The sequence below is a fragment of the Odocoileus virginianus genome, chromosome 15 (genome assembly GCF_023699985.2).
Source record: "Odocoileus virginianus isolate 20LAN1187 ecotype Illinois chromosome 15, Ovbor_1.2, whole genome shotgun sequence".
In the NCBI taxonomy this organism is placed as follows: Eukaryota; Metazoa; Chordata; class Mammalia; order Artiodactyla; family Cervidae; genus Odocoileus; species Odocoileus virginianus.
In genome coordinates, this window is record NC_069688.1 from 5,329,524 (window position 1) to 5,617,881 (window position 288,358).

The 288,358-nt window shown below is 47.5% G+C and overlaps 1 protein-coding gene and 3 long non-coding RNA genes across 6 annotated transcripts in view; all 4 read left to right on the plus strand.

Moving 5' to 3' along the window:
* LOC110136970 (uncharacterized) overlaps positions 1 to 4,690 on the plus strand; it is an 8,038-nt gene extending 3,348 nt beyond the window's left edge. Inside the window, exon 2 of the long non-coding RNA XR_011491389.1 lies at positions 1 to 4,690. This exon is cut by the window's left edge and continues 2,291 nt beyond it. This is a non-coding gene — a long non-coding RNA (uncharacterized lncRNA).
* A 54,925-nt stretch (positions 4,691 to 59,615) lies between these two features.
* LOC139038433 (uncharacterized) lies at positions 59,616 to 61,729 on the plus strand. Its single transcript, XR_011491391.1, has 3 exons — positions 59,616 to 59,697; positions 60,435 to 60,636; positions 61,250 to 61,729. It is a non-coding gene; the product is annotated as an uncharacterized lncRNA (long non-coding RNA).
* Positions 61,730 to 63,837: 2,108 nt separating this feature from the next.
* On the plus strand, positions 63,838 to 209,849 carry ZFAT (zinc finger and AT-hook domain containing). Of its 3 annotated transcripts, none has more exons than XM_020893094.2 (16): positions 63,838 to 65,021; positions 82,319 to 82,495; positions 102,433 to 102,669; positions 117,005 to 117,193; positions 119,080 to 119,230; positions 124,103 to 125,553; positions 126,367 to 126,599; positions 136,549 to 136,636; positions 137,548 to 137,697; positions 139,487 to 139,660; positions 151,598 to 151,686; positions 168,713 to 168,851; positions 178,483 to 178,601; positions 185,228 to 185,354; positions 188,143 to 188,273; positions 207,199 to 209,849. In XM_020893094.2, exons 1-16 carry the CDS (start codon positions 64,847 to 64,849, stop codon positions 207,436 to 207,438), a joined length of 3,870 nt encoding a protein of 1,289 aa, XP_020748753.2. In that variant the 5' UTR covers positions 63,838 to 64,846; the 3' UTR covers positions 207,439 to 209,849. The 3 variants fall into 3 exon arrangements, with proteins under 3 accessions (XP_020748753.2, XP_070333063.1, XP_070333062.1); XM_070476961.1 differs by lacking the exon at positions 63,838 to 65,021 and adding an exon at positions 81,045 to 81,495; XM_070476962.1 differs by lacking the exon at positions 102,433 to 102,669.
* On the plus strand, positions 190,190 to 192,683 carry LOC139038432 (uncharacterized). Its single transcript, XR_011491390.1, has 2 exons — positions 190,190 to 192,263; positions 192,358 to 192,683. It is a non-coding gene; the product is annotated as an uncharacterized lncRNA (long non-coding RNA).
* Positions 209,850 to 288,358: the final 78,509 nt, after the last annotated feature.

Sequence of the window (288,358 nt, forward strand, 5' to 3'; positions counted from 1 at the left end):
TATTTCAAGTAAAGGTATGACTTTGAATGAGAAACAGGGTTTGGGAAATAGGTACTGGGAAAATCCTGCATTCTGAGATAACTTTCTAAATATGTGGTCATTCTGTATTATTTAGACTAAACGTGAAGAGTGTATAAAAATATTCTCTTCGCAGTCACATACCACTGCCCTTCTTTTTCTTACACTCTGCAGTATTAATAATGGTGATCCTTCCAAGCTCTTGTGTTTTTACACACAGATATGTTGGTGGTATATGTGGGATTTATTATACCATGAAATCATACCATATCTTGTACTTTTTTCCATGGTTTGGAAAACTTTCCATATCTGTGTCTCACGTATTTTTTTTTTAGTTCCATATATAAATATACTAGATTCCCTATTGGTGGATGTAAAGGTTGCTCCAGTGTTTCACTGTTGTTGTAGGCTGTCCTGCAAAATATAGAGTATTTTGATGCATTTTTTTTGTGATTATTTCTGCAAGACCATTTTGTAAAGGTATAATTGCTGTGTCAAGGAACACATCTATTTGAAATACTTACGGGCACTGCAGAGTTATTCTCCCAGGAGTCTGTGCCAGGTTACCCTTTGGCTGGCAGTATAGGAGAGTGCCTGTTCCCTCACAGGCCTGCCCGCAGGGCATTACCGTTCACTTTTTGCTGATCTGATGGCTGCAAAAAAGTATCTCTCTATTTTCATTCCCTTGTCTTAAGAGCAAAGTTAATATCTTTCACATTTCTGTTGGTTTTCTTTCTTTCATTTTTATTTGTTTGATTGTTCATCCCCTTAGCCCATATTTCTTTTGATTTGTTAATTTGTTCTCATTGTTTTCTAGGAATGCTATATATTTTGGATTGGGTTACTATATGTGTTGCAAGTACTTCCTCCTAATCTGTCATGTGTTTTTTAAAACTTTGTTTTAAACCATTATGTAATCTTTGGTAACTTCTGGGTTTTGTTGTCTTAGGAAGGCCCGTTCTACCCTCAGTATTATAAATGCATTATGCTGAATACATTATCCTTTAATCTTTTGAAACTGTATTTCATCAAAGCTAAGAAATAGTCATTGATTACATGACCCAGTATTTTATATGTTGAGATAGAGAGAACCAAATCTTGAGGAATGCACAGAGTATTTTGTAATCATTTCAAATTTTATTTATAGTTACGTAAAGATTTCTTCTAAGACATTTATTCTGATCAGTTTTGTTTAAACTCTTATAAAAAGGAACGTCTGTTCTGTCAGTTCTTTATCTTTGCATCAGCAATCCTCAGACCTCGGGTGTTCCCCTCAATATGTCCCTCATTTTAATACAGCTTTCATTATTACTGTCTGAGTATTCATCAGACAGTAATAATGTATATGGAACACCTTTTATGATACAAGTACTTTATTAGATACTTTCATAATGTTCTCATCTAACCCTTGCAGCAGCCCTTTAAGATAAGTGTTATTAGTGTACTTTACAGTTGAGGAAACTGGGACTCAGAAAAGTTAAGTTGCTTATAATCACAAACAGTTAAAGTGGTGAAGATTCCTGAGCTCAGAGCAAGCACCCTGGGTACCGTACGTAAGTGGTTCAGAGGTGAGGCTGTGGGTCTGAGCTGTTTGTAGAGATTGGAAAACTAAGTACATGGGAGATTGACCCTCAGGTATACAGTCAGCCTAGAATGGAGCACGTAAAGTGTGTGATTAAGTGTATGATTCTAATTTTCATACCTTTCGGAACCAGTGCCTCCAGATAAAGTTTCACTTTTGCCCTTCTCTTATTAATAAGCTTGCTGATACTCTGGCTCTTGTCAGTTTTTTTATTGTTATAGTTCTCAAATCAATAGGATTTATAACTGGATCTTCCCTTTAATGTGGGAAGTAAATGCAGTGGTACCAGAAATGTTGCATAACCACTCTCTCTCCATCTGTATGTTAAACCTAAACCAGAACAGGAGGTGAGAACTGCACACTGGCATGAGCAAAGTCATTGCATTTGAATCACAGTCAGTCTCAATAGTCATCCTCCTTGAACCTTTAAAGTATATTTTTAAAACTGCATACATAATAAGAATGACAGAGTTTTATTATGACCCTAAGGAAGTTATTTAAGCTTTTTATTTCCACACAAGCATTTAAAGTTTTCGTTTCAAACTGAACAAACAGAATGAACAGTCCGTACTGTTTGCTTGTGTATAAAAACTGATTGAACAGATCGCAGGCATCTCGGACAGGGCAGGTAGAAGAGTCCCGGGGCTCACGTTAGGAACACTAACTCAAGTGCCTAGAAAACCTGCTGTTGCCATGCCATACAGGGATTTGTAGCTATAAGGGCTGGAGGCAGAGCTCTGGGTAGACAGAGTGCAAGTCTCTTCTCAAGTTTTGTGGCTATCTGGGATTGTAATCCAGATAGTCTTGTAATTATTCCTGTGTGTAACAGGTTGAGTGTGTGAGCAGCAGTGTTCATAAAAGTTGGCAAACCTGTTTAGCTTGTTTCTTAACTTTACAGATCATTGCTTATGAAACACTGGTATTTACAGTAAATATCTTCTTTTAGATGTAGGCCAGCCTCATCCAACCGTGTGTCCTTCAACAGCTTCGCCCTTCGGTAAGTTGGCACGTGGTTTGAGGTGGCCTTTGGTGATGGAGTGTCTAAAGGGAAGGAGCTAAAGGGAAAGGCAGGAAGAAAGTAACATTTCCAGGAAAACGTGATCATACCGTGGGACGAGCCCCTGAGAGGATAAAGGATTATCTCTGTCTGTGTTATGTGACCTTTGGCTAATTCCTGCAGCATCCTGACTTCATAGCCTTTTGTGTAAATGAGAACATTTGGATGTATACACCCCTTTATCCCTCTGACTCCATCCAGTGATCTGTTTTACTGTGCATTCGTGTATGTCAGTAGCTCACAGTGTTAATATTTAGCAGACTGAATCCTAGATTAAACCACCTGAATTCATCTGTAAAACAAGGTTACCTGTCTCCAAAATTGTAGCAATAATTTAATTAGATAATCCAGATAGTCCCTTAACACAGTATCTGGCCCATACTAAGCCCTCAGGAAATAACTTGCTCTTCAAAACTCTGTTCAAATGTCTCAATATTACCTGAATCTTGGACGTCCCAGGTAAAAGGGAGGGAGAGTTCTTCTCATTGTGCCATGAATATGTCTTCTGTTGTCTTCTCGTTTAGCACCATGTTATGGGTGCTAGCAGTGCTATTTAGCACTGGTACTAAAATTATCACCAGTTTATCTACATGTGTAGTGCTCCACTTAGATTATGAGCTCCTTGAGGACAGAAACAAGCTTATTTGTCTTCATAAATTCAGTGTCTGGCATGATAAATTTTGTTGGAGGAAGAAAAGTTTATTCCTGTTTTTAAATAAGGTCCCCTCCTCTCTCAGAAGAAGATAATGTTGGAGCAAAGGTGTCCAGTAGAAATATTCTCAAAAATCCTGGGCATGGGGCCTTCTCTGGCGGTCCAAGGGTTAAGACTCCATGCTTCCAGTGCAGGGGGCTTGGGTTCGATCCCTGCTCAGGGAATTAAGAGTTCCCGTGCCATGACTAAAGTTCTCACATGCTGCTGCTAAGACCCAGCACAGCAAAATTAAAAAAAAAAAAAAAATGTTGGGCGTATTCTCCCAACACCTTTCTTTCTTTCTTTCTTTTTTTAAGTTATTTAATTGCCACTGTACTCCCAAGAATTCAATCATTTTTTTACTTTGCTTCTTCACAGTGTTTTCCTTATTTAAAAAACTAAAGTAAGAGAATGACTGCCTGATGGAGAATAAAGACATCACAATGGCAGCACAAAAGAGTTGCTCCTGGAATCAAGGCCCTGGGTTCACGGTACTACTTTCTCGCCATATGACGGTGATCGAATTATCGTATCTGTCTGACTCTACAAAGTGGGCATGCTTCCTGGGACTTGTAACGGTAGAAATACAGACTCCAGGCTGTGAAGGGCTGGTGGTGCTCTGGTCTCGAAAGCCTTCTCTAAGTTCTTATAACTTAGGAGGAGGTGATATTCATGTAGTGCCAGCACTGGACCTGCTTGCTAGAACACAGTTACTTCCTGAGTGGAGTTAGTTCAACTCATACCATACCCTTGAAATTTGGGGGCGGGGGGGAGCCTATTTATTTTACCGAATACACAATTTTTTATTGTTAAAGGTATTCAAATTAATTGCACCCTCGGTTCCATGTTGAAAAACAGAACTAAGATGTAAGTGGTGACCAAGTGATTATACTTCCATCGTGCCAGTGTTGTAGGGAAGAATGAACAGCAAAGGCATACCTCAGAATTAAGTTGTACGATTAAAGGTTAATATTTTCTCAACACAAACATATGGGTCTCTGCTTCATCCTGTAACTCTTACAGTTAAGTTTGGTAACTTGAGACACACACAAAGCGTTAAAGCCAACTAGGTCTTCATTGATTGCATGTTCCTTAGAAAAGATGGCAGTGTAGGGAAAGTTATTCTTAGTACTATTGGTACAAATAAAACTATTAGATGCCTTTCAGCATAGTGCATATGGTATCTGAACCTTTGTCACCTATGAAATTTTCGTCCAAGTCCCTTCCCAGTTGCTGTCGTTTTAAAGGAACCCCTCAAAATCCCCCACTGGTAAGTTCTCCGTTCCCTGTTTTACTGGTTTTGAACCTCATACCGTTTTACTAAATAAACATTTTCTCCCAACTCTTCAGTTTTTGTTTTCTTCATTTGTTCTGCTTTTCAAAGTGCATCAGTGAGTGAGTGAATTGTACTGCAGTGTAATAGAAAACTGCCTAACTCTGGCTTAAGATGCTGGTTTACGGTTCTACCCTCTTACGTAGTTTGTTTCCAGGAATCTCCATGGAAGGGCCGACTGAACTAAGATAACCATCCCATAACTCCAAACTCAGATGTCAAATAAAACATAACCTGTACGCAGCCAACAGCAAAAGGAAGGAAAGGAAGTCCCAGCTGCCGGAAGTGAGAGAGCAGAGCAGCACAGGGAGGAACCGGAAGAGACACTGGCCTTCGGGGTCGTCGTCTTGGCTGAGAGCCTCGCCCTTGAACTGTGGGACTTTTACAGCGAGACAGAGCCTGACAGTTCCGGGGAGGGGCCCGAGCCCCCCGCTGGCGCTGCAGCCTCGGGGAGCGGGGTGCAGAGCTCCGCACAGCGGCCTCTGAACCTGAGACAGGGTGGGGGGAAAGGAATGGTCCCGTGAGAAGAGCTAAAGCTCAGCTCAGGAATTACTGTGAGCGCCTCCTTAATGTGTGGGTGCAGTGGGGTGCTGGTGGCCAAGCACCGAAGAAAACAAATGTCTGCCCCCTTGGGGGCCGCTCTTCCTATGCCACTGGAAAGAAATTTACTGTTGTACGGATCAGACACACTTGATAGTCTTTGAAATGGCAGGAATAAGATAGAGTAAGTGTAAAAGAGATGGGGAAAAATTATTCACACAAGGAAGATCCAGTGCACATATGTATTTTAGGGGTTTTAAGCAGGAAAAAATTAAAAAATGGGTGTGGCAGTTGTGAACAGCCCTGAACTTGTGTATTCATGTACCACCCTTGGTAGATAATAGCACCCACTGAAAGCCCACTCACTCCCCACACACACCCTCTCCTGCCCTCCCATCAGCCCCTAACAGCCAGGTCATAAGGAAGACAGTTTCTTAGCAATTTATGTCACCAATACAGCTTAATTAAAACAGTTCTTACTGCCTCTTCTGCAGGCTTAAGGAAGTTGTTCTCTGCCTTTAAGATGCCCTAACTACTGCCTTGCCTAAAAATCCTCTTCAAGAAGCAGAATTCTGTTACCCTTAACAAAACGTTGTTCATGGCTGGACAGAGGACCTTCCAGGGGCCTGTATTATGACATCTTCCCAAAGGGTGAGGGTTCAGACTAAGCTGGATTCTTTGGCCTGTTCTTGCAGGGTGGATGTGCAACTCCACTCTTGGCCAATCCATGTAATCTTGGAAACCTTTAACCATCAGAGACCAATTTTTTAAGTTCCTCACTTTAGTTAACAGGCCGCTGATTTCACCAATTAAAACTTCTGACATTTAGTATATAAATTAACAAAGCATTATATGTTGGTCAGGAGAAACTCAACAGCACTTAGGAAAGTTTCTTAAAGATTTGACGGGCCACGTAACGTGGGGAAAAGCTTGAAGCTAACCAAATCCCGTGGACAAAGAAGGCTGGCAGGCTGCCGTCCATGGGGCCACAAGAGTTGGACACAACTTGTAGACTAAAAACAGTGGTGACAGTTTATACTGGCAAATTTTGAATTGAAAAATCAAGTTGATATCATAAAAAGATATGAATAAGGATATAGTTAAGGTTGTTATACAGATAAGGGCTTCCCTGGTGGCTCAGCTGTTGGAGAATTTGCCTGCAAAGTAGGAGACGCGGGAGATGCGGGTTCGGTCCCTGGGTTGGGAAGACCTGGAGGTGGGCATGGCAGCCCACTCCAGTGTTCTTGCCTGCAGAACCCCTGCTGAGTAGCTTGGTGTGCTGCAGCCTGTAGTCAGAGTCAGACGCGGCTACAGTGACTGAGCGCACGCGCACAGTTAAGGTGTTTGGTTCTTTTCTTTTCATGACAAAGCTATTGTGAATCTGCAGGTAAATTTGAAGTTTTAGATATTTTTTAAAATGTGGATCGTTGTATGTAAAATAACACTGAATCTGTTTTTTAAAATCTCCCAAGTAATCCACCAGATCTGGATGGCTTATGATATGGTCTGTCAAACATTCAAGAAACAGTCTTTATAAATACTGTAGTAGAAGATTTTTTTAAAAGGAGAGGGAAACTCAACTGTGACTCTGAAGTTAAATGGGATATGTGAAGGGAAAATAATATAGTCCAGTCTCTCATGAACATGGTTAAACTAATATAAATTGTAGAATTTCACTTTCACCAGTTACAATACACTCATTGTGGCAAAGTAAAATTGATGGCCAAAATGGAAGAATGATATACACTGGAGAAATCTTTCCATGTAACATGCCACATTTATAAAGAGAAATATTATCTCAATGAATGCAAGAGGAAACAAAATGCACCACTCATTTTAAAAATCAACAAAATGAGGGACTTCCCTGGCATTCCCATGGCTAAATGCTTCCACTGCAGGGAGCACACGTTGGATCCTTGACTGGGAAACTAAGATCCCAAATGCCATTTGATGTGACCAAAAAATAGGGGGAAAGATCAGCCAGACAAAACATTCTCTTGATGGATTATGAATACACAGAAGCTTCCTTAGTATGGTTTTGATATGGGCTTCCCTCATGGCCCCAGCTGGTAAAGAATCCGCTGGCAATTTGGGAGACCTGGGTTCGATCTCTGAGTTGGGAAGATCCCCTGGAGAAGGGAAAGGTTACCCACTCCAGTATTCTGGCCTGGAGAATTCCATGGACTGTATAGTGTATGGGGTGATGAAGAGTTGGACACAGCTGAGCAACTTTCCCTTCACTTCCTTAACATGGTAAATGGTAACTGGCTCAGTGGGCAATCTGCCTGCGATGCATGAGATGAAGGAGACAAGGGTTCAGTCCCTGGGTCAGGAAAATCCGCTGGAGAGGGAAATGGCAACCCATTCCAAGTACAGTCCATAGAGTCGCAAAGAGTTGGATACAAGTTAGTTAATATACACACACACATGAAAAAACAAAGAAAACATGGTTTGGGACTTCCTTGGTGGTCCAGTGGTAAAGACTGCGGCACTACCAAAGCAGGGGCCTGGGTCCGATCCCTGATCGGGGAACTTGATCCCATGTGCCACAATAACATGATGAGTTGATGGTGTAACTAGTAACTAGATACCTCAGCAGTAGGACAGAGATGACTATTGTGCATCTTGTTCCACATTGCGCTGAGAGCCTGGCCAGCACAGTAAGATTAGAAGAAGAAATAGATATAAGGATTGTAAAGTAAGAAACAATTATTAATGAGCAATATAATTGTTTATTTGAAAGTCCTAGGGAAATTGCAAAGTACTGTAACTAATACGAAAGTTGAGGGTTTGGGGCTAGAATATGCAATATACAAGAAACAGTAGTGCTCTATTTAAAAGTAATATTTAAAAGTTTCATTCACAATAAAAACTATAAGACACCTAATAAAACACCTAGTAAAAAATGTGCAAGAATTATATAAAAGCAGAACCAAAATAAATGAAGCAATATTCCATGTTTCAGGATGGGAAAAGCTAACATATTAAAGTGTCAGTTCGTGCCAAAGTCATCTTGAAATTCACTGAAGTTCCAAACAAATTCTCAACAAAATTTTTCATGGACTACAATAAACCTACCTAACTTAATATGGAAAGACAGAGAGCCAAGACAGTTTTTTTAAGAGAATCATAAGAGGGGAGGGGCACCTATATCTTAGGCAAGACAACAGGACTTAAAAAGTTATGGTGATTAAACAGCCCTAGTGGTGCAAGTTTGGGATGTATAGATCTATTGTATAGAATAAAGGTCCAGATATATGAGAACTTGCTATGACAGAAAGTGGGGAAGTAAAGTTCTTTTGGCTTTATTTGCTGGGTCTTCCCTACTGCACACGAGCTTTCTCTAGTTCCTCTGAGTGGGGGCTACTTTCTAATTAAGGGGAGTAGGCTCACTGCAGTGGCTTCTCTTGTCACAGAGCACTACGCATGCAGACTCACTAGTTTTAAAGAAGTTTTTGATAAATGGCATTAGGACAATTGCATGTCCATGTGGGAAAAAATTATGTACTTTTTCACATCACACCATATACAAAAAAATTTGGTAGATTGAGGACATTTTAAAAATATTTCGGAAAGACAGAGAAGGACATAGAAATATATCATGACCTAGTGCAAAGAAGTAGTTGAATATGACACAAAGCGATCCATAAAAAGAAAAATGCATCTGTTTGTATTAAACTTAGAAACTTGGATAGTGCAAAAGACACTAAATATGAAAAGGCAACCCACAAACTTGCAGTGAACTTGCAATGTATCTACCAGTAACTGACAAAGGAAGTGTCCAGATTATAGAAAGGATGAATTAAGGGGAAAAAAATAATACATGAAAGACCCAAAAGGTCAGTTAACACAAAAATTTTAGGTCTCTAAGTGTAAGACCAGAAACTATAAAACTCTTAGAGGAAAACATAGGTAGAACACTCGATGACATAAAGCAAGATCCTTTATGACCCATCTCCTAGAGTAATGGAAATAAAAGTAAACAAGTGGGACCTAATTAAACATAAAAGCTTCTGCACAGCAAAGGAAACTATAAACAAGGTGAAACAACCCTCAGAATGGGAAAAAATATTAGCAAATGAAACAAGTGACAAAGGATTAATTTCCAAAATATACAAACAGCTCATACATCTCAATACCAGAAAAACAAACAACCCAATCAGAAAGTGGGGGAAAGACCTAAACAGACATTTCTCCAAAGAAGACATACAGATGGCTAACAAGCACATGAAAAGATGCTCAACATCGCTCATTATTAGAGAAATGAAAATCAAAACTACAATGAGGTATCACCACAAACTGGTCAGAATGACCATCATCAAAAAATCTACAAACAGTAAATGCTGGAGAGGGTGTGGAGAAGAGAGAACCCTCTTGCACTGTTGGTGGGAATGTAAATTGGTACTGCCACTTGGTACAGCCACCATCCATGGAAGAGATTCCTTTAAAAACTAAGGAGAAAAAGAAAAATAAGCAAAAAAACCAACTAGCGATAAAACCACCATATGACCCAGCAATCCCACATGAGTTCAATCCCCCAGTTGGGGAACTAAGATTCCACCTGCTTTGGGAAGACAGCCCTCACGTTGCACCTATGCAAACAAATAATTTTTAAAAAGAAAATAGATGTAATAAAATAACAAAATAGTTTATACACACACATAAAAACACAGCAGAGCAACTTGTTGCTTATGATAAATACATAGACTCAAATTTAATACCTCTTTGAGACCTTTGCATTAATCTCTTACTATCTAACAGATTTTATATTTAGTTCACTAATTGTAAAATCGCTTTCCTTATAAAGAGAGGCTGAGATTTTATAGTCCTATGTATAAATACATAATTTTAAAATCCTAGTGATTAGTGTTATAGATTGATTTCTAAAGAGAGTCACATATTTCTAACTTCATATTTTTATTTCTGGAAGAAGTTACTTATGTCATTGTTCTCACAATATATTGTGTGCTTATTTGGGCTTCCCTGGTGGCTCAGATGGTAACGAATCACCTACCAATGCAGGAGACCCAGGTTGGTTTGATCCCTGGGTGGGCAAAATCCCCTGGAGAAGGGAATGGCTACCCACTCCAGTATTCTTGCCTGGAGAATCCCATGGACAGGAGCCTGGCAGGCTACAGTCCATGAGATCGCAAAGAGTAGGACACGACTGAGCGACTAACACTTTCCCTTTTTTTTTTTTTTTCATTCTTTAAGACATCTGCAGGGACGTTTCTTACAGCAATGTTTGAAATAACAGGGGCAAAAATAGGTGACTTATATGCTAGCACTAGAACCTCCAGTCAAATCCAGGCTGTAGCCCTAATCTAAGAATGGTTTTACAGGTGTGCAGTGGAGGACTTAGTGAGTCTGACTTACTCAATCCTGCACATTCCGAAGGCAAGTCCACCCCTTGGCCGGCCTCCCTGGGAGATAACCTTTAAGCTCTTGAAATAACCCACCTTCCCTGAGTGCCTGTGTCTACCTGTGGCCTGAATCACATCAGATAGTTTATCCTAATAGTGGTTTCTGGCAGGCGGAGCCTTGTGAACCACAGGATCAGTTTGATCTCCGGAGGATTTAGGAACTTCGTGACTTAAGGTCAGCCATGTGGGCGCTCCATGCCTGTGAGAACTGAACCTCGATGACAGCCCTGGACATGAAGTCTTAGGCAGGCTTCCAGTTGACCAGTCTGTATGTGTGCCCTTTTACGTCACTTTGGGGAGAATTAAACGCTGTCCATGCAACTTTAGAGAGGACACCTGGAAGCTTGTACCTGGTTTTCTGAGCTCTCCCTTATGTGCCTTTTACATTCACTGATTTTAAACTGTCTTTTTGCTATAGATCGTAACAGTCAACCACTTTTCTGAGTTTTATCACCTAGAGGGTGATCTTGGGGACCCTGACACAACATATATTTAAAGAAAAAAATATTTTTTTTAAGAACACACAGTAGAAACCATACATGTCCTGTGAAGCTTAAAATATTTTCTGTCTGGCCCTATACAGAAAACTTTTGCCAACTCATGCAGAAATGTAGCAAATAAATAACCTATGTTATTTTCATACATTGAAATCAGATCAGTTAAAAGGGATGAATAGAGATATAAATAAAGCTCCAACTGTTTTAAGTGAAAAAAGTAACAGAAGAATAAAACAGTATGATACTATTGGTGTAACTTAAGCTATGAAGACTTCCTTATAGCTCAGATGGTAAAGAATCTGCCTGCAATGCAGGAGACCTGGGTTCCATCCCTGCGTCAGGAAGATCCCCTGGAGAAGGAAATGGCAACTAACACACACACATCAGTAAATGTACAGCTTGTTGTTTAATTGCTAAGCCATGTCCCACTCTTGCGACTCCACAGACTGTAGCCCATCAAGCTCCTCTGTTCATGGGGATTCTCCAGGCAAGAATATTGGAGTGGGTTGCCATTTCCTCCTCCAGGGCATCTTCCCAACCCAGGGATGAAACCCATGTCACCTGCATTGGCAAGCGGATTCTTTACTACTGAGCCACCTGGGAAGCCCAAATGTGCAGGTAAAACCTAAAGGATTACCTAAAAGATTAAGGAGGATATCTCAAACTTAAGGATTGTGGGGAGCTCTGGGGAACAAATGGAATAGAAGATAAGATCCATTTGTCAGATTTTCATTCTTAAAAGGAGAGATTCGGGGGAAAAAAAAAAAAAAAGGAAAGATTCGGAGTGGTGGGGGTGTGGGGGAATGGGTGTCTCCCATCCAAGTGCTCATCAGACCCAACCCTGTTTAGCTTCCGAGATCAGGTAGGATCAGGCGCATTCATGGTGGCATGGTATAGACTAGGACTGAGTCTTGTAAAACAAATGAAAAGGTTTTACTTTATTGATACTTTATATATATATATATATATATATATATATATATATATAATCTTATTTCACCAAATCTGCTTATCTTGGAATTTTAGAATGGTTATGCTAAAGACTTCAGCTGCTTCAAATTCCTCAAGTCCTCAGTTAAGAAATAGGCCTTGTTAGGTGAATTGCCCAGGGTCATGCTGAATTCTTGTTTAACCGGCCCTCTGTGGGGAGTATGGTCTTGCTGGTAGGGTCAGTTATTTTGAACTGTGGAAACTTGAAAACTGATTCTCATAAAGATATGAGGGCTGTGGTATACATTCCAGAGACATACCAAGTTCTCTTTCAATTTTGTCAACGTATAAATTAAAGAACATTGAGAGATTAGGTGAGTAAGGGGAGAGAGGAGCATACATTCTGAGGATTCATAAAATCAGCTCTTTTACAAACAGTAAGCCATGTCCTTCTCAAGGGTTAATTTCCTTTACGCTGGGAGCAGGATTCTAAACCCATTTAGGTTTACAATTGAAGCAATGTACATAATTTGTGTTTTCTTTAAAAAAAATTTTTGTTCTTTGAAGCAGTTATAGAGATCATGCCAAGTTTATTGTCTGCTGATACCTAGATGATTTTAAAGGTATTAAAAGTTAAATACTAGTAGGATCTTAAGTACTCATCAAACAAGCAAATGGTTTTTAAAATGCTTTGTAAACTAAATTAGGGTGAAGTGGTACTAATGTGAATCATACTGAATTCAGACTTCTAGTGTATAAAATTTAATGATACCTTCCCTACCAACATTCAGGGAGTTACTGGGAGAATCAAATGAGATAATAAACATTTAAAAAGAAAAAAAAGAAGAAATATTTTATAAATGTTAAAATGCTATGTAAATGAGTCCTAAAAAGTACTACCATCATTACTGTGATGACACTCATGAGGGCTAATTTTAATTGTGAAGGGAAAAGAAAGAAAAACATGCTTTCTTGGTTCCTGAGACCAGAGGTGAGCTGTCAGCTCTGAATAAGGAAAAGTAATGAACACTCACTTCGCTTTTCCTTTGTCATCCACACGAGGTTACATGAGAGATGAAAGAGTACAACACAGCTCATGCCATTTTCTCAACATTTACTGAGCACCTACTGCATGTAAGGTGTGGGGGTCAGAGAGCTGAGAACTTAATGTGTTAATTGTCCTCATATTTGCCTAACGAGGTGTTCTCCTTGTTTTTCACATGGAAACTGAAGCCCAGGGAAGCGAAGTAACAAAATTGGATGGATCCAGAGCTAGCTTTCAAACCCGTTGTTTCTGGCTTCAAAACACATGCTTCCAAAAATCACCCACAATACAAGAAAGCTAGGATCCAAATGTTAAGCAGTCTGGTGAAGGGAAGCAACAATAGAGGAGGTAAGAGAAAGAAGACACTGGTGTCGGGGGCAGGGGAGCAGTCCAGGGAGGCTTCTGGAACCAGGCAGGACTTTTAGGAGGCCCTGGAGGATAGCTGGAATTAAGAAGATGAAGGATGAACGTTATCAGCAAGGGAAGGTGGTAACTGTAGTTACCAGTTACCAGGTTCCCTACCAGGTGGAGCCCAGCATTGTGGGTCTTGGGGATGAGAACACACACTAGGTGTGCTGCCTCTGTGGTCAGCTGGTCCCAGGACAAGAAATGGGCATAGGTAGATGGGGAAGTTACTGAGGAAGCAGGAAGTGAAGATGGGAGATCCTTCTCATTTGCCTAAGGTCAGGAGAGAGCCTGCACTCTAACACTCATCATTTGGTCAACATACCACATCAGAGCACCATGGGAATGGCAACCAACTTGTGTGTTTGCTTTTGTCATTTTTTTCCCCTTCCAGTTTTATTGAGATACAATTGACATTTGTTGCTGTTCAGTCCCCAAGTTGAGTCCAGTTCTTACGACCCCATGGACTGTAGTCCACCAGGCTCCTCCGTTTGTGGGATTTCCAGGCAAGAATACTGGAATGGGTTGCCATTTCCTTCTCCAGGGGATCTTCCCAACCCAGGGACCAACCTGTGACTCTTGCGCCCCCTGCACGGCAGGCGGATTCTTTACTACTGAGCCACCAGGGAAGCCCAATGTACAGCATAGTGACTAACATATACTGTGAAATGACAACCACAATCAGTTTGTTTAATATCTGTCATATCATATAGATGCAATAAATATTTTTCCTTGTGATCAGAACTTTTAGGATCTATGGTTTTCAGTTCAGTTCAGTTTAGTCGCTCAGTCTTAGCAACTTTCAAATATACCATACAGCAGTGTTAGCTATAGTCTGCATGCTGCACATTATGTCCTCAGTGTTTGTTCACCTTATAACAAGAAGCTTGTACCTTCTGAAAAATCCTTTATGAAGTAGCTGTTGATGTAAGGTGGAGAGGGGTTGGGGTTTTGAAACACGGAGGTAGAATTCAGTAGACCTGGGTGCAGGGTAGAATTCTGTAAACCTCTTCCCTTAACACAATGCACTGTATATGCACTTAAGCATTTTTATTTTTTAATTTTATTTTTAGTTTTGGCTGTGCTGAGTTTTTGTTGTTGCTCTCGAGCTTTCTCTGGTTGCAGCAAGTGGGAGCTACTCTTTGTTGGGGTGCACAGGCCTCTCACTGCAGTGGCTTCTCGTTGCAGAGCATGGACTCTAAGCATACAGACTTCATTAGCTGCAACACACAGGCTGAGCAGATGTGGCACTCAGGCTCTAGAACACGGGCTTAATATTTGTGGCACACAGGCTTATTTCCCCTGCAGCACATGGGACTCCCTGGACCAGGGATTGAACCCGTGTCCTCTGATTCTTAACCACCGGACCACCAGCAAAGTCCAATTAAATTGTATTGCATTCTTAAATTGCATGAGTGTACTGAACCTCAGTTATATCTGTCTTACCTTTTGGGTTATGGGTATAAAATAACCAATGTGAGAATACTTTGAAAAATGTAAAGACTGATGTAGATGATGAGTTTTATGTTTCAGCAGCAGCAACATCATTCCTACTGTAAAGCTGAAATAAAGTTGAAAATAGGGAGTTTATCATAACATGTACTCTTATATGGTTTTACAGGCTTCCCCACCCCCCGCCAAAATGTATAATACTTGTAAAAATAGGTATCTGTATATTTCTCATTTCTTTCAGCAATGGTTTTTAAAGAGAACTAAATCATGTTCTGGTAGCCCAACTTTCCAAATAAGAGTGGTACTCTGAGCCAAGGGAAACCTCATTCTGGACATTAGTCACTGTGAGTGTTGTAACTGCTCAATTTTCATGTTTTTCATAAGACTAATGAAAGTACAGATGGTAAATTCCCCTGTGCTGTGCATTCTCTGCTGGTTACTGGAGTCAGGAGGGCACGAGAGCTAACAAACAGGTGGATTCCTGCACCTACCTTGTATCCTGCATGGCGCCTACCTGTCCAGCAGTGCTTTGTAACATTTTAACTCATATTCTATCAGCCAGTTTTCTTTGCGTGTCTGATTTATTGTTGTTGTTGTTTGCTTTTTCCACCAGCCAGTTTTGTCAGACTTCAGTTCTTGTAGTGTGTATTGTTAAAACAGCCCATGGGTTTTTCCTGATCTAAACTTCTGTTGAGACCCACTCCTCCTGTTGAGAATCACTGTCCTGTGGAAGACGAGGCAGAAAGGAGACAGTCTTCATCACTCAGCCTCTGGACACTGGAGGACAAGGGTCGTGCCCCTCGATTTAGCACAAGATGCTTTGTTGTCTAGGCCAGTGGTTTTCAAACATTTCTTGTAAGGGAACATATCCTTTAAAAAAGAAATCTTGTAACATTGAAACATACACATCACCATATGTAAAACAGATAGCCACTGGGGATTTGCTGTATGCACTTGGAGGTCAAACCCTGTGCCCCGTCTCAGCCTAGAGGGGTGGGATGGTGAGGGAGGTGGGAGGGAGGTTCAAGAGGAAGGGGACATAAAGTGTACCTGTGGCTGATTCATGTTGATGTGTGGCAGAAACCAACACAATATTATAAAGCAATTATCCTCCAATTAAAAGCAAACAGACAAACAAAAAAAGGAAACTTTCAGGGACTTCCCTGGTGGTCTAGTGGTTACGTTTCCACACTCCCACTGCCCCTGGCGCAGGTTCCATCCTTGGTCAGGGAGTTAAGATCCTGCATGCCACCTGGCCAAAAAATAAATGAAATAGACATCTTTCATCAAAGCCCAACATAAGTCACACACCTGTGAGCCCAATTGCTAGGCTGCTCCCCGAATCTAATCCCTGGAAGCATGGGAGGAGCCTGACTTGACTGCCGCTAACACAAGGCTGCCTTCCTTACCCTCCTCGTCTTTGGCCACTGGCCTCAATGAACTCTCCAGTCGAGCCATTCCTACCTAACCTTGTCTGCCTCTGCAGAGAGTCCTTCTGTTTTGCAGTTTTAAGGGCAGAAACACATTGCTATTTGATATTCTGCTTCCTGCGTTAGGCATGTGGTTGGTAAAGTGATGAATAATGTCTACTTGATGGATGGATGGGTGGATGGACAGGAAGATGGACAGATAAAAGAAGGACTTTACCAACAGACCAGGTGAATGAAGTGTCCCAATACCTTGAACCCAGCAGGGGAGCAGAAGGAACAAAGAAAGAAGAGAATTCTCTCCAGAGGGCCGGCTGCCTTGGAATTTGCCTGTAGGTCAGGAGTGGACCTGACACCACTTCCCAGAATCTAGTCATCACTGGGGTGGCCCTGGGGAACAGTCCAGCGTGAGTCATATGCCCTCTCTCCCATATCTGGTGCCGTGTATTTATAGCTAATGCTGGTGGTTTGTCACTTGTTAAACAGCGCAAGAAAAATGGTTGCATGAAGGCCAAGCAAAAGACTAATGGAAATGGTTTTAATAATTAATTTTTAAAAGGCTTACGAATGACAATTCAGCTGGGAGGCTATCAAAACATTTAAGCTGAAATTTCAGCTGAAGGATGCTGCTCTTTGGATTGTTCTTCTAGGGTTAAATGGGGGTAATTTGAAGCTGGCAGAAAGAAGGCCAGTGACACATCATTTTGCTTGCCTTTTTAATTTTTTTTGGTCTTAAACAACAAACCATATCCTTGAAAGGAAGAATGTTTTATATTCGAGTGCTCAAGGATGAAGAGAGACTGAAACAAACTGGAAGCTGTGTTCAAAACAGTTTTCAAATTACTCAGATAATATTTAAGTTTCACTGTCCTCTTAGCCTAATTGGCACATTACTTTCCCTAGCTGATTATCACAGAGCAAAAAGTCCTGGAGAGATTTTCTCCTTAAGTTTTCCCTTTCCATATGGAATTCCATCAATGAACCCTCGATAAAAGATTAACAAAATTAAATTCATAAATGCAGCAATTCCCTTCTTGGAAGGAAAGAATGGAACTTGCATTTATTGAGCATCTACAATATCCAAAATACTCAACTTTTTTGTGAGGTATCTCAGGAAATCTTCACTATTACCCCAAAAAGGAGTGCAGCTTAGGAAGTTTTCTCTGTCTGTGCCTGTGGCGCAGATAGAGCTGATCAGGCCGGAGCATGCACGCTAAGTCACTCAGTCGTGTCTGATTCTTTGTGACCCCAAGGACTATAGCCCCTCAGGCTCTTCTGTCCATGGGATTCTCCAGGCCAGAATCCTGGAATGGGTTGCCATGCCCTCCTCCAGGGTATCTTCCCGACCCAGGGATGGAACCCAAGTCTCTTGTGTCTCCTGCACTGGCAGACAGAATCTTTACCACTGCACCGCCTGGTAAGCCTATTACAGGGAGCAAAAGTGCCCGAAACCGTTAATTTCCTTTCTCTACCTCTTCTTCTTCTTTTTTTTTTTTTTATTTATTTTTATTTGTTGGAGGCTAATTACTTTACAACATTGCAGTGGTTTTTGTCATACACTGAAATGAATTACCCATGGATTTACATGTATTCCCCATCCCGGTCCCCCCTCCCACCTCCCTCTCCACCCCATCCCTCTGGGTCTTCCCAGTGCACCAGGCCTGAGCACTTGTCTCATGCATCCAACCTGGGCTGGTGATCTGTTTCACCCTAGATATACATGTTTCGATGCTGTTCTCTTGAAACATCCCACCCTCGCCTTCTCCCACAGAGTCCACAAGTCTGTTCTATACATCTGAGTCTCTTTTTTCTTTTTTTGCATATAAGGTTATCGTTACCATCTTTCTAGATTCCATATATGTGTGTTAGTATACTGTAATGGTCTTTATCTTTCTGGCTTACTTCGCTCTGTATAATGGGTTCCAGTTTCACCCATCTCATTAGAACTGATTCAAATGAATTCTTTTTGATGGCTGAGTAATATTCCATGGTGTATATGTACCACAGCTTCCTCATCCATTCGTCTGCTGATGGGCATCTAGGTTGCTTCCATGACCTGGCTATCATAAACAGTGCTGCGATGAACACTGGGGTGCACGTGTCTCTTTCGGATCTGGTTTCCTCAGTGTGTATGCCTAGAAGTGGGATTGCTGGGTCATATGGCAGATCTATTTCCAGCTTTTTAAGGAATCTCCACACTGTTTTCCATAGTGGCTGTACTAATTTGCATTCCCACCAACAGTGTAAGAGGGTTCCCTTTTCTCCACACCCTCTCCAGCATTTATTGCTTGTAGACTTTTGGATAGCAGCCATCCTGACTGGTGTATAATGGTACCTCATTATGGTTTTGATTTGCATTTCTCTGATAATGAGTGATGTTGAGCATCTTTTCATGTGTTTTTTTGCCATCCGTATGTCTTCCTTGGAGAAATGTCTGTTTAGTTCTTTGGCCCATTTTTTGATTGGGTCATTTATTTTTCTGGAGTTGAGCTGGAGGAGTTGCTTGTATATTTTTGAGATTAATCCTTTGTCTGTTGCTTCATTTGCTATTATTTTCTCCCAATCTGAGGGCTGTCTTTTCACCTTACTTATAGTATCCTTTGTTGTGCAAAAGCTTTTAAGTTTCATTAGGTCCCATTTGTTTATTTTTGCTTTTGTTTCTAAAATTCTGGGGTGTGGGTCATAGAGGATCCTGCTGTGATTTATGTCAGAGAGTGTTTTGCCTATGTTCTCCTCTAGGAGTTTTATAGTTTCTGGTCTTACATTTAGATCTTTAATCCATTTTGAGTTTATTTTTGTGTATGGTGTTAGAAAGTGTTCTAGTTTCATTCTTTTACAGGTGGTTGACCAGTTTTCCCAGCACCACTTGTTAAAGAGGTTGTCTTTTTTCCATTGTATATCCTTGCCTCCTTTGTCGAAGATAAGGTGACCATAGGTTCGTGGATTTGTCTCTGGGCTTTCTATTCTGTTCCATTGATCTATATTTCTGTCTTTGTGCCAGTACCATACTGTCTTGATGACTGTGGCTTTGTAGTATAGTCCGAAGTCAGGCAGGTTGATTCCTCCAGTTCCATTCTTCTTTCTCAAGGTTACTTTGGCTATTCGAGGTTTTTTGTATTTCCATACAAACTGTGAAATTATTTGTTCTAGTTCTGTGAAAAATACCGTTGGTAGTTTGATAGGGATTGCATTGAATCTATAGATTGCTTTGGGTAGAATAGCCATTTTGACAATATTGATTCTTCCAATCCATGAACACGGTATATTTCTACATCTGTTTGTGTCCTCTTTGATTTCTTTCATCAGTGTTTTATAGTTTTCTATGTATAGGTCTTTTGTTTCTTTAGGTAGATATACTCCTAAGTATTTTATTCTTTTTGTTGCAATGGTGAATGGTATCGATTCCTTAATTTCTCTTTCTGTTTTCTCATTGTTAGTGTATAGGAATGCAAGAGATTTCTGTGTGTTAATTTTATATCCTGCAACTTTACTGTATTCATTGATTAGCTCTAGTAATTTTCTGGGGGAGTCTTTAGGGTTTTCTATGTAGAGGATCATGTCATCTGCAAACAGCGAGAGTTTCACTTCTTCTTTTCCTATCTGGATTCCTTTTACTTCTTCTTCTGCCCTGATTGCTGTGGCCAGCACTTCCAAAACTATGTTGAATAGTAGTGGTGAGAGTGGGCACCCTTGTCTTGTTCCTGATTTCAGGGGAAATGCTTTCAATTTTTCACCATTGAGGGTGATGCTTGCTGTGGGTTTGTCGTATATAGCTTTTATTATGTTGAGGTATGTTCCTTCTATTCCTGCTTTCTGGAGAGTTTTAATCATAAATGGATGTTGAATTTTGTCAAAGGCTTTCTCTGCATCTATTGAGATAATCATATGGTTTTTATCTTTCAATTTGTTAATGTGGTGTATTATATTGATTGATTTGCAGATATTAAAGAATCCTTGCATTCCTGGGATAAAGCCCACTTGGTCATGGTGTATGATTTTTTTAATATGTTGTTGGATTCTGTTTGCTAGAATTTTGTTAAGGATTTTTGCATCTATGTTCATCTCTCTACCTCTTCTTTCCTTCCTTTGGAGATGAGCAAATCTGCATCCCTGGTACGCCTCCCCCCCCCCCACCACCACCCCCACCACTAATCTATTCAGTGTCTAGATTGATGTTATAAAAAGCTGATAATTTACATTTGAATGGTATTCCAGGAATTTACAAAGAATCTGCAACATCTCATTTCATCCTCATTGTGCAAGAGAGAAAATTAAATTCCAAATAAATTTGTGACTTTCCCAAAGTCACATAGCTAATTAATAGCAGAAGATTTTAACTCAATCCAGAATTCCTGATGCCAGATACTCTTTCCACCACCTCCTTCAATGAGAACGTGTGTGAGTTTTTTCTAAGGATGAGAAAGATTTCACTCTCCAGGGCTCCACTTGTTTCTTCTCTTATCTTAAGAAAAACTTATCTTTCTAAGACATGAAATGTATTAGCCGCATAACAAACCTCACTGACAAACTGCTCCATATCCTGCTGTCATTATCTGGATGTGCAGACACTAACTCTCTGTCAAAAAATGTCAAAACATTCCGCAAATGGGCGTAGCAAAGAACATGCAAATGGTTAAACCATCATTATTTATTCCAAATGATATGAAGGCGGGCCTTGGCAGGGAAGGCTCAGATTAGAATTCCGCCCACTGAAAGAAAGTCCAGCCCACAACTCTGCCTGTGACTTCTTACGTAACTGCTATAAAATCCCCCAGCTAAACAAGCCCAGAAGATGTCAGAATAAAAGGGGGACGGTACTGGTTGTATGGTCTCACCTTCACATTTTACTTTAAAGATTTCTTTCTTTTTTTTTTTTTTTGCTGTGGACGTTTTTAAGGTCTTTATTGAAGTTGTTACAATATTGCTTCTGTTTTTATTTTTTGTCCTGGAGGCATCTGGGAGGCATGTGGGATCTTCCTGCCCTGGCCAGGGATCAAACTCAACCCTCAAGTCTTAACCAGTAGACCACTAGAGAAGTCCCTTCATATCTGACTTTAAGAAAACGAGGAGGAGGGATGGCCTTGAGCTGATTTACCCACAGTGAACAGGTAAAATGACAGGATGGGAAGAACCCTATATTTGGACCCAGGAGCTGGAATTAGAGCAGTCTGCTTCTTAATACCTCACTTTCGATGTCTATAAAATGAGTATTATAAAGCCACACAATGCTGTTGAGCTTCTGAAGTCAGATGATATGTGGATAGAGGAATTTGTGTTTATACATGAAAAGACTTAGGGGTAACAATTTGAAAAAATAGCTGGTAACAGCATGTATATAAATAATATCAGGAAGGTATGATTTTGACCTATCCATAGCAAAGAAGGGAGACACAGTTAATAAAGCCTAGGGGTGCTTTAGGGGTTGCCATTTTTATTGGAAAATATTTGTTAGTTGTTTGGAATATCGGACTTTGAAGTAAACACGAGAAAATATTTGTTAACCATAATGCTTTATTCACATCACAGCTTTTCCAATTTTATTATGATGATAAAGAAGGCAAAATGAGGTGAATCGCAAATCTCCCTTTCACTTCTCTTTGTTATTCTCAACATTGAAGACGAATGTTTTGATGTGTTACTAGAATAGAGAAAAACAGTTCTTTATCCTGTCAAAGAGCTTTAACCATCATGGGCTTTGGGAGGAAGTAAAGATAACAGGGGGATTTTCTTCTGGTAATAGAATATTCAATAATTTATACCAGTCCTCCCACAGAAGACAACCAAAAAGCCTGGACCAAATAATCTTTTAAGTCAAAGAACTACTATAGTGAAGAACTGCCAGCAGCATCCACAGTCAATTTTTTTGGTTTGTTTTTTTGGCCACGCCTTGCTGCATGGCCTGCATGATCTTAGGGAACCTGTGTCCCTTGCAGTGCAAGCACAGTGTCCTAAACTCTAGACTGCCCGGGAACTCCCCACCAACATTTCTGTCTCAAGAGAATTTGCCAAACTAGGGAGGAAGCTGAGAGTCACAGCTGCACATTCCTGGCATTTGGGCTACAGGAACAAAGTCAATGGTTAGGACTTACCTAAAATCATCATTTGGGTCTGGAACCAGAGCAAACCAGAACTAAGCCAGTCATCAATCTATGTAACCAGGCTTCCTGTCACATGGGTCACTGAGAACATAGAAAACCTTGAAATCTGTAAGTGCTCCCCCTGACCATGTGCCTACGAAAAGCAAACAAAAATCCTCTTATGCTTCAAATTATTTCTATAAATAAATTTTCAATTACAATACACTGCATACAGTCAGAAACACAAAACAAGCCCACAGAGGCTTCAAATATTAGTATCCCCAAACACGAAAAATACAAGTGAGCTATGCTCAAAGTAGAATGCTGGAATTCACTGGAGGGATTTAGCCCCAATGAGACAGCAGAAGACACAGTTAAAGAGAGCTCATGAGTGAGAAGATAGATTAGAAAGAATCTACAGGATGAAGACTGGAGAGACATACAGCTGGGAGCGGGAAATAAACAGGAGAGAGTAAGTGTCGTGAGGAATACAGTGAGAAGACCTACCACCTGTTTACTTGGAGTCCCAGCAGGACAGGAGAGAATAGGGAGGAGTCAGTCTTGTGTGGGATGATACCTGAGAATTTTCCAGAAACAGAGAAAAGCATTAGTCCACAGATTCAACAGACCATACAAATGTCAAGCAAGATAAAGACATGGAAATCCACAATGTAATGAAACTGTAGAAAGCTAAAGACAATGAGAAAAATCTTAAGGGCAAGCTAAACAAGTGGGGGAGGACACTTACCTTTTAAAAAGTGAGAATTAAACTTCTCAGCAGCAAAAGGAGACGCCGAAGACAGGGAAGAAATGTGCTCAAGGAAGCTCAGAGTCGGAGTTCTCTGCACTACAGCGCTTGGGCTTTCACTGCCAGGGCTCAGGTTCTGTCCCTGGTCGGGGGACTAAGACCCTGAATGCTGTGCAGTGTAGCCAAATAAATAAAGACATTTTCAGACGATAAAATCATACTTTATCACCAATAAGCCTGCACAAAGGAGATTCTAATGGTAATCCTCGAGCTGATCCAAGTTCAGTGAGGCAGGAATGGTTAGAGAGTAAAGAAAGTGATAAATGTGTAGTTAAAAATATTTAGAGAGGACTAAAATACACTCTAACACTAGCATACAGATCATGAAGCAGGTGAATGCAGTTCAGGTGCACTAAAGTGCTCACGTTGCCTGAGAAGAGAGTAAAGGTATCAGTTCACATCAGACTCTGGTAAGTCAACAATGGACGTTTTGCTTTTGTTGTTTAGTTACTAAGTCTTATCCAACTCGTTTTGACCCCATGGACTGTAGCCCTCCAGGCTCCTTTGTCCATGGGATTGTCTAGGCAAGAATACTGGAATGGTTTGCTGCTTCCTTCTCCAGGGGATCTTCCCAACCCAGGGATCAAACCCATGTCTGACTTGGCAGGCAGATTCTTTACCACCGAGCCACCAGGGAAGCCCATATTTTGCTTTGTGAGACCACTAAAAGAATGAAAATGTGTTACTTTCACTAACAGTGAATCCAAAATAGAATGACTGAAAAAGACAAACATCTTGAGGGTGGTGGGACAGAGGCATGATAGACAGGAAACTCAGTAAGAGTGGGTTTAAATCTAAATTTGTCATTAAGATTAAAAGTAAATGGAGTAAATGTTCCAATTAAAATACAAGATTTGTGAAACTAAAAAGTCCAACTGCACACTATTACAAGAGACACATGTACGACATATGAATACTACTAGATTGAAATAATGGAATTAAGTTACATCATGGTAGCTATTATTACATAAAATAAAATTTAAGGCAAAAAGCATCACTTAGAAGTTTATATGGTAAAAATTCAAATCACCAGCAAAATACACTAATTCTAGCTTCTATTTAATATGATTTCAAAACACATGAAGCAAAAATCAATACATCTACAAGGAGAAATATATAAATCCACAATCATCATGAGAGATTTTAACACAGTAAGATCGCAGGGGGCAACCTTACCTGCTAGGAGATGAGAAACGGTAGAAAAATATTCAAGTCACCCTCAATTGGCTGATTCTACATGAATCCTCAGTCCTCAGAAAAAGCTCCAATTCCTCTCGGCAGTAATCAACTCAATAAAGCACCCTTTGAATAGGATTATCCTCTTTGTTTTATCCTCCCCAGATCCCATTCTTTTTCCTTGAAATCATATTCCAAAATAAACTCTTGACTGCAAGTACTTTTCTCAAGCTTGTTTCTTTGGGAACCCAGGTTAAAATACTTGGTACCACAAGCAGCTCCACAAACAGACATTCCAGGTGGATTCTAGACTTGAACCAATTGGACGGTGATAAGGATCCCATCTTTATTGATAAGTGGGGTGATCTTAACCCCTGGTATGCAGCAATATCACAGTCACTGAGATTTTCACCAGCAGTGAATTGGAATCATGAAGATGGAAGATTAAGCATCTTTTATGAGTCAAAACACATTAAAAATAAATGTATGGTCAGTGTTCGTGACCAGGAATGTAGAACTGGCTGACTTTGGTTGCTGGTCTTTAGAAGTCTTGTAAAAGGAAAGGATTGGTTAGCCAACTATCAACCTCAAGGAATGCTGTGAAACTGGGAATGCTCCTCCGGCAGCTCAGAGATGGTCCCCTTCCTGCCCACAGCCACAGGAAGATGGCTGAAATTCAGTCCCAGGGTTTAATTGTGAGCACAATACAGCTACCACAGAGAACAAACACAGCCTTAACAATCTCTAGTGTCAGTGTCAGGACCCAGATAAGCAAACGGTAGACCTTCAGACCTGCCATGGGGGTATTTGAATGGACAAACCTGAGCACCTTTAACCCCAGAAGCAGTGCCCTCCTTCTTCATAGAGGACGGTGGTCTTTCCTGCCTGCAGACACCACCAAAGGCAGGAGCCACATGAGATGGTGTTTGTCCTTAGCTCTGCTTCTGTCTCCCTTTTTTCCTTCAGATTAGCAGAATCAGGTCACAGCCCAAGAAAGGCGATCCAACTCCTTCTCTAGGAAGAAATACTGTGTAGACCCAAAGAACTGCAAGGTTTGGTTAATATACACTCATGTGAACTGGGAGACCTCATGAATCGAGAAACTTCATGTTGGCATTGGTCTTAATGAAATGCTGATAAATAGGACCTCTTTATATTTCAGTTTCTTCATCTGTCACATCTGATTAATAGTGCCTGTCCAACCTACTTTATATGATTATTACAGTAAATGAAGATATTCATATCTGTAGTGAACTCTGCCAGGCACTGTATTAGGCACATTGCATACATTATTTCATTAGGATATAATTGGGTAAGTGTAAAAACTTTTGGGGCTTCTCAAGTGGTGTTCGTGGTAAAGAACCCACCTGCCAATGTAGGAGACGTAAGAGACATGAGTTCGATCTCTGGGTTGGGAAGATCCTTTGGAGGAAGGCACAGCAACCCACTCTAGTATTCGTGACTGGAGAATGCCATGGACAGAGGAGCCTGGTGGGCAATAGTCCATAGGGTCACAAAGAGTCAGATACAACTTAAGTGACTTGGCACTCATGCAGAACACTTTAAATTCATAATCTTGTTTAGAAAACTTTTAAAGTTTTATTTTAATAGCATGCCCTAGGAGAAACTCAATTCTAAGATTCATGAAACCTGAATGGGTAAAAAATGGGTAAAAAAAAAAGGAAAGAAGAAGAAAAGGAAGCTGATATTTCAAAATTACAAATATATTAGAACATGGCTTTGGTAAGTTATTTTGTTTGGGGGAAGTTGGACCACTCAGAGTCTTTTTTTTTTCCCTAACTTTTTGGCCATCCCCCAAAGCATATGGGATCCTAGTGCCCAAAAGACCAGGGATCAAACCCATGCCCCTGCATTAGAAACATGGAGTCTTACAACTGGACCTCCAGAGAAGTCCCCCAGAAGTCTTTTGAAGATGGCTCTATTCATTGATCTTGGGAAAAGCAGGGTGGGAACAGTTTTAATGCAGAAGCTCTGGATAAGCAGTTCAGTGTCCAGTGGAGCAATGAAAATTCCTGTGTGATACTTAGTGGTATCTGGGTAAAGGCATGGCCTCCAAAACCAAATTGCCTGCATTTGAAACCCTGCTCTTGTGCTTAACCCACTGGGGAATGTATTTTAGTTCTTTCATCTGCAAAATGGTAGTATCTGTTCCATAAGATTGTTAGGATTAAATGGCTTAACGAGATGAATGGTGGCCGTACTACAGGAGAACTGGAAAGCCTGCTTGCTTTGATGGAATTATGTATGTAGCACACAGTATCTAGAATAGAGGAGATGCTTAAGATAAGGTACATATAAACTGGATAAATGAAATGCCCAGACATCATGGCGGGAGGTGTAGTACATGAAACATGATGGGTTGTGAGTTGAAAATGGTTAAGGTTTAGCAGTAGGTACATGGGGATTTGTTAATACTGTCTTCTGTACCTTGGCATACCTTCAAAATTTTTCTTTATGAAAAATGCATTAAAAAAATAGCCTATTGTTTTGTTTTCTGTCATTGTTGTATTTAACCATTTACTGGTCTGGGAGGTTGAGAACTCCCAGATGTAATGGTAAAAAATGTAATGTGATGTAATGGTAAAAAAAAAAAAAGTACTGTTCAACTCATATTCACATTTTAGAGAACATGTGATGGTTAAAAATGTTGAGCTGAGTCATGTTAGAAATACTTTGCTCGACTTTCTGTTCTCAAGTTGTGGCTGAGTGCTCGCTCCCCTCAAAGTGCTTTCTTTCCCTTTTCTTGGGCCTGGAGCACCCAGAGTCTCCCGGACACCCCGGTATGTCATGTATCCAATGGAATGGAGGCAGAAAGGGTGTGTGCGCTTCTCCGTACAGCCTGAGCACGGACACGCCTGCAACTCTTCTCCAAACACGCAAACAAGGCAACACTCTCAGGAACATCAGAACAGCATGTGGAGACACCTACGTCTCTGAGTGACCTCACAGAGCAGTTACTCTGCTAACTGATTGGCCAGACTGTTACTGGAGAGAGAAGTAGATTTCTATTTTTTTGAAGCTACTGGATCTTTGTTATAACAACCTAGCCCTCTCTCTAACTAATACTTGAGATAAGAGTTTGAGGCTCAGGTATTAATAGCAGGGATTTCTTCCTGCTGAGGATCACAGAAAGGAAGCCGCAGAGTGAGAACTTGAACAACGCTCTCCTGAGACTCTCTGCACTGTCCGCCTTCCCTCACTTAGTTGATGAACGCGCAGTGTAAGCCCTGCAGGACTGACCTCACTCGAGCGGAATGTGTCTGCACTTGTTTCTTCGGCGCAGAGCCCAGTTACCATTCCTTTGGCCACGGAGACCCAGTACTATCTTGAGGTTCAGTTTAGACTATAAAATTAGTAATTCTAGGGTCTGAATGTTTGTGCTCTCCTCCCCAAAATTTTATGTTGAAATCCTAACTGCCAAGGTGATGATAACTGGAAGTGGGGCCTTGGAGAGGTGATTAGGATGTGAGAGCAGAGCCCTCACAAATGGGAATGATGCCCTTACAAAAGGGGCCAGGTGGTCAAGTGGTTAAGACTCCACGTTTCTGATACGGGTGGCATGGGTTCAATCCCCGGTCAAGGAAGTAAGCAAGCAAGCTGCACAGTGCAGCCAAAAAATTAAAAAATAAACAGGAAACATAAATGCACTGCTGGTGGTAAGGTAAGAATTGTTAAGTTTAAATGATGTAATTCACTTCTAATTTTTATCAAATATACAAGGTCTGAGACAGACCTGGATCTGAATCTAGTTTCTCCTACTCAAAAGTTGTGTGGCTGAGGGCAAGTTTCACAATCTGCCCGAGCCTCATTTTCCTCGTTTGGAAAGGAGAGATAACTCCTCAGTCTCCAGTGAACTGGTGAATGGCTAACAACTGGTTCTCGGGGCAGAAAACAAAAAAATCCTGAGTTTAACGTTTGCTAATTTTCATGGTGTAATTATTCCCGCGATGGCCTATTTCAAGCTGCCGGTGTGATGGCCCTGAACACAGAGGGGACTAGATGGCCTGTGGAGTAGAATATTACACAGTATTCCCACCACACGGTAGGTGTCGTCACCTCTAGGGCCTGGATGATGAGCAGGTCTCTCCCTGGTATCTGGCGCAGGATGTATGGCTGGCCTGTGACCCAGCATTCTGGCAGGTTCTCCAGAAGGGCCATCGCGGCTTACCCGCCCTCCCCCCGGGAGCCCAAGGGCTTCCAAGTCCCCCTCACAAGGTACATCAGTGTGAGATGAGGAACACCACACAGCAATCAGAACATCTGTCCTGGCACATGGACCCGTTGCAGAAGCAGAGTGCTTAGAGATAAACGGTAAAACAGGAGATCCGTAAAACTGTACTATTTATTTGAAAGTGAAAGTGTTTATAGCTCAGTCGTGTCCAACTCTGCAACCCCATGGACTGTAGCCCGCCAGGCTCCTCTGTCCCTGGGACTCTCCGGGCAAGAGGACTGGAGCGGGTTCCTCCTCCAGGGATCTCCCCGACCCCGGGAATGAGCTCTCTTCTCCTGCACTGCATGCAGATTCTTTACCATCTGAGCCACCAAGGAAGCCCAGTGCCTACAAAACAACAGACTTTTGAGAACATACAAATAAAGTGCATATAAGGGACTCCGCTGGTGGTTAGTGGCTAAGATTCCATGCTCCCAATGCAGGGGGGCTCTGGTTCAATCCCTGATCAGGGAGCTAGATCCTGTATGCTGCAGCTAAGATCTAGCACAGTCAAATAAACACATTTTTTTTTTTTTTTAGGGCATTATGTGGGATCACATGTCTACAGGTGTCTGGCATGGTACTTGCCACTTCATCTCTTCCCTCACCCTGGTCATAGAGAAAGCCATGCTGACTTTATGAGCCAGGTTCTAGGCTGTAGTCTTCTTGCCTTTAATGAGCTGTGCAAAGCTGCGCCTTTAAATGATTCTTTGCCAGAAAAATACATGGATCCTGTGTTTACTACATTTCCACAGTTCAGCAATATTTTCTTTTAAAAAAAATATTTGTTTGGCTGCGAGGGGTCTTAGTTGTGGCTCCCAGGATCTTTGATCTTTGTTGTGGCATGTGGGATCTAGTTCCGTGACCAGGGGTCTAACGGAGCCCGAGCTTGCTGCATCGATAGCCTGGAATCTTAGCCACTGCACCACCAGGGAAGCCCCAGCAATATTTTCAGTGGTAGGAACGACACACAGCAGTTGTCAAAGCATAACAGTATCACAGCCCGTTTGTCTGTCTGTGGCCAGTTTTCATTGTAACCGCTACTGAGCCACAAGCAATTTTAACCCTGGCTTATGTATATCACCCCACTTAACCTTCCCAGGAAAGATTTGAAGCTTAGAGAAGACACATGTCTTGCGCAAGAGGAGAGAACTAGCAAGAGCAAGGGCCACAGCCGCCTGGCAAACCCAGGAGTGACTGGGTCCCCTGCCAGGCAGAGCAAGAGAGGCCCAGGTGGACTTTGGAGGTGAGGGTGGGATCACTAACTGCATACCCACATTCGAATACTCTCCCCTGCATTCTCTGTTCCAAGGCCGGAAGCAAAGATGGTAACAATGATTAACTTGTAAGTGTGAATTATTTGATATTTAAATAAAGATAAATCTGGTAAAGACCTTGGAGATTAAAAACAAAACAACAAAAGTCTTGCCTTTAGAATAACAGGGTTTAGAAAATTCAGCTTTTCTAATTTGCCCAAGATCACACAAAACTGTGCATAGAGCCAGGATAGGAAGCCTGATTTCCTAACTCTTAGACTGGGTGTGGTTTGACAGAATCAGATAGACGGGAACTCCAGGAAATCTGCTGGATGATTGATTAGCTAGCTATAAAGTGCAGACAAGCTGCTGGACATTTCCAAGGTGCTGTTCCCTCCATCATAAAAGGGGCAGTACCTCATACACGCACATGATTCATACGGCTGTTGAAAGATCATTCATCCATCTTTGTATTCCTTCCACAAGAGGCACCTTCTTTGTGCCAGGCACAAAGGTGCACCTGTGAGTTTATCAAAACTCCTGAATCTGTGGAGCTTACATCCTAGTAAATGTATATTTGAGTAGCTAAATAAATAGATATATCAATCAATGAGCACCGTAAAAAAAAAAAAGTTCTAAGAGCAAAGAGAATGGTGGAGAAGGTTAAAGAGGTCAAATATAAGATATGAGCAGAGAACTGTGTGAAATGAAGGAGCAAGCCATTCCAGTGTCTGGAGGAAGAACGTTCTAAGGACAGAGATCAGCAAGAAAAAGCTCCAAGACAGCAATAAACTTGGCTTGTTCCCAGCCTCCCGTGCAACCAAGGGTGACCTTGTAACCCGATCCTGACCAATGAGACCTGAAAACACATTCACTGAAGGGTGCCTGGAGTGAAGCTGACTCCAGATTAAATAAGGGCTCTCTTTCCACTCCATCTCTTTCATCTTCCTATCTTGAACATGGTTATGTGAGGACTCAACAGCCAGAGCTGTGAAAAGCCATCTTGCAAACATGAGGCAGCAAGCAGCTTCTCTACTCTCCACTGAACAGAACCAAAAATTGGCTCCAGGAGCCTGAGGTGCTCAGAGCTCACTCCTAAACCAAGGACAGAGGGCAAGTAACTTCCCCAACATCATACAACTAGTATGATGTAGAGCAGGGACTTGAATCCAGGTTATTTTATTCCCAATTGGCTGCTTTTATTTTTTCCACTGCCTCCTTTTCCTTATCTACAGCCTTCCTCTCAGCTCTCCACTCTTCCTACACACTTGCTAGGCAGTCATATCCAGGACCATGCTGTCAACCATCTCTTCCAGGAGGGAATTAAAAATCTACATTGTTAGTCCCAGGCTCTCCAATAAAAAGCCAGTCCCTCATCCACAGATTTCTGCTGGATGGTACCACGGATGATCCTGTCTTACTCCCCCAGCTCACCACATTTCCTCCTCCAGCTCCCTCCAACTACGTGTCCTTCCCCTGATGCAGTTCATTTTAGGTCCTAACAGCTCAGTCTTCCCAGTCACCACATGGATGTAGAGACAGAACATGGGTTTTGAAATCAGACAGACTTGGGCTGGAATTGACCAGCATTCGGCTGCAGAATCCTTGGGAGGGCTGGAGACATAGCTCTGGCTTGAGCTTCCAGGAGCAATAACCAAAGTCACAACATTGCTGACCTGTCCTGCCCAGGGGGCTGCCGGCTCCAGAGCCCACCCCCCGTGCCAGTTTCCTGGTGAAGGGGGACCCAGCACAACCAGGAAGCAGCCATGGCAGCTCCAGCCCCACAACCTGTCCACTGAAAGTCACTCCGAACAGCAGGGGCCCTTCCCTTCTCTCATCCTGAGCCCGTCTTCTCTTTCCATCAGATCAGTGGGGCTCTGCAATAGCCGTTAATGCCACTCTTTCTAGCTCCCATTTTCCTCACGCCTCTCTAGTGCCAGGAATATTACACCAGGAGGCTGTCCTCCGTCGCTGGTACCCCATCCCAGTTCACGGCCAGTGGCAGTTTTGCCAGCTTCTCCCTTCCTCCTTTCCTTACGCACGTGTCTCCTGAAAACTCTTTCTGACTTTCAGCACTTAACTCCCCATCTCCGAGTCTGTCTGCCAGGGTATCAGTCTAAGGCAGTTGGTACTAGAAGTGGCCCTGGGAAGTCAACTCTGAAATGGATTTTAATTACTCAGCCATAGAAGAGAATGAAATAATGCCATTTCCAGCAACAGAGGTGGACATAGGGATGATCATACTAAGTGAAGTGAGTCAGAGAAAGACAAATATCATATCCTGCCAGTGCAGGAGACTCAGGAGATGATGGTTCAATCCCTGAGTCAGGAAGATCCCCTGGAGGAGAAAATGGCAACCTACTCGTCTTCTTGCTGGAAAGTCCCATGGAAAGAGAAGTCTGGCAGGCTACAGTCCATGGAGTCAGGAAGAGTTGAACACGATTGAGTGAATGAGCACGCACATATGTAAAGTAGATAAACAAGGACCTATTGCATAGCCCAGGACACTGTTTTCAATATCTTGTAGTAAACTATAATGGAAAAGAATCTGAAAAAATATGTACATAACTGAATCACTTGGCTGTACAACAGAAACTAACACGACATTGTAAATCAACTTACTTCATTAAAAATGGAATGGGGTTTTAGACACAGACCACTCACTGGCCAGCTGGCACTGAAGACCCTTCCCCAGTGGTCGGGGGAGGCTGACAGCCCTGGGCATATGGCAGTGGGGTCATGGTTTGAGGGAACCCATGACTGAGACATTGCTAGGAAGTGAAGCTTCCAGGGTTTGAAACTTGGTCCCTGTGACTCTGAAGTGAAGTGAAGTGAAAGTCGCTCAGTCGTGTCCGACTCTTTGTGACCCCATAGACTATACAGTCCATGGAATTCTCCAGGCCAGAATACTGGAGTGGGTAGCCGTTCCCTTCTCCAGGGGATCTTCCCAACCCAGGGATCGAACCCAAGTCTCCCGCATTGCAGGTGGATTTCTGTGACTCTGAAGGCTGCTTCTATTTCAGTGCCATATACCAACTGTGTGACCTCGGCTTAATCACCTAACACCTTTCCTGGCTCAGAAATTCTACAACTCTACTTTTGTTATTGTTGCTTAGTCGTTAAGTCATGTCTCTTTGCGACCCCATGGACTGTAGCCTCCCAGGCTCCTCTGTCCGTGGGATTCTCCAGGCAAGAATATGCTATTTCCTTCTCCAGGGGATCTTCTCAACCCAGGGATCAAACCTGCGTCTCATATCTCTTGCATCGCCAGGCAGGTTCTTTACCACTAGCACCACCTGGAAAGCCCATGACTGTATCATTGAATCTATTTTTCCATGATCCCAGTCATTCAGGAGATAAAATCTGAACTGACTTTTGCCTGTCTCTCTCTCTCTCATTTCTCACACTCCTCAACTTTCCATTTCTCTCACTTTCACCCAAACAAAATATAGATAGATTTTTATGTGCAGAATACCTTATTTTGCCTCTTTTTTTCCTGCACCATGCGACATGTGAGATCTTAGTTCCCCATCAGAGATGGAACCTGTGCCCACTGCAGTGGGAGCACAGTCTTAACCACTGGGCTGCCAGATGGTATCCTTATAAGGAGAGAAAGAAGAACTCTCCCCGCTGTCCCTGCATCATGTGAGGACACAGGAGGGACATGGCCACGAGTAGAAGACAGAGGGGACTCTTGGAGTCAGACATGTCTTCCTCTTGGTCCAGAGAAGACTGCACAGGTGTTCACTTTACAACGATTTATTCAACTCTATATGGACATTTATGCTTTGTCTACACAATATGCTTTAAACTTTAAACTGCTTTTTTTAAAAACTATCCCCCAAACCCCAGATATTTCTAAGATGAAATGAAATATGGTATTATAGTAAAATGGACAAACTTAACTAACCCAAACACACTAGGTACATTCCTTATCAGAAATAAACTTTGACCATTGTTTTCCAACTTTCATTAATTCTGGACTTCATCAAGGTGGTAGCCCAAGTGGCTTTCAACCAGCATCAGAGACCAGGGATGCTTCAGACTAATTTATGTCTCCTTTGGTCTACTCAGAACTTAATACAGTGATGATGCCTTCATTATGATTAAAAAAAATAATAATTAGAAACACAAAATTCAAGGTCCCCAGAAAGAGTCAGGAAAAGATTAAACTTGAAATAAGAAGAAATACAAGTGGCCTAGATTCATTCCATCCCTGCCAACTGGAGGCTGTGAATTACCTGTTTCATTCTTCACAGTTACAAGTTCCATAAATTTATTTCAAAAGCATGGTGTGTGTGTGTATATATATATATATATATATAAAGCATACATATACATAAAAGCATGATATATTTAGCTGTCTTTTGGAGGTATGTGAGTTATAAATAATAGCACTCAGAAAACTTATAAAGACTTTGTCAATTTGGTATTTTGGAGAGAAGTGTTGAATTTTTTAGAAAATCTATTAGGAAAAAATATTCATATACACTGATCATTTAAACAAATGAAGTTTCAGAAAATATGCAATTTCAGAAAATATGCTTAAACAAGTTTCCAATCAGTCTAATGATGTTTAGAAAAGTGAAGAAGGTATACTCCAGGACCAGATTATAATAGCATCGATTTCCCAAAAGCAGTGGGCTATGAATGTTAACAAATGGGTTGTGATCATTAGTAATGATTAAGAATCAGCACAGTTTTTCTAGGGACAGTTTTTCTCATTAATTTTATTTCACTTTTAAGAGAGTTACTAGGTTCATGGGTAAAGAGCATGTCACTGACATACCTCATCTCAATGTTCACAAGGCATTGGTGATGGTTCAGTGAAGAAGTTAAAGTTTTTTTAAAGCTGTCGGGTTAATAAAATTGTCATGCCAACCTCTAAGAATTCAGTTCTTCAACCTGTCCCTTATACAACTCGATTAACATCTGGCTTGAGAGGAAGAAAATGTACTTATCAACTGTACAGGTGACCCAAAACTGGACGAAGGCTTTATACCTTGCATTGCAGACTCACATGGAGAAGAGTTTAAACATGTTTCAAAAGAGGATTGAAACTACTGAAAAACAGTAGAAAAAGTTCAGCCACACAAGGTCAGGATTGAGATGATCTGACCTGACGTAGTGTAGTTGGGAAAGACCCAAGGTTTTAGCCAAGTGTAGTCTACATTTAGAGGAGGGCATGGCCTCAGATTGGGAGAAAATAATAGCAAATGAAGCAACAGACAAAGGATTAATCTCAAAAATATACAAGCAACTCCTCCAGCTCAACTCCAGAAAAATAAATGACCCAATCAAAAAATGGGCCAAAGAACTAAACAGACATTTCTCTAAGGAAGACATACAGATGGCTAAAAAACACATGAAAAGATGCTCTACATCACTCATTATCAGAGAAATGCAAATCAAAACCACAATGAGGTACCATTATACGCCAGTCAGTATGGCTGCTATCCAAAAGTCCACAAGCAATAAATGCTGGAGAGGGTGTGGAGAAAAGGGAACCCTCTTACACTGTTGGTGGGAATGCAAATTAGCACAGCCACTATGGAAAACAGTGTGGAGATTTCTTAAAAAGCTGGAAATAGAACTGCCATATGACCCAGCAATCCCACTTCTGGGCATACACACCGAGGAAACCAGATCTGAAAGAGACACGTGCACCCCAATGTTCATCGCAGCACTGTTTATAATAGCCAGGACATGGAAGCAACCTAGATACCCATCCGCAGACGAATGGATGAGGAAGCTGTGGTACATATACACCATGGAATATTACTCAGCCATTAAAAAGAATTCATTTGAATCAGTTCTAATGAGATGGATGAAACTGGAGCCCATTGTACAGAGCGAAGTAAGCCAGAAAGATAAAGACCATTACAGTATACTAACACATATATATGGAATTCAATAACCCTATATGCAAAACAGAAAAAGAGACTCAGATGTATAGAACAGACTTGTGGACTCTGGGAGAAGGCGAGGGTGGGATGTTTCAAGAGAACAGCATCGAAACATGTATATTATCAAGGGTGTAACAGATCACCAGCCCAGGTGGGGTGCATGAGACAAGTGCTCGGGCCTGGTGCACTGGGAAGACCCAGAGGGATTGGGTGGAGAGGGAGGTGGGAGGGGGGACCGGGATGGGGAATGTAAATCCATGGCTAATTCATTTCAATGTATGACAAAAACCACTGGGATAATGTAAAGTAATTAGCCTCCAACTAATAAAAATAAATGGAAAAAAAAAGAATAGAGGAGGGCACGGCAACCCGTTCCAGAATTCTTGCCTGGAAAATCCCCATGGATCGAGGAGCCTGGCAGGTTGCAGTCCATGGGGTCACAAAGAGTTGGACACGACTGAGCGACCAAGCGTAGCACAGTACTTTATACATTTGAGCCACCGATGTGATGAGGCCACTTGAAAAGCTAATATGATTTTAGGATGTATTGGGTTGGCTGAAAAGTTCATACGGGTTTTTCCATATGATGTTATCGAAAAACCCAAATGAACATTTTGGCCAGCCCAATATTAATACAAGCATAGTGTCCACATCAAAGTGGGTGATGATCTCACAGTGTTCTAGACTCACTAGATGGAGCAGAAAGGCTCTTTGATTTGGAGTATCTCATTTTGAGAGGGAAATGATGAACCAAGCAGTTGGCCAGAGGACAGGTGGGGTTAGGGATATTATGGAAATCAAGCCACGTGAGAAGACCTGGGGAGATTTCATCTTAGAGGGAAGATGGAAGCAGTGACCGGGTGAGAAAGAGAGACAACGCCTCACAAATGGTAACCAGCAAGGGCCTTGGAGCCAGACAGACCTGCTATCAGTCATATCTTTCTATGCTTAATAGCTCTGCAACTTTGCGCAAGTTACTTAACCTCTCTGAGCTTTGGTTTCCTTATTTATAAAATGGGAAAAATAATGGAAATATAACCATCTCACAGAGCTTTTTTGACAATTAAATAAAACAATACTCCTATTGATAACCCTTGAGGAATTGCCTTCCATGGAATCTTAGATCTCAAACCTGCAAGACAGAAAAATTTTTATCCCCTGACAAAATCTCCTTTGCCTAGAAAACACGTTTGCCTATGATGAATTTTTCTACAAAAATTGGGCGTACATGGCACACTCATTATCCACATTAGGCAAAAGAAAGTTGTGATTTCAAGTTATCATCAGCCCCCATTTTTGCCATTTCTGTCACGGAGACAGTAGTAAGGTTCACAGCCGTCTTTCACACTTATCTCAACACTCTCCCTGCTGGAATATTCATTCAGCTGTAGACCCGGGGCAGAATCTTTCTGCACCCATCTTCATAGCCAGGCAAGCTTGGCAGGCTGCGCCACCCCCTGCAGCAGAGTACACGGGCAATGCACGTGACGGCTTGGCACGGCATGGCATGAGGAATTCAAACAGGGAGATGTGCTGGCAGAATTTCAAGGTGGTGCTAGACTCTTGACCCCTGGTGTATATTCTTGCACAGTCCACTTCCCTGGAGTATGGGGTGGACCATGACTATGATGGATTTCATTCTGGTAGTTGGGTACAATGAGGAAGAAGTTTTGTAGATACAGTGAGGGTCCCAAATTAGTTGACTTTGAGTTACTCCAAAGGATGTTTATCCTGAATGAGTCTGACCACATCAGGTGAACACTTTAAAGACACCTGGGTCTTTAATAAAGAAGAGATTTAAAGCACTAAAGATTCTCCTGCTGGCTTCAAAAAAAAAAAATTATTTGGCTGTGTCGTGGTATGCAGGGTCATCAGCTGTGGCTTGCAAACTCTTAGTCGCAGCCTGTGGGATCTAGTTCCCTGACAAGGGATCAAACCGGGCCCCCCTGCATTGGGAGTGCAGAGTTTTAGCCACTGGACCACCAGGGAAGTCCCTCTCCTGCAGGCTTTGAAGAAGTAACCTGCCACATGGGCCGGCCTAAAGAGGGAGCAATGTAGCAAGAACTGTAGGCCTTGAGAGTGAAGTGAAGTGAAAGTCACTCAGTTGTGACCAACTCTTTGTGACCCCATGAACTGTAGCCCACCAGGCTCCTCTGTCCATGGGATTCTCCAGGCAAAAATTCTGAAGTAGATTGCCATTTTCTTCTCCAGGAGATCTTCCCATCCCAGGGATCGAACCCAGGTCTTCTGCCTTGGAGGTAGAGTCTTTACTGTCTGAGCCAGGGCCTCAGTCAATAGCCAGCAAGAAAAAGGGAATCTCTGCCAAACAGTCATGAGGAAAGAATTCTGCCAACACCTGTGAGCTTAGCATAAGACCCCCAAGTCTCGGATGGAACCCCAACCCAGATGACACCTTGATTGTAGCCTGGTGAAACCCTGACCCGAGAACCCACTGAACCCATGTCCAGACTTCTGACCCATGGAAGGTGTGAAATAATAGATGTGTACAGCTTTAAGTTTTTCTAAACTTGTGGTAATATGTTTTGTAATAACTACATGCAATAGAAAATGTGTGCAAGAGCGAGAAACCCACTTGGCCCATCCGTGTCATTTTCTCTTGAGAGCCTGCATTCTCTGCAGCATCACAATAAAAAACCAGTGCCCTTCTTCTTAAAATTAATTTATTTTTGGCTGCACTTGGTCTTCACTGCTGCTCAGGCTTTCTCTAGCTGCAGTGTGCTGGCTTCTTATTGCAGTGGCTCCTCTTGTAGCAGAGCATGGTTCTAGGCTCGGGTTTCAGTAGCTGTGGCATGCAGACTCAGTACTTGCAGCTTGTGAGCGCCAGAGCTCAGCCTCAGTAGCTGTGGTGCACAGGCCCATGGCATGTGGGATCTTCCTGAACCAGGGATTGAACCCATGGCTCAGGTGGATTCTTCACCACTGAGCTGCCAGGGAAGCCCCACCCCCACCCATCCCCACCTCCCCACAAAGCCAATGTCTTTCTCTGCTCAGAAGGGAAAGGCAGTCTGCATTCTGGCAGGCCCAGGTGGGGATGTATCTCCCCAGGTGCCTGACAAGTAGAAAAAGGCTGGTAGCAAGTTCTACTGTCTTCACCATCCTGGGGAGGCCAAGAAGGAGAAGCAGGCTCTGAGGTCCAGTCCCATATCCCTACCTACGAGTCTAGATCTGGAAGCTTCTGGATCTTATGCTAAGAAGAGCGATCCAGGCTGGATATGGCTTTAGAAATCTTATGCCTAGGGGCGGTAACCAGATTCCAGGAAATGTTTCCATCACCAGGAAGAGTGTGAACGGCGAGAACAGATGTGGGAAAGAGTCTTGGAAAACACCTCCATTTAAGAAGCAGCCAGAAAAGAGCAGACTGGCAAAGTCACCTGGGGTGGAGCCGTACGCCTGAGATGGGAGGGTGTGATGTCACAAAGCCGAGGAACAGAGGAGGGGAGAAAGGAGAGTGCCCAGCCACGCCGGAGAGGCGCGGTCGATGCAGACCTGGGAAGGGCTTATTCACGTTCAGGTCGATGGGCCCTTGACCAGAGCAGTTTCAGAGGAGCCCTGGGCAGGGGCCAGAGGTGGTGACTGGGGGGGTACACTGGCGGTGCAGTGGATGGGGGTCCCCCTGCCAGTGCAGGGACTCGGGTTCAATCCCTGGTCCAGGAAGACCCCACGTGCCTCGGAGTCACCAAGCCACTAAGCCCAGGCGCCACAATGACTGAAGCCTGTGCTCCTAGGGCCCCGGCTCTGCAACAAGAGAAGCCTCCACAGCAAGAAGCCTGCACACGGCTGGAGGAGGGCAGTCCCCGCTCTCCGCAACGAGAGAGCCTGCTCACAGCTACGAAGACCCAGCACAACCAAACAACAAAAAATTCTAATTAAAAAATAGATAAATAAATACAGCTGAAATTAGGGACTTCCCTGGTGGTTTAGTGGTTAAGAATCCACCTTCCAATGCAGAGGACACAGGTTTGATACCCAGTCAGGGAACTAAGATCCTGCCTGCCTGGAGGCAGCTAAGCCCATGAGACTGCAAGCAGCAGAGAGAAGCCTCAGAGTGCCACAACTAATACTGGGTGCAACTAAATAATAGGTAACATTAAAAAATATGAAAAAAAGCTGAAATTAAATTGAAAGAAAAAGCAATTTGGGGGACTTCCCTGGTGGTGCAATGGCTGATTCCATGTTCCCGAGGCAGGGGGCCCATGTTCCATCCCTGGGCAGGGAACTAGATCCCACAGGCCACAACTAAGAACTGGTGTAGCCAAATAAATTAAATAAATAAAAAGAAATTTAAAAATACAATTCAGAGTAAAGATAGAGGATCATTCTTTCAGGAACTTTGTGTGGGGTGGGGAGAGACAGGAGGAGGATGGTGAGAGATTGTGTGTTGAAGAGAAAGAACTTGGTTTGAATTCTTTGGGGAAGAAGTCGATATGGATGGAGGAGACCTTCCACCATGAAGGACTTTCGTTCCCTAAGCCCAGGTCTTCTACAATATCTGCAAGCTTTTTGAGATGATACGGGAGAATTTGGGATTGGTAAAGGAGTAGGTAGGCTTTCCATTGTTTCTATAGCTACATTTCTGTTCTTGTAAAGACTTGATTTGTAAGATAGTAGTTGCTGCTGCTGCTAAGTCACGTCAGTCGTGTCCGACTCTGTGCGACCCCATAGATGCCAGCCCACCAGGCTCCTGTCCTGGGGTTCTCCAGGCAAGAATACTGGAGTGGGTTGCCATTTCCTTCTCCAGTGCATGAAAATGAAAAGTGAAAGTGAAGTCACTCAGTCGTGTCCCACTCTTAGCGACCCCATGGACTGCAGCCCACCAGGCTCCTCCGTCCATGGGATTCTCCAGGCAAGAGTACTGGAGTGGGTTGCCATTGCCTTCTCCGGTAAGATAGTAGAGTAGCTTTTAATTCCTCAAAAAAAAACCCACAAAAACAAAAAACAAAAACCTGGGTGGCAATCTGAATGAAATCAAGGTGCTTACCCCCTCATCCAACTACATTATGTGAAATCAGAGAGAAGGTCTTCACTAAGATGGAGATCAAATGAAAAAAATCAGAGCATATTTTTCTCTTATGTTTTTAAAAACTTTCTCGAGCACCTACCGTATGTGCAGCCCCAGCTCTATTGGTGACTGTCGTGAGGGAGTGGCAGAGAAAGGTTGTGTACCTAGTTTGATAACTTTCCAGCCTGTTCTCAGAAACATCTTCAAAGCTGTGCTCACTGGTTGGCCCTGGTAGAGCAGGCGCCATCAGCCCTTGCCTCTGATGTCTGGTACTCAGTCTTCTAGACCTTATAGGTTTCCCATATGGCTCAGTGGTGAAGAATCGCCTGTCAATGCAGGAGATGCAGGAGACACAGATTCAACCCCTGGGTCAGGAAGATCCCCTGGAGGAGGACGTGGCAACCCACTCCAGTATTCTTGCCTGGAAAATCCCATGGACGGGGGAGTCTGGAGGGCTACAGTCCATGGGGTCGCAGTCGGACATGACCGAGCGTGCACACACACGCACACTTCTAGACATTGTTCCACTAATTGGCTTCTCCCGGAGCTGCTTGCTTGGCTGTGCCAAGGGTGATTGCCAGGCTCGGCTGATGTGGCTCCCAGCCCTCCGGAGGGGCAGCATGTGAGCTGGAGCCCTTGGAAACCTGGGGGCCAGAAGGGGGTCCTTCCAAAGGCCAGAGCACCCCATGGTTCCGGAAGCCTGAGGCTAAATTCCGTGTGAGGGGCCTTTGTGCTTTATTTCTTCTCTGGGTTGACCTATCCTGGGAAAGACTTGGGACAAAGCACCGTTGTTAGCTTGTGGACACAAGAAAGAGAAACAAACGGTTAAGAAAGGAACCGGGCATCCTAAACTTGGGCTTCTCGACGAACTGTAATAAAGGTTCATTCTGTTCAATTTCTTGATGCAGACGAAGGCTTACTCACACTTCCTGTCATTGGACCTGTAACACATTGTTCGTGGACCTGCCCTGGATCAAAGACCAGGCTTTGGTCAGTTTTTTCTTTTAATAAACATGTTGAATCGGATGCCTTACTTGTGTCTGGAGGTTAGGGGTGGCCAACTGCGCTTCCCTTCAGAGACCCAAGAGCTCAGGTCAGAGGTTTCATTCCAGAGACTCTGTCTCCCCCTTCTTCCAGTGGGTTTCCCAAGAAACAGGTTCCCAGATAAGGATTCGAGTGCTGGGGAACTATTGGTAAGTGATCATAGAAAGTATTATTAGGTTATTGGAGAGTGAGGGGCTTCCCTGGTGGTCCAGTGGTTAAGACTCTGCCTACTAATGCAGGGGACACACGTTTGATCCCTGGTCCGGGAGGATCCCACATGCCAAGCGGCAGCTAGGCCAGAGCATCAGAACCACTGAACCTGCGATCTAGAGACTGTGCTCCGTAGCAAGAGAAGCCGCTGCGATGAGAAGCCGTGCACAGCAAGGAAGAGTAGCCCCTGTAGTTCCTAGCAATTAGAGAAAGCCCCCGAGCAGCAGGGAAGACCCATATATTCATTGTCATTATACATTTATTAATTATAATAAATCAATAATGCATTAATTTATAAAGAAACTATAAAATAAATAATAAAGAAAGAAAAATATTTTTTAAAAGGATATGTTGAAAAAGAGAGAGATTGGGAAAGTGAAATGATTCAAGGAAGGAGTCACTAACAGGGTAGTGATAAACAAGTCATCATGGGGGCAGTTGACCTGGGTCCTGCTGGGGAAAGTTCTGCAATCAGGAGACACTCACCTCAAAGTTGGCCTACTTAGGGCACAAGGTTTGGTGCTGATGCACCACTGCCATCCATGCATAGGTTGAGAGCTGCTGGGGAAGGTGGTTATCCCTCCTCATTTCCTGCCTGCAGGCTCCAGTGGGTGGAGAGAACCTCCAGGCATGGATATGCAGGAGCTGTAGCTGGAACAGCTGGACAAGGGCAGGGAGTCAGCAGCCTCTGCTATACATGCAGCCTCTTATACACAGTCCCACCATGCCTGCCTCTTTCTTTTGCTCAGTGCCCATCACACTGTATGTTGTTATCTATTTCCTTGTTTCTTTCTTAGCATCTAGGACCTAGATTATGAGCTCCCTTAAGGCAGAGGCTGGGGCCTGATCTCTGAACCTCATTGTAGGGTGTGGTCTCTAGTACCCAGAAGATGAAGAATGCGTGACTCTGGCCCTCAAGAACTCCAGGGTGGAAATGCTTATCCTCATTTTACGACTGAAGAAACCCAGGCTCTGAGGACTGTCACCTGCACTAGACTATGCAGGTAACCAGTAGCAGACTCAGATCTCCCAGTTCCAAAATCAGGTTCTTCTCGTCTAATTATAGCTGTCTAGAAATTTTCATCTCCATTCCTTACCCCCACGCTGAACACACCATTGACTTCCAATCTGTACATACTTGATACCTTTTTTGAAACTAAGCATGGCTTTCTTAACAGAAGAGAAGCTATTTTTGACCTAAGCCGTTTTGTGATGTAAGCCTGGCCACAAGGCTTGTGCTGGAATGGGTCTCAGTAATTAATGATCTGAAGGGAACAACAGAATGCAGGAACAGACCATTGTTACCTGGCCAGAGAAGTAACAATAGCAAAGATAAAGTATCAGTTGTGAAGACTCTCAGTCTGTCTCAGTAGTAAAGATCAGCCTGAAGCACTCAACCACCAGATTAACTGGAACCTGAGAGATGCTGATGTTGACTTTTTCTGACCCACAAGAGTCCAGTCAACTAAAGCTCTGACTGTCAATTGCCCAAGCTCCTTTGTGAACATGCAGATACCCTTAGCTTAAAACTCCCCCAATTTGGTTCAGTTTTAAGCTCCCCTGTATTTTAAGTTCCCCTATATTGTCCTTACTTGCTGCAAGTAATAAATCATTCCTTATGCTACTCTTGGACTTGGCTGTGTCTTTTAGCTTGACACCCAACAAGAAGGGAACCCAGTGTTTAGGTAACAAGAATATTCTTTTTAAAATTTTTAAAAAATATTTATTTTTGGCTGCTCTGGGTCTTCGTGGCAGCACCCGGGGTTTCTCTAGTTGGAGAGAGCAGAGGCTGCCCTCTGGTTGCAGAGCTCGAGCTGTAGGCACGAGGCTTCGTTGCCCCGTGGCGTGTGGCATCTGGAGCAGGAGTCTAAGCTGTGTCCCCCACTGCAGGGGGGACTCTTAACCACTGGATCACCAGGGAAGCCCAATGAGAGCATTCTTAGTTTATCTTTTCTTTTTTTTCTTGGTTTTTCTGGAAATTTTTTTATGTGTTATAAAGCAATGACAATAAATATTTTATAAGATAATCAACATATTAAAAAATCATCTTGTGACTCCTTAATTTTCCTATGTGAACTCGTGTATCTTTTTTGGGGGGAGGGGGGAGGGACCTGATATTTTATAATTTTTTGAACTTTTTCTTTTGTATTGGGGTATAACCCATTAACAATATTGTGATAGTTTCAGGTGAATGGTGAAGGGACTAAGCCATATATGTATATGTACAGCTAACAAGAATATTCCGATAGATACTTACAAGTTGCAAACCTGGCTGGGATCTATGGAGCTGTCCATCCTGAGGCTGTGCAGAATGGCCCCCAATGGACTTCATAGTCTACAGGAAAGGGCAGTGCCTTCAGCTGTGGCCCCCTCAGGCCCACTGAGAACTATCACCAGAGTCATACCCACCCTGTATCTCCTGAAGGTGTTGCTGGTTTCAGCGACTCTTAGCAGGCTCAGCTGTGCCTGCCCCTTGGCTGTTTTTCTAGAAGGGCTTCTGAAGCTTGCTTCTGAGCTCAGGCCCTGTGGCTGTTCCCACCGCTATGTCCATCCCTCTGCTCTCCTGCTGTTGCCAAGTTCAAGACTGCTCTGCTCACTGCATGACAGGCCAGTAAGTCAGGAGACAAGGTGTTGAGGCAAAGAATGATGACTTTATCTGGAAAGCCAGCAGACTGAAAAGATGGCAGACTAATGTCTCAAAATAACCATCTTATTGGGGTCTGGATGCCAGTCTCTTTTATAGAAGGAAGAAGGAGGAGGAGGTGAGGAAGTCTGTAAGTCTTGCAGACTTAACTCCATAACTCTGCCCTGGGTTGGGGCTGGGGAGTGTTTCTTCTTTCTTGAAGCCATTCACAGGTGGACAGGGTCTGGATGTTTCCCTGAACAAAGGCACTTTGGTTTAACCTTCAGGCAGAGGGTCAGGGTTCCCCAGACAGGTCATTCTGTACAGACAGTATCCTCTTAGTGAATGAAAGCAACAGGAAGCAAGCACTAAAGTAAAAGGAATAAATCCAACATGGAGTCAGATTTTGTTCTTCCCTGGAACACTGCCACACGGGGCTTCTGTGAATTCCTCAACCACTGTCTTAATGTCCCCACCCCAGGGCCTTTGCACATGCTGCTCGCTCTGTCTGGAATGCAATCCCCTTGAAAGTGAAAGTGTTGCCTGCTTGGTGGAGTCTGACTCTTTGCGACCTCATGGACTGTAGCCTGCCAGGCTCCTCTGTCCATGAAGCTCTCCAGGCAAGAGTATTGGAGTGGATTGTCATTTCCTTCTCCAGGGGGTCTTCCTGACCCAGGGATCAAGCCCAGGTCTCCTGCATTGCAGGCAGTTTCTGTCCGGTTGCTTCTGCCTAACTCCTTCCCCTTTGTCCTCATCGTCCTCTCTCTCCTGCCCCTCACTCATCAGCTCAGGCGTCTTCCCGAGGGAAGAACTCTTGCTCGGCCTCCCTGTCTCCCCTACTCCAAACACCCAAATGAGCTCTCGAACCACCTACCTGGAACTCTTAAAATGCCACTTGCCTCTTAGCCATTATTCCAGAGCAAAAATGGACACTCTTGGGCTTCCTTGGTGGCTCAGTGGTAAAGAATCCACTTTCCACAGGTTCCATCCCTGATCTGGGACAATCTCACGTGCTGTGGAGCAAATAAGCCTGTGTGCCACAAATACTGAAGCCTGCATGCCTAGAGCCCAGGCGCTGCAAGAGAAGCCACTGCAATGAGAGGCCTGAGCACCGCAACGAGAGAACAGCCCCCGCTCCCTGCGACTAGAGAGAAAGCCCGCGCAGCAGCAAAGATCCGGCACAACCATAAAAAGTTTTTTTCTAAAATGGACCCTATTTATTGGCATCATTTGTGGGCAGGACAACTTCCCCTTTTAGGGTCTAAATTCCCTGGGAAGAAGGAACGGTGTCTGGGTTTCGCTCAGCACTTCATCTCCAGCGAGCTGGTGCTCAGATGTTTGAAACGCATGAAGGGATTAATGATCAAATTAAAAGCTAATCCTCACCAGCTCCTCCCAAGATAACTATTATTAATCTCATTTTATAGATAAGGAGACAGAAACTCAGAAGGCTTGGGTTTGTCCAAGCCCAAATAGCTTTTCAGCCTGACAGCTCAGCATTTGGATTGGCAGCTGCCTGGTTTCAACACCTCGGGGACCTTGGGGAAGGAGGCTGGGCGGAGTCATCTAGGGAAATATGAGTTCTACCTGTTTGTTTTCTTTGTCGATGCTCCTGAGATGATCCTATCTCTGTGTTGATAGGAAGCTGAGATACAAGCAGCACTAGACAGGAGAAGTGGAGATCACGACAAACTGCTGCTCAACCTTGGACTGTCATGGGAATGAATGAAGTGGGGTGCCAGGGGTTTATGCTAGCAGTTCTACCAAGAGACCCGAAGATCAGCACATTGCAGACTGATTTCCTTGCACAAAAATTGGTGAAAGTTTGGAGACTTCCCTGGAGGTCCAGTGGTTAAGCCTTCACCTTCCAATACGGGAGGTGCTGGTCCCTGCATCCACCACTCATCACCTTTGGTGTATCAGCTGCCCCTTTCCCAGACCCATTCTGACTGGAAATTCAAATGAACTGAACAGCCCCAGCCCCTCACTACCCGGCTCAGGTTTATCCCCACCTCCACCCCTGCCTGAGATGTGCAGTCCCAACTTGCATACACAAAAATATGCCTGAAGGTTAAGGGCTAAAAACCACCTGCCAGAAATGAGACTGTTTCCTTAATGATTCGTTACTTTGTAGACAAGATCTTTGACACTGCTTTGAGCCCAGAGTTTGTATCTGTTTAACTTTGTTTATCCCCAAGGACAGAACACAGAGCACCCCAGCTTAAGTCTGAAGAGTTGTCCCTATTTGTCTGCTTTTTTTTTAAAGTACTTATTTAATTTGATTTATTTGACTGCACCAGGATTTAGTTGCAGGATGTGGGAGCTAGTTCCCTGATCAGGTATCGAACCTGGACTCTCTGCATCAGGAGCATGGAGTCTTAGCCACTCAACCACCAGGGAAGTCCCAGCAAAATGCCGCTTTTGACCTGCTTACTATGAGTGTCACTGCTTTCAGTGCCTTATTCCACTGATCTTCATGGAATAAAAATTACAGAAAGATCAATAGAACTATTGATCAAATAGTTCTAAAGATCAATAGAACTATTTTTAAATTAACAAAAAAGTTCTAACAGCAAAAGTTCTCTTTTTCTTTTAAGTGATACCTTTTATTTAATTGGGCTTCCCTCATAGCTCAGTTGGTAAAGAATCCGCCTACAATGCAGGAGACCCCGGTTAGATTCCCCGGCCAGGAAGATCCACTAGAGAAAGGATAGGCTACCCACTCTATTACTCTTGGACTTCCCTTGTGGCTCAGCTGGTAAAGAATCCGCCTGCAGTGTAGGAGACCTGGGTTCGATCCCTGGGTTGGTAAGACCCCTTGGAGAAGGGAAAAGGCTACCCTACCCACTCCAGTATTCTGGCCTGGAGAATTCCATGGACTGTAAAGCTCACGGGGTCACAAAGAGTAGGACACGACTGAGCGACTTTCACTTTCACTTATATTTAATTATTTTTTATTTTGTGGCCTCACTCCCCAGCATATGGGATCTTAGTTCCTTGACCACGGGTCAAACTCAAGACCCCTGCACTGGAAGCACAGAGTCTTAACCTCTGAGCCATCAGGAAAGCCCCACAAGCGTTGTCTCACAGGGGTACTCTACGTGGGCACAACAGCTTGTGCTGGGCGTTTCAAGAGACCTGGAGGCCAGCAAGGGCCAATCCAACCCTAGAAGCAGTGGCAACACTATCACTCTCAAATAATCACTTGAGTCCACCTGCAGCAAATTTCAGAAACAACGTCTACTCTGTTGAACTGAGTTCAGATGGCAGACAGGGCACCCTTGTCCTGCCCTGAAATGTTCATATGTGGTCCTTAAAACTTCTGAAGTGTGAACGTGTCTGCTTTTGCACATGAATAGTGGTCATGAGGGTCATATATAATTCATGAGAAAGGACCCATTAGTGATGGAAAAGAACATACAAGCAAAGGCACCTGCAGTAGGTGGCCAGGGTGTGGTCATTTTAAATTCTCAACCCACACCCCTCTTCTCTCCCTACCTGACAGGTTCCCATTTATTATGATTACTTTAAATTTGCTTGGTTGTGACACATGGCATGTGGACCCTGGTTCCGCAACCAGGGATTGAAACCACACCCCTTGCATTGCAAGTGGAGTCTTTACCACTGGATTGCTAGGGAAGTCCCATGTTCCCACTTTAATAACTGGGGTTCTGTGGCCATGGTCTTCTCTCACCGCCATGACCCTGTTAATGGGTTTCCGTTCTAACATCTGGGGTCAACAGAGCCCTGGTCCTGGCTCCCCAGTCTGTGTCTCAACTGCCTGAGACTCCAACTTCCAAATAAAACTGGAGGCTGGACCTTATCCATCTCTGCCCACCGCCTTGGAGTCAGTGCCCCGCCTCTTGAATGGTTAAAAAGTACATGAATCAGGGACAGACTTAGAGTTGGCATTCAATATCATTTGCCATTTTTTAACTTTTTAAAAATTCTGACTCATGTTCTATTTTGCCTGACCCTGAAATCAGTGAAAAACATGTTTCACCCTCTTGGGATCATGAGGTCAGCTTTAACGGTAACGGCATGACATGTCATAGTCATTCATATGCATTTAATCTCTCTTTCAGACCTCATGAGGGGTTTATTGATCTCATTTTAGAGCAAATGAACAAACAAAGCCCCACACTCTCAGGTTGCTGTGACCCCTCAGTATTTCATGTGCAGATTAGGGCACCAGAAGAAACCCCTTAATAAGTAAAAAGATAATAAAATATGAAAAACACACAAACACAAAAAGTCAATTAGAACTCCTATGACAATGGTTGCACTAAGCAGTCGAGCGCTGTCAAAGATTACAACTTTGGGACTTGCCTGGAGGCCCAGTGGTTAAGATTTTCCCTTCCAAAGCAGCGGGGTACAAGTTCGATCGCTGGCTGGGGAGTTAAGATTCCACATGCCTTGGGTCCAGAAAACAAAAAACTTTAAAGCGGAAGCAATATTGTAAAAATTCAAAAAGACTTAAAAAATGGTCCATATCAGGGCTTCCCTGATGGCTCAGGGGTAAAGAATCCGCCTGCCAGTGCAGGAGATGTGGGTTTGATCCCTGGGCCAGGAAGATCCCACATACTGCAGAGAAACTAAGCCTGTGTGACCCAGCTATTGAGCTTGTGCTCTAGAGGAGCCTGGAGGCCGCAAGTGCGGAAGCGCTCCTGTGCCCTAAGCCCGTGCTCTGCAAGAGAAGCCCGCGAACCACAGCTAGAGAGCCGCCAGTCGCCACAGCAGGAGAAAAGCCTGTGCCCACAGTGAAGACCCTGCACAGCCAAAACAAACACATAAATAATATGATATATGAAATAAACGGCCCGCATAAAAAATCTTTTTTAAAAAATGAAAAAAGATCACAATATTTGCTTTATTTTGAATTTTAGTAACTTAAGTATTTTAGTAAATTAAGTATTTTAGTCTTCCCTGTAGTCCAAACAGTAAAGAATCTGCCTGCAATGCAGGAGACCCGGGTTCGATCCCTGGGTCGGGATGATATTCTAGAGAAGGAAATGGCAACCCTCTCCAGTATTCTTGCCTAGAGAATCCCATGGACAGAGGAGCCTGAGGGCTACAGTCCATCGGGTCGCAAAGAGTCAGACACGACTGAGCGACTAACACTACTGCTACTAAGCGTTTTTTGATGTACCTGTTTATTTGATTGGAATAGGATCGACTACACCCTCTGTCCACCTTCAGTGCTGATCTCAGAGCTGCTTCTCCCCATACTTATGCTCTTGGGAGAAAGCATAGGTTTTTTTGGTTGTCCCTCTAGTGTAAGGGGTTTCCGAACACTTTAAGGCTTGGATAAACCTAGGGAGCCTTTCCCTAGGAAAAAGAAGGCCCCTACGAATGGAATTTTGTGTATAATTTCAGGATGTTCATGTCCCCAAAACATGGACAAAAACTCCTGCTCTGAAATCTTTCCAGCACCAACAGTGGAAGATGACGATGAAGTTGATATATGGAGAAGCACAAATTGGAGAGCCGACCCTCATAAATCATAGAAGTGGAACAGGTGACAAGCAGGCTTGTACCCACGTGGCTTCACTTCTGCCAGCCCGTGCCAGCACGGGACAAGCGGCAGGTGTGGCTCACCCGCCCCCTGGCGAGCTGCTGACACAGTGGGAAGGACGAGGCTACCGCCGGGGAGGCAGAACCGGGCTGAGCTGATCTGATAAGAAGATTAGGTTTCGGCACCCCTCCCACCAGCCCTAATGCCCTCGAACTAAGCAGCTGCCCAGGCGCAGCTCTTTCTCGGACGGAAAATGTGTCTCTGTCGGGGCAGTCGCTGCGTGCCCACTTCCAGAGCCACCAGCCATTCCCGAACACACGGTGCTCTGTACACCTTTGCCCAGGCTGCGCCCTCTGTGCGCGACGGCCCGCCCTCCCGTCAAGTACACGCTCGCGCTTCAAGGCCGGCTCAAGTTTCACCTCTGAGCGGTTGCCCTGGTTCCTGCGATGGGTTCAGCAGCTCCGGCCTGAGCTCTCCTGGCCCCATGCCCACCCCTCTCTCCCGGCACTCACTGCGCCGTCCACGCGCGACTCCTACTGCAGTTATTCTTTCATGTGATTATCTTCCTGATCAAGAGGATGAGATTCCTGAGGACCAAGACCAGCTTGCTACACAGCCGTTGGCACGGAACAGTTACTTTGTAAACATGTCTGCCTGGGACTTCCCTGATGGTCCAGGGGTTAGGACTCTGAGCTTGCAATGCCAAGTACCGGGATTCTATCCCTGACCAAGGAGCTGAGATCCTGCAAGCCCGCTGTGTGGCAAAAAAAAATTCTTGAAAGTTTCTGGGATACTACCACTGATAAATAAATGGTCAGCTAATGAAAAGAAAGTGACCAGGGGCTTCCCTGGCGACTCAGCAGTAAAGAATTCGCCTGCCAATGCAGGAGACTCCGGTTTGATCCCTGATCTGAGAAGATCCCACGTGCCGCAGGACAACTAAACCAGTGGACCACAATAAGAGAAGCTCCTGCAATGAGAAGTGTGCACACCACAGCTCGAGGGTGGCCCCTCTTCTCTGCAACCAGAGAAAAACCCTGGGCTGCAGCAAAGACCCAGCACAGCCGAAAATAAAACTATGTATACAAAAAGGAAACAACCAACACGGTACAGGATACATGCAGGAGACAGACACCCTGGAGAAGCACCAAGTTCATGAGGCTTCTTTCCTAAAAGTAAAGGCTACTAATCACAAAGGTGTGTAAGAGCAGCCTGATGCAGAAGGAGCCGAGTGATATATGAGCAGCTCAAAGCTGACACAGGTGGTGCAGCTGGCAGGCCAGAGGCTTGGAGCCTGGAGTCTGGACCCTTCCAGCATCTTTTCAGAAACCCTAAAGGCTTCTTGGAGTAAGAAGGACTTCTCCATGCTCTGCACCAAGAGTGAGCCCTGTGGAAGTTTTCGTACAGGGATCTCGTTTTCCTAGTGCATCTCACAGACCTTCTGTGTATCAGGCCTACAAGAATTGTTTTCTTTTAATTAAATCCCTGGGCCTTAGCTCTGAACTGAAAGGGTCTGGGAGGAGTGGTGTGGTAGGAGGACGAAGCTGGTCCAGCACACAAGCAGACCTGAACAGACGGGAAGGGATGCTCCATCAGCAGGCAGTGGTCTTCAGAACAAGTCACATCAGAAACGGGTGATGCCACGATGAACCGCCAGTGACGAGACACAAACAGCAACAGAGGGGTCTGATGGTGGCGACTTCAGAGGGTCAGTCAAAAGGCGGAGCACCAGGCTTCCCTGGTGGTCCAGTGGATGAGAATCTGCCTGCCAATGCAGGGGACATGGGTTTGATCCCTGGTCCTGGAAGATTCCACAGGTCTCAGAGCAGCTGAGCCCACGCGCCACAACTACTGAGCCTGCGCTGGCAAGCCTGGGAGTCTCAGCTACTGAGGCCACTGCAATAAGAAGCCCGCACACCACAACTAGAGCGTCATCCCTGCTCATCGCAACTAGAGAAAAGCCCTCGCAGCAACCAAGACCCAGTGCAGCCACAAATAAATGAGAGAGACGTAGCCCCACCTCCGCCTCTGAGCAGTCCCCTGCAGTCCTTTGGACACCGCCCTCTGCAGCGTCAGCTCCCCTGGTCATTGGTCATTGGTCATTGGCTAGTCCAGCACATGTATTTACCCACAGACCACTTTCTTAGAATGCATCTTATACAGTTAAGCCCAACAGGTCCAGCAGATAAAGGAGAAGCAGCCGTGAGGGGCTCACACCTTGTCTCCTCCCCAGACCCGATACCCCTGGAGGCAGGAAGGTCTTTGAGGAACCCAGTTTGAAACCTCTTGCACTAAATTATGGTCTTGCCCCAGGCATTCCAAACTCCAAAGACCCCAAGGTCCAGACGGAAAACAAAAAAGTGACATTGTCTTGCTTTGGCTGTACAAAATCGGGGTGTCTTAGCAGTTCAGTTCAGTTCAGTTGCTCAGTCGTGTCCAACTCTTTGTGACCCCATGGAGTGCAGCATGCCAGGCTTCCCTGTCCATCACCAACTCCCAGAGCCTGCTCAAACTCATGTCCATTGAGTCAGTGATGCCATCCAACCATCTCATGTCCTAGTAGAGGGAGAAGTTAGTAAAGGAGAAGCTCTGTGCTTCTTCCATGGGATTGATTATTGCTGGAGTCTGGTAGACCTAGGAATGCCCCAGGCTCTGTGTTCACAGACCAGGTTTTCCCAGGGAAGCCAGAAATCCAGATTTTCCCATGAACTCATAGGAATTTTTTAAAATTAATAGGCTATTTTCTAGAGCAGCTTTTGGTTACCAAAAAAAAAAAAAAAAAAGCATGGAAAATATAGGGAGTTGGCATATTCTCTCTTCCTGACCCTCACTCCAGTTCTCCACTTACTAACATCTTGCATTATTGTGGTACACTGGTTGCAACTGGTGAACCAACATTGATACATTAAGTGTTATACATTCTATGGGTTTTTAAATAAATACTTATTTATTTATTTTTGGATGCACTGAGTCTTCATTGATTTTTTTTTTGGCGTGGACTTTCTCAGGTTTTCTTTAGCTTCAGCAAGCAGGGGCTGCTCTCCAGTTGTGGTGCTGGACGTCTAGCTGTGGAGGCTTCTCTTGTTGCAGGGCGCGGACTCAGTAGTTGTGGGACATGGCCCCAGTTGCCCCGTGGCCTGTGGGATCTTCCCAGACCAGGATGGAAGCCATCTGCCCTGCTTTGGTAGGCAGATTCTTACCCACTACACCACAGGGGAAGTCCCAATTCTATGGGTTTTGACAAATGCACAGTGACATGTATCTACCAGCACAGCATCATACAGAGATTCTTTACTGCCCTCAACCAGTGTTGGAGGCAGGGGATCGGGGAGACGGGGAGAGTCGTCTCAGACGTGGAAGCCATGAGAGAGAAATGGCTCCTGAAGGAAGGACGGCTTCCAGTTTCCAATTTGGTTTCTGGTTTCAGGTTCAAGCTTGCTCAGTTTGGGATGAGCCCCTCCAAGGTCAGCGTGCCTGCCTCCTCCAGTATCCACCTTGTTCTCACTCTTTCTCCCTCACTCCCACGCGCTCTGCTTGATTCGAGAGAGAAAGCGCAGTGAAAATGCCCATGGAGATCTGGTCTACATCTTTCCTCCCGGCTGTGACTGTGGCCAGGGTTTGTCCAGAAGCAGCCAGCATAGCCATCCCCTAATAAGACTGAGCAGGCCTGGCTGCCCGCAGTCAAAGTCAGTGATAACTGGATAATATTTCTTAACATGGGGCTTACAGTTTACTTTTATGCTCATACAATGCTCATATAAGGAGAACCATGTTAGCATTTAAAACCTGAGGAGCAGTTGAAGAACAGGGGGTCGGAAATCAGACTGTCCAGGGCTCAGATGACATTTCTGGTACCTCTAACTAGCTAAATCCAAACCCTCTCTGGGCCCCAGTGTTCTCAACTGCAAAAATGAGCCCAATAATTCCTTCTCTAAGAGTTATTAGGAAGATTGAATGTTACAGGTGGCTTGCATACAGAAATGTTCAGTCCTTGCCTGCTCCTTACTGGGAGCTGGAGACCTGCATTTCAGTTCCAGCTTTGTTATTGTCCAACTTTGTGACCAGGGATTAGTCATAAATCAGACACACAAGCCAACAGTTGCCCTGCTCCTATTTATTTTTAAACTTTTTATTGAAAACCTTCTTTATTTTTTACACTAGTAATTGAAGTACAGTTGCTGCATGATATTATGCATTACAGGTGTACAATATAGTGAGTCACAATTTTTAAAGGTTATACTCAATTTAGAGTTATTGTAAAATATTGGCAATATTCCCTGTGTTGTACAATATATCCTTGTGTGTGTGCTCAGTCACTCAGTTGTGTCCAACTCTTTGCGATCCCATGGACAGAAGCCCATGAAGCTCCTCTGTCCATGGAATTTTCCAGGCAAGAATACTAGAGTGGCTTGCCATTTCCTCCTCCAGGGAATCTTTCCGACCCAAGGATTGAACCTGTGTCTCTTGCGACTCCTGAATTTGCAGGCAGATTCTTTACCACTGCGCCACATGGGAATTCTTGTAGCTCAGTTTGTACCTAATAGTTTGTATCTCTCACTTCCCTACCTCTATCTTGCCCTTCCCCCTTCCCTCTCCCCAGTGGTAACCACTAGTTTGTTCTCTATTTCTGTGAGTCTGATTATTTGTTATATTCACTAGTTTGTTGCATTTTTTAGATTCCACATGTAAGTGATATCATTAAGTATTTGTCTTTCTCTGACTTATTTCACTTAGCATAATGCCCTCCAACTCAATCTACATTGCTGCAAATGGCAAAACTTTGTTTCTTTTTATGACTGAGTAGTATTCTATTGTGTGTATTTGTGTGTGTGTATACATATATGTGTGTGTGTGTGTATATATACACAGATATATAAGTTCAGTTCAGTCACTCAGTTGTGTCTGACTCTTTGTGCTCCCATGGACTGCAGCACGCCAGGCTTCTCTATTCATCACCAGGGCTTGCTCAAACTCATGTCCATCGAGTTGGTGATGCCATCCAACCATCTCATCCTCTGTCATCCCCTTTTCCTCCTGCCTTCAATCTTTCCAAGCATCAGGGTCTTTTCCAATGAGTCAGTTCTTCACATCAGGTGGCCAAAGTATTAGAGGGTTTCAGCTCAGTATCAGTTCTTCTAATGAAAATATATATCTATGTACTCTTTACCATCTAAGCCACCAGGGATAGTTAAATATACATATACCACCTCTTTATTCATTCATCTGTTGGTGGACACTTAGGTTGCTCCCATATCTTGGGTATTGTAAATAATGCTGCTATAACAATTGCGATGCATGCATCTTTTCTAGTCAGGGGGAAATCTTTTTTTTAATTGAAAATATTTTATATACATTCAGAGAGTACACATAGCAGGGAGTTCCCTGGTGGTCTAGTGTTTGGGATTCAGCACTTTCACTGCCATGGTCAAGGTTTAATCCCTGGTTGGGGAACTGAGATCCCAAGAGCCTCCCCAGCACAGCCAAAAATAAAGAAAGTACATGAACATTGCACATAACTCTGCACACTGATGAATTTTGAAAACCTGAACACTCTATGTACTCAGAGCCCAGATGGGAAAAAGCATCCTGAGAGCCTCCTCATCCTCGCTTCCATAGGCTCAACCTGTAAGGGCACAGCTACCATCCTGACCTCCAACGCCCTCCACAGCAGCTCTGCCTGTGCTTGGACCTTATAAAACTGGCATCACGCAGAACGTGCTCTTGGGCCTGACCTATTTTGCCCAATACGATGTTTGTGAGATTCTTCCATATCGTTGGATATAGCTGTGCATTGTCCATTTTTACTACTGCTTTGTGACATTGGCATTCTAGGGCTGGTGGCCCAAATTCAGCCTTCCATCTGGTTTCGTAAAGTTTTTTTGAAGCATAGTCATGCCGGTTCAGTTCTGTACATGTCTAGGGCTGCATTCTACACCGTACTACAGTGACAAGAGCTGGGAAGACCATATGGTCCACAAAGCTGGAGATGCTATCTGCCTCTTTACAAAAAGGTTTTTGACTTCTATATAGTATTCCGTCATGTGAATAGACTGAAATTCATTTGCTCATTTTACTGTTAATGAGCAGTTTTGTAGTTTCCAAGTTGGGGCTCTGAAGAGTGATGTGCGAAGAACTTGTACGTCTTTTGGTGAAACAAGCAGGTGCATTTCTGTTGTGTCTGTTCCTCGGGGTGAACTTGTTAGATTACAGGGCAGATCTAAGTTTAGCCTTGTCAAAAGCCATCAACTTGTTTTCCGAAGTGGTTGTGCCATGACTTGTCCCACAAGCAGTATCTGAGAACTCCAGCTGCTCCATATCCTGTCCCACTGGTATTTGTCTTTAGCATTTTCCCTACCCCTGTTTTGATTCTTCTCTTTATAATTTATTTCTCAGTTTCATGGTTGGGCATTTACAGGGTTAAGAGCATTCACTGAGTCTAGTGGCGACTGTTTAATCTTTTGTTTTCTTTTTCCTTTCTTTCTTGTTTTTGGCCATGCCACGCAGCATGCAGGATTTTAGTTTCCCGACCAGAAATTTTTAAAATATTAATTTATTTAGTTTAATTGGAGGCTAATTACTTTACAATATTGTAGTGGTTTTTGCCATACACTGACATGAATCAGCCATGGGTGTACATGTGTCCCCCCTCCTGAATCCCCCTCCCGCCTCCCTCCCCATCCCACCTCTCAGGGTCATCCCAGGGCACCAGCCCTGAGCACCCTGTCTCATTCATTGAAGCTGGACTGGCAATCTGTTTCATATATGATAATATACATGTTTCACTGCTATTCTCTCTTTGCATCTGTGTCTCTTTTGCCATCTCGCATATAGGGTCATCGTTACCATCTTTCTAAATTCCATATATATGCATTAGTATACTATATTGGTGATTTTCTTTCTGGCTTACTTCACTCTGTATAATGGGCTCCAGTTTCATCCACCTCATTAGAACTAATTCAAATGCATTCTTTTTAATGGCTGAGTAATATTCCATTGTGTGTATGTACCACAGCTTTCTTATCCATTCGTCTGCTGATGGGCATCTAGGTTGCTTCCATGTCCTGGCTATTATAAATAGTGCTGCAATGAACATTGGGGTACACATGTCTCTTTCAATTCTGGTTTCCTTGGTGTGTATGCCCAGCAGTGGGATTGCTGGGCCCGACCAGAAATTGAACCCATGTACCTTGGGGTTGCACAGAGTCGGACAAGACTGAAGCAACTTAGCAGCAGCAGCACCCTGCAGTGGAAGCGTGGAGTCTTAACCACTGAATCACCAGAGAAGTCCCTACACTTTGTTTTCTTAAGGAGCTCTTCATAGAGTCGCCTTTTGGATATTTAAAGATCAACATACGTTTACCCACTGAATGCTGTCTTCTCCCAGGAAAGGAATGCTAAACATCTCCAACTTCTCGAAAATGGCTTGTAGCACATGGTTTGTATGCTTTCACAATCCTGGTTGCCGGGTGAACCACAGGCTTCGCATCTCTGGGCCTCAGTTTAACCATCTGAAAATAAGGAGGTTTGATGTAAAGATCTTTAAAGTCATTTTAACCCCAATATTCTGTGTTAAACCTTAAGTTGGGAGCCCCCGTAGAGATGCCCACATGCATGTCTAAACAGGGAACTCCCGTCCCCAGATATTCCTGTTAATGTTTATCTGCTGAGAGTAGAAAGTGAAGACATTTATTCACTCCATTTCTCTTCCTTCCAACAAATGGACAATAGTTTCTGAGAGCCTGGTGAGGCAGAAGGTGCTCAGGAAGGTAAGACTGATCTGGGTTTCTCCTGGTAGACACACAGCTTCAGCAGGGGGTGAGGTGGACTGTGTACCTGACGGCCCCAGTATGGTCCATGGAATGCATTGTAGAAAGCGAGAGTCCTGGGAAATGTCGGCACTGACGGACGTCACCCGAGGCTGGGGGGTGACTGGGGGGTCAGAGGAGCTGATGGTTGTCTGAGTCTGTTCCCTGGAGGAGGTGGCCTGAGGCATTGCTCCCTCTAGAGACTGGGGAGGGCTGGTTTCACCCTCACTCTTCTCAGGATTCATTTCATTTGCAGCAAATGACTTCCAGGCCAGACTGCTCTTGGCTTCCTCCCTGACATTAGTGTCAGTGGTGTGTAAGGACCAAAGAACCAGTCAGCAAGCCTGGATGGCAGGCCCCTCTGATATTTGAATTCTGCAGAGACCAGCATAATTTAACTGACCCAAACACTGCCAAAATGTGAAGGCAGGGTGGAGAAAATGAAAGTACAAATTAGGTTTTTGTGATATCAAATTCCATAGTCTCATAGGATCACTGCTTTGAATTTGTAAAAGAAAACCTAGCTGTTGTGTGTTAATTCATTTAAGCCTCACAATTTAAGCCCTTGCAGTGGAGATGATCAGCCTTGTTTTCTGAATGGGGAAACTGGGACAATGTTTTAAAACTTGCACAGGGCGCCTAGTTGTCTTGCCTTACAGACATTGCTCTTTATCACAATCCTTTAACAAGCGCAGTGGCAGGGCTTCATGCTTGCAAGCAAACCTTCAGGACTTGCAAGCATGTCAGGACTGGAGGCTTGGCAGCTTGGCTAACTGGTGTTGCAGTGGTGAGTTGATGAAATCCCGCTTAATCTAACTCTCCCCCAGTTTTACTGATGGGCCCATGAATGGGGGCCTCAGGGTCACAGAGCTCAGTAGTGTCAATTATACCATCAATAATAGTGATATAAAAAAAAAAAATCACTCCACCAGGGCAAGGAAGTTCCTGGAGGAAAGGTGGATGCTGTCGCTGGGAGAAGGCAGACCAGGAGAATGAACATTCACCATGGACTGAGTGTCACTTGTCCAAGGTCACACAGGCAACAAATGGCAGAATCAACCCTGAACTCAAATCGATCGTATATAGAAACTCAAGATTAAATATATATCCCTTGTTTATACCAAATCCTGAATGACCAAATCTTTTCTTCTATTCATCCAAACACATGGTCGGCTGGCTCTTTAGAAAATAAATTACTGGGTACCCTTCTTTAAAAAGTAATTAATTTGCTTTTCTGGTCTTACCATGTGGCTTGTGGGATCTTAGTTCCCCAACCAGGTATCAAACCCTGGACCCCTGGCATTGGAAGCACAGAGTTCTAACCACTGGACTTCCAGGGAATTCCCCTGAGTACACGCTTATGACTTTTCCCTGTGGGTTCATGATGGAATGAGTGGTTGTTGCTGTTGTTTAGTCGCTTAGTCCTGTCGGAGGACTCTTTGTGACCCCGTGGTCAGAGGAGCCTGACAGGGAAAACCCATGGGATTTTCCACCAAAGAATATTGGAGCAGGTTGCCACTTCCTTCTCCAGGAAGGAGTGGTAGGTTATATTAATGGTTCCATCTCTTCACTCTACCCTAAGGAGACACTCTTTGTGCTGGAAAATTCTCTTCCCTTACCAAAAAGGTGAGTACATTTTTCTTCTGGCTGATTCCGAGTTTGGTCATGTAACTTGCACTGGCAGTGCGCTGGTAGAAGAGACTTGAAAAAGCACTTGCCATTTCTACTTGCTCTTTTTGGCTCCTGCCATCACCGTGAGAAGGGCATCCCTAGGCTAACGGGTTGTCCCAGGAGGAAGCTGGAAGCCACAGGAAGCAGAGCTGCTGCAGTCTTTAGAGGTCCCAGCCAGCTTGCACACACAGGCTCTCCCCAGTGTTCATCCCCTGATCCAGCCTCCATCCTTCCAACCCTCTCCCTTCCTTCCATCAGTTTCCTGGGCCTCCGTGTTGGGTCTGGTACACGCCTAGTCTCTGACAGCCCTCCTGTTTTACCCTCCTTGCTGCTGAGATCCAAGGCCACTCCTCCCTTTTTAAAATTTAATTTTTTTTTACATTGCCCAGTTACTACCGCTTGTGGTTGCTTTACAGAATATTTATTACACTTATAAATCTATTAACTTTTCTTGGGTAAACTATTTAAACACAGCTGATAAACTTAAAACTTTGTGAATCAAATTTCCTTAAACATTTATCCACTGAGTCAAATTGCCCTATTTCACTATGAGTCTAACATAACTTCTCCTGAAAGCTTCAACCACCTTAACAACACAAAAGTTTTTACTGTACCCATACTTAAACTTATTTGTAAAAATAAGAACTATTGATTCAACCAATGTGTTAGCTACAGAAGATGCATTTTTGTAGTTCTCCAGGATTGCAAGATCAGATACAAGACAGGACGATCATCTCCTTCCCAGGAACACAGAAATCACAGCCTCTGTGTCAATGATTGATGGATTCTTCGTGGGAACACTGAACCTTTCAAGGTGACTCAAGCAGCAGCAGGCATTTGCCGGTTGGGACGCCCTCCGACCAGGTTCAACTGCTAAGTCAACAGGACTTAGAAGTAAGTTCTTGCAATCTCCATGTCCATTGAATTTTGAGTACATGATGTTTTACCTCAGTTTACAATTAACTCGATTATGCCTCATTAGCATTCATTATAATCAGCAGGACCATACAGCAGTTTAATCCATCAACCATTCTGCTAGGACATCTGGCTAATTCATTAACTCACAGCACCAATTATGAACATTCCGTCTACCCGGTTATTTTGGAGGCTGCTGGTCTTGACCTACCCTTCCTGGTTTTGGTACAGTTCTTACTCTTTTTGGAAATCTTTGACTTATAGTAAAGTTATCTGTTTTTCTCAACTTACACAGATACACTGTTTCCCAAACAGACATACCAAACTTCAAGTAAGAAACAGTTCCATATATGCCAAACTTACCTACTTACCAAAATGCTGTTTTTATACTTTGAGTTATAACTAGCTTTGTCATTACAAATAATATTAACTTTTCCTTTTTGATCTCTAAGGACTCATGGCTTTTCACAGACTCAACTTGTTCTTGTAAATCAGCAACTGTAGACCTAGTTACTCTTTGTTATATCTAAGTTGTTAAAACCTGACCTGAGGGACCCTCTTTCCCTTTCACCTGATTTCTTTGTCCTTTCAGCAATAGCTCAGCACTTTTGGCAGCAGCCTGGTTTTCTGGCAACAGCAAGATGTCTCAGGCCATTGCAATTTCTTTTTGCTTCCAGACGTGAATTTGGGTTCTCTGAAGGAGCCCTGGGTACCGCTAAGGAAAAATGCTATTAAGATCAATACGTGTGTGCTGAGGGCACACTGTGTGTGTGCTGGTGGAGACAGCACCCTATGGCCGCTGAAAAGAAAGAACGAGAAAAGACGTTGCTTCCTAAGATCATAATTCTGTTTTCAAGTTGCTCAAATCGTTTGAATATTACAACATCTTTTTTATATACAATTTTAAATGAATTTTTTCCTACAGTGTGTCTATTCAGATTTTTAACACTGTGATTATTCCAACCTCTGATTTTTAGCATTGTGCCTTCAGGTCCATTATTTTGCGCTCCCTCTTATGTATCCTTTATCAAAACCTGCAAATTCAAGAAAATAAAATTATGTATACAAATTATTCTGGCTTCATGTAAATGCATGTTTGCCATAGAGCTATTAGATATAATTATAAAACTATTGACACAAATATATTCAATTATGTTAATTTATTATTGCATAATGAAATGTCATTTCATGTAATACATTTCTGGCACATATTCACTCCCGTGCCTGTCTTGAGAGGCTGAAGGCCACCAGAGGGCAAGCTGGGAGGCTCACGCCCTCTAGGAACTGTCGCTGAAGCAGGATGCTATTACTTAGACAATTCTGAGCAATTTATATTTACTTCTATTAATGTGCCTTCACTAATTGAAGGCATTCTGGGACAGTATGCAAATGGAAAGTATAAAGATGTTTGCTGACTGAATACATGCCAATCACTGAGCAGTGCCGTGGGCGGACTCATCTCTCCATTTGCAAATCTGGTCCCTTAGAAAGGGACTGTCTCTTGGTCATTTCTGCATGCCCGTGGCCAGTAATGATAGGGGCTCAGTGATTCTTCTTTGAACAGAGAAGGAAGAAAATACCATGAGAATAACAGAGAAAATCATAGCTGTCCATAACATTAATTCAGGAATGTCATTCACAATCCATCTTTTTTTTTTTTTTTTTAATTTGACTATTAATATTCTGATGCAATTGGGTTCTGAGACAAATTTTAAATTGCTTCATTTCCAAAATTCATTCTGGTCACAACATCCAGGAGTAACCCATTGGCTAATCAAGAACTAACATTTAAATGCTGTTGTTAGAAAGGCAACCCAGCACAAAACCAATACTGTCAGCAACTCAGAACAACTCTAATTTCCTGACAGAAATCGATTTACAGCAAAATAGTGGTTATTGCAAATATTTATCCATCTGAAAGGGAACACTCATCCATGCAGCTTTTTGAGCAGTTCATTTGCAAACCAAAGATTGTGATGAGCTCCACTCAGGCATCTATCTTGAGACTTGGGAAGCACTGTGGGAGGTGGTGGGTGTGTAGCAATAACCCTAGGATTGCCTTGGAGTGGCCCTTTTGGGGATGTGGTAGGTACTGTGGACACATCCCACAGGCGATGTGGGGAGAGTACTGGGCATGGAGACCAGTTCTACACCTGGGATTTCACTGACCTGCTGTGTGAGCTCAGAAAGCCACCTAACCTCTCTGCACATTTTTCTCTTCTTGAAAAGGATATTCTATTTGTCCAAATTAGCCCTCCTATTGTTGTGAAGCTAAAAAGGAGTGGGCGGGGATACCTCTTAAGATATATTTAACGGACTGGGTAAATTTGGGGTCTTAGGGTCTTATAATCTTGGGTCTCTATTTCCCCCAAACAGGGTTAAGGAGCAAGACAAGGTTCCCTATAAATCAAACCATTGCCCCCCAGCTCAATGCTCTGTGCTGCTCTGCAGTCGCCATGTCGTGGCCGACTCTTCCCGACCCCATGGACGCAGCACGCCAGGCTTCCCTGTCCCTTACCATCTCCCAGAGTTGTGGGATGTTCCTGGGAGTTTTACTAGCTGGAAAACAAGTGCCAATGAGAACAAATGTGTTCACTGAGTAACACTGCAGGAGGAGCTGGAAAACAAAGATTAAAAAATCTGTGTGTCTTCTGTGCAAGAAGTTCATGGTCTAGATCATTGGGAGGGGGCTGTGCAAACAGATAAATGCAGTGGGCTTGGGATGGTGCAGGCGCGAAGTGGGAACAGTCATGAGCTGAAAGATAATTCCTTAAACTGAGCCACAAAAGAGGGGAGGTTATTTCAGGAAAAGGCTTACAACAGGCAAAGATTAGCATTTCAGGAGAACGAGAAAAACAAATCAGTATTTCCCAAATTTCTCACTTCAAGTTCACTTTCACATTTATTTTACCTTATCTCTGTTACCACATGCAAAGTCGACTAATTTTAGAAAATGTAAACAAGTTGGATTTAAAAAGAAAACTTTAAACGATTACTACCATAAATGAAAGACATTTGCTATAAACAGAAGCTAACCTTTAAAATAAAAGCAATAGGAACTCATTAATTTAATAAATCACTGTCAGGCTGTTTCTAGTTTTGGTGGCCAAAGGGGTGACCAGGACGAAATCGGGATAAATTAACGTCAGACAGTAATAGATCCTATGGAGAAAACATAAAGTGACTTAGGAAGGTTCCTTTGGATGGGGTGGCCCAGCAGGGCCCGCTACAATATGTCATTTGAGCAGAGATCTGAAGGAAGTGGTAGAACGCAAAGGAAAACGAGGTCATTAGAACTCAAGCAGATACTGCGACTTGCAGAAAGAAGATTGCAAGCCAGATTCAGGGATAGCGGTAAGTGATGGGGTGGCGGGCTCACAGCCAGCCAACACTTTCTGCAAGACACTGTGGAGCGCGGAGAGAAGGCAGGCGCTCGGTTGAGGGGGTTCCAGCGGCTGAATTCTATCTGTAAGACTAAATCTAAGCTGAAACTCCAATCCTCTGGCCACTTGATAAGAAGGACTGACTCACTGGAAAAGAGACCCTGATGCTGGGAAAGATTGAAGGCGGGAGGAGAAGGGGACAACAGAGGATGAGATGGTTGGATGGCATCACCGACTCGATGGACAGGAGTTTGCGTAAACTCCGGGAGTTGGTGATGGACAGGGAGGCCTGGCGTGCTGCAGTGCAGAGTCGGACACGACTGAGCGAGGAACTGAACTGACTCCTAGCGGAAAGCATCTGCAAACAGTGCAACCTTGGAAAGAGAGCGAGCGAGGTCGGCTGTGACCGCCCGATTGACAAATTAGTAAATAAATGAAAGCCAAGAAAAGTCAAATCGCTGAGAACTGGGATAAGAGCGCTGAAACTCTCCTTCCTCGTCCAGCCCGGTGCGGTCCAAGGATGGGACAGGCAGGCAGACGCCGGCTCCGGGGATAGACTCGCGCTTCTGCAGTCCTCACTCCCGGCCTCCCGTGAGCCCTCTTCCAGGAGAGGCTCAAAACGCGGAGCCCGTGGATCCGCCGAACCGGATGGCTAAGCCTGACCGCCGAGTCAGCGCATGCGCAGTAGCCCGGCCCAGCCCGGGCGCTCTCGCCGCTGGGGGGGAGGGTCATCCGAGCCTGACGTCCGCGACGCCGACGTCAGCGCCCCGGGAAGAGGAGGGCGAAGACTCCATCCGCCATGTTGAATGCCGCAGATTCGCCATAACCGCGCCGGCTCTTTTCTTAAAAAAATAAAAATAAAAAGCGAAGCATCAGCGGGGCGCCCCGCCTTCTCGGTCGGCGCGGGAGGGGGCCCGGAAGAGCCCGACGCTTTTTTTTCCCTCCGCGGCGGGGGCGTTGCCATGGAGACGCGGGCGGCAGGTGAGCCGGGCTGGGGGTTGGGGTGGGGAAGGGGTGGGGGTGGGGTGCGGCGCGGCGCGCGGGAAGCCGTTGCGAGCTCGGAGTCGAGAAGGAGCGCGCGGGCCGCTGGGCGGCGGAGGGATCCGCTGCCCCGGGCGGAGAGCGGACGTAGCGGCGTCCTTCGACGGCACGTTCGGTCGCTGGCAGTATCCCGCCGCCTCGGGTTTTTATTGAGAAAAAAAGTAACGAGGATGCTAGCGGAAGAACGAGCGAGGGAAGGCAGTGCGCGCGCGCGTGCGCGGGGCCGTTTCCAGGGCAACGGGTGGGGTCGGGGCGCGCGCCAGCGACCGAGCGCAGGCGTGCCGGCGGGCGGGATGTTCGAATCCCCGCGCCGCCGACTCTTTGGCCGCTCTGCCTCCTTCTTGCCTGCCCTGTTTCCTCCTCTGTGAATTGGGTAGCTCATTCAGACCCACGTTCCTTGGGCAGGATGTGTTGAAGGGACAGGGTTCCAGCGAGCTGCTGAAGGGAAGTTTCGTGGTGTCCTGAAGAGGGAGCCATAAACGCCAGAGATTATTAGCATTCTGGCTGCCGGTAACCCTGTAACATCCTGTGATAAACTGTAATTTATCGTCTACCTGCCGCCTAGCCCTGGGGGCCCTTTGGTCCTCACCCGTTAAAGTTAAGCTGAAATGCCACCTCCTCTAGGCAGCCGTCCGTCTCTGGCTTTCCGGGCGGGGGAACGCAGCCTTTCTGCCCCTGGACGCTAGAGCAGGATGGATCTTCTGAACACCTGGCCCGAGCCCCTTGGCGCTGAGCTTGGGGCTCCTTCCTGCGGGATTAAGAAGCGTCTGCACTGGGGCACTGACCTCGTGCTTTCTGCTGCTCACTTTCTACCAACAGTTCTAATTTGTATGTCGTTTACTGACGAGGAACAAAAGTTCAGAGAGGTCAACTTCATACAGTTTGGAAATGGCAGAACTGAGGCTTTAAAAATCAACTTCCTCGAGCTTGGGATGAAATCCAGACTCGGGGTGCCTGCCCGGCTTGTACTTCTGGCTCCTGGAAGTTCAAGTGCCCGACCTCCAGTGGGTGCTGTAGGGCACCTTTAGCGAAGGGAAGAGTGAATGCCTGGCTGCACTGACCACCTCCTGCCCCTTCCAGCCTGGTTCCCTGGCAGAGCCCAGTGACTTAAGAAATATTGATATAAGCTTGGTGTCATATGGTGACTCAGACTGGAAAAATCTGCCTACAGTACAGGAGACCCAGGTTAGATCCCTGGGTCGGGAAGGGCAGTGCAGGAGACCCGGGTTCGATCCCTGCGTCAGGAAGATCCCCTGGAGAAGGGAATGGCAACCCATTCCAGTAGTCTTGCCTGGAAAATCCCGTGGACAGAGGAGCCTGGTGGGCTACAGTCGGTGGGGTCCCTAATAGTTGGACATGACTAAGCAATTAACTCTTAGTGTCATAGGGCTTACTCTCAACAATGGCCCCTCCAGTATCAACTTCTGAGCCTATAACCATGTTGAAGCAGTTATGAGTGTTGCCCATACTGAGTGTTGCAGAAGGCATTTGAGCTTATGTATGGTATTTGGTGCCCAAACCCCAGGGGCACGTTTCATGGATTCTTCAGTTGAAGCATTGGTGATACTACTCTCTACATGCCAGGCACGGATGAGTAAAGAGCCCTTGGACCCTTGGTCCTGCCCTCGTACCATTGTGTCAGATTCCGACAAGGAGAGCCAGTACAGTAAAGTGTGTGTGTGTGTGTGAGTGTGTGTGTGTGTCCTTCCCTGTACCATTGTGTCAGATTCCGACAAGGAGAGCCAGTACAGTAAAGTGTGTGTGTGTGTGTGTGTGTGTGTGTGTGTGTGTGTCCTGCCCTCGTACCATTGTGTCAGATTCTTACAAGGAGAGCCAGTACAGTAAAGTGTGTGTGTGTGTCTGTGTCTGTGTGTGTCTGTGTCTGTGTGTATGTCCTGCCCTCGTACCATTGTGTCAGATTCTGATAAGGAGAGCCAGTACGGTAAAGTGTGTGTGTGTGTGTTTGTGTGTGTGTATGTGATGATGGAGCAGACCCAGATCCTCAGGAGCTGTGAACTATGCCAGGCATGCTTTCTGACATTAATGATGTTACTGAGTCCAAAACCCGTACTGCTTGCCACACGATGGGTAAGTAAATCGAGAGATGAATCGCTGGGGCAGGGAACAGTGACTTTATTTGGAAAGCCAGCAGCTTGAGAGGGTGATGGACCAGTGTCCCAAAGCACTATTGTACCTGAGTTAGAATTCAGGCTTCTTTTATACTGAAAGGGGAGAGGGGGCGTGGTTGGTTGGTGCAGACTTCTTGGTGTCTGAATCTTAGTTCTTGCAGCTGTGCTCCTAGGTCTGGCCACAATGTTCCTATAAACCTCCAAGACAAACATTTATTCTCTGTTCTGCAGGTTTTTACCTGTATGAATGGAAAAGTGTTGTACTTTAAAGGTCAGAGCCTTGAGAAGGGGCCATCCTGTATATTTCAGGCTGTAGGCAACATTTCTCAACTGGTAGCAAAAGCAATAGAATATAAAGGTTGAAGTAGAAGGAACAGATCCGCTGTGGAGTCAGACCTGATCTTCCCTACAGAACTGTCTTTGGTGCTTGCCTTCTCCCAAGTATAGATACATGGCATGCACCGCCCACTTCTCTTCTGGAGTTTACCTAACAGTTTCTAAAGACGATCCTGGACATTGTTGTAGTTTCCTTGAGTTTTCAGCTATAAGTGACAGAGATCATGTTTTAGAATATATTGCTATGAACTTGCCATCTCTAATTCCTGAAAAGAGTCTCCTGTTTTGCTTGATTGTTGGGTTACAGCAGGAGAGTCAGTACAATGAAGGACAATGTGGAGTTGCATTTGGTCTCTTAAGGGGCAGCTTCTCGGTGGTGGGCCCGCCATGATGGACGCTGCCTTGAACTGGACATCTGTCTGTTACCACACTGCTCCCTTCTCAGTCCTGGTAGAACAGTGATTCCTGTGTTACCTTACAGTTTACCTAACAGCTTTTCAAAGACAGCTATCCTTCAGTAGAATTAAGTTTCTGCCTAAGGCAAGGGCAGTCAGGAATTAGATATATTAAAAAGACTCTCCCGTAATTGCATTTCCTTTTATAGACAGTTTCATGCAGGCTGCTTCTGCAAACCTCCCCAGCGAGAGGGGCCAGTTTAATTATGTAGAAGGGATTTAGCCTGGAGTTAAGTTTTCTTTTTGTTCTCTACTGTTTATCCCGTTAAACTTTCACTGTCTTTGCAATTTCTCAAGGGCAGGTGTCAACTTTAAGGGCAGGAACGGCCTGGAGGGTGGAATGAAAGCATGCTCTGGGGCCTGGGTTCTGCTCTCATCAGATTCCTGACCTGAGAGGAGTCACGTAACTCTTGGGACCCGCGCCTGCATCTGCAGGAGACGCAGTCCTGCCTACCTGGTCCCGGTACCCTGGAGGCTGGTGGTTCTGCTCTTCATCCCTTTCACCCAGACCCAGTCTCCTGCCCTGCGGCCAAGTGCTCTGTCACCCACTTGCTTCTTGAAAACATTGTGGTTGGAAAAGTGTGACAGATGTTGACTGTATTAAAAACTTATTACAGGTTTGAAGTTACAGTCTTATTTTTTTTTAGTGGAGTCACCTTAAAAAAATTTATTTTCCTTCGTTTGACTGTGCTGGGTCTTAGTTGTGGCATGTGCGATTTTGGATCTTCACTGTGGCACGTGGGCCCTTAGTTGTGGCTTGTGAGATAGAGTTCCCTGACCAGAGCTCCAGCCTGGGCCTCTGCATGGGGAGCACAGCTTATAAGCAGATGATAGGGGCTTCCCCCAGAGCTCAGTTGGTAAAAGAATCTGCCTGCACTGCAGGAGACCCCGGTTTGATTCCTGGGTTGGCAAGATCCGCTGGAGAAGGGATAGGCTGCCCACTCCAGTATTCTTGGGTTTCCCTTGTGGCTCATCTGGTAAAGAATCCGTCTGCAATGTGGGAGACCTGGGTTCAATCCCTGGGTTGGGAAGATCCCCTGGAGAAGGGAAAGGCTACCCACTCCAGTATCCTGGCCTGGAGAATTCCGTGGACTGGATCACAAAGAGTTGGACACGACTGAGCAGCTTTCACAAGCAGATCATGCTTGGCATATTAATAGAAAAAAAAAAAAGACTTTAAATGGGGTAACAGACTTTTCTTCTTTTAAATCATGTAACAAATGGAGCTGCAAATTGCTTAACTCTGGAATCCGGCACCTTTGTGCCCCCACCGGGTCAGGACCAAGGCAGGATGGAAGGGTGGGGAGCAGCTTCAGAGGCAGCTGCTGGCCTTGTTGGGGGTGTAGGGGGTTGAGAGGACCAGATCAGTTATGGCATCCGGAGCCAAGGCGCAGGGGGTTTTGGGAGTAGCATTCTGGAAAATGGGGGTCCTGGATGTCCTGGCAACTTGGAGGGCTTTGTAAGTCGGCCCCAGGACTCCCTGTAGGGTGTCCTATTCTTCTTCCTGTTGAATGTTTTCTTCCCATCTCTGCCAGCAGGCCTCTCCTTCAGGGGCCACCACCACTGCCTTGCTCTGTAGGGTACTCCCTCCCTCCCTCTCTCCTTCCCTCCCTCCTTTCTTCTAAGCAGATTCCCTGGTTCACCCAAGTGTTTGTGCAAAGCTTTGTGCGGGGAAGCGAGAATGCAGAGTCAGATGTGACTCGCCGACTCCTCTTGAGGGCCTCGTGCAGTCCTAGCAGTGGAAAGCGGATCCTTTGGGAGATGGTGCCGGACGGCATGATGGAACTAAGTTCTGAGAACTGAGGGCTTGAGGGTGGAGCGCAGGTGCCCCTAGCCCAGCCACTTAGTCACCTCGGTCCTTTTGTTGAAAGCGTATGTAGGTCCATTTCTGAGCTCTTAGGTCTGTCCCATTGATCTGTTTGTTTATCCTCGGTCCGCATTGCACTGTCTGAATTACTGTAGTTTTCTAGTCATTCTTGGGCTTATAAAGAATACACAGGAGGATGTTCTTTGGAGGGGCAGAAACGCTGGCAGGAGCGAGACCCGGTGTTAGGTGCTGTCTGGTGCAGCGGCGGCCGTGGCACGGAGGTTGGGGCAGGTTTAGAGACGTGGAGCAGAGCAGGGCCTGTGGGACTGATGGCTGATTGGGCTTTACCACAGAGACCAGCCAGTCTTCGTCCGTGTTTCTTTTTAGAGGAAGGAACAGTGATGAACTGAACTGGCATGGGGACCCGAACCTTTCCAGGCTCCGTGCACATGGGCATGGTCCACAATTTTCAGGAGGCCGAGGCCATGTGGCCACACTTAGCCATCCCTGGGCAGGAGTCAGAGGGCCGGTGAAGTTGCGGGTTTTGGGGGTTCTGGGTTGGCTGGCAGCTGTCCCACCCTGAGCCGCTCCTTCTCCCCCAACCCTGGATCTTGGGTGTTTCTCTAGGGTGCAGGACTTGAGTGCCTCGGTTAACGTTCTTCTCAGGGGTTCTAAGGTGAACATTCTGGAAATGTTCTAGTCCTTCTGACAAAGGAATTGCAGCATTTCTGTTTAGAAATATGTTTGTTAACCTCATTGATCTCTTTAAGCTTTTCTTTTTTTTTCTTTAAGCTTTTAACTGATTTTGAATTAAGTGACATTGATGTTTTTGGAGTTTATAATCTTTTAGAGGAGACAGAGGTTAAGCAAATAAACACACCACCAAATACATGATTACAAATTGGGGAAATTGCTTCAAAGTGGAGGGTGGTGGGGGAGTGGGCAAGAGAAAGTAATGGAGACCTAGTTTGTATTGAAGGGGGTTTCAGAAAAGTCTGAGAAACTGAGGTTAAAGCTAAAACTAGGTTCTGAATTTTTTTTTTTTTTTAAGTTTGGTGATCAGAAAGCAGCCCTCTCCACTTTGCAGAATTTTTTTTATGATTAAAAAAGTTTTTTATATTGGACTATAGTTGATTTACAACATTGTGTTAGTTTTAGGTATACAGCAAAGCGATTTAGTTGTACGTGTATCTATTCTCTTTCAAATTCTTTCCCCACTTAGTTATTACAGAACCCTGAGCAGAGTTCCCTGCACTCTCCAGCAGGTCCTTGTTTGGTTATCTGTTTAAACACAGTGGTGTGTACATGTCAATCCCAGACTCCCAGTTTATTCCCTTTCCCCCCGACCTTTCCCTTTAGTAACCATGAGGCGGTTCTCTAGTCTGTGAGTCTGTTTTGTAAATAAGTTCCTGTGTGTTTTTCCCCCTGAATTGCTATCATATGATATTTGTCTTTTTCTGTCTGACTTCCCTCACTTAGCGTGATCATCTCCAGAATTTCGGGCAGCTCAGAGCGAGTTTTCCTTTGCCCTCTGTCGCCCCCTCGGGGTCATGTGTGGGAAAGGACCTGTTGCAGGAGCTCGGGACAGACCTTTGTCTACAGAGGTGGCAGCCGCCCGTGTGGATGTCAGGCACGACGGAGGGACTGGGATGCTGGGCCTCCAGGGGAGGAGACCCAGGGGCCACTGGGTAGCCTAGTCAGATGAGTGGGAGGGACTGGTCTTGCCAGGGTCACCCCGAGGCTGCACTGGCTGGAGCCGGATCAGGGTGGAGGACCGGCTGCCTGACCTTCTAAAAGTTCCCTGCCTCGTAAACAGAGTGGTTGTGGTTGTTCAGACTCTCAGTCGTGTCCGACTCTTTGTGACCCCATGAACTGCATCATGCCAGGCTTTCTGATCCTTCACCATCTCTAGGAGTTTACTCAAACTCATGTCCATTGAGTCGGTGATGAGCCATCTCATCCTCTGTTGTCCCCTTCTCCTCCTGCCTTCAACCTTTCCCAGCATCAGGATCTTTTCCAGTGAGTCAGCTCTTCACATCAGGTGGCCACAGTATTGGAGCTTCAGCTTTGGCATCAGTCCTTCCAGTGAATATTCAGGGTTGATTTCCTTTAGGTTAGACTGCTTGGATCTCCTAGCTGTCCAAGGGACTCTCAAGAGTCTTCTCCAGCACCACAGTTTGAAGACATCAGTTCTTTGGTGCTCATATTTCTTTATTGTCCAGCTCTCACATTCGTCCATGACCACTGGAGAAACCATAGCTTTGACTAGATGGACCTTTGTTGGCAATGTAACGTCTCTGCTTTTTAATGTGCTGTCTAGGTTGGTCATTGCTTTTCTTCTGAGGAGCAAGTGTCTTGTAATTTCATGGCTACAGATACCATGTTCAGTGATTTTGGAGTCCAAGAAAATAAAGTCTGTCACTGTTTCCATTGTGTCCCCATCTATTCGCCATGAAGTGATGGGACGGGAGACAGAGAGGTAGCTGCTCAACTAATAAGGGGAGTGTAGGGCACTGGCTGGAAGACTGGACTCTCCCTTCTAAAGCAGGAGTCTATGAATTTGGGCCACAAACAAAAAACCACAGTCATTTTAGATTGTTTTCATGAACAAAACAGAATTATTTATTTATGTTTCTGGAGTTTGTATCTTACTCATTTTAAAATGTGCTTAGCATACATAGTATGTGGTACATACTAGGCATTCATTAAATGCTGAATTGTGTGACTAAGTTGAAAATTTCTTTTTTCCCCAGTAAAAAACTGAATGACCCAGGTAAGTGGAGAGTACACTGCTGTGTTAGTTACCAGGCGGAAAGGACCAGGTGATTCTGGTGGCCTGGAGCTGGGTGGCTGGTGGGGTTTGGAAAATTCTTTTCCCTGTGGCTCTTGCTTAAATTTAAAGCTCTGCTCTGGAATTTGAACAGACCTTAGACACATCTGAGTATTAGAGGGCAGTTCTTTCTTCTGGAATTAATTGTCGAGTTCAAAATGCTTTGTAACTGAGACCAGTCACAGGCTTTCATGATAAGTAAAGCAGGTATTTCAAATTTGCCATTGAATTTGTGTGTTTCCCACAGTTCCTGTCGAGTTGTAATTTTATCTCCTTTGATTATGACCTCAGGAACCCAGAGCGGACAGCCAGCTTCTGAGGCCTGTGTCATGATAATAAATGAAAAGGTCCCCATCTTCAGCCTGTTTTTCTTTCATTGGAGGCTAATTGCTTTACAGCGTTGTGTTGGTTTCTGCTGTAGAACAGCGTGAGTCAGCCGTGCGTGTGCACACCCGCCCCACCGCTGCAGGTCCTCACCGGGGTCAGCTCCCGAGCGCTGCAGCAGCCCCCCACGAGCTGTCTGCGTTAGTCCTGAGAGTCTGCGTCAACGCTCCTTCCTCAACTCACCCCACCCTCTCCTCCCTTGCCGTGTCCAGAGCTCCTGTTTCTCAGCGGCCTGGACAGGAGTTCTGGTCGGCGTGGTCTAAGCTTCCTAATTCCTTGTCTCCATTTTCCTAAGTCTGTGGGTCCTCAAAGATTTTGGGGTGCTGGAGGCCCTCTCCCATCCCACTGGCTGCCAGGGAGTGGGCCCTGCAAGCCCCATTTCTCTAGTCTGCAGTGAAAAAGCTGCTGGATGGAGTCCTGGAGAGAACGTGAGAGTAGATTTGTGTTTTAGGCCAAACTGTCACGTGCTTGTAAGTGGAAAACACACACCAGACGGAATACTTAGACAGCAACCACAATAAAAAAAGAGCGCTGAACTCTCTCATCCGTTTCTAATCTCACGGATTACAAGGGAAAGAATAATATTTGGATATACTGGGGTAACAAAGCGTAGTATTAGAATTAATTTTCCTTGTTTCATTTTAATGCGGCTGCTTGAAAAACCTGAAATCACACCAGTGGTCCTATTCCTGTGGACGGCGCGGGCCTGGCTGGGGGCGTTGGGCCTCTTGCGCCCTGGTGGTCTAAGGGGCAGCCCTCGCGGAGCCACACGTGTGTGTGTTTCTCCACGAGAGGCAGTGTCCGTACGCCGGCCATCTGCACGTCCGGGAGCGGTGTGTGTGCTGAGGCTCGTCCACCTGCCGGCTGGGTTGTGTGTGCAAGCCCGTCTGCCCTGCCCTGCCCGGTTCTGCTCTGCGCCTGTGGCACGTGGAGCAGCCCTTTGCCGGTGTTTCCTCCGTGTGATTGACCCCTGCCCCTCACCGTCGGTCCTCGTGAGGTCAGCAGGGCGGCTGCAGTGGTCTCTCTGGGTTTCCAGCCAAGGACATGTGGGTTCGTCAAGGGAGAAGCTCCTCCAGCCACGCAGAAGTAGCCACAGTGGGGTCTGAGCCCGAAGCCTCCGTCCCGAGGCCCAGTGCTGAAGCAGGCTCCAGGCGGCCCGTCACCTTCCAACGTTAAGACTGACGCCCCCCCTCCCCGCCCAACAAAGGAACCCAAATAAACTAGATCAACAAACCCCCTGACCAGAAACTCAGAGGCCTGGTGGCGGTGGCCATGGGCATTGCGGAGCCCACAGATACACTAGAACTGGAGAGCACTTTGCGCATCTTGTTTACCCCGTGGAAATGACCTGGAGACGTGGTGGTTGGCCTGGGAGTTTTGGGGCCACCTCGGTGACTTGCATAAGGGGAGTGGTGATGTCGGGTCCCCGTGCAGGCTCCCACCTCCTTGGAGCCTCCCCCACATCTGCTGGGGCGGGCATAGCGCCGCCACTCAGAGAACTGGGTGATGGGGAGGCGGTTCCTGTTTACATCAAATTATTTGTGGTGCTTTCCCACGGAAAGGGCCCCAGGGCTGCTCTTCAGCTGTGATTATGGTAAATGTGAGTAGACTCTATTGCCCAGGGCTCTCACTTTGCGAGTGCTTAAAAATAACTTTAAAAAAATTATGCCAAGTTTCAACGTGGAAGAAATGCGTATGCATAAAATTATAATGCCACTGTTCAGCCTAGGCTTAATTATAGCTGATACTGAGCATTTCTCATTTTATTTCGTTAATCCACTTTCAACAAAGGAACACCCAGGGGCTATCTCCTTTGCATCTAATAGAAATGTTAACTTTGTGGTCTATGGAAGTTGGCGTGCTCATCAGCATTTCATGAGCTGCATGGTAATAATACCACAAATGAGGGCATGCATTTATTGGAACTTCCACCCACTGAACCTCAGAGCTGGGGGTGGCATCTTGGGGGTGATTCTTGGGGGTGGAGGTAGCAGGTGGGAATGCAAGTGCCTTTTGGGGCCCCTCCAGGCCGTGGGGGCAGCAGGCGCTGGCTGGGGCTGCCCACACACCCTGGGTTCTGTCCAGGCGGCTCTGTGTCTCTGTAAATGAGCCTCTGGGTAAGGCTCGGAGAGCAGATTCCATTTTAAGCCATTCGAAGGCCACTTCTCACTAGGACCTCGAAAGGCTCAGAGACTCAGGCAGACTCCGCCCGCCACCGTGGAGGTGGGGAGCGGGGGATCCAGGTCCTGACTCAGGTGGGCACCGTTCCTGCTGCTTCGGTTGCGGCGGTGCCTTGGAGGGGTCGGTCAGCGAGCTGGGAGCGCCCTGCGGCTCCAGCAGACGCCCAGCAAGTGTGGGCGTGGAGGCCCAGGAGGCCGGGTCGGGTCCGCGGGTCGGGTCCGCGTGCCGGGCGCAGGGCTGCGGGGCCCAGGGCGGTCCAGGGCCAGGTTTGGGCCTCTCAGCTCACTGTGCTCCCCGTTATTGGTGACCTCGGAGTCCGCTCCCAGGGCTCAGTGTACTCGCTTACCAGTGGGGAGAGCCGCCCCTCCCTCACTGGGTTAATGTGAACATGAAGTGGGTGGCGGACCAAGGATGGCATCCGGCGGAGTTAGGACTCAGGGAGTGTTCGCTGTGTTTTCATGAGGGTCTTGCTGCAGGTCTTGGGAATGGCTTCATCCCAGGAATGGTGGGTGTAGTGCTCAGACCGGCCACCAGAGGGTGCTGCTGGCGCGTGTATGATGCGCACTCTGGCCTAAAGACCCTGGGTTTACTCTGGGCTGGTAACCTTTTTTTTTTTGCCAAGGAAAACTGATGCACTGTATGTGGTGGTTGTGTGTTCCCTGCTTCAGACCTGTTGCCAAGCCGTGTGGAGGCATGTTTATTAAGTGTGTGTTCTGGTGGGTTGGTGGCCGGGCATCTGGCATTCTCATTTCCTAGCTTTCTGCTCCCTGAAGGGAGTTGCTGTTGTAAATTGCACAAAATAAACACACAGGGAGTAAAGTTCCCTTTGTAGTGTAGTTATTCTTAGTTGTGCTTAATTGTTAAAAATGTCTCTGTAGCCACAAAGCAGGATATAGGGTGGGGCCCAAGGCTTCTTGTGTTCCTCACAGGGTCCCATCGGCCCTGACCTGTGTTTCTACCTGATTTTTTTAAGTTCCTTATGTGTTGACCGAGTAGTTTTGAAAACATATAGGCCTGAACTTGATATGCTGGGGCAGGTTACAGCTGCTTCATCAGTAACATGGGAGAGTAATACCTTAGTGGCCAACTCGTTAGGGACCACTGTGTACAGCTGTGCAGGTTGCGCACTGCACAAGAGTAGCACATCTAAGGGCATCATTTCATGCCGTGGAGTCGTGTATTCATTATGACAGTTTTCTGCGAGTGGTAGTGAAGTATCTTGTTCTCACAAAATCAGTACGCTGTGACCACTGTCTGACAGGGGGAGCTAATGTCTTTAGGAAATGGTGCCCTTTTCCCTTTCTCACAGAGGTGCCTTGCGGGCTAGCAGCCACCCTGCTCATCAGGATGAGAGGTGACAGGGAGTGTGGCCCTCAGGGAAGGTTTTGTCAACTTTTCAAGCTTCTCTTGAAAGCAGAGTTTGAAGTGCTGTCATGGAGGTGAGCCCAGAGGCAGGGCCCCCAGGCAAGTGTGTGTGTTGGGGGTGCCGAGTGGGGATGTGGGGCCTTCCAGGGGATGAGCAGGGGTTGTCGGGAGTCCAGCCTCCCAGGCCCTCAGCTCATGCTGCATCTCCTTTGGAACCCGGGAATGTCTCTGCATTTCATTGATTGAAAGACTCACATATTAATATCTATAACATCAGGAGGTGTCCTACAGTTGATGTGATAAGACATGCCTAAGTTTATTTGGTAGCATTTTAGTCTTCTTTTAGTTGTATTGTAAAGTATCCATGCGTCTGAAGATAGATGCTGTCTTAGAGTTGAGGAATGCGATAATGAAACCCATTTCAGGGGAGTGTCGTGCAGATTAGACACACCTGGCCTAAGCCTTGCGTGCTGCCACCTCACGGTGAGGGTGTAATTGATTTAAACTTCCAACTCTTCTTCTTCCTCTTTGAATTCCTTTATTTTGGTTACAGCGAGTTCTCAGAAAGTGCGATGGCTATGATGATGTTATATTAGGCATATCCATAGCTCCTTAAAAGTTGTGCAAAACAGACTAAATGGAAGGAAAGCATTTTGATCACACCTGGGCCTCCTTTTCTGAAGATAAAGGGAAAAAGTATTTTCGATTGTACTGAGCTGCACAATAGGAGGGTTTGTCCGCTACCCTGGATGTGACAGCGGTCTGGCTGCGCGTCACTAAAATGCTTCTGCTCCTGTTGGGATGCTGCCAGCTCTTACGAATTTAATAACTTAAGGGCAAGTGAACAACAGGGAGACAAAAACCTAACCCCCAAACAATCTGCCATCCGACTTTTCATGAGGTCGGTAGTTTAATAGGATGTTAGTTTTGTCTGTTGAACTCTCTTTATTTAAAGTTGATCAATCCAAGTAAAAGATGGTTAAAAACCAGAGCATGACATACTGATTGAGGAGAGGAAGGAAGAAAGCTTTTTTTTAAACTATAGTTTTTAAATAGAGAAATCTCATAGTCTAGTAATGAGCGTTTTGTCTCCTTATGGTTATCAATAAATATTTAGGCTATTTGTAGCCATCAGTTCACCTGACGTTTATCCAGCCCTCCTGTGTTCCTAGTGGCAGCGTGGCTGAGAGGAGGATGGGTGACGCTGGGTCTGGCGGGGCTCCGGCGGCAGGTGGTGTGGGGGGTCCTGGGGCTGATCCCTGCCTCCTCCAGAGGTGGGCAGGGGCCTGGACTGAACCCTGCTGCCCCACCCGGGAGCCGCCTCAATCCAGCCCTGCGGGACGCAGAGACCTCTTAGACGTGGGGCTGCTGCTAACGCTGCTTCTGTGAGACAATGACTTCGGAGTTTATGCTCGGGGTCCCTGTCTGTAACACCCGATATCGCATCTCCCTCCTCTGGGGGTGGAGGGAGGGAAGAGGCCCCAGGGTGCTGGGAGCCCCCCAGGGGGCGTCGGGGGCATGTGCGTGGGGTGCCCCTGCCTCTTTCCCTCCCGGATGCACAGCAGAAGCCCCATGCTCCGGGATACTCTCCTTCCCAGGGGATGGTCAGGTGTTGTCTCTACCCCGCATGCTTCTGTGTTATTGGACTGTTCCACAGCTTCACCCTGTGACTCCTGTAATAATCAACAGCAGTGATTTTTAAAGGGGGCGCCGAGGGCTGGGAGACCTGGAGCGCCTGCATCCTGCTATGCTCTGCGCACCCCGACAGGAGGTGCCCTTGCTCAGGACAGCAGCAGAGTCCTCCTTGACTGGGGGCCGGGCTGGGCGTGCTGGGAGCTGGCCGGAGCCCGTAACTTCAGCTCCTTCGCCGGTTTCCTTGGGGGCCCAAGAGGTGGGGGGGGCCCCTCAGGCTCGAACCCGCTCCAGCCGACACGGGGGCTGCCCGATTGCAAAGGCGGGGGTGGGGGGCCCGGCCAGCTCGTAACCGTGACCCGTCAGCGCCCAGGGGAGCTCCCGGCCACCACCCCCCCCCGGACTGCAGGCCCGTCCAGGTTGTGACCTTCTTTTGGGAGGAGTGGACAGAGGCCCTCACTCATTCGTCTCTGGTCCCCAGGCAGGGCGAGCAGGTGGGGGGTCAGAGGTCACAGGCAGGACCCGGCTCTTCTAGGCTGGGAGTGTTTGCAAATCAGGGTTCAGAAACGAGGACTTGTTGATGCGGTTATTTTAAGATTTTCCATTTTAACCATGCAGAGTAGCTGGTTACAAACTGGCAAAAAATCACAGAAATTGTGTACTCAAGCTCTAGACTTCTGTGACTTTCCTTGTGCTGAACATGCCATTTCCCCTCCCGAGTCCTTTTGATAAGGATGAGTGCACAGTAATTGAACCTAAAAATGCAGCCAAATTATAGCATCTTCATCAGAATTAGTTGACAACATAATTATGCTTATATTTCAGGCTATAAGATCCTTTTTTTTCCATATGCATCTACTATGAAAAAATGACAAGAGCGGCTTTGTTGTTATTTTGGTAGATGAAGAGTTCTTCCCGTTTGGGGCTGCAGCCCGACGAGCCCGTCCCCTGTGTTTCGGCGTCTCGTTGTCTGCGCTGTGGTTGCCGCGTGTCCCTGCAGAGCGCTCGGCCTCCTTCCGAGTCAGAGGCCTGGGCGTGTCACGGACGCCGTTCCAGGGGGACACCTCGGCCTGCTCCGCCGACAGGGCGGCACTCAGGACGGCAGAGCCGAGCTGATCCATCAGCATGGCTCCGCGGGCCGTGTGGTCCGGCCGGCTGTTGTGTAGCTGTGTCCCTGTCAGTGCTGACCCGGGGGCCGTGTGGTCCCGTCAATGTCCCGTCAATGCTGACCCCAGGGGCCGTGTTGCACATTGTAGAGCTTGGGCCTGCTGCTGCTAAGTCCCTTCAGTCATGTCCGACTCTGTGTGACCCCATAGACGGCAGCCTACAGGGCTCCCCCGTCCCTGGGATTCTCCAGGCAAGAACTCTGGAGTGGGTTGCCATTGCCTTCTCCAGTGCATGAAAGTGAAAAGTGAAAGGGAAGTCGCTCAGTTGTGTCTGACTCTTAGTGACCCTGTGGACCGCAGCCCACCAGGCTCCTCCACCCACGGGATTTTCCAGGCAAGAGGACTGGAGTGGGGTGCCACTGCCTTCTCCAGGTCAAGCTGGGTGCCCCCTGAGGCCAGCCTCTCTGAGCCCCAGGGCTGCACCTGTAGCTAAGAGCTTGGGAAGCACGCGAGGTTGTGTTGTGGGGCGGGTCCTGGAGCCCAGTCTGGTGCCCTTGGGCGCCCGAGGGCCCTTCCCAGGGGCGCTTTCGAGATCCTTTCAGTGCCTCCTCTGGGAAGCCTTCCTAGCACCTTAGCCCAGTATCTCTGCCTTCCCTCTGCCCAGGGTGTCTGCTGTTTGCAGCAGCATCTCAGCTCAGACGTTCCTCGAACAGCTACCCCGGGCAGGCTGGAGGCAGCAGCCTTGGCAGGAGGCTGCCCTGCCCGAGCCACTCAGCGCTCATCACCTGGAGCCACGACCTGAATGCCGTGTGTACCTGTTACCTCGCGTCTCAGCCTTCCTGATTTTTAAACTCATGTAAACAGGAGATTCATGAGACTTGGGTTCTGTCCCTGGGTCAGGAAGATCCCCTGGAGGAGGACACAGCAACCCACTCCAGTATTCTTGCCTGGAGAATCCCATGGACAGAGGAGCCTGGTGGGCTACAGTCCACAGGGATCACAAACAGACACGACTGAGAACGCATGCATAGACTCGTTGTAGGAAATCCGTAAGTGACTATTAAAAAAGAGTCCGGCAGGCAGGATCCTTTCTGCCTGGCCATCTGTTCTCCCGTCCATCCACCCGTAAATCTGTCTCTCCTTTAGGAACAAAGCCACGTACCTGTCAAGCTGTGGTGCGTCCCACTCTGTAGAAGTGAACGTTCATTCTGAGCATTTCCATGCCGTCCAGGGTTCTTCCCTCTTTGGTTCTCAGCAGCTTGCAGAATTGCTCTGGGGGACGTGTCCTGGCATGCTCGCTGTGGAGCACGCAGGTGGTTTCTGGAACTTGTTGTCCTGAATGACCTCCGTGTTGAGCATCTCTGTGCAGAGCCCTTGTTTGCATTTTGCATGATTATGAAGCCAGATCTCGAGAAGTAGAACCACTGCTCAGGAGTCACCAGTGAGTGTCTTCGGGGCTCTTGGCCCCTTGGTTGGTGGCAGGCGTTTCCCTGTCACCATCTAGGGCATGGGTTTGCAGGGGGCATGCCAGGCCGGCCTCCCTGGGGCATGGCTTCCCTGGTCTTGGCGCAGCTGCGGGCTGCCTCCCCACCTGTCTCCATCCCATGCTGCACCCTCTCCTCTGTGACATCGTCCTGGGTCGGGTGTGGTCAGTCTCCGCCGGCACCCCGGGAACCCCAGACCCAGCACTGGACCCACAGTGGGCATTTGGGAAGTGTGCCGATTGACACAGGTGGCCAGGGCCAGGAGTCGTCCCGGGCTGCCCAGGCCTTTGGGCTGTGGGGGCCCCCGGGCAGAGGTTAGTTACAGGCCGTGCCATCACTTGGTCGTGTGCAGACGCACACGTAGTTTTACCTGGGTGGTCTCCAGACAGTGCTTGGTGCGCGCGGGGACTGGGGGGCCTCACTGGAGCCCTGCCGTCCCCCAAATGCTGCTCTGTTACCTGTCGCAGAATTCTCTTTCTCCTGAAAGCATAGCAGGAATCAAGAGGAAGTCCAGGCTACTTGGGTAACAGATGCAGTGAAAACGTTGCAATGCAGTTCTTCTGGGCTGTCTGTCTCCCCAGTGGGCTGGTGGCTCATCTGTGGAGGGCCCCACGCCCAGTTCATCCCCGAGTCCCTGATGCCTGACGTGGGGGCCACCCCATGGCCGTGGCTTCACAGACGCTGAAATGACCACGACAGCACTTGGTATGTGGTTTGGGGATTATGCTCCTCTCTGGAGTGATTTTCATTTCACATTCGGTTGACTACAGGGATAAGCATTTTAGCTTTAACCTGGGGGCAACTCAGCTCATGGTCTGCAGCCAAATGGAGGTCATGTCAGAAGCAGGCGGCAGAGTCCAGGCTTTGGCCTGGGCAGGTTGCTTCTTCTCACAGCCTCAGTGTCCTCGGCTATGGAATAGGGATGACTAACCCCCCTTTGCCTAAATTGTAGGGGTCATTGTGGGGTCAGCAGGACACACATTGAAAATGACATGGCCTCTTATGAAGAAAGAAACGTATCACTGTAATCTCTTCTTGTTTTGGAAGCATTTTAGGTTCCTTAGGAACGAAGCATTTCTTGGAAAAAATAAAATATTGATTGGCGGTATTCACGAGAGACTTGCATTGATGAAGCAATGTTCTGCTTTGTTAAATTTCCATTTCATGTGTTATTTGGTAAAGAATTCTCATAGGTCATTACCCCGCCTGCTTGGTGGAGAAACCCTTTCTTTGAAGGCAGAGAGGGACTTGGTTTCTGGGACCTGGGTGCCTCCTGGGCTCCACCCTCACTGTGGCAGCGCCGTGTCGGCCCACTGCCTCGTGAAATAGCGAAGAAAGAATTTTCTGGCAGCCAGGGCCACATAAAGCAAGAAGCGAGCTGCCTGGCCAGATGCAGCCTGTGGGAGGCTGGCCATTGCTCAGACGAGCAGCCTTCAGTATTTTTTCTTTGGCAGTTGGATGCAACCATTGTTTTTTGTGAAGATGAAGTAACATATTTTGCTTTTGTTTTGTTTCTTTTTCCTTGCAGAAAACCCAGCCATCTTCATGTGTAAATGTTGTAACCTTTTCTCACCAAGTCAGTCGGAACTCCTCTCCCACGTTTCCGAGAAGCACGCAGAGGAAGGGGTTAATGCGGATGAAATCATCATTCCCCTCAGGCCTCTGAGCACCCCTGAGCCCACCAACCCAGGCAAACCCGGAGATGGTAAGGGGGCTGGGGTGCTAGGCAAGGGTGCCTGTGGGCAGTGGTGCTGCTCGTTTGCTTTCAAACACTTTGGTTCTAGGGCTTCCCTGGTGGACTAGTGATAATCCGCTTGCCAGTGCAGGAGACGAGGGTTTGATCCCTGGGTTGGGAAGATCCCCTGGAGAAGGAAATGGCAACCCACTCCAGTAGTCTCGCCTGGACAATGCCATGGACAGTGGAGCCTGGTGGGCTACAGTCCATGGGGTCGCAAAGAGTTATGCATGCTGGAGTGACAAGAAGAATAAGAATAGCAGCTTTGGTGCTGAGTTTTTGTCTGGCAGGTGTAGGGCCTCAGAAGAATCCCAAGTTTCCAACCAGAAGCCGCAGTAATTTCCGTTTGTAGATCTGCTCAGACAGGATGTGTCTCTGAGTTCCCTGAATCCCGTGTCTGTAGGTGCTTCTCCAGTGTCTGGTTGGTAGATGGAGGGATGAATGAATGAATGAATGGATGGATGAAAGGAGTCAGCACCATCCAACAGGGCAAAAAGGACAGGCTCGTTGTCAGAGAAGTGTGGGTTTAACCCAGTTCCAGCGCCAGCTCCTGCATTACCTGAAGTAGGTGATGTTTTCCCTGAGCCTCACCCTGCTCACCTGAAAAATGAAAACAGATCTGCCTGTCGCAAGGGGGTGCTGTGAGGATGAGGTCAGAGATACGGTGATAGCACCACGGATGATGCCTGGAACAGGGAAGACAGAAGGGAAGCGGTTACGATGACATACGTCATGAATGAATAAGTACAGGTAATCTTAGAAACATATGGATGGCCCATGTGTCCCTGGAGCAAGGATCCCCATCGCAGAATCCTTCAGGTTCACAGTCAAGTGTCAGATGTGAAATACACTGGTTTGCAGTGTCCAGACCTCCCACGGAACGGCATGAGATGCAGCAGGTGGCTGGGTTGGAGGAAGCATCCAGGTGCTGTAATTAGGTCCCCGCAGACAAAGAAAAGATATAGCCTGGGAGGAAGAGCTACAAGCCGGTGTCAGAAAAAGCTCCCACAAAACTCTTTTTCTGTGATGAGAGAGGGCGGCTGGTCTCCTGTGCCGAACCTCAGTCTGTGGCAGTACACTTCTCGTCACAGGATTCATTAGTTACAGTAGTAATCCAATTGCTCTTTCCTGGGAATATTCAGGCTGGCATCTCTGAACGGGCTGGCTTATTGATCGTCTGTCTGACACCGTTAACAAGGAGAGACTCCAGACACAAAATGTTTTGGTTAACGAGTCCCTCTGGCCATTCCCAGGGTGCTCAGAGAAGCTTGCCTGACAGAGGATTGAGTTGTTGGGAAGTTAGGAGAAGTTCTGTTTAACGCCTAGTGGCGTAAGGAGAAACTAAGAGAAGCCAGGCAAGTGAGGAGGGGCAGGAAGTGTCTGCGTCGCTGTCACTAATCTGGGTGGTGTGTCCGAGGAGTTCCTTGTCCCCTCCCGCCAGCCCGGGAGACGGGTCTGACCTCCCCCCACCAGAGGAAGCTGGGGTGGAGGGGGTGGGTTACACTTGACTGCTTTAGGGACGAAGAGTATGGGGGTGGGGGAAGGTCTGTGCCAGGCACTGAGCATCTGCCCCATAACTTGATTAAAAATGGGCAGAAAACCTGAGGAGACCTTTTCACAAAGAAGATGCACAAATGGCCATGAGGTATGTGAAAAAGTGCTCAACCTCACTAATCACCAGGGAAATGCAAATCAGCACCACCTGAGCTGTCACCCGCCTCCCGGTCGTGAGAACGGCTGTCATGAAAATGAAAAGAGGTAACAGGTGTCGATGAGGGTGTGGAGAAAAGGGACCCCTCCTGCCCTACTGGTGGGAAAGCAGTAGGGCGGTTCCTTAAACAATTAAAAATAGCACCACCGCGTGATCCGGCGATCCCACTGCTGGGCCTGTGTTCAAAGGAAATGAAGTCAGGATCTCAGAGATACCCCCGTCCCCTGCCCACTGCGGTGTTAAATCCCTGCTTATCTGTGGTTTCACTTCCCATGCCTTCTCTTACGCTTGGTCAACTGTAGTCTAGAAATCTTAAATGGGAAAATTCCAGAAATAAAAATCACATCAGTTTTAAATTGCACACTCTTCTGAGTAGCATAATGAGCTCATTCCTTCCTGAGGCCCCCACCCACTGGCATGACATCATCCTGAGGTCCCACCCACCGACATGGCATTCCTGAGGCCCCACCCACTGACATGACAACATGCTGAGGCCCCACCTACCAACATGACATCATCTGATCCTGACATCCACCCAGGGTCACCTGGAGCATGTGGTCCTCCCTCTGACACATGGTCAGAAGGTTATAGCAGCCTCACACTCCATCACAGTGCCTACACCATTCACTTAGGCATTTCTCATTTCACATCATCATAAGAAAAAGGGTGAGGTGGGACTCCTATGGCAGTCCAGTGGTTAAGACACCATGCTTCCACTGCTGGGGGCGTGGGTTCAGTCCCTGGCTGGGGAACTAAGATCATGTATCCTGCAAGCCACGTGGTGTAGCCAAAAAAAAAAGGAAGGGTGAATACAGTACAGTAGGATGTTTTGAGAGAGAGAGAGATACTACATGTATTATATTATAATTGTATTTTATTATTATTAATCTCTCACTGTCTGTTAAATTTATCTTTGATATCTATGTATAGGCAGAAACATAGTACTTATAGGGTTCAGTACATTATAGGGTGCTTACAGGGTTCATATCACAGTTTGTGGTTTCAGGCATCTGCTGGGGATCTTGGAAAGTGTCCCCCATGGATAAGGAGGGACCTCTGTGTTCATAGTAGGCGAGATATGAAAACAGCCTAAGTGTTCATCAGCTGATGACTGGATGCAGAAAATAAGATACATACACGCACATGCACACACAGACAGGAATATTATTCAGCTATGAAAAAGGAAAACTTGCCATTTGCTATGTGGATGAAAGTGGAGGACTTTATACTAAGTGAAATAAGTCAGACACAGACAGATACCGTATGATCTCACTTATATGTGGGATCGAAACCAGCTGGATTCATAGAACCAGGCAGTAGATCAGTGGTTGCCTGGGGGTGGGGGAAATGGGGAGCTGCTGGTGAACGCGTGTGAGTTTTCCTATTAGAGCTAGGGATCTGACAGGCAGCACGGTGATGCTAGCTGACAACACTGAATTGTGTACTTGAAGTTTGCTGAGAGAGTAGATCTTAACTGTTCTCACCCGCACATACAAAGTGGTTTTATGTGAGGTGGTAGTTGTGTTCACGAGCTTGATGTGGTAAGCATGTCACAATGCATACGTATATTAAACCATCTTGTACACCTTAAAAAATCACATTGTACAACCTAAATATATACAGTTTTTGTTTGTCAGTGATGCCTCAATAAAGCTGGGGGGAAAAAAAAGAATCTGCCTGATGCCAGGACTCAAAGCTCAGACCCCCACCCTGTGCCCCCAGGTCTGGGAGTGAGCAAGGTCCTCCCCCATCCTGACCCATCAGGAGCCCTGCCTTCCCCGCTGCCACCTCCCTGCTGAGCGGTTGAGGGGCCTCCGCTTCCCAAAGAGTATAGCTTCATGGGCAGATGGAACCACGGCTTTAAGTCAAGGACTTCAAATGTGTGTGTCCCCACCTCAACATGTATAAACTCAGAAAAACAGATAATCTCTTTTTGTAAAATTCCTGTGGCAGATGGTTGTCATACAGATTAACATGCAAAGAACTCAGAAAGGCTGTTGCAAAGCTCTTCATTCTATTTTTATTCAGCTTTGCTTACTAAGAGTTCTCCTCCTAGGGACTTCCCTGGCCGTCCAGTGGTTAAGACTGCTTGCTCCCAACATAGGGGATCCGTTCAGTCCCTGGTTGGGGAACTAAGATCCCACATGCTGCACAGCCACATTAAAAGGTTTTCCTCCTCCTGAAATGAAATGTAAGAGATCCAATAATTTGAATTATTCATTTCATTTCTAAACAATGAAGGAATAAGTAATAATAAAGCAGGTAGAATCCACAGGGATATGTGTGTGTCTGTGTTGGAAGGTACGTGTCCCTTCTACCCCTTCTCTCCTCTCCGATGTTTGTGAGAGGCGTCCCTGTGGGCTAGGCGGCCGTCCCGAGTGCCTCCCTCCTCCTGGGAGCGCATGCCTGGCCCAGGTTGGGTGGGAGGCCCTCCTCGGGGCTCCTGCGACCTCCCGCCCCCCGCCCCAGTCTGTCTGTCCCGTCCTGTGCTGGCAGGGTGCACTGGAGAGGGGCCTGGGCTGTCCCGGGTCCTGCTCAGGCGCTGACACGGGGCCCTGATGGGAACAGTCACCTGTGTCCTCGGGTATTCTCCTCCCGCCAGCCTTGCTGCTCCGCTGTCTCACGCAATGTGTGTTCCGTTCTACCTGTCATTCAGGAAGCTCCAGCAGCTAGCCTTCACTCAAACCTATCAGACCTGGAAACCCTTCTGACCGGCACGAGCCCCCTTCCCTTCTCTGCGGTGTTGCGGGCGGCGTGAAGGCCGCGCTGGGGCCCGTTCCCCCTCCTCCTCTGATACTCCGGGCCCCCTGAGAGCTGCACAGATTCTCTAGACCCCAGACCTTTCTCCTTAGTGCCGCATGGGAACCCGTTCCCGTAAAGCTCCCCTGCAGTCCTGCAGGCGCACCCCTGGGCTTCTCCTGGGCCTTGCACCCCCCGTGTGAGTAAACCCATCAAAGCAATCACGTCTTTATACTTTCATTTTCAATTAAAACAGTAATAACACTTTGCTGGAAAAATGTTAAAACAATATACAGTGAGGAAGGTACATCTCCCTAACCATCCCTCTGAGATCCTAGAAATACTAAAACTGAATCCAGCCTCTGAACGCCAACACTGAACTAAATCTCAGGGACAGAGTTTTGGGTGGAGTAGGAAAGAACAGCTTTACTGCATTGCCAGGCAAAGGGCACACAGCAGGCTAATGCACTGAACGTTCGGTGTCTTGACCTGGAAGGGGTATTGAGTTCAATAGCAGTGGTTCAAAAAGGACGTCAGCAGCTCGTGGGCGTTCTTTTGCTTGGTTGGTGGGGAGGTAAGTGGGCGTCCTCATCATCAGGCTTATGACTCCAGCCCACCTGGGGTCTGCAGTGCTTGTGGGCTGCGTACCGTTAACTCCTCTTACCTGGTAGGAATGTTAGTGTCTGCAAAGCAGCTCAGAGATACTGTTGTGATGCTGTGTATCCCTTGAAGGGGAACCAGGACCCTGCAGGAAGGCTGCACTGTTGTTTCCTTTGACTGTTCCTCACTTGTCTGTGCATCTCCTTCCTTCCCTGATTAGCAGCTAGCTGTCTGAACCTGCCTGATGGAACTCAGGGAAGGTCATGGAACAAAGCCCATTTTCTATAATGAAGCAAAGAGGAAAACAGAAAGACTTTTGTGCCCAGAAGCCCCATAGGTCTGGCTCAGCTTCAGTATCACTGCTAATGATTAAGTGTGTTCTTAGACATTTCTATATGCATATATGATCATATAAACTCTCTGTTGTCTTGTTATTTAGTAACAGAACTGTCAGCACTGTATGAATAGCCTGCCACTTCACTACTAACATGTCTCCATTCTTTTTATTGTCTGTATTTCATTCTATGGGTAATTCTTAATTTACATAACCTTTTCTTTCCTGATGATATATATCTTCTCCCCAGCTTTGTGTCATTATAAACAAGGTTACAGATAAGGTTTACATAAAATCCATCATTTTAAAGTGTATAATTCAGTGGTTATTAGTATATTTACACTGTAATGCATCTCAGCCACCTCAGAAACCCTGTACCCATTAAGAAGTCGCTCCCATGGTTTGCCATTTCCTTCTTCAGGGGATCTTCCTGACCCAGAGAGTGGACCCACGTCTCCTGCTTTGACAGGTGTATTCTCTACCACTGAGCCGCCTAGGAAGCCCTAGCAGGGGCTGGGGGAGGGGCTGATGGAGAATGACTATTAGAAAATATGGGTTTTCTTTGGTGGATGATGAAAATAATCTAAAACCAGACAGTGGTGATAGTTGGACAACTCTGCAAATGTGTAAAAATCACTGAATTGCACACTTTTAAACTTAAGGATGAATTTTATGGTAGGTGAATTACATCTCAGTAAAAGTACGATTACCAAAAAAAAAAGTCACTTTCAGTTTTCCTTTCCTCTATACCTTGGCAACCATTAATGTACTTTTTTACTCTTTGGGTTTGCCTTTTTTGTAAGTTTCATACAAATTGAATCATGTAATATGTAGTCATTTGTGCCTGACTTCTTTCATTTAGCATGTTTCCAGGTTGTAGTCTGTATCAGTGCTTCATTTTTTTTTTTTTTTTAATGGCTGAATAAACTTTCATTGTATGGACTGGCCACATTTTGTCCACCCATTGATTTGTTGACAGACACTTGGGTTATTTCTTCTTTCTGACTCTCATGAATCATGCTTCTGTAAACACTTGTGTAGGAGCACTTGTGTAGATGGAGAAGAATTTGTGTAGAAGCATTTGTATAGATACAGATTTTTATTAAGTTTATACCTCGGAGTGGAATTGTTGAATCATAAGCTAATTCTGTGTTTCACTTTTCGAGACGAGGGCTGCAGAACCGTTTTCCAACCAGATGAAGCCCTGGACCATTCCTGTTACTATCTGTTCCTGTTAATATACGAGGGATCCGATTTCTCTGCAGCTTTCCCAGCACTTGTTACTTTTCCTGTGTTTGATGCTAGCCATCCTTGTGGATCTGGGCTAGTATCACATTGTGGTTCTAATTTGCATTTTCTTGGTAATTAATGATAGTGAGCACTTAGGTCTTCCGGGTATATGTTTCAGTTCTGTATTCTATTTCATTGTTTCACTCCTGTCTTTATCATTTCTGTTCTCTGCTTGTGTTGCATCTAGTTTGCTTCTAGTTTTTCTAGTTTTTTAGCTGGAGGCTTCTGGTCTCTTTCTTCTTTATTTAACACTTACAGCTTTAAATTGGCCTCTAAGCACTGCTTTTGCTGCATCTCATTAGTGTTGGTCTGCTGCGTTTTTCTGCTTTTCTGTCTCAGTGAATTTTCTAATTTCCCTTATGATTTCTTTTTTGACTCATTATTTATTTAGGAGTGCCATTTAATTTCCATTTATCTCTGAATCTCCCAAATTTCATTCTGCTCTTTTCTTTTTTTTTTTAAATTTTTATTTATTTATTTACTTAGGGCTGCCCTGGGTCTTCACCGGTGCACGTAGGGGCTGCTCCCGGCTGTGGTGCTCGGGCTCCTATTGCGGGGCACAGGCTCTCAGGTACACGGCCTTCGTGGTTCTGGTGCTTGGCTTAGCTGCCCTGTGACATGTAGAATCTTCCCAGACCAGGGATCAAACCTGTGTCCCCTGCACGGGCAGGCAGACTCCCAACCACTGGACCACCAGGGAAGTCCTTCTCTGTTTCTAATTTCAGCCCTTATAGACTTACTGAGACTTGATTTATGGCTGGTCATTGTGATCTAACCTGGAGAATGTCCCTTGTGCACTTGAGAAGAATTTGTATTCTGCTGTTGATGGCTAGGCATGTCCTATGTGTGTGTGTTAGGTTTTGTTGGTTTATAGTATTGTCATGTCTTCTATTTCCTTGCTGGTGCCCAGATTTTTAAATTGAGGAATGTGTGTTTCAGAGAATAGAGGAGTTAAAACAGCATACTCAAGGTCATCTAGTTCAAGGGTCCCCAACCTCAGAGTCTGATTCCTGATAATCTGAGGTGAAGCTGATGTAATAGCAACAGAAATAAAGTGCATGATAAATGTAATGAGCTTGAATCATCCCCAAACCATTCCCACCCTCCCCAGTGGACTCCGGTTCGTGGAAAAATTGTCTTCTGCAAAACCACTCCCTGGTGCCAAAAAGGTTGGGAACCGCTGCTCTAGTAAGTTGGAAAGTGAGATTTGCGCACGTCCTGCTTGCGTGTTTGTTGGGCCGCACCGCATAGACCCGCAAGCCCTGTACTCACCCAGTTTCCAGATCCAAGAAAGAGCCTGGAGTCAGCAACAGAGGCATCGGTGGTTTAATGGATGGGGGTTTGCATGTCTGAAGCAGGGCCCTGGAGTGACATGTTCCTGTGGGTGGCGGACAGCGGGCAGGACTCAGGGGCAGTCTTCACTTCTGAGGGGAAGGGAGGTGACCAGTAGTAGGGGAGTTGATGTCGGTGGACTCATTAGTTACCGGGGAAACTGGTAGAGTGGCACGCCCCTCACTGCCGCTCTGATAAGCTCTCATTAGCTGGGGTGGGTATAGATGAGGGTCACTGACGCCAGGAGGGTGTAGATGAAGCCGCTGTGGTCGGGCAGGGGATGGAAAGAGAACAAGGGAGCAGCTACCTGGAGAGGCCTGGCCACGCACTGCGCCCCTCCACACCAGGAACGACCCTCACAGTCCTGGGCAGTCCATCTTCTGCAATATTCCCGGGTCAGGTGTGCTGGAGGCGCTGCATACGGATACCACAAACGGTACAGACAGCAGCAGCCAGAGTGTCAAGAGGAAGGCGTCTAGTATGCCAAGGACGATCCTTTGTCACCGTGGGGGCAGGTTCTGGAGCCGGCTGCTTACAAGGTCAATGGCTGCCGCGCCCTGGCCGTTACGAGGAAAGTCAGGCCACCCTGGTCCTCTCACACACCCAGAGCCACCCCCATGGGGAGGGGGAGGCCCAGTTTTAGCGGAAGCATCCTGGTGGCCTCGCCAGGAGTCAGCAGTCACGGGACAGGTCTGCCAGCCCGTGTTATGTTGGGTGCCATTAGAGGTGCACCCCTTTGGTCTTTCCAAACAGAAAACAGTTAATCCCATTCTGCTGCAGACAACCCAGCCCGGGGAGCTCACAGGCGGTCAGTCACACGGTGACCCTCACCGACGGGGTCCTTCTGATGTACTGGCCCATGGGACAGCAAGGTGGTGGGTCTTTCTCCACCAGGGACAGTAGTCTCCACGTAGGCACAGTAGCTGGTTGACTTTTCATGGAAGCCCAGAGGAGGAGGAGGATTGTGTCTCACTGGAGACCCAGCAGTTAGACTCACTTCACAGGGGGGCGGGTAGCTGCTCGGTCCTCGAATAGACTTCCTCCCTCAGACTAGGGACGAAATGTAAGACACCGGCAAGTGCAGTGCAGGCATGAGCATTAAGCGAACACAAGCAGTGACCCCGACTGACGTAATACCACCTCTGGCTTCTGAACCCACCTGCCAACACAGGAGACCTGAGAGGTGCAGTTTTGATCCCTGGGTCGGGAAGATCCCTTGGAGGAGGAAATGGTTACCTACTCTAGTATTCCTGACTGGAGAACCCCATGGACACGGGAGCCTGGTGGGCTATGTTCCATAGCATTGCAGAGTTGGACACGACTGAAGCGACTTAGCACGCAGTTTGCGGTATAGCTCAGAAAACCCTGCAGTAATAGAACATGTCTAAAATCCCATATACAATGGCCACCAGTTTTTACGTTGGATGTCTGAAGCACGCTACTCCATTTTAGCTTTCTGATGCATTCCTTTCCTCAATGGCCAAAGTGAGTGTGCAATGTAAGTCTGAGAGGCCACAAAGCAGGCTGCTCTGGTCCGTGAAGCTGAAGTTAAACCATGTATTAGTGAGAATGACTTCCTCATGCCTTAGTACATTCAGACTTTCCATTGCTTCCCCTTTTGATTGCAAATCTTCCAATAGAGAGCACTGATGATCAAAAATACTCGTCCTGTGATGCTGGGGTGCTAGCTCCCACCCCTGGTTCAGATCAGGTCCCTCGGTTCTAGGCCTCCTTTATATTCACACTGGGGAAAAGCTAGCCAGATCTCGTGAATAGACTCAGAGGTATGTTATCGGGGAAACCCTTCTTTATAGGCTCTACATTTTATTCCTTATACTCGACTGTCATTGTGCATGTGCCTTTAGCAGCAGACCTGAAGAAACAGTGTCACGCTTCTTGAGGAGTTATACTCTTTGACAATTTCACTAGATAATTTTCTCTCCATCCCTAGGTGGCTCAGTAGTAAAAATCCGCCTGCCAACACAGGAGACGTGGGTTTAATCCCTGGGTCGGGAAGATCCCCTGGAGTAGGAAATGGCAACCCACCCCAGTACTCCTGCCTGGAGAATCGCATGGACAGAGGAGCCTGGTGGACTACAGTCTATGGGGTCTCAAAGAGTCAGACACAACTTAGTGATTAAACAAAACACATCAAGACAAAAGTATGGCTAACAATAACTTTCATAAATACAATGTATTAAGACCTCAATTAACAAAATTAGAATTTAATATCCATTGAAGTATAACAGTCTTCTGTCTAAAATGATCCTCATCTCCACCAAGGACAGCCAATTAAAACCAGTCCATTTGCAAAATAAATCTGGTCAGTTGCCCACATAGGCTCCTCTGAACTGGTTGAGGGGGGAATGAAATCCTCAAGAGTTCTCATTCCCAAGACATGGTTATTTGTAGAGTTTATCTAAAAGCTCTTATTCTCCTTTAGTCTTAGAGATCACAAAAGGCTAACGTTCCAGAGAGCCCAGGTGGATCATTTTCATTTTGAAGGCACAAGGGAAATACCAGTCCCTCTTAGAAAGCTGCCTTGGGTGCTTTGTACTCAGTCACATCCCTTCTAGAAAGCTGCCTTGGGTGCTTTGTGCTCAGTCATATCCCTTCTAGAAAGCTGCCTTGGGTGCTGTGTGCTCAGTAACATCCCTTCTAGAAAGTGGCCTTGGGTGCTGAGTGCTCAGTCCAGTTCCTCCTAGAAGGCTGCCTTGGGTGCCTTGTACTCAGTCATATCCCTTCTAGAAAGCTGCCTTGGGTGCTTTGTGCTCAGTCACATCCCTTCTAGAAAGCTGCCTTGGGTGCTGTGTGCTCAGTAACATCCCTTCTAGAAAGTGGCCTTGGGTGCTGAGTGCTCAGTCCAGTCCCTCCTAGAAAGCTGCTTTGGGTGCTGTGTGCTTGGTCCAGTCCCTCATAGAAAGCTGCCTTGGGTGCTGTGTGCTCAGTCACATCAGCCCCTTTGTGACCAGGGGCCAGGGAGCAAACTCATGTCTCCTGCACTGGCAGGCAGATGCTTTACCACTGGGCCACCTGGGAAGCCCAGAATGCTGTCAATAGCTTAACCAACAATGAAAGGCTCACCGTGATACAATAGCAGAACCGTGAAGAGGCCACTGTTCTCCAGAGCACCTGGCAGCCCCCATTCAGCAAGGTCGGCCTCCCGGGGATCTCCCTGTAACTCTGGAGCACCACCGTAGCGGATAGGCCCTCAGACTTTCCATCCCCCGTCCTGTATTTCCCAACATCTTGACATCTCAGTGCTCACGGAGTCTCCTCAGTCTCCTGGCTGTTCTGCCAGTTGTTGGGCTGCACCTGCTTGACCCAAGCACAAGCACAGGACCCAATGAAGAGCCTGGGGTCAGCAACAGAGACTTCGGTGGTTTAACGGATGGGGGGCTTACACGCTGAAGCCGAGTCCTGGAGCGACCCCCCACCACGTGCAGCGGACAGTGGGCCGGACATGGTGGCGGCCTTTGCTCCCCAGGGGAAGGGGGTGTTGTCAGATACAGGGGAATCAGTGTCAGGTGGGCTCATTAGTTACCAGGGAAACCAGAGGGGCGCTCCCCTCACCACCCCTTGGACGAGCTATCATTAGCTGAGGCCTGGGGCAAGTATTGGGCTGGCCCAAAATTTCACTGTTATGGAAAAACTGGGATGAACTTTTTTGCCAGCCCATTACAAACGAGGGTCACTCCTGTTAGGAGGGTGTAGACGAAGCAGGCTGGTTGGGCACGGGATGGGCAGAGAGCAGGAGAGAGCTGTCCTGAGAGGTCTGGCCACGGTGTTCTTGTGGCACTTGGGGCATAGTCAGATTCTTACCACAACTTTTAGAAGTTATTTTCCTTCATTTACTAATTCACTTTTGACTTAAATTCTTCTTGCATACACTTTCTGTTTGTGTGTGTGTGTGTGTGTGTGTGTGTGTGTATACTGGAAAGTTAGTTGCCTGTGTAATTTTAAAAAGTATTTCTTAAGATTTTAATTAGACCTAGACTGTTAACATGAGAACATTTTTTCAAAAGTCTTTCATTAAGAGCCCCAAGTCTTTCCTTCTCTCTTTGTCCAAGTCCATAAAATTTGAGACTTCCAGAATCTTAGTTTCCTCTCTAATGATTTTCATTCGGGTTTAACTTTCACAATTCATTTTATGTTGAGAGATGCTTGAAATGGTTTAATTAAACCTCTAACTGGGTAGTAATTGATTTATTATTTTGGCCTCCCTTTATAACATGAAGCTTCCTAAGTCCTCTGGTTTATTTTATAGCCTTTTAATCTCTTTTGCTTATGTTGGAAGTGGTCTGCAAAAGAACTTTTCATTTTTTTCTCCCTTCCTCCTAATCAAATCTCTGACTCTGCTCCAAGAAAAAAATTCCCTAATGGACCAAGTTTATTCTTTCTCTTGTGTGTTTGTATGAGTATATAAGAGAATGTGTGGGTTGAGTGTGTATGTGATGAGTATGTGTGTATGTGATGGATGGGTGTGGGTCTGATGGGAGTGTGTGTCATGGGTAAGTGTGTGTGATGAGGTGTATGTATGTGATGGATGTGATAGGTGTGTGTGCATCTGATTGGAGTGTGTGAATGTTGGCCTGATGAGAGTGTATGTGTGATGGGTAGGTGTGTGTGATTGTGTGTGTGAGAGAGAGATGAGTGAGTGTGTATGATGGGTGAGTGTGTGTGTGTGGGTGGGTACAGGTTTGATGGAAGTGTAGGTGTGATGGTGTCTGTGATGAGTGTGTGTGTGTGGGTGTGTGTGATGAGTGTGTGTGAGATGGGGTGTGTGTGTGTGTGTGTGAGATAGATGAGTGTGTGATGGGTGAATGTGTATGTGATGTGTGGGTGCAGGTCTGATGGGAGTGTGTGTGTAATGGGTGAGTGTGTGTGATGAGTGTATGCGTGTGTGTTTGAGAGATGGGTGTGTGTGTGTGTGTGTGTGATGAGTGTATGCGTGTGTGTGTGAGAGATGGGTGTGTGTGTGATGGGTGAGTGTGTGTGATGAGTGTATGCGTGTGTGTGTGAGAGATGGGTGTGTGTGTGATGGGTGAGTGTGTGTGATGAGTGTATGCGTGTGTGTGTGAGAGATGGGTGTGTGTGTGATGGGTGAGTGTGTGTGATGAGTGTATGCGTGTGTGTGTGAGAGATGGGTGTGTGTGTGTGATGGGTGAGTGTGTGTGATGAGTGTATGCGTGTGTGTGTGAGAGATGGGTGTGTGTGTGTGATGGGTGAGTGTGTGTGATGAGTGTATGTGTGTGTGTGTGTGTGTGAGGGGGTGTGTGTGTGAGAGGGGTGTGTGTGTGTGATGGGTGAGTGTGTGTGATGAGTGTATGTGTGTGTGTGAGAGATGGGTGCGTGTGTGAGATGGGTGAGTGTGTGTGTGTGTGAGGTGTGTGTGTGTGATGGTGAGTGTGTGATGAGTGTATGTGTGTGTGTGAGAGGGGTGTGTGTGTGTGATGGGTGAGTGTGTGTGATGAGTGTATGTGTGTGTGTGAGAGATGGGTGCGTGTGTGAGATGGGTGAGTGTGTGTGATGAGTGTATTTGTGTGTGTGTGTGAGAGATGGGTGTGTGTGTGTGTGTGTGAGATGGGTGAGTGTGTGTGATGAGTGTATTTGTGTGTGTGTGTGAGAGATGGGTGTGTGTGTGTGTGTGTGAGATGGGTGAGTGTGTGTGATGAGTGTATTTGTGTGTGTGTGTGAGAGATGGTGTGTGTGTGTGTGTGTGTGTGAGATGGGTGAGTGTGTGTGATGAGTGTATGTGTGTGTGAGAGAGAGATGGGTGAGTGTGTGTGATGGGTGAGTGTGTGTGATGGGTGGGTGCAGGTCTGCTGGGAGTGTTGTGAGATGGATGAGTGTGTGTGTGCACGCTTGTTCATCCTGGTGGAGGTGGGGACACTGGCCTTACCCTAGGAGGAATTTACGTGGGTCTCCTGACAGCCGGATTCCGGTTCTGCGGTCACTCCCCCTTTCGGATGTTCAGCAGGAACTCTTCTCCCTTCCCTCTCTTCCTTCTCCCGCCTTCCTCCCTTCTTGATCTACCCCGTAACTGCCCCTGCTGTCTGCCTGGGCGCTGACACCATCCACTGTCTCTTTGTTCCTGGGCTCCCGGGGAGGCTGACTGTCAGGCCTGGCAGAGTTAATGCCCCATGATTTTCCTAAATTCTTGAGCTGGTGTGACTGGAGGTGGAGCTGCAGAGCCGGAGCCGAAGGGCTGGCTTTACCCTTGTTTTCAGGCAGAGTGGGATTTGTACTCCCTAGTTCTGTACTGGCCTTTTCCGTGTGTGAGATGTTTTAAAATGAAGAAATCGAGGAGAATGCGCCTTAATGAACAAGAACGTGTGTATGTTGAGAAATCGCAGGATCTCACAGTGGACAGGCTGGGAGGGTAATAGTGTCTTCAGAGACGGCCCAAGTCAGCATATTCATGACTGGAGCCGGCGTAAGGAACCGTTGCTGATTATCCTTCACTTCATGAGCGCTGTGCTCGGCGTTGTAATGGGCTGCTTTTTATTTAATAGCGACTTCTTATAAAATAGCGGTTCCGTGTTTATTTTTCGTGTTAGGCACTGAGGCTGGGGGGCCAGTTTCCACCCTGGTGGTCCAGTGGACAAGACTCCACCCTCCCAATGCAGGGGGCCTTGGGTTCAATCACTGGTCAGGGAGCTAGATCCCACATGCCGCAGCTAAAGATTCCACATGCTGCAGCTGAGACCTGGCACAGCCAAATAAAATAAAGTAAAATATTAAAATAAAAGATATACAGTCTTTACTAAAAAAAGAGAGAAGCTGAGGCTGGTGGATTTGGACCAGGTCGGCTTAACTCCCGGCCGCTGTTCTTGGCAGTGCGGGTCTTGGTTTCGTTACCATCTCCAGAACGGACCTGAGGGCCACGTGTCTCAGCAGAAAGACCTGGGCAGGGAAGGAACCCAGGTCCCACCTCAGCAGCAAGTTCTGGAATATGTGCCAAGTCCCTTGCACCTTTGGGTCCTTGATTTCTTCTCCCATTGAGGAGTTACATTTGCTGCATCTATCTCAAGGTTTTTATGAAGATAAAACAAGATAATAGCTGGGAAAGTGCCTCACAGACTTGAGTGATGTACAAATAAAGGACTTATGTTATTAAGATGGTTGATAACGTCGAGATTTTTTTCATAATTCTCATGTTGTCCTTTGATTAAATTTAAACAACTCCAGCTGACTCTTTCTGTCACTTGCTAGTTCGGGCCTTGGATCTGCAAGGGTAATTTTCTGACCGTGAGGAAGTTATCCCCAGACTGGATCTGAGATGGAGTCGAGGTGCACCATGGCTTACTTCTTTCCTCCTGGTGGAATCTTGGGACGTAGGAAATGACTTGTTTTCTAACTGCTTCCTTTCCTATTATGAAATGACTTTGTTCAGTAGCTCAGTTGTGTCCAACTCTTTTCAACCCCATGGACTGCAGCACACCAGGCTTCCCTGTCCTTCACAGTCTCCTGGAGTTTGCTCAGACTCATATCCATTGAGTTGATGGTGGTACTTAACGATCTCATCCTCTGTCGTCCCCTTCTCCTCCTGCCTTCAATCTTTCCCAGCATCAGGGTCTTTTCCAATGAGTTGGCTCTTCGCATCAAGTGGGCAAAGTATTGGAGCTTCAGCTTCAGCATCAGTCCATCCAGTGAATATTCAGGGTTGATCTCCTTTAGGATGGACTGGTTGGATCTCCTTGCAGTCCAAGGGACTCTCAAGTGTCTTCTGTAACACCACAATTCAAAAGCATCAGTTCTTTGGTGCTCAGCTTTCTTTACGGCCCAGTGGTCACATCCGTACATGACCACTGGGAAACCACAGCTTTGACAACATGTGTTTCTTGTGTGGAGAGTGTGCTGTGCCTCTAGCACTGCCCCAGATCCTGTGGGACTTGAGGATGAAAAGGCAGCTCACACCTCAGGGTGTGTGATCGATGGTGGGGGAAGGGAAGCACAGTCAGGAAACAGTGTGGGGGAGTTTGTACAAGTGTGTGCCTCACACGGCCCCTGGGGGGTGAACCGTCTCACAGAGGATGTACTGGGATTTGAACGGGGCCTGAAGTGTTAGGATTTGCAACAGGAGTTGGATTCTGATCAGGATGCAAGAGGGGGAGCAGTACAGGTAAGTTAAAAAGAGACAGGTGTCACCTCCACGTATTTCGGGAGGCCTTGGACGTGGCCCTGAGTGGGTGGGTGGTGGGGGGAGAGAGGGAGCAAGCACAATGCTGAGGGTGTGTGTGTTTGCACGCGCACTTGTGTGCATGTGCAGGGTTGGACCATGTGCTAAGGGGCCTGAAAAGCCAGGTCTGAGAGTCGTGGGGCAAACTGCTCAAGAACCATGGAAAGTTCTAGAGCAAGGGGGCGGCAGTGGGACAAGGGATGGAGGCCGAGAGAGAGCAGAGCAGAAGGCGGCCGCTGAGCTGGTGGGCGGGGGTCTGGGTGCACCGAGAGGGGGTTTGCCAGCAGGCGTCTTTGGGGCAAAATCCGCAGAGTTCAGTGGCACCTGAATGCAGGGATTCAGGGAGGAGGACGAGGAGCTGAAGCTTCCCGCGCTGAGATGCCATCACGGCGTGAGCCGGTAGAGGTGCCAGCATTTCCCTTGTCCACTTTCAGGATTCTCTGCTCTTTTGTACCACGTGGGTAGCTGGTGGCAGCAGCTCATTTTCGGTGCTTAAATTGTTCCAAGTTCATTTATGAAAATTTCATTTTTAGCTAGCTAATTGATCTTGAGAATCTAAATTATGGATGCGGTCAGATGTAAGATTAGCTTCCTCACCATCATGTTAGAGGTTTTCCAGAGCTTTCAGGGTCGATTTTATGTTTACTCTTTGACAGCAGATTGCACCCTGCTTGTTGAGTTCATTCACCAAGGATTTGCGGGGCGCCTGCTGGGTGGGACACCGGGTCAGGTGCTGGGGGATACAGACCACTCTCGGGTCTGGCCGGCTGGGCTGCACTCCCACTGCGCTGGGAGAGGGTCGCACCCATGGGTGATGCGGCTGCAACGTGCTCTGCACGTCTCCATGGAGCGGACTCTGGGTCCCCTGCCGTGATGAGTGCTGAATCTGAAGCTGAGATGGAGGGCACGGCTCCTGCAAGGCTTCTGCATCTGCTCTGGATTGCTGACACTGGGCTTCCTTGGTGGTACAGTGGATAGGCATCCGCCTGCCGTTGCAGGGGACGCAGGTTTGATCCCTGGTCTGGGAAGATTCCACATGCCACGGAACAAGGAAAGCCCATGAGCCACGACTGCTGGGCCTGAGCTGTAGAGACTGCGACCTGCAGCTCCTGAAGCCAGCGCGCCTAGAGCCTGTGCTCTGCAATGAGCGAAGCCGCCACCACGAGAGGCCTGTGTGGCCCAGCCCTGGCCTCAACTGGAGAAAACTGTGCAGCAATGAAGACCCAGTGCAGCCAAAGAAAAGGATTGCTGACACCTTGCAAATCTGGGGTTCCCAGGGCCACCTGCACTTTTTCAGTTAAGTACAAATTTGGGGGACCCAAAGGACTCCCTCAGGTTCACCAGTCTTCTAGAATGACTCACAGAACTCAGGAACGCTCTGTACTTGGATGACAGTTCTAAACAAAAAGGGTGCAGATCAGAGCAGGCCAAAGGCAGTGATGGCAGGTGAGGTTGGGGGCCCACGGGGTCCCAGACGCGGGGTCTTTGGTCCTCCCCCACGCCCCATGGTGTCCTGGATGCCTCTGTCTTCTTGCGGTTATATTACACAATAGGACTTAGGAGTGTTTCCAGCCAGGGATACTCACCCACGTCCTTGGTGTCCAGAGTTTTTATGGAGTTTGATGATGCCCGCCTGCATGACTGGCCCCCAATCTCCAGCTACCCCATGAGGTCAGACTGTGTTCAGAGGTCAGACCTGAGGTCACCCGCATGGCCACGGGCGGAGGCCGGACCTCTGTACGGATGAAGCCCCCTCTCCACTGCACAGCTGCATCCTCAGCACGCATCAGAGGAGGACCTCTGTCTGCAGGGCAGGGCAGGGCACGGGGCTGAGACTGGGCTGGCCCTCCCATAAGCTGTCCTGTAACACAGTTCCCCAGCTCGGCGGATGTGACATGTGGTGGGTGGTTTACAGCCTCTCCACTCATCCTGCTCCTCCAGTATTAACTGCTGCTTCAGTAGCTGCTGTTGTGAAGAATAATCAGGAGGAGAGTTTTAACGGCTCTGAGGTGAACGGTTTGTCCTTACTCTGCACGTTCCCCTCCTCACCTCCCTCCCCAGCCTCCCGTCCGCAGTGCTTGGCCTCCTGTCCCCACAGCTGTCATCCTCCTGCTGGAATCTCGGGGCCGACAGGGGAGCCCGTTCTCCAGCAAGCCTGGCGAGATGGAGGCAAGCAGTGACGGTGCATCAGGCTGGCTGCCCCAGCCATGGAAGGCTCTGGCTTGGAGCTCTAGGTCAAGGTGGACCCGCCTTGGCCCTGCAGCTCAGTGGAAACCCTGCTTCTGCGAGAGCTCCCCTCTCTCAATGCCCCCTCCCCATTCTGGCGGTGCCTGGTCTCTGAGTTCCTGGGGACCCCACGTCCGAGCAGTTGCCTCCATCAGAGCCCACACTGTCCCACTGTGCTTCCCCTGCAGAGCCTTCCTGCCCTCCTCTCCCGCCCCTGTGGCTTCCCTGTCTGATTTGGGAGCCCAGGTGACCCCCTTAAAGGGTCTTCATGGTGACAGCAGGGGGCACTGTGGCTGATGTTTTCTTGGGCAGAACCACAGGGAGAGCAGGAGGGACTCCGAACATATCATAATTGCACAGATGACCGTTCCCCCAAGATGGTGCTCGAACCTAGGACCCTTCCTCTGCCCTGATGTTCAGATGCAAAGACGGCTGGCTGCTGACATGCCATGCCTTAGCCAGACAGAAGGCTCTCCAGAGATGGCAGGGCAGCCAGGCTGTGCTAGCCAGGGCACCCCTCATGTCGACTCACCTGAGACAGCACTCCACCTGCCCACAATGGCAGGAGGCCCCCTCAGCCCACTCACCCATCTTAATTCCCACCTTCCTTTGGAGATGAATGCCTTAAAAATGAATGCTCATTAAGAAGAGATAAGAGGTGAACAATGATTTGAAACTTGCTCCAAAGCAGCTCTGATGATGACATTTAAATCCTCCAGTCTCCAGGAAACTTGAAAAATATTGTCTCTAGCCCTATAATCTTTGGCTTTAAATTGTAATTATTTTTATCTCTTTTCCATCAGAACAATTTGGACCTAATAATTATGATGGCTTAAATAGTCGGAATAGTTGTGTAACTCATTAAGAGTGTGACAAGTTAAGCAGCCTTTGAGAACCCTTTGCAGAGACAGTCCTTAGCAAGTTTCTGAGAACTAGTTTTCAGTGGAAATGGTGGTTTCTAAGGAGCCTGGTTTGTGAACTGGAGCTGACAGTCACAGCTTAAAACCCTCCCCACTTTATGGAACAGGCAAAGTGCACAGGTTCTGATAAATTAATATTCTTAAATCACGTGGTTACAGAATCAATTATATAATAGCACAGAGGTGCAGAGATGTTAGCACTAAATGATTGTTTGTAGCTGCTCATTTCTGGAACTGCTTCAAGCTTTCCTTTTTTTAATAAAATGTGGGAAGTGAAAGTGTTAGTTGCTCAGTTGTGTCCGACTCTTGGTGACCCCATGGACTGTAGCCCAGCCAGGCATCCCTGTCCATGGAATTCTCCAGGCAAGAATGCTGGGGTGGTGGGTAGCCATCCCCTTCTCCAGGGGATCTTCCCCACGTGGGGATGGCACCCAGGCCTCCTGCACTGCTGGTGGATTCTGTTCCATGTGAGCTCCCCATGGAAGCAGACATATTTCCATGCTTGGAAACCGAGTGCATGGCCCACCCTGTCGCCTTCTGTGACCCCACGGTGCCCTCTGGTTTCCTCCGCAGAATTTTCGGTCATGAAGAGGAAGAGAGGCAGGCCCAAGGGGTCCACCAAGAAGCCCAGCCCCGAGGAGGAGCTGGCGGAGCGCAGTGCCCTGCCCGGCGCAGACGGCTTGCGGGCCCCCGAGGAAGGGGGCAGCCTAGAGTGTAGCAAGTGCTGCCGCAAGTTCTCCAACCCGCGCCAGCTCCGCAAGCACATCTGCATCATCGTGCTGAACCTGGGCGAGGCGGAGGGGGACGCAGGTAAGAGCGCACCCCTGCAGGGAGTGCCGACGGCTTGCACCCCCTTTTTTTAAACTAGCTGTCTCATTTGAACTTTTTTCTTTAAATATTTTAAAAATAATTTTATTTACTCCTTTATTTATGGCCGTGCTGCGTCTGCATTGCTGCGCGGGCTTTTCTCTAGCTGCGGAGAGCAGGGGCTACTCTCTAGTTCGGGTGCAGGAGGGCTTCTCATTGCGGTGGGGGGGCTTCTTGTTCTGGAACCATGTTGTGGGGCCCTGTGAGCAGAGAGGCTGAGGTTAGGATGCTTGAGCCCCTGTGAGTGACCTTGATGGCCTTGACTGTGGCCGGCGCTCTTTGAAGAACATACAGGATACCAGGTGCTGCCTTCAGGTAAGAACTTAGCAAGGCTTTGGCTCTGAAGCAGCTCCTAAAAGAGGCTGAAGAGAGTGTGAGCGTGAGCGGGAAAGTCTCCTAGACAACTGTCTAGGAGGAGTGAAACAGCAAGGGCCTCTGCCATGGGCTCTGTTGTCCTCGTTTGATTCTTGCACCAGTTTCGAAGTTTTCAAAGTATGTCTAAGAATGTAGGAAGTTCTTACTGTTTTGTACCAGGCTAAGTATTTTACCCCTGGAGTGGAAATGGCAACCCATTCCAGTATTCTTGCCTGCAGAATCCCATGGACAGAGGAGCCTGGTAGGCTACTGTCCATGGAGTCGCAAAGAGTAGGACACTCCTGAGCGACCGAGCGCACACACACATCACATGGGTTCTGGTTCAGGATGTGGGCTTTGGACTTGGGCTGCCTGGATCTGAACGGCAGCTCCAGTACTTACTAACTTTATTCTGCTTTGTTTTCCTCCTCTGTAAAATGGGAATAAAAACAACACTAGCTAATTTGGTTGCTTGAAGGATTCAATGAGACAGGACTTTCTACAGTGCTTAGAAGAACACCTGCCATTTCAAAAGCTCCCCGTACATGTTAGCTGTCACTGTTCTTCACAGTCCCATGGGCACAGTGCTCCTGCTGTCCCTCCTCTTTCACAGTGAGAGCATTTAGACACTCAGAAGTGAGGCAGCTTATCCAGGGTCTTTTAGTTAGAAAGGGGTCCTCCTGGCCTTTGAGCCCAGACTGTCTGACTCTGAACCCCAGTTCTTCAGTCCTAGAAACACCTCCCAACCATGCAAGGCCCTGGTTTGTAAAATCCTAGCATGTTAATGCTGGGAAAGATTGAAGGCGGGAGGAGAAGGGGATGACAGAGGATGAGATGGATGGATGACATCACTGACTTAATGACCATGAGTCTGAGCAAGCTCTGGGAGTTGGTGATGGACAGGGAGGCCTGGTGTGCTGCAGTCCATGGGGTCACAAAGAGTTGTATGACTGAGCAACTGAACTGAACTGAGCACATTATTGAGGGGATGCACCACCTAATGGGCCCCCCAGGTGGCGCTAGGGGTAAAAAAGTCTGCCAAGGCAGGAGGCTGGGGTTCAATCCCTGGGTCAGGAAGATCCCCTGGAGGAGGGCATGGCAACCCACTCCATATGCTTGCCTGGAGAATCCCATGGACAGAGGAGCCTGGCCGGCTACAGTCCATGGGGTCGCACAGAGTCGGAAACGACTGAAGCAACTTAGCACACTCACAGGCACCACCTAAGATTCATCAGACATCGAGTTGGTGGCCAAGGCTCATTGCCAACACCTGTGCCAGTTGTAGAAGACACAAAGCGCTCTTTCCTTTAAAGAGCTGCTCTCAGGGTGACCACATGCAGTCTTACTAGGCTGCAGGGGCTGTTGCATATTCAGGCGAGATGAGGCAGTGGGGTGGCAGCCGTGCCCAGACAGAGCTGAGCGCCTGCCATATGGGAAGTGGAGGTGGGGAGCCCGGTGGTTTCAGGGAAGCAGTGTCTTGCTTCAGAGCCTTGGGTGCTTTGGCAAGCACGCAGAAATTCAGCAGTGAGATAGCCCGGGGAGGGAGGGGCAGGAGCTCAAGGCACTGTACCCGAGCTGCTGGTTCGCAGCGTGCTTGTTCCTACTGGACGTGGTCGTGGAGGGGCTCCCCGTCCTGTCACCTCACCGCGCCGTCCCACCCCCGTGGCCCTCTGAGTGTGTCTCACGCGCACACCCATGCATCCCGCCGCCGCGTCTCCTGCACTGACCCTTGGTTGTCACGCTGTAGTCAGAGGGGCCAGCTGTAGCCCCTGTTGAGAATCTGTTCTGATTTGGTGCCTCTCCATGGCTAGCTTGTCCTGTCAGCCCCCTCTGGGAGACCCCTGGGCTTTCTGCACGGCTGTGGTTAGAGATCAGGGAATTTCCCTCTTTGGTGACGCCAGACATTCCGGTTCCTTCCTCCTCTGGACTCAGGCCTAGCAGTAACTGAGAGGCTCAGTCCTGTCCGTGGGGTCCCCTCCGCCACCGCCCAGCCCCCAGGCTGTGCTGCCCCCGGGGTTTCTTCCTGAGACCCAGCCTGGTGGTGTCTCCCCCCGCTAGAGTGCCGGCTCCTCACCTGGGTCTGCACAGGCTTCGCAGAGAATGTCTTTCCTGGAGGTTGGTGGCATCATTTTTCCATGTGCTATGATAAGTTTTCCGTTGTTCGTGCCAACCACGGTACATCTAATGAAATTTGGGTTATTTCCTAGTATTTTTTTTGCTGTTATAAATATTACTTGAATAAATATTCCCTTATGTACATGTGTACATTTCTATATGTGTATATATGTGTATGTGTGTATTATTATTTGTTATTTTTATAGGATAAATGCCTGAAAGTAGAACTACTGGGCCAGAAAGTGTATTACATTTTGCCAATATCCCTCCTAGAAAGCACAGGCCAGTTAAGGTTCCAGAAGTGTCCAAAAGTACCAATTGGGTATTATCATTTGTTTTCTTTTTTAACACGTGTAATGATATAAAAAATACTAAGAAGAAAGTGAAATAGTGCACAATTTCACTGCTTAGGTATAATTTCTATTACACTGTATATGAGTGAAGAGAGACCTTTCTCACTTCTATGTATGTTCACATACATTTTTCAGAAATTGAGGTCATACATAATGCTCTGTGTTCTTTTTTCATGTAGTTAATGGAGCGGGTAAATTTCTCATGTCAGGTATTTTTCTTCAACACGCTGTTCTGTAGCACTTTCTGTGTTGCAGATGCTGTTCTCAGTACTTTTACGACTCTCTGCTCAATGCGTTCTCGTGGCGGCGCTGTATACACTATTATCATCCCCGCTTTATAGACAGGAAACTGAGGCAGAGCCGTCAGGAGTCTGGCAGCATCACACTGCCCGTCAGGGCCGGGGCTGTACGCTGAACTCACACAGTCTGGCTGCAGGGTCTGTGCTTTTGATTGCGATGCTCTGTTTTCTGACCAAAGAGTCAGTAAATGTAGATTTTCGCTACTTTTAAAGGCCGCACAGCATTTCACTGTGTGTGTGTGGGCCTTAAGTTTTCTTTCATCGGTCTCCAGTTGATTGACATTGAATACTGTTTAAAATTTTTCTCCCTGATTGAAAAAAAGAAAACAACAAAAAAAAACTATACTCAGGTGTATAATCTTGAACCTACAATTTTATTCTATTATTATTATATTTTGTACTTGTGCCTTTGTTATCTTAGGTAAATATCTAGTAATGTAATTCCCAGACTAATAGGGCATCTTTTAGGTCACATACTTTATGATTCCATGTATATTCAGAACAGATAAATCCATAGAGACCGAGGACAGTTGGTAATTACCAGGGGTTGGAGGAGAGGGGAGGATGGGGAGAGACTGTTTAATGAGTTTTATTTTAAATGATAGGAAAGATTTTGTATCTAGATAAAGGTGGTGGTTACATAACATTATGGATGCTCTAAATGCCATTGGACTGTTCATTCTAAAATGGTTAATTTAATGTTCTGTGAGTTTTATCTGCCTGGTCACTAGTGCACAATCTCATTGCAGATATTCAGGTTTTTGTCTTGTGTGTAATTTGGGGCATTCCTTGCTCATGTCCTTTATTTACTACATTTTTGGATTGCCATATATTCTGAAGATATTTTCCAGTTTTATCATTTGTCTTTTCATGTGTAGAATTCTTTTTCTTTCCTTTTGCATTTTACTGAAGTTTTAAATATCAGCATTTGTCACTACTGTCAAATTCCATGCCCTTCTTATCGTAGCTTAGAACATTACCTATATACCTCAAATAATAAAAAACAACCTTCTATATATTCCTCTGTTATTCATATGGTTTCATTCTTTATCTGTATTTTTGATCCCTCTGGAAATTGTATTTTTGTGAAAGTTGTGAAGTAAGACAGTCATACATATTTGATCAGTAAATACGGGCAAAGGAATGTTCTTCATTAAGTGCAGTTTGCAGATAAACTATTTCAAATCATAGGGTCCACAGAGAATAAGGGTGTGATTCCAAGTCAGCCCTTGAGAAAGTAAAACACTTCATATTCTGAAAGCAATTAGTGGGATAACAGGGAGTTGCAAAGATGGTAGAGAGAGTCTCGGGTCCTTCACTCTGCCCTCCCCGGCCTCGTCTTGCAGAGCTGTAGCATGGTGTCAGGATCAGGAACCCTGACTGGGAGGTACTGTGTGTGGAGGTCATCACTCATCACCGTTCATCCACGTGTAGGGTGGCAGGAGGCAGGACTGCCCGTCACCATGAGGGCTCCCCGTGTTCCACCTCACAGTCACCCCCACCCCACAGCCACTGATCCCACCCTGTGATTGTCATGTCGAGAATGTTACACCAGTAACATCACAGTGTGTGTGATCTTTTAAGATTGGCTTAGAAACCCCCCTTTTCAAGCCAATTTCATAATTTTATACTTGAGGAAGTTGAAGTGCAGAATGACTGTTCTCTGAGTCGCACAGCTCCCTGGAGGTGGGCTGGGTACCACCCCCTGACTCCCTGCTTCTCCCCTGCAGACGGCCCAGCTCTACCATGTTCGCGCCTTAAAGCCAGTCTTTCTTCTTTGTGGATGTTGACTTTGTTCATTTCAGCGTACCACTCTCAGCTTTTTCTCTAACCTCATGCGGAAGGCACGTTCCACCCTGTGCAGTCCCCACCTTTATTTTCTGTTCTGTAATTAATTAGGCAGTCTCTTCAGCAGCGGCAGACAGGCACCGTCCTTCCTAATAAGATTATCAGCTTCCTCCAGTGCTAAGCTGCATAGAAAATGGCCTCGTAGTCCATTGATTTGAATGACCTAAGTGGACTCTAATTTAACAAATACCAAATGGAAAGGTGGAAGCTCCTGGTGATTTTCCCTTTCTGGCCACTGCTGAAGCCTCTAAAATATGCAGAAATGACCTAACGCCCGGCTGCCTAGCGGCTGACATACCTGTGATGATTGCTCCACGTTCCTCAGTTTGCCAAACATAATATTACAATTTGGAAAATTCTTGCATAATTGTTTTAATATATGCTTGGTAAAGAGCAGTTTAGTGACATTTCAAACAGTTGACCTTGACTCTTTGGCTTGTTAAAACAATTAGAAGAAAACAAAATAAGCTTTTTCCCTACACTGAACCATAGCAAGTTAAAATAACAATTTAGTTATGTATTCAACATTTATTTCATTCTGCATCTGAATAGTAAAAGAAACCAGGAAGAGATTTTTTTTTTTCCTCCCTAATGCCACTATGTGGAACAGCTGGTGTTTTTGAAAAACATTTTGCAGCCTACAGAAATCAATGTGTCAAGTTTACAAAAGTGACTTCTGAACCTTTCTAAGCTTGTTATTTCTGGGGTCATTTTATGCAAGGAGAGCTGCAAAAATTTGCTCTTATACTTGTTAAATCCTTCCTAAAGAAGACAAGGTATTTACTGTAAGATCTTACCTAAGATGCACCTGCAGTCTTCGTGAGGATTTCACACAACAGTATTTCAAATGTGTTCTACTATCTTTTTGTTAGCAAAAGCGCTGACTTGATCAGTAGCTGCAGAGGCTGACAACTGCTTTGCGGGAGTCGGGTTTGGAAATCTGCAGGTGGAAGGGCAGAGCGGTGTCAGTCCTCTGAGCGTGACCTTTTCTCCATGGAAAGATGTGGAATGGGCCGGTCTGCTTCCTCTCACTGCTTTGTGAACCCTCGCTTCAGCTCTGCTCATCAGGGAAATGCAGAGTGCAGTGGCCCGCAGCTGTACGTGGTCCGAGGCAAGCTTGGAAACGTGGGCCTTGGGGACGGTTGGGATCGCTCTCTGTGACGCTCCCGCCCCCGCCGCCTCCGCTTGCCCCACTTTGCTCCCGTCTCTCCCGCTGCCCTGTGAGGTCGGGTCCTGCTGTGAAGCCCTGCAGTGTGGCGGGTCTGCTGGTGTGTTCCAGGTTACCTCCCTCAGCCAGCCTCCCCCATCGCGGGGGGCTCACAGATCCGGCTTTCCTTCTCGTTCTGCCGCAGGCCCTCAGGAGGCTCTGCTCACCCAGGGATCAGCCGGGAGGGCAGCCACCGCCCTGAGCGTGTCTGGTCACGGGCGGCGGGGAGGAGGGCCCGAGGCTCACCGTCGGCCCAGAGGTGGCCTCCGTCCGCCCTGCCCCCGCAGTTCATTGGCCAGAACTGACCTCACGGCGTGCGACCCTGCTGTGCCCGCGGTGGGCGAGGCCTGGACATGCCGGGTGGCTCTCGCTAGGGGCACACGCATGGCTCCTGCCGTTTCCATGGGTTCGCCCACAGCTGTGGTCTGGGGACCGGCACGTGGCCTCCTTGCCCCGACCCTGTCCTGAGCTCAAGGCCTGCGTCTCAGTCTGGGGTCCCAGAGGCTCCTTATAAATGTCCTCCCCCACCCCCACACACAGTCTCTGTCCCGGTGACCGGCCACCCCATCCAGGCGTCTCATCCAGAGGCTTCTCCCTCACCTCTCACGTCCGGCCACTTGCTGGGCTTTGCCTGCTAAATGTTTCTTCGATTCTGCCCTGCATCTCCGCTGCCGGGTCAGGTGACTCACAGGCAGACCTCAGATACAGGTGAAAAGAAAGGCAGTGGGAACCTGAAATGGGAGGACTGGGGTAGAAGGAAGCAAGAAGTACCGCAGAGTCAGAGGCCGAGTGGGAGCCCGTGTGACGGCTGGACAGGCGGCAGCAGTGAACCTGGGGGCCTTTGCCGTGTCACGTGACCTGCTCTGCGCACTCACCTCCTTCGCTGGTGCTGTGCCGTCCTTGGAGCTAGAATCTGAGTCCTCCTGGAGTCCTCTTCCCGCTCACCCTGAGCCTGCCGGCCCCCTCGGCCCAGTGCCCTGCTTCCCACGACTCTGGTGCCCGTGGTCTCCTCTCTGGCTGTCCTCCCTGCCCCTGGTCTGGCCTTCTCCTTTCTCCTGTGGACTCTCTGCGTGGTGGACTGGCCACTCCACTTCTGGACTTGCTCCCGATAAGCCCGCCCTTCACAGAATGATGTCACATGCAATGGTGACATGCCACATGCCTGCTGAGCCTTCTCTCCCCCTCGTGGAGAGATCACCCCCTTATCGTGGGACACTGTGCTTTCTAACCCCTCCTTGTCCTGTGGAGCCATCTCTTCTCAAAAAAACTACCCTCCACCCCCTAAGGCAGCCCGCCAGCTCCGTCTCATCCTTGAGACCGGCGTGGCGCCCAGTGCAGGCAGCCCTGGTAAGCTTTCCCTGAAGAAAATCACCTGCATGTGACCATTCTCTCTGCAGTAGCTTCTGAGACTTGGAATAAAATTCGGATGCGTGATGCCGGGCTCCCTCGTCAGAGTTGTCTCGGGAAGGCACGGAGTGTGGGATCCACAGCCTGAGCCCCTGGGATCCCCGGCAGGCCCTGGATGAGGTGACTGGGTGTGGCGCGGGCTGCAAAGTCTGACCGGCGTTTGTTTACCTGCTCCCAGGGTTCCAGAGGCGAGTGGGTCCAGAGTGTCCCGTAGGTCTGCGGAATCCCAGGCCCCGGTGGTGATGACGCCTCTTCCCCTGCGCGCACCAGTGCCAGCTGCCATCAGGGCGCTGAGCGTCTGCTCTCATCCCCCTGCTGGGAGCTGGGGTGGGGCTGTCCCCTCCTCGTTCCATGAAGAATCAGGCTCTGCCAGACGGAGGAGGCTGCCTGAGGGCCAGCTCGTAATTACACGAACCCCAGTCCCTTTGATTTCCGAGCTCCAGCTTTTGTCCCGGGTGTCCAGCCATCTTCAGATGCGATCCTCCCCCCGTCCTGGCCCAGAGTCACCTGAATTAACCCCCCGGGCCCTTTGGTCACTGAGTGTCCCGACGTGAGACCTGGGACACGGAGCTGGCCCTGTGCGCCTGTGCTGTCTGCCTGCGTGACTCTCGGGGAACCAGAGGGCACTCACGACCCTTTCTTCATGGAGGGGGTGGGGCCAGGGGAGAAGAGGAGCTAACTAAGTCCCACCAAGCAGGACTTGAAGTTGGGACTTTTATTTTTAAATTGTTTTGGCCATGCCATGTGGGATCTCAGTTCCCCAACCAGGGGTCGAACCCATGCCCCCTGCACTGGAAGCCCGGAATCTGAACCGCTGGATCGCCAGGGAAGCCCTATGCTGGGACTCTGAGAGGAGGCCTTCCCTGTCCAGCGTCTTGGAGGCTGGCCAGCAGCCCCATAGCATTGTGTTCTCAGAGGTTCCGGGGCTGCCTGCATCCCGCCTGGAGGGATGTGATGGGGTGGGTGGCAGGGGGCTGGAGCCAGTGACACTGCGGGCCTTTGCTCCAAGTGATGGCTCTTCGGATGAGTGGCATTGATGCGTTATGACCCCCGTCTTGAAAAGGAGTCTCGTTGACCATCACAGCCTGACTGCTGAGAGGCGCTGCAGGGAAGGGCCTGTGGGCCTTTAAAGCCAGACTCTCTGCCGTGCCTGATGCTTCCCAACTGCTGAGGAACCGGCTGGAGACGAGGTCTCGGGAGGTCCCCATGGAGGCCAGCCCTCTCCTCTCTGTTTTCCCTATTTCGGGGCCTGTGCTGTGGCCGCTGGGCCCTGCGCCAGACTTTGGGGATCAAAGCAAGTAAAACAAGTCTGTTCTCTGGAGCAGCTGAGCCCAGGGGGACGAGGACCAAATAGATACAGGATGATGCAGGGGTCAGCCCGGTGCAGGGTGGGCACGGCAGGACCACACTGCGGCGGGAACATCCTGGAGGGCTCCCTGGAGACAGGGGCCGTGAACGCCCCATCCAGGGCTGCCGGCGGGGGCGGGAGCGAGACAGGCATTTCCCTTGCCACGGTTCCTGCGAAAGCCTGCAGGTGCCGGGGGATCGGGTGAGAAAGGCAGGCTGGTTCACTGTGGTGGGTGTGTGGGTCAGGAGGAGGCTGGCTGCCTGGTGCTGTGTGTGTGCTCACGGTCATCGTGGCCCCTCTGTGGGGACACAGTGCTCAGAGCCGGTGCTCACCTGGCCTCCCCTTGGAGCTGGAGAGACAGGAAGATGCGAGAAAGCCCGAGGGCAAGAGGGAAGGCAAGAGGGATGCATATTCAGCAGGTTTGATAGAATAATCGTGGGCTAATAAGTTTGTTAAACTGCTGCATTAGCAGCCTGGAATGAATCGGTGGCAGAGTCCCAGAGTATAATCCCTTATCAGTCTGCTGTTCTGACAACTCTTCTGGGCTTTTTTTTATTAATGTGGCTGATAACACTTGACTCTCTGGGGTGTTCTGAGATTTAATTAGTTCTGGGGCAATTTGGAATAGGTACTTTAGAATATTAGCGCTGTTGTTAATTATAAATGAGTGCGCATGAACTAATTTCTACAAATGTATGACTGCCGGTACCGTTAACTCTTCATCGGCCCGCTACCAGGTCAGCTCGCCTTGCCTGGATGCTATTACATGTTGGGGACCCTGAGAGGTTCCAAGAGGAGTTAAGAGGGTGAACACAGACACAGATTCCCTGCCCGCGCCCGCCCCCCCCTCCTGAGAGTGTGGGGTTTGGCAAGTGGAGTAACTTCCCTCCCAGAGAAGCTCCTCTAGGACAGGAGGGGGTGGTGAGCGAAGAGCAGGGAGATTCTGAGATCAAAGGAGCTTAGTTGAGAGCTTTTGTATCAGATGAGCTTCGTTTTTCTTAGTAAAGTCAGACAGGCTCATCCAAGTTAAGGGAGAGTTGGGGGGAGTGTGTGTGTGTGCGCTTCTGTTCCATCCCAGCCTCTCATCATCACCCACTTGTGCCCTCACCCACAAAAGGCCTGCCTGCAGACCCCCACTCAGGTGGATAACACCTCCTTGGAACCCTACACTCTACCAAACTCACTGTGTGACCAGAACTAACTCATTCACTGTCCCCCAAACCTCCCCCCTCCCAGCTTCTGGTGACTCCACCGGCCAAACCCCGTGGGAAGCCAGGAGCAGTGGAGCCCCCGTGTGACCCATTACAGGTCAGCCTCCAGGAGCTGGTGGAGAAAGATGAGGGTCAGCCTGGAGGGACAAGCGGGAACTTTGCAGAACATGGGGACACTGGATTTTTTGCTCATTACCCTTCAAATGGGGCCTATGCCGAGTCTCTGCTCCTGAAGCTGTGCTGCCTCCATCTGAAATCTGGACACCTCCCTGCATGTGAGGACTCCAGGCACTGTCATAAGAGTGGGGTCTGTGCATCTGCCTGGGAACTCCTGCTTTCATGCTGCAGCGTCATCGGTTTTTAAACGCCATCTTCTCAAAAGGAGATGAAATATAAAGAATTAGGCCAATGTGCTGGGGTTGAAGAGCAATGATGCACAGATGTCAAGAAATTAAACACTGTCTTTCCCAAACATCAGCGACTCCACGGAACACACCAGGCTGGGGGTGCAGCCTTCCCTGCGCCTCTCCTGTTTGCACAGACCTGACAGGACCCCCCGGAAGCTGTGGTCCCACCCCAGCCCTGAGCCGCACAAGTGTGTCTTCAGGCATGACGTCACCACCCCAGACATGCCGCTGGGGGGGGGGGCGGGGAGGCGACAGCATGACTCCCCACGTGACAGAGGGCTCTGCGACCTTCCCAGACCTGAGCCTCACAGCCACTCACTTTGTGGATTCGGACCCTGGGTTCAGCGAGTTCAGAGCTGGTCCAACTGGAAGGCAGAGGCTGGAGTGTAGCTCATACATTCCACAACTCTACGACGGCGGCTCAGAGCGGTGACTGTGCTGCAGGAGGTATCGGACACCATCCCTCCTACATCCTTATCCACTCCTTTTAAAGCTGTTTCCAGGGCTGTTGGAGATACTTGTGGCTGAGGATTGGAGGGCTGGGAGGATCAGGTGGTAGGGTGGGGGCGGTGGGGGGGGGGGGGGCTGGTCTGGACCACACCCTCTTTAACCAGAGAAGCCACGCCTTTTCATTAGGTATATTGAAATTGCTTAAAGAACTCACTCAAAATGTTCTGCTGCAAAAAAAAAAATAAAAAAATGTTTGGAAAGCACATCCTGGTGCAGCGAGGATCATGACGGGATTCGGCTGATGATGCGGCGCGATGTGAAGTCTGACAGATGAGGGCACTTCACCCAAGCACCTTGTGTCCTGAAGAGCACCTGTGTTAGAGCCTTTTGACTGTGCTGGGTCTTCACTGCTGCAACGGCTTTCCTCTCGTTGCAGCGAGTGGGGGCTACGCTCTAGTTGCAGGGCGTGGACTTTGCATCGCGGGGCTTCTCTAGTGGCAGAGCACAGTCTCTGGAGCACGGGCACAGTAGTTGTGGTGCACAAGTTTAGTCGCTGTGAGGCATGTGGGGTCTTCGGGGATCAGGAATCAAACCCGTGTCTCCTGCACTGGCAGGCGGATTCTTTACCACTGAGCCACCAGCGAGGCCCAAGCAGTTCTCTTTTCAAAAAAAGAAATCAGACTTGTTTATGCCTGTGCTCTTTCACTGGGCACAGGGAAAATGAGAAATTTTAAAATTACCTTCTGATATATTATGTAACTGACTTGCTGTGTTTTAGCTGTATTGTCTGTCTTTTCCCACCAGCACATAAACTCCAGGAGGCAGGGGTCTCTGTCTTGTACCCTGCGGTGTCCCAAGTGCTTAGAATAGGGCCTGGCATTCTGCACGTATCTTCTGAATGAACTGTGGCCGGTAAAGAACAAATACATTCTGCACTGCTGGGATAATTTCCAAGTAAATATTTCTTTCTTTTGTGTGGAAATGATGTTTTGTTTGAAGATGGACCCTGAGAAAAATTGGAAATAGGAGAACAAGAGGGGAAAAAAAACCCTGCAAAGAGAATGTTTTATTAAGTACGAGGGGATCATTGCTGAACTTGGTGTGAGAGAAATTCTGTTTCAGAAGAGCGGTACTTGATATGAGTATTGCATCAGATGGAGGAGAGGGTTGTTACGAGCAAACAGGCAGAGGAATGGGAGAGGGGGAGTGGAGCCAGGCCCCGGGTGGACCTGGCCTTTCTGAGCCACATGCAGGAAGCATCCTGCAGATACAAGTGAGCGTGTCCACAGAGCCTGTGGGGTAAGTTGTCTCGGGTTCTAGCAGAGTTGGGTCTCCCTGGTCCTCCACCCTCTTTCTTCTGCAGGCCCACTGCCCTGTTGGGAGGGTCTCAGAATCCAGAGATGCAGGGTTTGTCTGATTGGACGCCCCACCCCGCCCGCTGCCGTGTGGTCCAGTTTCTCCCAGGGCATCACGATTGCTGTGTGAAGCCCCTCGAAACCCTCCAGAGAAACGCGTCTCTGAAGCCACCCGTCCCTCCCAGGACGGCTCTGCTTATGTGCGTGCTCAGTCACTTCAGTCCTGTCCCACTCTTTTTGACCCCATGGACTGTAGCCCGCCAGGCTCCTCTGTCCGTGGGGATTCTCCAGGCAAGAATGCTGGAGTGGCTTGCCAAGTCCTCCTCTACGGGATCTTCCCGACCTGGGGATCGAACCTGGGTCTCCTGCATCTGCTGCACCGCAGGCGGATTCTTTACCCACTGAGCCACCTGGGAGGCCCTGGGTGGCTCTAACTGCTAGACGTTTCTTCCTCTGGCGAAGTCTGTTGCTGATCTCTACCCATCGGTTCATTGCTTCATGCGCAGAGCAGGTCTTCCTTGTGTTGTAAGGTTAGGTCCTCAGGCTCAGTAAAAAGAAGACACAGCCCCAAGCTCCCAGAGGTCATGGCATGGATGAGGCTTCCAGACAGATGACTGCAAAGCAGTGTGGGGAGTCCCACTGTTGATATGTTGATACCGTGGCGTGTGTGTGTCCTGTGATTCTGCCCTGACCAGGGCCGGAGCTGTGCTGTGTCGCCACTGTACCCCCGGCCAGCCTCACTCACCCATGCTCCTGGGTGGTCTCCCCGGGCATTGGCGTTCACCCCGCACCCCGCTCGTAGAAGGACAGATCCCCACGTCCTATGGGTATTTGAAGCCCTCGATTTCACTCCCTTCCCTGGTTCTGTTCCTCCCTGCCAGCTTCTTCACCAAGTTAGCCCCGCAGGGTGCCCAGCCAAGCATTCCTCCTCATCTTCACGCCCCCTTCCTTAGCACTGAGCCCACCACTGGTCCCCACAGCACGGTCTCCTGTGCCCTCCGCCCCCCACACCTCCTCCGCCCCTGTTCCCCACAGCCCCGTCCACGGCTTCAGAAATGCTTGCTGTTCACACTGACCGAAGGGCTGCCTGCCCGGAGTGGCTTGTCTGACGCCTCGGGTAGAATCTTCGTCGCTCCCCTTGGTCATCCGAGACGCCTTCTCGCTTCCGTGGGCACACAGCGGACTGCCCCGTCTGTCTCTCCCACCTGACGGCAGGGCTTTCGAGGGTGGGCTCTGGGTCTGTGCCCCGTCAGCCTTGGTGTCCACCACGCCTGGCACATGGAAGGCATCTAATACCTGGATGCTGAGCACGCGCATGCCTTCTTAGGCTGTGTAAAGAAGACCGCCGTGTCTTCCCCGCAGGTGGTTGGCTGATGACTCTGAGGTCCGGTGGGCTTCCTGAGAGCAAGGGGAGGGCCCGTGCCTGCTGTGTCCGCAGTGGGCCCTGTGCCGGGGGAATGGTGTTCACTGAGTTGGAGGCAAGACCGAGGAAGCGGAGGTGACCCCTGAAGTGGCACCGTGGCCACTTCGCTGGGGATCAGTGTTTCTTTTGTAAACTGACTCCTCGGCTGCGCTGGGCCTTGGTTGCTGTGTGCTTTCTCTGCAGTGGAGGATGGGGCTGCTCTTTGGCTGCAGCATGTGGCTTCTCGCCGGGCTCCGGGAGCGCAGGCTCAGTAGTCGAGCTGCACGGGCTTAGTTGCTCTGAGGCCTGTGGAATCTTCCCTGGCCAGGGGCGAACCGTGTCTCCTGCATTGGGCAGGCAGATTCCTATCCACTGCACTACTAGGGAAGTCCAGGAACCGGGGTTTCTATCACCCAGGTATATCCCCTCTACTGTCTGCCCATAAAAATGGTTCTGTGCCCTCCCCGACTCCATCACTGGTATAAAAAGGGTATTTTATACATCCTGGTATTTGCTCCTTAGGTAATGAATCTGACCTTGAACTGGAGAAGAAGTATAAGGAAGATGATCGAGAAAAGGCCCCGAAGAGGCCGCGGACACAGAGAGCGGAGAAAATCCAGAAGGTCTGCTCGGGAAAGGAGGCCCCGCAGATGTCCGGGGCCAAGAAGCCCATCATCAGCGTGGTGTTAACGGCACACGAGGCGATTCCAGGTGCGCACGGCGGTGGGAGGGGGCGGCAGGAACCTCTGGGTGGGGGCTGTGATTGCTGCGGGGCTCTCGGCGGAGTCACCTGGTGACGCGGGCCACGGTTAATCTGCCGCGGCCAGGGGTCAGGGCGCGAGGGCTGCTCTCGCGGCTGCTGCCTACGGCCTGTGCTCGCATGTGAGCAGCCGTTCAGAGGAGCAGTGGCCCTGGAGAGCGGTTCTTTCCTTGGGGCCCCCCAGCACCCCCAAGACCCTCTTCTGCATGTCCATGCTCCTTCTTCCTGCCCCGGCCAGAGCGTAAGATGACTCACAGCAGACGGTGCCAAAACCCTCCACACAATTTCTTCCAGGTTTTTTTTTTTTTGCATTTTTTTAGTAGGTTCATCATTTATTTTATAGTACTAGAGATTTCTATCTCCTTTTCTTTTCACATTAAGTAACCAGTGGATATATCACCCCTTTTTAAAAAGGCCTCCTCCAGGAAAAGATACCTTAGACAAAGAGCAGTTTAGGATAGTAGATGCTAAAGTATAATAATTTTTTTTCCCCCTGTGCATTTGGGGTGACAGCTGTCAAATAAATTTTAAAAAAACCAAGTTTAGGATTTTGAGGTCAGCTGGAACCTGGTGTGCTGCAGTCCATGGGGTTGCAAAGAGTCGGACACAGCTGAGCAACTGAACTGAACTGAGAGCCTTTTAAAGCATCTGTTTTCAATGCTAATAGAAACTGAAATGAAAATGCTAAATAAATACCTTTTCATATTATATACATATAATATTTATATTTTATATCCCGTAACATGTCACAGAAAACCCCAAACTAGCTTTTTGGCCAACCCAATACTTCACGGTAGGGTGAGGTACTCAGTAGAGAAAAAAGCCACATAAGATTATGCGAGTTGAAGTGGTTTCACTGTCCTTCAGACAAGTGTTATTCCAGGAAATGGAAACCCCAGGAGAGAGGTTCCTGTGTTTAGCCATCTCTCGAGAAAGTTTCTATAATGATTTCTTATAAAAGGATGGTAGTATTTGAGATTTCTCTAAGTGGGGGGCGGGTGGTGAAAAGTATAATTAATTTTCTTTGCTATTCATGTGCACACACACACTTCTATAAACAGTCTTTGATCATTTCACATCGTAGACTTGAATAAGTAAAGGTGACCTCTGAGTTTTCCACCCCAGACCGTTCACGTCACAGGGTGGACACAGGGGCCTTGAGGGTGGGAGCTGATGTCCTGTTTGGGACCTGATCCCAGACAGTGGAGATTCCTGCTCACCATTGAGTCCACTGCTCCTTTCTGTCTTGATGCTGTTTGACGCTTACTCAAAGTTTTAACACATGAGGAGCTGTGAAATCTTGCAGAGAAGCATATGTGTATATGTGTATCTGTCTTGTGTTTTGGGTTTTTAATAAAGAAAAAAGAAAGCTAGTCACACAGTCGTGTCCGACTCTTTGTGACCCCATGGACTGTAGCCTGCCCGGTTCCCATGTCCGTGGGATTCTACAGACAAGAATACTGGAGTGGGCTGCCGTTTCCTTCACCAGGAGATCTTCCCAACTCAGGGAGTGAACCCAGGTCTCCTGCACCGCAGGCAGATTCTTTACCAACTAAACCACTAGGGAAGCCCTTTTAATAAAGAGATCAAGTGAAAATGTATCTCACAAGAAGGTTTTGATGGATTATTGGATAACTCCCCCGAAACACACACACAGACACACACCCCAACACACACACGTCACATGTGTGAGCTGACGGAGCACTCGCCCCCTGCACGGGTGCCACACAGCAAAGAGACACACTCCCCAGGCTGTGCTCCCTGCACTGGGGCGGGCATGGGAGTCAGGGGCTCGAGGCGCCTCTTTATTACTCGCCGAGTTGTGCCTCCCTCTCAGGTGCTACCAAGATTGTTCCAGTGGAGGCCGGGCCCCCAGAAACAGGAGCCGCAGACCCCGAGGCCACAGCAGCTGACCTGGCGCCCCGGAGGGGGTACCAGGAGTACGCCATCCAGCAGACGGCCTACGAGCAGCCCATGAAGTCCAGCAGGTAACGCATCTTCTGTTGTGTGTGACCCCAGCCGCCACCTCAGAGGGTGGGAGAGCAGCATTTGCACTTACCAGGACTCTGCTAAGCTATTGGTAAGGCGTTCTGGTTTCTTAACTTGAACCTAAGAACCAGCCTCTCCATGATGGCTTCGTGGTGTACTGGCCGAGCCCAAGCAGCCTCTGTGGGAACCAGCCCCTCCATGATGGCTTCGTGGTGTGCTGGCTGAGCCCAAGCAGCCTCTGTGGGATGTGAGGCAGAGCAGCTGGCTTGGGAAACTCAGCACCAGTTGGTTTAATGAAGGTGGAGCATTTCACTCCAGGTATGCTTCATCTGAATAAAAAGTGGTGTGAACAAGGCCTTACTTTGTAAGTCTGCTGGTTTTTATAGCTGCACAGTTTATAAGGAAAAAAAAAAATCTTTATTTCCCCCCTACTTTCGTAAGTAACACAAGTGTCCTGCAGAAACTTCCAGAGTCTGTGTAACACGAAGCTGCAGTAACCATCTCGCCTCTTGTGGTTGAGGTCACCTCTACAGACAGCGTGGTTCAGAGGCCACCATAATTTTTTCATGATATACGAAACTACAGCACTTTAATTTTGTTATTTTTTTCCTAACACAAAACACCAAAGGCACTGTTATCAACCTTTTTTTTTTTTTAAAACTTACCATGTTTGACTTTTCCTTTTTAGTAGATAATTTTTTTAAAGTGCGTTTGCTATTGTGTGGATTCTCTAGTTTACTAGAGTCAGTTTTTGCTTGGCAGGAAATGTTGTGCTCAAGGCTCTTTCAGTGAGTCTTCAGGACTTCTGGGATGAGTCGCTAGAATTGACGTTGCTCTTTTTTTGGAAAAGATACTCATTTGACTGCAGCTGGTCTTAGTTGCTGCATGTGGGATCTAGGTACCTGACCAGGGATCAAACCCCGGCCCCCTGCATCGGAAGCCTGACGTCTTAGCCACTGGATCACCCAGAAAGTCCCTGAAATTGCTGTCTTAAAGGATATGAGCGTTAAAACTTTAATCTACATTGAAAACTGCCCTCCAAACACACTGGGTGAACTGATGCCTCACAGCTAGCCTGACCACCTATACCCTCCCTGTGGTCACAGTCTTGGTCATGGTATGTACCTGCTGACATGGATCAGCAAACTCCCATCGCCTGAGCTCTGCACACGTTTTCCAGGCTGAGAGGAAAGACAAGGAAGATGCCAGACAGGGGGTTCCCTGTTTCTGAAAAAGGGGGAAGAAGGCGTTCTGGATGAGAGCATAAGACTTAGTGCCAGACAGTCCTGGGTTGGCTCTAGATCCTCCTGCGTGTGCTCAGTCGCTTCCGCTGTATGTGGCTCTTTGTGACCCCATGGCCTGTAGCCCTCCTCTGTCCATGGGATTCTTCAGGCAAGAATACTGGTGAAGGTTGCCACACCCTTCTCCAGGGGATTGTCCCAACCCAGGGACCAAACTGGCGTCTCCTGCATTGGCAGGTGGATTCGTGACCACTGAGCCACCTGGGAAGCCCCTAGATCTTTCTGCTGGACTTCAGTTCCAGGCACTGCGGGGGTGGGTGGGGAGGAAGATTAGGACAGACAGGGGCTTCCGCTCTGCTGGGACTGGACACAAGTGATTTTGCCTCTGAGCCTCTCAGCACCAACAGGAGACTGTCTAAAAGAGCCTGGCCCAGTTTAGTGGTGGCATAAAATGATCACATCTTTGGAAAGTGGTCTTGTTAAATTATAACATCGTGTCGTCTGCGGTGCCTCATTAATTTCTAGCCTCAGTCCTCTCTTCGCAAATGTGAGCAACTGAATGTATCAGTGAAGTTGTAAAAATATGGACTCCTTTGGCAAAACTGAGATACAGTTAATTTGGAAGACCACCCTTGTTTCAACACAGCTTGATTTGTAGACTCCTCATAATATTTCAAGGTCTGTTGGGGAGGGTTTTAAAACTCCATGCTCCTCTGGTTGCAGGTAAATATACTCAATATTTAATCAGTAGATGGAGGCTGTATTCCTGTTGTCAAGCATTCTATTAATATTTTATTGTCTAAATTATAAAATAGTTATGAAAGAGGCTTTTTACATGACAAAAGTTAGGAAAACTGTAAGGAAAAAAAATCAGTCGTAATCTCACTCCCCTAAGATAACCACCGTTAATATTATTTAATGTTATTTCCTTTCAGCCTTTTTTCAGCCCATATATTTTATAAAACTGAGTTTATTTTATATGCAATTTTGTATCCTGCTTAGTATTTAACCACATTATACTTACTTTCCTTTGTTACTAAAATCATTCACAAACTATGCCTTGTAGTGACATGCGGTAATATCATGAGGCTCTCCTGTGACCCCCTACTCAGCTCTCTACACTGCAGCCAGTGCGCTTTTTGTAAAAGTGCCCCTTTGGTTGTAGCTTTTAAGGCCTCACATTGTTGTTAGGAGAACTAGGCCTATAGAGCCACCTCTCCCTCTGGTCCTCTGTGCTCCAGCCTCTGCTCCAGCCATCTGGGTCCTTTTTAAAAAAATTTTATTTATTTTTAATCAAAGGATAATTGCTTTAGAATATTGCTTTGGTTTCTGCCATAAATCCACATGGACTTTCCTGTAGCTCAAAAGGTAAAGAACCTTCCTGCAATGCAGGAGACCTGGGTTCGATCCCTGGGTCAGGAAGATCCTCTGGAGAAGGGAATGGCAACCCACTCCAGTGTTCCTGCCTGGAGAATCCCACAGACAGAGAGGACTGGAGGGCTACAGTTCGTGGGGTGGCAGAGTCCAGCATGACTGAGTGACCTAACACTTACTTACTTACACATCAACATGGGTTAGTCACAGGTATACATCTGCCCCCTCCCTCTTGAACACCCTCCCACCGCCCACCCTTTCCCACCCCTCTAGGTTGTTACAGGGCCCCGGTCTGAGTTCCCTGATTCATATAGCAAATTCCACTGACTGTCTGCTTTACGTATAATAATGGATGCGCCTCCATGCCTCTCTCTCCATTCATCTCACCCTCTCCTTCCTCCCCACCGCTCGTGTCTGAAAGTCTGTTCCTGGGTCTTTTTTTTTTTGAAGCTGCATCATGTGGCATTTGAGATCTTAGTTTCCCAACCAGTGATGGAACCCTTGCCTCCTGCCGTGGAAGCCCAGAGTCTTATCCACTGTACCCCCAGGGAACCCCCATCTGGGTGCTTTCTGTTGCCCTGACCTCTCTTGACCTCTTCCTCTTCCTGGATGCCACCCTTCCCCCTCCCATTCCCCGACTTGGTTAACTCCTGTTTATACTTCAGCTGCCTGCTCAAATGTCCCAACTCAGGGCAGCCTGCCCTGTCCCCTGGACAGCTCAGTCCTCCTTGGCCTGGGCTCCCAGAGCATCCTGTCTTTTTCCATCACAGCAGGGAGCTGGTGGTCCTATTTGCTCATTTATATGGTTATCAAACTGGCCGAGTGCTTCCTCTAGAAGGTGAGCTCCGGGAGAGCACGGAGTGTGTTTGCTTTTGTCCCCATTGTGTCCCCAGTGCCTGGAACACTTTTTCAAATGAATGAATGAAAAAAAAATGTGCAAATTAGTTCTCTATGTTGGAACCTTCAAGCAGCTTTCCACTTCTAACTATAGTGAAAAATGGCACAGTGAGCACCTTCATTTGAATTTTGTATTCTTTCTTTTGATAGATTCCCAGCAGATAGATTCCAGTGAATAACTGGATCAAGGGGTCTGATCTTTTAAAATTCTGCCTGAATGCTTTCAAGCAGTGGGTGAGAGTGCCTCTTGAACTGAATAAGGGGACATTCGGGGTGAGATAATGTGATAGGAATCACACGACATCACAACTCAGCGAGTCAGCTCGCACCCGAGAGCCCAGTGCAGATGGCCCGGCCACGTCTTCCAATTCATCCCCTTGGTGAGGGGCAGAACTGAGGGCCTGGCCAGGTATCCGTGTAATAATACAAAAAAAAATCAGAACCAGAGATTTTCCTAAGACGATTTAGACCTTGCATTCGAGAAGGAAATACCCGTGATTTGTTTATTTAATTAACACTATGAACCCAGAGTTTCTTCCACTAAGTAAAATGATCACCTTCTGGATATCTCTGTCATTTGAGAAATATCCAGATTTGTTTCCTTAAATTAGCCTTGGGTTTAGCATGCAGGCATAGTACCGACCTTCAGATCTGAATGACTTAATTACAGCAAGAGACTTGTACCCTCTGGTGTTTACAAGCTGCAATCTGTTTAAATATTTTTCATTTAAAACATAGAGGAACTTGTGTTGGTCAAACATAGTTGTATGATTAGTTCCATAAATAGACTTTACAGTGTGAGTTTTCTAAGTTGCCTCAGTCCTGTCCTACTCTTTGCGACCACCTGGACTGTAGCCCGTCAGGCTCCTCTGTCCATGGGATTCTCCAGGCAAGAACACTGGAGGGGGTTGCCAGTGCCCTACTCTAGGGGATCTTCCAAACCCAAGGATCGAACCTGTGTCATCTGCATTGGCAGACGGGTTCTTTACCACTGAGCCACCAGGGAAGCCCTACAGTTACTGTGGGTACAGCTTAATGGTGTCTGATTAATGGCACTAAATGATCATTGTGTTTCTGAGGACCTCCTTGGAAGGAGAAAAAGCCTCACCCACCCCCTGGGCTCACCTGCCAACTCCTGTCCCTGGTACAAGGTGCAGCTCTTTGGTGACTATCATTTGTGGATTGCAAACCGTCCAGTCTTGCTTGTTGATGAATGAATGTCTCCCCCGTCCTTAGCGCCAGGGTCTGCTAGCTCACCTTGAAGCCTTAGGTGTTTCGGCACCTAGAAGGAAGGGGGCGGGGGAGGCATGGGGAAGGTGCAGGGTCCCCACCGGTAACCATGCTGCCCTCTGTTCCTAGGCTCGGGCCCACCCAGCTCAAGATCTTCACCTGTGAGTACTGCAACAAGGTCTTCAAGTTCAAGCACTCGCTGCAGGCCCACCTGCGGATCCACACCAACGAGAAGCCCTACAAGTGCTCCCAGTGCAGCTACGCCAGCGCCATCAAGGCCAACCTCAACGTGCACCTGCGCAAGCACACGGGCGAGAAGTTCGCGTGCGACTGCTGCTCCTTCACCTGCCTGAGCAAGGGCCACCTCAAGGTGCACGTGGAGCGCGTGCACAAGAAGATCAAGCAGCACTGCCGCTTCTGCAAGAAGAAGTACTCGGACGTCAAGAACCTCATCAAGCACATCCGCGACGCGCACGACCCGCAGGACAAGCCGGTGCAGGAGGCCCTGGACGAGCTGTGCCTGATGACGAGGGAGGGCAAGCGGCAGCTGCTCTACGATTGCCACATCTGCGAGCGCAAGTTCAAGAACGAGCTGGACCGCGACCGCCACATGCTGGTCCACGGCGACAAGTGGCCCTTCGCCTGCGAGCTCTGCGGCCACGGCGCCACCAAGTACCAGGCGCTGGAGCTGCACGTCCGGAAGCACCCCTTCGTGTACGTGTGCGCCTTGTGCCCCAAGAAGTTCGTCAGCTCCATCCGCCTGCGCGCGCACATCAAGGAGGCGCATGGGGCCGCCCAGGAGACCCTGGTCTTCACCAGCTCCATCAACCAGAGCTTCTGCCTCCTGGAGCCCGGCGGGGACATCCAGCAGGAGGCCCTGGGCGGGCAGCTGCAACTGGCAGAAGAAGAGTTCGTGTTCCAGGGGGTGAATGTGCCCAAGGAGGCAGCCGGCCCTGGGGAGGCGCGGCCTGCGGTGGAACCCGGGGCCCCCGCAGAGGTGCCCAACCCGCCAGTGCGCTCAGCTGCCGCCCAGCCCGACGGCTCGGCCCCAGCCCCTCCACCCAGCGAGCTGGCAGCCTCTGCTGTGTCCCCGGACCTCCGTCAGCACGCGGGGCTTTCCAGTGAGTTCTTGATGAAGAGTGATCCCCCCACGGCTGAGGCTCCAGCTGCTGCTCCCGAGAAGACTGGCAACACCCAGCAGGGAGGCGCCGCCCCGACTCAGGGCCAGGACGTGGCACCTCTGTTATCCAAGGCCAAAGGCATGGAAGCAAACTCCGAGACCCCGAGCGCCGAGAGCCCCCCGGCCGAGGGGCAGACAGTGGCAGCCTCCCCATGCGACGGCCCAGATCCCTGCAGAGGTCCCAGGTCCAACCCAGCTCAGGCCTCAGACCCTCCCCCTGGAGCTGGTGGCAGGGAGGCGGCCCCGTGCCAGCCTGCCTCTTGCTCGCCCGCCCCCGAGCACCGGGCCGGCCTCACTGCCTTCATGAAGATCCTGGACAGTTTGCAGAAGAGGCGGATGAACACCGTCCTGTGTGAGAGGATCCGGAAAGTGTACGGGGACCTGGAGTGTGAATACTGTGGTAAGGGGTGGGGGCCGGGGCGCGAGGCTGGGGGGCTCTCTCCCGCAGCCCATCCGGCCACCTGGCTGCGGGTCCACCTCGTTTGAGTTGAGCTCGTGTCTCTTTGCAAAGAACACCTTATAAGTGAGCTCGCCGTCCTGGGTAGATAGTAGTGGTGCCATGTGGTGCAGTGTAGCCTGTGAAGTGTGTGAAGGCAGCTAGGATGCTGGGACAGCCAAACCCGCTGGCTCGGCCAGGCCTGCAAGGCGGAGGTTTATCCCGCGGCCCCCGCCTGAGCTTTAGCCAAGAGGCACCTTTCTTCTGGCGCATGAGGAGTTTAAAAGTCCAGGTGTAGTAAGTTGTGGCCGTTGCCTAGATGGGCAGAGAGGTGTTAATGGGAGTGACTGCAGCTCTTTGTAGGGAGACGCTGACTGCATCCCTCGCAGCTCACGGTGGAAGCGTGGCCTCGGGGTCTCCTGAGAGCGGGCAGGACCCACGGGAGATGGCCCAGGTGCCGGCAGAGTTTAGAGCCTGGTGATGTCACCCATGTGCATAAACATACGTGGCACCGTAACTGGTCCTCGATAAACCCTCCCTTACTCCTCTTCCCAGCACTGATGTCATGCAGAAGTAGTAGCAGCACCCTTGATTTTTGCCACCTGCCACCTTTGAAAAGTCATTTCCAGACAGAGAGTGTGAAGGGTGACCCGGACAAGCACGAGAGGGAAAGGAAGATAGTCGTTAAAAAAATAAAATAATAATAATACTAATTAAAAAAAATCAAATTCAGGATAAAAGAAACTTCCTTGTTCTCATGTGAAAATATTTTTTTAGGCAAACTTTTTTGGTACCAAGTGCATTTTGACATGCATGTCCGCACCCACACCCGGGAACATCTGTATTATTGCTCCCAGTGTCACTATTCTTCCATCACCAAAAACTGCCTTAAACGCCATGTAATTCAGAAACACAGTAACATCTTGCTGAAGTGTCCCACTGACGGCTGTGACTACTCGACTCCAGATAAATATAAGCTGCAGGCACATCTTAAAGTCCACACTGAGCTGGTAAGTAGCCCGCCCTAGTGGCAGCCCCGTCTCCCCTGGGTGCTCCCCGCTTCCTCTCGGCGATGCGCACAGAGGTGCCCCTGCTCCCTCGGGAGCCCGGTGTGTGAGCATCCACCCCGGAGAACGGAGAGGCCCTTCTCACGACACAGGCCCCTCACGTTAACAGAGGCCCTCCTTCACCCCAGGGCCTTTCTCACAGGGAGAGCCTCGCGTCTGCTGGGAAGATGATCCCGTTGAAAACATTGGCTTCCTCTGCAGATTTTTCAGCATCAGAGAAAGCCTATAGAAGAAAGATCTACAGAATAGAATTAAAGCAAAGCTTTCTTAAATCAGGGGCCCCCAACCCCCCGGGCCATGGACCTGTAGCAGTCCGTGGCCTGTTAGGAGCTGGGCTGCACAGCAGGAGGTGAGAGGCGGGCCAGGGAGCCAAGCTCCAGCTGTGTTTCCAGCCACTCCCCCTCTCTCACAGGACCGCCTGAGCTCCACCTCCTGTCAGAGCAGCGGTGGCATAATAAACGTGATGTGCTTGAATCATCCCGAAAACATCCCCTCCCCAGCCCCGGTCCATGGAAACTTTGTTTTCCATGAAACCCATCCCTGGTCCCAAAATGGTTGGGGAACCGCTCTCTTAAATGATGGTTTAAAGGACCGTTAATAACAGGGCCCATAATACTAATAGCCACCACTGAAAGCTGTTGAGAGGTTAAGTGAGATGATGCCTGCCGAGTGCTGGACACTCGGAGTCATAGTGAGAGCACAGTCAGCACTGACGATCACTGATGATCCTATCACGTCACTCCTTGGAGACCCTGCGAAAGAATGTCTGCAAAGCATTTTTTAAAAAGTGGTATGTTAATTCAAGGTGCTGTTAAATAGTCTCATGGTGGTAAAAGCTGTCTGATTCTCCGGTGGGTGATCCTGTAACACAGTGAGTGAGTGTTTATTTTTGCATATGCTCCTCTTATCTTGAGAGCCCGGCACTGGAGAGCGATTTGAGACTCTCCAAGCTGTAAGGGAGGCACACCTGGCCCAGCTGTGCTTCTGCTCCAACCGCGTCCCTTTCTCTACGCAGACAAGGCTTCAGAAACTTGATCTGGCACCTCCGTTTCCTGGCCTGAAATCACTAGCACTCGGGAAGTGTGTTACCAAGGGCAAAGTCAGGGTGTTTTGGGTTTAGTGGGTATAAAGAGCATGTGCTTTGGGGTTGGATAACTGGATTCAGATATTGTCTTCAGTAATCGCACAGGCTGTGTGACACTGGACCAATCGCTTGTCCTCTCTGAGACTCAGTAGCCTTCTGTGAAATATGTATTAAAAAGCATATTGGCTCTTTATACACACACATATATTCACGTGTATGCACAGACGTATCCACACATGCATTATACACACCCACACATGTGTGCGCACATGTATCACATGTACCTCTACACACAAAATATACATATACACATACGTATGTCTTTGTATCTGTACATAGGTTTCTTGGATTATTGGGACCTTAAATGGAGCGCTCTGAGTAAAGACCTTGGCTCAGTGCTTGTACAGGCGACTGTGTAGCTGCTTCCCACCACCTCCTCCCTCCCATCAGTGACCAGGCAGCATGACTCAGAGTCAAGGGTGTCTTGCCATCAAGGAAACATGGGGACCTGGTCAAGAAAGTTAGTCAATCACATTTCTGAACCCATTTCTTTCTTTCTTTTTTTTTTTAACAGCACTGGGCAAACTCTGTGAAAGGAAAACTTGAGAAAACCAAGTTTGGTTCTAGGTTGTTAAAAGTTCAGACCCCATAGCCACCTCTGAGATCTTGGACAAATTGCTTAGCATCACTGACCCATCATTTTGACCCAGTTCAAAAGTATTCTCCTCTGTGAAATGGAGATATGTTACTTTCTTTGACTTCTCCAGATAGTGAAGATTAATCTAGAGAATAAGTATAGAACACCCAGGTCAGTGTTTTTTCAGCCCCCGGGTCATGATCCATTAGAGGGCTGTGAAATAGTGCAGTGGATTGCAACTCTTCAGTTCAGTCGCTCAGTCATGTCCAACTCTTTGTGACCCCATGGACTGCAGCACACCAGGCTTCCCTGTCCATCACCAACTCCGGAGCTTGTTCAAACTCATGTGCATCGAGTTGGTGATGCCATCCAACCATCTTATCCTCTGTTGTCCCCTTTTCCTCCTGCCTTCAATCTTTCCCAGCATCAGGGTCTGTTTCAATGAGTCAGTTCTTTGCACCAAGTGGCCAAAGTGTTGGAGCTTCAGCTTCAGCATCAGTCCTTCCAATGAATATTCAGGACTGATTTCCTTGAGGGTTGACTGGTTTGATCTCCTTGCAGTCCAAGGAACTCTTAAGAGTCTTCTCCAACACCACAGTTCAAAAGCATCAATTCTTCAGCACTCAGTTTTCTTTATGGTCCAACTCTGACACCCATACATGACTACTGGAAAAACCATAGCTTTGACTAGATGGACCTTCGTTGGCAAAGTAATGTCTCTGCTTTTTGATATACTATCTACGTTTGTCATAGCTTTTCTTTCAAGGAGCAAACGTCTTTTAATTTCATGGTGGCAGGCACCATCTGCAGTGATTTTGGAGCCCAAGAAAATAAAGTCTCTCACTGTTTCCAGTTTCCCCATCTATTTGACATGAAGTGATGGGACTGGATGCCACGATCTTAGTTTTTTGAATGTAGTGTATCTTAAAAATGAAATAGAATGAAGTAGAAATTAATCCGCACTCTTTACCTATAACAAGGTAATAAGTATTGTTTTCTGAGACCTTTGGTTCCATGTTTCAGTGTGTTTATATGCCAGTGTGTGTACACGTATGTTCTCGGTGGTGATGTCAAATGGGTGACCTCTTGTGTAGGTCCCATTAGATGAGTTTGCAAGTCATTGACCCCGATGATGTGATTTATGATATCCTGAATCAGCAATACTTGGGGGTAATTGTTATGAATGAGATTCCTGACTCATACCTCCACCATAATTTGTGGGGTGGACCTGGGAACCTATTTTTAATCAAGTTCATCCCAACACAGATGTGTGAAGTATCGGGAAGTCAAGCTTCCAGTGGATGTTCAGGATATATCAGTCTGTCCCCTTTGTTCCTGGCTTGTGCACCTTCTCAGGAACCCTTGCAGGCACTCGATGCTCAGGGCACTGTGACTGTCACAAGCCTTCACCTGGGAGGAGCGGACTCATTCTGGCCTTGCATCCTGACTCCTTCACTTGTAAGTGGTATGACCCCTCGTCTGTAAAAGTGGAGTGACAGTCCCGGCCTCCAGGGTTTCCGTGGGAACATCTGTGAGGGACCCAGTAGAGGTCCGGGCATGGGGCAGGGCAGTCTACACTAGCTCTTTCTTCTTGTTAGTGGTGGTAGCAGGAGAAGCCATAGTCACAGTGGTGGTGGTAGTGGCTTTTCAGCAAACATTTAAAATCAGTGCCTGTCATGGAGAAGTGCCTGGTCTGTACTTGTCTTTAAAGATACATATATAAAATTTCACCTGTTATTTTCTGGAAGTAAACTAAAATAATATATTGCCAACAATGCACAGAGAAGTAGAGGGAGCTTTTTTTTTGAAGTAGAGTAAAATGTTATTGAACTAAAGTGATTGCACAAAAGTTTTTTCCTTTCCAACAGCTGCGAGGGTATATGGTTGTTTCTTCTGTTATCACAGACTGCCTGTTTCTGTGCCGCCCTGTTTGGACATTTATTCCCTGGGGACCTCAGACTGCAGAGTTCACTGTGTACAAAGCAACTGCCCATGAGCAAGCCCATGGACTGGAAGTGAGGGGCATGGCCTGACTAAGTGGACAGGAAGAGCCTGGAAATGGAAATCCAGGCTGGAGCATGTTTCCAGCTCTTTCCTAACTTGCTAACTTAGCCACAGTGTTGTGTCAGTTTTCCGGTCTTTGTCACACTTTCTCCATTTGTTTTTCTGTTGCTCAGTCATGTCTGACTCTTTGCGACCCCATGGGCTATAGCACAACCTTCCCTGTCCTTCAGTCTCTCCTGGAATTTGCTCAAACTCATGTCCATTGAGTCAGTGATGCCATCTCATCCTCTGTTGCTCCCTTCTCCTGCCCTCAATCTTTCCCAGCATCAGGGTCTTTTCCAATGAGACCACTGTTTGCATCAGGTGCCAAAGTATTAGAACTTCAGCTTTAGCATCAGTCCTTCCAATGAATATTCAGGGTTGATTTCCTTTAGGATTGACTGGTTTATCTTCTTGCTGTCCAGGGGACTCTCAAGAGTCTTCTCCAGCACCACAGTTCAAAAGCATGAGTTCTTTGGTGTTCAGCCTTGTTTATGGTCCAACTCTCACATGCATACATACATACGTGACTACCGCACATGGCTATTTTCTCCTTGTCCTGTGATAGTTCATGGCTTCTGTGTGCTGGCAGTTCTCATGAGCCCTGTGAGGGCAGGGTCGGAGTCTCCCAGCTCTGTGCCCAGCACCGTGCCTGAGCCGACATGGGCCCCAGAAGGGTGGAGGAAAGATTGAGTCCATTGAGATCAGCATCTGCTAAAACCATGGGCTTTTTATTCCTGAGAAATTGTTCAGAGTGGAATCTCCCATTTTATTTTTTTTTATCTTGATGTCAGATACTTTGTAAGATGTGCTTATGTGATAGTTGATATACTCGGTGGCTGAGTAGGAGGCAGATTTGGTGTTTTCCACTCACCACTAGTTTCAGACTTGAGAACAGCCCATTTGCTTCGGGGGCTGAGGCGTAGGCCAGGGCTGGGTTCACCCATTGCTGTGAGCTGGGCTGGGAGCTTTGCCCCCAGAGCTGCTCCCATAGACCCTGCCCCCTGTCCCCACCACACAGGGGCACTGCCTCCCTTCTTTCAAAGAGCCCTGCGGTGCTTTGACGGCATTTCCATCAGAGCAAGCAAACAACGGGGGCTGGGCTCTCTTCCCGTCATTACCGCATGGGGCTCGCACTCTCCTCTGCGAAGGACTCTTTTAACCACTGTTCTTTTCAAGTTTCCTGTGTCAGTTTGGGTTTTCATCTCTGCTTGGGAACTGAGGTTTTTGAAAGAGAAATAAATGAGTCCTTAGAGTGTACCCTTCTCACAGCACCCTTTCCCACTGCCTGTGTCCTTCTGAAAGTCTTCAAAGGCATCAAGAAATGAGGGGCCCTGATAAGCTCTAAGATAAATTGCTTTCAGACTATCATAGATTAAAAGAAAAATCAAATAGCAAGGGCTCAGGAGAGATCACTGTAAACTCCTTCAAAGCCCTTCTGAATGCCTCCATCAGCTCTGACAACGCCCAGGCAGCAGTGGGTGGGGACAGCCCCCTGCAGAATGTGTGCGGCATGTGCCCAGGGCATCTTTCAGAAGGGCATGTGAGCATGAGTTCATCTGCAAGATCTAGGAGTGATGGAGTGACCTAGAAGGTCAAGGGCATAGGAGGACAGTGAAAAGCCTGGACGCTGTGATATAGCCTGGGTGGAAGTCTGTGGCATTAGCTGAGCAGAAAGCTAGGACCGTTTCATGGGAGTTGCCTGGACCCCTTAGGCATCTGGGCATGGCAGGCCTTGCTTGGAACCCAGATGCTTGGTGGGAAGTGCATCCAGACTGGTTGTTCAGAAGGTCTTCCATTTCATTTTTGTTTTTGAATATCAAGTACATGTTTCTTGGGCTTCCCAGGTGGCACCTGCCAAAGAGGAAACGTGGGTTCAATCCTGGGCTTGGGAAGATTGCCTGGCAACCCACTCCAGTATTCTGGCCTGGGAAATTACATGGACAGAGGAGCCTGGTGGGCTACAGTCCATGGGGTTGCAAAGAGTCAGACACGACTGAGCGACTGAGTAAGACAACAGCACACTTTTCTTAAGTGAGCTTCAGGAACCCCAGCCTCAGGAGACATTCTGCAGTAGTAGCAGTCCACAAAAGAATTTGGAGGAATGGTCACTTAGAGGCCCCCTTGGGACTTCCCAGCGTGCAGTAGCCCATAAGAAGGTCTGTTAGCTGAGTCTGAGTTGCATTAATGGCAAAACTAAAACCACAGCAGCAAAGTCTTTCAGATTTATTGGGCTCTCGTTACAGGCTAAGCTCTGTTCTGAGCACATAGTATGTGTTTTCTCTTGATAAACCTTTTTAGAGCAGTTTTAGATGCATTGCAAAACTAAACAAAGTACAGAGATTTCCCCATATACCCCCTGTCCCCCCACAGGCACAGCCTCCCCTCTTCTGACATCCTGTATCTTAACGCTTTGCCTTTACTACAGTTGATGAACCTGCATTGACACATGGAGTAACGCCCAGAGTCCATAGTTTACGTTAAGGCCCAGTCTGGGTGCTTCACATTTTTGGCATTTCAACCAATGTGGAATGATGGATATACCTCATGAGAGTGTCATGCAGAGACATTTCACTCCCCTAAAACTCCTCCTTGCTCCTCCTCCTTATTCTCTCTCCGTCTGCCCCCTGGCTACCACGGATCCCCATCGTTCTACCGTTTTCAGAATGTCTTCTAGTTGGAGTCATAGAATATGTAGCCTTTTCACATTCGCCTTTCTTTTCTCGTAGTTATGCATTTAAGTTTCTTTATTTCTTTATTTTTTTCGTTTATTTTTATTAGTTGGAGGCTAATTACTTTACAGTATTGTAGTGGTTTTTGCCATACATTGACATGAATCAGCCATGGATTTACATGTGTTCCCCATCCCGATCTCCTCTCCCGCCTCCCTCCCAATCCCATCCCTCTGGGTCTTCCCAGTGCACCAGCCCTGAGCCCTTGTCTCATGCATCAAACCTGGGCTGGCGATCTGTTTCACCCTTGATAGTATACTTGTTTCAATGCTATTCTCTCAGAACATCCCACCCTCACCTTCTCCCACAGAGTCCAGAAGTGCATTTAAGTTTCTTATACATCTTTTCAAGACTTCATAGCTCATTTTTTTCTTAGAGCTGAATAACAGTCCATTGTTGAGATGTACCACCGTTAGTCCATTCACATACGGAAGAACATCTTGGTCGCTTCTAAGTTTTGTCAGTTATGAGTAAAGCTGCTTCATCCGTGTGTAGGTTTTTGTGTGGACATGAGTTTTCAGCTCATTAGGGTAAAAAACAAGAAGTGCAATTGTTGAATCTTATGGTCACAGTGTTTTAGTTTTGAGAAAAACTGCCAAATTGTCTTCCAAGATGGCTGTATCATTTTGCATTCCCATCTGGAACTAATTAGAGTTCCCACTGCTCCGCATCCTCACTGGCGCTTGATGTTGTCAGTGTTCTAGATTTGGACCATTGTGTAGGTGTGTGATGGTGTCTTGTTTTGCGTTGGATTTCTCTGTTGACACATGATATGGAACGTCTTTTCACGTGCTTACTTGGCATTTGTATATTCTCTCTGGTGGGGTGTCTGTTCAGGTCTTTGGCCAGTTTTACCGGATGTGTCCTTTGAAAATATTCTCTCTCAGAATGTGGCTTATTCTTTCAGTGTCTTTCACCGTTTATCAGTTCTTTTTTCTTTTCTCATGAATAATGCCTTGGGTGTTGGATCTAAAAAATCGTTACCATACTCCAGGTCATCCAGGTTTTTTCTGTGTCTTCTAGGAGTTTTATGGTTTTGCATTTTGCTTCTAGATCTGTGATCCAATATGAGTTAATATTTGTGAAAAGGTGTAAAGTTTTTGTCCAGGTTCACTTTCTTCTTTTTGCATATGGCTGCCCAGTTTCAGCATCATGCTGAGATAACTGTCTTTGTTCCACTGTGTAGTATTTGCTTGTGTGTCAAAGATTAATTGACTGTATTTAAGAGAGTTTATTTCTGGACTCTGTTCTGTACCATTTGATCTATTTGACTCTTATTTCACCAATATCACATGCTCTTCATCACTGTAGCTTTATAGTCAGTTTAAAAGTTGAGTAATGTCAGTCCTCTGACTTTGTTCTTCTCCTCTATCATTTTGTGTAGGATTCTGGGTCTTTTGCATCTCTTTATAAACTTCATTATCAGTTAATCAATACCCACAAAATAACTTGCTGAGATTTTGACTGAAATTACATTGAATCTACTCATCAGATTGGGAAGAACTGTTGTCCAGACAACATTGAATCTTCCTATCCTTGAGCTTGGAATAGCTCTCCATTTATTTAGTGCTTTGATTCCTTTCATCAGTTTTGAAGTTCTCCTCATATAGATCTTGTACATATTTTGTTAGATTTATTTATACCTATTCATTGTAAATAATGGTATTTATTTGTACCATTTCATTCTTTGTGGCTAATGTAAATAGTTCTGTGTTTTTAATTTCAAATTTCACTTGTTCATTGCTAGTATATAGAAAAGCAACTGACTTTTGTATATTAAACTTATAATTTGCCATAATTGCTTATTAGCTCCAGGAGTATCTTGTCTATTCTTTGACAATTTCTTCTTAGGTGATCATGTCATCTTCTTTCTCATTCTCTATATCTTTTATTTCCTATTCTTGTCTTATTGCATTAGCTAAGGCTTCAAATATGATGTTAAAAAGGAGTGCTGGGAGGGGGCATCCTTGCTGTGTTTCTAATCTTAGTGGGAAAGTTTCTGGTTTCTCACCATTAAGTAATGTTAGCTATAGGTTGTTTGTGGATTTTCTTTATTTTCTCTATTCCTGGGTTATTGAAATTGATTATCATGAGTAGGTATTTGATTTTACCACATTAATTTTCTGCCTCTATTGATGTTATCATGTGACTTTTATTTCTTAACCTGTTGATGTGATGGATTATATTAATTAATTTTAGAATGTTGAATCAAATGAGATAAATCCAACTTGGTTGTGACTTACAGTTTTTTTTTAAACATTTTGGGTTTTATGTGCCGATATTTTGTTGAGGATATTTGTATCTGTGTTCTCGAGAGATACTGGTTTGTCATTTTTTTTCCCTTCGGCTGGGCTTGGGTATTTTCTTTCTCCCATGAAGACATGGCATTCTCCCTCTTACAAGTCTCTGTCTAAATTTTCCCTTCTCCTAAGAACACTAGTCATATTGGATGAGGGCCTGCAACCTCATCTTAACTGATTGCATCTGTAATGACCACGTTTCTGAATAAGGTCACACTGAGATACTGCGGGATTAGGAGTTCAACATGTGAATTTGTAGGGGACAGAATTTAACCCATAACATCCACTCTCTGAGAAGTTTTCACGGGAAATGGCATTAAAGTGACCATTAAAGTGAGAGGAAACATGGATGAGCTTTACAGAGCTTTCATTCACCAAAGCTTCTCCCCAACTGAGGATGTGGCACCGCAGGCAGGTGGGTAGGTGACAGTGCAGAGTGGACGCCTTCCCTGTGGCCTGGATGGGACATGGCCTGGGGGTGGTCAGGGCCTGAGGTGGGCACCCGTATGCTCGAGTTCCAATGCCAGCTCTTCCTCAGAGTCCTGGGGCTCGTCGCCCTGGGCCTTGGTTTCTTAATCTGTAACAGTGTAATAATGCCTGTCCTTCAAGAGCGGCTGTGAGTCTGATTAAAATAACTCACATGCACACACGTCTTGAGCACTGGAGGGTGATATGTTCATCAGGTCTTGGAGATCTAATGTACCACATGGTGCCCATAACCAACAGTATGTACTGTATACCTAAGATTTGCTAGAGGGCAGATCTTATATTAAGTGTTCTTGTCGCACACGTGATAATCTTGATAAAGGAGGGAACTTTGGGAGACGATGGTCTCCGTTGTAGACCCTGAGGCTGAGCTCTGCTCTCCACTGGCCCAGCCGCATCCACAGGACTGTTATTTCTAAGGTCAGTCTCTCCCTCATGAAAGGGAGGCGAGGCCACTGCCCTGCTGCCCTCGAGTCTCTGGGCCGTGCAGGGCCGGCCGCGGGCGCTGGGAAAGGTGTCTGTGTGTCTCGCTGTGGTGGTGGTGTGTTATTTCCCACAGACCCTGGGTTTAAATGAGACAGTCCATTGATTATGCTCTCTTTCTGTTAAGGACAAAAGGAGTTATTCTTGTCCTGTGTGTGAAAAGTCTTTTTCAGAAGATCGATTGATAAAGTCACATATCAAGACCAACCATCCCGGTAAGGTTATGCATCTCAGAGTGGGAGACCGATTTTAAAAATGCTCATGTTTATTTTAAGATACAGCATTGTATCAGCTATGTTAAATGAAACTAAAAGAGAGATGAAGATATGAGTCAATTCAAGGGGAAGAGTTATCTTTACTTAAAGCTCAGGTGTTTATATAACGATTTGCTTTATTTTATCATTTTGTCTAGTCTTCAGGGGCATCTGGCCCCAGTCTCATGGCTGTCCTCCCCTTTGTAAAACTGTGCTGCCTGCCCAGGTGGCGCTAGTGGTAAAGCTCCTGCCTGCCAATGCAGGAGACTTAAGAGACATAAGAGATATTTGATCCCTGGGTCAGGAAGATCCCCTGGAGAAGGAAATGGCAACCCACCCCAGTATTCTTGCCTGGAGAGTCCCATGGACAGAGGAGCCTGGCGGGCCGCAGTCCATCGAGTTGGGCACAATTTAGCGACTCTACAACAGCAACAACCAGTTGACACAAGACTGTTTTTTGCAGTTGGGTTGTTTGAATGAAGTTGTCATGTTGCCTGAGTTCCTTGTGTTCTACAGGACACCCCCACCCCAGGATGCTGATTCACTGGGGAAGCCCAGTCTTTTCCCCTTAGTTCCCATATTCTGCTTTTGTCCGACTTGCCTTGTCATACTGCTTCTCAACCCCTCACATTTTGGGTTAGCAGGAGTCTAGGTCTGAGAGACTCACTCTGATTCTGGTGTAACTTTTTAGGCAAAAGCTCTCTCCCATGACCCCACGAGGCACAACTTACCTTGCTGCCTCAGAGCTGCCAGGATTGACTGCGCGGGGGTGGGGTGGGGTGGGGTCCAGGCTCTGTCATGAGGCCCACTTAACCTCTCACTGGAACCACGGTTCTTTGGCCGCTTCTGGTTGTCATCCGCTTTTCTTCTAGAGGTTTCCATGAGCACCATCTCCGAGGTTCTCGGGAGGAGGGTCCAGCTAAAAGGGCTCATTGGCAAGAGAGCCATGAAGTGCCCGTACTGTGATTTCTATTTCATGAAGAACGGCTCAGACCTTCAGCGTCACATCTGGGCTCATGAAGGTGCGTGTCCCTCTGTCAGAATGGAGCGTGTGTGTGGTTCTGTGCTGCCTATGGGAGTTCTTGGGGCTTCCTGGTGGCTCAAACGGTAAAGAATCCGCCTGCAACGTGGGAGACCCGGGTTTGATCCTTGGGTTTGGTAGATTCCCCTGGAGAAGGAAATGGTGATCTACTCCAGTATTCTTGCCTGGGAAATCTCATGGACAGAGGAGCCTGGTGGGCTACAGTCCCATGGGGTCGCAAAGAGTCAGACACCATTGAGTGATTAGCACTTTCACTTGGGGTTCTTTAGGAGGAAGCCATGTCCACATGCCCTGCAGCTAGAATTCTCTTTACCTACTGCAAAAGTGTGTCTGCCAGCCAGCTGAGACCAGTGGTTTCAGCTGTGCATGACTCAGTCGCAGGGAGCAGAGGTGTGCAGTCTTCACGGCCTGCCTGGAGCTGTAGTTGAGCAAGTCACCACGATTCCTGTGCAGGAAGTGAGCTTCAGGAGAGCAGGAACCAACGCGCTGGCCCGGTCGTGGGGGTGACCCTGGTGGTTGCCCCGGTGCCCTGCGTGTGGTGGCGTTTAGGAGGTGCTGGGGTACTGGACGAAGGAAGGCCCCGAGGACAGCAGATCCTCTGATTCTGGTGGGCGGGGAAGGCCTGGGTGGAGACCAGGCAGGGGCAGGAGGGCGGCAGCCTGTGCCCCAGGGTGCTCGCCTGTGCGGGGAGGCGTGGGCTGCACACGGGCACTCAGGGCAGCTGATGGTCAGGGTCTGTCAGAGACAGTGGGGCTGGACTTCTGCCCCTGGGAGGGGACGTGCCTTCCCAGCGAGGAGGCTCGGAGCCCTGCGGCTGGGGGGCGGCCTTCCTCTGAGTTGGGAACCCACAGTGCTGCAGTCAGGATGACAGGACAGCTCCCCAGGGGCATGGATGAAGTATTTTCTACAATCTGTGATCAAATGAATGGTTCAGTAAAGAGAGCAGTAACTGATGGACAGGGCAGAAGGAGCTGAGACCAAAGCCAAGGTTGGGAGATACTTTTTTGTGGGCCCTGGCGGATAGTCGGGGAGCGGAAGAGGACGGGCCCAGTGGTAAGGATGCCCCGGCAGTGGGGCCATCAGCCCCGCAGCAGCGCCGGGCGTGGTGAACTCCGCTCACCTTATGAGCTGAGACATGTGGTCCTGCGCGCCCGGGCCTGGCGACTTTTGCCAAGGCCCTTGGTTAGCGCTTGTCAGTGTAACTCAGTTCAGTGGGATGAACGGCCGCTGCTGTACGTGCTGAGCGTCTGGGCCCTTGGAGATCCCAGACCGTGGGGAGCGGCTGTAAGGGACTCACTGTAAGGTGCAGTGGATGGTGCAGCGGTCATGACAGGGGGTTCGGGGGCACTGATGGGGAGGCGAGGAGGAGGTCTGCTGCGGGGCATCCTCCTTCCTGGAAGGAGGAATGGAGTAGCATCGGAAGGAGCAGCATGGGTCAGAGGCCTGGGGGAGTGGGCGGCGTGTGCACTGCCTTATTCACAGTGGACAAGGGGGGTGTGTGTAGACATGTGCGTGTATGCATTCCTTAGAGGCCTGGGGGAGTGGGTGGCGCGTGCACTGCCTTATTCACAGTGGACAAGGGGGGTGTGTGTAGACATGTGCGTGTATGCATTCCTTAGAGGCCTGGGGGAGTGGGCGGCGTGTGCACTGCCTTATTCACAGTGGACAAGGGGGTGTGTGTAGACATGTGCGTGTATGCACTCCTTCAGATACACACACGTATACATGAGCACCTATGTTCATCTCTCTGTTTTTTCCTCCTCTGACAGGTGTAAAGCCCTTCAAGTGTTCCTTGTGTGAGTACGCAACTCGTAGCAAGAGCAACCTCAAGGCTCACATGAATCGTCACAGCACTGAGAAGACCCACCTGTGTGACATGTGTGGCAAGAAGTTCAAGTCCAAAGGGACGCTGAAAAGCCACAAGCTCCTTCACACCGCCGACGGTGAGTGAGTGACTACAGCAAGCTTTTTCTCCTAGGAGTGCGGTTTGAGGTGGGCCTTCCAAGTCCAGCCTATGCCGTGGTTGTGCGTGGAGCAGGGGGGAGCCAGGGTCTGGAATTTCTCTTCTGAAGGAGGGCAGAGTGACCTCACCTGCTTCCTCAGTGCCCGGGGCTCTGTGCTGACCCCGCCTGTGCTTGCTGGACACTTGCGTGTGTGTGTGTGTGTAAGCATGTGCATGCATTTGTGGGAGGTGGGTGTGGCGGGGACTCTGCCCCAGGGAATAAGGCATCCTCAGGAGACCTTGATCTGGAAGTTTCAGTCCTGCTCATCCCTCCCTCCCCGCCCGAGCCTGATGACCTTGAGGAGCTGCATGACATACCTGCTGTGTGTCCCAGTCACCAGGAAAGTCATCCGGCAAGGAGCCAGAGAGACAGACAAAGGCAGAACTGCACAGTTGTTTTAGGAAGACAGGCAGCTATACAGTAAAAGTGCTATCACATTTAAAATTCTCCTTTAAACCACAGTCGTATGAGGGTCTTCTCAATATTCCATGTAATGAGATTGATAAACTGTACCAACGAAATATTATTTTAGCACAATTACATACAAAAATTGGAGTCTGCTGTAAAAACTGAAGTGGTTTCAATGGAGATTTTTATTTTAGCACATAGAGGATGCTCCTGCTGGTCTGTTCTGCCTTTAATTTGAGGTGGTTCTGGGGGTCTGTTGTATGTGCTGTCAGTGAGCCCGGCCCGAAAAGCTGAGCGCTTAGCCTGGAATCCATCGGAACTTAGGATCAGGTTTGCCTCGGGCTGCACCAAAGCCAGAGCCCTGCTATTCATTCAGACTCAAGCAGTGTGCTGTAAATTAATAAATCCGTAATCAAAATAATTAAAAATACAATGACAGTAAATCCGTCGTATCCTGAGTAATGGAAGCAGTAAGTCGTGTAATTATTCATGAATTCTCACACCTCCGCCAGCAATAAGCCTCACTGATGTTTCTTGACAGGGCAAGCAGATTACTCCCTGAAATCCCCAGTGACACCCCGGTTACGAGACGAGGCGAGTCTCCCGGAGCCAGGGAGGTCTGGCGTGTCCCTGGGCCACGGGTGGGGTCTGCGGGCCGGGAGGGGCGCTGTGATCTCTGCCTGGCCCCGAGCTCGGCTCGGCCCTGAAGGGTGTTGAGACAGTGGCACTCACATCTGATGGGGCACCACGGACAGGCCGTCAGGGTCTTGAGGGTGTGGGATCAGCGTGAGCAGCCATGTCCCAGCCAGCATCCTCAGGACACTCAGCCCATCCCTCCTGTCTACCCGGCGGCTTCCCCGAGTTTGTTGGCAGGGAGAGGAATTCAGGTGGACAGAGATGTTTTTCTCATTTAATTGTTTCTCTGGGTAAACTAGGGAGCCTCATGAGCTGTTTGGCAACTTCTGAAGCAGGCTTTGAATCCTCAGGGAAGTGTGCTCACATAGGGCCTGGCTACCTTGATGAGGCGCCCAGCCTGTAGCCGTAGGGTTCCCGCTTCACTTTGAGCCACGCGTGCCTTCAGAGCTGGCCTGAAGGGGCTCGGTTTTCAATGCAGCTGTTGCATTGCGTAGGTTGTTCCAGAGAAGCCACGTTGGAGCAGATGGAGCTGGAGAGGCGTCAGTCTTGCCCGCCTCCACCTGGTACGGTGACCTCTCTGCGCCTCGGTTTCCTGCTAGTGAAGTGGGGATGGTTGCGCCTCCCCTTCTACTGGGTGTGACGGTGAGCTGTAAATGATGCCCTGCTCCTCGCCCAGGCCTCCTTCTTGCAGTCCCCCACTCAGTCTCCTTCCTGGTGCCTCCTCAGCCCCGATCTCCACACCGAGGACTCTTCTTTCTACAGCTGCCCCCTCAGCGGTCCTGTCTGCTGCATGGCCTTAAACACAATTTTAAAAAAGTTATTTTTCGCCGCGCGGGGTCTTCCTGTTAAGCACTTTCTCCAGTTGTACCGAGTGGGAGCTACTCTCTCGTTGCAACTCACAGGCTCTCGAGCTCGGGCTCAAGGGTTGTGGAGCTCAGGCTTGGTTGCTCCTTGACAGTTGGGGTCTTCCTGGACCAGGGATCAAACCCCTGTCCCTTGCACTGGCAGGCGGGTTCTTATCCATTGTACCATCAGGGAAGTCCTTGGATCTCTTTTAATGAAGTAAAAAGGAACTGAGTAATTATCCTCTCCTTTACCTGCTTGCGAATCTTAATTTTTCACATGTATTGGCTTCTTTAAAGTGATCTAGCCTTGTTTATTCATTCCTATTTCCCAAAGGAGCTCATTACTGTGCCTTAGAAGTGATAGACCAGAATGGGTGATGGTTTCAGTTAAAAAGATTTTCCAATCGATGTGTACAAAGGGAGAGATTGATTCATAAAGGGCCCGATTAAACCCTTTGCATGTAAGCCAACAGGTACCAGAACTTAATGCAGAAATCGTGCCAGTAACACATCTCCCCACTTTTGACTTTAAAGAGGGTCTGGACACATGTTATGTGGTCTAGAGGTTTGTATATCATTCTGCCTGCCCAGAACAGATGGGAAAGGTTCAGTGGTGCAGTGCCTTTATGTTATGTAATCAAACAGGAATTCTCTAATCATGAAATGAAAAGCTCTTTGAAGTTCAATGCTAATTCCTTTGGGTCCCCTTCTTCCCCCAATCCAACCTTCCCTCTTACACTGGAGATAAAGAAGTTTCCTGGTAAAATTTGCAAAGAGGAATTACCCAAGCTTCAAACACTCTTGTGTGTGTAGTAATTGGACAAGTGGAGAGTTGAATATGGAAATGAGGTCTGAGCGGAGGAAGTACCACTTTTCCCCATGATTCTTCAATTTATAATAAGAGATCCCATGGCTGCACATTGAAATATTCTTGGAGATTTAAGTCCGGAGTTTTTTCAAGGTCCTCTTTCCCCTGAAAAACACAGTCACTCTAGGGTAAAGTAGCCCCACTTATCTGTGTCCTCTTTACTTCAAAGAAGATGCACTCTAGAACAAGAAGTTAAAAGAAGATGGTACTTGAGCAGCCATTTGGGTAACTTAGCAAGTCCACTGACTAGGCTGCAGTGAGCCTGGCCTCTCCGAAGCATCCTTCTCCTGCTCTTCCTCTGACTTCCTGCTAGAGAGAAGGTCAAGGGTCACAGGTGGGAGTGGGGCAACAATGTGAACACAGTGGTCTTTTTCTGTGACTTGTCTTCACAGGCTGGGTCCTGGTGATGGGCAGGAGAGGGGAGGGCTGACTCCAGTATCCAGGACTCCCACTTCTCTGCACTCTGCCTGGGGCTGATGAAGCTCTTTTTCTGAGGTTTTTTATAAACCATAAGAGTAACTGAGCTCATACTCTAAAATGAACCACTGAGCTGACTGAACAGTTAGCTTAGACGAACACACAGATTTAACTGTTGAGTTAGGCTTGGTTACCTATAGTCTCACCTGGGCAGAGGAGACTCAGCTGCAAATACCTGGCGCAGCATCTCAAATTTAATCCAGGTCTGGTGCTGTGTTCTTCCCTGGTCTTGTATTGCGCTCTGCCTTCTGTTTCTCTTCCTGTCTAGTGCTGATCCTTTCCTCCTGGTATCAGAACCGATGTACTAATTACAGAGACTCATCCATCCCTCACTACGGTTGCTTCAAGTTCAGCTGCTAAAGCACAGAGACTTCTTCAACGGCCTTTTTATTGCTGTAGCTATTTCTGTTCTGAGTTGCCATTGGACAAATTACCGCAGATGCCAGAACTGGAAAGACGCGTTTCACTTTGCACAATGCCTGCTGCAATGCCTCCTGCAGGGTGCATTTCTCACTTGAGGCGGCTGACCCGTGAGTGCCAGGCTGTGTGGAGAGGCAGCGCGGCAGAGGCAGTGAGACCTTGGGCCCCAGAGGGCAGTCCCAGGTCGGAACCACTCCTGCCTGAGTGCCCTTGAGCAGGTGCCTCGTCATCCCTGTTTGTAACTTGGGGTCGATGACGATTCCTATGCGTGCGGGTGCATTCATTTCCCATGGCTGCCGTAACAGACCACCACACATGTAGTGGCTTCAAACAGGTTTACCGTGTGACAGCTCTGGAGGTTGGAAGTTTAAAATTGAGGTGTCAGCAGGACCGCTTTTCTTCTGGAGACCCCTGGAGAGAATCTGTTCCTTTAAGCTCTCTGGCCTCTAGAGGCTGCTTGCATCCCTTGGTTTGTGAGCCCCTCCTTCATCTCAGCCAGCACGTAGCTCTCACTCCCTCTCTCTCTGTGCTTCTGTCGCCACGTCTCCTCTGAGTCTGACTCCCCCCAACCCCCCAATAAGGACCCTCGTGGTTTCATTGGGCCCACCTGTATAATCCAGGATCATCCCCTAACTCAGGATTTTTAACTTGATCCCATCTACAAAATCCCTTCTGTGTATAAGGTGATGTTTACAGGCTCTGATCCACTTGCGAGTGCAGGAGAGGCAGGTTTGATTCCTGGGCGGGGAAGATCTGCTGGAGAAGGACATGGCAAGCCACTCCAGTATTCTTGCCTGGGAAATCCCATGGACAGAGGAGCCTGGCCAGCTACAGCCCACGGGGTGGCAAAAGTGTCAGACAGAAGTTAGCCACTAAGCAGTGATTCTGGGGGGAGGGCATGATTGCCTTGGCTCAGGGGGCTGTGGGGAGGTCGGCCGGGTCCCCACTCGCCGAGGCAGCCGATGCTCAGTGCTGGGTGTGTGCACCTGCTCTCGGTGATCACTATCCCCTCGTGCCCAGCCCCCACAGCACAGGGTGGGCCTGCACCCAGGGGGCACCTCCGCACAGGCAAATAGATCTTTGTGGTGCTTAGTCTGTATCACCTGTTTCATTTACGAAAGATCAAATTCCTTTTCTCTCAAATATTCCTTCACTAGGAAGGCACAGTGCAATAGTTAATATTTGAAGAGTATCAGTTTTTAAAAGGGTAAAGGCAGTTTTCTGGAAAATTTGCTTATGCAAAATACCACCTTTTTCAGTAAGACTGGATAAACAGTCATAGGAAGGCATTTTCGCTTTTATGCCTCCTGGTATTTTTACAGTTTATACAGATTTTCTTTTTTCTAAGTATTTTAGTGCTTCTTCAAGTTTAAGGTACACATGAAGGTTGATTTGGCAGGAATTGTTTAACTTAGCAGATATTTCAAACATGCTGCCTTAAAGCGTGTTTTCCATCTCTGTCTTTGTGTTCTGATGGAATCCAAATGCCAGAAGACAAGGAGACGGTTTTGTTTTCTTCTGACGGTTTAAGGTTTTTCTGCCATTCCATTCGTCCCTGGTTTTATATAGAGCTCTATTTAAAGTAACTAAGCAGCTGGAACCATCCTCCGGGAAGCTCATCAAGCCAGATGAGGGTGCAGTAAGAAACAAAGGAAGACAGCGGGTGTGTGTTTCTTTCCTTTTTTTTAAAGAATTTTTTCCAGTTTTACTGAAATACAGTCCACATGTAATGTTGTATTAGCTTAAGGTGTACAACATAATGGTTTGATATATGTATATATTATGACGTGACTCACAGTAAGTTTGTTTAACATCCATCACCTAGTTACTTGGGGGCAGTGTATGGTTTTCTTTTTTCCCTCCCATTATTACAACTTACGTTGTGGGAAACTTTTTCTTGCATATGAACTTTTCCTTCTTTTCGAATTAATTCCCTAGGACATATTTCCAGGAGCAGGAGGCCTCAGGAGGACTGTTCCACTTTGGTTCTTTAAATCATGCACCGCACTGCCAGCTTACTTTTCAAAAAATTATACCAGAAACATAACAGTGTTCCCCCTGAACTCTTTCATTTTTAGCATCGCATCTTATTAAACATGTTCGGTTTCTTAGTTCAGTGGATATCAAATATTATCATTTCATTATACTTTTTAGTGTTTTGATGACTCATGATATCAATCAGGTGACTTAGAGGAGGGGTCCCCAACCTCTGGGCCAGGGGCTGGTACCTCCTGTCAGATCATTAGATTAGAAATTAGGTTAGAAACAAAGTGCACAATGGATGTAGTGTGCTTGAATTATCCCGAAACCATCCCCCCATCCCCAATCCTTGGAAAAATTGTCTTCCACAGAATCAGTCCCTGGTGCCAAAAAGGTTGGGGACTGCTGAATCAGAGGATTTGATGGATTAAATGAGTAACATGTGTGAGGAATTTGTAACATTGACTGGTTCCTAGCACTGTGTGCAAACTTCTTTGTGGTCATTGAACTTCTTTTGATTAATTAAATTGGATTTAATCCTCTCTTGAGTGCGTTGTTTGTTCATGCCCTTTCTTCCGTGTTTACTTTGAGGAGTTTTGGTGTTTTCTTATTCTTGCACTCATGGATTCATTCAACAGCTGTATTTGCTGGGCCTCTTTTGGTTGCTGTTGACAGAAGCTCACTTGAGGTCATTGAAACAGAAAAAGGACATTTATTGTATCCCTCAGAGACTGTCCCTTGGACTGCAAGAAGGTGAAATCAGTCAATCCTAAAGGAAATCAGTCCTGAATATTTATTGGAGGGACTGATGCTGAAGATGAAGCTACAACACTTTGGCCACCTGATGTGAAGAACTGACTTATTTAGAAAAGCCCCTGATGCTGGGAAAGATTGAAGGCAGGAGGAGAAGGGGAGGACAGAGGATGAGATAGCTGGATGGCATCACCGACTGGATGGACATGAGTTTGAGCAAACTCCGGGAGTTGGTGATGGACAGGGAAGCCTGGTGTGCTGCAGTCCTTGGGGTCGAAGAGAGTTGGGCACGACTGAGCGACTGAACTGAACTGCAGAGACTTAGACGTGTGTGTGTTTAAGATTATTATTATTTTTTGATGTGGGCCGTTTCTACAGTCTTTATTGAATTTGTTACAGTACTGCTTCTGTTTTATGGTTTGGTTTTGGGGCACGTGGGGTCTTAGCTCCCTGGCCGGGGGTCGAACCCCCACCCCTGCATTGGAAGGTGAGGTCCTAGCTGCTAGCGCATCGGGAAGTCCTGGGCCCTGGTGTTTGGGTTTCTCCTCTGGACTGTTCTGCCTCCTCTTCCATGTCTGGGCACCGGCACCCTTCCGTCCTAGCTTGCCCGTCGCTTCCCCGCAGGGGCCTTCCCTGGTGGCCCAGCCCCACCCCGGCCCCCTCCTCCCCTGGCCTGCCACCCTGGGCTCTCCCTCCGCCGCCCACTGCGACTGGGCGCGGCCCCTTAGCTTCCCCAGGGGGGCGCGGGCTCCAGTCGGCTCCCGTCGGTGCTTCAGGCACAGGCCTGGTCTCGCCCCCGCCGTGTCCCCCAGGGAGAGCTCGTGAGATGGAGGCCTTCGTCCCTCAACCTCCGCTCCCCTCGGCCTCCTTGTCCTGATAGTCTGTCTGTCTCCCTTTGCAGTTGGTTTGTTCACTTGTTTCATCCACAGAGTGCACATCGAATGACGGACAGCTCCTGAGTTACCTGCTTTAGTCCCCACAGTTCAGGTTCTTGACTCCGTCGGCTCACTGTCCACTGCGGTCCCATCATCTGCAGCTGCGGGCGGGGGTTGGCGGGCGTGGGGAGGGGAGGGCGCGTGGCTGATCCTCCTCCGGCTGGGACGCTCCTGTCCCGGCACTGCGGGCACAAGGGCGTGGGATGAGATGTCCGCTCTCCCGTCCCCAAAGTGCAGCCACCCGCAAGGACACCACAGGAGCCAGGGACCAGTCAGAGACGACTCCATGAGCCACACCCCCCACCCCCCCCGACCCCGGAAATTAGGCATTTTGGATACAGAAACAGCTAATACCAGCAGCAACCAAAGAGAAAACACAGATTCCCCACCGTCATGACGCTAGAGGAGAAACAAGATAAATCAGTAAAACGGGTATATTACAACTGAGTTACGAAGATACCTCAAATATTGAGAAATGCAAGTAAGAATATGAAGTGGCTCAATTTCAATGTGAAAATGTTACAAAATGAGGGATGTCAAAAATGAATCAGTGAGATGAATCTTTTTTTCCCCTTTCCAATAATGTAGGTCACATTGTGCTTTTTTATTTTGCATTGGAGTATAGCTGATTAACAATGTTATATTAGTTTCCAGTGTATAGTAAAGTGATTCAGTTGTGCATATACACGTATCTATCCTCTTTCAAATTCTTTCCCCGTTGAGGTTATTATCGAGCAGAGGTCCCTGTGCTATACAGTAGGTCCTTGTTGGTTATCCATTTTAAATACGTGGATTCTTAGGTATGTGTGATCCAGGGCTTTGGGGTGCACGTCCAGACTCTACCACCAGCTGCTTCACAACCTGACAAGTTGCTCAGCTTCTTGTTCCTGGTTCCCCTTTCATAAGAGGGGTGTGCTGCCTGCATCCCAGGGCTCTGGTGGTGCTGGGTGAGATCAGACAGGCCTAGTCCTGGCACAGCTGTTGACGGCCAGCAGCTCAGCATGCAGAGCTTGCCAGGCGTGTTGTGTGAGAAAAATGAATGAAGTTTTTCTTTTTTTTTAAACCCACCTCCTTTTTCCTTTGTCATCATTTCTTTCTCTTCCCTGGCTGCTCTGGGACTCATACTGACACAGCCATTTGCTGTGCACCGCCCAGCCCTTTGAGGTCACTCTAACCTCAAGTAAATTCTGCGTTTCTAGCTGGCTCTCCCCATGATACCCAGGAGTCTCAATGGAAAGCAATCTGATAGTCTCAAATCATTGCTTTTTTGTGTTTAGTCATGTGTCTATATTGCATTATTTTAATTAGGCAACAAAAGATTCTGTCCAGTGCTCTCCCAGGCCTGTTTGGTGGGGGCGTCAGTTGTTGCTGGAAACATCTGTCATATTTATTGCTGGAGCTCTGTGCCTCGTAAGGGATGCTCTTAGGAGCTGCCTTCTCTCCTTGTCTCTTGCTGAATCCCGGGAATATATCCATAAAAGGCTGACTTTGGCTCTCCAACGAGGTGATTCCATTTATTCGTTTCAGGCATTAATCATTTTTAGCACTTTATCTCTTACTCTTTGATCCAGATGTATTAGTAATGAGTGAATGAAAATATTTATCAATGTGGAGAGTGGTTTTATCAGCTTTCCTCCCCACACTGTGCCGGTGGGGAACCCAGACACCATTCTGCTCAGGCTGCCTGGCACAAATAATGATTTTCTGGGTGAGTCATATGCCAGTGGGGAGGTGTGGTTCTCTGAGTTTAGGTAGGAGATGTGCAGCAATGGATGGCCTTCTGTTTGAAAAAGATGATACTGTGTTCAAGAGAAGGTGTTAATTGCTCTCTTGTTATTGTTCAGTTGCTAAGTCATATCTAACTCTTTGCCACCACTTGGACTGCAGCACACCAGGCTTCCTTGTCTTTCACCATCTCCTGGAGTTTTCTTAAACTCAAGTCCATGGAGTCGGTGATGCCATCCAACCATCTCATCCTCTGTCGTTCCCTTCTCCTCCTGCCTTCAATCTTTCTCAGCATCAGAGTCTTTTCCAATGAGTCAACTCTTTGCATCAGGTGGCCAAAGTATTGGAGCTTCAGCTTCAGCATCAGTCCTTCCCATGAATATTCAGGGGTGATTCCCTTTAGGATTGATGGACCTCTGTTAGAACAATGATATCTCTGCTTTTTTATATGCTGTCTAGGTTTGTCATAGCTTTTCTTCTAAGGAAATCACTCTCCAGTTATGACTGATTTGCCTTAAGCATGAAAAGGTTTTCCTCACACTTTGAACTTGCAGAATTCGTAGAATCTAGAGCGTGGGGGTCATTCACAGGTACAGTTGCAGTAGTCACATGTTTATGCTACTGTTTTCCTTTCCCTGCTCCTTTTGAAAGTACTATTCATGTGAGTTGTCCAAAATTTCCTTTTTGTTTCTTGCCCAGCTCAGTTTGGTAAAATGCACAGGCTAGTTCAGTGTGTGCCATGCATGCAGGTGCCAGGAGGGCCAGAATGAGTAAGACATGGTTCCTGCCTGTGGGTGGCTGATGGCAGGTGGCGATGATGCCACAGAGCCGGGGCAGAGTGTGTGGAGCGCTGGCTCCTCGCCTGCTTGTGCCAGAGACGTTGATCAGCTTGAGTTTGTGTTAAAGGGAAGAATGACCAGCTGCCAAGAGACAGTGCATCCCAGGCATGGAGAGTGTTAGCAGAGGCTCAGACACGACTGAAGTGACTTAGCAGTAGCAGTAGCAGCAAGAGTCTTAGGCCAAACAGGAAGTCAGAGAGAGGAGTCGGGAGGGGAGAGTCATTTCTGGGTCTGCGGACCTTCTGGGCCCAGGCCCTGGAACCTCAGCTTTGACCTGTCTTTGGAGTCGTTGAGGGTTTAGGCAGGAAGGGCTGTGGGCGTTTCTGTGTTAGATCGGAATGGAGGATGGGGCTTCAGAATGGATGGATGGATGGTGGAGGAGGGGAGAAGGGTGGGTGTTGGATGGGGGGTAAGGGAACTGGTTCAGAAGGCTTTTACCACTGCCCAGAAAACAAATGAATATGGTCTAAAACCAGTGCGGAGGTTTTAGAAGGAAAGGGATAGATAGAAAACTATTAGGAGTTGAAATCAGGTGCTGAAAAAATGAGGTGAGTGAAGCTGGGGTTGTGGTGACGTTGATGGAGGCTGCCAGGTCTCTAACTTGGGTGATGAGGTCAGTGATCACCTTGGAAGGTCGGAAGGGAAACCCATTTGATGGGTGAGACAGTGAGTCCAGATTAGAACGACTGTGAGTAGAAGATAGAGTTTGATATCAAAGGTTTACAAAAGAAGAAGGACGGGAGTGTGGCTGGGGCACTCGGACTTGAGTGTGTAAAGGGTGGAGATGGGAGATGGTGTCTCCAGCATGCGGAGAGTGATCAGAGAGGCACGGAGGGGCAGGAGGGGCGTGGAGTCAGAGGCGCAGAGGGTTCCCTGAGCACGGTCCGTCGGCAGAGCCTCGTGCAGTGGGACCTGTGAAAGATAAGGGCTGAAATGTGCCTTTGGTTTGGTGGGCTGGCATCGTTGGTCACTGGTCACCTTGGTGAGACAGGTTTTGGGGTGAGCTGGTGCCATCTTCCAGGGGGTGGGTTCACAAGCGAGTAGGAAGGGAGTGTGGAGGCCGCAGAGGGGGCAGCTGTTTCAGCCGGCTTGTGGCAGAAGGAGAGGTGGGAATGTCCCCAGAAGGGGCCAGTGTTCCTGAGGTGCCACATGCAGTGACCGTGGTCCTGGTCCCTGAGGAAAGCTCAGCGGCCACTAGGAGTTCATGACGAGCGATGCTGCCTTGAGAAGTAGGTCACCTTTATATCTGGGTGCGCATTGCTGTTTTTGCAAGCTGTTTTATTTTTCCTCATCGGGGGGTAAAAAATGTGCGTGCCGCATGTATCTGTCGATTTAACACGTGGGCTTGTTTATCGCATTGCTGAATGTTTACAAATTGCTGAAATATAAATCCTCTCAAAAGGCCAGTATTTCACATTTCTCTGTCGTTTTCTCTCTAGCATCCCCTCAATCTGCCTTTTATGCGCCTTCCGGAGTTGTTGCTCAGTCGCTCAGTTGTGTCTGACTCTTTGTGACCCCCCATGGGCTGTAGCCCGCCAGGCTCCTCTGTCCATGGAGTTTTCCCAGCAAGAATACTGGAGTGGGTTGCCGTTTCCTTCTCCAGGGGATCTGCCTGACCCAGAGATCAATCCCACGTCTGTTGCATGAGCAGGCAGATTCTTTACCACTGAGCCACCTGGGAAGCTCCCTGCCGGAGCTGGGAATTCCCAAACACAGATCTCTTCTTTGGCTGAAGGGCATTCTGCAGCTCCTCCTGGCTCTCAGGGTGGCGTCCCGGCTCCTAGGGAGACCCTGAGGCCCCTGGCGTCTGGCCCCCGATTCTCTGCCGGCCAAGGCCGAGGCTGCTGCCTTGTGCTTCCCTGCCGGTTCCCCTGAGGTCCTGGGCCCCCCACCCCCCGATGGCGTGGGGTGTCCCAGGGCCTTCATTCCTGCCCCAGGCACACGCAGGGGCTGTAGCCTGACCCCGCTCACCTCCTTCTGCTTCTCTTCAGGGAAGCAGTTCAAGTGCACGGTGTGTGACTACACGGCCGCCCAGAAACCACAGCTGCTACGGCACATGGAACAGCACGCCTCCTTCAAGGTAAGGGCGCCCGGCCGGCGGAGCGGACCTCCAGGTCGGAAGTGCGCCGCTTCTCAAAATAAGGACGGGAGAGCCCCCTTCCCCTCCCCTCCGGGCTGAGCCAGTGCACGTGGGGCCGGTCGCGTGACTGCAGGCCCGCTGCTTGTGCAAGCATAGCACTTCTCTGTACTTTGGAAGCCAAGTCCAGGAGGAGTGTTAGGAGGGTGCAGACTGGAGAAAAGGCGTGCTTTTGCTGTAGTAAGACGTGTAGAACAGGCTTTTGGACTCAGTGGGATTAGGAGAGGGTGGGATGATTTGAGAGAATAGCGCTGAAACATATACCTTACCATATGTAAAGTGGATAGCAAGTGTGAGTTTGATGTCTGACGGGATGCAGGGCATCCAGAGCTGGTGCTCTGTGACAGCCTGGAGGGACTGTCACAATATTGTAATTATCCTCAATTTAAAATAAATAAATAGATTTTAAAATATGAGTGTCTTAGGAAAACCTGTCGTGATTTAGAGCAAAGAGTATTTGTTTAAGGATGAGTGTGTGCACTGTCAGATCCTGAATTGCCCCGACGCGGCAGGTGTGATGATGCTGGGCTGGCCGGCGCTGGTGAGAGAGCTGGAGGCCCTGGCTCTCCTGATCTCTGCTGTTCTCTAGTGCCTCCAGCTGATGTTTCTTCTATGTGGATGGTAACTCCCCTGGACCATGGCTTATGGTGGGAACTGGCGGCAGGAGCTCCGGTCCCGTGAATTTGTTTCATAAAAAGTACTGCCCAGCACTCGGCAACTTGACCCTTAAAACCAGTGCTGCTATTGCTGGCGTGCACATGTGGAGATGGGAACACGATGCTCTGAGATGTTTCTTGAAATCATGTCCACCACTAAGTCCCGGTAGAATGTGGAAGGGACCGTGGGCGACCACACTTGGAGGTTGTATTTACTGAGCATCTCCTGTGTGCCTGCATTGTGCCAGGACCTTCACCTACCTCACTCTGATTCCACACAGTAGATGTCATTGCCCAGATTTGACACCTGAACAGCCTGCATCTCAGACAAATGACCCCCACGAGTCTTGACTCAACGCCCAGATCCACAGATTTCAGTTGCTGTTGTAATTGCGGCCAGCCTGTGTCATCACCCCTTCCGAGGTGATGCTCCCCGTCGACAAGCTCATCTGATGCTCAGAACAGCCTCGGGGTGAAGTCACAGGAAGCCCATGGTCACTCCTCTTGTCGTTAAGAAGCCGGGTGGCTCGGGGTGAGATGAGGGCTCTGGTGATTTAACTGTCCAGGAGGTGAGGGAGCCGGAACTGGGGCTTGGCCTCCAGGGTCCCTCACCAGATCTCAGCCCCTGGCCATCGGCAGAGAGGGGCCAGTTGGGGCATCTGAGGCTGCTGTGCCTGTTGATTCTGTAGCTGCTTTAACATCTGTACTGAACACAGGTTTCTTAGGTGGGACCCACGTGTCACCCAGTGGTTGTGAAACGTCTCAGTCGGGATGTTCTGTGTTTGTGTATATTGTACGTAGTGAAAGTTCAGGGCTTTATGTCCATTCTGCATCTCTTAGACGTGTTTCTTTGAGGAGGGACTCCGGATTTCCCTAGACTGGTGCAGTGACAGGACTAGAGGATGAATGTCAGGGCAACTTTCACTTCACAGACGAGAGATGTAGACCCGGGGAGGCTGATTTCTGTCTTTGCTGTTCCAGAGTCGGAGCTAGACTTCTAATCCGTTCCTCGGTCTCAGCGTGGAACATCTTCCCTTCCTAACCAGACTTGGCTGGAAGGCTCTCTGCCCCGAAATCCTTGTGGATTTATTCCTCAGAGCTTTACGTCTCTGGTTTGTGTGCAGAAGAAGTGCATTTGGGGGTGGTTTAATTGCAGGCGTGTGTAGTCTCCATCACACAGCTGCCCTGGGGGGCTTTGGGAGCCCCACTAAGCTGGACCCCACGTCATGGCCGGTTTCCCGTGGGCTCCCTGTGGATGTAGGCGTAACCCCTGGCTGAGCGGTGCCCCTGCTGGGGATGAGGTTCAGTCTGAGTGAGAACCAGTGAGTCAGTCCTGGGCTCCTCCCTTCCTTCAGGTCTGGGTGCTCTTGTAGACATGTGTGTAAATCATGCTTCTCAATTGCCTAGGGCCAGCGAGACAAAATGACGCTGATGCCTGCTGGCCGCCCTCATCACAACAGTAATTGTCCTTTTCCTTTCCTTTCGGTCCATTAGTTTTCCATTATGTTGTTACAAATTACTTCCATCTTCGTAACTTAAACAGCACAAGTTCATTCTCTTAGGGCCGCCATGATTCAGAATTCCAGCATGGGCCACACTGGGCCAGCGTCCACGTGACATGCTCTTCCTTCCTTGCTCTCTGGTTCCTGCAGGCTGTCCGAAGGCTCGTGGCCCCTTTGTCTGTCTTCAAAGCCAGTGGCCATCCTCATCCTTCTCCTCCTCTGATTCTCTTCTGCCCCCCTCTTCCAGCTCGTGTGGGCCCTTGTGACTACAGTGCACGCACTTAGATAACCCAGGACAGTGTTATCTTAAAGTCAGAGGATCAGTAACATTAGTTCTACCTGGAGTCTTAATTCCTTTTTGCCTCATACATACGGTTCTGGAGATTAGGACATGGTCCTCTTTGTGCTTAGTCACTCAGTCATGTCCGACTCTTTGGGACCCCATGGACCATAGCTTGCCAGGCTCCTCTGTCCATGGCATTCTCCAGGCAAGAACACTGGAGTGGGTAGCCATTTGCTTCTCCAGAGGATCTCTCCAACACAAGGTGGAACCTGGGTCTCCTGCCTTAAAAGCAGTCATCTTCAGGGAGGGTGTTTTTCTTCCCCTGAATTCCCCTCCTCTTTTTCCTTCCTCTCACATCTACTCTGTGGTAGAAAATTTTCATGCATGCTATTAAAACACAGTATGCATCTCCCACGTTCCCTTTTCCTGCCCTCAGTAAGTATGATAAAGAAGTCAAGCCTTGGTGTTTTCCCATCCCAAGATGAGACTTCCAGTCTTAGAGCAGCATTGCTCATCCGTTGCAGTGGGCTTGCTAGAGGAAACCAGTTTACCTCTCTAGACCTGGATGTGTGGTTTTCAATATATAATTTGTGTCAGGAAACACGGTAATAAGGGCAGACTCCTATTTCACCTTTTAAAATTACATGATATAATTTATATATTTTTTAAGAATGAAATTAAAATGTGTTCACTAAATAAGATTTGGAAAATGCTTTCTGATCCTTTTCCCTGGAGGAATCTTTGGTGATATTTTTAGACACAATTGAGCATTTAGACACCATAAATGAGCATTTTATTTTTTTGATGGGGATTAACATGTCAGCTTTATCAGTGATAAAGCTCTATTGGAGAATGTGGCTTAGATGAGTGGCCAGATGGTTTGCTAAGAATACCCCACTCCTGAGTTAGAGTAGTCTCAACAGCTAGAGGCTAGACTGGGGCACCTGCATGCTTTAGGCGTCATACATATTACCTTGGCTTTTTAATTAAAAACTTTTTTTTTAAAATTTTTGGTTGTGTTAGTTCTGCGTGGGCTTTCTCTAGTCGTGGTGTGTGAGCGTCTCGCTGGGGGAGCGTCTCTTACTGCAGAGCACAGGCTCTGTAGCTCGGGCTGCATAGTTGTGGCACACGGCGTAGTTGCCCCGCGGGATGTACACTCTTAGTGGAGGATCAGAGATCGAACCCCCGTTCCCTTTATTGGCAGGTAGATTCCTAACCACTGTACCACCAGTCCGGTATTGCCCTTTTTTAAAAAAAATTCTCATTTCATAGGCCTTTTCTCATTATATGAAAATTCATTTATTAACTACTTTTAATGGCTGCATAAGGATGAGACTCATAGTTTTAATTAAACATTCCCCTCATAACTGCACAGTTTGGTCATTCCCAGTTCTTGCTATTGTAAGTAGCCTGATAGTGGACATCATCCCCAAAGCATTTCCACATCACCTTAAATTCCACAGACTGTGAAACACTGGGCGAAGCCCGCCAAGCCACTGAGGATTCACAAACAGTGAAGGTGTTGTATGTGCTTCTTGCAGCTGTAAATAAAGTGCATTCCCCAGGGTGGAGCTGACACCTAACCTTAAAGAGATGCCAGGGAAGATGCTCAGACGAGAGGAACCAGTGCCGAGCAAGGAGTCTCTAAACAGACACAGACTTGTTCTGGCATCCGGGAAGCTCTCTGCTGCTTACACATAAACAAGCCACACACTGTGCTGTAAGCCGCATGATCAACAGGCAGACTCACTTGTGGAGTTTTGTCCGTTAGGCTCAGATGAACCCGTGACTCTGCTGATAGAAATGTTCTCAGTTGTAGGGCTGGTGGATACCACGCCAGTCTCCCTGCACTTTAATAGTAAAGAGTGACTTTATTTAATTTAAAAGCATTTTGAAATAATTTTAGTCTGATCATAGTTTCAACTTATGTTTGCAAATCACTCATTCTAAATCTTTTCCAGATGTTGTTTTCCTTTTATGTAATTTTAAGACATTGGTGTTATTTTACTTTTGTTGTTGTTTTTGGCCTTGTTTATATTGTTGTTTAGGCAGAGGAGGATCAACATCTGGATGCCATTGCTTACTAACTAGGCTACCTTCTGGGATTCTGATCTTTCTCCCTTTTGGGCCACAGTCTCCTTATTTGGAAATTGCGAACAAACAATGATACCATTATTTCAGGGGCTGCTTTAAGAAGGAGGGGTTGACTTGAGGGAGCAGATTAGAAGGAAAGTGCCCCCAGCGGTTGGGGCAGACTCCGACCACTAGCCCTGTGCAGGCCAGCCTGAGGGAGGAGGTGCTGGGAGGATCTCAGACTTGCTCTCTTAGAACAGGATCGGGGGTGGGGCAGCTTTGGCCTCGGCCACCTTTCCCATCGGACTAGTTCTTCTCTTTCAGTAAGCCTGGAGGCCAGCCCAGCATCCTCGACTCCATCCCAGTCCCGTGTGCTTCTGACGCAGGGACTCCACGAGTCCAAACTGCCAGCCGCTGTGCTGGGTTTCGAACTGTGAAGGAAAGGACCTGTCTGGGTTTTCATATAAAGTGTATTCCTGTGCATGGCATAGAGCTGGATCTTGTTAGTGCCCGTGTGTGTGTCCGCATGCCTGTACACACCCCGTCTGACAATCACTGCTCTTTAATTTAGTACTCAGTCCATTTGCATTTAATGTAATTTTTGACATGACTCATTGGGAAGTTAACGTTGATTTTCTCTGTCACGTCCATTCTTCGATCCTCTTGTCTTCTCTTCTGGCTTCTTTCGGGTGAATTAGGTGTTTTTCCGGTATTCCATTTTATCTCTCTATTGACTTTTTCATCTGAGAGTTGAAATTTTCTTTTTCAGGTAAACTTTTTAGGACAGATGTAGAATTTCAGAAAAATCGTTAATACGGGGAGTTTCCATATTCCACGTACCCAGTTTCTCCGATTGTTAGCATCTGACGTTTATATATCACATTCGCTGCATGTCATTATTAGCTAAAGTCCATATTTTATTCAGATTTCCCTAGATTCTACCTGATGTCCTTTTTCTGTTCCAGGAGCCTATTAGGATACTATATTATGTTTAGTCATGATGTCTAGGCTGCTTTTGGATGGGACAGTGTCTCAGACTTTCCCCAGTTTTTTGATGGCCTTGGCAGTTTTGAGGAGTGTACCGGAGAAGTCAATGGCACCCCTCTCCAGTACTCTTGCCTGGAAAATCCCATGGACGGAGGAGCCTGGTAGGCTGCAGTCCATTGGGTTGCTAAGAGTCGGACACGACTAAGCGACTTCACTTTCACTTTTCACTTCCATGCATTGGAGAAGGAAATGGCAACCCACTCCAGTGTTCTTGCCTGGAGAATCCCAGGGATGGGGGAGCCTGGTGGGCTGCCGTTTATGGGGTCGCACAGAGTCGGACACGACTGAAGAGACTTAGCAGCTGCAGCAGCAGTGAATGGTACTTAGTCGTGTCCAGCTCTTTGCGACCCCATGGACTATACAGTCCATGGAATTCTCCAGGCCAGAATATTGGAGTGGGTAGCCTTTCCCATTTCCAGGGGATCTTCCCCACTCAGAGATCAAACCCAGGTCTCCCGCATTGCAGGCAGATTCTTTACCAGCTGAGCCACAAGGGAACCCAAGAATACTGGAGTGGGTAGCCTATCCCTTCTCTAGCAGATCTTCCCGACCCAGGAATCGAATTGGGGTCTCCTGCATTGCAGGCAGATTCTTTAACAGTTGAGCTACCAGGGAAGCCCTTGGAGTACTGATGAGGTATTTTATAGCATATTTCTCAACTAGGATTTGTTTACTTTTTAGATATACTTTTTTTAAAATTTAGTTTCTGTTGTTTTTTTTCTTTTTTAGTCACTGCTGTAGACATTACACTATGTATATGTATTCTAACACTGTTCTAACTAACTGTAGATATGCTATTTCATAAACAATGGAAACACTATGAATCATAATTTGTATTACTCCCTCCTACCCTTTGGGTTCTTATTGTCATATATATCATTTCTCTTTGTGTTCTAAACTCCTCAATATAGTATTATTTTTTTCTTTAAAGGGCATTTAAAAATACATATGAAAAATAATCTTAAAAATTTCTTTTTTGTTTACTTCCATATTTAGCCTTTCTGGTGTCCTTTATTTTTTCCTGTAAGCCTAGCTTCCATGTGATAAATTCTCCTTCAATTTTTTTTAGCATTTGTTATATGCTGGTTTGCTGGAGTTTAATTATTTTAGCTTGTGTCTGTTTGGAAATTCTTTGTCTTCATTTCTGGAGGACTGTGTTGATGACTGTGGATTTCTAGGGGGACTTCACTCTAAAGGTATTGTTCCATTACATCTTGTCCTTCATTATTTTGGAGCCTTATCATTTCCTCTTATATGTAATGGCCTTTTCCTCTCTGACTAATTTAAGATTTTTTTTCTCTTTGTTTTTTCATTGTTTTAATGTCATTAATTAAGCTTAGGTGTGGTTTCCTAGTGTTTGCCTTCCTAACATTTTAAATCTGTTGATGTCACATGTGAGGTTCTGGCCTTTCTCAGCCGTGATCTCTTTAAACACTGCTTCTGCCTCATTTGTCTTCTCTTTCTTCCCCATAGGACTGTAGTACCTCCTGTATTGACCTGTGTGATATCTCACAGCATTCAGATGATTTCTTCCTTTCTGTCTCTAATTCTTATCTCTCTTTGTGTTTCAGTTTATGTGATTTGTATTAATCTTTAAGTTTACTTACTCTTTCTCTGATATGTCAGTTCTGCTGTTTAGATGTTAAAATGAATTATTCATTTCCGGGTTTCTTTGATTTATAGCATTTACATTTAGTTCTTTTTCCCCTGCTAAAACGTACGTATCGTTTGTTCACACATGTTTTCCATTAGACTCTTGAACATTTTTATCATCGTTATTTAAATATTTCTGTCTAGTAATTTCAATATCTGAGCAATCTCTGCCTAGGTTTCTGTTGATTTTTTTCCTTGAATTGAGTTACATTTTCTTCTCTGTACATCTCATAATGTTTACTTGGATACCTGATGTTACGCGTGGAAGAACAGTAGAGACTGATGGCCATGGAAAAGTAGATCCCTCTCTGCATCAGGCTATCGCAGTGGGGACCGCACAGGGGATAGCAGGCCTGACGCTGTCCTTTCAAAGCTGTGATTGCGAGCGTGGCCCTTGGTTGGTGCGTGGTTGCTGGGGCGGTCCTGCGTCTCTTTGGCTTTCTGCTCCCTGGGAGCTCTTTCCCATCTCTGCCCAGCCTCAGGAGAGCATGCAGTGTTCCTGCCGAAGGCTCCATGCCCCTGATGAGGGTGGTGGTGGGCTTCTTTCCCCTGTCCTGCGTCAGCCCAGGAGTCCTTGCTGCCTTTTCTGTGCACCCAACGTGTGCCAGGGCAGGCAGTGTTGGGGTGAAGCCAGGCCTGTGTCTGACGCCAGGCTCATGGGTTTGGGGAGAGCCATCTGTGTGTAAAAAGCAAGTACATTATCTACTGCCAGACAGTTATGTGCTAAGCTCTGTGGGAACCCAAAAGAGCAGCTAACTGTTCCAACTCTGTCATTTTTTAGAAGCTATATTGTAATTGAGTTAATAGAGTATTATGTTATCATGTAAAACCTATAGTGGTTGAAACCTATAGCAACCGAAAAGTTATAGTTGACCAATGTCCACAAATCAAAGGGAATTAGTGTAATCCCTGGTTCTATTTCTGACAATGAACTTGGTTCCAGAGGCGTTCATTCACAATGTGTCCATAGGAGGCTGAGTCAAGGCATGCATATAGAAGATGCCAGCCAGCTGAGCTCATAGGATGGGCAAGGGGCTTAAATGCTGAACTGAGCAGAGGGGGTGTTTGGACGAAGTCAGCCAGGATGCAGTTGTGTAACTAAATCACTCCTAGCTTCCAGTCTAAACTTAGTAAACAAGGGAGTGGAAGTACACAAATGATCTCAAAGAAGCAGAGTGTTGAGAACCACACTTTCGTGAACAATTCAAGTTAATACTCAGTCTGAGATCCTCAGTATCCCCAGCATGCTGAGTCACCTGGTGCTGCTTGTAGCAAGCATTGTGGCTTTATTTCTGCTATGACTTCTGTCACCCAGGAGATGGTTTCGTGCTTCCATCAGAAACCTCGGTCACAGGGAAGTGGTGGTCCTGTGGCTAACATTCCATGCTCCCAATGGAGGGGACCTGGGTTCGACCCCTGGTCAGGAAACTAGATTCCGCATGCTACAACTAAGGCGCGGTGCCACCAAATAAATAAATATAAAAAAATAAGCTTCCACCACAGTGTTGAATGTTTAAGTATCTTGTGTCAGAATAAACAAGACAGATGGACTGATCCCTTTTATAATAACCATCTGCTGGGCATTACAACAGGTGTGTCAGTATTTACCTTATTTTGCCTTCAAAGACACTATGATGTAGGTATTAATCTTCCCATTTTACAGATGAGGAAACAGGCCCAGAGCCCAGTTAAGTAATGTACTCAGAAATAACATAGTTGTTGAATAGTGGAGCTGGGATGTGGAGCTGTATCTCTTCGTAGACAAAGCTACCCTCGTCCACCACCCTCCACTTTCTCACTCTCAAGCCAAGTGGAGGGACATTTTGACCCCCTTACCCCTCACTGCTTTGATTGTGTAAGCCTGCAGTTAGATGTTTAGCTATCAAAACTCAAGCAAATCTTTATATAAAATGCTGACTGAGTATAAACTTAGCAGCTGTAGCATTTCCTAAGTTCAGTGGAAATTACTGAACCATGGTACAAAGAGAGTAAGAAGTCAAGTGGAGGGTTGTTGTTAGTAGTGTTTATTTTGCTTTTCAGTTCTTAATTTCCACAAAAGTGAAGAATCTGAGATTATTTCCCTTTTTTCCTTTAGGTGTGTGTGTGTGTGTGTGTGTGTGTGTGTGTAGGAGGAAGGGTCATGGTGGGGAGCATGGGGTCAGAGGGGGCCATTTATTTATTTTGAACTGAAACATCTCTGCTCAAAACCTGTTACACCATCTTCAGCTTCCTTGTATTTTAGATTTTTAAAAACACTTTGGGGGATAAAAAAAGGGAAATTGGATTGTTTTATGTTAAATTAAAATCCTGTCTGTCTAATAGTATGCAGTATATTCTCGGGAAATATTGCATTTTGACAGCATAAGTGATTACCAAAAAAAATCAATAACTGGAGAACGCTGAAGAGTCTTCTGAGCTCTTGCATGGAAAGCAATTAGTGTGGATTGATTTACTGTTATTTATCGTGATGAGATAATTGCCTAATGTAAAGCCATTTTGGACCTTGTGGTACCCCATGGCTTTAAAACATTTATTCTTTTAAATTGTTTAATTTGTCTCTGGCCTGCTTTGTGCTTGGTGAATAGTGTGAAGACCTGGCTTTTTCCTCTGGACCCTTGGTCCCAGGCTTGGTTTTGTTTCCCGGTTGAGGTTGGCCCAGCTCAGTGCAGTCCCAACCTTGTGCTCTCAGGCTTACAGTCCTCAAAAGACACGGCCAAAAAAAAAGGAAAAGAAGAAAAATCGCAGCTCTCTTCGCTTCTGCATAGATGGGCAGCTTTGACTGAGGGCTCAGAGCATGTGTGGCTGGCGGGACAAGGAGAAGGAGGTGGTGCTCTCGTTCACATCGGCAGCATCCCTTCAAAAGCTTTGGCACAAACCTTTTTTTTTTTTTTTATGAAAAAAATTTTTTGGCCACACCCTGTAGCACATGGGATCTAGTTCCCCCACCAGGGCTTGAGCCCTCCTGCAGTGGAAGCACAGAGTCTTAATCACTGCCGTGCGTGCATGCTAAGTTGGTTCAGTCATGTCTGACTCTTTGCAACCCTATGGACTGTAGCCCACCAGGCTACAGTCCTCTGCCCATGGCATTCTCCAGGCAAGAATAATGGAATGGGTTTCTGTGCCCTCCTCCAGGGGATCTTCCCAACCCACGTATCGAACCCACATCTCTTATGTCTCCTGCATTGGCAGGTGGGTTCTTTACCACTGGTGCCACCTGGGAAGCCCAACCCTTGGACCGTCGGAATTTCTGGCACAAACCTCTTTAAAGGGTTGACCGTCAGGAACGTGAGTCCATGGATGTCCTCTTGTCCCCAGCCCTCCTTGGGATGCAGGTCCTTTCCTTTCTGGAGTGTATCTCTTTGCTTCTGCCTCTGTGTCCCTTTTTCCCTTGTCTGTCCCCTGTGATCGTCTCTGCATCCTTAGGCTCTTTGTGTGTGTAGGGTTGGGGGTTAGTGTATCAGTCCCTACGCTTGGTTCTATGTCTGTGTAGTTCACATCTGCCTCTGAACTCAGGCTGAGGAGGAGGCGAGGGAGCCAGGATTCTGGATACAAATGCTCTCTAGGAATGTCCCTTCTCAGCCTCATCATGTGTCTTACGATTTACAGTCTTGGTCCTTTTCCGCATGAATATGCATGTTTTTCTTTTTGACTGGCTCACTCCCCAGACTGGTACAGACATACTCTTTAGTGATTGACCTGGCCAGCAGGTGTTTCTCTTGCTCCAGGGTGAGGGGCCTGCATGTGACTCTGCTGAAAGGGAGCAGGCTGTGGGGATGTGCTCTGAAAATTTGTGAAGCATTATAGTCTCCCAGCTCAGGACCTCATCCTGAACATCCGCCAAGGGCCAGGCTTTAATTTTTTCCATGATGTCTGATGGTACCTGGCAGATGGTGTGGTTCGTTGTTTTTGTTAGACTGTTTCGTCTGTGAGGCACTTTGTTCTAGTTTTTGTTCTAGACTCACCACAGAGGCAACACTTAATTATCACTTGTGGAGTGAGCAAATGAGTAAATGAATCGATTCTATAGAACTGCAGTGACAAAGGCCGATCACAGAAGCCATCCAGGTGGAGGCGGGCTTCTGGGCTCCTAGGAAGGCTTGTAGCCACAAGGGCACAGAGTTCAGTGGCTTGTCCTTGCTGGGCCCTGCCTGCTCTTCATTCTGCCCTCAGTTCCCTGCGTGGCCTTGAACCCTTAGTATTTCCTTCCCTTGTAGCAGCGAGGGGCAGTGAGGTTAAAGTGAGAAAAAGTAAATGTAACCAAGCGTGCTCCCAAGGTCCCGGGGTCTTTCAATTCACCCAGCGCTGTTGACCCCCGGCCGTGAGCCAGACACGGCATGAGTCAGGAGGCCCCATGTGGCCCGGCAGGAGCTGTTCTCAGCAAGGCGCGGATTTAATATCTAGAAGCGTGGTGTTTTCTCACGGCAGGCACAGAGGGCCCCGCTTCATCATTGTGTTTCTTTTAGGAAGTGCTCAATGGAGATTCCCGTCAAAGGGAATGTGTGCAGTCTTTTTCTGGTGTGTTCCTTGGAAGCTGGTGGAAACGTAGGCATGGTGGACTTCGGTGTGGCAGTGTTGTCCACCGTCTGACCCGCAGTTTTGGAGGTGGCAGCGGGTGGCAGGGAGCTCCACGGGCCATGCAGATGAGGGGCTGTGCAGCGAAAGGTCCCCACGGGGGGGGACCAGGATAGCGAGGCTGGGGAAGCAAAGTGAGCAGTTTGTTTTACCAGAACTTTCTGGGCTGGAAATACTCCTATGAAAACAGCACTATCTTATTGGTTCTGTAACTGAAAACAGTGATTTGCAAAACTGAAAATACATCATAATAGGGAAAGCTACAGAAATCATCTGTTCAATCCATCCCCCAGGGGTGATTGTTGCTAATGCGGGCTTGTCTGCACGGGCCTTGCGGTCTGTGCATGAGTAGCTGAGGGCCCCCAGCCCAGCCCAGCTTCATGCTCCTCAGCCTGACTTGGTGCTGGCTTGCATTTTAGAAAATTGGTGTCCCCCTCAGACATTCATGAAAAAAAAAAATCTCATCTTCCCACCGGGTTTCTTTGCTGCAGATTTACTGCTGTAAATCTTAGAGGTGTCCTAAAACCCAAGCCCCAGGGCAGCGCTTGCATAATCTAGGACATCTCTCCACATTGTGACTTGATTCAGGTTCGGTGATGCTACTGTGATAGTTCATATTTCCTCCGGACCTGTCACCAGGTCTTTTAGAGAGAGCTCCCAACTGCAGTGTTCTTTTTGGACATTTTCAGACATGCTGAAGGGCAGATGTGTGAGAACCTTGTTTTCTAGTGTCAGCATAATTTCCATCCCACTGATAAAAGAAAAGAAAGCTAAAAATTGCTTTATATGTCAGGGTATGAATGCTGTTGCTGCTGTGCTGTTATTAATATTAATAATGCTGCTCATTGGGGACTGTGTCATTCAAGTCATTTATCTAAGTTACGTGTGATCATCAAAACCCTTGTGAAGAGAGTGTTTTTGGTCACATATTGTCCCATTTGATCACACATTTCTTTTTTACTTCTCTTGTTGTGAGATAGAATGCACATCCAGAATATCAGATGTACACACGAGTGTGTGGGTGATGAATAATTGTGGTGTGAACACTCATGTCCCACTGCCCAGAGATGGGCCATTGCCTGTCCTCAGACCTCCTTCATGGGCCCACCCCCTTCTCTACCCAAGGTGTGACTGTTAACCTGAGAATTACTTTCTGGTTTTCTTAGTGGTTCTACCATTGCCTATGCAGACTAATTTAGCAACATTGCATGCTTTTGAACTTTATATTATCCATATGTCTGGATATGGGTATGCATCTATTTATGGGTTTATATATATATGGATTTAAATATATATAAGGGTTTCCCTGGTGGCTCATATGATAAAGAATCTGCCTGCAATGCCGGAGCGGAGAAGGCAATGTCACCCCACTCCAGTACTCTTGCCTGGAAAATCCCATGGATGGAGGAGCCTGGTAGGCTGCAGTCCATGGGGTCGCGAAGAGTTGGACACGACTAAGCGACTTAGTTCACTTTTCACTTTCATGCATTGGAGAAGGAAATGGCAACCCCTCCAGTGTTCTTGCCTGGAGAATCCCAGGGACAGAGGAGTCTGGTGGGCTGCCGTCTATGGGGTCACACAGAGTCGGACACGATTTAAGCGACTTAGCAGCAGCAGCAGCAGCAATGCCGAAGACCTGGGTTTGATCCCTGAGTTGGGAAGATCTCTAGGAGGAGGGCACGGCGACCCACTCCAGTATTCTTGCCTGGAGAATCCCCTAGACAGAGGAGCCTGGTGGGCTACAGTCCATGGGGTCGGAGAGGTAGACACAACTAAGTGACTGAGCACGCACACATATATATGTAAATCCACATATAGATATATATCCATATCTAGATATATGGATTTATATATGGAATTTATTTTATTCTTTGTTCTGAACTTGGCTTCTTTACTGAATGGTATGTTGGTGAGACTGCATGTCATCCTCCTCCATCCATTTTTTCTTTATAAACTGATGGTTCTATGATCTTTTTCTTCTTTTAAACATTATTTATTTATTTGGCTGCACTGGGGTCTTAGCTGTGGCATGCAGTATCGGACCAGGAATCAAACCCAAGCTCCCTGCATCGGGAGCACGGCGCTTGGCCACTAGACCACCGGGAAGTCCCCGTCCGTACTCCCTGGTGTGAAATAGCAGGTACTGTGCAGCGCTTGCGGGCACGTTCACCCCCCGGGTGTGGGGGACGGTGGGGCTCTCTCTGTGGCATCTCTGTCACCAGCTTGGCTGCTGCGCGCCGTCTGCGCAGCTGTCCACGAGAACCCCCGGGGTGGACACACCTGGCGGGCACTTGGCAGGGCCGTAGGCGCGTCTTCAGCTTCACAAGGCAAAGCCCAACCACTTCCCACAGTGGCTGTGCCAGGTTATGCCAGCAGCGGGGTGCCCGGCCTGGAGCCTCTGCTGCTCTGTGTCCAGGGGGACGTGCAGGATGGCCAGCCTGCTGGGCCTGCGCCGGCCTCTCCGTGTGGCTTTATTTTCATGTTCATGATGGTTAATGGAATTGAGCCCTTTTCCATAAATTTTTCTGGCCATTTGGATTTATTTCTCTTTCCTTTTTTTTTAAATACTGTTCAAATATTTCCTCATGTTTTTCTATTGAGTGGTTTTGCTTTCTTGCTTGTTTTCTGGAATCCTTCATGTATCTGGGGTGGGGATCACACTTTTTGGGTTACATGTTATAAATACAGTCTCATGCTGTGGCTCCCCATCCCCCCCCATCTCTTTTAAAGTTGTTACATTTAATGTTACTTTAAGAAACATTTCATCCAGAGTTTTAATTTTAGTTGTGGTTTTTCTGTTCCACTGTCTCATTTTAGGCCTCTAGATCTTGTTTTCACCATGGCAGCAGCTGGATGGGTGGTTCCTTGCCTCAGTCTTGTTCCTTTCAAATAACCCGCCCTCCATTCATTTCCAGAATGAAAACTCTGAAATTGGCACGTCACCCCCTGCCTGATACCCACCAGGAATGTTGTCCCGAGTCAGTTTCCTAACACAGCGTGTAGCGTGTCCCCCTGTGACCTGGCCGCCTTCCACCCTCTTCCCAGCCCCACCCAGCCCCACCTTGTCGCAGCCCTCCTGGAAGGGCCTGTGTTCCACCCGGCTTACCTTGGCAGTCCTCGTTTGTCCAAGTTGATGGTCAGACTTGGGCTGCCTTATGTTCGGGAAATGCACGCAAACCAAACCATGCCCCTCCCAGGGAAGATAGGTGGGAAGTCAGATCATCTCTTCATTGCTGGCTGGACCAGGGGCCCAAAATCTAGCACAGACAAGTGGTAGGGCTGGGAGATTGTGAAGCTTTGGGCAAATTCCTTAACCCTTTTGTGTTTCAGTTTTTTTTAATCTGTGAAATAGGAATAGCAGTTGTACCTACTGTAGGAGGTTGTGAGATTTGCAGGAATTAATCCATGCAAGACTTAGAACTCTTTGGCATATGGTAGCTATCGGTAAAGGTGAGCTAAAATAGTCATAAATCATGGTAGGTTACGCTACTTCACAAATGCACTGTAACACCATGTTGTAGGCATGACGGCAGCTTCCTGCCTCATTTTTGATCCACTTTCTTTTTTGTCGTTTTGTCTCACATGCACTATAGGACTGCAGCCTGCATATATTTTCCTCATAACTCTTAGCTGGATGCTGGCCTGAAAGCTCTCAATAAATAACTTTCCTTTGAGATATAGTGTCATTTGCTATCTGCAAGTATCTGACTTAGGAAACAAGTGTTGTGATTTAGTTTGCCTAGATAGCATTTAATCTTTGCAGTTGATATCTAAGTCCAAAAACTCGTGTGCATTCAGGGAATCAGAAGTCTCTCATTTGTCACCGTGTCCCCAGGTGAGAACAAGGTCTGACTCATAGCAGGATGTCAGTAAATACAATATATGCTTCATAAATGGAATCCCAAGAGGTGCCCTGTTCATGATGCAGTCAGACCCTATGCCTGGCAGTGGGTATGGGGCATTGCCCACGCTCCACTTTGCCTCCGTCTCCTGCCCTGCAGTGACTACCCCAGCAGAAGTCCTTGCTGAAATGTGGCAACGTCCCACAAGTTCAAGATTGTTCTGTGTGAAAAGCCCAGATGCGGCTCAGGCACGTTGTTTAGGGAGAGAGGGTCCCAAGAAGATGTTAGGTAGTGATTGAATTCCTATAAAAAGTGATGATGTACCAGGGAATGGAATAGATGGAAAGGTTTGTACTCCTAAACCTTGGAGCCGTTCAGTAGTGCAGGGGGCCAGGGGGCTGACCTCCATGCCTGTAACAAAGGCTGAGATTACAGACGTCAGAGATGAAAGAAGGCTGTCTCGTCACGGAGGGAGGTTTGGTCACAGCCAATCTTTGAAAGCTTCCCTTCTGGCTTTAAGAATTGAAGATTTTCATAGAAATCAGTAGCTCAGAAACTTGAGTTCTCTTTTGGACTCACCTGCCCATTTTTTGACCTATCTACTCAAACGTTTTGGGAGTTCTTTTCATTAGCAATTCCACCAAGGAGCAGGTGTGGGGAAATACATGGAGTTGAAACTCTTATGAGGCAGTTTCTCTGCTTTGCTCTAAGAAGGATGGAATTGGCTCTCAAACCTGAAGTTAGGTTCATAGGACAATTTCTCATTTTAATTGTCCCTCTTGCCTCTGTGTCCACTGACCACCCAGCACTGGCAGGAGAGCATTTTTTTGGTTGTTCTTTTTGATTTCTGTGCAAATGCTAATGTTCCAAAAATAATTTCATAGAACTCGCCTATACGGAGAAAGGCAAGTACGTCAGAATTAATGGTAAGGGGAGTTACTTGAATAGCATTCACTTGAAAAAAAAAGTGATAGATTCTTGTGTTGAATTTTTTGTGATTTTCTTCTTGAACAAGAAATATAAACTCTGGGGTGAACAACAGAGAACGATATGAAAGCAGCCTCGTTTAGCAGAGTCACCTCCTGCTCTGGGGACTCCTGCCCAATCACTTGGGGGGTTCCCTGCAGAGGCAGGACTCAGCCACCCCAGGTTTGTGCCTTTTCCTGGAGCATTTCCCGAGGCACGGTCTGCTCCTTGCAGGCCTTCCAGGAAGTGCCTGCTCCATGGATGGGGGAGTCGAGGAGGAGGAGCGGGGTGGAGGGTGGGGGGGGCCCTTCCTTCCCCTGGAGGCTGATGGCACAGGGGCTGGCCTGGCCCTAACCCCCCTCCTTGTCCCCCCAGCCTTTCCGCTGCGCCCACTGCCATTACTCATGCAACATCTCGGGCTCCCTGAAGCGGCACTACAACCGGAAGCACCCCAACGAGGAGTACAGCAACGTGGGCACCGGGGAGCTGGCGGCCGACGCGCTCATCCAGCAAGGTAGGCGAGCGGCTGCGCCCTTGTGCCCGGCCGAGCCCCCCAGGCAGCTCTGCGCCCTCCCTCAGCACAGCCCGCGCGTTCCTGGTCGTCACCGTTCGCTTCCTTCTCTTCCCAGTGAGCGTCAGTGTTACTTGTGGCCAGGGCCATGTTACAGCAACCTTAATGGAAACCTTAGGGGTTCCCCGGTGGCTCAGACGGTAAAGAATCTGCCTGCAGTATGGGAGACCTGGTTTCAATCCCTGGGTCAGGAAGATCCCCTGGAGAAGGGAATGGCAGCCCACTTCAATGTTCTTGCCTGGAGAATCCCATGGACAGAGGAGCCTGGCAGGCTGTAGTCCACGGGATCACAGAGTTGGACACAGCTGAGCAACTAACACTTTCACTTTTGATGGAAATCTTCAACGAAAAAAGTGATACATTTTACCACCCTTCCCATAATGTTCGTTTATTGATACAGTCATCCCTTGTTATCAGCAGGGGATCAGTTCCAGGATCCTCATACCCACCGTCTGAGTATGCTCAAGTTGCTTGTGTAAAATGGCAGAGAACAGTTGGTGTCTGCATTTTCAGCCCCACATAGGATGCGGAACCTGGGGGTTCGAAGGGTCAACTGTGTGGCCTTTTGTCCTTAGTCCATGCACACTTTTTGCACAAGTGGAAGTTCGTGGCTAACTTTCTTTACTTAACGTTGATTAACACGCACAGTTTGTCTTCCTTTGTTGTGCCGTCTTCCTACTTCAACTTCTCAGGGCTTTTGCAGTACAGCATTGAAGGGGAACACCCCATTTTATTTATTTCAAATATTCATTTACTTTGCTTTTCTGGCTGCGCTGTGTCTCTATTGCAGCACACAGGCTCAGGAGTTGGGCACATGGGCTTAGTTGCCCTGAGTCATATGGGATCTTAGTTTCCCTGATCAGGGATGAAACCCCTGTCCCCTCCATTGGAAGGTAGATTGTTAACCACCAGACCACTAGGAAAGTCCCACCCTACTTTATATTTAACCATACTCCTGTTGTTGAACATTGCAGGGTTTCTAGATTTTTCTTTTACTGCAACTATAAACAGCACTATATTAAGCACATTTATGGGTGGGGTTCTTAATCCAAAAATATTTGAGTGCTCAGATTACGTGATCCTCCTGAAAAGAAGAAATGCTTTAGAACATTTAAAGAGAATGAATGAAAACTCTAACATCTTTGAAACGTTCGGGGGTTTTTCTAAACACGGTCACGTTTCCATTTGCGAGGGTTAGGCTCGCGTGCTGTTGCTGCATGGAAATGCCGTTGTGTTCATGTCTGTGCTCTGGTGATTCAGCTGGAAAGTGATTGCAGTGTGCAGTGCATCAGTGGTTGCTCTTTCCTGGCTCCTGTGGCTCTTTGAAGCTGAAGACCCATTTTAGAAACCTCCCACCCTCCCCCACCATCCCGGTGCGTGAATCTCCACTTGCTGTAACCACCATGAAAGGTGTCCTAATGTAAAACAGATGAATTGACTGTATCCTTCAGCACTCCCAGTGACGGGCCTTATGTACGGAAATAGACGAGCAGCAGAGAACTCGGATAATTTTAAGTCATCCATCTGGGATAATGGGGGCATGTGCCTGGTGTTGGCATTAAAGGCAGTTTCTAGGAGTTGGAGGGCAGGCTGGAGTGTTGCCATTCGGGCAAGTTACCCACCCTCCACTGGTGGGCCCGAACCTCGCCTGGAGCTCACAGCCACTATCACACAGGATCACAGGAGGATGAAACAAGAACACTTGGGTGTCTGGCACTTAGTACATTTGCATTCCTTTTTTTTTTTTTTCTTTTCTGAAAATATGCTAAGGCTTCTAGAGCCGGTGTATCATTTTTGAGGACCCCGCTGTCCAGGAATCACAGAAGAGAGGGTGGATTGCCTTCAGTTCAGTTCAGTCACTCAGTCATGTCTGACTCTTTTTGACCCCATGGACTGTAGCACGCCAGGCTTCCGTGTTCATCACCAACTCCCAAAGCTTACTCAAACCATGTCCATCGAGTCGGTGATGCCATCCAACCATCTCATCCTCTGTCCTCCCCTTCTCCTAGGTTGCCTTCAAGTCACAGTAAATAATTGGAGTACAGGATTCATTTCAACATCGTTCACACTCTTAGGCTGGATTGGCGGGAAATAGATGTTTACTTGGTCATTGGGACAGGTGTGGGGATCTGATTGATGCCTCTGTCATAGTTCCCTGCTTTCAGACTTTCATTACTACCTTGCACAAAATGTGCTGAGGTCAAGTTGCTTCATGCCCTACATTTTCTTCATGCCCCAAGTTAACTTTCTAACTTGCTCTATAATCAGTTGGCATTCCCTGGGTTTTCTAATCTTTGCAGGGCTATTTTTGGCCTTCATGTGTGTATTTATTTATTTTTGCTATGCTTCCATCAAGAGACTCACGTGGAAGGAAGCAATGAAATGTGTTTTGGCTCATAGGAGACACCATGCCTCTGTGTCTTGGCAGGAGAACTGTCTCTGAAATCCGAGAGCTGGTTAAGGGTTAGTGCAGCTCAGAGCCCTCAAGAACACACAGTTCTTGCTGTCCTTGCATCTGAGGGAGAGGAGAGAGGGAGAAGATGAAGCTGAATAAATAGCTGACTATAATGCTGAGTTGTTTGGGATCACTCACTGGGACTTTTCTCATTTTCTTTTGATTAATTTCATGTAATTCTCCCCATCCTTGTTTGGTTTTATTTTCCTCTTCTACCAACCCCTCAAAAATTATTTTCCTGGGACTTTATAATTTCTTCTTTTGAGATAGAGGAATAGGTCTTAAAATGACATAATAAAAAACCACACATATACCTATGACCGATGCATATTGATGTATGGAAGAAACATATTGTAAAATAATTATCCTCTGAATAAGTAAATTAAAAAGTATTTCTAAAATTAAAAAAAAATGTAAAAAATCATAAATGTAGTTTTCTCAAAACGATGTTGCAGTCTCCTGAAACCAAGTGCAGGGACTCCTTGTCCATCCGCTGTGTTGAAATAGTGATACACGGGAGCCATCGATTGCTGAGAAGGATGGTTCTGCCCCAGGCTCAGGGGTTTGCAGAGGGGGTCCGAGCACTTTTGTAGAGGAGGCGGGGAGAGGACCTAAAAGCCTGAGGTTTCCGCTTCGGGCAGGTTTCTCATGGAAGGGACTGTGGTGTTTTCCCTGCAGTTGGGTCCTTTTCCACGAACCCTGGAATGGAGGCTGCTGGGGCATCTGCCCGTCGTGTTTTAGAAATGTTTACCAGCTGGCTTTCCCAGGGCGGGGGTTGGGGTGCTGATTTGTAGCATTTTTCAGTTTCTGTGCTGTGAATATTTCCACCAGGGCCAATTTCAAGCTTCCCATGTGATATCGCTGAGTTGAGCAGGGATGTGCCCAGACAGCTGCTAAGCTGGTTCCCACAGGCTCCAGCACACGTCTGGTCCTGGGGGCATAGGCTGCGTGCCAGCCGCGTGCCAGCTGGGCCTCAGCCAGAGGCGCTCGGACCCCAGTGCTTTCCTGGCAGTTAGACTTGTGCTGAACACTGTGTAAATGCTTCATCCCCTGTTTGTGTTTTATCTACTTCTGATGTTTTGAAAGCAGATCAATCTCTTATTTATTCCTCTCTGCCAGTCACTTGTTCATTAATACGGATTTGAGGCATTTTCCCACAAAATATGCATTTTCCTGTTGTATCGCTTCAGTGGGCCTCCCTCTTTCCTCCTCTTAAAAAGCCCAATGAAGCCAGCTCGAGAGCTGATTCACTAAAACCAGAGGTTGTGAGAGGCATCAGGTGCTTGGTGCTCAGCGTCACAAACTCTCAAGCTCGTTCCCGGAGCTCATGGTCTGGTAAGGATGGGCTGGTCCTTTTCCGGGGACCTCACGGCCCTCTTCAAGGCGCCCCAGGATTTTGGCATGAGTTTAGGGTTGGGAGCACAGCCCTAGAGCCCGTCTGTGATCACTGTGGCCCCTGGACCAGTTACTTAGCTTCTCCGAGCATCAGTTTGCAAAGATGAGATCTTATTCTCGAAGATCCCAGACCGTGCCTGACGTGTCACAAGTGCCTGATAAATGGCTCACATTCCTTATCGTGTCTATTCCATTGCCTTCTTCACAGGGTATCTTAAGCTCATCGTGTTCCCCACACTGTGCGAGGCACGGGGCTGTGGTGGCATTTGTTGTCATTCTGGGTTGGGGATGAAGCCTGGGCAGCTCTTCCATGTTCTGATCTTCTAACAGAAAGTATGCGCTCCTTTTAACAGGCCCCATGTTGCTATAGGAGAAGCGTTCACTGCTTCTCTCCGGTGGTGAACCTTATCTCAGGTCCCTTGTTTTAAGGAGTCACTGGGCAGGGGGGTAGGTAAATGAGATAAGAAAAGATATGAGGAAGAGGGCCAGAGAAGGCTTAGTTTGTGGCATCTGCTGAAATCTTTGTGTTGTTTTGAACTGTTATATTAAGAGTGTAAATGTGTATATCCATACCTTTGATGTACATTCATGTCTTAGTTTTTTCACACCATATTCGGGGAAAGTAGTATAGAAAAAAATCCAGAAACTGTCAGCCAACCCAGGGATCAAACCCAGGTCTCCCACATTACAGGCGGATTCTTTACCAGCTGAGCCACAAGGGAAGCCCAAGAATACTGGAATGGGTAACCTATCCCTTCTCTAGGGAATCTTCCCGACCCAGGAATTGAACCGGGGTCTCCTGCTTTGCAGGCGGATTCTTTACCAACTGAGCTATCAGGGAAGCCCTTCCACACCAGATTCGGGGAAAATTGTATAGAAAAAAATCCAGAAACGGTCAGCTAACCTAGAGTTCTTTATTTGATTTTTGGACATTTTTATTTTGAAATTGTTTTCATTAGGGCTCAGATCCCATACATCACTGGAAGATGCTTCCAGTGATGTGATGCTGTGCTGTTGGTCGTTATTTTCTATGTTGCCTTATCTCTCATGAGGTTGGCATCATCTTTCCCATTTTAAAATGAGGAGGTGCAGAGAGGAAAAAGGACTGGATCCCAGCTACACAGTGTCCTTGTCATCATGCCAGACCCAGGTCCTGATTCAGAATCTGGCTTCTCACCACGGGTGGGCTGTGTCCCCTAACGTGAGTCTCAACTCTGCACTTGTTGAGGAGGAGGAAGAAGAGGAGATGTGGTCCTGTTGGGGATTGGTTTGCATTTGCTGGTGGTCACACGAGATCACACAAGGATGTGTTGAAAGGTTACACATGTGGGAGCTGTCTGCTTTGTCTTACTTCTTTGCCTTCAGGTCTGACTGCTAACTTGACCCAAGGCTGACTCTGGGACCTCTCTCTCTCTTTCCAGCCCTTCCCTGGTTGTCCAGAGGATCTCAGATCACCAAGATTTTGAGAAGTGTGTGGGAGGACCAGAAGGGATGAGGGAGACCTTGGTTAAGCTCTGACTCAGAGTCAGATGCACTTTGTTTTCCCTCTGCAGTATTTCCCCAAGTCCGACTTTGTGTTTCACATGTTAATAAAATAAAAGTCCTCTGTGTCCACTTTCCGTGGATCATTAAGCTGCCTTTGGTCCAGTCACCCTTGAGCGTCTGTATTAGGTTCTTATTGCTGCTGTAACAAATGACCACACTGTTGGTGGTGGTTTAAGACAGCACAGATTTATTATCTTGCCATTCTGAAGGTAAGGAGCCCAAGCTGGTCTCACAGGCTCAAGTCGGGTTCCCAGATATTCCTTCTGGAGTCTCAAGAGCAGGATGCCTTCTTTTCCCAGCTTCTGGAGGCTGTCTGCAGTCCTTGGCTCTGCCCCTCCTCCATCTCCAAAGCCAGCAGCCTTTCTTTGTCAGGTGACGGTGCTGGGGTCTGCTCTCCTGCCCGCTCTGAGAAGGATCCTTGTGATAAAATTGGGCCCGTCCAGATGGTGCAGGATAATCGCCCCATCTCCAGCCCCTTACCTGATGCTTACCTCTGAGATCCTTTCCGCCACCTGAGGTTTCATTTTCACATGTTCCAGGGTTTAGGACATGAATATCTCTGGGGAGCCTGTTATTCTGCTGGCCCCACACTGTCTTCTTCTTCTTCTTTTTTTTTTTGCTTTTTATTTTGTACTTGGGTACAGCTGATTAACAATGTTGTGGTAGTTTCAGGTAGACAGCGAAGGGACTTGGCCATCCATATGTGTGTATCTGTCTTCCCCTAAACTCCCCTCCCATCCGGGCTGCCACATGATGCTGAGCAGAGGTCCCTGTGCTGTATAATCGGCCCTGTTGGCTAGCTGTTTAAAATGTAGCCGTGTGTCCATGGTCATCCTGACGCCCTAACGGCCCCTTCCCCTTGGCCACCATAAGTTTGTTTTCTGAGTCTATGAGTCTGTTTCTGTTTTGTAAGTTCATTTGCATCATTTCCTTTTAGATTCCACATATAAGGGATGTCATATGATATTTCTCTTCTCTGACTTGATACACTGCCTTTTATAAGGATATAAGCTTTAGCATTTTTGCCTTCATAGGAAAAAAAGAACCCAAAAGACCAAGACCCAAGCATTCAAGGAAGTGGTTCTGAGTCACGTGAGCCAAGTGACAAATGCAGATCTCCTGACTGTCCAACCGAGTGTCTATGCCATTCTGGAAGTTATATTATTGAAAATGAAATTGAATTTTCAATAACGTCAGCCACTGCAAAGGAGTGAAAATAGTTTAACACTTGAAATTCCTCCAGAATAGATTGAATTCCAAAAAGAACAAAAGATGCCATGATGGAGTTTTCAAATTGCTCCTGAAATTCTGTCCTTTGGCTTGGTTCGTCTTTCCTTATGAGGAAGATTTCAACTTGTGGGGAGGGGGGGGTTGTGGTTTTTATGGGGTGCACTTAATATCAGGGCTGCAAGGAAACTCATTAGGTCTCCCCATGACCTTTGCCAAGTGTTGCCTAAGCATTTAATGAATTGAAGTGAAAATTAGTTTTTCTCGGTTTTGATGTCAATTACCTGGCACAGTTACACCTTCCATCTATATTACATATTTCCATTTGTTGTTCTTTAATTAAAGCCACCGTGATAAAGGTGGGAGTTTTAATTGATGTGGGGGCATTCTCATATTAATTTTAATTTAACCATGATATAAGGATGTTTTTTCTCTCTAAATTAGTTTCCACTAAAGAATAGCCCAGAAGGAATCCTTAATTTCATTTTAAAGCCTAAATTTAACCTTCAGTAGTTTGTTTGTGTTCATTGCCACATTTTAAGTCTTTATAGAAGCAATGTCAGCTTAACCCAAAGACAAGGTGGTGGTTCTCGTGCCTTGGAGGGTTTTAAAAGATAACTGTAAGAAAATGCATCATTCTAGATGATGAACAAGTAATAACAAAGAAGATTAAGAACTAAGTTTAATTATCCTCTGGGCAAGAAAGAACAAGCTCATTTGATTTTGCCTAAAAAAGTGCAGTATGTTTGAGTTTCAGAAAACAACTATCTAAGCTGCCTTTTCTATAGAATGTTATAGAAGTTCAGGATTTGGTAACCATTGCCAGTCTCTGTGGGCTTCCCAGATGGCACTAGTGGTAAAGAAACCGTCTGCCAAGGCAGGAGACAAAAGAGACACAGGTTTATTTGAGCCCTGGGTCAGGAAGATCCCCCGGAGGAAGGCATGGCATTATTCTTGCCTGGAGAATCCTATGGACAGAGGAGCCTGGCAGGCTATGGTCCATAGCATCGCAAAGCGTTGGACACAGCGGAAGCGACTGAGCACTCACACGCAGGCCGCTGTCTGCGCTGACTCTGGCCGCTGTCTCTGTCACACCTGCTGTGCTCCTCCGCGCTGGCCCAGCGTGGAGAGGCCGAGGTTCAAGGGACTGAGCCGTCAGCCACCTGGGCAGGCTGCCATTCCTGCCCGGGGCCGTCTGGGGAACTGCCCACCACCTCAAGTGATAGACAAGACGCCCTGGTTACAGAGCGGTGCTCTCTAAGGTGCACTGACGTGGCGTTGATTCGGGGAGCTGGCGCAGCATAGCCGCATCCAAGAGATGCTTCAGTTCTGCGATGTGTCCCGTGAGATCCGTCTGGTTCTTGTACAATTTGTTAAGACAGCCTGTCATCAGGACAGAATTCCTCTCCCTCTTTCCTTAGGGCCCCAGTGAGCAGCGGGTAAACGCTGACACTGGGAAGGCCCAGGAGAGCACACAGATCCGGCGGAGACCAGGGGCCGAGTCAGCAGACAGGTGGACAGCCGCAGTGTCCGGAGGAGTGAAGGAGCGTGGCGAATGCAGAAGGCAGAGGAGAGAGAAGGGGAGAAGGGGAGGAGACGGGGCTGGGGAGGGCATCAGGGATGAGGCCACGCAGGGTCAGAGGCCACAGCAAGGAGCTAGGGTTTTGTTCTGGCTGTGAAGGGAAGCCGGTGGGGGCGCTTACACCTATGAGAGATGTGATTTCAGCTGAGTTTTTAAGACCAGTCGTTGTGCTGGGTGGAGAGCAGACGCACAGTGGCTGTGGGAGACCAGTTAGAGGCCTTCTGTTCCCACCTCACTGCCCTGGCCCCTTTGGGGCAGGCCTGATGCTGATAGCACTTGGCCTGACTCTAGCCTGCTCAACGTCCGGTAGGTTAGAGGCCTGATGCCGGGCTTCTCTGCTGAAGCTTAGATGATAAAGAACCCACGTGCCAACGCAGGAAATGTGGGTTCAATCCCTGGGTTGGGAAGATCCCCTGGAGGAAGAAATGGCAACCTACTCCAGTATTCTTGCCTGGAGCATCCCATGGACAGAGGAACCTAATGATGGGCTACAGTTGATGGGGTTGCAAAGAATTGGATGCAACAGCACCACTGGGACTACAACTAACCTCCCAGGGGACTAGTGTGCTTCTGAAAGCATGTCCTGATCAGTCACTTCCCTGTAGTAACACTTAGGTGAAACTGACACAGCATTCATTGTAAACCAGCTGTGCTTCAGATGAACAAATAAGCAAATGATTTTTGTCCAGCTCCAAATTTAGTTACTGCTTCTGATAAAATCTTAGATAGGTAGTCTTTGTATGACTTTCAGTTTTTTTTTTTTTTTAATTCTAGAGTTTTATATTCTCTTAATTAAAGCATGCAGGTACTTCCTGGAATATGTGTCAGATTTAATCAGTTAAATAAATAGTGACATTTCAAGGATGTGACCAGCTTTTTCATTTGTCCTTTACAGGGATATTCAAGTGGGGATTTATATACCTGGCTTCACTTCTGACGTGAAGGAGACTGAGCATCTGGCCCTCAGCCTTAGTGTTTTAGGACAAAAGAGATTGAGAAAAGCAACCATTGTCCTTCAGTTATTTTTCGCTTTCTAAATTATTTGTTATTTTCAAATAAAAATGTGAAGAAATGATTTAAGCCACTTTATCCACTCGGCCAAAGGAATGGTATTACTCATCTTGGCTCTCTGTCACCTAAAATATTAAATGTGTATTAGATTCTCTGCAAATTCTGATTCAATAAATGAAAAGAAATGCATTAAGTTTTAAAATCTCTGCTCTGAAAAGCATATTGACCTGCTGCTATTCTGTTTACTAGTAAAGGAAGCTTGGATTGAAAGCAAAGACTGGAGACGGACGCCTCTCGTAGGCTTGGGGCGTTCGGACGGAAGGCGGTGCGCGCTCTCTGACCTGTGTCTGTGCTTCCAGGTGGTTTGAAGTGTCCCGTGTGCAGCTTCGTCTACGGCACCAAATGGGAGTTCAACAGGCACCTGAAGAACAAGCACGGCCTGAAGTTGGTGGAGAGCGAAGGGGACCCCAAGTGGGAGGTACACTTGAAAGCTTGGTCTTGATCGTGACTTTGCTCAGCACAGACAACCAACCAGGCAAGCCCAGTGCCGTTCCTCGGAGCAGTGGGTTTTCTGGTGGGAAACTGGGACATCTTTTCGAACCCTGTCTCCCATCTGATGGGGGTATACTGGGTGAGGTCCGGGCCATGCGTGTGACTTCTTACGCTGAGTTGCGTTTAGACTGGTTTGTGAATGAATGTCTGCATCGGGCTCATTGATATTTTTACTTCTGTTATCTTGAATCCACGGTTTCAGAAACTGCATCTGAAAGAAAAATGCACGACAGGGTATATATTGTTGGTCCCCACCCAGAGAGCAGAGAAGGGCCCCGCTTGCTGATTTTAGGTCCTCGTCTCCCTCAGCTGAAGGCTCCTCCCTGTCACCTTTGTTTTCCAATCAGATGTTGGAACCAGCTCCTGGCTGAATTCTATAGTAGCTGTATTTTGTAAGCCAGTAGCTGTTTCTCTTTTCAGGTACCAGGGGTCACTACCAAATTAAAGTTTGCCTGAGATGGAGTTTCTTAACCTCAGTGCTGCTGAAATTATGATCTGGACAATTCTTTGTTGTAGAGGGCTACACTTCGCGTTTTAGAATGTTTAGTAGCATCATTGACCTCTGCCCGTAAGGATCCACTAGCACAGCCATTTGTGAAAACCAGAGAGAAAGCACAGACATGGCCAGTGTTCCCCAGGAGTCAAAATGACCCTCAGCTGAGAACCACTTCCTGAGACATTTCTGTCTTATCAGAGTATCCAGTGGGTTTATTCCAGTTAAGAGTAAGGGCTCAGAAACAAATCCAACAACCGTGTGGGGGTTATTCCAGAAAGCAAGGGAAGGGTTGTCCAGGGGGAGGGAATGTGTTAATCTGTTAACATAACCCATCATGGTATCAGAACTAGGGAGAAAACTGAAATGATCATCTTCATAGATGCAGAAAAGGCATTTGACAAAATTCCACATCCACTGATTAAAAACAGTCAATAAAGCAGAATTTGATGCGTCCATCTTTAAGACAAAAAACATATGCTCAAAAGCCAGCATCTTAAGTTTCTCATTAGATTTGGGAACAAGATGAGGATGCCCTAGGGGGTCTGGTCTCTTAACATCATGGGAGGCCTCAGCTGGTATGTTGGACAAGGTAGGGGAAATAGAGGCGTAAGAATCAGAAAAGAAGAAATATCTCTGTAGATACAGGATTATGTTTTTGAAAATCTAACAATGAATGAAAATCTGCTACACATGATAAGCAGCAGATTAAAACATCAATATACAATAATCAATGGCTTTTATAGAGAGAGAACCTAGAACAAAAGAACAGAGATTTAAATGTGAAAACAGAGATATTTTACAAATACCAGAAGAAAACATAAGTGAATTTATTTGTAACTTGAGAGTGTGGAGAACTTTCTTAACTATAACTCAAAATCCAGATTCAATTAGGAAAAAGATTGAAAACAAATTAACCACATGAAAAATATTTTTAAAATTGTGTGTAAAAGAACTCATAGAGAGACAAATGACAAAAAAACTATTTTCAGTCGTATCATAGAAAAAAGGTGAATATCTTAATGTTGTAAAAGGCTTCTTCTAGAAATACTGATGAAAAAGATCAACAGCCTAATATGCAAGAGATAAGAAAGGTTTGAAGAAAAAGAAATGCAAGTGACCTTGACTCTCTGAAAGCATGATCAGCCTCACATGTAATAAATGTAATTAAAACTAGACAGAGACAGAATTTCTTACCTATTCGACTGGCAAGAATCCACAAGTTAGACATCATCTCTGCTGGAGAGGCTGAGTAAATAGGCATTCTCATACATTGCTGGTGGGAGTGCAAAACAGTGTGACCTTTATGAAGGGGAATCGAGCAATATCTACTGAAATTACATATGCGCTTCTTTTTCCATTAACTAAACAATCCCACTGTTAGAAAACTGTCCCAAGGCTATACTCACAAAAATGAGGGAAGGTGTCTACACAAGGCTGTTTATTACAACTCTATTAATGTAGTAGGTGAAGATTGTGTGTGTATGTGTGTGTGTACACCAATAGATTGATGCATAAATAATTCCAGATATATGTGTATACATGGTTAGTATACATGCATGTATTTCTTAGCTTTTTGTGCTTAGAGGGCCTAGAAACAGTGACCCCAACTGGCAATGAGTGTGCCTAGTCTCCAGGTCTTGGTTTCTAACAGGATTCTCCAAGAAGAGGACCAGGGTCCCTTGGAAAAAGTGGTTGACTTCAGGGCAGAGGCAGAAATTACGTAAGGTGATCCTGGAGCATTTTGTAGTTTTAGAAAGTAACAACCATGTGCTCCGCAAAAATAAAACAGAAACGTGTCAAAATGACACAGGAGACAACCCAGAGAGTTCCTAGCCTTTCCCTTCTCAAGGGGATCTTCCCAACCCAGGGATCAAACCCAGGTTTCCCGCATTGCAGGTGGATTCTTTACCAGCTGAGCCACTAGTGAAGCCCAAGGATCCTGGGGTGGGCATCCTATCTGTTCTCCAGCAGGTCTTCCTGACCCAGGAATCGAGCCAGGGTCTCCTGCGTTGCAGGCAGATTCTTTACCAGCTGAGCTAACAGGGAATCCCCTAGAGAATTCCTAATGGCTCCAAAGTGGATCAATTTGAGTAACAAAGTAAATTATGATAGTATTGGACTAAAAAATCACTCAAAACCTAGGGTAAATATCTCTGCATCCATACTGATAAATGCTTGAATAAATAGTGGGGAAGGAACAATTCTTACCTACAGAAGAATTCTGATTAATCTAGAAAGAATGAGGGAAATAGAAAATTACCATTCGAACACCATAGTAATACTTACAGTAGCCAAGATCTATTGATGAATGCCAGAATTAGTCAACAGAAGTTTTGAGGAGAAATAGAGTATTGATGTAACCTCAAAATATCTCCCCCTAAATAATTATGAATTATAAAGGTAAAAGTAGTAACATCACAGTTCAGACACCTGGCTGACACCACCAGCCACGCGACCGAGGTCAGAATTCTCGGTAGTAGGACAGAGTGACATCATGTACCCCACGATGTGATGTGATCAGAAAGTCCGTCACCTCATGGTGCTCTTCCAACAGTCCTCGGCCCCTACCTAATCACAAGAAACCATCAGATGTATCCAAACAGTGCAATGATGCTGACGGTCAGATACCTGACCAGCTCTTCTCAGAAGTGTCTGGAGGACTGTTGGAAGTTGGAGGAGACTCTGGAGACAGGAACACTCCATGCACGGTGGAATCGTGGATTAAATCCTGGAACAGTAGAAGGACCCCAGTGGAATCTGGTCAGAGCTTGTAGTTTGGTTATTGGTACTGATCCACTGTTCATTTCTTGGTTTTAATCATTGTACTGTGGTTACGTCAGATGTCAACAGGAGGGGAAGGGTGTGTGGGAACCCTGTGTTATATCTGGGACTCTTTTGTAAATGCGAAATTATTTCAAAATCAAATAGTTATGAAAAGGGGGAGGGGATCAAAGGGAGAAAAGGCAGGGACATAATGAGAGGGAGGGGTTAGAAGAGAACCTAAACTTGTCTTAGCAGGCCCACTGTGCAGATTCAACTCTGGTTTTATATAACAATAAAAACAAAATCGAACTTTAAAAAAGCAAGCCCTGAAAAGTGAGAGTAGAATGAAATCAAGGATCTAAATGGTATGTCAAAGCAATGGCAGAACTACGTAGAGAAGGACTATTTTAAGAGATTTTAAGATAGAAATTGGATTGTTCCTCCCCAGTGGAATAGAACCTAAGGGTGAAAGGAACTGGCAAAAAAAACATACTGTTCTCCAGTTATTCCACCAGCAGTGGTTGATAGTATTACTCTAAGGCTGTTGTTAGTATTTGCAGACTGGAATGAAGCACATCAAATGTGTTTAAATCCATGAGTTTATAATAATCCTGGGAGAAAACTCCTTAGTTTCCTTTGCAGAGTAATAGTGAATCAACTCTATTTTGATAAATAAAATCCTTATTTTGGTAAGGCTCAGAGTCGAACAGTTATTCTACCTCATCTAAACAAACCATATCTCAGAATAACTGAATGTTGGGGAGAGAGATTTCTTTGTGTAGAAGTATTCCAGCCAACCAGTGAATATTTACATATTTACATGACCTCTGTTTTACAACCCCCCACTGGCATCATGGGTCTAGCGATGACTGTCAGCCTTCTGCCAACACAGCAGACACTCAGAGACGCTCAGTCACGGAGTGTCTCCTGATGGAAGTACACAGTTTACCGTGGAGTCCTGCTGCCGTAGAGGGAACTGGCCGCCTGATTAAGCTTCCACGTCTGACTGTCAGCATATGGGAAATACAGTGTGGACGGGGAACACACTCTGATTCCCTGGTGGTGCAGACAGCGGAGCCCAGGCTGTGGGAAACTGATGGCAAGTGACCACTTCTCACAGTGAAATGATAAGCAGAGGAGAAAGTCAGAGTGGAAGGAGAGCCTATAAACACCAGTGTCATGAGACTTTTATCAGTCGGTTCTAATATGTGGATTTCAGTACCTTAAGTATGACTTGTAGGATTAGGTTGTGAAAAAATGAATCGGGGAAATTAGAACACCACTGAGGTATGTGAAGGCATTCAGGAATCACTGTTAAGGGCTCTGAGTGTGACGGTGGTGTTGTAGTTCTGGTTTGAAAGAGTTTTATCTTTTAGAGGTGCCTTCTGAAATATTTAAATTGATATGACATCTGCATTTGCTTCAAAATCAAAGGGCAGTTGTGTGGACCGTGGTGGGGGCATCACCCAAACAGGACTGGCCATGAGGTGATGACTGTTGAAGTGGTGATGTGAGCATGGAGGTTCGCTTCTCCGTCTTGTGTATGTTTGACACTTTCTCTGAGAAAATTTAAGGAATGTGGACTTCGACAGACTTCCTTGCGATTTCCCGGCTCTTCCTGTAAACAGTTTGACCTTGATCCATTGTTTATCAAACCTCTGTGACCGCTGTGTTCTGATGTCTACAGTGAGACTCCTGCCACCCAAGAGATCAAGAGGATTGGGAGACAGGATGTATGAAATGCCAGGGTTACTGTCTAGTCCCCGGCAGGTCTGTGGTAAACAGCCGCCGCGGTTGGGGGCTGCGGCGATGGTGTCAGCAACATCACCATCGCATGCCCATCTACGGAAACCCTCAGTCCTCCGGTGCTTCGAGTCCACACTTGCAGGGCTTCGCTGTCTGTTAAGAGAGAGACACGTAATGCCAGTTCCTGATGTAAGCAGCATCTCTTCTGGCCAGCTGGTGCTTCTGTTTGTGCAGTCATGCCCCTCTCCTCTGAAGACCTGGCTTCTTACAGATCTCGACACCTTCAGCAGAGCTGTGACTCTCCAAATACAGTTGACAAAAAGTCACACACTAGACTCCAGAAGTGCCACAGTTGAGCAGCCAAGAAGCTGGCCAGGGGTGGCCCCCGAGTGATGACAGGCTGCTTATTCTAGCAGTCAGGCTGTCGCCAGGCCCCCTGGAGTGCCTGTAAAGCATCGCCTTCCCACAGATGGTTATTACAGAGAGTACCCCAAACCAGGGGTGTCGTACCATGCCCTTCCTGTTCATCACAGGCTGAGATCCAGTCCACGTGGGCCAAAATGTTCCCTAACGGTACTTATAAGGAACCATGCTTCTTTTTGTTCCTTTATGCATTCATCAGATACTCACTGGGTGTCTACTAAACGTCAGGCTGGAAATGAACTAAATGAACTTGACCACTTGGCTGTAAAAGAATAATCATATTCTATTCTGAGCCTTTGTGAATAGCTGATAAGTGCTTACAGAGTGTGATAACTTTGGCTCCTATAAATTGTGTGTAAAATCTTCTTTTCGTTCTTCTTTTTTGGTGACATTCATGCTTGCCTGCCTTCCAGTGCCAGGAAGAGGTGATTATGAATATCTAGTTCTTGTGAAATGTCCACCTGTCCTCTCCTTATTGGTGTGAGATTTCTGTAAATGTCCCTTTAGCATCTCCTTCTCGCGTGGGGTCCTGATTCTGCACAGGTGTGTCTTCTCTGGTCAGTTGCATTTGTCATATCCATCCTGTAAAAATAAAACGAGCCACAGGCTGCACGAGTAGCTGAGATCTGCTGAGGTCTTGCTGTGTGCCGGGACCCGTGCTCTAAATGGGCCAGATGTTGTGTGGCGCCCGGTCCTCTCCTCCCGTCCACGGCCAGCATGGCCGTGTGTCCCTCGTGACCTCATGGCAGGGGGCCCCAGGCACAGGGGACCAGAGCAGTGTTGGTGGCAGTGGGAGGAGCAGCGCACACAGGAGAGTCTCTCTGTGCGTGTCCTATCTCTCATTGTGAACAACATCCTCTGTTCCCTGCGGTAAGAACGTGTCGCGGGAAGCTTTCCTCCGAAGCTGGTTTTTAAAGTCTCGGCACGTGGCACAGAGAAGTTTCCTCTTTGGGAAATGGGTTTTATCGGAGCACTGGTTTGTCAGGGGTGCCAGGCAAATGAGCTGCTGCAGACACATTGCTGGTGTGTGTTTGTTTTGTCTGAATCCGTTATCCTGGGGCTTCCAGGGACCTTCTAGGGGATCTTCCAGGCGGTCCCATCGATGATTTTGTGTTTTCATTTAGCCAGCAACAGAAACTCCCGAGGAGCCCTCCACCCAGTACCTGCACATCGCAGAAGCCGAAGAGGATGTTCAGGGCACACAGGCAGCCGTGGCCGCCCTCCAGGACCTGAGATACACCTCAGAGAGCGGTGAGAGTGCCCCTCGCCTCCCGACACCTTAGAGCTGGTCTTTGACAGGCTGAATGAATGAATGAACTTGTGAATGAGTGATGTCCGTCAGTTGATCTCCTTCAGCTGCATTGTGCCCCCAGGAGCGGTTTAGTTGTCAGGCTTGGAGGTAGAGATCTCTTGTAGAGTGTTCTAGAACAGAGCTGCAGGTGAAGTGGTGCCGCCAAATGGTGTTGCCGGATGTCCACGTGTGTCATCATGTCTCTCCCTTCCAAGTGCTAACCAGGCCCAACCCTGCTTAGCTTCTGAGATCAGACGAGATTGGGCGCATTCATGGTGGTATGGCCGTAGACTCATCATGGCTCTGAGCAGCGTGTGGGAAGACAGGTCTTATAGTCCTCACTTCACAAGAGGCAGGAGACTTCCTCCTTGTAAATGGTTGGCCGAGGGTCACCCACTACTTGGGTGTTGGAGCTGGTCTTGGAATCTAGGTCTCCTAACTTCTTGTTGGAGCACCATCCCTGCCTCAGGCTCCCTCGGAGTCATCTGTTCTGGGGTCTTGTTCCAGGGTCTGCAGGAGGCAGACAGGGGGCGTGGCTGAGACCGAGGGCCAGTCTGCCGGCCTTCCTAATGGCCCCTTACGGATCTGTGGGCCCAGGACTGTCTTTTGCCCAGTTCTTCCGAAAAGCCCCAAATCAGGATCTTCATGTCAGATGTCATCATTGTCCAATGTTAGGTCAATTTAAAAAACAAACCACTGAGCCAGCCTACTGGCAATTGGGGCATTGGGCTGAGAACACTTTTTCTTAATGCTCTTTAAAAAACAGGAACAGAAGACAAGTTAATATAAGGTGCCGCAGCTCTCTGTGTATGGCGGAGCAGAGGTCAGGCAGGCGGGATTAGAGGAAGCGCGCGGTGAAGTTGGACGGTGACAGGAGATAGGAGCTCACCCTTTCACCGAGCTCTTATCCCCTCAGCCCCAGGTGATAAGAAGGGTGCACGGAACAGTCCTGTGGGCCGCTGTCTTTGGAGAGGACCCGAGGCCGGCGCTGTGCTCGCTGCCCGATGCGCCGGGGTGACTCGGGAGGCACCCGCAGCCTGTGAGAGCGGCAGGCCCTGCGGACAGGGTGTCCAGGTCCCCTGGTCAGCGCGGTCCCCAGAGCTGACGCCGCGTCTGCTCGCGTTTCCTTCCCTCACATGCAGTGACTTCAGCGAGTGCTCACGCCCGGCCAGGCCAGCCGGGTCCCCCACGCACACACACTCCCTCGCTCCCACGCTCCCTCTCTCCTTTGACAGGTTCTTCACGTGTCCTCCTGGCTGTTAGGAAACGACGCAGGCGCTGCAGCTGGGCCTCCGCTCTGGGTCCTGGCTTGCCTGCACCGTGTCTCTGGCCACCTCGGAGCTGTGCCCGCCTGGGCCAGACTCTGCATGTCTGAGCGTGAACTGAGTCTGCTCCTCTCCCGCCCAGCACTTTTCCTAGCAATGGCATCTTCATCCTCAGGGTTCAGGCTGTGTGTCACCTCCCGGGAGCCCACCTGACTGTCCTGCAGAGCTCCTAGTCGCCCCCCTGATACGGAACTGACCAGGGGCTGAAAACAGTGGCTTACCATCTGTCTCGGTCACCTGTGAGCCCTGGAAGGAGAAGCAGGCAGGCAGCATTAGGTCTTTGTATTCCCACTGGGAACCGTGTTCCTGGCTGACACTTGGGGCTTGATAAATGGTCGTTAACAAAGGAAACAGATGAAGAATTAGAATCTTAGTTCCGTGCATTTTTTTAAGGTCAGTGTTTTGTTTAGTGTTTGGCTGTTTAGAGTGGTTGGCTGCAAGGCATGCCCCCCGCCCCCGGCCCCTCGAGGAGTGTGTGTGTGTTTGTGTGTGAGGTGTGTGCAGGGGATGTTAGGCCTGTGCCTGGTGAACAGATGCCCATGTCATTGCTTCAGTCATATGCCATGTCCTACCCTCTGTGTAGAACATAGTGAATGCCCTTCTCTCATCTCTTAATGATTCACGTTGGAACAAAGCCCGCAGAAAGCTGTCCAGGAGGGTGTAGACATTGGAGGAGACTTCGTACTATTATGCTAACCTGGAGACCAGGCAGTAATTTCCCTCCTGGTGAATTAACGATCGGGGTCAGAGTGGCGTGTTCAGGAGAGTCGCAGATGGCCAAGCATATGGCAAGAGCAGGCAGGGTGCCCTCAGTAAGTAGCTGTCCTGGTGATGTCGATTCCAGGCTTCTGAGATGAGTAAAAGAGAACCTTGAGCTTCCGTTGGTTTAGAAGTCTGACGGACCACCAGCTTGATGACTGGGACGTCCTCGCGTGTCCTGCCCGTATCCTGTGTAACTGGCTCACGCTCACTGGCCGCCTGCCACCGTGCTGAAGGGAAACCAGCTCTGCAGTGTGCTTCCCAGGAGTTCCGTTCTGAGAGGCAGCCCTGTGTCCACAAGTTTGGATTCAGGACATCCAGGCTTGAGCACTAGCCTTGTGATGTAGCCGATTCCATGGCCCAAGGCAGGTCTCTTCGATTTTTTGCAGTGAAGCAACTAATCTATAAAGTGGGGATATACCATCACACTGTCATCTTCTCACAGGTTGTGTGGAGTTTGGAGATGTTCTTACAGGGAGTGTGTTGTGAGCTGTGACGTACCACACACTTTGTTTCTGTGGTCACAATGAGCGCTTACTGATAACCTGTGCATCCTTGGAGAAGGCACCACCCAACGGTGGCCTCTAGAAAGGGCTGCTTCTGCGTTCAGTGACCTTCACCGCCCTTGGACGTAACCGTCTCCTGTTTGCTTCTTCCCGCTCAGGTGACCGACTTGACCCCACAGCTGTCAACATCCTCCAGCAGATCATCGAGCTGGGCACCGAGACCCACGATGCCGCCGCTGTTGCCTCGGTGGTCGCCATGGCACCGGGCACCGTGACGGTCGTGAAGCAGGTAGGACCCGCCCCTTGCCCTTAAATACGTCTCCTCACACTGCCACACAGCCTCTGCCCCCTGCCCCCTTTGGTTTTCAGGGCTTTGACCTTCCCAAGGGGGAATTTGGAGTGAAATTGATCTAGTCTCATACATTCTCTTATTCTTTTTTTTTTTAAGTTATTTATTCATTCATTTTTGGCTGTGCTGGGTCTTCATTGCTGTGGCTGGGCTTTCTCTAGTTGCAGCGAACGGGGGCTGCTCTCTAGTTTTGGTGTGAGGGCTTCTCACTGTGGCGATTCTCTTGTTGCGGAGCACAGGCTCTGGAGCACGCAGGCTCAGTCGTTGCAACTCACGGGCTTAGTTGCCCCGCGGCACCTGGGATCTTCCTGGACCAGGGGTTGAACCCGTGTCCCCTGCACTGGCAGGCTGATCCTGACCCCCTGGACCACTAGGGAGGTCCCATTCTCTTCCTCTTATTATGGGGTTGATTGTATCTGCAAGAGCTCCATATGTCCGGGCCATGACGCCGAGGAAGGTGCGTCACCCCTTCCAGAATGAAGTGCCGGAAACTTCATTCCTTTCCTTTCAATGAAAGGAATCCCCGAGTGAAACGAGCGTGGTGTGGACGGGTCCGGACACATCTGTGGTCAAAAGCAGCCTCAGTGCCTGGGGCACGAGTCAGTGGAGCATGGGGCCGTGGGGACACCAGAGGAGCCAGGAGGGCTTCCAGGGGCCTGGCCTTTGAAATACTAAACGTCACTTGATGGAATCAGCACAGAGGATGGCTGAACTGAACCGATGGGCAGAGGACGGCCACTCTGTGAGTAAAAGTTACTCCACTTATTGATAGTTGTTATATTGTCTGGCTCATTTCCTCTGCTCCTAACCTCAGAGGAGGCTTCACCATCTGTTAGGGTGCGGTGTGCGTCATGATCAAGTCATCCTGTTTGTCTGTCCATACCTCTCTCTCTACTGCCTCCAGCTTCACCGTACAGGACTTGTAAGCTGGCTTACACAAATGCTTAAGAAAACCAACACAGCAAGCACGTCAGAAAAAGGGCCGACCCAGGGTGTGCCGTTTAGAATCAAAGTTCAAGCTCGTGGAGAAAGTTGAATGGCAGACGGTAGCATTTTACACGGTTATCCATTGTTTCAGCGATTCACGCAGGAAGTATTAGTAAGTGGCTGCAGTGTTCTCATTGCTGGCTCTCCAGGAAAGAAGCGACGTCTGCCATCAAAGTGGTTATTCTGGTGGGAAAAAGATAAATAAGACAGAGAGGTTGTCAAACGGTGAACAAGGGCAGTGGAGAAAAGAAAAATCAGAAATGGGGAGGGACGGGGGCTGAGGAAGTGGGGGCTGGGGGCTGTTTCATAAAGGGTTGCTGGGCGCTGACGTTTGCCCCGAGACCCGGGAGAGGTGGGCTTCACTAGAATGATCCAAGTTCTGCTGTACCTGTGGTGCCAAGTTTGATGATAACAAGAAGGAAGCGTGAAACAGGTAACAGCAGAAGGGTAAGGTTTTCTTGGCAAATAACAAATACTTTCTGAATGTAGCTGTCTTCTCCCTGTGCGATGTGTTGTGACTTGCCTCTGATGACTCGGTGGGCTTCCCAGGGCTGCCCCCCCTGACTGCCCCCCACCCCCACCCCGAGGTGCGTCCAGGGCCAGGCCACAGTGCAGGCAGGGAGTTCAGGCTAGGGAGCTCCCAGCGGAATTAGCGCATGCGGGTTCAGCTCTGGATTTCCGGCTCCTCAGACAAGACTTAGTGCATCTAGATGATCATTTGGATACTCCACATGTTTGTACTCCTCCGTTAGAATGCTGTCTCTCAGTGAGACCCTGGGCAGAGGTCAGACGGGACAGCAGGAGTTGTTGTCTCGGGCTGCAGGGGCCGCATGTTCTGCATTGTTGGGAGCCGATTCATAACAACTCTGGGCCAAATGCTCTCTCAGCTTTTCTTTGTATTTGTTAGATTGCAGTCCTCAGTATGTCTCGTAATCTCTTCTGAAAATCCTTGTCTGTATTGTGGCTTGTGGAAGTCCCTAGCTAGACCCGGCCACTTCGGGAAGGGCATCAGGGGACCTTTGGCTGTTGCGGGCATGCCAGATCCTTTGCAGAACTTCAGGGAGGCGCCACCGCTGTGACTCAAGACTTCCTTCTAGGAACAGGATGGATTTGCTGCTCCCTGGAGACATGATTTATTGCACGTTGCAGGCGGAGTGGTGATACTCGAGGTTGCGGGTGGAGGAGATGGCTTAGCTGTGTTCCGAGGCGTTAGGGTAATAGCGTGACGAGGGATAAGGCAGATAAGCCTCCGGTGCAGCCCTGTAAAAAGGGATAATGTGTTCGCAGTGGTGGAAAACAGGGGCACCCTTCAGTCTTCGGTTTATTCAAACCGCAGGACTCAGAGGGGTGTCACCGTTTAATGCGGACTTGAGTCACTGCACTTGGAAATGTTCCCTGAGGCTGTGAGTCCTGTCCGCCTGGCTGACCTGGCGCATCAGGGGTTAACTGGGGGCGTCCCTGGTGGCTCAGATGGTAAAGAATCTGCTGTAATGCAGGAGACCTGGGTTCGATCCCTGGGTTGGGAAGATCCCCTGGAGAAGGGAATGGCTACCCACTCCAGTATTCTGGCCTGGAGAATTCCGTAGACAGAGGAGCCTGGTGGAGATGTGAGTCATGTTTGCCTGGCTGGCACCTGGAGCTCTGAGGCTGTTGATAAATGATGGATGGGAAAATGGGTGGATGGACAGATGGGCAGGGAGGCCTCAGATGTCCCCTGCAATGCCTATGGGATTGCACTGTGTCAGGCTCCCCTAGCTAAAGGAATGACCTCTCTATTCAGTTGTCTTATTTAAGCTTAAATATAGCTATTTTTTAAAAATTTATTTATTTGGCCATGCCAGTTCCTTATTTGCATTAACACAGGCTCTTTAGTTGCAGCTTGCAGGCAGGATCTAGTTTCTTGACCAGAGATCAAACCCAGGCCCTTGCTTTGGGTGTGTGGTGTCTTAGCCATTGGACCACTAGGGATGTCCCAATATAGCTGTTTTTATTACAGAAATCAGTTTATTTTTATTTTATTTTTTTCTTTTAACTGAATTCTGGTTTAGGATTTTCCAGTAGAGAAATCATATCTGTTTACCAAGTGTGCGTAGGCCACTCAGTTGTGAACTCTGGGGCACCTGCTGGGAATCAGTGATGTTCCCCTCACCCTGGATTTAGGATTGACTGGTTTGATCTCCTTGCTGTCTAAGGTACTCTCAACCGTGGTCCATGTAGTCAAAGCTTTGCTTTTCCCAGAGTCATGTACAGATGTGAGAACTGGACCATAAAGAAGGCTGAGCACCAAAAAATTGATGCTTTCAAACTGTCAAGAGTCAAGAAGACTCTTGAGAGTACCTTGGATAGCAAGTCAATTCCAAGGGAAATCACCCCTGAATATTCATTGGAAGGACTGATGCTGAAGCTGAAGCTCTAATACTTTGGCCACCTGATGCGAAGAACTGAATCACTGGAAAAGACCCTGATGCTGGGAAAGATTGAAGGCAGGAGGAGAAGGGGATGACAGAGGATGAAGTGGTTGGATGGCATCACCGCCTCAATGGACGAGTTTAAGCAAGCTCCAGGAGATGGTAAAGGACAGGGAAGCCTGGCATGCTGCAGTCCATGGGGTCACAGTATCTTATGGCCTCGTGATAATCCAGGGTCTTTCTGAGATAACTTGAGTGCTGTCTGCTGCAGAGGTTACCCCTACACAGTAGGCGGCTGAGCTGGGCACCCCTTGGCCCAATTGAGGTACACACAATATTAACCTTCACACGTGTTCATGTGGTACATTTCAAAGTATGAGGGCCTCTTTGTCAGCAGAAAGTCTTTGCTAATCCAGGCTACTGTTTACTGAGATACTCTGTTGTCGTAGAGACGATTTTGAGTCACAGACTTCCGTGTGAGGTGGCAGCCTTGGGAAGCACACACACCTTGGGACACCCTTGTTTCTAATCACAGGTGACATTTCAAGAATGAGAGCCACCTTGCAGGTCCTTGAAAGAGTCACGACTGAGGAGGCGCGGCCCTCAGGAGTCCCCACTTTCATCCGCAGGTCAAGAGCGAGCAGGTGGTCCTCCTTGTCCCTCCCCGTGGAGCGAGGGGCTCAGTAGTGCCTGTGGTGAGCAGGCCCTCTCTGCTCTGCCCCTGCTCCTGCGTCTCTGCAGCGCTTCCTAGAGTTGCCGCTCTCCTGCCTCTGTTCCCTCCTCCGTGCTGGAGGCTCAGATCCGCTCCCCCCAGACGTGCCGGCCCTCACCCACGTCCCCGTGTAGACGCTCAGCCTGGCAGGCCCGGAATGATGCTGCCGCCATCCTGTTCAAACTCCCAGGTGTTCTTCCCACCTGCTTTTAGTGCTGATTAAAAATATAAACAAAAATCAAACCGCAAAGCAGAAGTTCCAGCTTTGTCAAAAGCGCCCCGCCTCTCGAGGGCCTAGCAGGCAGCCCGAGAGGCAGTTTCCGTAGCCGCTCTTGCTGGAGGAGGCACGTTGGTTGGCAACCAACCTGGAATTGCTGTCTGTTACTTGTGGTTCATTATCTCGGTGAGGAAATGCTGTCCACTCCTGTGGCCGTCCGTGTACATCAGTCGCCTGTTTTCAGGGAAACTGGGGTCCAGCCTGTCCTGTTTTTCGTGTAAGGCCCTGAGTCACGTGGTCCCCGGAACCTCTTTCACTCTCTCCGTCTGTATGGGGGCATCTGGTGGGGAGAAGCCACCCTTTGGAGGGGCCTCCTCAAGTGCAGCCTCTGAGTGGGGGGGCCTTGCTGCTCTGCTCCATCCTTTAGGGGAGCCCAGGATGGGCCTCCTGACCTGCTGGGGGCAGATGTTGTGCATCCTCATAAGATTTGTGGCAAAACGATGGGGGGAGGGACTTGGAAGGTGATTTGTGTGAGGGAACAAAAGCTAAAAACAGTCACTCCATTCCCTGAATTTGGTCTCTTAACTCTGAGTGAGAGACCTGATGGAAGAGTCACACGTCTGCACGAGATGCTCTTGTAAACCGTGGAAATCACAGGAGATACTGGCCGCCCGCATTGCCGTAAAGGGAGACTGAGTTGAGGTCTCCCCCTCATCCTGCACGCAGACGGCGCTGGGTGGAGCCACCCTGTTCTGTTATCCCTTTTAGCTCCAATAATCTGGGAGTTGATGAGCGTCCTTTCCTTGTTCCTGCAGAGGCTCTGTTGGAATCACACCGTAAACAGACCTCTCCCTGACTCCCCCAAACACGTGCAAATAACAGGAGAGCCACCCCTTCTTTTCTCTCCACTCACATCTCTCCTCAGAACCTGCTCTGTCTTCAGGTCACTTGCTTGTGAGCATGGGAGATTTTTATGCTTTTCCTCATCGCCAAACCCTGGCACCTTCAGCTGACTGTTCTACTTCCCCGACACAGTGGCTTTACCGCCGCTGTGGCTTGTCTCAGGATTCTTTCCGGGAAGAGGGAGACCGTGTGTGTGTTGAAAGCACTGGTGGTGGCCTCAGCCTCGCTCCTCTGGAAGCACTGCCGGCTCTTCTGTGCGTCCTCGCCGTGTGGTGGGGGTGCCCCACGCCCTCCCCCTCGCGTTGACTCTGCAGGGTACTGGCAGTCACGATGGATTCATGCCTTGGAAGGCCCATGTCGGGGAGCCACCTGCCTTTCACAGGCTGTCAGATTTGATGCAGACTGCAGAACTGAGGGCATCAGCGTCCCCTGTGCTTGCTGACTGACCATCGGCTGATCTAACTCTGGGTTCTCTGTTAGCGGTAGAAGCGATGCTGCCATCCAGATAGTCGTCTACCTTTTATCTTCTGATTTCCCGTTCTTTTGACTGTTATATAAATGGGGAAGTCTCACCGACTCCTTTCTCTGTTTCTCCCTCTTATAGCCCTTCCCATGAGACCCAGTTTTCATGGGCGTGTTTTGATTGGTGGGGTCTGGCTCCTGCCTAAAGAACTTTGTGGCACAATTTATTTGATCCTGGGGCTCTGCCAACTTGAATTACATCAAGCGTCTAATTACACACACAGGTAGCCTCTTCAAATATTTGCCCACTTCACATTGCTTGTGGAGTGCCTGCGGACGAGCCGAGTGGTGACCTTCAGCATATAGATCCAGACAGTTCACTTGGGGGCTTGGCTACGGGTTACCCTCCTGGTCACGTCATGCCAGCTGCTGTCCTTGCTGAGCCTGCCTTACTTCTCCCTCAGCCATTTCAATCTTTGTCTTAAATACAACTTCCCTCAGTGATTTCTGCTTCTGGTGTGATGTCTGAGGCTGATATTCATGACTGCTTCCTTTCATGGCTCTTTTATGACTTGCTGAGCCCTCCTATTCCATGGCAGTGACTGAAAATTCCATCTCTTTGTGAAATTTTAAGAGTAAAAGTAAGTTCCATTATATATCCATGATCATATGGGAAATTGTCTGAAAAAACAGAGAATAAAAGCTTTTCCCTACTCCATCCTGACACTCCTTTTCATGAAAGACATTGTTAGCTGCCCTGAAGGTGTCAGTCATTGAACCCTGCTTCTGTTACCCTTTCCCCTAAGACCCGATTTCCCCTTGTGCCTCAGAAGCTGCGGCTCAGTTGGTGCAGTTTGCGGAATCCCACTTTGTTTGAGTGTTAATACTCTTGTGTTTGAGGCTTCCCTGGCGGCTCAGTGGTAAAGTGATAAACCCTCCTGACAATGCAGGAGACGCGGGGATGATCCCTGGGTTGGGAAGATCCCCTGGAGAAGAAAATGGCAACTCACTCCCATATTCTTGCCTGGGAAATCCCATGGACAGAGGAGCGTGGTGGGCTACAATCCGTGGGGTTGGGTCGCAAAGAGTCGGACATGACTTAGCAACTTAACAACAGCAGCCCGACTCTTGTGTTTGTTGCTGTTTGCTCAGGTGCCCGTTTCCTGATCCGCGTCCTTGGCCAGGGCAGCTGGGGTTTAGTTGCCTCCTCCCGTCCCTGCAGCGTCCCCTTGCTGGCTGAGATCTCTCGGTCTGCTGCAGGTTTGGGGCAAAGGCAGGGCTGTGATAGGAGGAACCAGAGCTGCAGTGACCATCTGAAGGGGGTCTGGTCCAGCCTTCCTCACGCTCGGCCCAGGGCAGTGCTGCTACAGGCTGGTTCTTGCTCATCACTCCCACTCGGGTGGAAGCGCCTGTCTTAGTGCAGAAGTTCCCCTAAGCAAGGCCTCTGGACCCCACAACCCACCCCCTGCCTCCTGCCCATCTAGTAAATGCAGCTCTCCACTCCTGCTCCTGGAGTCTGTCTTCCCTCCTCGGCCTCTCTCACCCCCACGTCTGATCCATCAGCAAATCCTCTTCCTGCTCCCTTCGTAAGTTACCTTGAATAGTCCCTCTGTCCCTAGGCCACCGCCCCCATCAAGCCCTGACTACGCAGAATGTGGTCCCCAGGCCAGCAGCATCAGCATCAGGGAGCTTATTAGAAATGCAGACTGTCTGGCAGACCCCCTCAGGCCTGCTGAATCAGACCCCACATCGCAGCATAGTCCCCCCCCCCCCGGGTGGCTCGTGAGTGTCGTGGAGCCCAGGGAGCTCTGCCCTGAGCTGTCAGCCTCCCTCCCTGGTCACAGACCTGGCTCTTCACCAGGCCACGTACTTTCTCCCCTGCAGCTCTAAAATCCAGTTTTCAGACAGAGTGATCTTTTCAAAATGTGAACCAGATCCCGGCATCCCTGGGGGACCAGACTCTGGACGCTGAGCTGGGTGGGCTGGGGTGCCCATGGTGGGGCAGCCTGTGATTTCCAGTTGCTGTGGATGCCCTGCCCGGGGAGCCTCAGGCCCTGAAGATGGAGCCCCTTCCTGGATGAGCAGTGCACAGGAGATCTCCTGAGAAGCCCATTTCAGGGCTCACCCCAGGCCAGGTCACAGTGGGTGGAGAAGGATGCAGCCAGTAGTGCAGTAAGCGGCTGAAAGGGAGCCAGACTGGCTGCACTTGACCCTGTGTTGTTCCCTTAATAGTGTGGCCTGGGGCAAAGCCCTTCTCCTCTCGGAAATTCTGTTGTTTCATCTGTAAAGTGGGAAAATAATAGAACCTACCCTGTGGGGCTGCTGTGCGGGTTATGCATAATTATGCAAATGAGGCAGCTGGCAGCATGCCTGGCTCTGGTTGAGTCTAATCTTAGCTCCTGTCATAGGAGTGACAGAGCTCCTTAACTCCAGTCTGAGCTCCTACAAGTCAGCCATAACTGTTTCTGCTTCTGGAAGCTTCTGTGCAGCAGGCAGGTTCCAATGCAGCCGTCCAGGCCCCGTGCTCAGCAGTGAGAGTCCCAGCGTGGATGAAACACCTCCTGCTTCGCAGCAGAGTCTGTTGCCTGGTCCAGGCAGATGGTTGCATCATGTTCACGGCTGGAGACATGACCCCCTCCCACATGCCGTGGTTGTGACATTCAGGGTCAACCCCCTGGAAAATGGACAAGAGCATGGCAACACATTCCAGTATTCTTGCCTGGAGAATCCCATGGATAGAGGAGGCCGGCGGGCTGCAGTCCATGGGGTCTCAAAGAGGACACGATTGAACGACGAACACACACAACATCCCTGGAGAAGGCCCTAGAGGAGGCTGATATGGAAAAGCTGGTGCCAAGCAGCATCATGGGACCTGCTGCCCAAAGTAACAGGGAGTTGGTTGGGGGGCTCTGAGCCAGAAGGGGCACCTGACTTCAGCGCAGGGCCAGAGAGACCCCAGGTGGGCAGATCTCCCTACCCAGAGAGAGAAGCACACATCGGAAGGAAGGGAGCTGTGGCCTGAGGAGCAGGAGGTGGTGTCCAGTGGAGTTTCCGCTCGGGGTCTGGGGCTGCTCACAGCAGCGCACGTGGTGGGCGTCAACCTCGGAGTTGCACTGGCCTCAGAGTAAGACCCTCACGGTCCCTGACTCTGTTCTTAGACCTACTTTGTTACTAACGAACCTACCTGGGTGAGTTTGAAGAGTGATTGAAGTGGTTTATGTTTTGTTATGATTAACATTCTTTAAACAGGATGTTCTGACAAACCTAGACATCATATTAGATCAGTAGAGGCATCACTTGCCGGCCGAGATTCATCTAGTCAAAACTATGATCTTTCCTGAAGTCATGTACAGATAAGAGAGTTGGACCATAAAGAAAACCAAGTGTTGAACAATTGATGCTTTCGAATTGTGCTAGAGAAGACATTTGAGAGTCCCTTGGATTGCAAGATCAAATCTGTTAATCCTAAAGGAAATCAACCCTTCATATTTATTGGAAGGACTGATGCTGATGCTGAAGCTCCAATACTTTGGCCACCTGATGCCAAGAGCCAACTTACTGGAAAAGACCCTGATGCTGGGAAAGATTGAAGGCAGGAGGAGAAGGGGGTGACAGAGGATGAGATGGTTGGATGGCATCACCCATACAAGGGACACGAGTTTGAGCAAACTCCGGGAGATAGTAGAGGACAGGGAAGCCTGGCTTGCTGCAGTCCCTGGGGTCTCAGAGTCGGACACAACTTAGCAACTGATCAACAATAAATAGAAGTCAGGTGTGCTGAGTCACTGAGAGTTCGGTCTGTCTCTCTTGAGCAGAGCTGGCGGCTCTGAAGGTCCTGGGGGGAACATGGTGTGTCCTGCCAGCTCCATGTCGTAGTCCCCAGGGTCTCCTGGAGGCTGCCCGTCACCTGTGTTGAAGGACACAGAGAGAAACTTCTAGAGGAAACAGATTGCTGGCTCACAGGAAGAAGAGTCTCCACCGCTGAGGCGAGAAGCCAGTGCCACCTCCCCGGCCCAGCACGGAGCGGGGCCCTGGGGACGGCAGGGGGAGGAGTCCGTCAGGCCCAGGTCTCCATGGAGCGCCCGCCGCCAGGTCCGGGGGCTGGTGAACATCAGCAGGGCGGAGGCCTTTTGTCCTGAGCCACATGCAGGGGGAAATGCTTCCAAATGCAGTGGAGGGGCCTTCAGTGAGCATGGTATTGGGACCCCTGCCTGACCAGAGAGTGGTCCACCTGTGGACGGGCTGCCAGGCACGGGGAGGCTTCCAGGAGAAGCACATTCCCCCCACATCCCGTCCCCTCAGGGCCGGGTGCCTGCCAGCGATGCGGAGCCCAGGCATGCGGGGCACTCAGTGGAAATTAATGTATGTGTGCTAACGGGTCGCCAAAAGGCAGCATCCTGCACAGCAAACTTGTCTAAATATCAGAAGATACTCAGAGGCGGTCAGAAGCCACCACCTGTCCCCTCCCTCCCTGTTGCTGGGAAGATGCTCTGTTTGGGTTCTGTTTGAAAATATCTCTGGAGGCAAACATTAGACTCATTCACGTCAGGCCTGCGGCAAGCTCCATGCTGTGTGCACATTGTCCAGAGGAGGGTGTGCTAATCAAGACCCGGGGGAGAGGGCCGTGTGGAGGTGGCAGTGGTGGGGACGCTGCCCTGGAGGGGCTGACCCACCAGCAATTGTGAGCACCTCACGCCGCTTCACACCTCTGCCCCTTGCCAGGCTCTGGGTCCCCGCTGTTTCTTCATTCTCGAGTGGGGCCACCCTTCCTGCTGTACCACCATTCACAGCAGGATTCTGTTTTCCTGAGCCCCCTGGTTTACTGAGATCACACCAGTCTGCCCTCAGATGCCTGAGAAACACAGCGGGTGCTGGCCATGCACTCCCCCTTTGTGCTGCCCGGCCCCTGCCTCTAACCTGGCTGCCTGCCCAGTCGGTCTGGCCAACGTGCAAGCCTTTCCACGCTCATCCTGTGACGAGCTCAAGCAAGGTCTCTCTTCCCGTTTCCGGGCAAAGAGACCCGCCTGTTCCCCCCAGGCCAGGACCCCCCCGACCAAGGCCATTCTGTGCAGGGGGCTCCCTGGTGCCCTGGCATCTCAGCACTGGGGAGCCCAGTGTCGCCAGATGGACCCCTCAGCGTCTCAAAGCAAGGACACACTAGCGGGGACTGTTTTTATCGAGCAGTCAGTCTTTACAACCCGGACTTTGCACTGTTTATGGGGTGTGTATTTTCAGAAAAGAAGGAAGTCTCTGCTGTTTCCTTACAACCAAGAGCAAAATACGGTGGTGGTGGCGGCGGGTGATGCCATTGTCTCATGAAAGCAGGCATGCGTCACAGACCTCCTCCCTTCCCGGGGGGATTCATGCTCTTTTTTTAAAAGGCTTTAAATTTTCTTTGATCTCTGGAATGGTTTCTCCCTGTCTGTGAATATCTTTTGCTATCTTTTGATATTTCCACAAATTTCTTGCACATAGTATTCACCTCCTCTTTTTTTTTTTGATCCCCTAGATATGTATATATTTTTAGAGTTGGGAATTTATGATGCTTTTTTACAAACCACATTCGTTTATACCTTTTCTTTCCTCTATAAATTCAGGATCGTATTTACATTTCCTTTTGTTTCTGATTCAGCCAATGCCACACCTGACCTAGGGTTGTTAACAGTAAACATGCTTGCTTATTAATCTTGGAAAATGGGTCTGCATTCTCCTATTGAGAATGCTGGAGGAAGCTCTTGCTTGTATAATTTAAGCAGTGAGTGAAACCCTAATTGCTGGAAAAAATAAGACACCTTCCCTAGAGCTTCAACACACCCAGGGGAGTGTTTCACCTAAAGGAACTGACCACAGGGTTCTTTTTCATTATTGTTTTCCGGTTTGTCGTGTTTGGATTTTTGTCTGCAGCCCTCTAATTCTCTGTATCCTGGAGTCTGAGAATTTCTGCAGTGCAAGGGACCTTAGAGGATGTTTGCATTCTTTCAATTACTGAAAACCCTCCATTGTTCAAGACCGGGGTCATCTGCAGGAAACCACTGCTGACTACCACCTGCTCCCTGCCCACCCAGCTCCGCCCCACCCTGGGGGTCCAGGAGAAGTGTCCTTTCCAATCCCTTCACTGAACTGGAGACCCCTTTGTGTCTAGAACGTGGGGGACCCACGGTTCTGTCTCCAGCCTTTAGCAGAGTGTCTGACAATTAACTCTCAGCAAGAGCGTTTGAAATACAGGGGGCTGAGTGTATAACAGACGAGAGCCAGATACTTGTCCGATGCCTTATTCAGTAAACGGTTCAGTATTCAGAGGTGTCCAGATGGAACCCACTGCTCTGTCTGTCTTGCAGAGCAGGTGCTAATGTAACATGTCCCTGTTCCAACCAAGGCCGCACCTTTGCCGCCCCGCAGCCCATTGTAGGCACCCACCCTTCAGATCTGCTCCTGATTTTAAAGCTTGTTTTCATCCCTCTTCTGGTTTCTCAGTCGCTCTGGGCCCGGGGAACCTTTGTCCGCCCTCCCACTGGCCACCATCATCAGGCGATGCTCCGAGGGGCCTGAGTGCATGTGGGGACGCCGGCGAGCAGCGTGTTATGCTACAAGGTCCCTTCAGAACCAGACCTCATCTTCCTGAGGAAATCAGCCTTCACTCGATAGCTGCATCCGCCTCCTGCAGGGTCCACTGCATTCACTCTGCACAGTGACTCCCATTCCTGCTGCTGCAGGGGATGCGTGGCCTTGGGACCGCTTTCATCTTCTCGGGGCGCAGGCTGAGGGGACGCGTGGCCTTGGGACCTCTTTCATCTTCTCGGGGTGCAGGCTGAGGGGACGCGTGGCCTTGGGACCTCTTTCATCTTCTCGGGGCGCAGGCTGAGGGGACGCGCGGCCTTGGGACTTCTGTCATCTTCTCGGGGTGCAGGCTGAGGGGACGCGTGGCCTTGGGACCTCTTTCATCTTCTCGGGGCGCAGGCTGAGGGGACGCGTGGCCTTGGGACCTCTTTCATCTTCTTGGGGCGCAGGCTGAGGGAACGCGTGGCCTTGGGACCTCTTTCATCTTTTGGGGCACAGGCTGAGGGGACGCGCGGCCTTGGGACCTCTGTCCTCTTCTCGGGGTGCAGGCTGAGGGGACGCATGGCCTTGGGACCTCTTTCATCTTCTCGGGGCGCAGGCTGAGGGGATGCGTGGCCTTGGGACCACTTTCATCTTTTTGGGGCGCAGGCTGAGGGGATGCGTGGCCTTGGGACCTCTTTCATCTTCTCGGGGTGCAGGCTGAGGGGACGCGAGGCCTTGGGACTTCTGTCATCTTCTCGGGGCGCAGGCTGAGGGGACGCGCGGCCTTGGGACCTCTTTCATCTTCTCGGGGCACAGGCTGAGGGGACGCGCGGCCTTGGGACCGCTTTCATCTTCTCGGGGTGCAGGCTGAGGGGACGCGTGGCCTTGGGACCGCTTTCATCTTCTCGGGGTGCAGGCTGAGGGGATGCGTGGCCTTGGGACCGCTTTCATCTTCTCGGGGTGCAGGCTGAGGGGACGCGTGGCCTTGGGACCGCTTTCATCTTCTCGGGGTGCAGGCTGAGGGGACGCGCGGCCTTGGGACTTCTGTCATCTTCTCGGGGCGCAGGCTGAGGGGACGCGTGGCCTTGGGACCTCTTTCATCTTCTCGGGGTGCAGGCTGAGGGGACGCGTGGCCTTGGGACTTCTGTCATCTTCTCGGGGCGCAGGCTGAGGGGACGCGTGGCCTTGGGACCTCTTTCATCTTCTCGGGGCGCAGGCTGAGGGGACGCGTGGCCTTGGGACTTCTGTCATCTTCTCGGGGCGCAGGCTGAGGGGACGCGCGGCCTTGGGACCTCTTTCATCTTCTCGGGGCTCAGGCTGAGGGGACGCGCGGCCTTGGGACCGCTTTCATCTTCTCGGGGTGCAGGCTGAGGGGACGCGTGGCCTTGGGACCGCTTTCATCTTCTCGGGGTGCAGGCTGAGGGGATGCGTGGCCTTGGGACCGCTTTCATCTTCTCGGGGTGCAGGCTGAGGGGACGCGTGGCCTTGGGACCGCTTTCATCTTCTCGGGGTGCAGGCTGAGGGGACGCGTGGCCTTGGGACTTCTGTCATCTTCTCGGGGCGCAGGCTGAGGGGACGCGTGGCCTTGGGACCTCTTTCATCTTCTCGGGGTGCAGGCTGAGGGGACGCGTGGCCTTGGGACTTCTGTCATCTTCTCGGGGCGCAGGCTGAGGGGACGCGCGGCCTTGGGACCTCTTTCATCTTCTCGGGGCGCAGGCTGAGGGGACGCGTGGCCTTGGGACCTCTTTCATCTTCTCGGGGCGCAGGCTGAGGGGACGCGTGGCCTTGGGACCTCTTTCATCTTCTCGGGGTGCAGGCTGAGGGGACGCGTGGCCTTGGGACTTCTGTCATCTTCTCGGGGCGCAGGCTGAGGGGACGCGCGGCCTTGGGACCTCTTTCATCTTCTCGGGGCGCAGGCTGAGGGGACGCGTGGCCTTGGGACTTCTGTCATCTTCTCGGGGCGCAGGCTGAGGGGACGCGCGGCCTTGGGACTTCTTTCATCTTCTCGGGGCGCAGGCTGAGGGGACGCGCGGCCTTGGGACTTCTGTCATCTTCTCGGGGTGCAGGCTGAGGGGACGCGCGGCCTTGGGACCTCTTTCATCTTCTCGGGGCGCAGGCTGAGGGGATGCGTGGCCTTGGGACCACTTTCATCTTTTTGGGGCGCAGGCTGAGGGGATGCGTGGCCTTGGGACCTCTTTCATCTTCTCGGGGCGCAGGCTGAGGGGACGCGTGGCCTTGGGACTTCTGTCATCTTCTCGGGGCGCAGGCTGAGGGGACGCGTGGCCTTGGGACCTCTTTCATCTTCTCGGGGCGCAGGCTGAGGGGACGCGTGGCCTTGGGACTTCTGTCATCTTCTCGGGGCGCAGGCTGAGGGGACGCGCGGCCTTGGGACCTCTTTCATCTTCTCGGGGCGCAGGCTGAGGGGACGCGCGGCCTTGGGACTTCTGTCATCTTCTCGGGGTGCAGGCTGAGGGGACGCGTGGCCTTGGGACCTCTTTCATCTTCTCGGGGCGCAGGCTGAGGGGACGCGTGGCCTTGGGACCACTTTCATCTTTTGGGGGCGCAGGCTGAGGGGATGCATGGCCTTGGGACCTCTTTCATCTTCTCGGGGCGCAGGCTGAGGGGACACGAGGCCTTGGGACTTCTGTCATCTTCCCGGGGCGCAGGCTGAGGGGACGCGCGGCCTTGGGACCTCTGCCCTCGTCGTCTTTTCCCGGGGTGCAAGCCAAGTGCCCGATGGACTGCTCTGGAGAGGTCAGCTTTTCCACAGCTGAGGCAGGAGCTCGAGTGACGGAGGGGCTCCCAGTAGGGCAGGCACATGTCGGGGAGGGCCCAGGCGGCCGGCAGGGTACTGGGTGCGGGGCTGCGGCTCCGGGCACGCAGGGTCTGGCTGGGCAGGGACACCCGGGGGGCTGTGCGGAGCGTGGGGACACGCAGATGGCACGCAGGATTGTGCGCTGCCCTTGTTTCATTTATTCACTCGAAAGCCCTCTTGTCACTCGTGGCAGAGTTTGTAGGGCAGGTGGGGGAGCTGAGCATCCAATCTCACAGACGGGACCCTCTCCATGTCTTTGGGAGGCAGGGCAGGGGTGTGGCCTGGGGCGCAGGCCAGCCCCATTTGTTTCCCAGATGCCCCTTAGCCGTTGTATCTTTGTGGAGAGTATGGGGTCTTGACGGAAACTCCGAGAGAGAAGAGCCCTGCGGAGCGCCGGGCTCTGTGATCTGCTCTAGACAGTGCTCATGGTAAAGACCCTGCCCGTCAATGCAGGAGACCTAAGAGACCCTGGTTCGGTCCCAAGGTCAGTGAAGCGCCCCTGGAGGAGGGCATGGCAAGCCACTCCAGTATCTTGCCTGGAGAATCCCGTGGACATAAGGGCCTGGTGGGCTACAGTCCATAGGGTTGCAGAGAGTTGGACACGACTGAAGTGACTTAGCACACACGCGCACAGGGAAGAAAACTAGCTTCTGGAACACTCGAGGTGGGCAGAGCTGCAGAACTCAGAGCCTGATTTACTGAATAATTTGCACAGTCCTGTGGGTTAAGGTTTTCCATTAAGCTCTCTGTGCTGCTAATAATTTAGCTGGAAGATGTGTTAGATACAGCACTTGGGGAAAATGGAGTACCCATCTCGGGGATAATGACACCGTGAAGGCAGATTATTTCTACCGTGGAGAACAATTGTAAGCCTGTGCTAATAGATTAAACTGCTAGAGCGATCGTTCTGAACAAAGAAAATGGTCGAGAGCTATACAGTCAGCCCTAAACTGATTAGGACAGGCAGAGAGCCATAATTTAGCCCTACTGATCTATGACGCGTCATTTCTTTAGTCACTGCCACACAGCACCAGCCAGGGAAGGTCCCCGGACTTGAGGTCACCTGGATTAACATCCAGATTTGAGCTACCTTCCAGCCCACTGACCTTAGATGAGTCACTGGGCACTAGAGGTTTCCCTGAGATGCCCAGGCCACAAGATGGCATGTGCAAGTGACGGGTCTGGGGTGAGGAGAGCGTCCACTGGGTGCCTTGGGGGCAGAGAAGGAAGTCTGTGGTTTGCAGAAACATAAAACACAGAAGCAGAGTGTGGGTCATGTCCAAGGTGGAGTGCATGAGGGTGAGGGAAGGGCTCAGAACCCGCCTCTGTTAGCCCTCCACACCTCCCAGTTCCCGTTTGCACAGCCTCACGTGAAGCCGGGCATTTGCACACGCATGCTCGTGAGAACGTGAACTTGGGCCAGTACCAGGCGGCCACTGAACCCTGGGTGTCGTAGTTACGCTTTGAACGCCCCTCCCTGACACCTGTGCCGGCCAGGAGGGTCACCCTTTGCAGGATTTCTGTGGCTGCACATTCACCTTCGTCTTCATCACTCTTCCTGGTGAAGTAAGCCCAGAGGACCGTGTTTGGAAAGTTCATTTTGCTCTCAGAACTGGCAGTGCATGAACCGAACTGGTGATCCTATCTGCCCAGTGAGTTTGGTGACTGGCAGAGCGATGGGCACACGCCTGCTCTTTGCTGCCTCCCTTCTGCCCTCCCTCCATCTGCAGACACCACCGCCTTCCACAAAGTGGCTCCAGCCCTCATGGGACAGAGTTAGCATGTTATCTTCCCTTGTTTCGAGCCCGGAGGCCTCATCTTGGCCTCTGCCCTTCTTCCCGCGTCTGTGGACAGTGGTCATGCCTCGGTCATCCTGGGCCCTCCTGGGCCGGCTCCTGGGAGCCTGCCCTGCCACCTTGGGGACAGGCATTGCAGGCTCTGCTCATCCGAGGCCGGGCCCGGAGGGGTCTCCTTGTCCGGGCAGCAGTGTCAGCCCTGATGAGTACTCAGGTGTTAGAGTTGTTCCAGAGGATGGTGACGTCTGCCATCGGTGACTTCTTCCTTGTTCGGGGCTTCACCTCTGACGGCGGTCGCTGTACATGAAGAGTGCTATCACACCAGGAGTGTGTCTCAAAGCTCGCGTGTTGGTGAATCTCGCCCGTTTTATCACCACTGTGGAATCTGTTTACCTGAAGTCGATGGACTTGATTTGCCCGCGCGAGGTCCTGGAACCTCAGCATAAATGCCGCGTGCCCCCCGACTCCTTACTTTCATGCGGAATTGACCGACAGTTCAGAGGAAAGCGTTTGTCCAGTGTTCCCTCCCCGCTTCCCCACCCTTCTGTCAGGTTCCCTCTTTCAAAGTGAAGTAAATCAATATTTACTTCTAAAGTCTTGGTTCACAGTACATTTTCCCGTTTCATGAAATTGAAACAAACAGTAAAAGAAGGGGAGATAAAAGGCCTCCATCTACTGTAGAAAGACAGCTCAGGCTAAATGTGCTAATAGTTGCCACTCAAGGTATCTCTCTAGCTTCTGGAAAGTTCTGTGCAAGTTGGAGGTTCTTCCAATCAGTAACTGTGTGGCGCCCACCCCAGATGGACCTCATCCGATTTCTTCTCTGAATTAAACCTGACCACGCTGCCCCCAACACAGACCTTCCTCCTAGCAGGGAATGGCTCAGGCCCAGGGCTGAGGGAGACCCCTGGAAGCCTGAACGTGGGTCCCAGAGATGGTGTGGTCGTGTTTACAGGGGGCTGGGCAGGGAGGAAACAGTAACCCAGGCTCCAGCCAGCGGGGAGTCAGAAAGTGTTTCACGAGTGGGAGCTCACAGAGGCCACCTGGGCAAGCCCGCTGCTCCAGGTCTCTCCTGGGGGTCCTGGGAGTCCTTGTTCCTTCTGTCCCTGCTCTGCCTGGAGCCCACTCGCGTGCCTCCCCTGGAGGCTGTCCTGTGTCTGCCCCTCCAGGCTGGATTTCCCCCGTGTGCTCCCCGAGCACCCATCATTCACCTGCAGCCAGTGGAGCACCCTTCGGCAGATACTGGGTGCCTGCTCCTGGCCCACACCCGCCCCGCCTGGATCTGGGGGAGCTGTGCCCCCCAGACGGCAATGACGTCCTGGCCCTCAGAGAGCTCAGTCCACTGAAACGAGGACGGTCTTGTTGAATGGAATGAATGAATGAACGAGTAACTGACATGCTGCAGTACCTTAGGAAAACATTGTTAGTACATGACTGAAGGCCTGGAAAGCGCGGTGATGTTATCAAGCACCCACTCTGCTTATAAAAGCTTCTTTGGTTCTCCGAGCCATTCTGTGAAGTGGGCATTCTAATTTGTTTCACAGATGAGATAGCAGAGGGTCATGGGGGAAAGTGGCCTTTCCGAGGCCCATAGCCCACAGCGAGGGAGCTGCTGTTTGAGCCCCACCACGTGCAGGACAGAGGTTCTTCCTGCCTCGCCTTCACGCCCCCCTGGGCAGGGCCGGTCTCCCTGACATCTGTTCCTGTGTCCCACGCAGTCATTCACCAGCTCAGCCAGCCTGGGCCCTTCACCTTCCTCCTGGACTGGTTTTCTATCAGTCGTTTTTGCACCTCTTAGGGTCACAACACTCTAATTCTTGCCTATGGTATCTGTATTATTTCTCTTCTCAAGATCAAAAGCAGTTGTAAAACAGACCAGAACACAGAGTCAGGGCTTTGGCAGCAGCTGGCGTTTGGCCTTGTCTGTAGTCGGCCTGCTCTGTAGACAGTCGCCGTGATTCCTCTGGTCCCGGCTGGACCCTGAAGCGGGGCCCGTCTTGTGACCTCTCTCTCACCTTCCTGCAGGTCACGGACGAGGAGCCCAGCTCCAACCACACAGTCATGATCCAGGAGACCCTCCAGCAGGCCTCCGTGGAGCTGGCCGAGCAGCACCATCTGGTGGTGTCATCCGACGACGTGGAGGGCATCGAGACGGTCACCGTCTACACACAGGGCGGGGAGGCCTCGGAGTTCATCGTCTACGTGCAGGAGGCCGTGCAGCCCGTGGAGGAGCAGGCCGCAGGGCCGCCGGCCCCCGAGCTCTAGGGGACCTGCGGCGTGCCATGGAGCTGCGAGGTGCCCAGGGAGGCCCCAGACCTGGGCTCTGCACGCGCTCGCCTCTGCCCTCCCAGCTCCAGCGGCCACGCGGGGCCCTCCTGGCCCTCCTCTGGGTGGCAAGGCCATCGGTCAGCATCACCAGCAATATGGGAGCCCCCTCTCCCCTCCCCGCAGCAGACACACACACACAGCCACCCCCACTTCATCCGCTTCCAGGAGGGCTTGCGCATCAACTCCCCCAAACAGGGCTCTCCCGAGGCAGCCCCTTTGCGTCGAGATTCAGAGACCACCCCTCCCCACCCCAGTCCTCATCAGCACCTTCCCTGAATCATGGCCCCATCTGCACCCCTCGCCCCGTGTACGTGCCCTATCTTTCTCTGGGACAGCCCCAGATGTGACCGAGAGACAGCCGCCAGAGGAGGTGACCTTATCGTTTCTGAATCACTTAGGAGAGAAAAGAGGGGAGGGATGGAGGTGCAGAGTCCCGCCCTCCCGGAGCCTCTCAGGCACTTACTATCATGTGACGTGAGCGTGATTCGATGACCCTCCCAGTCCCTATCCCAGGTGGGGGTGGTCTCAGCTTCTTCTCTTGGAATTCTTTTGCTTTTCCAATAAATGCACTTTTTCCTATTCCCTTCCCACTCTAAGGACGTGGGGTGGATAGAGTTGAAGCATTCCTCTACCTGAGTCCTTCTCCTCCTTTAGGTTGGTGGGTTTATGTGCTCCGCCCCCCACTACCCAGGGCCACCCCCTCTGAGACCCCGGGCCTCAGAACTCGACGGTGATGGTTGGGTCATTCTCCCTCCAAAGCACGAGCCTTGTTTTGGGGTCATTATGAGAGGCCAATGGTCTTCTCTTCCACTTCCTGGCACCTCACTTTGGTTTGCTGCCGCCTAGAGGAGGCAGCAGCCACTCCCTGCTTCAGGAGGGGCAGTAAACCCACCGTCAGGCCTTCCCGACGCTCCTAAGTCTGACCTTTTTGTCCAGGGGCTCTTGGTAAACCCATTTTGTCCAGGGGCTCTTGGTAAACCCACACCTTTTGCGCCTCTGCTGTGACAGCCTTGCAGGGGTATCAAGGCAAGTACCGCCACCCCCCGTCCAGCCCTGGGGTCTCCTGATGGCGTCACTCACTGTCCAGCTCACTGAGGTCAAGATTTTTTTTTTAATCAAATCAAGTTTTATTTAATTTATAGTGATTCTAACCAATTATTTGAATAAACCATCCTTTTGAGGTGTAAAATGCCAAACTGTTGCTTCATGGTTTTAAACTTTTACATTTCTAGACTAAACAATGAAATAATGAAAAGACATGACACAGGATGACTCACAAAACTGTTCATGTGAAACAAAGCCCTTGATGCTATTTGGGTACTAAAAGCAGTCAAAAGTTTTGGTTCAGTAATGAAGAAAAAAGCTTGAGAATCATTTTCAATCCTACAATGGCTAGTTCTCTTTTGCGGCCAAGGACGACATTATTGACCCATTTTCAGTGAAGAATGGGGCCTCCCTGGGGGATCCGTGGTAAAGAATCCACCTATAAATGCAGGATATGAAGGTTTGATTTCCTGGATCCGGAAGATCCCCTGAAGAAGGAAATGGCAACCCACTCCAGTATTCTTGCCTGGAGAATCCCACAGTCCGTGGGATCGCGAGTTGGACGGAACTCAGTGACTGAACAGCAACACTAAAGAATGAACTTTGAGTTATTCTCTAGTAAGGATGGTGGGTTTTTCACCAGTCTTGGTAAAAATGAATGGTACAACCAAATGATGAGTTTTTTCCCTCAGTGTTTTTGTTTGTTTTTGTTTGCTTCTTGCTGTGTGGTTGACCTACAACACTATGTTAGTTCTAGGTACATGGTCTAGTCACTGGATATTTTTATACATTACAGAATGATCACCACAGTTAGTCTAGTATGCTCGATGTCTCATGCAGCTGACGATAAGACTCAGGGGTAGTGAGATTCACCGAGAGAACATACGTGAGGTGCTTGGCACAGTGTCGGGCAGAGAGGGACAGCTCTGCCCCTTGAGAAATGCCCAGTAAGGAGGCTGTGACCTCCCAGCGTGGCCGTGGACGTGCAGGTAGGTTAGTGGCTCTGAGTTTCGAGTTTAAATTATTTTATCTGGAGATTTCCAGTTATCTTAGATTGTTGACCCCATGGATGATACAGTCCATGGAATTCTCCAGGCCAGAATACCGGAGTGGGTAGCCTTTCCCTTCTCCAGGGGATCTTCCCAACCCAGGGATCGAACCCAGGTCTCCTGCGTTGCAGGCGGATTCTTTACCAGCTGAGCCACCAGGGAAGCCCCAAGTTTTGAGTTGCTTAAGGAGATGGTGACTTATTTTATAATTGTATCTACAGGGCCAATTTAGCAAATTAATTTTTCTTGTACTAAGTATTTAAAATTCATTATCTGTTGTCACTGATGATGTTCCCTGTATCCTTTGGTTCCATCCTTCAAGGCTGAAGAGAAAAGACTGATTCCAAATCCATCACCCCACCTCACCCCTTTTAAAATTTCAAAATGAACTGGCCATCTCACAAATCAGGTCCACGTCCATCTCCCCCCAGTGATAATAGTTTTAGGTTGTAACAGGAGGTCTTTGGGAACCAATTAAGTGGACCATTACTTTGGAAGAGAAAAACCAAAAACAAAAGCAGAAATGTGTTCTGAAGGGAGGACTTAATTTACTGTGCATCACAAAATTTTCTAAGTAAATTATTTTCCAGTCAACTTGGCCCTTCTCTTAGCCGTGACAGGGCCAAGTTTGGGTTTGATTTTTAAAATTCTAATCTATCACTACTGTCACTATTCCTGCTGCAATTTAAGGCTTCGATGGTTTGTGGTGGATAACAGTTGTTACAATTCCTGCAGGCTAAGAAGGCAGTGACGGCTTGGTATACTAAACTATCACGGAACAGACAAAGGAAGGAATGTTGGTGTCGACAGAAGGCGGGTCAGGTCAGAGTCGTCCGCGGAGTTTTCACACCGCCCCCCACCCCCCGCCCCGTCTTGGTCCTTCCATGATGCACCTCTCTTAAGGCCACCCATCCCAGAACCAGACCAGCGGGTGATGGCGAGTAGCCCCGCCCCCGGGGGCGGGGCTTGTGATGGACCGGGAGAAACTGATGAGGGAACCACCAGTGGCAGAACTACCTGTGGTGAGTTCTTAGGTCACATACATCCCTCTCAGGTACCTCGACAGAAATGAGCCTCGAAAGACAGCTCCTGCCTGGCCTGGAGGGTGGGATGCTTGCCTGATATCTGTGCCTCCTTGGTCACCACAGGTTGACTGTAATCATCGGTAGTCGGCCCAGGATGGGGGGTCTCTGCAAACCTATTGCTTGGCACCCTGTGAAGTGTGGATATGCCATGAACAGCTGAGCCTTTGCTATGTCTGAGGTCAGACTCCTGGGTTGAAGCTGGGGGTTCACCACTTACAAGCTGGGCCAACACACGTTATCTCTGAGCCTCAGTTTCTCCATCTCTAAAATGGAGATCACAAGAGCACCTTCTTTCTGAGTCATTGTGAGGCTTAGATAAGGTGATGCCTGCTCATCTCCTAATGCAGCACAAGTGTCCGAGCTGGGTTAATTATTACCACTCCCACAATTATTGGAGCTTCCCTTGTGGCTCAGCTGGTAAAGAATCCACCTACAGTGTGGGAGACCTGGGTTTGATCCCTGGGTTGGGAAGATCCCCCGGAGAAGGGAAAGGCTACCCATTCCAGTATTCTGGCCTGGAGAATTCCACGGACCATACAGTCCATGGGGTCACAAAGAGCTGGACACGACTGAACAACTTTCACTTTCCACAGTTAATGCTGTCTTCTCTCATAACCGTGTTGAATGTGTGAATGAGTGATAGAGTGGCTGGAAGGTGGGTTTCCACCAGAGGAGCCCCAGGGCCTGGGTGAGGCATCAGCTGACTCCCTGGTTTGTGATAATCAGAAAGGACAGAGCAGGGCTTCCCTGGTGGCTCAGCGCTAAAAGAATCAGTCTGCCAATACAGGAGATACCGGCTTGATTGCTGGGTTGGAAAAATCCCCTGGAGAAGGAAATGGCGATCCATTCCAGTACTCTTGCCTGGAAAACCCCATGGGCAAAGGAGTCTGGTGGGCTACAGTCCATGGGGTCGTAAAGAGAGACATGACTGAGCATGCACACACATACACACACACACACACACACACATACTCGAGCTTCATGGGTCCTAAGCAAAGAGCCTTGATCCAATTTAGCCTCCTTGATTTTCAGAATAAAATACACAAGGCACTAAAGTCAGGTCTGGCCAGCATCACACAGTCAGGCATCTGCATACCCAAAGTTTAGTGGGGCAGGAGGTCAGTAGGTGCTCAACAAATACTTCTTGACTTACTTTTCTCCCCCGTAATTGTATGAGGGGAAAGAGGCCAGGAGGACATTGCCCTGACCGCTGGTGGCCCGTGGGGATTTGAACGCAAGTATGCCCAGCTCCAAAGCCCTTTGTTTCCAGCCCTCCACCCTCGTGTAGTCTGTGTGCGTGTCACTTGGGCCAAAGCCTGTGGAATCTCTTTGTGACCTGCAAGCTCCGGGCAGGTGGGAGTGAAAACTGAGCCAGAGCAGGTTTTTAACTCAGAGAGATGGGGCTGTGGGATCAACGCCAGCAGGGGGAGCCAGGAGCTTCCTGGACAGCCAAGCCCCTGAGCCGGGCTAAGTGCCTGGAAGGCACACAGTGGGTTCAGAGGATCAGGACTGCCCGGGAGAGCAGAAGGGGGTCACGACCTTCTCTGCTTCTGTCTCCAGTTCACCTGGAAGCCTGGGGCAGCGGGAAGAAGCAGACTTGGGGCTTCAAGTGTCTGTGCGTGGGCTCAGCTAGCTGGGTTCCCTGGGACACAGCCCTTTCTATTTCTGAGCCCCAGTGCCTTCATCTGAAAAGCAGGGGTGCTGAACTTGTGTTGGTCGCTCTTCTGTGGCTGGACATGAGGTTTGGTACCTGCTGAGTGGGGCTTCGCAGGTGGCGCTAGTGGTGAAGAACCCATCTGCCAACGCAGGAGACGTAAGAACCTGGGGGTCAATGCCTGGGTCTGGAAGACCCCCTGGAGGAGGACACAGCAACCTGCTCCAGTATGCTTGCCTGGAGAGTCCCATGGACAAAGGGGCCTGGAGGGCTACAGTCCACGGGGTTGCGAAAAGTTGGACACGACTGAGCGACTTGGCAAGCACCCCTCACCTGCTGGGTGCCTCACCCGGCTCGGAGCGGGTGCCGCGTCATTCTGGCCGCTCCGTCACCTCAGCCCAGCCCAACGCGACGGACGGAGCTCTGCGTGGGCAGCCAGGAGCCCTGGGCCTTTCGCCATCTCTCAGCGGCCTCGGAGGTCTCTTCGGCGACCTGTGCGTCCATTCCCTACCACCGGGCGTGGGGTTGGGGCTGGAGGACCGCTGAGGACACTGCCCCGTGTGGAGGAGCTGCCGCCAGTGGGGTGTGGGGTGAGGCTCTGTCCTCGGCTCACAGCTCCGTGGCCTCTGGGGCCCCTCAGCCCCCCTGAGCTTCTGTGAGCTCCTCTGTGCGCGGGGACGTGCTCACCCACCCGTGGGGTCAGCGAGAATTCCCCGTGGCCGCGTTCTAGAAGCCGGCCTCTGGTTTCCTCACACGCAGGCTGCACTCCGTGTACTGGAGCTGTTGCTGCTCTGATTTCTCAGGGAAGGCATTTTGATTCGTCCCGCCCTTGGAGGCTTGATGAGATCACAGACTCCCTCCTGGGGTTTAATATTTTAGGCCTTGTGGGCCACCTAGTCTGTGGCAAACTATTCACCTCTGCCCATGTCACCCGAAAGCAGCCATCAACGGTATGGTAACTCTGTACAAATGTGTGTGTTCCAATAAAACTTTATTGTCAAAAACAGTTGTTGGGCCAGATGGGGCCCATAGGCTGTTGTTAACTAATCCCTGTCCTAGGTGCCTGGGTCTACAGGGCCAGATTCTTAGGAACTGCAAAGGCATTTGTCTCAGTGTTGATTTCCAGCAACCACACACTTTTACCCTTGAATTTAACTTTGATGGGCACCATGCCATTTTCAAGAGGAATAAAGTGGAGTCACTGCTTGAAGATTCCAGCCCTTCATGGAGTGGACAGAGCGGGGATGGAGGGGATGGGTTTGTCATGATTCGAGTCTGCTACTCATTCTTGTGACCCTGAGGATACCCCTCTTCTCCCTGGGCCTCGATTTCCTGCTCCGGTTATTGGGTGGGGGGTGGGGGTGGAATGAGGGATGGGATGGGGGTGCGAGACAGGGTGTGGGGTCGGGGGGCATCTGAGTCGTCGTGTTGGCTCCTTTCTGTTCTGATAGGGAAGCAACTCTAGAGGCTCCTGATTCTTTTACTGCTGCTCCAAGGAAAATGAGACATTCTTGTAAGAGGGAAGATCCTTTAATTAAATTGCTGGGAAATTAGAAGGATTGAGTGATTTAGAACAGAAGGTGATGCTGAGGTCAAGGCGCTCTCTGTGGATTAATTAAGACGCTGCGCTGCTCCCTGCTGTCCAAGACGGCAGACCCCGGAGGCTGGACCCCCAGGAACGCTGGGCAGACCCCTCGCTGGGGGGTCTCTTGCTCTGCCCAGAGGCCACTGCCCCTTTGCACCCCCTTCCCTCCTCCCACTCTCTGCTGTCTTCCTGCTACTAACAGGGTTGGGCCCAGGGTGAGCCCATCTTAATTAAGTTGGATGATCTTCCTTGGGTTTACAAAAGCAATGAATGCTTTCTGCCTCAGCCAGGGTTTTAGGTTCAGTTTGATCTGGCCGTGCCTCCCAGAGAGGCTGGGAAAATGTCCTCCCTAAATACAGGCTCTCTGTTGCTAATCCCGAGCTCCATCGGTCTGACCCGGTCCCTCAACTTCTAACTGATCCACCTCACCCCCAGCCCGTATCAGAGAGGGATGTGAGTTTTGACCTGGACTTCGGAATCCCATTGAACCAAAAGTGTGTTCTTTGTTGGGCTTCTGTGGTGGCTTAGAGGTAAAGAATTTGCCTGCCAGTGCAGGAGACGTGGGTTCAATCCCTGGTCCGGGAAGATCCCCTGGAGGAGAACGTGACAACCCACTCCAGTAGGTTGCCTCTAGAATCCCATAGACAGAGGAGCCTGGCGGGCTGCAGTCCATGGAGTCACAAGGAGTCGGTGATGACTTAGTGACTAAACAGCAAGCACTCTTTGTGGCCCAGCATTGTCCCCACCCTCAGAGGCCTTTCTCATCCTGCTGGCTTTTCCTGCCTCTGGTCTCCTGACGGCGCCTGGCCCGTGTCACTGCCAGCGCCCCGTCAGGTCAGTGCGGAGCGCCTGCGTGCTTCCCTCCCCTGGACGTGCACTTGGCTTCTGTAGCCAAGACACACCGCCAGCTTCCCTGGGTGTGGAGGGAAATGGTCTACTTTGTGTTTTTCCCATGGAGTCACACGCATGCACTCCAACTCTGTTTTTTTTTGTGGTGCCAGTCCTGGAGACCCATGTTTGCACCAGCGCACCACACACAGAGACATAGACACAGATACACACCACACATATAAACACACCACACCCACCTCATATCACACACACACACACACACACACACACACACACACACACCCTAGCTCCGTAGCCCCCACCCACATGACACAGCAAGGGAGGTCCTGCTTCTTCCCCGAGGAGCGTCTCCTCACATCCAATGACTTCTTAATTGACTGGCTGCAGGCCTGTTTGTCCTCTTTCCCCCGTGCCTAGGCACCAAATGAAGATAGGTTCCAGAAAGCTTTGAAAATGTCTGTGATGCAGAAGCCTCAGATTCCCAGGCTTTGAAGATTAGAACGAGTTTTAATTCTCTTGCGCCCACCCTGACTCTTGAATTATTTTAAAAATATTTCTGTGAAAATGCTCTGCACCCTGTGATTTTAAAGCAGGTCAAGCCCATCGTGAGAGCTGTCACTCACTCAGCTTGGAGTGCTCACGGGAGAACCACCCACAGATCCCTGGCCCCACCTCACTGGTCGTGATAACAGCCCTAACACAGTGGCCGAGGTGTTCTTATGACCCCATTTTACAGAAGAGAAAGAAGAGGCTGAGAATTGGCCCCGGATCAGAGGAGTCCGTGGGGCCAAGGATATGAATCCAGGCCTCCCAGTCCCAGACTCCATGTTTGTAAACCTCGTGCAACAAGCCTCCTATAAATGGCAGGGAATTTGGAAAAGTACAGGAAAGGACAGAGAAATACAAACTCTAGAGAACAAAACTGTTTCTCTTTTATGGATTTATTTTCAATGTATCTATGTAAGCATAAACGTATATTTTGTTTTATAAAAAAGTTTATAGAATCTATATGATTTCCCATAAAATCGCTCCTTTCAAAGACTTAAAACCAAGGGAGGACTCAGAGAAGGAACGGCGGAAGGTGTCTTTGTGAGTCAGTGAAAGAGTTGAGCTGGGAGAGGCTCACAGCTTGTCCGTACCAGGACCAAGGGAGAGGAAACCGCAATTCTCTTAGGGCAGAAGGGAAGTGGCTTGGAGTGGCCCAGGTGTGAGCTGCGCTCGCTGCCTGCCAGCTCCTGGGGCCGAGACCCTGCAGGGTTAACCCCACCCATGCTAGTCTGAGATGCTGAGGCACCCCGTCTGTGGCCTGGGGACTCAGCAGAGGTCAGTCGTGAAGACTGGCTGAAGGTCCTCGGGGAAGGGCCTGGCCGAGCCGTGCGCACAGTAGGCGCTCAGCACGGGAAGGCCCATTGGGTCATCTCGTCCACCTAGCCCTGGGGAGGAGCAGAAGCAACATCAACCAGGTCAGAGCTCGTCTGGTGCAGCGGGGCCTCCCGGGAGCGAGCTGTGGGCAGCAGACAGCACCGCCTCCAGGTGTAGTGGACGGTGTGGGTTCTGCCAGGAGGAGGGGCGTCTATTTGCCCCACATCCAGCCCATCGGCCCACCCACCACTCTCCCCTGTAGAAGCGTTAGCGAGTCAGCTCACTTTGTTTAGAGAATGAACTTACGGTTGCAGAGGCGGCAGGAGCGGGTGTGGGGAGCGGGTGGGAAGAGGGAAGGGGTAGTTGGGGAGTTTGGGATGGACACGATGACATGTGCCCACTGCTCTGTTTGATATGGATAACCAACAGGAGCCTACTATAGCGCACAAGGAGCTCTGCTCAATGTCATGTGGCTGCCTGGATGGGAGGGGAGTTTTCAGCCCAGCTACCTGAGGGGGCCGTGAAGACACGATTGGGTGCACAAGCCCGTCCAGTCTACTGCGGCCCCCTCCACCCGTGGGGCCGAGCCCCTGCTCCGGCCACGACCTCCCAGCACCTCCTCCTCCTTCCAGCCTCCCAGCTCCCTGCTGCCCCTCCTGTGACCCCACCAGGCTCCTTTGCCTGACGCTCAGTAAACCAAACACAGAGACACCAGGGTCTGCAACAGAGAAAAGGTATATTCATCAGGCGGCCAAGCCAGGAGATTCGAGAACAAATCTCAAACCTGTTTCCCTGAAGGTGAGGGGCTGGGCTATTTAGGGATACTGAAGAAGGGTGGTCTGAGGCTTGGGGAGCTTGGGGCAGGGAGATTGGAGGTGAGGAAAAGGGTGGGGGTGTCTTCATTCTGCGCAGGTGCAGCTAAGCTACGTGCTTCTTGGAGGGATATGTGTTCAGAAAATGGCATTTTTTTTAAACCATTTTTAAAAATTGAATAGTTGACTTGTTGGTTTCAGGTGAACAATTGAAGACTCTTGTATCAGAGATGGCATCAGTAAAGGGAGTGAAGAGGCCTTGCGATGTGTTTGTTACCCTCCCCCAGCTCGGTGCTAACATCAGTACCTGCATCTCTGTCTGCATCCACACCCCTATGTAGTGATTATTGCCCTTCTCCTCCCCTCACGCTGGAACCCAGGCTCCAGCGGCTGCATTTTGCTCTTCGCTTCACCACCCCCGCCCCCCAGGGCCTGGTGCACAGTGCCTGGCATATTGTAAGGGTTCCAAGTTATTGAATAAAAAAATGAATACCCTCAGGAGGTAAATGGGAAAGAAAAGCAGCAGCAAGAAATGATGCCGTGAAGCATGGGGTCCGGGGGCTGGTGCTCGCCGTCCCTGGGTCTCCAGATTGCCAGGGCATCTGCAGTGACTCTGCTTTGCGGTCTCGGTTTGATTTATCATGGGCTGCATTGACCTGTAAGCCCCCCTGAAGTGGGGTGAGATGAGAGGGGCTGCGGCTGCACCAGCTGGGGTGGGGGGCTGAGTCAATGTTCCCCTCCCCACCATGGGGCCTGCCTGGTCACCACCATGAGAATGTGCAGGGCTGCTTTGAGGAGTGGAGTGAAGAAGGGCCGGGAGGCTGAAGCTCTTCTCAGGCTAGAATGGGAATGGCTGTCTGGGGATCTGCCAGGACTCACTGCACCAAAAATGAGGGCTGGGGGGGCAGGAGGAGGGAAATAACACAGCCTTCATCACCCCCTTTGAAACCTGCCCAGTGGCCTGAAGACACATCTGAGACTTCGCAAAAGCCGGTCCCAGGGCTGGATGTCCAGGCCCACATGGGGTTGTCTGCTGCTGCCGGGCAGAGGCCAGAGGGAGTTAAGCTGCCACCCGGGGACCTGTCCAGCTGGCCTGCATCCTCCGAGGGGCAGGGGTGAGGCTGAGGACAACGGGAGGAGGATAAATCGCCACACTGTAGCCCGTCTGATTTGGGGTGGTTGGAAGGAAACGCTTGACGCAGGATGTCAGCGTTTGTCACGGGCGTGTCAGGCACGGCATGACACAGCAGGCCGGCGCTTCTGGTCCCAGGCAGAGAGAGGGACGGCGGTCCCCCAAAGGGGTCGGTGGCAGGGAGCAGGTGCTGGCGGCTGGGGGAGGGTGCTGATGACAGCTCTGACCCTCTCGTCATCTCGCTGCAGCATGAATTATTAATGGTCGGCTATAACACACACACACAGAGCTGAGAATCAATTTGCCACCATTCAGCTCCTGGACTGCTCTGTGCTGTGATGATGAAAGTGCCTTTTGATCAGGAGACAGGAGTGGCCCCAAGATGCCTACCCCTGCACCTTTAACATTTGCCAAAGACGACCTGAGCCCAGCCTGTGTGGGCTCTTCTCCTTCCTCCGTGCTCTTCTGTCAGTAGTTGGCCCTCTCCCCCACTTCTTTGATTTTCCTCTTTTTTATCCAGCTGTTCTCTCTGCCTGATGGAAGGGCTTTGCCCCCTCTGCACGTAACCTTGTCTGCCTTGGGGCTGACTCCTTCCAAAGCCCGAGACCCAGCACCTGTACCCACTGTTTCGGTACCAGGAGCTGGATTTCCAACTTTAGTCTCTCTTGATGCATCGGCAGGCAATGAGAAAAAAGAAAAAGAGCATCTCTTCCAGCACAGGTACCAAGAAGTGTAGGGAGCTGTAGACTGCTTTGGAGGTCGGGGTCCTCGGTGGCTGAGGGGAGTGCGGGTACCCTTGGTGGTCTGCTTCCAGCGCATCCTCATCTCTGAGAAACAGCTGTCCTATGGAGGATGCTAGCATAGGAGCGTCACTCCAAACCGATCCATTTGGGACCAATCAGTGGAAAGCCATTTTGCCAAATAAGCAGTTAGCCTGATAACGAACTCCTAAGGATACAAACTAAAATACCACTTTTTAATAAAAATTGATTATAGGGAACCTGATGGGAAAGATCCTTTTAAAAAATTATGAAAGGGGGATAAAAAAATAACAGGACATCTAAATAGAAGGGAAAAGACTCTATGTGGGGACGGATTTTAGGTGAAAGGATCATTTGGTAGGGGAACAACTTTTGCTTTTCCCAGGAGCTTGCCCTAGGCTCATAGGAACATAAACCCAATTCACCAAGCAGAATGTGTCTCGGTGCTCGCTGCCTCTCAGGCTTCAGAGGACTCAGCCCAGAGGCAGCCCGGACGTGGGAATCCGAGGACAGCATCCGCGGGCTGTGAGGATGGGCTGCGTGGCCTCCACACGGGCGGCCTGGGCTGTGTTTGCAGGAGCTGTAGCCCGGGAGGCCTGGCAGCTTGGATCTCTCTCCTGGAGTAGGAATGGACCGCGTTCTTCAACGCAGCTGGTGTCCGTCCACGTCCTGTCCCCTCCCCCACCTCTGAGCAGCCTCCCTGCCCTCTCACCTGGGTGCCCACCCAACCCTAACCTCCCTTCCTCCAGGCCCGACCCCTCCCATCCGGTCTCCAGGGTTGCCCCAGAGCACCCTGCAAGCAGTGTCACTTCACTCCCTGCTCAAGGCCATTCCCTGGCTTCCTAGGAGGTTTTCAATCAAATGTGAACTTCATCCATTGGCCTGTGGGGTCCAGCCCTGGCCCCTTCCTCCCATCTCATCTTTTACCTCTTTCCCACTTGCTCACCAGCCTCCAGCCACTTAATTTATTTTTAAAAATTTTAATTGGAGTGTAGTTGCCTTACAACGTTGTGTCAGTTCCTGCCGTACAGCCAAGTGGATCAGCTGTATGTCTCCACACACCCCCTATTTTGTGGATTTCCTTCGCGTCACCGCAGAGCATGGAGTAGAGTTCCCTGTGCATACAGCAGGTTCTCACTGCTTATCTGTTTTGTACACAGCAGTGTATGTATGTTAATCCCAGCCTCCCAATTCAGCCCACCCCCATCTCCCTTCCCTGCTTAGTGTCCACTTTGGCCTCCTTTCTGTTTCTGGAACATTCCAAGCGTTCCCATGCCTCTGTAATTCTCGTTGCCTGGAACAACCTTCCTCCTCTTCCTCTTTGCAAGACTCCCTCATTCTCATCCTTTGGGGCTCAGCTCAGGCGCCCTTCTCGGAGAGGTCTGCTGTGGCCATCCCATCTGAATAGCCTCTACCCTCAGCCCAGCTCATACCATTCACATCAATCAGTCCCCTTTCCTCACAGCATGGATCGCACCTGATGTCATCTCACTCATTGGCCATCTGTGTCCCCCACTGGCAGGAGAGCTCCGGAGAGCAGGGACTAAGTCTAGTCCACCTCTGTGTCCATCTACAGCCCCTGGCCCCCAAGGCAGCACAACAAACCTTCAATCGACATCTGATGAATGAATGAATGAGGGAGTGAATCCCTTAGCACCGAGCAGGGTGAGGCAGAGGGCTTCCCAGGTGGCTCAGGTGGGGAAGAATCTGCCGCAATGCAGGAGACCTGGGTTCAATCCCTTTTGGGAAGATCCCCTGAAGAAGGGAATGGCCACCCACTCCAGTATTCATGCCTGGAGAATCCCACGGACAGAGGAGCCTGGTGGACCAGAGTCCACGGGGTCGCAAAGAGTCAGATACGACCGAGCAACTAACACACAAGCTGAGGCAGGTGGCACTCCCACTGCTGAGCTGAGCTTAGACCAGGGTCGGGGCACCTTGGCCGTGTCCACACGCCTGCCCAGAGCCAGACCCGGGGATATGGCAGGAGCTTCCTAAAACCTCTCCCACAGAAGTCCTCAGCACATTAGCACTCTTAGTAGAAAAAGAAAAGGTATTTATGTGCAAAGCCACTTATCTCTGTAGCTCCTCAAGATAAATCCTTTAATTTACGGGTGAGTCGACACCCTCCAAGAGCCAGAATCAATGTGCGTCACTGTAAATCCAAGCCAGGCGTCTGCACTGACTCGCCCCTGCCGATGGATGGCCTCTGCTTCTGCACTGGGCCTGGCTGGTGTGCGGACGGTTGGAGCAGAGCCTGGGGGAGGGCTCCTGGAAGGCCCCAGGGGACGCCTGGCCCTCTGGTCCTCCCCTCCCGAGAGACACCATGGGGGCTCCAGGGCCACACCGCTAAGTCCTTCCTGTTTGCTGGGCGGCCTTCCCCCCGTCCCAGCCAGCTCAGGTGCTGCCTGCCCTTGGAAGTCTTGCCGGGCACATCCACTTGGAATTCACTTCCTTTTGTGTCGCCCCGGGGGTGTGCCTGGGCGGTGGCGCTGTGCCGACCAACTTCTAATGATAACAAGACGTGGTCTCTTCTACAAGATGGGAGTGCTGTGATCAGGGCCTCCTCCCTCCCCCCTTTTCTACCTGCTGGCCCGGGCCCGGACTGTATCTCATTAATTCACTGAGCACCTACTGTGTGCCACTCACTGTGCTTTGGGTCTAGGGCAAATAGGGCACAGCCCTAGGCCTGGGGATGCTCACAGTCTAACCAGGAAGGCACGTGGGAAATTAGACATCACAGTGCAGGAGAAGCACGGAAACGCGGGGCAGGCGTTTGCGTCAGGTGGAGAGGTTGGGCCCTGAGGGGACTCTGGTTGTGCTGAGATCTGAAAGTGAGAAGGAGTGGCCAGCTGACCGAGGCAGGGGAAGACCTCCTCAGTGCCACTTGGTGCCTTTGCTTGGCAGGTCCAGAGAATCACACACGCGCCTTAAGAGGGACGGATGGGTGAGGATGAGGAACACAGGGAGTCTCTCTGATGACTGGGTAACAACATTGGCCATGACTTTGTTGCTTGTAGGGAATCAGGGCTATACCATCTTCCAATACACCCATGAGAGGATTCAGCATCACCGCCAACACCACACCAGCACCTTCAGGGTTTTATACATACCAGTTTGACTGTGGCAGCATAATTTCCGGCCTGGAGCCCTGGCATAATTCTTACTAGAAGGCCCTCCCACTCTCACAAGTGCCCTGTTTTACATGATAACTCACGTGATCATACGTTCTTGTTATTGCTGTTTAGTTACTAAGTCATGTCTGATTCCTTGAAACCCTATGAGCTGTAGCCCGCTAGGTTCCTCTGTCCATGGGATTTCCCAGCAAGAATACTGGAGTGGATTGCCATTTTCTCCTCCAGGGGATCTTCCTGGACCAGGGATTGAACCTGTGTCTCCTGCATTGGCAGGCAGAGTCTTTACTGCTAAGCCACCAGAGAAGCCCATGTGGTCATATATTGATATCCTTATACGCTGGGACATTTTCCTTATGAGAATATATCTTCTAGTCTTAGAAATATTCCATGCTGGACTATTTCTAGGCTCCAAACTGCAGTGCTCCTTCATTGCCTCTTGCAACTTTTTTTCCCTTAAAATCTGTGAACTCAGACGTTCCTAAAGGTGTTAGAATTGTGGCAACTTGTTATGGGAGGAAGATGGTTCCCCAGCCTGGTTCTGAGCAAAAGCACTCCATCCTCCCAGGTCCTCTGACCTTCAGGCTCTCAGGACTGGCCCACAGACATTTCTTGCAGCCCCAGTGTGGACTACAGTCAATAAGCCATTGATTAGAACCATGTTACAGCTATTCAATTCAGCCCCTGAGATCCCAACATTTGTTCTTCAATTTAATTCAGTAACATTGATCGAGCAAACACTAGATGATTTCCAACTTTGAGGTTTTTTTGCTTATTTGAATTTAAGCTGTCACGATAGGAAGAGCTGTGGTTCTGTGAACTCATCGCATCAGACATCTTTAGCTGAAAATTTGCTTATAGTCATCGGGGAGTCATTTGTACTGGGCCAGCACTCCTGGAAACAACAACTGTAAACTCTGGACAAAATATTTTTAAAAAGCACTATGTGGAGGTTCTTTTGTTGTTCATTCCGTAAGTCATGACCCCATAGACTGTAGCATGCCAGGTTCCTCTGTCCTTCACTATCTCCCGGAGTTTATTCAAATTCATGTCCATTGAATCAATGAAGCCGTCTAACCATCTCATCCTGTCTCCCCCTTCTCCTGCCCTTAATCTTTCCCAGCGTCAGGATCTTTTCCAATGAGTTGGCTCTTTGCATCCGGTGGCCAAAGTATTGGAGCTAGCTTCAGCATCAGTCCTTCCAATGAATATTCAGAATTGATTTCCTTTAGGATTGACTGGTTTAATCTTCTTACAGTCCAAGAGATGCTCAAGAGTTTTCTCCAGCACCACAGTGTGAAGACCCTGGAAAGTGACAAAAAAGGTAGCCCCGAGAGGGTATTCCTAAAGAAGGAATAATCTCTGACTGAATTTCCCATTTTACAACTTTGCACCTGAGAGCAGGTGATGTGAACACCCCCACTATAACTGATTTCAAGCTACTGATATGATGCCATTGAACTCAGAGTTGGGAAGAGATGCTTAGAAGCATCACTAATAGATTTTCCACCAAACAGACAATAGATGCAAATTATCTTAGGAACATAGATATGGTGAGCTGTAGCAACATGATTAACAAGTGGTGAAGTTTTATAATTTTTTATCTTTGCTGTTAATTATGTTTGTATAATTTAATTTTCTGTGAAGGCTAGATTTAAGAGTGAGCTTGCAGAATTTCTGCAAATTTAGTAATTGGCTCTTGCAAGCCCATGTGAGCTGGCTCTGGTGTACCACTGTGGCTTCTTTCCTTTTTCTCCCCGGTATTGGGAATTCTGAGGACAATGAATTTATGGGAGAAATTTACCTGTTTCCCTCATAGTTGTATACCTAGTACTTGGCATGACACTTGGCCCAGAAAATACCCTCAAAAATGTTTGTTGAACAAATGAAGTCCTAGGCTTTTTCTTTTTAGAACCTGTGATTCTAACGGGCGGGACTCTGTGGCCACTACGACTACATGGGGAAAGGCATTGCAGGTAAAAGGTAAGGCTGCCTGAATTTGGCCCCCAGCTCTGCCACTGACTGGCTGTGTGACTTTCCACACGTCATTCACCTTCCTGTGCTTCTATTTCTCTTTTGTAAAAGAGAGAAAATACTAGTAGTTCCCTCATAGGGGTTGATCATGACACCTGAACGAGTGACTGTTTCATGCGCTGGGAACTGGCAGCTAGCGGATCCTCTGTGGGTACTGGCTGTCGTTGTTAACAGCTGTATCGTTTACTGGGCGCCTGCTGTGTGCGGGGTACTCTGCTGGGGGCTCCCCGTGAAGTCTGTTATGGTTTGTTTTGGGGGCTGTGCGGGGCCTTCATTGCTGTGCCATGGCCTCTCTAGTTGCAGCATCCAGGCTAGGGTACCTTGAAGCCTGTGGGTTCAAACCGCCTACCTTACATTAGAAGGAGGATTCTTAACCCCTGGACCATGAGGCAAGTCCCTCTGTAGTTTTTTCAGACGAGATGAGGTAATTGAGGTCCAGGATGACTTCATGACATCAATGGGGAGCTGCAAACAGGACCCAGTCTGTGGCCCCAAAGGTCAGACTCATCCCATGAGGTCAGGAATGAGCCTTGACCACTGTCTTCCCTGCACATCGTTCAAAATAGCTGTTACTGCCCTGGATGCTTTACTTACTTTTATCAGCTTGTTTCCAGAGTCCTTTGTTTTACTTTCTTTAGTTCAGGGTTTTGGGTGTGTGTGCATGCACACGCGTGTGTGTATGTGACATTTAAGCGGAATTTAAAAATGTGGACATTTCATCAATGCTCAACTGGCTCCCAGCTTCAGTTCACATTCCTTACTTTTCTGTTCTCCTTTTTTCTCCTCCTTCTCCTCAGGTCCGCCCCCAACCTGTGGGGCGCTTGTCCTTCAAGGGCCTGGCTTTAGTCACTCCGCCCTGGAGTTCTCTAAGGACTGCTCAAGCTGGGCTTCATCACCACTATTTGTAGGTCTGTCTCCTCCACAGACTGGTGATAACAATAAAAACAGTGCAGTTATTACTGTGAATAGCTGACATTGTTTGGGTGCTTTCTTCAGGCTAGGCACTGGGCTAATTGCTTTACATAGAATCTCATTTAATCTTCACATCAACCCTGTCTGAGATGCGATTATCCTCCCCAACTTTACAGCTGAGGAAAATGAAAGCCAGGAAGGTCAAAGGCATTGTCAAAGGTTGCACAGCAAGGGCGTGGTGGGGAAGGAGTCGAATGAGCTCTGATTCGCAAACGTACGTTATCTAGCAATTGCATGTATAATTGCACAGAGCTCTTGGACAACCCTAGTAGATGGATACAGTTGCAAGGACAATTACTGTTGCTTTATTTCATAGGTGGAGCCCAGTGATTTAACTTTAGCAAACAGCATATAGGGAAGTTGGAATCTGAACCTAGGTATGTCTGCACCAGACACTCAAGAATCTTCAGAGCTTCAGCTCAGACAGCCTGCTCTTCTGGAGAGTGCCTCCACCTCTGAAAGCTGGGCGACCCACACGGGGAGAGGGGAGGCACCTTACACAAGTACCCCAGTCAGCATGAGGATGCATCTTCTTTGTCAGTGTTAAGGGTCTTTGAGCCATTCATTCCCTGAGCTGAGTTAGAGTGAAGAAATCAATGTGATTTCAGTCTGTTTGGTTCCTGTCTGTCTGGATCTGTCTCTATGTTTCCCCAGGATCTCCTTGGCTGTGCGGTGCAGCGCCTTCTGCGTTATAGACCCGTCTAGGTAGGGTGGTATTTTCGATAACTTGAAAAGTCGCTTTGAACACATGGTTCACCAGCAGATGGTCTTATTGTTCAGTCCCTAAGTGGTGTCCAGCTCTTTGGCAACCCCGTGGACAGTAGCCTGCCAGGCTCCTCTGTCTATAGCATTTCCTAGGCAAGCATACTGGAATGGGTTACCATTTTCTTCTCCAGGGGATCTTCCCAGATCAAGGATCGAACCTGTGTCTCCTTCTCCTGCATTAGCAGGCGGCTTCTTTAGTGCTGAGCCACCGGGGAAGCCCCACTAACGGATGGGCAGGGGGCTGTTGTGACTTGAGGTCTTACAAGCAGTCTGACACGTTACGTATGGAATCAGCTTTCTGTCCCTCAAGGTTTAGGTAAGCTTGTCTCCAACCTTCCGCCAAATGCATGAACTTTGGAAATCTGAGAGTCTGTGAGTTCCGGTAGTGGGGGCTTCCTCCCAAGGGGGATGAGCCTAATAATTCCTGTTTCCCTAATTTTGTAAGTTAGAATATGGTGATCCAATGAGGAAACTGCTTTGAAATGTGCATTCCAGAAGCAACCTCCTCTTCGCCCTTGTGCACTGATGTTTCCTTTGGTACCCAAACGTTTTCACTAATTACATGGAAGTGATTTTCAAAGGCTTCTGAACAACATCCCTGGGGCAGTTCTGTTGTAAATCAACTCGAGGAGTGTTCCCTGAAGGTGTGGTGTGTCCCAGACACACTAGTGTGATCCACGTTCCTTAAGACAAAGTTCAGTGAACGGCCCGTGGAGCATTAAGTGGGGATTTGATGTGAAGAAATCGAATTGTTAGTTGTGTGTGTCTGTTAATCCTGAACTCTTAATCTCTCCCCACTTTGGTAACCATGTTTGTTTTCTATGTCTGTGACCCTGTTTCTCTTTTAGATTCATTTGTGTTAATTTTTCAATTCCACATTCAAGCTATATCATATAGTATTTGTGTTTGTCTGGCTTACTTCACTAGGTATGATCATCTCTAGGTCCATCCCTGTTGCTGCAGATCTTCTTATTCCTGTTTTACAGACAAGGAAACTGAAGCTCAGAGATGCTGAGCACCTTGCCATCGTCCCTCGCTTAGAAACCAAGCTGGGATTCCAGCCCAGCTTCTTCCAACCCTGGACCCATGGCTCGTCCTACGTCACACCCACTGGTTTAGCCAAATAACTTCAGCCTCTTCACAGGACACTGCAGTTGTCTCAATGAAAAATGCGTGTGCTTGCTGGAGCATTGAGAGCGACTGCCCGGACCTCAGGGTGTGGAATCCTGTGCCAGGTCTGTGTGATCACCCCTGCCTCCCAGATGCACCTGAGACCCAGGACAGACCACAGAGACCTGCTCCATTCGCTCATCCCGATTGGAGGGCACAGACGATGGGATCCTGCTTGAATCCCCTTTTGTTAAAATGCTAGTACCAGGGCCTGTTCCTGATGCTCCTGTGGTCCCAGCCCACCATCTGAGCCTGAGGCGGCGAAGTCCTCAGCTGGTTCAGAGAGTGCAACAAAAGTGTCAGACCCAGAAGGAGCTGGGTGCCTTCTTGTTCCCACTTCTCAGGGGAAAGTTTAAATTGATAAAAACTCAGAGCTCTTTAGCACGCACTCTCTTGACAAGACCAAGAGACATTTAAATCTTGCCTTTGAAAGTTTACCTGCAGGCTTGGAGGAATCCATTTTTTGTCTTTTGATTAATTTATTCATTAGTTCATTTGACAAATATGTCCTGGGGCCCTGTGCTTGCTGTGATGGTGGAGACAGAGATGGAGCAAGCATTTGTTGTTACTGTTTTGTCACTAAGTTGTGTCTGATTCTTTTGGGATCCGCAGGGACAGTAGCCCATCAGGCTCCTCTGTCCATGGGATTTTCCAGGCAAGAATACTGGAGTGGGTTGCCATTTCCTTCTCCAGGGGATCTTCCCAGCTGCAAGTCTCCACCATTGGCAAGAGGATTCTTAACCACTGAGCCACCGGGGATGCCTGAAGCAAGCCTTATTATTGTCCTTTTCCTGGTCAGGCTTCCAAGTCCTCGGACAGAGGATGATCCTACGCCATACCAACTGCCCATTCGCCAGGACCCCTTTAACTCTCCGTGGCCCTTGAAAATGACCATTCCATGCAGGAGCCACCCTAACCACTGGTACGATTTCTCCTGCCGTGGTCCTGCCACCCACTTCCCTCTCCCAACTCTCCATGGACACAGGAAACCTCCCAGCATACCTTGGGCTCTGGTCACTTTGGCTCAAGACACAAGCCAAGGTCAGAAGGACATCTTCGAGATGGAGGGGGGCGGAACTCGGTCCTTTGCCTGCATGCCAGAGCCCTTTGTGTTAAGCACAAAAAAAAAGGACACGTGGGTGAAATTCTGGGTTGATCATGTGTCCCTAAATAGCTGCTATAATAGCATTGTGCTGTGATTATTGAAAGCTTGAGTTAGCAATTGATTTCGGGCTGAGAGATCAATGAAAAAAGAGATTGCAGTGCAGGATTATGAAGAAGCCACCCGTGACTGCTTGCTTGAGTTGGTCTCTGCCAGAGCCTCGTCACCTTATTGTAATTGTCCGTCTGCTTGTCTCCTAGAGGTTAGAGGCTGTGGCTGACTCCTCATGAACAGCAGCTGGCTTAGGGTAGGTGCTTGATCGATGCTCACAGCAGGCCCTACTTTATGATGAATAAACAGAGGCGTAGAGCAGTTATATTACTTGGCCATAAACGAATAGGGTGGCGATATGGGGATCTGAACCCAAGTCACTCTCACTGCAGAGTCTCCATCTGGAAGAGTCAGAGAGAGTTCATGCATGCAGGCAGGGCTTCAGCTGTGTCACTGTGCTCTCATCAGCTCCAAGGACCAGCTTTGCTCCATGGTCCGGGTCGCCCTGGCGCCCTCTGCCGTTGGAGTTATTCTCTGTTCTGGCCTGGTGCTACTAGGCATCATCACCCCAGCACATGACTATGAACAAGATCCTTACAAGCTCTGCCTCAGTCCTCATGTATTTCTATTTCTTTGACCACTGATTTTCTTTGTGTGTGTGCCCACCTACATAGTCATGTCCAACTCTCTGTGGGCGCGAGTAGCCTGCCAGGCTCCTCTGTCCATGGGATTTTTTTTTTCCAGGCAAGAATACTGGAGTGGGTTGCCATTTTTCTCCTCCAGGGGATCTTCCTGACCTAGGGATCAAACCCGGGTCTCTTGCATCTTATCCATTGGCAGGCAGATTCTTTACTACTGAGCCACCTGGGAAGCCCTAATAAGAAATCTGTTATGGTTTTCTGCTCATTACCAGGTCTAAGAGGGCAAGAGCAGCAGCATGAAGGCATTTGGGGGGGCAGTTGGATGTGGGCCAGTTGACCTACTTCCTTCATAAGTTCAGTAACTTGTGTTTGTATGCAACCCAGTATAATTCAAATTCAAGTTTGAGGAGGTAAATATTTTTTAGTGTTTTGAGGAAACTGCTCAAGATCTCACAGCCAGGGCTTGGATGGGATGACTCTTGAAGCCAGCAGTCTCTTGCTGTGGAGTCGGGATTCTTAATACCAAGCTTTCCTCTTTCTCGAAGTTTCCAGAGAGAGAAGAGAGCACAAGCCCTAAGGAATACAAATCACCTTGGCATTAGTTATCTCAGCAATGGGATCAAGTAACAATGGGGTCAAGAAGACAGTGGAGAAATAATTTCAAAATATTATGAAAAAAAGAACTTATAGTATGAAATTAGCTAAACTATATTTAAAGAGGCTAGATACATTGCATGAAGAAATACATATAGTAAGGGGAGAAGCAATCTTGGTCACAGTCCATTAATCCTTTAAAATACTGTCTCTGCTAAATGTTGGGAGAATTGAGTTTCTGACGACCATTTTTTTCCCCTGAAAGCCTAATTGACTTCTTGGGAAGGAGGACAGAAGATACACAGTAGTTAAGTTAGGCTTGAACTTTTACCCTCCCTGCTAAACCAGGGCCAGAAACCCAAGAGCAAGGCTGTCAATAATGTTAGATAAACCCAGACACTCCCTTTCTGCATAGGTTGGTGGATGGAGACAAATTTGAGGGAAGGAAAACAGATACATTAATTTTATGATGCAATTTCTAGGCTGTAAAATGGACAGAATGGATGGTCTAGAAAGCCCCAGAGATAATTATAAAGTCAATGATTGAGCTTCATTTCCACTCAGAGTAAATACACCTTAACTAGACATGTGCTGATCAACCTTGGTATCACATTCTGCGATGTCAATGTTTGCATTAAAGGGCTGTCATTAAAAAGTCATCCAAGGTCAAGCTCCCTCATTCTAATGTCCCCCAAAGGCCCACCATCATAGATGGTAATGTGCCATTTTAAAATCAGGTGGAATTGCTTACTGGGGTCTTTAATTTTTATGGATAAGAAAACAGACATGAACATGAATGATTTTTTCCCCATAGTCATCCCAATAGGAAAGGACAGTCAACACTGGGACACACAGGTACTGCATTATTCCGTGCATACTTACTGAGTGTCTATTTGTCAGACACTTTCCTGGGTCCTGGTGTACATCAATGAACAAGAGAGATGTGGTCTCTGTCATCAAAGAGCTTACATTCTAGAAAGGAAAGAGTGACTCTAGGTGCAAACCAACAAATCCTGAAAATAATTAAGATGATCAAAGATGTAAAGCCAACAAAAGAGGGAGATGGTAGAAGGGTCAGACTACTTTAGACCAAAGAGACAGGATAGCCTTTTTGAACAGATGCTATTTGGGATGAGATTTAGTCATTTGAAATGTGGTTTGAGGGGGAAAAAATGAAGCTGACAGGTTCCAGCTTGGTTAAGTTACAATGGAAAGAAAGTAAATGTTCCTAAAACAGTGAGGGGACATGGCGCAAGATGAAGTGAGAGAGATGTGCTTGGGACAGATTGCAGTAAAATATTTGGATTTTATTCCGGAGGCAATGGAAGCTAAATAATGTCATAATTTGATTTACGTTTTCCAGAAAGATCACTCTTGGTTGTTGTGTGGAGACTGAACTATAAAGGGGCAACAAAGGAGGCTGTAGGCAGAAGGTAGGGGGCAGTCTGGCCAGCAGCAAAGACCCTGTTTCTGGCTAATCCCTGAAATTCTTCTCAATCCAATTACCCCACGATGGAATGAGATTAATTCAAATAAACTCAGTTTGTATCTGGATTTCCAGTCAGGTTGCTTTCCCTCCACTGCTTCAGGTTTCAGCCATCTTTCACGGTACTGGAAGAAATGTACAAAGCCAAAAATGTTGATTTTAATGTTTACTCAAACAAAGAAAATGTTACTTTTGGTTTTGCTAAGTGCCAGGCGTTCTGCCAGAGAGTGGAGATAAAGAGATGAGAGACTTAGTCCCTGCTGCTGAGGATGGTCAGGGAGACCCACAATTAACAGTCAGAAAACTGTGTGCACAGCAGGAGGATGTGAGCCTAGCAGAGGCTGGTGGACTGGACCAGCCAGCTAGACTGGCATGGAAACCTCAGTGGGAGACGTGAGACCTGTGTTTGAATCTGGGAAGTGCTTTAACAAAAAATTTTTATTTATTCATGTGATGTTTTTGACTATAATGTAACGTTTTGCAAGCCTTTTCTAGTTGCAGCCATTGGGAGCTGCTCTTAATTGTGGTGTGTGGGCTTCTCTGCTACAAGAGACCATGGATGGGTCCTAGGTGCCCGGGCTCAGTTGCTCTGCTCCAGGTTTGACCTGGAGTCAAATCTGGGTCACCTACCTTGGCAGGCAGGATTTTCAAAACCACTGCACCACCAGGGAAGTCCCATGAGAGGTGCTTTTGAGCTAAATCTTGCATGATAGATAAACGTGTACCAGACCAAGGAGGGAAGGGGTCTTTAAGCATAAGGATCAACATTTGCTATTCAGGTAGATAATAGGCAGAAAGGAGAGTTTAAATAATTTGCAGTCATTCCGTTTGGCTGGAGTGCAATGTGAGGATGTACAGAGAGAGTGTCAGGAAAGTAGTGTAAGGAGTTCAACTGTGCAGTAGGTAAGAGCTCAGTCTTCCTTCATCTGAAAGACTGCTGTGAACCCCTGTGAACCACCCAAGTATCTTTGGGAGATGCCTTAGTTTGGACTCTTAGTTTTAAGAAAAGAGACTTATATAAACTTGTTTAACCAAATGAGAATACTTTAAATTTGATGGATTCCAAAGGGAGGAAGGGGTATAACTGGGCATCTGGTATGAGCTCATAGAACTATAAGATTTTCTATCCTTCACCTTTGTTTCTTTCTGCATATTTATTGAATAATTCTCACTGCAGTCTGAATTACCTGCTTCTCAGTTCTCAAGACCACAAAAAATTTCCTAGCTTTTGTCTCCTTTGTTCAAGAGACAGAGTGAAGCAAAAATAGCAGCTTAAGATCCAAGTTCCCAGGAAAAGCATTATCATTAGCCCATTTAGAGTAAAGCGTTCAGTACAATAATTTGCTTCCAGGAAGCTCAGGCCAGGTGGTAAAACATGGCTTCTGGGATCACCCTTGTATTTTTGTGGTTCATGAGATAATTTGTGTAAAATTCTCAGCAATATGCTTGGCATGTGGAAATTGTCCTAAGGATGCTTATTTGAATGAGTTAGGAGGTGTGGGCAGGGGTCAACACAAGAAGTTGTGTTTAATACTATTTCTGTTTGATGGTGTCAAAAAAATGACTCAAGGCCTAGCACACTGTCTGGCACAGAATAGGGGATCAATAAGTAGTATTTGCTGCTATAATTGTGCCAAGTTGCTTGGATTATGTTTTTGTCCTCTTTACTAGCCTGTTAGTTTCTGAGCTACTGAAACTTTCATTGGAACCTGCATTCTCAGGACCTCGGACAGCTCCAAAGATACAGAACTGTAATGTTGCCAGTCAGAGGTTAGGGTTTCCTAGCCAAGTGAATTGCCATGTTCTCCCACTTCCTTTGTCCCCCTAAGCTTGCACTTTCTTGAGTCTCACAGTCAGGACCAATCAAGCCCAAGTCCACTGTGCTCCTAAACGCCTTCTTTATCCTTCCTCTCAGCAATCATGTCAACAATATCCCAGCTTGCCTTGCAGTGTCTGAATTATCTCATTGCAGAAACACAGTTGCCAACTAGCACATTTGCTGCTTTAATTAGACTAGTTTTGACAAGCTCCAAAACTTTGTTTTTGATTTTTATCTTTGGGATGATTTAAAGCACCATAAAATTGTGTAATTGTTGTGGGCAGGTCACATATCCACCAACATCCATCTGCTTCTTCAGAAAACTAACTATCCCAAGCTTGGAACAGAGCATGAAAAGCAGATAATAAAAAAGAGATTGCTATAGGTTAATGCATTTTCTCATGTCAAACACTTTTTCCCCCCCCAGCTCTTGTGTTTCTGGCAATATAGCTAAGTCACCATTTTGACCTTCTGTTCATCTTTGACCAATAAAAAGTAATTAGCATGTTAGTATTTTGGGGTTTTTGCTTTCAGAGAAGGTGAATATGTTTGCATGGTGCCTGAGAATTTACAAAAAAAAAAATTCATGTGAATTATCTCATTTAACATAAGCCTAGGAAGCAAGGCACAGTGGTTATTATTGGTGGCATTTTACAGATAGGAAACCTAAGCTTAGTAAGGTTAAAGGTATAGAACAAGATAACCTCAGTTTAATGAAATGAGTATTTGCTGAACATCCACTGTATTGCCATGGGCAGTGAGACAATACCAAATATATATAAAAAATTACTTGGGGTTTCTCTTGTGTATCCCTTTTTCTTGCAACCATGAATTCCCTCTCTGCCCTCATGTTTATTGAGGGTTTGTGTGTGAGTGTGTGTGTGTGTGTGTGTGTGTGTGTTTACTATTTATATTTATTTATTTGGCTGTGCTGGGTCTTAGTTGTAGCAAGGAGGATGTTTGCTGCTGCATCCAGGAGCTTTGTTGGGGCATGTGGGATCTAGTTTCTAGACCAGGGATTGAACCCACGCAACCTGCACTGGGGTCTCAGGAGTCTTAGCTACTGGACCACCAGGGAAATCCCTTTACTGAGCTTCAATCACTGGTTGGTTTACATCTATAGAGCGTCTCCTTGTATTTCTTAATATTGAGACAACCTGAAGGGTTTAGCTCCCAGGAGGCAAAGGCTGGGATCTATAAGGTCGGTTCTCCTCTTAGATATCTGTAAATTTACAATTTCATGGTTGTTGGGCTCCATTTCTACCAAGAGCACTGAAAAAAGCCCTATTCTCTCTGTAGTTTCTCTTTCCCCAGAATTATTCGATGTAGCCTTTAGAATCTACTCTTCCTTACTTGTATAGGTGAATAAAAAACATCATCTACCCAGGAATGTTCATTATGGACTATTTAACAGAAGAGAAATAAGCTTAAGGGATTGGTGAAGCTTAGGGCACCCTGACTACTACATTGACTGTGGCTGAGCTGCTTCTCTCAGCTTCTGGATCATCCAAAGCCAACCATGTAGTCTTGAATAATAAATGGTTGCTTGTGACAATTATCTAAAATCTGTTCAGGACTCTTCTAATGAATCCGCTATTTACTGTATTCTCTCCTTTCCTAATCCTTTTACAAGGCCTTTACTCCTCAATTTCCCTTCTTGGAACTAACCTCTGAAATTCCTTCTCCTGGGGAATATTCTAACGAGTACAAGTACATTGGGATAATTATTTTCCTTCTTTGCTATTGAGTGTAAAACTTTGTCATCCATCTCCATGACAAGCACTCAGAGTAGCACTGATTCACATGGTCCCCCAGCTGAGTCTTCTGAGTTCTAGCGAGAGCACCACAGGAAGGAAATGGGACTCGCTTCAAGTTTGTGGCTTATGACCAGTCATGACATTATGCTTCCCAGGTGACGCTAGTTAAAGAACCCGCTTGCTAACGCAGGAGACATAGGAGATGTGGGTTCAATCCCTGGGTCACAGATCCCCTGGAAAAGGGAATGGCAACTGACTCCAGTGTTCCTGCCTAGGGAATCCTAGGACAGAGGAGCCTGGAGGGTTATTGCATTGAAAAAGCATTAACCTGTGACAACAGCCCATAGAGTGTCAGAGTGTGGACACGGCTGAAGCGACAGCACGTGCAGGACACTGTACAAGGGCATGTATTTCAAGTAAAACAGAAGAGATGAAAATGAAGCATTTCCCCCTGGCTTCCCCTCCTTTCTCGTCTGCCCAGTGCTCCTGCTGCAGCCGTCTGCCCTGGGCTCTCCCTCCTGGGGCTTCCCGTGCAACGTCCCACCTTCTCCCCACCTCCACCCGTGACCTGTGCATCCCTCGGTGTCTCCATGAAGTGACAACTCTTCTGCATAGTGCACTGTGGCCTTCGCTTGCTCTGTGTGGTCAGAACATTGACACGTATTGCTTGATCGATGTTTTGGGTCTAGATCCCTGGAAACCATGTCTGAAAAGTTCTCCTGAAGCAATTTATTGAGGGCTTGCTCCAAAGTACATGTGTGCGCAGTTGTGCAGTTGTGTCCGACTCTTTGTTACCCCATGGACTGTAGCCTGCCAGGCTCCTCTGTCCACGGGAATTGTCACGCAAGGATACTGGAGTGGGTTGCTAGTTCCTCCTCCAGGGGATCTTCCCAACCTCAAAAGAGGGACCCATAAGGTACCGAGGTCAGCAGGATGGGTCAAAGAAAGAAGTGAGACAAAGAAAACTAGGTTTCATGAACTCCTAGAAACAGAGACTAGAATGGCAGTTACGGGGTCCTAGGTGGGGGGAAGCATAGATGTTGGTTAGAGTTATAAGATGAACAGGTTCTGGGAATCTAGGTTATAACATGGTGGTTATAGTTAATAATAATAATATAGTTAATAATACTGTTATATACTGGAAAGTTGCAAGTGAGCAGATCTTGAATAATCTCACCACAAAAAAGAAATGGTAATTATGTGACATGATGGAGGTGTTAGGTAACCCTACAGCGGTAAGCATTTTGCAACATATAGGTGTATCAAATCAACATTTTATATACCTTAAACTTATACAACGTTACATGTCAATTATACCTCAGTAAAGATTGGCCACCTCATGCGAAGAGTTGGCTTATTGGAAAAGACCCTGATGATGGGAGGGATTGGGGGCAGGAGGAGAAGGGGATGACAGAGGATGAGATGGCTGGATGGCATCACCGAGTTGATGGGCATGGGTTTGGGTAGACTCCAGGAGTTGGTGATGGACAGGGAGGCCTGGCGTGCTGCGATTCATGGGATCACAAAAAGTTGGACATGACTGAGCGACTGAACTGAACTGAACTGAAAGATTGGGGTAAAAACCCAAAGTAGGCAATCAGAGAAAACCTGGCCTCAGCCTGGTCCCACAGGGAGCCCAGGAGGGTGAATTGCACACAATAGTTGTCTTGCCCAAAGGAAAGGTGCCTTAGATAAAATTAGCCATTGTCTAGACGCTCCTCCCTGCTGTGGGGCAGGTGTAACCTCTAGGCAGATCTAAACTCTAGACAGCACAGAGATGTGCTGTCATGGCTAAGCCAAGGGCAAACCTTCAGAGTAGGTACAGAACTGAGCCCTGAGCAGCCAACCCTGCCAACTGCAGATGAATGCGCCCCCTTGGTAACAGATCTGGGCGGGACACCCACATCATCTGCTATAAATAATCAATGGGGTCTCTGTTAATTTTATCAAACATCTGATGGATCTGTGTTACATCCTAGGCACTATTCTAGGCAGTTTAGAATCACAGATGGTAGAGTTGTGCCTGTGTGGAAATTTCCTGAAGACAAACTGTCAAAGGCATAAGAGTGAGACAGGACCCAGGCTGTAACCTGCCAGGCTCCTCTGGCCATGGGATTCTCCAGAAAAGAATACTGGAGTGGGTTGCCATTTCCTCCTCCAGGGAATCTTCTCAACGCAGGGATCGAACCCTTGCCTCCTGCGTCTCCTGCATTGGCAAGTGGGTTCTTTACCACTGTGCCTCCTGGAAAGCCCCTATCAGCAACAGGTACAGTGAAGCCATCAAAGCTTTTGAATTACTATTCCCTAGCTCCTCTGCTAAGTCCGAGCAAGGGTAGGCTTGTTCCTGAGCTGGTTGAGGATAAACCTAAATGGTTCCAGTTGGGGAGAGGTGCTGTTCAGGGCACAGAGAGTGCAGTGATTACATCAGGCAGGATGTTAATTGAAGCACCTTATGGATAAAAGGAAAATTTAGTGGTTTTTGCAGAAGCCAGGAGTGGATCTCACCTGAGTCAGGCAGGATTGGGGCCCGATGGGCAAGCCCTCACCTCCTCATGCTCCATCACTCAGCTCTGTCTCCCTCTGAGTTCTCCTTATTCTTAAACAGCTTCCATCCTTGTACCGGCTTCCAGAAACTCCAGGTTACATTCTAGCAAGTTCTCAATCCCAGAGATAAGAGAGAGACCGGTTCTTAAGAGTTCCAGCAGACTTCACAGGATTGACTTCACTGGGTGGATTTTGTCGAAGGAGGTCATGGAGAAGGTGTGACCACTGGTTGACCTGAGAACCGGACCTGGAGAGCTAGAGGCTCCTCACCCCTCCCCTGCCCTTGGACTGTATGCTCTGCCCACTGTTCTCACGGCCTTGAGAGAGCATGTGTGGTTGAAACCATCTGGATGGTCTGTTAAGGCCTCTCTGTACATCTTTAAGAATCCCGTGGGTGGGTGTGGACATCTACTCATTTTGCAGCCCAAGACAATTCTGGCCCTAAGTCAGTCCCCTTGCTTATTAAACCTGCCACCAGTGACCTAGACTGTCAGCCTCTTTCCTCAGTCTCTTTGCCCTACATGTACTGGGGGCTCGTTTGTAAACTAACAGGATTTGAGTCATATGATCCAAATGGAAATAATCACCATGGTGAGGGATGGATTGATTATTGATTCCTCTGGCTGGTGGACTGCATACCACCCACCCATGGAACCTGTGCAGGTCACCCCCAAGTGAGCCACATGGTCTGAGAAGGACAAGGGGAAAGGAAGGCTTCTTTCAAATGAGGGGAAAGGTTTTTTCATTAAAAGAGATATGCAAAGAAGGCTGAATCATCAGATAAGTTTCAGTGCAACTCTCTTCCCCCGGATTTTCACTTTCCTGTCTTGGACCATATGCATGGCAAACTCCAGGCCCTGAGTTCATTGCCACTGGCAAGCTCAGAACAGGACTGATTTGACAAGTCATATTTAATGCTGGGCTTGTAAAGAAGGTTCTCATTTTCATCTGACAGTTTTTATGATGGAAGTCAAGCTCACTAGTTTATAATTGACAGGAGTTTTATTCATTTTGGAGAAGTTACAGCAGCCGGTGGCCTGCAGTTTACAATCTATACAGACATTTCTGTTAACCTTGCAGAGCCGGAGAACTCAGCGTCCGCATTTTGTTACCGGTCTTGTCAATTTCTAGACAGGTGACTTCACCCCAATCTCTTCGGGCAGTTTCTCTCCTTAAATTCAAGATTTATTTCCATGGACAAGGCCAGTGCCAGAGGCTTGAATATTATTGTTTGCTCACTTGTGTAACTTCTGGGAAAATGATTTTCTTGCTGTGATGTGAAATTAACGTTTCGTCTTTGGTGACCAACCACTCCAGCTCACCTTCCCTGGTCTGGAGGGGCACAGATCTATTGATGGCATATACATGAGCTTTGAGAATCAGATTGCTTACTTGTAAAGAACTGGAGAGTAACAATTGATCTCTGAAATGGCTTTGAAAGAAGTGTTCTAAAAGTCATTCCTAATACTTTATCATAAAAAAAGCCCACAATAGTTGCAGTTTAAGGACTCTAGGTTTTTGACTTACAGTACTGGGGGTGGGACCTCCTTTCTGCTCCTAAATATTTCATTATGTTTCTCTGTAATAGCACCCTACAAACCCTCCTAGGAATATCTCTGTGTGGTGCTTTCTATTCTAGATCATGAATCTGATTGCACTCACTCATTCAGCTATGAATTCAGTGGGCATCTTAATTTTAAGCTTGGGTAAAATTCGCAAAGAGTCGGACACGACTGAGCGACTGAACTGAACTGAACTGAAAAGTCACGTAGGTCTTCCCTGGTGGCTCAGCAGTTAAGAATCTGTTTGCAATGTAGGAGACGTGGGAAGACGTGGGTTCAATCCCTGGGTCAGGAAGATCCCCTGGAGGAGGAAGTGGCAACCCACTCCAGTATTCTTGCTGGAGAATCCCATGGACAGAGGAGCCTGGTGGGCTGCAGTCCGTGGAGTTGCAAAAGAATCAGACAGGACTGGGTGACTAAACAACAAAAGTCACGTGGATGGTGGAATGGTTTGGGGTGGTGTCTTGGGCTTGGAGTGAAGTGGGGGTCAGGATGCAGAGTCTGGGGATAGTGGGATTGGAAGCCAAGCCAGCAGGATGCCTGTGGTTAGAAGGATGGACAGATCTCCTTCCTGTCCTGCAAAGATAGTTGTAAAGCTTCTAAAAAATGAAGTGACACCCCTGAACCCAGGCTGATACTTCCTGCATGTGAGTCAATCTTCTGGGATGAGGTTGGAGGGAGTTGGCAGCCCAGGCTCAGAGAACCTGCTCTGCTATCCCTTGGCTAAATTTATTTTCTGTCTCCATAGAAATCTTCAATTTTTATACTTTTTAGCCTAGTGGTAGTAAATTCAGCATCAAGAAGAACATTTATTTGCAAGTATGCCTGGGTTTGCTGACTTTGCAAGATGGGAAAAAAATAATGGGACACTGTCACTCTGTTCCTATTTGCCACACTGTTATTTTTTATTTCCAAATGTGAATATAGACCCCACCTTGTCACCCTTTGTCCCCTCATTTTTGTGCATTTTCCACTTTTTCTTCTTGCGGCTCCCTCCTCTGAATTTAACCAGGCTCCCTAGGCCATATGCATAATACGTATTTCACATCCTCTCAATCTGTTAAGGTATTTTCCGTGTGCATTTTACAACAGATTCTGATTGTAAATTGGTTGTAGAAACTTCATTGGCTTCCTGTCTGTGACATTCCTGATGGATGGTCCCTATTTATACCGAGCAGGATGGTGTGTGCAGAGTTACACAGCTCCATGCCATGCTTAATGGATTGGAAGGAGGGAGCCGGCGGCCCCACTGAGAAGAGAATCATCTGCTTCCTTTTTGTGCAGGAGTCAGAAGAGGCCAGGGATGGAGCTCAGGCTGTGCAAGACCCAGGAGGCTGAGTCAAGTCCTGGCACTTCCGTAAAATGGGTTCCGTGAGAGCTCAGCCCTGGAAAGGACCCCGGATGATAAATGCAGGGTGAAGGGCTTGTTTGCTGGGGTATGGCAGACGTGGAACCCTGCCCTGGTCATTTGCTGGTATGTGTGTGTTATTGGCCTCATATCAAAGGACGGGGATGTCCTGTTTGGGGGAACGTTTTGTCATTTTGGTAGGACAGCTCACCTCTCCACCAACTGGGAGAGAAATCTTGGAAAAATAGAAGAGGGTTGGACCTATGCTTTTTAAAAAAAATCAATTAATTTATTTTAATTGGAGGCTAATTACTTTACAATATTGTAGTGGTTTTTGCCATACATTGACATGACTCAGCCATGGGTGTACATATGCTCTCCATCCTGAACCTTCCTCCCACCTCCCTCCCCATCCCATCCCTCAGGGTCTTCCCAGTGCACCAGCCCTGAGCGCCCTGTCTCATGCTTCGAACGTGGACTAGCGATCTGTTTCATATACGGTAATATACATGTTTCAGTGCTATTCTCTCAGATTACCCCACCCTTGCCTTCTCCCATAGAGTCCAAAAGTTTGTTCTTTACATCCGTGTCTCTTTCATTGTCTTGCATATAGGGTCATAGTTAACATCTTTCTAAATTCCATATATATGTGTTAATATACTGTGTTGGTATTTTTCTTTCTGACTTACTTCACTCTATATAACAGGCTCAAGTTTCATCCACCTCATTAGAACTGACTCAAATGTGTTCTTTTTCATAGCTGAGGAATATTCCATTGTGTATATGTACCACAACTTTCTTATCCACTTGTCTGCCGATGGACATCTAGGTTGCTTCCAAGTCCTATCTATTGTAAACAGTGTTGCAATGAACATTGGGGTGCACGTGTCTCTTTCAGATCTGGTTTCCTCGGTGTGTATGCCCAGCAGTGGGATTGCTGGGACCCATGCCTTTTGTTGTCAAATTGATGGCCTAGGATTGGGGGCAGGAGTGAAAATTTTCTTTCTTTTTTTAAAGGTCAAAATTATATTAGTGAGAGGAAGGCAAAACTCTCTTGTAACCTGGTGAAAGTTTCATCAGGAAGTTCGTTTTTATGTTTGAGGGATTTCCGGTTTCTTTAGGATAACTGACATATCTGATATGAATCCTTCTGTAGCAACAAAGACAAGACACTCAAGTGGCTTAAGAACAAAGGGGACAATCCTGTAAAGTAATTAGTCTCCAATTAAAATAAATAGATTAATTTAAAAAAAGAACAAAGGGGATTCCCTGGCTCACAGAAGAGAAAACTCTAGGAGGACGCAGGTTAAAGTGTGGCTTGATTCAGAAACTGGAACCATCAGTGGAACCCAGCTTTCCCCTCACTGTCCCCTTTCCCTCCATTCTCAGCAGGTTCTTTCCTCATAGCCCCCTTCCTTCCCCCAGTTCTCCTCTCTGATGAAGAAAAGAATTTCTGTGTCTGTCACTCTGGGGCAGGAGGAGATCATGGCCCCTCTGGGGGATGAGTAGGGTGCACTCTCCCGAGGGCCCTTCCTTTGTTACTTTTGTTCAGCCATCAAGTCAAGTCTCTCTGCAAATACATGGACTGCAGCACGCCAGGCTTCCCTGTCCCTCACTACCTCCTGGAGTTCTGAGTCGGTGATGCCAGCCAACCATCTCATCCTCTGTTGCCCCCTTCTCCTCCTGCCCTCACTCTTTCCCAGCATCAGAGTCTTTTCTAATGAGCTCGCTTTCAGATCAGGTGGCCAGAGTATTGAGCTTCAGCTTCAGCATCAGTCCTTCCAGTGAGTATTCAGGGTTGATTTCCTTTATGATTGACTGGTTTGATCTCCTTGCTGCCCTTAGGAGGACCTAAACTATATACAGCGAAAGAAAAAAAAGACAGTCATAAAACCTTCAGGAGATCTAGCATTCTGTGGGCCAAGCATGACTGATCGTAGAGAAACAACTCAACAGAAACCAGCGTTGGCTCCATCAGAGCAGGGGCTGAGGTCTGTCTTGTCTCTGAGCGATAGGCAAGTCCTCAAATTTCATGTTCTCTTTTTTATTTTAAATAATCACAATCTTGACATGCCTAAATGGCTTTCTGTGTGTCGAACTGGCCTTTTCGTTGCTATCCTCCTAATGATGACTGGGAGCCGTCTTGGGGATGGAGGGGGTGGGATAGGCTGCTTGCCAGTGGCTGTGTGACAGAGGAAGGTCCAGGTCTCCATTGACTCAGGGGCAGTTGGCAGTGGGTGTGCAGAGAGGAGGTGCTACCTTCCTGGCCCTTTTGCCGCTTTAGCCGGGGAAGCAGAGATGATCGCACATCTCCCATCCTAGTTTTCTTTTCTGTTTTGTTGTTGTTTTTTTCTCTATTTTTATTTTTTTAAATTATGAACGCATGATATCATATTGACAGGATATTTGGAAAATGCAGAGCAAAGTTACATGTAGTTCTACTATTTTTTTAAAGTAGATAAATTAAGATTTTTAGTTGGTGTTTAAACTCTCAAGCTCTCCAAAATTAATAGAATGAATATAAAGAAAAAGGATTTTGTAGACCTAAAAACCACCATGAACCAATTCAACATAATTAAGATTTGTACAATTTTCACACAACAGTAGGATACAAATTCTATTCAAGTTTCCATAGATTTATAAACTAGGAGACACTGGAACATATCCAGGGACATAAAACAAGGTGCAAAAATTTCATGGTCTAAAGGTATTGAAATTGTAGAGAATCTGTTCTTTAATCACTGGAATTATGCTAGAAATCAATATCAAGAGGTATTTGAAAATGACCCACGTATTTTCAAGTGCAATGTGACATTTGCCCAGAGATCTTTGACTTCGCCACTGAAAACCTCAATAAAGTTAGAAGACTGAGGAAGCAGGGGGTGTCCCATTCTAGTTTTCTTCAACCCACGTGTCAGGGGGAACCGCGGAGTCTGCAGATCGCTGAGGTCCTCGAGTCTCTTCTGGACCAGTCTCCTTCCCAGCCTCCTTACTCATCAGACCACGCTTCCCCCGCCACCTCCTCCTTCTCTGGGGGTCAGTGGCCAGTTCTGCACTGTGAGTGGGGAGACTCACCACTCCATCCCAAGGGCTTGTTTTACAATGGGGGGGGGGCATGAAGTTGATCCAGTGCTCTTGGGTATCCCTCGTTTTCATATAAGTTTTATATCAAAGTATAGCATACGTACAGAAAAGCACACAAACCACGTGCGTAGCTTGGTGAATTTTCACAAACGAGACATTTACTGGTGCCCCAAAGTTACCTGTTGTCCTCCTTCATTGTCAAATATCTTTGCTGATTTTTGACTTTATGCAAAGGGAATCATTTGTCATCTACTCTCTTGTGTTTATCTTTCTTGATTCAATATATTTGTGAGCTTCGTCCATGTTTTTGCAGGCAGCAATGGTTCATTTTCATCAAGCATCATTTACTATTACAAGACTATGTCACGGTCAATAGAGGGGGAGGAGCCAAGATGGCGGAGGAATAGGACGGGGAGACCACTTTCTCTCCTACAAATTCATAGAAAGAACATTTGAACGCTGAGCAAATTTCATAAAACAACTTCTGATCGCTAGCAGAGGACATCAGGCGCCCAGAAAAGCAGCCCATTGTCTTCGAAGGGAGGTAGGACAAAATATAAAAGATAAAAAGGGAGTCAAAAGAGCTAAGGACGGAGACCCGTCCCGGGAAGGGAGTCTTAATAGAGGAAGTTTCCAATCACCAGGAAACCCTCGCACTGGCGGGACTGGGGGAAGTTTTCGGCAATCTAACTGGGAGGAAAAATTAAATAAGGCCCACAGATTACGTGCCTAAAAGCAACTCCCAGCAGAAAAGTACCCCAGACACCCGTACCCGCCAGCAACAAGCGGGGGCGGAATGGAGAGAAGCGGGCAGCATTGCTTAGAGTAAGGACCGGCCCGAAGACCCTGAAAGCAATCGGAGGGAGCTTTTTTAAACTGTGGGATAGCAAGGGTCAAAATTAACCGGCCCGAACACACTGCCGGCGGTTCGCAAAACAAAGGGACTAAGAAACTCCAGAGAAGAGCCGGCCCATCCCCGCTGGAGGTAGGAGGCAGGGGGGAGGGGAAAAGGGCAAACTCAGACCCCGAGAAGCCCCCCCCTTCCACACTGCAAACAGGCCTCCGGGTTCTAGCTAAAGACTTCCTGAGACCCGACTGGCGGCGCGCGCTGGGGCCGCGGAGGGGAAAAGCGCGCCGTACCCGGGGAGAGTGCGCCCAAGCCTCTGGCTGCCTGGGCCACTCGCCGCGGAGGGAAAAGGCGCGCTGCACCCGGGGAGAGTGCGCCCAAGCCTCTGGCTGCCTGGGCCGCTCGCCGCGGAGGGATAAGGCGTGCTGCACCCGGGAGAGTACGCCCAAGCCTCTGGCTGCCTGGGCCGCTCGCTGCGGAGGGAAAAGGCGTGCTGCACCCGGGAGAGTGCGCCCAAGCCTCTGGCTGCCTGAACCGCTCAGGCCGGGGAAGGCACAGAACGCAGGAGCAACCGAATCTGCGCTTTTGTGGAGTACCGGAAAACTGGAACCGCACTCAACGCAGGGCCCGCTCCATATAGAGCAGCTGGGAGCCTGAGCAGTGTAGACGGGAAAAGCACTGACACCCGTGAGCGGGGCAAACCCAGTGCGGCCGGAACACGGTGAGCGCTATCCACACAGAGCGGTATCTGTCCGCAGCGCCCCGCCCTCCCTGTAGCAGGACTGAACTGAACTAGAGAACCTGAATAAGAGATCACCTCCGCCCGCCTGTGTCAGGGCGGAAATTAGACACCGAAGAGACGGCAAACAGAAGCCAAATAAACAAAGGGAACTGCTTCAGAAAGGACCGGTGCAACAGATTAAAATCCCTGAAGGTAACACCGACTACACCGGAAGGGGCCTCTAGATATCGAGAAGTGTAAGCTGGAAAGAGGAGCTATCTGAAATTGAACTGAACCTACACTGACTGCAACAACTCCAGAGAAATTCCTAGATATATATGTATATTTTTTTTAATTAAAAAAATTTTTTTTCTTTCCTTTTTTTTTATTTTTTATTTTTTCTCTTTTATTTTATTTTAAAATTCCCTATTACTCCCCCATTACTCCTCAACTTTCATTTTCATATATTTTTATGATTTTTTTAATTAGGGAAAAATTTTTTTTTCCTTTTTTTTCCTTTTTCTTGTTTTTCTTTCCTATTTCCTTTTAAAGTCCTCTAATACTCCTCTATTATTCCTTAATTTTCATTTTCATTTCACTATAACCTTGCCAAAAAAAAAAAGAGAGAGAGAAACCCTATTTTTAAACCGAACTTCATATACATTTCTAAATTTTTTGTGTGTTTTTGTTTTTGTTTTTAAATATTGTATTTCAAAGAGTCTAACCTCTACACTAGATTTTTAATCTTTGTTTTTCAGTATGTGATATAAATTTTGGACATTTAAGAATCCAATATTCAGTTTCCATTTCTATTCAGGAGTGTGGTGATTACTCTCCCACTTTTGACTCTCTGTTTTCTACCTCAGAACATCTCTATTTCCTCCTTTCCCCTTCTCTTCCCAATCCAACTCTGTGAATCTTTGTGGGTGTCTGGGCTACGGAGAACACTTTGGGAACAGATAACTGCATAGATCTGTCTCTCTCCTCTTGAGTCCCCTTTTTCTCCTCCTGCTCACCTCTATCTCCTTCCTCCCTCTCCTATTCTTCATGTAACTCTGTGAACCTCTCTGGTTGTCTCTCACGGTGGAGAATCTTTTCACCGTTACCCTAGAAGTTTTATTATCAGTGCTGTATAGTTGGAGAAGTCTTGAGACTATTGGAAGAATAAAACTGAAATCCAGAGGCAGGAGACTTAAGCCCAAATCCTGAGAAAACCAGAAAACTCCTGACTACACGGAACATTAAGGAATAAGAGACCATCCAAAAGCCTCCATACCTACACCAAAACCAACCACCACCCAAGAGCCAATAAGCTCTAGAACAAGACATACCACGCAAATTCTTTAGCAACGCAGGAACATAGACCTGAGTGTCAACATACAGGCTCTCCAAAGTCACACCTAACACAGAGACCCATCGCAAAACTCATTACTGGACACTCCATTGCACTCCAGAGAGAAGAAATCCAATTCCACGCACCAGAACGCTGACACAAGCTTCCCTAACCAGGAAACCTTGACAAACCAATCGTCCAACCCCACCCACTGGGTGAAACCTCCACAATAAAAAGGAACCTCAGACCACAAGAATACAGAAAGCCCACTCCAGACACAGCAATCTAAACAAGATGAAAAGGCAGAGAAATACCCAACAGGTAAAGTAACATGAAAAAAGCCCACCAAGTCAAACAAAAGAGGAGGAAATAGGGAATCTACCTGAAAAATAATTTAGAATAATGATAATAAAAATGATCCAAAATCTTGAAAACAAAATGGAGTTACAAATAAATAGCCTGGAGACAAAGATTGAGAAGATGCAAGAAATGTTTAACAAGGACCTAGAAGAAATAAAAAAAAAGTCAATTAAAAATTAATAATGAAATAAATGAGATCAAAAACACTCTGGAGGGAACCATGAGTAGAATAACAGAGACAGAAGATAGGATAAGTGAATTAGAAGATAAAATGGTGGAAATAAATGAAGCAGAGAGGAAAAAAGAAAAAAGAATCAAAAAAAATGAGGGCAACCTCAGGGACCTCTGGGACTATGTGAAATGCCCCAACATTCGAATCATAGGAGTCCCAGAAGAAGAAGACGAAAAGAAAGGCCATGAGAAGTTACTCGAGGAGATAATAGCTGAAAACTTCCCTAAAATGGGGAAGGAAATAGCCACCCAAGTCCAAGAAACCCAGAGAGTCCCAAACAGGATAAACCCAAGGCGAAACACCCCAAGACACATATTAATCAAATTAACAAAGATCAAACACAAAGAACAAATATTAAAAGCAGCAAGGGAGAAACAACAAATAACACACAAAGAGATTCCCATAAGGATAACAGCTGATCTATCAATAGAAACCCTTCAGGCCAGAGGGAATGGCAGGACATACTTAAAGTAATGAAAGAGAATAACCTACAACCTAGATTACTCTACCCAGCAAGGATCTCATTCAGACATGAAGGAGAACTCAAAAGCTTTACAGACATGCAAAAGCTGAGAGAATTCAGCACCACCAAACCAGCTCTTCAACAAATACTAAAGGATCTTCTCTAGACAGGAAACACAGAAAGGTGGTATAAACGTGAACCCCAAACAACAAAACAAATGGCAACGGGACCATACCTATCAATAATTACCTTAAATGTAAATGGGTTGAATGCCCCAACCAAAAGACAAAGGCTGGCTGAATGGATACAAAAGCAAGACCCCTATATATGCTGTCTACAAGAGACCCACCTCAAAACAAGGGACACATACAGACTAAAAGTGAAGGGCTGGAAAAAAATATTCCACGCAAACGGAGACCAAAAGAAAGCAGGAGTCGCAATACTCATATCAGATAAAATAGACTTTCAAATAAAGGCTGTGAAAAGAGACAAAGATGGACACTACATAATGATCAAAGGATCAATCCAAGAAGAAGATATAACAATTATAAATATATATGTACCCAACATAGGAGCACCGCAATATGTAAGGCAAATGCTAACGAGTATGAAAGAGGAAATTAATAGTAACACAATAATAGTAGGAGACTTTAATACCCCACTCACAACTATGGATAGATCAACTAAACAGAAAATGAACAAGGAAACACAAACTTTAAAGGACACAATGGACCAGCTAGACCTAATTGACATCTATAGGACGTTTCACCCCAAAACAATCAACTTCAACTTTTTCTCAAGTGCACACGGAACCTTCTCCAGAATAGATCACATCCTGGGCCATAAATCGAGTCTTGGTAAATTCAGAAAGGTTGAAATCATTCCAGTCATCTTTTCTGACCACAGTGCAGTAAGATTAGATCTCAATTACAGGAAAAAAAATTATTAAAAATTCAAACATATGGAGGCTAAACAACACGCTTCTGAATAACCAACAAATCATAGAAGAAATCAAAAAAGAAATCAAAATATGCATAGAAATGAATGAACATGAAAACACAACAACCCAAAACCTATGGGACACTGTAAAAGCAGTGCTAAGGGGAAGATTCATAGCATTACAGGCCTACCTCAAGAAACAAGAAAAAAGTCAAATAAATAACCTAACTCTACACCTAAAGCAACTAGAGGAGGAAGAAATGAAGAACCCCAGGGTTAGTAGAAGGAAAGAAATCTTTAAAATTAGGGCAGAAATAAATGCAAAAGAAACTAAAGAGACCATAGCAAAAATCAACAAAGCGAAAAGCTGGTTTTTTGAAAAAATAAACAAAATTGACAAACCATTAGCAAGACTCATTAAGAAACAAAGGGAGAAGAACCAAATTAACAAAATTAGAAATGAAAATGGAGAGATCACAACAGACAACACTGAAATACAAAGGATCATAAGAGACTACTACCAGCAGCTCTATGCCAATAAAATGGACAACTTGGAAGAAATGGACAAGTTCTTAGAGAAGTATAACTTTCCAAAACTGAACCAGGAAGAAATAGAAGATCTTAACAAACCCATCACAAGCAAGGAAATCGAAACTGTAATCAGAAATCTTCCAGCAAACAAAAGCCCAGGACCAGATGGCTTCACAGCTGAATTCTACCAAAAATTTAGAGAAGAGCTAACACCTATCTTACACAAACTCTTCCAGAAAATTGCAGAAGAAGGTAAACTTCCAAACTCATTCTATGAGGCCACCATCACCCTAATTCCAAAACCAGACAAAGATGCCACAAAAAAAGAAAACTACAGGCCAATATCACTGATGAACATAGATGCAAAAATCCTTAACAAAATTCTAGCAAACAGAATCCAACAACATATTAAAAAAATCATACATCATGACCAAGTGGGCTTTATCCCAGGAATGCAAGGATTCTTTAATATCTGCAAATCAATCAATGTAATACACCACATTAACAAATTGAAAGATAAAAACCATACGATTATCTCAATAGATGCAGAAAAAGCCTTTGACAAAATTCAACATCCATTTATGATTAAAACTCTCCAGAAAGCAGGAATAGAAGGAACATACCTCAACATAATAGAAGCTATATATGACAAACCCACAGCAAGCATCACCCTCAATGGTGAAAAATTGAAAGCATTTCCCCTGAAATCAGGAACAAGACAAGGGTGCCCACTCTCACCACTACTATTCAACATAGTTTTGGCCACAGCAATCAGGGCAGAAAAAGAAGTAAAAGGAATCCAGATAGGAAAAGAAGAAGTGAAACTCTCTCTGTTTGCAGATGACATGATCCTCTACATAGAAAACCCTAAAGACTCTACCAGAAAATTACTAGAGCTAATCAACGAATACAGTAAAGTTGCAGGATATAAAATTAACACACAGAAATCTCTTGCATTCCTATACACTAACAATGAGAAAACAGAAAGAGAAATTAAGGAAACAATACCATTCACCATTGCAACAAAAAGAATAAAATACTTGGGAGTATATCTACCTAAAGAAACAAAAGACCTAGACATAGAAAACTACAAAATACTGATGAAAGAAATCAAAGAGGACACAAACACATGGAGAAATATACCGTGTTCATGGATTGGAAGAATCAATATTGTCAAAATGGCTATACTACCCAAAGTAATCTATAGATTCAATGCAATCCCTATCAAACTACCAGTGGTATTTTTCACAGAACTAGAACAAATAATTTCACAATTTGTGTGGAAATACAAAAAACCTCGAATAGCCAAAGTAATCTTGAGAAAGAAGAATGGAACTGGAGGAATCAACCTGCCTGACTTCAGACTCTACTACAAAGCCACAGTCATCAAGACAGTATGGTACTGGCACAAAGACAGAAATATAGATCAATGGAGCAGACTAGAAAGCCCAGAGATAAATCCACGAACCTATGGTCACCTTATCTTCGACAAAGGAGGCAAGGATATACAATGGAAAAAAGACAACCTCTTTAACAAGTGGTGCTGGGAAAACTGGTCAACCACTTGTAAAAGAATGAAACTAGAACACTTTCTAACACCATACACAAAAATAAACTCAAAATGGATTAAAGATGTAAATGTAAGATCAGAAACTATAAAACTCCTAGAGGAGAACATAGGCAAAACACTCTCCGACACAAATCACAGCAGGATCCTCTATGACCCACATCCCAGAATTTTAGAAACAAAAGCAAAAATAAACAAATGGGATCTAATGAAACTTAAAAGCTTTTGCACAACAAAGGAAACTATAAGCAAGGTGAAAAGACAGCCCTCAGATTGGGAGAAAATAATAGCAAACGAAGTAACAGACAAAGGATTAATCTCAAAAATATACAAGCAACTCCTCCAGCTCAACTCCAGAAAAATAAATGACCCAATCAGAAAATGGGCCAAAGAACTAAACAGACATTTCTCCAAGGAAGACATACAGATGGCAAAAAACACATGAAAAGATGCTCAACATCACTCATTGTCAGAGAAATGCAAATCAAAACCACAATGAGGTACCATTACATGCCAGTCAGGATGGCTGCTATCTAAAAGTCTACAAGCAACAAATGCTGGAGAGGGTGTGGAGAAAAGGGAACCCTCTTACACTGTTGGTGAGAATGCAAATTAGTACAGCCATTATGGAAAACAGTGTGGAGATTCCTTAAAAAGCTGGAAATAGAACTGCCATATGACCCAGCAATCCCACTTCTGGGCATACACACCAAGGAAACTAGATCTGAAAGAGACACGTGGACCCCAATGTTCATCGCAGCACTTTTTATAATAGCCAGGACATGGAACCAACCTAGATGCCCATCAGCAGACGAATGGATGAGGAAGCTGTGGTACATATACACCATGGAATATTACTCAGCCATTAAAAAGAATTCATTTGAATCAGTTCTAATGAGATGGATGAACCTGGAGCCCATTATACAGAGTGAAGTAAGCCAGAAAGATAAAGACCATTACAGTATACTAACACATATATATGGAATTTAGAAAGATGGTAACAATAACCCTATATGCAAAACAGAAAAAGAGACTCAGATGTATAGAACAGACTTGTGGACTCTGGGAGAAGGCGAGGGTGGGATGTTTCAAGAGAACAGCATCGAATCATGTATATTATCTAGGGTGAAACAGATCACCAGCCCAGGTTGGGTGCTTGAGACAAGTGCTCGGGCCTGGTGCACTGGGAAGACCCAGAGGGATCGGGTGGAGAGGGAGGTGGGAGGGGGGACCGGGATGGGGAATACATGTAAATCCATGGCTAATTCATTTCAATGTATGACAAAAACCACTGCAATGATGTAAAGTAATTAGCCTCCAACTAATAAAAATAAATGGAAAAAAAAAAAGACTATGTCACAATTTGGGTTTCCCTGGTGGCTTAGTGGTAAAGAATCTACCTACCAAGGCAGGAGGTGCAGGAGATATGGGTTTGATCTCCGGGTTAGGAAGAATCTCTGGAGGAGGGCATGGCAACCCACTCCAGTATTCTTGCCTGGGAAATCCCGTGGACAGAGGCCTGGAGGGCTACAGTACATAGGGTCACAAAAGAGTCAGATAAGACTTAGCGACTCAACAACAGCAAAACATCACAATTTATTTGGCTGTCATTAGATATTTTTGTCCAGTGTTGGGATACTGTGAATTATGTTGCTTTGAACATATTACATGTCTTTTGATGCATGGATGTGTTTATTTTTGTTAGATACATACCTCAGCATGGAATTTTTAGGTCTTAGGGCACATGTTTGCTTTGGTAAGTACTCCTGAGCAGTTTTCCAGAGTGATTGTAACACTACATTATTACCTGAGTGTCAGAATGTAAACCCAGGTCAGCAGCCATATGAGAGTTCCAACTGCTCTACAAATTCATTATTTAAAAAAAAACTCTTCTGATATGTGTGTAGCTGTGTCTTACTGTGACTTTAATTTTGCATTTCTTTGTGACTGAAGGTGTGGAGGAGCCTTTCATGTGTTTATTGTTTGTTTTGGTATTCTTGCTGTGAAGTGTTTATTCACTTCTCTTAACCATATTCTCTTGGGTTACCTGTTTTTTTCTTATTGATTTGGAGGAGTGTTCTAGGAATCTTGGCTATGAAACCTTTGTTGGGTACATGTACTGCAAATGTCTTATTCAATGGTGACTTTGAGTTTTTTAAAGTTTTAAATCTTAAAAATGTTCAGTTTATTCATCTTTTAACCATCTCAGTGGTTACATCTTTGTGTATGTGTGTTTTGTTTAAGAAGTTTTTCTTCCTCCAAGGACATATTTATATTTTGCTGTATTGCCAGCTAGAAGTTTACCATCTTTCATATTTAGATCTATAATTCATCTGGAATTGATTTTTGTTTATGGTGTGAGGTAAGGATATTATTGTATGCGTATAAAGAAATATTTATACATCTATGATTTGCATTGCTGTCTATAGAAATTAAAAATTTGAAAAGATCCATATGCCATTCATCAAAGGATGGAATAGTGAGGACACAGACAGTCAACAATCTATTACTCATTCATTTACGGTGTGAATTAAAACTTACAATAAACAAAGTGTAATATATCCAGAAATGGAATGTTATTCAGCAATAAAAAAAAGAATGAAGCACTGATGCATGCTGTGCCATGGGTAAACCTTGAAAGCACTATACTGAGTGAAAGAAGCTAGTGGCAGAGGATCACATCTTCTATGATTCCATTAATATGAAGGGCCGAGAAAAGGCAAATGCATAGATAGATGCTCACTGACATAAGTTTCCCATGGTATTTTATTAACAGGAAGCAGTGGCATTAAAAATTATACATATATTAATATTATGATTTTATTTTTTATTTAAAGAAAAATATCTTTTGAAGGTGTTTTAAAATTGGAGTGTTGGTACATAGGCTGAGTCAAGTTATCTATATTAATATGTCTTTTTCTTCTCAAAGTTTAGACACTTTTAAGACATCAGTCATGGGCTAAAACGTATCTAAACTTTGAGAACAGAGGAAGACATATTAATATAGATGAACTTACCGCAGTGCAGGACATGTGGATTCGATCACTAGATTGGGAAGATCCCTTGGAAGAGGAAATGGCAACCCTCTCTAGTATTCTCTCTTGGAAAATTCCATGGACAGGAGGTTGGTGGGCAAGGAGTCGCAAGGAGTAGGACATTACTGAGTGATGAGCACATTCAGACATCAGTCATTCTGCGTGTACTTCACTATCAAATGATATGCACTGACTTTCATGGATTCTGGGTTATTATGGTGATGATGACCTGGAGTTACAGAGACTTGATATGCTGGGCAAAGCGGACATTTATGTTTTAGATCAGCCTAAGTTCTGGAGCTACACTGGGACATGCCAATAGCCTTGCTCTTAAGATATTGGTAATCATCCTGTGTCAATAAAGTTGCTTAAGGTTTTATGATCCAGGTTTTTCTTGGTCTGTGATATGTTACACCACAAGACAAAGACCATGGCCTATAAAAAGATGACAATATCATCTTGTCTATCTGTTGTATATCTGTATCTGTTGTATATCTGCTGTATATCTGTATACAATATCAGTTGTATATCTGTATATATATTGAACCTGTTCCTGTGTGTATATGTGTGTGTAAAATGGATGTTTCACTTCCATCTCTATGCTTTTGGTATTGTCTAAGTTATTCATTTGGAAGGGATTGGGGGCAGGAGGAGGAGGGGACGACAGAGGATGAGATGGCTAGATAGCATCACCGACTCGATGGGCATGAGTTTGAGTCAACTCCGGGAGTTGGTGATGGACAGGGAGGCCTGGCATGCTGCCATTTATGGGGTCAAAAAGAATCAGACACGACTGAGCGACTGAACTGAACTGAACTGAAGTTATTCATAATCTGCTTGAATAATTTTATAATTAGAGAAATGGACAATTTTCCATTTGGAGGAAAAGCAGTTATTTATAGTATTGATTCTGCAGGAATCAATATAGGATGAGACAAGAGGACATTATATCTAATGTACACATGATTTTTTGTTTTAAAGCACTTTACTATGCTTTTATTTTTTGGATACTTATGGGGTAGGCATGGAAGAAATCATTATCACATTTTATGAATGGGGAGACTGAGGCAGAGAGAGTCAGTATCTTGTCAACCTTCCCGCCAATGCACAAGACTTAAGATATGTGGGTTCAATCCCTGAGTCTGGAAGAAGGAAATGGCAACCCACTTCAGTATTCTTGCCTGGAGAATCCCATGGACATAGCTTGGAGAACTATGGTCCATAGGGTTGCAAGTAGTCAGACATGACTGATGTGACTCCACACACACACAGAGGAAGAAAAGAGCTGCCAGGTTAAGGGCAGCTCTGGGAAGCGGTCTGATGGTGGGGATGGTGCGGGTGGGAGCTGTGATGAGAAGAGAGACTTGGAAAAGGGAGTAGATAAGGTATGCTTCTGACAACGTTGCCAGAGACTAGCCCTGGCTGGCTCCTTTCTTTTCGGTTGAGCTACATTTGGGTCTCAATCCTGTAATTTTTACAGGATTTTCACCAATGTAAAAATTTTGCAGGATTTTTACTAATGTAAATTTTTTAGTAAAATTAATAAAAATTTTTACTAATGTAATTAACCCTAATTACTAATGTAATTCTTAATGTAATTTACTAAAGTAATTTTTACTAATTACTAGTGTAATTAGTAATGTTTACTAATTATGTGGTCTCTGGAAATTCACAGTACTTCCTAAGCTTCAGTTTCTTCGCCTGTAAAATGGAAAAACTGCTTCATGCGCTGTCACGAAGATCAAGTGGAACAGTGAACAATCAAATGCTCTCTACATGAAAGGATCATGCCTTTGTACGATTTTCTTTATTTATTTTTGGCTACATTGGGCGTTAGTTCACTGCAAGTGAACTTTGATTTGTGGCATGTGGGATCTAGTTCCCTGACTAGGGATCGAACACAGACATCCTGTTTTGGGAGCTTGGACTCTTAGCCGCTGGACAACCAGGGAAGTCCCTACAGGATTTTAATATGCAGCCAGTCACATGACCTCTCTTTTCATCATTATTTGAGTTTTTGTTTTGTATTTTGTGGTTTATTTCATTTAATACCCCTGCGTTCTCCCATTTCTCACATAGGAAGAGTTGGTCAGGCTCAGCTGAGATCTGGAGAACTGTGTTTTGTGGTTTTGAGCTGTTTCTTTTATACCGGGTGAACTTCCTTACAATTCTGTCATGAATACACAAAGCCATCCTCTCCACCTGAACACTGGCATTTCTCCGGGCTCCTGTCTCCTTTGGTGGAAATGAGCCTTCCTGAGTGTTGGACCCAGATTTCCCCGGGGGCTCCCAGGGCCCCTTGCGCTGAATGATGCTTATGACCCTACAATGTTAAGTAGTACTTGAGTGGGGACTGGCTCAGAGCCAGGGTCGGACTGTGGAGGATATTTGTCCTCAGCCCTTTCCTCTTCCTTTTCTGTGCCCTTCCTGAACTCCTAGAGGATTTTTGTCACTGTAACTGTCACCCTCCTCTGAACGTCATCACCCTCTGGGAACCCAGGATCTTGGGGTTCAAGAAATCCCAAGAAATAGCTGAGTTTTAGGGGGCTGTTTCCCAAAGTGAATTCTATAGCACATGGTTCTGTGACATGCTCCCTGGTAGAGTGGTCCTGTTGTTGTTGTATTAGTTACACTGTCGTGTCCGACTCTTTGAGACTCCATGGAATTCTCCAGGCAAGCACACTGGAGTGGGATTCCCTTCTCCAGGGGATCTTCCCAACCCAGGGATCAAACCTAGGTATCTGGCATTGCAGGTGTATTCTTTACAGTCTGAGCCACCAGGGAAGGTCCTAGAGTCAAATTTTGTAGTCTCTGTTTATGATGGTCTCTTTTGGAAATTCTTAATGCATAGCTTATTAAGGGCTCTGAGAATTCCTGCTTTTTATCCTGAGACCCTTTTTTCAAAATATTCAGTTCAGTCACTCAGTCATGTCCAATTCTTTGCAGCTCCACGGAGTGCAGCATGCTAGGCTTCCCTGTCCATCACCAACTCCTGGAGCCTGCTCAAACTCAAGTCCATCGAGTTGGTAATGCCATCCAACCATCTCATCCTCTGTCATCCTCTTCTCCTCCCACCCTCAATTTTTCCCAGCATCAGGGTCTTTTCCAGTGAGTCAGCTCTTCCCATCAGGTGGCCAAAATATTGGAGCATCAGCTTCAGCATCAGTCCTTCCAATAAATATTCAGGACTGATTTCCTTTAGGATTGACAGGTTTGATTTCCTTGCAGTCTAAGGGACTCTCAAGAGTCTTTTCCAACACCACAGTCCAAAAGCACCAATTTTTCGGCGCTCAGCTTTCCTTATGATTCAACTCTCACATCCATTCGTGACAACAGGAAAAATCATAGATTTGACTAGATAGACCTTTGTTGGCAAATTAATGTCTCTGTTTTTTAATATGCTGTCGAGGTTGGTCATGGGGCTCTGGAGTCGGACACGACTGAGCGACTGAACTGAACTAGGTTGGTCATAGCTTTTCTTCTAAGGAGCAAGCATCTTTTAATTTCATGGCTGCAGTCACCATCTGCCATGATTTTCGAGCCCAAGAAAATAGTCTGTCACTGTTTCCATTGTTTCACCATCTATTTGCCATGAAGTGATAGGACCAGATGCCATGATCGTTTTTTGAATGTTGAGTTTTAAGCCAGATTTTTCACTCTCTTCTTTCACTTTAAACAAGAGGCTCCTCAGTTTCTCTTCACTTTCTGCCATAAGGGTGCTGTCATCTGCATATCTGATGTTATTGATATTTCTACTGACAATCTTGATTCCAGTTTGTGCTTCATCCAGCCCAGCATTTCCCATGATGTACTCTGCATAGAAGTTAAATAAGCAGGGTGACAATATACAGCCTTGACATACTCTTTCCCAATTTAGAACCAGTCTGTTGTTCCATATCTGATTCTAACTATTGCTTCTTGATCTGCATATGGATTTCTCAGGAGGCAGGTAATGTGGTCTGGTATTCCCATCTCTTGAAGAATTTTCCACAGTTTGTTGTAATCCACACAGTCAAAGGCTTTGGTATAGTCAATGAAGCAGTAGATGTTTTTCTGGAACTCTCTTGCTGTTTAGATGATACAACGGATGTTGGCAATTTGATCTCTGGTTCCTCTGCCTTTTCTAAATCCAGCTTGAACATCTGTTGTTCACAGTTCACATACTATAGAAGCCTGGCTTGGAGAATTTTGAGCATCCCTTTACCAGCATGTGAGATGAATGCAATTGTGCGGTAGTTTTGAGCATTCTTTGGCATTGCCTTTCTTTGGGATTGGAATGAAAACTGACCTTTTCCAGTCCTATGGCCACTGCTGAGTTTTCCAAATTTGCTGGCATATTTAGTGCAGCAGTTTAACAGCATCATCTTTTAGGACATGAAATAGCTCAGCTGGAATTCCATCACTTCCACTAACTGTGTTTTTAGTGACTAAGGCCCACTTGACTGTGCACTCCAGGATGTCCGGCTCTAGGTGAGTGATCGCACCATCATGGTTACCTGGATCATTAAGATCTTTTTGTATGGTTCTTCCATGTATTTTTGCCACCTCTTCTCAATATCTTCTGCTTCTATGAGGTCCATATCATTTCTGTCCTTTACTGAGCCCATCTTTGCATGAAATATTCCCTTGGTATCTCTAATTTTCTTGAAGAGATCTCTAGTCTTTCCCATTCTGTTGTGTTCCTCTATTTCTTTGCATTGATCGCTGAGGAAGGCTTTTTTTTCTCTCCTTGCTATTCTTGGAAATCTGCCTTCAGATGGTATAGCTTTCCTTTTCTCCTTTGCCTTTTGCTTCTCTTCTTTTCACAGCTATTTGTAAGGTCTCCTCAGACAACCATTTTGCCTTTTTGCATTTCTTTTTCTTGGGGATGGTCTTGATCTCTGCCTCCTGCACAATGCCATGAGACTCTGTCCATAGTTCTTCAGGCACTCTGTCTATCAGATCTAATCCCTTAAATCTATTTGTCACCTCCGCTGTATAATCTTAAGGGATTTGATTTAGGTCATATCTGAATGGTCTAGTGGTTTTCCCTACTTTCTTCAATTTAAGTCTGAATTTTGCAATAAGGAGTTAATGATCTGAGCCACAGTCAGCTCCTGGTCTTGTTTTTGCTGGCTGTGTAGAGCTTCTCCATCTTTGGCTGCAAAGCATATAATCAATCTGATTTCGGTATTGACCATCTGGTGACGGTGTAGAGTCACCTGTTGTGTTGCTGGAAGAGGGTGCTATAACCAGTGCATTTGAAATATTATGATTGCTTGTTGTAGGAAGGCAAGTCTGATACCAGTTGGACCATCATACCTGGAAGCTCAGAGGTGATAATTTAAGTACCTGTTTTGCCACTGTATGCCATGTAGCCCATTTTCAAAAGGTAATAGCATTTTTCTTGCTTGCAAACTCTGTAAGCTCAGAAAGAAAATCTCAAGTTCCCATCTCTAACCATTTTTTTGATTCTAAATTCCATATCAGCAAGAATTAAATGCAAGAGATAGAAATCAGCCTAAGTATTTTAAGCAGAAATGCATTTGGTATAAGGATTTCAGTGCTAACAAAATCATTGGAAGGAATTACTGCCAAATCAACATAGAATAGATTAACGAGGGGTGCTTCTATTTTTGAGGTTGTCAAGGAAGCTTTTCTAGAATAAAAGACTCCTACTATCATATCTAATGCTTATTGGAAGATACAGAGTTGGACAATAGACCCTGAAATGCTACTGCAGAAAATATTTGAATTCCCATAGCCATCCTTACCAGCAAAAACAGCTTGAGAAAAGGAAGATAGTTTGGTTCAGCTTGTTTACTCCTTTCAAATCCCACTCAAAAGCATCTAATTGGTGGAATCTCATTTGTTTCCAGACCTTAGCTGCAAGGGAGTCTGTGAAATGTGGATTTTGGCTTTCTAGTCTCCCCTAGAAGGATGTAGGGAAGGCGTTTGAATGAGCCAGTCCATAATATCCCTTACATACTTTTCTCTCTGTGTAGGATTACGTCTTCATCCTCTGGGCTTCCCAGGTGGCACAGTGGTAAAGAATCTACCTTCCAGTGCCAGAAATGCAGGAGACTCTGGTTTGATCCTTGGGTCAGGAAGATCCCTTGGAGGACGAAATGGTCACCTGCTCCAGTATAATACTGCTTCAGTATTTTTGCCTGGGAAATCCCGTGGACAGAAGAGTCTGGTGGGTTACAGTCCATGGGGTTGCAAAAAGTCAGACATGACCAAGCAACTGAGCACACACACTTCATCCTTTAAGATGGAGGCTAAGTATTACCTCCTCCTTCAAGTTCATTTGTTAATCTCTTGTTGTGTAGCTCATATATCATTGCAATGTTTTTCCAAATGGTTTTATAGTTATTTATGATTCTCTTTTTCCCTATAGACAGGAAAAAAAAACCCCAAACCAAAAAAAAAAACTCAGGAGTGAGAGTCACCTGTGAGTCATTGACTGAGGGGTAGGAACTGGCTTATTCATTCTTTATTATTATCACTTTTTGGCTGCACCTTGCAGCTTGTGAGATCTTAGTTCCCCAACCAGGGATCAAACTCTACCTCAGCAGTGGAAGTTAGAACTGCCAGGGAGTTCCCTGGCTTATCCATTCTTAACACTAATGTCTAGTCCAATGGCTGGCATATTATGCTGGATGCAAGATTACTGACTGAATTAACATGTTCTGATAAAAGAATAATGGCCAGTCCACTCTTTCAGGTCACATGGCCATAGGAAGATAGACCGGTGGGGGGAATGACCTTGATCAGAGGCTAACATCTGTCTCACCTTATATTCATATTCTTTCTATGTGAGCCACTGGTGAAGACTGAAAAACCCCCACACACCTGGCTCTTCTGGAGCCAGGAAAAGACACAAATGATGCTTTGACTGAATCCTGCAAGATTTAAAGACAGTAATTCATCACGATGGTTTGTGTCTGTGACTGTAATCTTGGATCCAGTGGGACCAATCTGAGCCCTGGATCCAGGTTTTCAGAAGGGATATAATAAGTCACTTACCACCTGAACACTTCTGATCTGTGAACTGGAAAAAAGAGCACACTCCCTGGAGGGTGATACATGCAGACACCAGGCAAACGGCTTCCTATGCAGTGGCTGGAATGGATGATTTGCCTCTTGTAGGTAAACACTCCTGTCCCCAGAGGAGCACTTCCCACTCCCTGGTCCCTCATTAGATGTAGCCCATTAGCAGCGCTGACCCAAATTCCGCCTCCTGGAGTTTGGCAATGGGGTTTGAGCTTGTTTCTGGCTTAGCCCAGCTCGTTGCGATTTTGCTGGTCCTGCATGTGATGGGGAAGCTTGTGTTTATGTGTGCACTTTGCAAGTCCAGCATCCTCTATCTATTTTACTTCTGCATGCCACAGAATCTTAGCACAGAGACTCTGGGGAACCTAGGAGGGTAGGAGGGTTGGGTGAGGTGCTAGAGAGTAGACTCCTGCCCAGCTGCTCTTCTGATGTCATCCATTGGCAGTCACCTCATCTCTTAGTCAGGACAGCACAGCTGCCTAACTTGATTGCAGTTGATCTGACATATCAGAGCAGTTATTTATCACCAAAGCTTTTTGGATTGCTTTTTTTGCAGCATCATTGTCGTAACAGTTAACTGCTGCTCCAACAATACTCCCATTAATAATACTCATTTACTGGGACTTCCCTGGTGGCCCAGAAGTTAAGACTTTGCCTTCCAATGCATGGGGTACTGGTTCGATCCCTAGTTGGGAAGCTGCGATCCCATATGACCCATGGCCAAAAAACCCAGAATATGAAACAGAAGCAATATTGTAACAGATTCAATAAAGATGTTAAAAATGGTTCCCATAAAAAAATCTTAAAAAAAGAAATTAAGACCACTTTTTAAATCAACTATACTTCAATAAAAAAATAATATTCATTCAGCAAATTTTTGTTGAGCACTTCCTTCATGCTGGGTACTTCCCAGGTCCTCTGGTCAGTGATGGGGCTCCTGGGTTGCGAAAAGCTATGCTCGTGTACTTAGGTATTACTATTTCCCACTCTAAAGGATGTGTTAGGATTCAGGTTTATTTATAATCATGCTTTTGTTTTTGTGTGTTAAGGTGTAGAGGAGAGTGGACTTGGTGCAAATCTGTCCCCAAGAGAATGCTCAGTTCTGGGGACCAAGTCTAGATGAAATCCCTGGACCCCAACTCTCTAGGCTCTGAATCAGGCTACTGTCCCCATACCATCCCCATCCCAGCTCAGGAGGTGTGGCCTGGGTGAGCTATGTTTATTTCTAACAGCAACTGAAACCATGTGAGCAAATATATGAAGAAATACGGTTAAATTCCAAATATGCAGTACAGAGATGTTCTGTAGGAGTTTAGGAAAAGGAATGATTAATAGGCAATAATTCTTAGGAAGAGTCTTCATGAAAAAGATGGGATTTAACTTCATTGGTAATCTTGACATCTTGATTATATTATAGATTACGTTGGATGGCATCATAGACTGACTCAATGACTCATCACAGACTTGAGTTTGAGCAAACTCTGGACAGGGAAGCCGGGCGTGCGGCAGTCCCTGGGGTTGCCGAGAGTCAGGCATGACTTAGTGACTGAACAGCAACAATTATAGCTTACTTTATCTTAAGGGTATTAATACTGCTACTGCTTCTGTAATTTCTTGGATTTCTACCATGTACTAGGCATCATAAATAATTTGTATACATTTTCTAATTTGATTCTTACAATAACTCTTGCAACCATAGGCAATTAATCTTTGTATTTCCAATTACGGATGATAACACTAAAGCTGAGAGAGGTTAAGTAACTTACCCAAGGTTACACAGCACACAGAGCAGAGTCAGGATCCAGCCCAAGTCTGCCTGTCTCCATGCCATGGCGCTGGGCTGCTTCCGCAAGTATTTTCTTGGTCCTTGATATGATCCTGTGAGAAAGACAATTGATATATAATTTATAAGTCAAAAAGCCAGGTTTCAGGAAAGCTACATGTTTTCCCCAAGGCCAATTAACTAGTTGGTAGCACGGACAGTTCCATCTGATTTTCTGAATCTACTTCATTTTGGTTCAGTTTTTAAGATTCAGGGGGCCAGAATATGAACTCAGTAATTCCTTTCAGCCCCTTTGGGTGACACAGGGGGAGGAGGAGAGACTCCTGAAGGTGAGCCCCAAGGCCGTTGTTTGGTTGCGATTTCATTGCTTGAATCTGAGTGTGAAGACGGCTGGCCCAATATTTTCAATCATCTGTATCAAACCAAGGCTGAGCAGCCCTTTCTTGCTGCTGTGGGTGAGTGAAGCAAATGGCAGGAAGAACAGTTTTGTGCTCTGGGGCTTTGACTTTGGAGAGAACGCATCCGGGCTCTGCCCCTGCTGCTCTCGGGCGTTCAGAAGCTCAAGGCTTGGCTCTGGGCTCCTTCCCAATGCTCCTCGGGCGGCCTGCTCCTTCCAGTCCGTTCCTCTGTCAAGTGAAATAGGCACCTTCCAACGTCTTGATCTCTTCTGCTGCCTGAGACGTGAACCACCTCCACAGATGGTGCAATTAAGTCTGGGTGGACCCTTAACACGTGACTAGACAGCTGAGATTGGAAAAGCTGACTTTTCTCTTAAAGGACAGAACCTGAGTTTCCCTTTCTTGTCTAAAAAGATGTTCTTTTTTGAATTCTAAAAGTAAAAGGAATTTTCTAGGTTATGTACTCCAAGATCCTTCCAGTGGTTACTTCTTTCATTTAGTGTTTTTAATTTACTTATTCAGCAGATATAGATATAGATATACACACACATAATAGTTATAATATGTAAGTATAGATAGAGAAAGAGTCACCATCCCCTGGCAGGTACAATGCCAGGCACAGGGCTGCCATGATGGATAAAATAGGTGAGGCTTAATTTATACCCATGCAGCCTCAGTGGTAAAGAATCTGCCAGGGAAGCGGGAGATGCAGGGAACACGGGTTCAGCCCTTGGGTTGGGAAGATCCCCTGGGGAAGGAAATGGCAACCCACTCCAGTATTCTTGTGTAGAAATTCCATGGACAGAGGGGCCTGGCAGGTTACTGTCCATGGGGATGCAAAGAGTCCAAATACAACCGAGCACAAACACGTGTGGCCAGTTTAGTCAGGGAAATACGTGTTAAATGAATTAGCAAATAATTCCTTATTTTTGTATAATAAATTTATAAAAAGAAAAACATAAACACCTAACAGGGCTGTGAGCCTGTGAAGCCGGCAGACCTCCTCTGGGCAGGTGAGTGTTCTCCAAGCTGAGATGAGAAGGCCGGGTAGGAGGCTGGGGGCCAAGGGGGCTGGGGGAGGAAGGAGACAACTCATCTGAAGGGACCCAGGTGTGTGAGGGGTACAAGGTGGGCAGAGGTGGAGTTTCCCGCATTAAAGAAACGTGAGCAGACCAGTGTGGCCAGAGTGTGGCGAGGAGGGGCCAGGTGGAAAAGGGAGCTTGAAGCCCATCAAGGGTCCTGGGTGAGTCATACAAAGAGTTCAGGGGATGAAGTTCCAAAGACGAGCACGCAGAAGCCCCTGGGCAGTGAGCAGGCATCCACTGGGGGTAAGTGGTTTGTGGAGCGCGCCAGGAAGTCCAAGGTCAGAGAATGCTGTTAGTCCTGGCTTTCGAACCTCCGAGTTGGAGGTAGGGTCAGCTTCACTGATGACTAACCCTGTGACTCCAAGCGTGTCCTGTCCATCTGGTCCTTGACTCCCGCACCGCTGCCAGTTCAGAGAAGGGCGCCAGGATGCCCGTGGCTGGGGAGGGGCGGGGAGCCTCCTGAAAGTGCAAAGTAGAATGAAAACGTCCTGGGGTCCTGAGAGAGGAGGCCACATCCTGCGGGAACCTCGGCGGGCAGGGGGATGGCGGGGAAGTAGCATCTGGCCTGGGTAAGCAGGAGAGAGTTTGAATGAGGACGTGGGGTGAGGAGATGTCCTGGGCAGAGGGCATAGCCTGGGCCTAGCAAAGAAATGAAGAAGGGCCAGAAGAAGGTCAGACTGGACCCTGGGGGCGCCTGGACATCCATCTCCTGCCTCTGCCTTAAGTAGCTGGGTTCCTGTCTGGTCCCTCTCTGAGCACTGGAGAAGCAAACCTGTTGAATGCTGTCTGGAGAATGGATCATGAGAACAAACGCTCACCCTCTTCATTAAAGAGCAAAGTCCCCCTCAAATGAAAGCTCCCAGTTCCTGCAGCTGCTCTTCTTGGCTTCTGGGGCTCTGGCTGGCGCTCAGTGAGTGGAAAGAAGTCCCTACGTCTGGGCTGCCCCCCAGCTCCTCGCCCGGCCCCTCCCAGCCCCTGACCTGGGCAAAGCATGTTGACAGCTGGAGGCACGGGCTTTTATCCCGTTCTGCTGCATTTCGCCCTGAAATGCATTCCCTTGGGCCCTGAAGTGCTCTGATCCTGCTCAGGCTGATGAGAGATGCTCAGAGAGGGAGTGGGAGGGGGTGGAGGAGTCCACAGCACGTGGGATTCCCACGGACTTTTCTCCCTGCTTTGAGATCTTGCATTTTTGGCGCTTTTCCAGGGATGGCATGGTACAGGTGTTAAGAGTACAGGTCGTGGGCACCCAACACTGCGTCCAAGTCCTGACTTTGACACGTGATTGCTGTGTGACCTCGTGGGGTGCTCACCCCCTCGGTGCCTGATTTTCTGATCTGTAATATGGGAGGCACTGCTTTTGTCGTCCGGTTGTCATTGAGGTTAAAATTTTGAATTTATACAAAGTCCGTATAACAGAGGCTGGCATGTAGGAAGCGCCCTGTTACTTTTAACGATGTATTGTAGAATCTTATAAGGATTTTCTGCAAGGGAGCCACATGGTTAACTCTGCGTGTAAGAAAGATTCCCGCCGGAAAGGAGACAGAGAAGATGCTGAGTGGGGCTTGAGATCCAGAGGATGGACTCTGTGCCTCTGCCTCTGTGTCCTGGACGGGGTGGAGGCCACGCTCACTTTCAGTGGGAAGTCAGGGTTCATTTAGCTAACAATAAATGGGCTGGACTTGAATTTCTTCATTCCTCAAGTCCATTTGGCAGGACCCTTGAGAGCTGGACCAGAGCACTTCAGGGGGCCCGAGGCCAGCGCCTGATGGAGAAAGAGGCAGAGATGGGCTTGTCTCGGGGCTGGACCGCCCGCCTGTGAGCTGACATGACTCCTTTCCTCACACTGATGCTCAGCCAGGGTCAGGAATATTAGAGATGATCCATTCGGCGCATCATTAGCGAGTCCCATGTCCAGGAAAGGCAGGGGTGGGGCTGTTCTGAATCAGCTCCGAGGACCCCTTTACCTTCCTCACAATGGCTATTTCAAAACCTCCTCAAGGGTCTTCTGGTGTTGAGACCCCATCTCCCACCTGTGCTTTAAGAAATGTCTGCGTCCCCTTCAAAGGCATCCGTAGGAGGCATGAATGAGTCTTCTCCAGGAGCCTGAACAGTGAAGTTCAGGAGGGACTGCCGGATCCTGGGTGACGGACACACCCTTGTTTTTTTTTTTTTTTAAATAAACCTATTTCTATTTGTGATATGTGGTTTCCTCACAGAATGGGATCAAGGACTGAGACCCCTTTTGCATTGGTCCAGGAGCAATGCTACTAGGGGCCACAGCCTCCAGTTCTAAAAATTTGGCTGTACTGTACTTAGTCACTCAGTCGTGTCTGACTCTTCGAGACCCCGTGGACTGTAGCCCACCAGGCTCCCCTGACCATGAGGATTCTCTAGGCAAGAATACTGGAGTGGGTTGCCATGCCCTCCACCAGGGGATCTTCCCAACCCAGGGACTGAACTCAGGTCTCCCACACTGCAGGTGGATTCTTTACCATCTGAGCCACCAGGGAAGCCCCCAAATTTGGCACACGACCCCCAAACAGTCAATCAGTTCCTTATAACCTCCTGGGAAATCCACCTTGTTCGAGGTGGCTCATGATATGATGGGCCATTCCAGGGAAAGTCTACCTTGTTTCTAAACCCACTGGGACTGAGAAGCTATTTCTTTCCCTAGTGCTAACTTAATTGTGAAGATACAGGACTGAAGCTACCATAGGCGACTCGGAAGGAAAATTTTGCCTAGGAATAAAGTCAACATGGAGGAAACAGAGTTGAGAAATGGAGACAGGTGTGGTGTTGGAGAAGACTCTTGAGAGTCCCTTGGACTGCAAGGAGATCCAACCAGTCCATTCTAAAGGAAATCAACCCTGAATATTCATTGGAAGGACTGATGCTGAAGCTCTAGTACATTGGCCATCTGATGTGAAGAGTTGACTCGTTGGAAAAGACCCTGATGCTGGGAAAGACTGAAGGCAGGAGGAGAAGGGGGCAGCAGAGGATGGGATGGTTAAGTGGCATCACTGACTCAATGGACACGAATTTGAGCAAGCTCCAGGAGACAGAGGACAGAGGAGCCTGGTGTGCTGCAGTCCACAGGTGTCAAAGAGTTTGGGACATGACTTAGTGACTGAACGATGAGTCATATCCAGCACCCTCAGAATGCAGGCCCACATAGACTCCCCTGGCTCTCGATGGAAAATGGAGCATACTGACAAGGTTAAGCTGCTCCTGGAGTCTAGTTCTTTTTGGTCCCTTATCGCGTGAATTTTGTTGTGATTTTGCCTCAACTTAAATATATAGACCTACTGGCCTGGAGGGAGACGGGGCAAGATCCTGAAGGGAGTGCCTGTTTCCTTGAGGCAGGAGGACCTTGCATTGCCCTAGCTCTAAACAGGGAGTGAGGGGAAAATGGGGCTTCCTGGGTGGTGCGAGTGGTAAAGAAACTGCCTGCCAATGCAGGAGACATAAGAAACCCCAGGTTTGATCCCTGGGTTGGGAAGATCCCCTGGAGGAGGGCCTGGCAATGCACTCCAGTATTCTTGCCTGGAGAGTCCCATGGACAGAGGAGCCTGGTGGGCTCCATGGGGTCCCAGAGTCGGACACGGCTGAGCGACGGGGCACACGTGCATGTGTCCAGATGTCCTGGGTGCATCGGAGGTGCACTGCTTTGCAGCCAAGCTCTCGGTCCCTGTCACAGCAGGCCTGACTCCATTGCAAGCACAACCATGTTTAGAACTGGACCATTCTTTGTACTTGCCCCTGGGGTGAGGCGCTCAGCTCTTTCTGTGCTCCGGGGCAGGGAGGGAGCCCTCTGGCTTTCATGTTATCTTTTAATTGGTGTTTAATTACTCTCAGCTGTTCATTATTTTTTTTCCCCAGCTCATCCATCAAAACGTAGTAACAGCACTCAATTCTGCTGTCCTTACAGTCACTGCTCCCCTCATATTTCTCAGATGTCTGATACATCACACTAATTAATGTAAATTCTTCCTTCAGAATCCCGTCCCAGTTCACAATTAGTGAAACTTGAATAATTGTGTTGCTGCCGTGTCAGAGGCTATGTGTCGCCTCCCACCAGTGATGGAGCCTCATTGCCAACTGGGCGGAGGGTGTCTAGCTCCAAATTCCCATATTAATATCTGCTTTCTTAGACTACTGCAAGCACCAAATATTACAAGTTGGGTTTCCTGGGACTTAGACACTGAGTTGGAGGTTAGCATGCAGGAGTTTTACTGGGGAATACTCTTGGGACCAACAGCTATGGAAGGGAAAGGTACGAAAGGAATGGTCAGTGGGAGAATTTGAGGTGTGAATTGGTCCCTGTGGAGCTTGGCCAGCCCCATGGAGAGCTCAGAGGCCTAAATGGCTTTTCCAAATTTTTCTGAATCAAGGCAAGTGCCTTGGCCTTTGTATCCTGTGTGTGGACTATTCAGTGATGTTGGTCACCCTGGGAAAATCAGGCCAGATGTTGGGTGAGGTCACTCTTCTTTAGCTGAAACAATCTCGATGTGGGTATTTGAAGTTATATTTAAAATAATTAAAATTAAATTAGAAATTCCATTCCTCAGTTGCACTTGCCACATTTCAAGTGCTCAACAGTCAGATGTAGCTGTGGTTATCATATTGAACCCCAGAGAGAGGACATTTGCATCGTTACAGACAGTTCTGTTGGACAAGCCTGGTTTATCAAAAATGGGTTTGAGGGGCCTTCACTGGTGGCTCAGGGGTAAAGAATCCATTTCCCAAGGCAGGAGACACAGGTTTGAGTCCTACATTTGGAAGATGCCACATGCCGTGGAGCGACCAAGTCCGTGTGCCACAACGATTGAGCCTGTGATCTGGAGCCTGGGAGCCTCAACCACTGAAGTTTACATGCCAAAGAGCCCATCCTCTGCATCTAGAGAAGCTGTGGAGACGAGAAGCATGGCAACCAGAGAGTAGCCTCGGCTCACCACAGCTAGGAAAAGCCCATGCAGCCAAGAGACCCAGCACAGCCCAAGATAAAAAGTAAATTAAAAAAAAAAAAGACTTGAGTATTTGTGAGAAGTGATCTGTTTCATGTGTTCACCAGCTCTCATGGATTTATCTTTTAGGAATTCCCACTGAAAACCCATGCTATTTAACCAAGGAAATGTCTCTCATCAATCCTGATCTCCAGGTTTTGTTCCTCCAGCCTCACAAGCCTCGTGGAGGCTCTAGGTTCAAAGCAGAGGGGAAAAAAATGGCATGTAATAATTTTTAGCTTACATTCCTGTGCTTTCCTTTTCTTTGGCCCTGATGCTCTCAAGGACAGAGTAGTTTTCCAATATTTTAAATAGAGTTTTTTTTTTTTTTTGGAAAAATTTATTCTGATTGTGTTTTATTCTTGGCAAGAGTGTTGATCTGTGAAGAACTAGCTTGCTGTTGCCTGAATTTGCTAGCTACTGCCTACTTTTTAAATGTGTGTCCAGTTTGGCTACCATGACATCCTTCACCTGCTTTTCTCCTCTCTTGCTCGGTTCCATCTTTGTCTCCTTTGTTGGCTTCCATTATTTGAAGTTCTTGGCCCTCTTTTTTAAAAAATTTGTAATTGGAGTGTAATTGCTTTGCAGTGTTGTTTTAGTTTCTGCTGTCTAAAAACATAACCCAGCTCTACGTACGCATATAGCCCCTCCCTCTTGGGCCTCTCTCCGGCCACATCCCCATCCCCTGGGTCATCACAGAGCCCCAGGCTGACCCCCTGTGCTGCCGAACAGCTCCCCACTGGCTGTTTATCCTATGGATGGCAGTGTATACACACCAGTGCTAAGCGCATGTGTGTCTGCTTGTCCCACCCTCTCCTTCCCACCCTCTGTTCCCTTCTTATCCTTGAAATTCTCTCAAGTTAAAAATCACACAACCCCAGGAGTTTACCACCTGTCTTATGAAAGGCTCCCCAGCGTCTACATTTTGACCACAGTAAGTTAGGTCCGGCTGTGTGTTCCCATGGCATCCCATAATCTCCCAGTGATAACATTCACCATATATCAGTTACAAATAATCAGTGAGCAACTTGGCACTACAGCACAGAATTTCGGATTAGAGCTGTTGAAAGTAGGTCAGGATTTAACTAGGGACTCAGTCATGACTGGTGCTACTGAGATTCAAGAAACTCTTGACAGGAGGGTTGAAACTTCGTAGGGCTGACCCTCTGAGAGTTCTGGATTATTTATAAAACACATCCGAGCAACGACTGAAGTGGTTCTGCAATGAAGTGCAATGTCTTCAGCGAGGAAACGTTATTACTTGTAATCCCACATGCACCAGCTGTGAGAGGCTATTTATACTCTCAGTTTTCTGCCTGCCTCTGTACTACTTATGTCCTGGTTGATTTCCTTACTCCTGGGGATCCCATGAGGACAAGCTTAGAAATATTGCTTTGGCAGAATGTGACTCAAGTGCTTTGTGAAAGTTCAAGGTTGGGCTCAGTTAATAATTGTCTGTATAGTCAAAGCTATGATTTTTCCAGTAGTCATGTACGGATGTGAGAGTTGGACCATAAAGAAGAATGAGCATCGAAGAGTTGATGCTTTCAAATGGTGGTCCTGGAGAAGATTCTTGAGAGTCCCTTGACAGCAAGAAGATCAAACTAGTCTAGGAAAGGGTGGAGGCCTGCCTTGGGGAGGGTCTGAAGAGTCACAGTGCAGAGGAAGGGGTAGATGGAGGGAGATTGAGGCCTCTTTTTACAGTCCATCAAGGAGGGCAGGGGATGTATGGTCAGGTGAGACCTCACTGAGAAGGTTACATTTGAGTGTGTGTAAGGAGTGATGGAGGAGCTCCACATGCACACCTGCAAAGGTGAAGCAGTATCATGCATAGCATCTTTGATAAATGTTGAGAAGATAGAGGTGGGTGGGTGGGTGGGGTAGGAATGGCGGGAGTAGAGAGGGTAGAAGTAAGTGGAGGGGTCACAGAAGTGGGACTTTCTAAACGGAGACCTTGTGGGACACAGTAGAGATTTGAATTGAGATGAGAAGCCACGGAGGGCTTTGCACGGAAGTGTAAGGTGATTGGGGGCTTCCCTGGTGGCTCAGTGGTAAAGAATCTGCCTGCCAATGCAGGAGACATGGGTTCAACCCCTGGGTCAGGAAGATCCCCTGGAGGAAGGCATGGCAATCCACTCTAGTATTCTTGCCTGGAGAATCCCATGGACAGAGGAGCCTAGTGGGTTATAGTCCATGGAGTTGCAAAGAGTTGGACACAACTGAAGTGACTGAGCATGCAGGCACACATAAGATGATTGGAAGAGAAAAGTGAAAGTGCTAGTCACTCACTCGTTTCTGACTCTTTGCTACCCCATGGACTGAGGTCTGCTAGGCTCCTGTGTCCATGGAATTCTCCAGGCAAGAACACCAGAGTGAATCGCTGTTTCCTCCTCCAGGGAAGATTATTGGACTTCCTTTTAATTCACTCTGCCCACTGAGGTAACAGCAAATTCTAGGGCAGCCAGGGTAAAGCAGGGAGATGTGTGTTAAAAGACTGTTGTGATTGTCCAAGATGGTAGCTGGCTCTTGACATAGTGGTAATATTGACAAGTGGTGGGTCTCTGGATATACATTGAAAAGATAGCAGCATCTGCCCACACAGTGGACGCGGGAACAGAAAAAAATGTTCAGGAGAGGCCAAAGCCTTTTTGTCTTGAACAAGTGGAGGAAGCAGGGCATCTTATCTGCTGGGCTGCCAGGGAAGTGCCCAGAAGGAGGTTTAGAGTGCTCTTCTTATGTTGGCCATTTCTTAAGTAACTTCAGTATACCTTCAAGGCACATTTTGGGGTGGCCTTCTCTGGGCCCCCACAGCACCTTTATCTAGTTCAATTTATTATAAGTAATAAGGATTTATTTCTGGACTCCGAATTGTCTTTCCTTAATTTATCCTTACACCAGTACCATGCCGTCTTCATAACTAGCTTTATAGTAAGTTTCCAGAGTGGGAAGGGAAAGTTCTCCAATTTCAGTCTTGTTAACATTTCTTTGGTTGTTCTGGTGTTTTTTTGTTGTTGCTTTGTTCTGGAGTTTTTTTGACCATGGTTCTGAATGCCAACCAATTTCTAAATACTCCTCTTTGGGAAAGACTTTGTGACTCTTTGCAACCCCTTGTGACCCCGTGTACTATACAATCCATGGAATTCTCCAGGCCAGAATACTGGAGTGGATAGCCTGTCCCTTCTCCAGGGGATCTTCCCAGGGGTTGGAAAGATCCCAGGGGTTCTTCCCTGGGATCCCTGATCTTGGGGAGGAGACCTGGGGTGAAGACTTGGGCATTGTTTCCTGCATTGCATGTGGGTTCTTTACCAGCTGAGCCACAAGGGAAGCCCAAGAATACTGGAGTGGGTAGCCTTTCCCTTCTCCAGGGGATCGTCCCAACCCAGGAATTGAACCCAGGTCTCCCACATTGCAAGCAGATTCTTTACCAGCTGGGCCACAAGGGAAACCCAAGAATACTGGAGTGGGTAGCCTTGGGTAGCCCATCCCTTCTGCAGCAGATCTTCCCAACCCAGGAATAGAACCAGGGTCTCCTGCATTGTGGGCAGATTCTTTACCAACTGAGCTATCAGGTAAGCCCTCTGACTTCTAATGTCTTCAAAAATAATGCTCTTTTCGTTGTTCAGAGAGTCTGTGATTTGCAAGTATAGCTTTCTTCTGCCTAGAAAGGAATAAACCCAGCATCTTTGTCCCAGCTATTGTGACAGTCTCTTCTTTCACCACTGGAGGCACTCTGATGGTGGTGGTTTTGATCTTGGGTGGCTTCAGCCTGAAATAGCCTGAAGTAGGTTTTGGGTTTCCAGGCAGATATTGAGTCTGGGTCACGGTGGTGAGAGCACCAGATCCTAGCCACTAGACCAGTGATTAGAGACAAGGACCCTGGCTCTTCAGCTTTGCAGAAAAGAATTTCCACAAAGATGGGAAGTAGTAAAGCAAGTAAAGTATTTATTAGGAGAAAAAAGAGTACAGTCCGTGTTAACAGGCACACAGGCAGACTCAAAGAGAGAATTTTGTTGAATCTCACCCATATGGCAGTTTGAATTACTTTTATGGGGTGTTTCTTCCAGGTTTCCTTTGGCCTGTAGTTTTTACTTGCCTGGTTCACAATCCATATTTGGTATATCTCAGGATCCTTCCCAGGTGGCGCAAATGGTAAAGAACCCACCTGCCAATGCAGGGGACATAAGAGACATGGGGGTTCGATCCCTGGGTCAGAAGATCCCCTGGAGGAGAGCATGGCAACCCACTCCAGTATTCTTGCCTGGAGAATCCCATGGACAGAGGAGCCTGGTGGGCTATAGTCCACGGGATCTTAAAGAGTTGTATACACTTGATGTGCATGCATCTCTTTCCAAGATGGACTCTACCGAGAAGGCCTGTGGGTAGAGCATCCCTTGACATCACCTCCCTTTGGACCTCCAAGGAGCCTTTCTATGCAGGTGTGGTTGGGGAGATCTCCTGACTTTTGCGTGTGTGCTAAGTCACTTCAGTTGTGTCCGACTCTTGGCCACCTGTGGACTGTAGCCCTCCAGGTTTCTCTGTTCATGGGATTCTCCAGGTAAGAATACTGGAGTGAGTTGCCATTTCCCCCTCCATGGGATCTCCTGACTTGGAGGATGAGGAATATGTGGTCTGTGCAGGGCCCAGCCTCCTCCTTTTAGTTGTCCTGCTAGTCTTGTCTTGAAGTTTCAGTCCTCAGGGAGTAAATCCCATATCACTTAACTTTACCCTGTGGGGGGGATCCATGTATCTCCTGCCTCAGTTTGAACCTTGCTTTAATTGATATACTCCTTGAGCCACTTTTTTCCACCCTAATTATCCTCCACCTTCTCTGGGAAGTGAGTCATTCTCAACAGTGATCTGAGCTTGAAAGGTTTTTATTGAGGTCTCCTTGCTGAATTTACTATGCAATCCTTGGATCTGTGAGCAAATAGGTATTTATTTAAGGGAAGTAAAAATTTTTGTTTAGGAGGTAAAGCTTTTTTTTTTTGTATTGCTTTTATTTTTCCATTGCTTTATATATGTTCATTTTTCATTTTTCTATTTATACATCATCTTGGCCTGTGTGTTTTTGCATTGTCCTTAATTGTCTGGTATATGCTGAATGGTACAAGGACGTGCTTCATAAGTTACAGATGAAGGCATAAGCTCATTAATCCTGTGGTCCACTCTAGCCCTGCTGATTAATGGTTATGAAGCTGAATCCAGCCTTTGTACCCTGACACCGAATTAAATCTTTGAGACAGAGTTTTGGGTGAAGTAGAAAAGAATAGCTTTATTGCTTTGCCAGGCAAAGGGGGCCACAGCAGGCAAATGCCTTCAGAGCTATGTCCTGACCTGGGAGGGAGTTGTGAAGAGTTTTATAGTCCAAGGGGGCAGGGTTACTGATAAGGATCAGGGTGTGTGCAGGGCCCGCTTTCCTTCAATTCAGAGGTCATCTGTCATCAGGTGATGATGAACAAACTGTGACCTTTCCTGGAAAGACCATTGCTTCTTATCAAGTAGTTATTATCTCCCATTTGGTGGGGGTTTTAGTTCTGCATACTTGTGCTGAGTCGTGTCTGACTCTTTGTGACCCCACAGACTGTAGCCCACCAGGCTTTTTTTGTCCACGAGATTTTTCAGGCAAGAATACTGGAGTGGGTTGCCATTTCTTCCTCCAGGGAATCTTCCCGATCCAGGGATCAAACTCCCATCTCCTGCACTGCAGTGGGTTCTTTACCAGTAGCGCCACCTGGGACACAGATACCAATACATATGATACACATGTGCATATATGCACATCTTTTCATAATTAAGTAAATGAGATTTGGGGGATATCACTCTAAAAATTAGACAGGTGAATGAGACAAGGGATTGAACTGGCATCTCTTTCATCTCCTGCATTGCAGGCAGATTCTTTACCCATTGAGCCATCAGGATGAAAGGGATCTTGCTGCACCTTTTTAGACCTAGACTGATTCATTGCTGAGGGAGTAGAGAGCATCTGGGGGTTGCCTAGAAAGCTTGCTGAAATCTTTCTGTGAAGATGTTTGTCCCCTTATCACTTTGCAGGTGGTTGCAGGGGCCCTGGCAGGTGGGAAGGGGTCATTCTGCCCTGACAACTTCCCTCTGAATGATGTGTCACAAGCCACCCCCCCACCCCCCAGCCCTGACTTCATGGCTTCAAAATGCAGCCCCCCACAGTGCCCTGCCCTTGAATATACTTGCCTGACTCTTGTTATGGAGAATGGGAGTCATCTGCTAGCATCAGAAAAGAGAATTTAGCCAGTGGAGCTTGATAATAAATGCCTAGGTCACTTCTGCCGAGCTCTATTAGAGGCTGCATCCATCGTGCTGTGCTGGGAGCACTGGGCAGGGCTAGACCATGAATGACTCTCTGGCCTAATGTCTCTCCAGGATGCATGCATGCGTGTGCCTCCCTGACACCTCACTATTATATGAAGATGTCCCCTTAGACATGGTAGTAGAATCGGCAGGGGAAATTTAGGGATGAGGCCTCAGTTCCTAGGGCAGAATTCAAATAGATCGTTAGTGGGAAGCTGCTGAATAGCACCAGGAACTCAGCGTGGTGCTCTAGAGAGTCACAGGGATGGGCGGAGGGTAGGAGGTTCAAGAAAGAGGGGATATGTGCGTACATATGGCAGACTCATGCTGTTGTGCTGCAGAAGCTAACACACCATTGTGAAGTCATTATACGTCCATAAAAGCAAACTGCTGTGTACATCATCTTGAAAAAGTGAAGTTCCTTTTATCAAGTCTTAGGAAGGCAATATAACAGAGTGGTGAAGAGCAAGGATGCTGAAGTCAGACTGGGTGTGAAGTCTAGTTTCATCAGTTACTGGCTGAATGATTTGGGGTAACTACTTAATCTCTCTAAGTCTCAAACCCCACTTTTGTGAAATGGGAATGATGGTAGTGTCGACTTATGATGATGTGGTGAGAGCCCCATAAGCTGGTGAAGTCCTTACTTAGCACAGTGCCCAGCACATCCAAAGCACTCAGTAAGTGTTGGTTCTTCTTGTTATTGTTGGTGATGAGCCCTCTCACTCTCTGCCCTCCAGGACAGATGGACAACGCAACTCCAGCTGGCGCCATCACATTGAACTCAATGTCATCAGTGTGGACACTGCTATGGAGTTGTGCAAGAGGCCACTGGTTCCTGCTCACCGCCAGCCTAGCTTTTCCACTCTCAGATACATTCTTGGGAATGTGCTCCAGAATCGTGTGCAGTCCCCACAGTGACCAGGGTTTGTAGATCTGCCTCCATTCAGAGCCTTGTCTCAGCCATAGCCCTGCTCTCTGCTGCCCCTGCTGGTCCTTTATGCCACCTGCACTGGGCACCTTCCTAATTAATTATCTGGGACTGCACTGGTGATCTTGCCAATCCAGTCTCTGGAGTCAGGGCCCTAAGGGAAAAGCGTAAGAACCCAAAGGACATGAAGAAAAGGTTTCTCTAATTCTGTAGCAAATGTCACTTTGATCTGACCAATTATAGCTTCATACTAGATCCCCGAAGTGACAGAGTAGACAGTTCCTTTCAATTTTCCACGTGGAAAACAAGAGATTCTAGTTTCAGAAAATAGTTTCTTACACTGACCTATATATGCCAAAGATATGAAGTCCAAGTTGCCTCCTTGATGGGATCTAAGAATACCATGAGGGAAATAGTGCTGCTAGCGTTCTTTTTTCTTTTAGCTTTTTAAAATTAAACTTTTTCTTTTATATTGGAGTGTAGCCAATAAACAATGTTATGTTAGTTTCTGGTGGACAGCAAAGGGACTCAGCCATACATATACACGCATCCATTCTCCTCCAGTCCCCCTCCCATCCAGGTTCTTAAGAAGTCATGTGTCTATCTGCTCCTCCAGGTCATCAGCAGACGTTCCCGAACCAAATCAGATGAGCAAAAATTGGGGTTTGGAACCACAGGATGCTGGAGTCCCTACAGAATCTGCTTCTTCTGGATTGTGCTTTGGTTTGATGTCATCAGTACGTGGGGTTTGGGAAAAAATGAGGACCAGTCGTGGATCACTTGCTGTTGGGTCCACTGTAAGCATATGATGAGGAGGCCCGTCATCACCATGTTGGCCCATCTTTCTGAGGATCTGGGAGGACACGCTTCTGTCCCAGTGCCAGGTGTGAATGGACCTCAGACTTGATTGCTTTTACCTGATGATAAGCTTATCATGGACTTCTGTGGACTGGGAACTAGGCTACATCATGTGGGTACGACAGTGTAAGTACAGACATTGTCCTCCCTGAAGCCTTCGGTCTATGAGAATACAGACACTAAATAGTTAATTACAGATATCATAACAACTAAAGAATATCACATTTTGACTCAGCTTCCAGGAAATTCAGAAACAGCCTCAATTCATGGAAAACAGTGTAGTTCTTAAAAATGGTCATTAACTGCCATATGACCAAGAATAACCTCAGTTGCACACCTGAGGAATCCTAAATCCATAAGGAAATCGTGCACCAGGTTCTTTCTAGCTTTTTAAATTAAGCTCATGGAGTGATGCCAATAAACAATGTATATGTAGTTTCTGGTGACAACAAGGGACTCAGCCATCATATAAGATCCATTCTGAATCAGTTCTAAGAAGTATGGTGAATCTGGCCCTCATCATCAGCAGCGTTGAACCAAAAGATACAAAACATTGTTTGAACCACAGAATACTGGAATTTAAGAAGCTTCGGATTAGCTTTGTTATGCAATCAGTACAAGGTGTTGGAAAATGGGGACCATGTGGACTCTTGTGTGGGTCCACTGAGAGATTTATGAGGAGACACACGAACAATCACTAGGGCCATGAACTAGACACCTTGTCCCAGTGCAGGATGTGAGGACCAGACGTGAAATTTAGAGTGAGTGTGTAAGTCATTAGTGACTGAATATTTAGCTATAATCATGGTTCCATTCCATATTGCCATTCTGGTTTTGCTTCTTTTTATTTTTCAATTAGGCTGTCTTAAATTTTCCTGGAACAAAGCAAGTTAGATATTTGAAAGTGAATGCATACACAGAAACTCAGTGAAAGCCATTCATTGAGAAAGGCTCAAATTTTGCCTGATTTTTGTCCCTTTGGATGGATAAATGAGGATAGGATGCACTATTTCTTCTGCTGAAAGGCAGATGGTGTGAATCTTATGCTTCAGCCAGTGCTGTTGGGTAGTGGCTGGATACTAACCTGGGAGAGAGAGCTTGTCTGTCCTGTTATCACCGATTACTCGGAACCAAGTACGTGCTTGGTCTCTACTAGCTGCTCCATCAATACCGTATCTGTTGAATATCTAGTGCAGCAAGAGTGTTATGTAGGACATTATAATTTAAAAAACACCTTCTTATCTGTCTCTCCTTTGATTCTATCAATAGCTACTGTGAGGTCTGTATTTAGTGTAATGCTAGCTGCTGTATCATATAGACCCCAAAACGTATAGTGGCTTAGATACAATAGAAGCTTATTTCTTGTTTGTATGTATCAGTCCCGTGTAGACGCTCCTGGCTGGTAGTTGGCTTTGTCATGTGGAGACTTAAGACCCAGACTCCGCCATCCCCTAGGGTCTCAAAATCATCTGCATCAAGCTTGTAGGAAAGGAAAAGAGTGAAGACACAGCCACTTCCTTAAAGCTCTGATCCGGGCATGAACACACTGCTTCTGCTCCCGCTCTTCTGGTGAGAATTAATCTCATGATTACATGTATGTGTGAGGAGAGGCTGGAAAATGAGGGGACAAAATGAGCAGCTGCTTTCCAGCAATAGCTCTGCACTGCAGGAGAGTAGGTAAATTACAGTGCATAAGGAATGTCTGAGCAAGTCTAGAAATCCCCAGATGGAGGTGGTTTCCCTATCTTATACCAAAGTGAGGGCCAGCAGGGTTTCATTCTGACACTTCACACAAGTCAAGGCAGAATACATAGAGTTGTCTTGTCCCTAGTCACGGAGATTACACCCTATCGTTTATGCAAAAGTCTAAAGAAAATTGATGAGGCTTCCTAGGTGGCTCAGCAGTAAAGAATCTCCCTGTAATGCAGGAGACATGGGTTCAATTCCTGGGTCAGGAAGATCCCCTGAAGAAGGAAATGGCAACCCACTCCAGGATTCCTGCCTGGGAAATCCCATGGACAGAGGGGCCTGGTGGGCTACAGTCCATGGAGTCACAGAGAGTCGGGCACGACTAAGCGACTAAACAGCAAAAAAAAAAAAAAAAAAAAAGGTGTGGTGTTGTGGCCTAAAAACACAAGTTCAGCTCATTTTCCTCTTCAAGGCAGAATTCCTGGATGTTTTGATTCTCTTCACCTTGGTGTAGAAGATGAAACACCCAATTCAACTTTCAAGACCATATGTGTGTGTGTGTGCTAAGTCGCTTCAGTCGTGTCCAACTCTGCGACCCCATGAACTGTAGCCCGCCAGGCTCCTCTGTCCATGGGATTCTCCAGGCAAGAATACTGAGTGGGTTGCCACTTCCTCCTCCAGGCAAAACTATATGACCCACCCCTCAATACTGGTCAAGCTTTAGTTCTCGTTGAGTCCATTCATGCATCTGAATGCATCAGGTACTGCTCTGCTGTTTTTCTCTATGGATTTCCTCTGCTTGAATTGCCTCTTCCTCCCCTTCTTCATCTGTTGAAATCCTGCACATGCATCACTGTCCATCCCACATGCTACCTTTCCCAAGAAGGCTACTCTGATTTTCCAAGTCAGAGAATCGCCTCCTCTCCTTGTTACTCACCGAGCACTTTGACACAGTGTTCTACTCCTCTGTTGCCTCTAACAGGATGTAAACGTCATGGGGGCAAGGGGCTGTCTTGTTGGATGGCCCTTCACAGACACCATCTGCTTCCCATTTAGGCTGATTGCGCTGGGCTTTGCTCCATTTGAGCTGTTCAGCTCTGCTCTGTCCTTGTTGGGGCACAGATTGATCAGGTCTCACTGCTGGATGGATGGATCTAGTGGATCAGCAGCTTGGCTTCACAGACATTTCCTTCCCATTCATGAGAGGATTTGACGTGACTGTGGACGAGTGCAGACCCTGTCCTAGCTCGGTGCTCCTGGAACTTTATTGTGCTTCCGAATCATGGGATGATCTTGTTACAATGCAGACTCTGATATAGGAGACTCCAGGGTGGGACCCATGATCATGCATTTCTAACAAGCTCCCAGGTGATGCCCAGGACACTTTGTGTTGAGAGAATCTTATGTTTCATGAAGACTTTGCTTCAAAATAATTCAAAATCTACTCTTTGAATGTGACCCAATCTTTTACTTTCATGACCATTTGAAATCCCAGCTGCATTGTTAGAGATGTACACATCTGGTTAAAAAGAGGAAAATTCAACCCAGCTGGTTTTTGCTTTATTATCCATCTGCGGGGCTCACACAGTAGACTGGAAACAATAACAGTGGTTGTAATAATGGACAGGGTTGACTAATTACTTATTCTGTAGCCGGCACATTACATACGTTTACTCACACAGTCCCAACAGCAACCCTCTTGGTTACGATTCCCATTTTCCATAATGGGGAACAGAAGCTTGAGAAAATTTCTAAGGAACACATAGTGTCAGAGCTGGGATTTAAATCCATCTGTGTCTGATAGTAAGTAGTTTTAATAGTAATTAGAACTGAGGGCTTATAACTACTCTATCCTACCTTGGTCATTCCATCTTTTCTGCAGATGCTTGATTTATTTCGCTTCATACGGTCTCTCCCTCACGTGCACACACATGCTTGCACACACACACACACACTCATGTGCCCCACCCCCACCACAAACAGTCTCAGACAGGTGCCTGAATGCTCTCTCCAGATGCTTGGTGTCGAGGTGGAGTAAATATCTGGATAAATAATTCTTCTCTGCCAGATGCCATGCGTCTCTCCCTCCCTCTCTGGATGTTTTGATTACAAACCGCGATCCTCTTGGATGGCTCCCTGCAGAGTTTATAGACCTTCCTCACCTTCGCTCATCAAGGTTCAGAAACCGATTGGTCATGTTATCTGGAGTTAATTGCCTCATGGGGTGTTTTGCTCCTGTTTGAACATCTCCGAGCATTAAATCACTCTTGGAGTTCCTATTTCATCAGGGATATTTTCTACCTGGGTTGGTGTCATTCAACATTAAATCATCTCTCCTCTGGAGTAAAGGTTAGTTTTCTCACAATTTAATTTATAGTCCCAAGTAGAAAAGAAGAAAGCACCATGGGGCTTGCACTACTTGCCTTGCTAATAATCTTCAGACAGTTATGATTTTAAATTAAGATGCTGATGACAATAAAAATTAAGCAAAATAATGTGAGTACTAATAATCAAGTGAAAGTTGCTCAGTCGTGTCCGACTCTTTGTGACCTCATGGACTATACATTCCATGGAATTCTTCAGGCCAGAATACTGGAGTGGGTAGCCTTTCCCTTCTCCAGGAGATCTTCCCAACCCAAGGACTGAACCCACAGTGAACCCAGGTCTCCCACATTACAGGCAGATTTTTTTCCAGCTGAGCCACAAGGGAAGTCCAGGAATACTGGAGTGGGTAGCCTATCGGTTCTCCAACAGATCTTCCTGGCCCAGGAATTGAGCTGGGGTCTCCTGCACTGCAGGCAGATGCTTTAATAATAAAAATCACAGTAAACTCCTTACACTTTGGTGTATATTGTAATCATTGACAATGCTCTTATTAATTGTCTAGCAATAACCCAGAGAATTTACTAGGCAGATATTAAACAGAAAGACACACAGATGCAAATCTTGAAGAGCTTCAACCTTTAGGTTAGCCTGTTCAGTCTCCACGTCAGATGTGATAAAGCAGCACGTTTGGAGGTGACTCATCCAAGTCTGGGTCTGAATTCAAGGTCTATCACTGACTGGAAGGGACAGCTTGGGGACGACATTGCATCTCCCTTAACACAACTTTCTCATCTCTAGAGGGGGAAAACTGTGTAAAATAGATGTAAGATAGAGACACAAAAGATATGAAACACAGTGGCAATAAAAAATGGCAGCCAGTCTGATGGGCAGGTGTCAATCAGACACTCCATCCTCTGCAGCAGGTGAGGTGTAGCATCGCTTGTTCTGCTAAACGTGACTCCGACATGTGGGGGAATTTAGGCCTCCCCACAGCGTCTGCTCTGTGGGGTTTCCATGGTTAATATTGTCTTGGGGTGGGTATCTGAATGAATATCTGTCCTTGCAAACCACAGCCTTTGAAATGAGATATTTGAGTCCTACAGAATTGCTGACAGTCATCCTTCCTGGGGCTGGGTGAGCATTAGTGAACATGTGAGCCTGGGAGCATCTGCATTTAGCACACACGCTCCTCCTTCCGGGACCCTCGTCTGCTTCTGAGCGTTGTCTTGTTCTCTGATCACACTCTCCGCTCCTGATAAATCATCTTACTTGCTTGTTTCCGCAATGTGCCCAGCCACTTGGCACCCCGTGCAGTTGTTCACACCTGGCAAACCTGTCTCTCTCTCCCCAGCCCTCTCTGCCCTCTGAAGCTCTGCTCAGCTCCTGACACTCAGATCTGGCATCTTCTCTATGAAGTTCCTCCTTAGATCTTTCTTTAGAAATGGCCCCATTTCCCCTTTTTCACTTCCTTTTCTTTTGGAGGAAATAGCTTAGATACTGAAATCATTGCAGGATCTGGGTAATATACATGGACACAGACTGGAGGATCTACAGTGTACAGCTGGGTAGGAGGAAATTTATTGATATGAGGGCATTCTCCTGTGATTCAAGATTTAATGTCCTGGCAAAGACACCTTGGAGCCAATCCTAATCTGTTGGGATGACTTCTTGAGACTTGGAAACAGTGCTGGCTTAATGAGATGGAGATGTCTTAGCAGAAAAATGAGAAGGAGGTCTGAAGGCTCGGAGAGATGGGAAGAATAAACTGAATTTATTATGTGAAACCAGAGTATACTACTTGATTATGTTCCCTGGGAGGGTAGGCAGGACATGCCTTTGGTTTAGCCAATAGGGATACACTGCTGGTGGATGGGGCATGGATTCTGAAAAGGTCTGGGGCATTCATGGGCCAGGTTTGACAGCAGAAGATACCCTTGAGATGGACATGATGAGGTCTAGCTAGTAGGAGCCAGGTGTCCACGTTTAACTCCCAGAATCAGGAAGATATCATCACTACTGTATAGGGGGCAGCAAGGCCAGAGGGACCACCGGATGATGTGGACTTACAGCATTGATAGCACTGTTCAGTAGATCATGGTGATCTAAGGGGCCACAGAGATAAGCAGGCGGCCAACGAAGATGTAGGTTGACTTGTGTCAAGAGCTGGTGAAGAGAGGGCTGAAGCTGGCCATTCCGAGGTGGCATCAATGGTAAAGAATCCTGCTGCCAATGCAGAAGATGCAAGAGTGGCAGGTTCAATCCCTGGGATGAGAAGATCCTTTGGAGGAGGAAATGGCAACCCACTCCAGTATTCTTGTCCATAATTCCATGGACAGAAGAGCCTGGTGGACTACAGCCCACGCTCAAAGAGTCAGACACAACTGAACAATTGAGTACATACAGAGTGCATATAACAATGATGTCACTTGACTTGTATAAATGGAAGAAAATCAAGAGCTGGTGAAGACAGGGCTAAAGCTAGCCATCACCACGGACAACTTGTGGTCTGTCACCCAGTTTCTAGATCTGAGGCCGTTCTCAAACTCAGAATCCCATGTTTGAAGGGGAAACTGAGTCCCCTCATGGAAGAGATCTGCAAAACAGCAGCAAGCAAATATAGTAACAACACCTCCAGAAGTTCCCTCTAAAACTTGTGACCAATGGCTGGAGGAACCCTCTGCTGCAGGAAGGGTGGGCATCATCTTTTCAGTTCCTTGCCGTCACTGACCGAGGGGGAAGAACATTTGGGCCTGGTTAGTGTACGGGTCAGCACAGTAGACGGAATTGTGAGCTGTTCCGCAGCCCCGCCCGCGGGATCCCTGAAGGACAAGGGCAGTGGAGGGTGCAGAGCAGTGGCCATACACCTGGTCGTTTAACTGGACGGAGGGAAGGGCGAGCTAAGCTAGGAAGTATCATATGCTCGACTCAGGGCCAGTGCTCAGGACTGGATGGAAACCTGGGGAAGAGGCTGGTGGCTGGACTTTAGTATGTTCAAGGTGCGAGGGTCTTTAATGCCCACCTGAGGGCATCCACAACAGAGAAGGAGCCTCGGAACATCCGGGTGGATGGGAAGACTTTTCCAGGAATGCCAGTGTTTATCAGCTGCTCCAGTGCACTCATCGCCATATAGTACAGCATATTTTATTTACTGGCTGTCTTGTATACAGGACATGGGCTTCCCAGGTGGCTCACTGGCAAAGAATCTGCCTGGGTCAGGAATACCCCATGTCTGGGTCAGGAAGATCCCCTGGAGTAGGAAATGGCAACCCACGGCAGTATTCTTGCCTAGAAAATTCCATGGACAGAGGAGCCTGGCAGCCTAAAGTCCATGAGGTCGAAAAGAGTCAGAAAAGACTTAGTGACTAAAACAATAGCAACAGCATATAGGAGATGCGGCGTCGGACATTAATGTCTGTTTTGGTCTCCACCATAATCCTAATCACCTAGAACTGGCCTGGGTACATGGTAGGTGTTCAGTAATGTTCCATAAATATTTGTCCAATGACTGAATATAATGTATGAATCATTTTTGATATAGCTAATTTTTTTCTGATAAGAATTCTGTTTTTTCTCTTGTCCAGCTTTAAAACGGCCGCTTTTGTCCTCATCACTGTCCGATTCCTTCTTTTAAAGGAATGTAGTAAATGGGTCTGATTTTTTTTTTTCTTATAATAGCTTCCTAGAAGTACATTTATAGAAAATGAATTCTTTTAAAGCTTAAACTTTATTTCACTAAATTTATTTTGAAAATTGCTATGTGCTTAACTGGCTATTAGGATTTTTAAGAGCTTGTTACATACTGCAGGAGTGCTTCTATACTGATCTGTCCTGCCACCAGAATTTCTAACTCATCACTTCTTCCCCTGGCAGCACTAATTTGCAAGTATTTTCCAGTTGGATAGGTGGGAAAATGCCCCCATATTTTGTTATTATTCATAAAATTGAACATTCATTAGCTATTTGATTTTCTTCTATCTGTTAATATTATTTATTCATTTTCTAATTAAGGATTCATCCATTTTAATGAACTCATTTAATAAAAATGTTAAACACTAGGGTGAAGAAATTATTAGGTGCATTTTGTTTAGTTTTATTGCTGTCTTTTAAATTTTGTAGGTGTTTTCTTTTCTATAGGTGTTTATTTATATTGTAAGGTAGCACACTCTTTGGTGTTCTAATTTGTGGCTTTCTTCTGTTGTTTTTATGCTGAGAAAGTCTATCCTCTTCTGTAGAGCAATAAATACTCAATGTTTGTACCTAGTTTCTTTATACATACAGATCATTAATCTTAACAGGATTTATTTTGCCGTATAGTGGTGAGAATCTAAATTTGATGTATTTTTTAAGCAAAAGCCATTTTTTACACTATGTCCTGAATAATCTATTCCTCTCTATTTATTTGCTGTTCTTCCCTTATCATATATTAATTCTTATTTATATGAAGTTCTGTTTCTGATCTATGTGTTCCGTTTCCTTGAAACTGTTGTCTAACTCAGAGTCAGTTATATGCTAATCGACTTTAAAATGGTGGCTTTATTGAGATATAATTCATGTAGCATAAAATTCATCCTTTAAAAATGTATAATGCAGTGGTTTCGTTGTGCAGCCATCACCACTCTCTAATTTTAGAGCATGTTTATCACTCCGGAAAAGAAACCCTGTACTCACAGTTCCTCCCTCAATTTCCCCCTCCCTCCAACCCCTGGAACCACTGTTCTAATTTCTCTATAGATTTGCCTTTTCTGGACATCTTCTATAAATTAAGTCATATATTATAACATGTATCTTTTTGTGTCTGGTTTACTTCACATAATATCATGTTTCAAAGTTCATCCATACTGTAGCATGTATCAGTATCCATTCCTTTTTATTACCCACTAATAATCCTTTGTGGATATACCACTTTTGTTTATCATTTGGGCTGTTTTCATCTTTTGGCTATTGTGAATAATGCTGCTATACCATTAGTGAAAAGGTTTTTGTGTAGACACGTGTTTTCTTTTTTCTTTCATATATAACTAGGAATAAAATTGCTGGTTAACAATATATATTGATTTTTGAGGAACTGTCAAAACCTTTTTCCAAGTGGCTGAACCATTTTATATTTCCATCAGCAATGTATGAGGACTAGTTGAAAATCTTCTCTTCTTCTATGTAGCATTTTTAATTTTTAAAAATATTAACCTATTTATTTGGCTGCATCTGGTCTTAGTTGCAGCACACAGGCCCTTTGTCATGTCATGAGGGATCTTTCATTGCAGCACATGGATTCTCTAGTTGTGACACTTGGGCTTGGTAGTTGTAGCATGCAGGCTTAGTTGCTCTGTGGCGTGTAGGATCTTAGTTCCCTGACCAGGGATTGAACCTATGTCCCCGGCATCGCAAGGCAGATTCTTAACCACTGGACCACAAGGGAAGTCCCTATGTAGCATGTTTTTTAATTTTAAGTTTTCCTGAAATTAATTTTCTAATTCCTTAATATTTATTTTAATGTATTATTGTGTTCTTGCTATTTTTCAAATGAAAGTGTTTTCTTAGCTTACTATTTAAAAATAAGTGTTCAAAATTATGATTTTTCTCATCCCTTCTAACAAGATGGTGTCTCACTTTTAATATTTAAAACAGTTGTAATTATCTTTTTTTTCTGTGTTTATTTTCAAGAGGTGGTAGTGGTGGTATATGAAGTTGTTTAATGATTTAAAAAAACTGATTAAGTGGAAAAAGAGTCTATAAAGCATTTGGAACAGTAAGGATGGGCACATAGTAGGGACACCTTCAATGATAGACATTCTTTTTTTGAGATTCAATTTATTGGTATTTATCTGTTTATTTTTAACTTAAAAGTTTTTATTTTGCATTTTTTTGACAGAGATTTTTAAAATGCACTTTATTTTTAAAAATTTTTATTGGCCTATAGTTGATTTAAAACATTGTTAGTTTCCACTGTACAGCACAGTGATTCAGGTATACACATGTCTCCACTGTTTTTAGATTCTTTTCCCACATAGATCATTACAGAGAACAGCAGACTCTATTTTTCTCTTTCCTCCATACCTCTGTCCCTGGCTTTCCTCTTTTCTTCTTCCAGAGTCTTTGTGAATAAAGACAACCTGAAATTTGTAGTTTCTACTGATCTTGTAATTAATACAGTGCAAAGACGTGTTTTTGTGTGTTCCCTGCATTCTCGTTCCCTGGACTGCAGTGTGCCTTACATATCTGGACTCGGGAAAGTTTGCTTCTTCCCCAGCCTACCGCTCCTCCGCTGCCTCCTTTTCCAACTTTGTTATTGTTCTTCCTTTTTTTCCTCTTCTAGAATTAGCATTACTCATGCTTAAGAACTTTTTCTTACATATCAAACTTCCATTATGTTCATTTTATTCCTTTTCCTGTCTATTCTGAGATGAAATCTATAGCTTGTTCCCTCCATTGTTTTTCTAGCAGTGTTATTTCTATTTTACTCCCTTGTGATATTGATTTTAATTGTTATTGTATTTTCAGCCTTAGCAGTATTTCCTGCTTGGAGTCACTGACTTTTTCATCTTTTCTAGTGTTCCTCTTTATGCTTCCTTGTTTTTCTTTTTAAAGAGTGTTGTCTTTTACATATTATTGATTAAACCAAGCAAATGTCTTTCAGTTAGCTTTTGTTACATTAAAAAAATAAGCACCACAGAACTTGGTGACTTATAACAACTCGTTTACTATTTCTAGCTCTTGTGCAGGTTAATTGGGTGGTTTTTCTGCTCTGGCTGGCTTGGCTGGGTGTGGATGTCTGTGATTACCTCACTCATCTACCTGGCAGTTGGCAGGCAAGCTGGCACAGAAGGCATCGACTGAGACACGTGCTCTTCCGTCCTCCAGTTGATAGCCCAGGCTCCTGCAGGCGGCAGTCCCAAGGTTCCTCCGAGCAGCGGGAAGACAAGCAGGAAGGCACAAATACCTTTTAAGTCTTGGTTTGCATCATGTTTGCTAAGGTCTCAGTCAAAGTGAAGTCCCGGACGAGCCCAGAGCTTGACACGGAGGAGCACTACCAAAGGACTGGGAGTGAGGATACAGCATAGTATGTGGTCACGCTTACAAGCTCCACGGATTTAATGTTTTCTTTACTCTCTTATAGTGAATCAACTTTAGAGACTTGTGTTGTTATTGTTTAGTCGCTATATCGTGTCCGACTCTTTTGTGACCCAGGGACTGTAGCCCACCGGTCTCCTCCGTCCATGGGATTCTCCAGGCAAGAATACTGGAGTGGGTTTCCATTTCCTTCTCCAGGGGATCTTCCTGACCCAGGAATTGAACTCCTGTCTCCCGCATTGCGGGTGAATCCTTACCGCTGAGCCAGCGGGGGGACCAAGGATGTGGTATTACAAATACCCTGGTTGATTCTGGTGTAGGTGGGCGATATCAGAGCACAGTGTGAGACACGCTGGGGCGCAGGAGGATCAGGTGGACTCGGGCGGCCGGTTCACGTCTGGGCTCCGTCACTTACTGGTTTTGCGTGCGTGCTCAGTCTCTCCAGTCGTGTCCGATTCTTTGTGACCCGTGGGCTAGGGGCCCACCAGGCTCCTCTGTCTGTGGGATTCTCCAGGCAAGAATACTGGCGTGGGTTGTCATGCTCTCCTCCAGGGGATCTTCCCGACCCAGGGACTGAACCCCAGTCTCTTGTGTCTCATGCGTTGGCAGGTAGATCCTTTACCACTAACGTCCCCTGAGAATCCCATCTACTAGTTACATAACCCATTATATAATTGCCTTCTGATATCTAATATGTGCCCAAGAAATATTTATTGAGTCAGTGAGCTGACATCTATCTCCTTATCTTTAATACCAAGATTAAGAATCCAAACACCTGTCATAAATGCTGTGAGTGTTAAATTAAGTAGGGCATAAAATGTACCTGGACATCTATTGTGGCTCAAAACAGCTAACACCTCTGAGGCAAGTGAATTTCATAGGTATGCTATTGTGTTTGGAGCAGTAAATGTTAGAGGTTTTCTGATGTTAATCA

Bases quoted from the DNA above. Each gene is read 5' to 3' on its own strand.
- ZFAT (XM_020893094.2), top strand. From the start codon at position 64,847: ATGCCGCAGATTCGCCATAACCGCGCCGGCTCTTTTCTTAAAAAAATA. The intron at 102,670-117,004 runs GTAAGAGCGCAC...TTTGCTCCTTAG, and splicing joins CGAGGCGGAGGGGGACGCAG to GTAATGAATCTGACCTTGAA. The intron at 125,554-126,366 runs GTAAGGGGTGGG...ATATTTTTTTAG, and splicing joins CCTGGAGTGTGAATACTGTG to GCAAACTTTTTTGGTACCAA.